Below are 288,358 nucleotides of genomic sequence, written 5' to 3' on the forward strand. Positions count from 1 at the left end.
GAAATGCCAGAGAAAAGTAGCGCCACAACATTTGACTTTGATACCACTTGTAGAGTGCATAATGCGTGCAGAGTGTGAGGATGAACAAGACCAGACAGGGAGTGTTGGTGAATCTCAGTGTGAAGATCGGAATCCCTCACTACTCCTTATTGTCCTATACAATCAAAAGAATAGATAAGGTTAGTATGGTAAGTGTGATGGGTGTCCAGCCAGTTGGCCAGAGCCCTCACACATAATGATGGACCTTTCTATACTGCATGGTAAATCTTGAGGGCACAAGCTTTGTGTAAGACACCACAAAATGAGCCATAGAAATTATAGAAATCATAAAATTCCAAAGAAATGCATTGATACTTATTGCTTTGGAAAGTACCTATTGATGTTGATTCTCTCTCCCCTTGTTTGAATTTTTTGATGTTCTTAATTGAGCTTGGGGCTCAATTCCCATTAATGATGTTGGATGGCCATTGTTGTTTATGACCATAGCCATAAAGATGATTAAAAATCTCTAGAGCCTTGATGAGTCTAGAGCTCGTAAGAAATGCCAATGGTAGAGTTGTTGGTTTAAAAAGAAGAAGCTATACGAACACCCATTGAGAATATTTTAAAGTCAAATGAATACAAAAGAGAAGCCTCAAAATAATCAACTTATTACATTTTTACAATTTGCAGACACTAGCGATGACGTCGATGGTGTTTGACAAGTTGCCATCGTAGTGATAAGGGTGAAGGTTGTGTTGTTGAGGGAGGAGGGCTACCGAGTGTGTTGAATGGTTATGGATGATGATACGGAGAAGCCAAAACCGGTGCTATTAAATTCGGCAAGTGGGTGTTGATCCATCAAAATCAAGCATAAAGTTGACACTGTATTCGGCATCATGAGAAGGTTGTGGAGACCGTTTCCAACTGAGTAAATGATTAGCACCTGGCATGGCTAGAGCCGAGGATGTTGTCAAAGAAGCAACGAAAACTATAATGATGATTCTGGTTTCCAACATGATATCAAAAGCAACCGATTGTCAAAATGAGGAGATACATATTGTATTTGCCAAGTATATGGAGTAGCAAGAGCGTATTGTATTTGCCAAGTGTATTGGAGTATCAAGAGCACTAACTCTCAAGAGAAGAAGATGAGGTTAGTGGAGAGTGTTTTACACTAGCTGAATTAGTAGCTATTGACCTTTCCTTATAGAGGCACTTGGAATGCTAAACTGACGCCTTCATTGATATGAAGAGAGTCAAGATGTCATGCTTGATATGAAATTACTAATTTTTATTAGTGATACAAGAGGTCGCTAATCACTTCTCTTTGATTTGAAACAAAACCTATAATGGATGAAATACTAACAAATTCTCCATGATAATAGGATAATGGGATTAAAGATAAAGTAAAGTATAAGTCTACAACTTTCAAAAACTAACCACAATAAAAAGAGCGAACAAGAAAGGACTATTTTTTCGGATTATGGCCTTTGTGGCCTAGACCTCTCCTATCTCTATGGGTACTACCTCTTGTACAATAAGTAGTCCAGTCATCTTGTGAGCATGTGAATGCACATGGCATGGTGAGTCTCACAAGAGTCAAAAGTTCTTCTCAGACATGCCCACTTGTAAAAATCAACCCCCTCGTTGTGGGGCCACTTTTGGCCTTTGGGTGATACACCTTGACCTTGGGAAAATGATGCTAGTGACCCTTGAGAGGTTAACCTAGCCATATACTACTGCTATTTAAGTGGCCACACATTGTACACACTTCCTAGTGTTAATTGTTCATTTCATTTCAAGTATTGTTATTGGTTTTCTACTTTGTGCATTATCCAATTGCTCTCTCCAATTTCCCATTATGAATGCTACATTAATCATCCCCAAAGTACTTCTAAAATTTACAATTTTTTTGCAACCAACACATTAGATTATGGCAATGTATGTGATCATCATTATTTATGGTGACGACATTATTTTAGTGCTCATGTGAAGAGGATGGACACTAGAATTAGCACATTGTCGATAGATAAGACACTTCTACTTGCACTATGGGGATCGAGAAGTTTAATGGGGAGGATTTTCACACCTAGCAGACAAAGTTGCAAGGTTACTTTATGCACAAACAGCTATGTGGTATTATCAAGCCACGTGTGGCTAATCCATCTACAATTAAAGGCACAATTACCTAGCCCAGATCGCACAATCTCAATCCAAAGATGAGTAAGTTCTTGACATAACTATCACTTCATGATAATTATTTTCACTTCAATGACAATTGCACCATGAGCATCCAAGCATGGATCACCTTAGAGGAGAATTTTTATGCCAAACAAAAAATGAGCAAGATAAGCCTTAAAAAGAACTTTTACAAAATCACAATGAATTAAGGAGAGAACATTTCAAGCCTCATGAATAGGTTAATGAGCATCATAACTCAATTAACTTACACGAGTCTCAGATCCTTGAGGAGCATAAGGTTGATGTGCTCTTGAGTGTTGTTCCTAAAAAATTTGACTACACAGTCACAGTGTTAGAACAAAAGGACCCAACCCATTTTGGAAGAAGTTATCGATGCTTTAATTGAAGAAGAAAAGAAGCAAACAAAGAGGACTTCAATCAATGGAGGAGCTTTCATTGCATCATCATTTTGCCAACATCTTCATCAAATAGGACAATTAACAAGAAGGGTTACGAGTGTGGCAAAACATGGCACTTTTCTAAAGATTGATGTAAGAACAAGTTCTGTAACAAATGTAGCATCAAAGGTCATCCACCAAAAAAATGCCATAGTAGCAGCAAAGACAAAGGTAGAGTCAATCTTGCAGAGGACAAAGACAAAAACAAAGATCAAGATGAGAGAGAGAGAGAGAGAGAGAGAGAGAGAACAGACAACCACTAGCACTGAGACAAAGTCTGGAACTCACTAGATGGACTAACTCTCACTAACTGAACTCAAAATATGCAAGACTGGGCTTATAAAGCCAATGTGATATGCATGATGACATCATTGACTATGTCAAGTGATAATGACCTCATAGATTAGGTCAAGCTTAGGAAGGTAGTTTAGGAGAGGTTCCTATGTACCTAGCATTGCCCCCACATTCTCATTATCTAAGTGTATGACAATTCTCTTGCTAAAAATTTATTTCTTTTGGGTCTCTCTCTCTCTCTCTCTCTCTCTCTCTCTCTCTCTCTCTCTTTGTGTGTGTGTGTGTTGTGATCTCATCAGCCTACTCTCCTCTCTTGATTCCTTGAAGGGCATCCCCCATTTTCATCAATGCCTGAGTGGAGAGTAGGCTCTGCAATCCTTGCGTGTGGAGGAGGAACGGCATGGTTCTTTGAGTAGAATCACCCGCAATGAAGGTATTAGTAGTAGAAAAGAAGGAAACCACTTGGGAAGTTCTTTTGTAGAGTTGATGTGTTCTTGAATGAAATTGAAGGAGTCAGGTGGACGCGACCCAATGTAATTGGTAGGTAGATCATTGTGTAGTAAGGCCATTTTTGAAGAGGATTTCATGATTCCTCAGACAAGGAGTGCTTACTACTTATGGAAAATGAGGCATAGTATATGAGGCTCAACTCCAAGATGAGGTGTGTTGGGACTCCAATCTCAATCATCCTATAGGAGCTTAAGATAAGTTGTGAGGGATTTGGTGTTTTGCATGAGTTGAAAGTAGACGGTGGCCAAATTTTGCAAAGAGACTCTACTAAATTCCTCACATTATTTTAGTGCCTGCCACTAAGGAATTGGTTTAAGTACCTTCAGAATGAGGTTTGGTAGGTAGTTTCACATTCCAGAGCCCACAAGAAGATTCTAGTCTCAAATGGTTGAGAATGGCAACAAATGAGGCATGCCATGTATGATTTTGTGAAAGGGAAGGTGCAGATGTACAATCATGGGTGGCTTTAGCTAATGATTCTTATTTGGACCTTGGCTCAAAGCTTGGGAGAAGATGCCTTGCATTTTGATGACAATGTTCTTGCACTTGTAGAACTCAATTGGCAATTGAAGTATTATGTAGACCTTGAGGTGCCAACAATGCATTCTTCATACTTTTATGGTACTTATGAGGAATGTATAAAACCTTGGATTTCATGAATGGAACAAGAGATGATGCATCTTCACATTGAAGATGACAGGGTAAAAGTAGAATTTGCTTCTCAGGGCCTTTCTAATGATGCTTATATTTTTATGCATATGCTTATTGAGGAGTGGTGCCATAGTTGGTTAGCATTGAAGTTTTCATTGTTGCTGTGTTATTGGAGGTTGGAAAATCTTATAGATTCAATAGAGGTGTATGTTGTTGCTCTTTTTAATTCATTACAGCAGGATTTCTAGAGTCTACAAAGGTTGTTTGGTTACAATGCCTTTGAGTTTGATGCCTATGGTTTACATGATACATAGACACATGTGGTTGATGAAGTGGAAGAATTTGTGCATCGTAGAGGCTATATAGGATAGTGATGAGGCTTTTGAAGAGAGTTATTGTAATAATTTTGAGTTCAATACTTATAGTGAAATTTGTTCTATGATGATGAGTCTTTTGATCACATTTCACTTAATGCTAATAAGGAATCTTCTTTTGATGAGTGTGTAGTATTTGACCTCTCTCTATATATGAGAGACATGAGAAAAATATGTCCAGATGAAGGTCATGATGTTGATGAAGGGAATCAAGCTTAGGAGTCCTTTGATGGGTAAGAGGTTTCAAAAGTATCTAAAAATTAATGAGTATAATGCATCATACTCTTCCAATGATCCCAATTTACAAGTTCTTTGCCTCTTGTTGACACTGGTGACTGCAAGAAAGTCGTCATGTTTCTAATCTAATACATATGAAGTAATGTTTGTTGTTGAGAACATATTGTCTCATTTTGAGGAAGGTATCAAACATAACACTACATGCATAGCTATTGATGGGAAGGTTGTAGCTTTGTTTGAGATTTCATGCAAAAATATGTCCATCCTTGATGATGAGGATGATTGAGGTTTTGAAGAACCTATGATAGAAGAAGACTTGGTTATGGAAGGCTATGTCTTGAGGGCTTGAAAGAGGTTGCAAAAACTAACATTTCAAAAATATGGTGAAAAATGCAACATTACAAGCAATAGCTTGCAATGCTAATTATGTTTTGGCCAATGATTGGAAACTATTTAAGGAAGTGGACCCCATTAAAAGAGTTATGGTTGATCTCAATCTGTCTCATTTAGTAGATTGGCATGTAGAGCAGGTGGCCCAGATAAGTATGTAGGCAACCATGGCCATTATTGCTAGTACTATGAATGTAATGATAGAGAATATGGCGAAGGCTTCTATGCATAATGAAGCACTTGGTTATCCTATTGATGCCCTCTATGAGAGATTCGAGTCCTTTGTAAGCACTTTGTAAGTGCTTCTATGCATGGTAAAGCACTTGGTTATCCTATCTACTTTGATAATCTTGAAGTTCTTTGTTGTTTATGCAAGGGAGTGTATGTCTTCTTTTCAACTGTGTGGGTGTTGTACACTATGGCCTTTTGATCCAGGTGGGTTCACAAATGTTCAAGATATCCATACCTACACATAGTATGTACATAGAGTGTGGCTCTCTTGGTGAATAGAAAATGTTTTTGTCACCAAGTTTTTATGGTGAGCTATGGAAAACATGTGTACAAACATTTGGTAGTAATGCTTGTCATGATGGTGCTTGGGGATTGGAACGGAGTGAGCTTTGGAGCGAGCTTTTTTTCTCTTTTTCCTTAAAGTTCATATTTAACAAAAAAAAGCTCGCCCAAGAGCTTTTGAAAGCATTTTTTTTCTTCTCTCTCTCTCTCTCTCTCTCTCTCTCTCTCTCTCTCTCTCTCTTCAAGATTTAGTACTTTCTTCCAAGCCTGTTTGTAAGCCAATGAGAATCTCAAAACAAACCAAAGAAAGGAAATATTCATGAGTACTACTTATGCAAGAGCATCTTGATGCTTGTCTAGAATCATTTAGTACTGCAATATACAACTCTATGGAGGTTGCAAGTAGCAGTTAGGGATGTCAAAAATCCCACAAGCCCAATGTCAACACTTGGTTGGGCATACCAATAGCCATCTCTAGCTTTTTCTTGAGTTTCTCTACTAAAATGTCCTATGATAAAAGCTTGGACCAAGCAGCTTGGAGAAATTCTTCTTTCTCCTGTCCCTTTCCAACATGTGGGATCTAAACTTGTTTGCAGGATGTGGAATGCTTGGAACACTATCAAACTCTCCTAGAAACCCTCTAGGGACTTTATGTCTATCCATTTATCTTTCCTTCTTGACTCTTTTTGGTTTGGGTTTTTTCAGGCAAAGCTAAAAGGGTATATGCAAAAAATCACATTGATGCTTCAAAGTTGGTGTCAAATCCTGGGGGAATCTTATTGCCAATGGAAGTTGAAGACATCATACTCTCTCCAAACAGAATTTTTTCTCTCAGTACCTGATGCCAATTGGTGTTTGGAAAGGGCTAGACTCATTTGTGGCAAAGTTCAATCAAGAGACCAACCAGAGTTGCTCAAGCAACTAGCTAGATCTCGTACCTGGCTAATCAAGCTTATAATAAGTTTAAGCCTAAGGGGGGAGTTGAAGATAGCTTGAAGAAGAAGCTTAACAAAAAGTGGAAAAATAAGGGTGAGGTCCAAACAGTGGCCTTATAGGTTTAAGTGCTTATGGGCATACCCCATTGCCAATAGCTATGGTTACTCATCCATCAAGCCATTTGTAGTGGTGAAAAAGTTGCAAGAGCTAGCATCAGCAATGGACTATGTGTCATATACAACTCTCAAGTAGAAGACTATTTACACATTTGGTTTAGTTGTGAAGCTAACAAGCCAATTATCAATTTTGTACAAGGTATCCTATTCCAAGTCTGAGCCAAATCTTTGGATTTTTAGGATCTTCTTCTTGGTAACTGCAAAGTCTTAGATGTGCCACTTTGAAATATCTAGACGAAATCATTATATGGTCCATTTGACTTCATAGAAATGTTTTTTTTTAAGAAAAGGATCTTCCTACCCTCTTTGGCTCCTTAAATATGACTTACAAAAGTCAGCCCATAAGATTTGTGATCTAATATCTAAAGCCCCTATGGAGTGTATTACCATCACTTCTATTCAAAAGTACACTAGATGGGAACAATGGAAGTTTGTTGTACCAAAACTCTACCAATCCACTAGGTTAATGAGGAGGTATCTAGTCACTTAGCTCTGCAGTTGTGGGGATTACCTGGCCCCTACCTGTGGGTTTTTTGTATCTTTCCTCTACCTTTTTTTAAATACAATTCTACTTTTTTTTTTAAAGTCCTATAAGAGAGGAGTATGCCAGTTACTTGATCTTAAAGTATTCAAGCCTCTGTCTTGTCTTTGAGTATACCATCAGCAATGGTTGTTGCAACGTGTGCATGCAAAGGTGGTGGTTGTATTTGTGTGGGATAGAGCTCACCAAGTAACTTTGGGTCAAGGTTGAGTGCCCTTACTAGCTTCATGCCAAATTTGCCCTTTGGTGTTATCTATTTTCATGCTAATCTGTTGATGGCAAGTATCACCAGCACCATCTACAACAAATACAAACCTTTTGGTTGGTTGGACCAAAACCAAAGCACAAAAATATCACCTTTTGATGATTCAAATCCAAGCATCCTACAACTATTCAACATGCTATCTGCATGTATGCCTTAATAAGATCACCCATTAGCACTCGTTTTGTCTCTATCCCCAGAAACCATCCGCATTCTTAACACTGAGGTTGATCCCTAACATATCCCACCCACGTGGTACAAACATCCATATCTGCTTAGGGGGCTCCATCCATCGTTGCCAATAAGGGTATGTACAATGAAGCAATTGTATTGGTGCTCAATGTCCATAAACTCTTGAAGCTCCCCTTAGTGGATTATGGTCCACACCCCTTGTTCAACATTCACATATGGTACCTTCACCACCATTAGAACTCCCATTCTGCGAATCCACAATGGCACCTTCAGCTTGGTCATATCCCAAATAGTCTCTGTCATGTATCCAAAGCCTATGGCAGGTTGAAAATGTCATAGGTCTTTGCAACAAGCATTCTTTTGCACCCTCTAGAAATGCATGCCAAGACTAGATTATAGATGAGGGTGCAAGTGAGAGGGGGCATTCAAGGGACACTACGTGACATAGTGCAATGCCGCATGTATTGACTCCCACCTTTCCATACATGTGAATAATGTTGCATTTAGATATAGCCGCACCTGCCAAATGCCATCATCAATGAAGCATATTTTTGGGTTGAAGTCATTTGTGCAACATGTTACCAGAAGGATGCTTTTCAAAGAGAGGCCTGCAAATGTGGTTGCATTGCCCCAAGCTTCCATGTGAGTTTTGTCATAGAGAATGGCCAGCCGACCATGAGGGAGGGATGTAGAGTGTGCTACAAAGAAGGCATAAAGGATTTCTCAAGCAAAGTCCGGTAGCCAGCGTGCTCTACATCTTCATTCACCAAAGGCATGGATTTTTATCCAAAAGAACAAGAGTGTATCTCAACTATGATGAGCTTATATTGGCCCATATCGTTTGTGGTGGTGAACAAGTCAAAACCACCCCATTGGAAGAATCGAGTCGATTGATGTAGAACATCGACAACAGTTGTGCTTTTGGCCTCATGGTGAAGGTGATAATAGCATTTTGTGATGCAATCGTTCCTAAGGCTTAAGAAGGACCGAACAAGGGGATGTATCTGCGCATTCATCATGCTGGGCAGAAGTGATTGATGGGTTCAAAGCTTCTAGGCTCAATGATCTCCACATTGCACTCTTTGCAGGCCCCCGAGTGAGGGCAGTGGTGCCTTGTCGGGGTCTCTCTCTTCCTCCCTCCCTCTCTCTTCGTGCAAGTTGGTGCTTGCATGGAGAGAGAGAGAGAGAGAGTGTGTTGACCGCTGGGTCAACAACACAACATAACTCAAGTTTCGTACCAAAGTCTTATCTTTTGCGAGTTATGAAATGCTGCGGATTATGGCTATAAACGTCATTTGTAATGAGTAGTTATTCTAGTTTCAGAAGCTCGGGTGCAATGGCACTTCCAGATTGTAAATACAAAGCCATTTGACCTTTTCAACCCCATTTTTGGTTGAACCTAGGGTAGCCTTAGTATATAAGGTACCTAGGTCATTTTGTAAAGAAGACTTTAATCATAATCAAGTTTTAGCGCTGCCGTCTACTGTGTGTGAGAGAGAAAGAGAGTGAGTGTGAGCTTCATCCTCCCGCTACGCCCGGCTCGCTCAACACATTGGAGATCCGACTGCACCATTGCGGTAGGCTCGAGGAGAGCTATGCGACAACGCCAAGCATTCCACGCGAGACGAAGCGCACACGCCGATGCATCTACGAGCTATTTGTGGCCGTAAGTGTATCAAACGATGTTTGTTTTCTGCGTGCTAGTAGTCTATAGAATCGTGGAGACATAAGCTACGCATAGGTACTCATAAATTTCAGTTTCGGGCACTTTCGAAATTCAGCTCTGTCATCCTACACGTTTTCCGCAGACGGGTTTTGAGTGAGGGTTTTGAGTGTAGAAGCTTAGGGATAGGTGTATCCTAGTGAGGGGATGGTGTTCCTTAAGTTTCGTACGAATCTGGCATGATTAGGTGAGTTACCTTTCGTATGTGTGTATGTGGCTAGGTGGTGTAGTTGAGAGCAGTGAGGATCTGGATTGTGGTTTAGTTGGCCTTCCAGAGTATTGTATGTGTAGGATGGTCTCAGCCTGACAAGCTTAAGAGATTTCCTCTGTGTGCCTATCGTGTCATCTGTGTCCTCGATTGACATTATGTTGATCTAGGTAGTGTTTGCATGCACTTCATGGGTGTGTGAGACATCCCGTCCAACATTGGCGCCGCTGCCGGGGACACAAGGACCTAAGTAGGTTTCCTACTAACACTCGTGTGATGGTTGCTTGATTTAGTTTGGGCTAAAAAAAGCGTTTTTCTCAAGTGGATCCGGAAGAGGATATTCCGCGATCAAGTGGATAGCCAGGAAGCGTGTGTCTTGCCGAGGGTCTGCGACTAGATAGGTTTAGTTAGGATATGTGGATTAGAGTAGTTGTTGGTGGTTGAGTGATTTGTGAGGTGATAAAAGCGTTTACTAGTCCGTGTGTGGCAGTGAAGCGTTTTTCTACTCATAGATGCAAAACCCCATATGATTTGTAGGAGTAGCTTTAGGTAAGTGATCCGATTCTGATCTAGAGCTATTCATCATTGAATTATTTGTTAAAGTGCTTGATTGCATTTGAAATCACGGAAAAGTGTGCTTTTGAGGGTAAAAATGCATTAAACAAGCTTTTGTGGATATTTTTGTATGACTGACTGATGTTGTGCATATAAAAGAGCAATTGCAAGGGTTCTGTGAAGAAAACCTGCAATTCTGTAAACATAGACATCCTACGCGTAGGATGTCTCAAGGGGGTTCTGGAGACCAAATTTGAAAATTCTGACTACACCAGTGTGTTCAGAGGGGGGAGTTTACCCTAAGTATACATTGAAACTAGAGTTTTGACCAACTCTTGACACCCAAAAGACCAAAGACAGAGTGTCAAAAATGCGAAAACAAGAAACTTAAGATTCTGAGCACAATTTTGCATAAAAAACTGGTAGAAATGCTTGAAAAGTAGTGCTCAAGACCTGGGGATGCCTGTGGATAAATTCTGCAAAAAATTTCATCAGTGGACATCTTACGCATAGGATGTCTCCAGGGTATTTTTGGCAGGGAATTTGGGAAAACTGAGGTTACCAGTGGGTTCAGAGGGTAGGTTTTACCATAGTAATATATTGACTTGGGTGTTTTTCCCTATTTTTGTTGACCAAAAGCCAAAAGGCAGAGTCAGAAAACACAAAATTTTAGCAAAGGCTTAATTGAGTGATTTTTGCATGTTTTTGCAATTGTGAAGCATACTTGCACTTGCTGAGAGCATAAGGAAGCATCAGGGACACTTCAATCTCAAAAAATCAGCAGTAGACATCCTACACGTAGTATGTCTACAGGGTGATCTGGGCGTTTTTTTTTTAAAATCTGAGGTTACCAGTGTGTTTAGAAGGTAGGTTTTACCCTATTTTCACCTGGAAAGTGGAAATTTGACCAAATTTTGACAGATCAAGACCAAAAGACGAGAATTGCCAGACATCCTACCCAAAATTGTGCCCAAGGCATAATTTTTGAGACCAAACCATAGGATGACTTCATGTGCATGTTATACATGATGTTTTGAGTGCATGTGAGAGTTTTCATCTCATTTGGGTCAGTGAAAGGGAAGATTGAGCGGACTTTAACACTTTTGACTGAAAAAGGCAAGAACAGCTAAAATTTGGGTCTTTTGAGATCCAAACTCAAATCTAAGCATACCACTGGGTTACTAACATCAAGGGGAAGCTTTGGGTCAAGTCTGGGGTCAAACAGGCCAAAAAGACATCCTACGCGTAGGATGTCATATGTGTGATTTTGCACTCCAAACTTAATTTTGAGCATACCACTGTGATCAGCACCTTAAGGAGAGTCTGTGGTTCAAATTTGGGGTAATTCTGAGCAGTTAGACATCCTACGCGTAGGATGTCTAAGGCATAATTCTGAAACCAAAATTTTTTTGTGACCATACCATGCTGTCATATAGCCTTAGGCAAGCCTCTTAGTCAATTTTGGTCCAAATTGGAGTTGATTTGACTTAGGAATTCATTAGAATAGACATCAGGCTTTTGAAACAGATTCTTGATCATTTGACCAACCTATAGGTGTCAGAATCAAAAAGTAAAAATAGCTGTGAGTTTAGCACATCAAGGGGAAGCTACAATGCAAGTTTGAGCTGAAACAGACCAAAAAGACATCCTACGCGTAGGATGTCTCCAGCTTGATTTAGGACTCCAAACCAACCTATGAGCAAACAACTGTGATCAGCACATCAAGGAGAAGCTGGGGTGAAAATTTCAAATCATTCTGAGCAAAAAGACATCCTACGCGTAGGATGTTCTCAAGGCCATTTTTAGGTCCAAATGAAATTCTGAGCATACCATTGTGTTGCTAGACTTAAGGGGATTCTCTGGACCAAATTTTGTTAAATACTGAGCATATAGACATACTACGCGTAGGATGTCTCCAGGCCATATTTAGGGTCCAACTGTACTTTTGACCATACAGAAGTGTTCACAGTGTCACAGAGATCCCAAGTCTTCTTCCATTCTAAATTGCATTTCATTGTTTTGGCCATAACTTTCACAAACGGTATCGGATTGGAAAAGTTTTCATATCAAAACGTAGCCTGAGAGCGGCCCTACAGATATCAGAGCAAAACATGAGCTAAATGTTTGCCGACGGCAAACATTTAGTTCAATTTTGAAAAAAACATCGTTTGAGGCCTCAAAATTCATCCGGAAGTCAGGGGTGTCTAGAAGCTACAATTTGCGAGAATTGTGACGAAACAGTTGCGGTTTTGGACATAGTTTCGACTTTTCCCTAACCAAAGAACTTGAACACAGTGGACTAAGTCTACTTGAACCAAGCAAAAGCTCTTAAGCCCAGAAATTATGTCTACCCTAGATTCAAATGCAGCTTACACAAGCTTGGAGATCCCGACGATACAGGAATATCCTCCCACAATGGATCTTCCAAACTTGCAATTAATAAAGACCCATCTTGTTGAGAGAGTTTGGATGATTGGTCATGAGAGTGAAGGACTATATAGATACATTGACGACAATGAGGTCAATCTTTATAGGTGCTCAGATCCATACCTAGAAGAGATAACGGATTACAAGCTCTTATATGTCTACACATACGAAGTCGACTGTCAATGGAGATCTATAGTTGTCGACAAGTATGGACGAGAATACAGAGTTGTAGAAAGCACAAATCCACAGACTATACTAGAAAGAGGTGGATATTTGGTCAATGAAGAACCACAAATGACTCCACCAAACACGAGAATTCCTATAGGAATTCTAAGAAGAGAGCCACCAGGATTCCCTTCAAGAGCGATAATGAGAGAAGGATTGGGAGAATCTCTGGTTAGACTTGTAGACAATCGACTAGTTAGACCATCCCAAGTTCAAAAATGGGTAAACAGAAAATACTCCGGAGATAAAGATCCGAGAGATCACGTAGCAGCTTTTAGAAGAGTGATTAGAGCAGAGGGAGTTTCAGATTTTGCGACACAGTTTGCGGGATTTGGAGTTAACTCTAGAAGATGATGCAGCTACATGGTTCGACTCGGTGGAAAAATGGGATTTTGAGACCCTAGATGAGTTGTTTGAGGAGTTTATTGAAGAATTCTCGCCAAAAGGCATTGCTCACAACACGGTCTCACAAATCCATAGATTCAAACAGAAAGAGGATGAATTAGTACGCAAAGCATCATTACGGCTCAAGAGATATGTTAAGCTCTGTCCGAGAGCGGAATTACCTACGCAAGCACGATTGATGCTGATCTTTATCCAGGGAATGAGACATGTGGGCCTTCAAAAGGATTTGCATATGATAAGGAGGATGACGCTAAACGAGTTGATCAAAGAAGCTCTTTATCTAGTGGACAACTGTGAGGCATACAAAGAAAAGGACTTAAAGAGTCAAGGAGATGACACATCCTCTCAACACAATTTTTCACAGATAAGTGAGCCCATTGCCAAGCCAACGGCACCTATTGATCAAGAAAAGCTTATAGACGACTTGGTGAAGAGGTTGATTCCTCTTGTAAGGTCTGATTCAGGAGAGCCGAAGTGGTGTGAAATTGAGAGAAAATGGACGAACCATACGGGGGAAGAGTGCTATTATAGCATGAAAAATGCTAGGGAGAGGTATGTACAACCTATTCCAGAAGCACCTACTCCACCTAGATACATTACGGGGAATGCGCCAAGAACAGTAGGAGTTTTAAGGCCACAGCTTGAACAACAACCTTCGCTGCCAGGTGCTAGAATGCCGGTAGACATGAGATACATGCCAATGATGAAAGCATCAAATAAACCAACGCCAGTACCAGCTACAATGTGGTATAGCAACCAAAGAGAGTACTACCCTTCGGAGAAACAAAATGTGAGAGAAACACATGGAGTGGTGAGGCCGGTACAACCTCCACCTCCTGGGTTTGAGTCGAAAGAAAGAAGGTATGAAATGGATGAAAGGACATTGCGATTCATTGCAAATAGCAGCTTATCTAGGTCAAAGCTTGCTTATAGCCAAGAGGAAATGCTAAAAGAATCTCCTCAACCACAAACAGATTGTCACAAAAGTCGTGACAACCACTTGGTCAAACAATGTCCTCATATGGAGATCACTAAAGTAAATGCCTATTGTCTTGAGTGTGGCATCACTCACTTGATCCCCGATTGCACAAAAAAACCAAACCAAATCAGGAAAAGCACGACAAATGTATTAGGGATTGTTCAGCTACCTAGTAGCTCAGAAAATGAAAATGTCGTACCAGCTCAAGTGGTTACGAGAGCACAAGCCCAAAAGAAAGCTGATGAGAATCCAGAGACAAAGAACATGGAAAGTGACACGAGTCCAAAGACAGATGATGGACCAAAGACCGACACACCTAGTCAAAAAACCAAGGGCAAACGAAATAGTTGGAAAGCTAGAAAGACTAGGATGAAAGCACGCAGGGAACAAGAGCAAAAATCCCTAGCTGAGAAGCTTACCGAAGCTGAGGAGAAGATAAAACAACACGAGGAAAAGGAGGCACCTTCTCTTACACAGATGGTTAAACCTCTAGAAGAACCATCCACGGATGAGAAACCGAGAAGTGCTAGTTCAGGAGGATCTGTGTTGGTAGAGAAGGTTAATGAGACATTAGATGCCCTCTTGAAAGCCTATGATGCGAGGCTCAAAAAAAACCAAACCCAAGAACAGAGGTGGATGACATATCCCTATACAGAACTAGAAAAGCAAAGGTTGGAAATGTGCAGGAAAATGATTCAAACAGCCCAATCTTTACTAGAACCACCAGTTGCAAAACCTCAGGATGTGATCCGCGTCATGCCTACACAAGTAATCCCACCAAACCAGGAACTAAAAGAGCCAGATTCTAGTCATAAGCACAGAACAAACCTCAAAGACCCAACATTAGAACCAAGGATAGTACTGAATACCACAGATAACTCTTCCAAGGGATTTCACCAAGCTATACCTGAGGATTGTAAAGAGATAGATGGTCTTGACGAATTGTGGAAACAAGTCAGAGAGGCCAATGAAGCCGATGACCCAAGAAGACGATTAGACAAGACTGGTGATGAACGAGGAGTGTTTCTACCACCAATAGAGGAATTTGAGACTGGATCTCAAATGAATCTATACGTGCAATCGTGTTGGGGCGACAAAGGATCTGTACAATCTATGGATAGTCAACCCCATTGGCTAAGAACACTACCGTCCTACTTGGGAGAGTACGAGACCAAGTCAGATGTGGTTGCAGTCCCATCAAAGAGACTGTCTCCCAACAAGGCCATCGATTCAAAGGGGCTAGTAGATATTCTATCTACCCCAGTTACCTGTACAATAATGTTAGCCGAGTTGCTCAGAATAAGACCAAACATGTGGGCTAATGTGGGTAAATGTCTAGAGAAATTTGGTGTAAAAACCCCAATGACTCAAAGCGAGGAAGGCATCAAAGAGCTTGAAATGCCTCAACTAAATACTAAGCTAGTGCCATTAAACAAGGTAGGCGAGTATTACGAGGGAGAAGATGGAAACACCACCCTTCCTATGGAATTCAATGATGTAAAAACCATGGCAATCCTTGACAGTGGAGCTGGTGTGGCCATTGCAACCACAAAGGTTTGGAAAAAATGGGGAAAACCTGCCTTGATATCCACACGAATGACCCTGCAACTTGCAGACGGGCACAAGGAAAATCCCATAGGACTGCTAGAAAAAGTACTTGTTACTTCTTGTGGCATTGAATATGAACACACTTTTGCTGTTGTTGACTTTGGCAAGAAGAACAACTATGACATCATTCTGGGAAGACCATTCATGCGACAATTGAAAATGGTCCAAGATTGGGGTTATGACCATATATACCTGAGACATATGGAAACCATAACAAAGGTAAACTTGAGGGACCATAGCTATAGGGATGTGACGAGAACACCGGTTGAGGAGTTTGATTCCGCCACAGTTGCAGGATCAAAACTTCTAGCTTGATTAGGTAAGCCTAAAGAACTGTGGATGTGTGGAGCTTCACAATGTGGTAGCTTGAAACGTGAGGAATGTATCCTAGAGCGAGCTATGGAGGATAAGGACTATATCCCAGAACCATTTCCTGAAGAAGAGTTAGAGCCTTTTGGATGGGAACACATCTTGGCTACTCTGGACGTGTGCGTCGTGGAGGATGCTCCCACAACAAAGTTTTGTGATGAAAATGGCTATGATGTCGTTCCTTATTTTGCAGTGAGTGTAATCCAGGAAAACGAAGAAATCCAGACATCAACAAGCTCTCGAAATAAGGAGCAAACAAAGAAATGTGGAGAATCAAAAGATGAAGAAGACGACGAGTTCTATGACTCTGTAGAACACTTCGAGCTTCAAGAAGATCAACGACCCGGGAATCAATGTCATCGCTACATGAATAAAGTGCATCAAAAGTGGATTCCAAAGTCCTCCAAGAAACTACCACCCACGAGCAAACAGACAGTAACTTTCCAATACCAGCCAAAAAATCAAGGGAAAGTACAAGAAGTCAACCTTGCTGAGGATAGTAGCGATAGTGATGAATCTTACGACATCCCCTATCATCAACTCAGGCCATCACTATCACCAACCGCTTCAGCAACAACCATGACAGGTCAAAAGAACAGGACAACATGTCAAAGCCAAAAAGCTCGACAAATCTGGATACTAAAAAGCCAGATCGGCAAAAAACAGATATGGATCAAGAAGACAAAGATCTCTAATGACAAATCACAAGATCCAACACCAAAACAAAAACAAGGAAAGCGTGCATGAACGGGTAAGAATATCACAAAGTCGCAAGCTTTCACAACTCAGGTTTGGACTCCAAAGAAGTTGATTCATGCACAAAAAAATCAAGAATTCATTTGGATTCCAAAACAACCACAGTATCAACTTTCAAAGCCTGAATCCTGTCACCAACCAAGCGTACAAGGGCTGAAGCAAAGACCATTGTTGACTCACACAACAAAAAGGTGGATCCCAAAGAAGTCTCTTCAAACACAAACGAAGCACGGGCAAGTATGGGTTCCCAAACGAGAGCCAGCAACAAAACAGCCAATAATCGCAAAGAAATGGGTCCCAAAGAAGAACAACAAAATTGTTGTCAGTGCATCGCCGCTTGAATTCTTACAATTCTTCCTACGATTACAGTACAGTTAGAAGAGAGCAAGTCGCTTCAATCAAGCAACGATACAGGAGCTTCAAAGACCATTACATTGCTTAGAATAGGAAGCCTCCTCGCCAACAAATGCCAATAAGCAAATTGCTTATACCCACATCTTGCACAACATAAATCTTTTCCATGCATTGACTGTGTATGCATAATAGGGCTACATTACAAGGCCTACATAGGCACAACTTTTAATTGCCCAAGCACAACACATACCCTTTGCGATACCCTGTCGTAAAGGATGACTTGAAATAGGACGGGGGGAGGCATTTTGAATGCAAACCTAACATTATGACTATTAGAGGGCAATGTTTTGTGAGATGCATTGAATTTTTGCATTTTATTGTGATAATTTTTTGACGAAATTTAGAGTATATGCCCTCATAATAGTGTTACAGAGGAGTATGGGGACAAAATCCATATATGAGCCCCTAGGGACATGTGTATAGTGTACATAGCATTTAGATTTCTATTTGAATGATTTTTCTTTTGTTAAGTTGTTTTAAGATTTTCTTTGAGTTATTATTAAGAAAAAAAAAAAGAAAAAAGAAAATCCATTGTCCACATGAAGAAAAGACTAACGAGAGGCCTGAGCACTACAAAGAGAAGAAGGTACAGGAAAACGATGAAACTTCACGACGTATGTCTCAGCAGCCACTACAACAGCCGAAGAACTTGTCACAAAGCAGTGTAAACTTCCAACCGACAAGTCATACAAGTCAGAGTCGAGTAGCTAAGCCACAAAATGAGTGAGGTGTTAGTCCCAAAGCTTCAAGTAATATTCTCAGTGGTCTAAGTGTCTTAGCTATTCTAGGTACTGCTCAAGCTGGAAGAGTTGAGCATATTTATGTTGTGTCACTCATGCTGGTATAGGTGAGCAAAAGAGTCGAAGTCTAAGTACTTACGTCTGGTGAGGTGAAGGAGAAGGTCCAAAAGACACTCACGTACTGAGCACTGTGAGATACGAGTGGAGAAACTTCTACATCAAAAACCCTTCTTGGAAAGGTGGAAGCTATTGAGACATCTTTTGATGTCACATGTGCTACATTTATTCCTCGAAACACCCATCATCTCCTTCTTTCACATTGCATGCTTTTGGTGACAAATTTCTCATATGCATATAGAGTGTCCCATAATTGGCACTTGCATCAGGCACTCTTTCCATGTTTCACCCAAGCACTCACCTTTCATGAACATGTACTTCACGTTCAACTGCTCAACTCCAATAAGAGCGTATACCAAAGGCATTTTTTTTCCCACCGGGTTTTTTCCCTTTGGTCATCCAGGTTTTAGACCCTAATCTAAAGACACCTATCACCATCCTCTTGTACATATTCCTTCTACATCAAAAATAAGGAAATGCTACTCAAATCAAATGACAAATGAATTGGAGCACCAATTTCAGATCATAGCATACTTCTCCTCAATGGCGAGTCGAAGAATGGCCTACAATGACAAAGCTGCAGACAACACTAACAACATGATTGCACAGGAACAAAGAAGTCCCCAATGAAGAAGAGCATACATAAAAGTAATCAGAGGATCTCAAAAGATGAATGATTATGATGATAGATGTCCGCTCTAATGGATCATAGTTCTTGTTGTGGTTCGACAAAGATACAAGCAGTGCAACAGATGAAGCCAAAACAATAGCAAAGTGTTGACCGCTGGGTCAACTACACAACATAACTCCTTACAAAGTTGTCATTGGCTCACAAGATAAGAAAGCCAATCACTCAATTCTACAGATTGTAGAAGTTGTTTCTGAGAATCACAAATACTCCGAATTGACAGATTTTCTGGAGCAAGTGATGGATGGAGCTTTCTCTATCCATGATGATAAGAGTCAAGTTAAACGACATTGGGTTCTTTTTTAATTTAGATCTGGCAGTAGACCTATAATGACAGAAACGGATGCTGCAGCTCGGAGCGTGGATGTGAAAGACATAAAGTTCGTCATCAATTATGATTTTCCTGAATCATGTGAAGACTATGTACATCGGATTGGACGAACAAGACAAGCTACTGCAAAGGCTATAGTCTATACTTTCTTTCCAACAACAAAACGACAACACAAACCACATCGCCATCGACAATCAGGTCATGTCGGGGACGACATGAACGCGGAAGGGGGGAATGTTGACCGCTGGGTCAACAACACAACATAACTCAAGTTTCGTACCAAAGTCTTATCTTTTGCGAGTTATGAAATGCTGCGGATTATGGCTATAAACGTCATTTGTAATGAGTAGTTATTCTTGTTTCAGAAGCCAGGGTGCAATGGCACTTCCAGATTGTGAATACAAAGCCATTTGACCTTTTCAACCCCATTTTTGGTTGAACCTAAGGTAGCTTTAGTATATAAGGTACCTAGGTCATTTTGTAAAGAAGACTTTAATCATAATCAAGTTTTAGTGCTGCCGTCTACTGTGTGTGAGAGAGAAAGAGAGTGAGTGTGAGCTTCATCCTCCCGCTACGCCCGGCTCGCTCAACACATTGGAGATCCGACTGCACCATTGTGGTAGGCTCGAGGAGAGCTACGCGACAACGCCAAGCATTCCACGCGAGACGAAGCGCACACGCCGACGCATCTACGAGCTATTTGTGGCCGTAAGTGTATCAAATGATGTTTGTTTTCTGCGTGCTAGTAGTCTATAGAATCGTGGCGACATAAGCTACGCATAGGTACTCATAAATTTTAGTTTCGGGCACTTTCGAAATTCAGCTCTGTCATCCTACGCGTTTTTCGCAGACGGGTTTTGAGTGTAGAAGCTTAGGGATAGGTGTATCCTAGTGAGGGGATGGTGTTCCTTAAGTTTCGTACGAATCTGACATGATTAGGTGAGTTACCTTTCGTATGTGTGTATGTGGCTAGGTGGTGTAGTTGAGAGCAGTGAGGATCTGGATTGTGGTTTAGTTGGCCTTCCAGAGTGTTGTATGTGTAGGATGGTCTCAGCCTGACAAGCTTAAGAGATTTCCTCCGTGTGCCTACCGTGTCATCTGTGTCCTCGATTGACATTATGTTGATCTAGGTAGTGTTTGCATGCACTTCATGGGTGTGTGAGACTTCCCGTCCAACAGAGAGAGAGAGAGAGAGAGAGAGAGAGAGAGAGAGAGAGAGAGAGAGAGAGAGAGAGAGAGAGGGAGGGAGGGAGGGAGGGAGAGAGAGAGAGAGAGAGAGAGAAGAGAGAGTGTGAGATAGAAAGAGGGATATAGAGTGAGAGAGAGAATGAGAGAGAGGGAGAAGGGCATATAAAAAGAGAGAGAGAAGGACTGAGAGAGAGAGAGAAGGGAAGAGATAGAGAGGGGCTAATATATATATATATATATATATATATTGTGGTGTACCGGAGAGAGAGAGAGAGAGATAGAGAGAGAGAGAGAGAGAGTACACCAAACTGAGCGTGTCCTCTCTCAAAGGAGAGCACCTCTTCTTATACTAAAGGGCGGGGTTACATTCCAATATGGCTAGCATCAAGAACTACCAAGTGTCCTCCCACATTGGTCGGACACACAACCTAAAGGATCCACACACCACACCTCCCCCCTTAGGGAGAAAAAGATGAACATCTTTTTACAAGATTGGACTAAGAAGGGACTCGACATGACAGAAGGGACTGCATCACTCCAATGCCTCATCCATGGGGAGTGAGCTTACAACGGCTTAGGGGCTAAGGGACTGAACTTGGGGGCTGGACTCGTCATCATGCCGAACATCATCAAGGCGTGGAACTCATACATCTCGCTTGTGCAAACATTGGGTCGCTATCCCAATGAAATGGACAAAACGAGGAAGGACTGACTGAGGATTGGGTGCGAAATTTTTGCGACATGCATCCCCTCCCGAAGGAGCTTGGTGTGATGGTAACGGTTATTCAATAAAAACTAGATTGTGAAAGGAACCAAAGATGAAAAGACTACCACTAAACACAATTTGAGCTTCACGATTGACACTCTGCTTCATGACCAGCAAGACTAGAAGATCAGGTACCTCTGCACCTTTCTTAATAACTTCATCAATAAGGGAGTTCCAATCAATAATTTCAGGTGTATCCAGTGTCCATTTGTGGCTAGGAGCTGTGAGTGGTGGATACTCAACCAAATACTCTAGTAGATGCCTCTGAATTTTACTGCGAACTGTTCGAGCACCAAACTCCTGCTTCTCAGAAGCAACCCAAACTGGGACTACATTATGGGCATCTACCTCAAAGACAGAAACAGAAGATGGGACTCCTCTACAAACAGCTTCTCTCCATGCTTTGCCAATTCGCAAGGAGAAAAATCCATGACAAGAATCGATGCACCACATCTTTCAACAAAGGCAGGAATATTGTCCTCCACTTTTCCCCGGAGAAGAAAGAAAGGGATGCCGAGGGAGGAGAGATTCTGTTGGACAACGCGGAGGCCATGCAGCATAAAGCCAAAATGGCGAGCCTGTGCATGAAGAAAGGACTCGACGAGGTTAAAGGAAACACATAGGGGATATCGCTGTTGGCGGGCCTGCTGGGCAGCATATAGGAGTGCCCAGTTATCGTGAGAGCGTTGATCACGAGACATCCAGTAGACAATAGGGGCACCTTGTGTTGCTTGTTGGGTGGCCTGCTTGAGAAGGCGAACCCTTCCTGCATTAACCTCTGTGCTGACATTCACCTCGCCATCTGCGCATACCTCCTCTGGAGCTTCCTCACTTGCCTCTGCAAGCTTGGCTTTCTTGGTTGCCCCCACTTTGGCCTCCTTCCCCGGCCGCTTCATCGCCATCCTTGAGGCCGTCTTGCCTGTGGGCGCCATCTTCACTCTCACAAAGGGCTACCTGCGGCAAGTCGTAAAATGCAGCAGCGTCACTTGTGTGCAGACGGCGCCAACGAGAAACAAATAGAAAGCCCCGGCCAAGGCCAGTGAGAAATAATTAGAAAGGGGGCAGCTATGGGGTTGGCGAGTTCCATGGGGCGCTGCAATCAGGTGGCAGCTAGCCTATGTCAAGGAGGAAGGTCGCCATGCCGGTAGACGCAAACCCAAGAACCTTAGAAAAACTAACCCACCCAATCAAGAAAGTGCCCGTCTCCTCCACCAATGTGGTGTACCGGAGAGAGAGAGAGAGAGAGAGAGAGAGAGAGAGAGAGAGAGAGAGAGAGAGAGAGAGAGAGAGAGAGAGAGAGAGAGAGAGAGAGAGAGAGAGATAGAGAGAGAGAGAGAGTACACCAAACTGAGCGTGTCCTCTCTCAAAGGAGAGCACCTCTTCTTATACTAAAGGGCGGGGTTACATTCCAATATGGCTAGCATCAAGAACTACCAAGTGTCCTCCCACATTGGTCGGACACACAACCTAAAGGATCCACACACCACAATATATATATATATATATATATATATATATATATATATATATATATATATATATATATATAAAGAGAGGATGGGATATATGAATAGGAGAGGAAGAGAGAGTGACAAAGAAGTAGAGTGAGATATTGAGAAGTAGAGAGAGGGGGGGGGGGGGGGGGGGGAGAGAGAGAGAGAGATGTATAAGGCAGACCAAATAGACATAGAGAGGGATAAATTGAGATGGAGAGAGAAGAGCTTTTGGAGCGAGCTTTTCTTGCTCAATATGATAATTGAAGCAATAGCAAAAAAAAAATCCATATGGGATGAGCTTTTTGGAACGAGTTTTTCTTGCTAAAAATGATAACTAAAGCAATAACAAATTTTTTTTGGCTCCAAACCTCTACTCATGGTGCTTGGTCTTTGAGAGTTTATGCGATTTTGATATGGTCGTGTGTATGCTTGCTCCATATTTTTATAGCTATGGATCAATGATTTCCATTCTTCTTTGAAATAGGATCAAATTTCATTTAATATAGAGCGACTCATTTCAAAAGCTTTTGGAACTTTAAGTTTACAATACAAAACAAATTTTTTTGGATAAAAAAGAAAATGCATGCATGATGAGTTAGAAGATGAACGTTTTTGGCAAGCTGAATCGTGGCAAGAAAATGGGCAATCAGCCCTTGGGTGTGGAGGGGCACACAACATGGTTTCAAAGTGGAATTGCCCAGATGAAGGCAATAATAGAGAAGAAGGTAGCGGCCTAATGAGTGCTCTAGAGGAGATAATGTGAAATCAAAGGAGTCAGGTGGACGGAACCCTATGTGATTGGTAGGTAGATCATCATTTAAGGCCATTTCAAATACTCTTAGCGGTGACCTTGTGATGTTGGATTGTCCAATAATATTTTCCATGGTAAATCCTAAAGATTATGGGGGTAGTAGAAACAACGAAATGTTTTCCATCATCTCTACACCAGATGGAAACATTCAGACTGAGGTTAAAGATGGTGTGACATTAAGTCATCATTTTCAATATGTGTTGGATTCAACCTTATCTACAAAGTTCTTGATGGTCACAAACATGGGTGTGGATATATCAACTAGATCAAATGTAATAATAGTGGACTTATCTCATAGATCCCTTGATGAAGATGACGAATTTGTTGCTAGAAACCTAGTCAAAAGAAATGAGCATTCATTTTCCGCTTGCCAGCAAACAACAGAAGATACTGGTTGGGAAGGAAAAAGGGAAAACAAAAAAAAAGCCTTCGGGTTCGGACCAGGTGGAAAAAACACAAAGTACACTGGAGTACATTGCATTAAATAGCCACAAGTACCCAGAGTAAAACCAAATGATTTCTAGGTGCTTGATTAAGAAAAAGGTGGACGAAGTTCCATAGGTATACAATAGGACTACGTTTATGAGCTTGACGTTGTACTTGATGGAGTCCCTAAGTTGTTAGGATGGATCAAAATTACGATGGCCATTGTTGGGTTAACCCTGTTTATTCTAGAATGAGGTATCCAGCTTTGATCAAGAGAAGTAAATGTGTCGGATATCTCGTCTGCAAAAACAGCTCTTGCTTGATCAATGTAATGAGCGGAAGGCCAAATGGGACTGCTCGGACAGGGAAGTTGCTAACTGCAATTACTTCAATTGGTATATTGAGCTCCGACAATGGAACACTACGATGCTTCCAGTGTGGTAAGAGTTCGGTTCTGCTTTGGGAGTGTTCCTGTGATTTCTATTACTTGCTGGCCGAATATAACTAGACCAAGCTATTTATCCACATTGGAAGCCATAATCATCCCACCGCAAAGGGAGTTTTACAGTCTGCAATTCAACATACAAGAGAACTTGTGTCTCATGTGGTGTCCGAATCAACAATGACTGGACCAATGAATGTACAAATTCAGTCTTGCCAAGCAGATGGTAATGGGAGTGGTGGTTCGAGAAAACGGAGAGCAACTTAATAGCAAAGAGCTCCTCTCCATATTGGAAGAGATACTACCATTGATCCATACTCAAAGGTGCTAATTTATTTTCTTGTATTCGAGTATGTTGTCACTTCCACGCGGTTCATGTGCATGTATGTAATATTCGTCTCAGGTTTAAGCACTGGATGAGAGAGGCAACTACTACACAGATTGGAGTCGGTGCCGAGTCCCAATTGATTTGGCTGAAGAATGACTGCGGCTATAGGTCTTTCCATTGCATGCTATTTCCAGGGCAATCCACAGACCGCAACAAGCGCTGCCATGTGTTCGAAATGTCGATCGATGGCCCTGGATCTAGTGTCGAGTAGAATGCAACAAGACGGCAGTGGAGAGTTGCAAAAAAATAGGGTTTACTTCAATCATGTGCGTAGGGTAGTGGGGTGGACAGCAATGGAAGCACATGTCTGTGATCCTATGTTAGGTAGGCTAAGAAAACTTCCTACTACTTTATTATTTCATAGCGTTGAATGATCATTTCTATGTACAAGATTCAAGAAATGCAAACAATTGCCATCTGCGAGATGAAAGAAGAAGACACTTAAGCGCAGATCATGTTTTGGGAAATAAAGAATTTCGTGCTATTGGAAAGTAGACGCCGTCCAACCAATTTTCAAAGGATGCATGGCAGATGAGGCTGGAGCAAATTGGAAAGCTGTTCGAACTTTATTCAATCAACGGAGGACGTGACAATGTTATGGAAGAGAGGGAACGCTCCTGTTTGTTTCATTGGGAGCAAAGCTTGCACATTCACACCATGCAATGCATGCATTAAAATTTCCAAGATGAGCACAAGCGTATGTGTGAATTATGGCATTGTGCAAGGAGCAAAGAAGTGGCAACAAGCTTGTATAGGACTATACAAGCTTGGTGGGTTTCTGAAAAAGTGTCCGATTGTAACTTGTCACAAATGGATTGTTGAACTAAGTTGGTGGCATGTGCGGTGCCCTTGCTGGAGAAAACACTTTGTTGGGGTGAGTATATTGAGCCAATTTTGAATAGAAGTCAAAAAATTTAGTGTGCAAGTGCAATCCCTTAATTCAAAAAGAAACTGCAAGAAGTGGATGATCTGTTGTTCATTCCAACTACAAACCTTGCAGCAACAAAGTAGCGAGCTAGCTGGCGTGTGAGGGAAACAAAGCACACGAGCTGGCTTGCCGACGCGGGAAACAAAGAAATGATGAGCTTGTATGATGCATGCATGTCTAATCTATCAAACGCTTTGTTGCAAAGTGTCAAGATGCTTTCTTTTGTTGAGGGTAGGTATCACGGTACTGGGCCTTCTGCTGAAAAAATTGCACGTCGGGCACAACAAGGTTGAGCACCTGGGTTGGCTACTATTGCTATAGAGATTGAGGATGGGCTCGGTTGTACACCACTCTATCAATAACCAGCAATGGAGGGAGATAATATTACAGTTACCAAAAAGTGAAAACGGGCTTCTGCAACAAAATAAGCTATGAGGAGGAGAATGCTTTGCATCAACCAAAGTATCTTACACAAAACATCCCACAAAATCATAGAGAATTCCAAGCAACTACTGGAGAGGCCAATCAAGTGGTCAAGGAACACGAGGGAGGACTAGTGATTGTGGAAAGTGACATTCATAAGACAATGTGGGCAATCCGTCGAATACCAAAGGGAAGCAGGGTTCAATGTCAAGGGTGGTTAGGATCCAGAGTCGGTAAATGTAAAAAAAATATAAAGAACAATGGGAGCGGGTGTGTTGCGCCATCCTTTTGGGGTATTTGGACATGGGAGAGAGGGGATGACAGTGGTCACAAAAACGATTCAAAGGCACAATTCATGTGGTTCTGCAATGATAGTGTAGATTACACATGGCAAATATGTAACAATATCCCTCAATGCCCAACAAGAATCCCAAGTATATGGTCTGTGGGAAAGGGAACAAACTTAAATGCTTCAGAGTTGCTAGCATTAGAGACAAGAGACTTCACAGTAGAGAAGATTGCAGTCAAGGAGAACAACAATGTGCATTATCAGCCAAGAGTATCTATTCAAGCCTCCAAGAAAATTGAGTCGATAGTAAACATGGAAGCCCATATTGTGAACACACTGTTGTGAAGGCTAGCATACATGAAAAATTCAATCTACTTCCCAAGTTCGAGGCGACAAGTATGAAGTACATATTGCAAATAGCCCAATGTGTACATGTGGAGACTTTGTAGAACAAGTGGCACAAAGCAAACCATATATGGCCTGCAAGCATATTTACTACATCTTCCTCCTCTATTTTGGCTTGGATTTAAACTACAATTTGTTTATCCATCAAAGTAAGCTAAGAAGTGAGGATCTGTTGCGTGTCTTCATCTGTTGGTGTGCGTGCAACATGAAACAGAGTTGTAATTAAATTGTATTGATCACATCCCCCGATGCCAAATGCAAATGCGTGCACGAATTGTAATTGCTAATTTTATATTGTATTTCGTTTTGTTGGAATTCAAGATTTGATATGGTGGATTGAGTCTTGTTGTCCTTGTACTAGTAATGTGCATAGCATATTTTATGGCTACTACATGTTATATGCTAGATTAATATTGTAAATTTCAGGGAAAATTTCATGCTCTGGTAAGGTAGCTTGTATCTAGTTGTGCTTCCACTAAGTTCAAAGCATATTGTTTTTTGATGGGCCTGCTTTCTTGAAGGTTCAAATGGATTGTTAGAAAACAAAAAAAATTCCTTCCTAAATGCTCTCTCCGTCGGAGGTGTAGAGAGCTTTTTTGTTGCAAATATTACTCCATAGCAAGGCTGGGGAAAATCTCCCTTGTAATCTCCCTCCGAAAGCTCTCTCGGCTTCCATCCCCTGTCCCATGAAACCAAGATATGTTTTGTTTACGGATGGTACAACCTATAACCTTTGCTTTCAGTACTATAACCAATGAAAATACATTTGACATCCTTATCATTCAATTTTTTGCGTTGTGTTTGTGGCACCAAAGCATAAGCCAAACATCCAAAAATAGCGCACATGATCAATAGATGGCTTTCTATCATGCCATGCTTCATAAAGAGCCATAGACTGCAACACTTGTTAAGTACATAAGTGGCAGACATGATAGCCTCAATCCAAAAGAAATGTGGCAAAGCTTGGCTTTTGACCATACATTGAGCTATTTCCATAAGTGACATGTTTTTCCTCTTAGCAACACCATTTTTTTGAGGTGTATACGACAGTGTACATTGGTGTTTTATCCCACGACTAGCAAGAAATGCATTAATTTCATGAGACATATACTCCCCCCCTCGATCGGAACAAAGGGTGCCCCATAGTACATGTCAAGACATTTTTTAGCACAATAAACAAAGATTACTTGAAGCGCATAAACACTTCGGACTTTGCTTTAAGCGGATACACCCATGCATGCATGGAGTAATCATTAATGAAAGTCACGAAGTATCTTACCCAAAATACGGCCTTCACAAACATGCTTCATAGGTGCTTCAAGAGGTGGCAAACTTAGCCTCTTTTGCCTTCAATTTCAGACATTGCTTGATTAAGTGATCATTAGCTTTACAATAATGGCAATGCATCTTCTTTTCTCGCTTTTCACCAGAATTTTTGGACGAAGCGTTGCCAACAGAAGCATTAGGAACATGTGATTTACCACTTTGCAGAAGAACCATGAGAAGTGGTTACATTGCTGTTACCACTTTTTCTTTAAGCAGCAATAAGAGCATGTTCAACTGCTCGCTATTTAGCCCTATTTTTTTCGGAAAGTGACTATTGCAAAAGCAATGTGCATAATGCATCAAACTGGACAACTTCAGGATTTCCTTGGGTCATAAGTCTTCAAGTACTAGAAAAGGTATGGTAAGAATCTGGCAAAGCATTAAGAAGAGTTTGCACAAGGGAACTATCAAAAATGACTTCGCCTGGAGAAATTAGTTGCTCATTGATATCCATGATACCAGCAAGGAAAGTGTCCATTTCATCTTCCTCATGCATAATCTTCGATTCCAACTCTTTACACAGCAATGCAATTTTAGCCTCATTGTTGACTTACATAAAGACCAGCTAGAATATCCCAAGCCTGTTTTGCAAATTTAGCTGAACAAATGTGAGGAGTAATAGTGCGTACACAGATTACACAATCAATGCATGAGCTTGCACATCTCTTACATCCCAACGAGCTTGCTTAGTCATAGGACAAACAGCTCTAGCAGCATCAATTCTGTCACCAAAACTTGTAACATCCTCAATATCGCCTGCATCCTTAGAACTAGGACGTACATCAATGCCGTGCACAACATTTCACACACCCTTTGACACAAGTACATGTTGCATCATGTAAACCCACATTGGGTAATTGTCCCCATCCTATTTATCCTCAACAGCAAACATCTTGAACACATTTGTGTTGTTGTCAATCATGGCAAATGCCTACACCTGATGTGAAAAATTCTCAAAAAGAGGAGAACTGAAGTGGGACTAACACGTGCACAAAAGGACGAAATTGCATGTGCAATACTGCTTGTTGAGCTAGCTTGAAATATTTTTGAAGCTCATTGAAATATGAAAAGTGAGCAACCATGTGCTGGCGATGTTGGCAACTAAGCCCGAGAGGACACAACCTTCTCTAAAACCAAGTGTTGGAAATAGGGTTTCAAGGAAATGCACACAGCTTGGACAAGATGGAGGAAGATCAAGACACACAACAAAGAGTGTATTACTTAGTGTGCAATGGAAAGATATGTTAGACTTAGAGTGATGGGCGTATATACAATGCACAGGGGAAAAAACCTCCTAGTGAATGAAAACAATCTCGATAGTCCTTAGTGTGTTCACACACATCACTACCACATGTATATGGTAACATGATGTGTCATCCCAACAAGCCTCCTTTGTGTGTCATAGTAGCACCCAAATATAAAGTATCCTCCCTTGGAGAATTTAATAGCAAGGTGTAGGAAAAAACCACCTTTGCCTAGAGAATTTAGTAGTAGGGTATATGCCAAATACACCTCCCCTAGAGAATGGTAAGCAACTAGGTGGTAGGTCGAATGCAAGTGGTGCTTCCTTCGATGTTGGAGGTCAAAAGACGAATGCTTATTGCAAATCTTTAAACATTTTTGTGTTGTTGGTGTCGACTACAAAGTATTGGAGTTGTTGATGCTTCTCCTCCCCTCAAAGTGTGTCGTCAAAGTGAATGCCGATGGTGGCATGGAATATGTGTCAAACTTTGTGCAATATGTGCTAGTGAGGATGGTCTTACCCTTTGTAGGGTAGTGTTTGATCCTTTTACAAATGTTTTCTTTCTAAAGCCAAATGTCATCATGATTCGTAGGAATGCAAATATAGGGTGTTGTTGCTAGTAGGGGTGTTGCTAATCTTGAGATTAAATAAGGCATACAAAGCTTTGTGTTTAGGCCTTGTGAAAATTTGACCATGTGAAGTGGCTCTTTGGGGGTTCACTGTGGGAATGAACTACCTATATTTTGACATGTATAGATTATGAGCTCGATTGGGAGATTGATTGACCCTTGCGGGTGAAACAAGTGCCACCCTCTCACGTAATGGCAACTAGTTGGAGCTCAAGTGGCAATGACGAGGGCTGCACAACCAAGCCATATTCGAGAGAGTATGACTTCTTGCTCTACTAGGCTACCTTGGCAGCCCTCTAAGTGCAAACAAGAACTTGCGTGCAGCTGATTGCCATACACAACTTGCTGCTAGTTTGAACAGAGCCTCTTTCTTGAGCTATTACAGATGGTAGATGAGGCGAGAGGTTTATTTTTGCAGGCGGTAAAGGAACAAATCCTCTATCTTATGGACCCGACCTTCCTATGAAGGTTGCTAGAGTGTGTGTTGAATTTTGTTAGATCCTCAAAAGTATGTGAGTGTGCACGCTTTAGGGCATTGACCTTCTTAGCCTCCAATTTATAGGAGATTCTCATAAAGAATTGCTCACAAAAGGTGGTGTGACTTAAAAAAAGGTTATCAAGCATTTAATGTTACAAAGCCACAATGAAGGTGAAAACTATGCAAGAAATCAACTCTACAATTGCAGTTCTACAAAAATTATAGAAATTGATGATGCACTTATTGTGAAAAATTGATTGATTGCACCTATGGAGCGTGATTAGAGAAAATAAGTAGTCGATAGATAGCTCTCAATGAATGCTTCCTCCACACACAAATGATGCAATGTATTGTGATCTCTAGAGGAACTAATTGAGGAACTAATTGAAGATGGCAATTATGCAAAACCACAATGAAGGTGAAAACTATGCAAGAAATCAACTCTAAAAGCGACTTCCTCCTCTTTAATCACCAAAGGGTAAAGGAGCATGCTCATGCCCAAGTGGTGATTAAGGAGTGGGATTTTTAGGAATGCTAATGCAATAGGGATTAATAGGCCTATGTGTGAACCGTCGTCTCTGATACCACATGAAATGAAATTCAGTTATGGGAGAAACAAGAGTGAGCCGTTCATGGTGTAATTAGTGTGCTAATGAAAAGAGATTAGAGAAACATATTGACACTAATGGAAGCAGAAAAAACATGGAGTTGATTTGATAACAAACTAGATGCAAATGATGAGTACAAAAGTGAGCTCAAATGATGGGTAATGCTTGGATACAAAGTGTGTAGCTTACGCTTCTTTATAGAGTAGGGAGATAACATTTGATGGCATAAGCAATGATGTCAAAGTGTAGGCTTCCAAACAAAAGGGGGTTTCCACTAGTTGGTGGTGCGGATGTGTCACATACCCCAACAATACGTTCTCTTTTATAATCTAGTTGTTCATGTCAAGTTGCTAAAATTTATACTCGAACGTGTCATGAAACATTATTTAAGAGTATGTGCTTGAGTTTCTCTTTTTATAATGGGGAAGCTGATACCATCTACTATCATTGAGAAGGACACATAATCAAAGAATGCAATGTATAAGATGCAATACTATCTACACCCAGATTTGCAAGAGACAAGTGGAGAGAGTTCACTCTCTGGCCGGTTCAGTCGCCTCAACCATGGTACCCAAATTACATTCCATGGAATCTCACATCTTGATTCACAATAATTGATGTTGCCACGTTGGCCACATACTTCATAACACCGTTGTATGCTATTCATACAAATTGTAGACAAAGTTAGATTGATTGAGACCATAACGATAAATTAGTCTATTGTAAAGTTTGCGAACCTTCAACGGGTGATACAAATTGTACCCCACTATTTTCCTACTTTCTAGTCATGCAAGCATACAAAACCACATATAATTTTCCCGACAATAATCTAGATGGTATTCAACTACATATCATGCATGGCATACTAGAATTGTTCAATTGAATTTTTCATTTTTGTGACAAGCTATCCTGCTTCTCTCATATAGACTCTCTCCCTCCCTCTCAATCAAACAATTGTTTAGAAATACTTTTGACATTACAAAACTTATTTTGTTTCAATAAGTTAAATTGTATTGTTTCCCTTCCCCTCTCTCACTTTTTCCATGTCGCAATTGTAATTCTCTCCCTCAACATTTCTATTAATTTTCAAAAGTATGTGATTCATTTCAAATTAACATTTGTCTTCTATTGAGTTTTTGCAAAAAGAACGGTCAATGTGCTCACCAATAATAAAAGCACTCTAAACAATATATAGTCAATCTGGTATGCAAATAAACCTTATCATATCTCACCCCCACCCTCGAATTCTAGGGTAGTAGGTTTTGAGTTCAAGCTCATCGGATAGATTGTTCCTACAAAGTTAAGAAAAGTCATTTCTTTTCATCTTCTTCTTCTATCTCCACTCCTACTCTAGATGACCTCTAGATACATCAATTAGCTCAAAGTATTAGCGAATGGCAAACCATGAAAGATAGCTCAAAGTAATAGCGAATGGCAACTATTCATGGACATGCAAAAGAAATCAAAGTGAGTATATGTCGTTTCCGTGTTCGACGAAAGCTTGCGGACCTCCAATGGCAACATATGCTGTCTTCAAGCTACCCGGCTTGCGTCGTCTCACTTCAACTGCTTCACTCAGATACCACTGCTCAGAGGGAGGCGTCGCTGGTGAGAACTAGTCTCTGTGTGTGTGTGTTTGTGTGTGTGTGAGAGAGAGAGAGAGAGAGAGAGAGGAGAGGAGGAGGAGGAACATACTTTAAGGTGAACAATCCTGAGAATCCGACGGGACCAAACTTCAGGCCTTGTAATCTCGTAGCTCACTTGGTAGAGTTTAACGCTCCGGACCAAGAGGTCGAGAGCTTCCTCTCACATTTGTTATTGCATAGAAAAAGCCATGGCACCAGTTGTTGTGGCAAAATTACTAGAACCTGGGGCAAGCAAATTGGGGTTGCAGAGCATGGCTGCTCTTGATAAATAACACACACTACCAAAAAGATGAGCACTATATTATTACTTTGGTCGACCATGTCTGTGTCGTTGAATTTGAAAGTGCAACGTCGTAAGTTTCGCATTTAGTAAACCCGTCTTCCTTTTTTTGTCGAGACCATGTCTCTCTATCTATGGGGCAAGTCTCTAGCTTTGTGGCCTTCGTATGCTTGTGACTGAGCCTCTTGGATCTGTCAAAGGTGCAACGGAAAGAAGGTGAATCGGATGAGAGACTTGTCTGCAACCACGATCAGGACGCCTCTCTGTAACGGGTAGCCAATAGATCTCGTATCTATCGTGATGGATCTCGTCGTCGTCAAGGCACAAGTGTGTACTGCCCACCGAACGGGCACTGGATCTTGGCGAAGGTGCACAACCACCACAAGGGTGTGTAGACAGCCTGAGAGAGGGAGCGCTAGTGGATGGAGGAGAGATTGTAGAGGGAAAACGCCAGAGAGAAGATCGATGGGCCTGCAACCAAAAATGCTAGAGAGAGTTGAACTGCAAACATCAAATGCTAGAGAGAGAAAACACTAGCACACTGAGAGAGCCCAAATGCTTGTAATCTGCATAACACAACATGCCAAGAGTACAAGGGGGGGGGGGGGGGGGGGGGGGGGGGGGGGGGGGGGGGGGGGGGGGGCTACCTATTTAGGGCAAATGGCAATTTAACCTACTTAGCTTGGAAAACCCCATGACCCCATACTGGCTGGTATATGGCTAATAAATGTATAAATTCACTAAAAGTGACCAGTGACACATATTTAGTAGCATGACTGCAGATGACTCAAGGCACTGACCCCGGGAAACCCTAGGAACGGGGTCTCTCCTCATGCCAGCCTATCGGGTGAGCAATACAGTGATGTGCACCGTCAAGAATAGGTATGCCTACCTCAAGTACGGCCTGGCACAGCCACAAAACAGCCCTCACTCCTTGATTTTCTCTTGGGAGATACCGGAGCTACTACTGGACAGGAAGATGAACTCTAACATCCCCTCTCAGCTCCTGGACGTGGAAGGAGTCCAAGGGAACTGGCATGAGAGGATAATGTCGCCTGTGGAAGAGGTTTGGTGAAGATGTTAGTAGGGTTATCCGAAGTCGGGATGTACTCTAGTCGGATAGAGCCATCCTTCGTCTTCTCACGAACAAAATGGTACTGTATCTCTATATGCTTGGTCCGGGTGTGAAACAGTGGGTTCCTCGCAATGGCATTATAACTCTAGTTGTCTGAGTACATAATGGTCGTCTACTGCAGAAAGCGCATCTCCAAAAGTAGCCTCCGGATCCACATTGATTCAGATGTAGCACTACAAACAGCACGGTACTCTGCCTTTGTGGAAGAGAAGGCAACTGTTGGTTGTTTCTTGCTGCTCCATGTTACTGCTCCTGAGCCAAAAGAAAAGGTAAAACCTGTGGTCAACCGTTGTCCGTCTTGATCATCTTCCCAATTGGAATCATTCCATCCTCTTAGAATGGTCACCGAACCTCCAACTGCATATTGAATGCCAAATGATTGGGCTGCCTTCAAATACCGCAGGGTTCTAAGGGCCTGCTGCATGTGTAACTTGGTGGGTTTCTGCATAAAGGAACTGAGAAGACCCATCGGAAAACTGACATCAAATCGGGTGTTGAGAACCAAAATGAGAGAACCAACCAGCTCCGATAATCTGAAGCATCTCCTAAAAGAGGAATATCAAACTGTGACAACTTCTGATTGGGATCCATGGGAGTAGAGATTTAGTTGCACTTGGTCATACCAAATGTTTCCAATAATTCGTGGATATACCGCTCCTGAGAGAGGAAGATGCCCCCCTTTGTCTGCCAAACCTCCAATCCAAGAAAATGATGAAGCAAGCCAAGATCTGTCATCTCAAACTCCTCTACCAAGGTTGTCATAATACTGCGGATGTGCTCAACATGGCTATGTGTAATCACAAGATCGGCGACGTAGAGGACAATAAGTGTCACTAACCCTCCCTCACGGTTAATGTACAAGTTTGGATCAGCAGAAGATTTGTGAAAGGAGTGTCATAGAAAAAAGGAGGGAAAATTACCAAAATACCCCTCTAATTTGAGGAAATTCCCAAAATACCCCTCAAATTTCAAAAATTCCCAAAATACCCTTGTATCTATTTTGCTTGGATTGTTCAAGATTTCCTATTCTTCATTCGTTTTTGACAATTGAGATGCGTTTTGGAGTGCTCAGCATGTAATTTGTCACCAATTACCATCCCAAAAAAGGCAATTATGTCTAAAAATAATGAAGCAATTCATCTCCAAAGCCTACGTAACCAACTCAAATTGTAGTTTTAGCATCTTGTACAATACACAATCACTCTTCTTGCGAAGGCCTACAAAAAAAATTATTTTTCGAGAAATTTACTCTCACAACCAGGGGTAGTTTGGGAATTTTTGAAAATTTGAAGGGCATTTTGGGAATTTATGACAAAATATCAGGGGTATTTTGGGAATTTTTGAAATTTGAGGGGTATTTTGGGAATTTTCTCAAATTAGAGAGGTATTTTGGTAATTTTCCCAAAAAAGAAATCAATCTTCCGGTACCACGCTCGAGGGGATTGCTCGAGGCCATAGAGAGCCTTGAGCAACCTACAAACCATGTCTGCAAAGTCTGGATCCTCAAACCCCGGAGGTTGCTCCACATAAACCTCCTCCTCTAGGTCACCATTGAGGAATGCCGAAACCACATCCATTAAAAAACTGGTCACCCGAAAAGGGCGGCAAGGGCAAAAACAATCTGAATGGTCGCCATTTGTGCGGTCGGTGCAAAGGTCTCCTCGTAGTTTGCATCGGGTCTTTGAAAAAAGCCTTTGGCAACAAGCCTTGCCTTGTGCTTATCCAAAGAACCATCAGCTTTGTACTTGGTCTTGTAGACCCACTTGACCTTGATCACTTTCTGCTTGGCAAACCGCGGAACCAACACCCATGTGTTGTTCTTTTTGATGGAATCAAGCTCTTTCTACATGGCCAACTTCCACTTTGGGTGTGAAAGTGCCTCCTTAATCGTAAGAGGAACACTGTCCTTATCACTATGGACATCAATGCATAGTTCACCTGTAGTAACGGGTCATCCTGTCACAAATTGCTGACGTATCAAGCCATTGAAGAAAGGAGCCAACCTTCAGATCCCAGCCAAGGGGCCAAAACCCTAAGAAGAAGAAGCAGCAGAAGAAGAAGAAGTTTTACAGACTTAATAAGTCTTGATGAGTGGCCTATTTTTTAAGAAGAGTTCCACCAACATACGGGATCCCATCCGATGGGGCCCAAGTGACATAAAGGCATTAAAAATAAAGCAAAACGCACTCATAAGACTTTGCACAACAAAATATGATGATGTGGCACTTGTATGGACGTTCCGCAATTCGCGACGGATTTTTAGGGAAATCCCGAAATTATAGGAAAGCGTTTTTTGGGGTTAGCTTTCCATATTTGATGCTTTTAGGCTTTGGGCGTGTAAATATGAGCCTTGGGGGCCCTCTCTGACACTCTTTAGCGCGCGGATTGCAAAGGAGGTGCTCCTCGACTATTGTACTTTGTGAATCGGTAATAATAAAGAAATACCGAAAGGGACGCCAGCGTTTGGGGCTAGTGCTCTCTTGGGGTGGAACTTCGCCACTCCCCGTCTCATGTTGTGCATCTGAGCTTGTCACAAGACGGGCACCACGTGCGAGTAGAAAAGAACAGACTGAACAACTTTAAGCACTTCAAATAACAACTGAACTGAAAGAGATGCACGACACGAGACGGGGAGTGGCGAAGTTCCACCCCAAGAGAGCACTGACCCCAAACGCTTTCGCCCCTTTTGGTATTTCTTTATTATTACTGTTTCACAAAGTATAATAGATGGGGAGCACCTCCTTGCAATCTGCGCGCTGAAGAGTGCCAGAGAGGGATCCCGTTGAATTGTAAAAGAGGATTGTGACTCTCCTTCTTTGTTTGCAGTTGATAGGGTTGTCCTGATGGCAATAAGTGAGGTGGAGATTGGACTCCCCCCATCCGAGTGTGTTCCCTATCTGTAAGAGGCATCTTTCTTATGCCAGATGTGGATATTCTAGCTTTGTCATGTAGCTCAGCTGATTGAGCTAGGTCTTGGTGAAGTTGTGCTAACTCATTAGCTGATACTTCCATTGATTGTACGTGTGTTTGTGTTGGTGCATTTTGTGGTGCATGTGCAGTGTTCTGCAAGGCACATATTTACACGCCCAAAGCCTAAAATCATCAAATATAAAAAGCTGACCCCAAAAAAACGATTTCCTACAATTTCGGGATTTCCCTAAAAATCCGCCGCGAATTGTGGAACGTCCATACAAGTGCCACGTCATCATATTTTCCTGTGCAAAGTCTTATAAGTGTGTTTTGCTTTACTTTTAATGCCTTTATGTCACTTGGGCCCCATCAGACGGGATCCCGTAAGTTGGTGGGAACTCTTCTTTAAAAATAGGTCACTCGTCAACACTTATTAAGTCTGTAAAACTTCTTCTTCTTCTTCAGCTGCTTCTTCTTAGGGTTTTGGCCCCTGGGCCGGGATCTGAAGGTTGGCTCCGTTCTTCAGTGGCTTGACACGTCAACAGTTTGTGACATCCCCCCTTCTTGAAAGAAAGTAATTGTCCGCGATTACAACAGATCTGCAAAACAACTCAAGTTAGCTCAAAAATTTCCGAGGGTCATTTCGAGGGACAATCAGTTTGCTCTTTTTTTTTTGTTAAGGAGTTGGCTTCTCCTCTCGGCTCTTTTGTTAAAGAGTTGGCTTCTCCTTTCGACTCTTTTGTTAAGGAGATGGCTTCTCCTTTCGTCTAGATTGGAACTCTTGATATTCCGGCGTAGTAAAATTAGCCATCACACCCAGACCGCATTGATCTTCCATGGGTGTCTTGATGCATTAAAATTACATACCCAGGCAATCTAATCCAATTAGGAATATTCAATGGTTGGCACATCATAATGCAACACAAACGCTCACTTATGCATGTTACAAGACATAGAAACATAAAGTCGCCGATGAACACTCCCCCGACAAATAACCATCCACGTCCGGGCCATGAGCTGTTCAACGACTCCCTCATCACTCCTCTCGCAAATAACCTAAAAAGGTCCGAGCCATGAGATATAGAGGCCTTTTACTACCAGACGCCCCCCCATACCATAGCCTGCGTCGTTTGGAGGTGCTGAGAGTAACCACTTCTCAGACTTCCTAATACTCCCCCCGCAAATAACCATCCAGGTCCGGGCCACGAGTAACAACAACAATACTCCCCCCGTAAATAACCACAAGGGTCCAGGCCATGAGTAAAAACAACACTTTTCAAACATTTCAATACTCCCCTCGCAAATAACCACAAGGGTCCGGGCCATGAGTATGAACAAGCATTCTCAAACATCATTTCTCAGTACTCCACCCGGAAGGAAAATCACCAATTATTGAAACCAGTATTAAAACCAGAGTTAACAATTCAAATCGGCACCAAGACAGGTTTAAAATAGATACCATCCATTTCAAACAAATTCCAAACAGGATCACCAAACAAGTTCTCAAACAAAACTCAAACTTAAAAAGCAATCGCAACATCAGTCGAGCTCGAAAAGTCGATTGACTTTCCATCCTGAAACTGCACTAAAAATTAGGGTTAGGTTCCTTCCATAAGGTCGTAGCCGACCACAGCATGGTCCATCAGCTATTGGACAGACATTCTTCCTCTGGCGGCGATGGTAGTCCCAAGAAATAGCAATCACACTGGACCTCCAAGCAGGAGGTCCAGTGTGATTGCTTCCATAAGGTCGTAGCCGACCACAACATGGTCCATTCAGCTATTGGACAGACAGTCTTCCTATGGCGGCGATGGTAGTTCCAAGACATAGCAATCACACTGGACCTCCAAACAAATTCCAAACAGGATCACCAAACAAGTTCTCAAACAAAACTCAAACTTAAAAAGCAATCTCGACATGAGTTGAGCTCGGAAAGTCGATCGACTTTCCATTTTGAAACCTTCACCAAAAATTAGGGTTAGGTTCCTTCCATAAGGTCGTAGCCGACCACAGCATGGTCCATCAACTATTGGACAGACAGTCTTCCTCTGGCGGTACCAAGACAGGTTTAAAATAGATACCATCCATTTCAAACAAATTCCAAACAGGATCACTAAACAAGTTCTCAAACAAAACTCAAACTTAAAAAGCAATCGCGACATCAGTCGAGCTCGAAAAGTCGATTGACTTTCCATCCTGAAACTGCACTAAAAATTAGGGTTAGGTTCCTTCCATAAGGTCGTAGCCGACCACAGCATGGTCCATCAGCTATTGGACAGACATTCTTCCTCTGGCGGCGATGGTAGTCCCAAGAAATAGCAATCACACTGGACCTCCAAGCAGGAGGTCCAGTGTGATTGCTTCCATAAGGTCGTAGCCGACCACAACATGGTCCATTCAGCTATTGGACAGACAGTCTTCCTCTGGCGGCGATGGTAGTTCCAAGACATAGCAATCACACTGGACCTCCAAACAAATTCCAAACAGGATCACCAAACAAGTTCTCAAACAAAACTCAAACTTAAAAAGCAATCTCGACATGAGTTGAGCTCGGAAAGTCGATCGACTTTCCATTTTGAAACCTTCACCAAAAATTAGGGTTAGGTTCCTTCCATAAGGTCGTAGCCGACCACAGCATGGTCCATCAACTATTGGACAGACAGTCTTCCTCTGGCGGTACCAAGACAGGTTTAAAATAGATACCATCCATTTCAAACAAATTCCAAACAGGATCACTAAACAAGTTCTCAAACAAAACTCAAACTTAAAAAGCAATCGCGACATCAGTCGAGCTCGAAAAGTCGATTGACTTTCCATCCTGAAACTGCACTAAAAATTAGGGTTAGGTTCCTTCCATAAGGTCGTAGCCGACCACAGCATGGTCCATCAGCTATTGGACAGACAGTCTTCCTCTGGCGGCGATGGTAGTCCCAAGACATAGCAATCACACTGGACCTCCAAGCAGGAGGTCCAGTGTGATTGCTTCCATAAGGTCGTAGCCGACCACAACATGGTCCATCAGCTATTGGACAGACAGTCTTCCTCTGGCGGCGATGGTAGTTCCAAGACATAGCAATCACACTGGACCTCCAAACAAATTCCAAACAGGATCACCAAACAAGTTCTCAAACAAAACTCAAACTTAAAAAGCAATCTCGACATGAGTTGAGCTCTTCTCTCTCTATCTCTCAGTCTCAGCACTTTCACTCACAGTGTCCATTCACTTTGTTTATGTCCATTGCACTCTCTCACTAAAGGAACGGAAGGCTCTCCCTTCCCTAAGAAAAAAGGAACCTTGAGCACAGTTCGGAGCACTCATCTTGAGTAAAGTTCAACATTCATTCTGTTGCACCTTACATGGCGATGGTAGTCCCAAGACATAGCAATCACATTGGACCTCCAAGGTTATCAACAAGAGATACCTGCTGAGAGATGTCTAAAGACTGCAAGTTGTAATCTGCTAGGGTTTCGCGGCAAGAACTTCAGGATACCCCACTCTTCCAGAAGTTGCACTTCAAAGGAAGTTGTCAAAAACCATATAACTTCGGGCAAAAATTTTCTTGAAAGCTTGCAAAGTCCTTGGGAGTGTGCGGCTTGGTAGCAATAGACTTCCACCACTGTATGGTACTGCATCTGAGAAAAAAAAACAACAGCTCGAAACAAATCTTGGATCCTTCTCTTGCAAGTGATCTTTATGGATTTTGCCCTATAAGACATGAGCGGTGAAGACGAGAGCGCGCCCGATGCGCGATGAAGTAAGGGTGGGACTAGCTAATAAGTCCGGGGTCGGGACACGAAGATACTTCAAATAAAATTCCAATAGACCTCGAAAGCGCCGGTTCGCTCTGTGTGCTCTTTGGTAGGACTAGTATGCTTTTAGAAAAGCACACGCATGATGCTCTGATACCACTGTCACAAGACGAGCACCACGTGCCAGTAGAAACGAACAGACTGAACAACTTTAAGCACTTCAAATAACAATTGAATTGAAAGAGATGCACGACACGAGACGGGGAGTGGCGAAGTTCCACCCCTGGCCCCAAACTCTGGCGCCTCTTTCGGTATTTCTTTATTATTACTGATTCGCAAAGTACAACAGCCGGGGAGCACCTCCTTTGCAATGTGCGCGCTGAAGAGTGCCAGAGCGGGTCCCAAGGCTCATATTTAAAGACCCAAAGCCTAAAAGCATCAATATGAAAGCTGACCCCAAAAAAACGCTTTTCTAAAATTTCGGGATTTCCCTAAAAATCCACTGCAAATTGCGGAACGTCCGTACAGGTGCCACGTCATCATATTTTGCTCTGCAAAGTCTTATGAGTGCGTTCTACTTTATTTTTAATGCCTTTATGTCACTTGGGCCCCATCGGGCGGGATCCCGTAAGTTGGTGGGAACTCTTCGTTAAAAATAGGCCACTCATCAAGACTTATTAAGTCTGTAAAACTTCTTCTTCTTCTTCAGCTGCTTCTGCTTAGGGTTTTGGCCCCTTGGCCGGGATCTAAAGGTTGGCTCCATTCTTGAGTGGCTTGACACATCAGCAGTTTGTGACACATCCACCTCAACAAGTCGAAGTCGTTGAGAGGGTTGTGTGGTACTGGCTTCATGCCAATCGGGTGCAAAATCTGAGGTTGTTGAATCTCGCAAAGTCTCCAATATCCACTTCGACAACTTGTTGGGTTGGCTTCTCGTGGGAGGAGCTACTGGCATATACGGCTCTACCTCAGCACTGTTATGAGATTCACTGTCAACTGCATCATCGGAAGTAGGTGCATGCTCCTCCAAAGCCTGAGGAATAGGAGTAGGAGAAGAGGGCTCATCATAGGGCAAATCAAAATTCGGGTCTCCAAGAATCGGCAAATCGGGCGTTGTCGTGGAAGGCTTGGAAGTGGAAGCCCCCTTTGAAGTTAAGGTCTCGTTGAAGACAACATCACGGCTGAAAACAATCTCCTTCTTCTCTGGATCATTAACACTAGTTTGGTAATCGGACACTTAAATGTCCTGAGACACTAAAGTGTCCTGTTTTTCTAGCAACTTGTCATAATTATTTGGTGAATCTAGAAAAACCATTCATAGGTCACATTCATATCTTAGGTCAGCTATGAGGTGAGTAACATAGCCAAATTTTACTTTTGCCAAAATTAATACCAAATTAAGATTATAATGATAAGTTTTAAGATGAAAAATCATAGAAATTTAGTGCAGTTTTAACAAAGTTTTCATAAATTGAATATAACTTCTCATCAAAATAAGATTTTGCATAGATTTCAAGGTGTATGGATAGGAAAAAACTTATTATAGCAAGAAATTGAGCTTCATAATCTAGTTATGAGACTAGATTTTTGTTATAATCAAAACACAAAAATCTTGAAAATGTTGACAAAGGGGAAAATTTTGGTCTTTCAAAGCCTCTTTCATTAACATGATGAGGTTATTGGGACAAAACCTAAGGTGTATAGTGTATCTATAGGTCAATACCCATCAACTAAGCATTTTTCAAGGGTTCAAACTCATAGGCATCTTGTAATTTAACCTCATTTAAGAAAAATTGTAGTGCATAATTTCTTGCAAAAAAAAAATTGCTATGAAAAACTAATGAAAGTGTGTATATAAATCTCCCAATTGTGTCCATACGAGGCATTTGTATACAAATAAGTGAGATGAACAAAAAAATCCAAAAGTGGACTTTATTTTAAGGCTTATATTTGGTAAATAAAAAAACATAATTACAACATGCACAATTTTTTGGATATGCCATAAATCACCAAATGTGGCTTGGATACCCATTAAAACTTATTAGCTTATGTAATGGAGTCATAGATCTAATATATATGCATCATAATAAATTGTAAATTTAGATGAATTAAATGTTTTTTTGTGATCGTTAGTTGAATTTGTAAACGTTGCATATTTGACCCACAGGACTTTCTATATTTAATTCTAGTCACAAAGGATTTTTTTCTCACATGGCAATTGCAAATATATCAAACACATATATAAGTAGTTACCATGGATTATCGCATGCACCCTGCTCATTTTTTTCTTAGGCTAGAGTACGAGTTTTAATGAAACATTGAATGCTGTTTTGCGTAGGTTCTTTTTATGAGTGTAGTTACTATTGAGGTTATGATCAAAAGTGAGGGATCATAATTTCTATGAGTACTTTGAATAACATTTTATAAGTTTGCAAAAGCATTGCTTGAGATGTTTTCTAGATTTCATGTACCATTTTATTTAAATTCGTGAAAAAAGGACACTAAAATGTCCTTTTTGGTACCAAACTAGTGTTAAGTCGATAACCCACTGAAAGAGAGTTGTAGTCGACAAAAAACATTCCCCGGGTCTTGGGGTCCAATCTCCCCTTTGTTCCGTGGGTACATTAACATAGGCATCGCTCCCAAAGATATGGAAATGGGAGACATCAGGCTTCTTACCAAAGTAGGCTTCAAATGGTGTCATCTTTGGAACTGAAGAGGTTGGAGATCCGTTTATGGTGTGGACAGCCGTCGCAACTGCCTCAGCCCATAAGGACTTACGTAAATCTTGATGCTCAAGCATGGGTGCCATCTCTACCACTGACCTATTCTTCTGCTCCACAACTCCATTCTTTGGAGGTGTATTGGTATTCGCAAGCTCTCGCTTGATACCATGGTCCGTACAAAACTGAATGAAAGCATTGGAAGTAAACTCGCCACCTTTGTTAGATCGAATGGTCTTCAAAACATGATTGCTTTCCTTCTCCACAAGAGTACGCCAATTCTTGAAGAGGCCAAATGCCTTGTGCTTATGCTGTAGAAAATATGCCCAAGTAAAGCGGCTAAGTCATCCACCAATAACATGAAGTAAAGAGCCTTGCCGAGGGAAGGGGTCTGCATAGGTCCACAAAGGTCGGTGTGAACCAACTCCAATACGACAGTGGCTCGGCGAGTAGAAAGCCGCGGGATGGATTCACGATGTTGTTTCCCACGAATGCAAGTAATGCATTTTCCATGCTTGCTACCAACATCTGGTAAGCTTTGAAGGATTTGCTCACGAAAAGCAAGTCGAAGGGCATCATTGTTCAAATGGCCTGCCATAAATCACCTGTGGGTAATCGTGTCGATGAAGAAAGAGCATGGAACCGGTAGAGGCCGTTCTCTACCGAGCCTCGTCTGACCTCGATGCCAGCTTGGTGCCAATCCCGTATAGATACCGAGTCCTCTGAGAAGATCACCTCCATGCCAAGCTTGCATACCTCGTGCACTAACATAAGATGAAAACCCAGATTTGGAGCATATAATACCTTGGAGGTATGCATACCCCCTTTGCCGTCAAGAATGAGCTCCATGGAACCCTCGCCGTGAATGGGAATTTGAGATTTGTCACCGATGAAGATGGTACCACAATGTCCTCGTATGTTGGACAATAGATCCTTCGTGAGGCACCACTATCAAGAATCCAATTACGATTGTCTCGACCCGCATGTGTCACCATGGCCTCCGATGTCCTCGGAAGAGTGCGTCGAAGGGAGAATCTCCAAATGAACAAAGGCGGGTGACTTTACTACTGTCGTTGAGGAAGTCGAAGCCTGTCCAACTCGCTTTGGACATTTCCTCCAATAATGTCCTTTCTCACCACAATTGTTGCAATGCTGCTCCGCCTTCAAGGCGTCCCGCTCGGCATCACTCTTCTTGTTTTTGGTGTTGGTGCTTTTCTTCTTACCCTTCTGCTTCTTGTTGTTGTTGGAAGAACCGGTCAAGGCTTTGGAGCCTGACTTCTTTCCCGTTTTGAACCGCTCCTCCTGGTCCAAAACCATCGGAACTAACTCGTCCCAGGTAATAGTATTCAGTCGACCACTGGTAATCAAGGAAGAGTAAAAGTTGGTGTAACGATGAGGCAATTGGGCTAAAAGCTGAATGGCCATGTCCTCTGAACTAAGAAGCTTTCCCATAAGAAGTATCTCCTCCTGAAGCTCCTACATCTTGTTGATGTGATCCTGCATGGAAGTGTGCTTCGCATCCAAGGTTCTCAACTGCACCTCGAGGGCTATCTGCTTCATTGGAGAAACTCGATCATAGAGTGAAGAAAGCCGATCCTAGTTCAACTTCGCATCTTTCATCAACCGTATATGGCTGATCACTGAGGGTATACTGTTGACGATAATAAGGACCGGATCCGAGCATTGACATGCTCCCATAACTTTCCTCCCTTTGCGTCATTTGGCGTTCGAAAGTTGCTCGAGACAAAACCTGTCACAAACCGGTGACGTGGCATGCTGGACACATACACCATCCCTGGCTTGCACCACCGGAAATGCGACAGCAGGCTGACGTGGCAGTACCATACGGATTTCCACATTCCACGCTGACTGTTGTACGGAAATCTTGATTTCTACGTTGCACTGCTGATGTGAACAGGTTGTACGGAAATGTGCTTTTTGCGCTGGCTAAAAACTTACGCTTGCTTAAAATTGAGAAGTTTTTGGAAACCTTGCTTTATTTTTACAAGCCTTTAAAGTGAATTCTTTTGGGGCTCTGCTTTTGGGCATTCCTTGTAACAAATAAATAAGTGGGTAGGGCTCTCACTTCTCAGAGCATCTGGACGCAGAGTCTGAGAGTGAGAACCCTCCCACTCTCTTGTACTTTGAACACAGATTAATACAAAAAGAAATACCGAAAGGGGCGCCAGTCTTTGGGGCCAATATCTCTAGGCACGGAACTCCGCCGGGCCGTGTCGACCAAATTGAACCATGAATTTAAAGTGGAGACTCACATGAAAAGCATTGTGAATTCTCCAAGTATTGGGCAGCTTTAGTCTAAAGGAGACATCATTTATCTTTTCTTTTATCTGGAAAGGTCCATAGTATTTCATGCTAAGCTTTGAAAAAAGCCGCTCCTTTCCCTTTTTCGTTCTCACAAAACGTAAGAGCACCCAATCGTTCTCCTTTAATTTCAAATTGCGACCATGTCGATCTGCTGCCTTCTTACGTTTTTCTTGAGATTTCTTCTAAAGCCTCCTAGACCAAATTGCGACCATGTCGATCTGCTGCCTTCTTATGTTTTTCTTGAGATTTCTTCTAAAGCCTCCTAGACCAAGTCCAAGTCCCTCGTGAACTAGTCGGCTTCAAAAATCTTATCTTTCGTGCTTAGGAAGGGTGGAACCTTCATAGCACCTTCTCAAAAGGCGCCTTCCCCATCGAAGAGTGGATCGTGTTATTGTAGGCAATTCCACCAAGGGCAAATACTTTTCCCATTGAGTCTTCTGATGCGAAATGTAAGACTTCAATATATCCAATACGACTGAGTTTGCAATCTCAGATTGCCCATCTGTCTGCGGGTGGGAAGATGACGAGAACTGCAACCGCGTGCCAATGTTCTCAGGCATGCCATGCAATCTGAATATCTGGGCAATGAACAGTCTTGCTAAATGATGCGGCTTGACTGTTTTCTTCACTGGAATGAAACGAGCTTGCTTGCTGATGATGGGGAGCCAGATGAGCAACCCGAAGTGGAGGAAAGCGAGGAGCTCGTTCCAAAACAGATATTGGCACATAAAGATAGAAAGATAAAAAGGTAAAGCGATAAGACGGTTCTTGGTTAAATTCAAGAACTATTCCGCGTTGGATGCGAAGTGGATGGAGGAGGAGGACCTCGCAGATACTCCTCAGATTGTGAACCTTTATTTTGAAGCCTTTGGTTTAGCATAGTCTATTCCGATAGAACCCCGATCTCAGCTTGGGCGGAATTTGGTGCAGCGGGTACGCACAAGAGGGGAGTTCTCCCGCTTATTTGTCAACAGATCGCCCCGATTTTTGATACTAAAGTCACTAATGTCCCTATTGGGTTTCAGGGATACTGTGAGCTATTGCGTCAGTACTAATAGTTAGTGTCTGCTAAGACAGTTTATGGCTTCTGTCTGTTTTGCAGGCGTAATGGAGGGGGATTACAATGCTTTCAAGAGGGGGGTATGTCACAAACCGGTGACGTGGCATGCTGGACACACACACCACCCCTAGCTGGCACCACCGGAAAATGCGGCAGCAGGCTGATGTGGCAGTACCATATGGATTTTTGCATTCCACACCGATTGTTGTACGGAAATCTCGATTTCTACTGTGCATTGCTGACGTGGACAGGCTGTACGGAAATGTGCTTTTTGCGTTGGCTAAAAACTTACGCTGGCTTAAAATTGAGAAGCTTTTGGAAACCTTGCTTTATTTTTACAAGCTTTTAAAGTGAATGCTTTTGGGGATCTGCTTTTGGGCATCCCTTGTAACAAATAAATAAGTGGGCAGGGCCCTCACTTCTCAGAGCATCTGGACGCAGAGTCTGAGAGTGAGAACCCTCCCACTCTCTTGTACTTTGAACACAAATTGATACAAAAAGAAATACCGAAAGGGGTGCCAGTCTTTGGGGCCAATATCTCTAGGCATGGAACTCCGCTGGCGGGCCGTGTTGAATTAAGTGTGAATTGTGAATTGTTTTGAAGTGAATCTCTGTTGTGTCGTGGTAGAATCTTGACTTAGAGTGTCCAAGTTTGTTACAAAACCTCCAAGCTCGTAAGAGTCAAAGACTTCCATCATTGTAGCTCTCCAAATGGCATAGTTGTCTCTGTTTAATTGTCGATCCGAGGGAAAGGTAGGGAGTGTAGGGATCTTGATTGGTTGATCATCTACGCTAGAATAGAACTGGGACCAATCTCCCCATTCGTCTTGGACAGTGTTGTCACCGCCGCCGATTCCATCCTCATGGTGTTTGTCATCACCATGGGCTGAGAATGTGTCAAAATCATCACTCTTCTCCATGGTGTTGGAGAACTTGGGCATGTGGTGCGGCTAGGTCGAAGTAGAAGATAAAAAATTTGCAAATTTGTCCACTACAACCGAAATCAGCCCCAAAAGAATGAAAAACGTAGAAAAAACAGCAAACTGCCTCTTTTTGTCACACAAATCACAGATCCAATTCAAGAGCACGCCGTGGCTCTGATGCCATGTCAAAGGTGTAGTGGAAAGAAGGTGAATCGGATGAGAGACTCGTATGCAACCACGATCAAGACGCCTCTTTGTGACGGGCAGCCAATAGATCTCGTATCTATTGCGATGGATCTCGTCGCTGTCAAGGCACAAGCGCGTACCGCCCAGCGAACAGACACTGGATCTTGTTGAAGGTGCACAACCACCGCAAGGGCGTGTAGATAGCCTCGGAGAGGGAGCGGTAGTGGATGGAGGAGACATTGCAGAGGGAAAACGCTAGAGAGAGAAGATCGATGGGCCTGCAACCAAAAACGCTAGAGAGAGATGAAATGCAAACAACAAACGCTAGAGAGAGAAAACGCTAGCACATTGAGAGAGCCCAAACGTTGGTAATCTGCATAACACAACATGCCAAGAGTACGAGGGGGGGGGCTGCCTATATAGGGCAAATGGCAATTTGCCCTACTCAGCCTGGAAAACTCCACGATCCCATAATGGCTGATAAATGGCTAATAAATATGTACTCACTAAAAGTGACCAATGACACATGGCAATTTTCCCTACTCAGCCTGGAAAACCCCACGACCCCATAATGGCTGATAAATGTCTAATAAATATGTAAGCTCACTAAAGGTGACTAATGACACAAATTTAGTAGCATGATTGTAGATGATTCAAGGCATTGACCCCGGAAAACCCTAGGAACAGGGGTCCCGTTTCATGCCAGCCTATCGGGTGAGCAATACAGTGATGGGCACCGCTGAGAACAGGTACGTCTACCTCAAGTACGGTTGGGCACAGCCACAAAACAGCCCTCACTCCTTGATTTGCTCCTGAGAGATATCGGAGCTACCATCAGACAGGGAGATGAACTCTAACATCATGTGTAATCGGAGGGCACCACGTGCCAATGGAAAAATTGATTGGACTAAACTTTAATAGAGAGACCTTACAGATCCAAATGAGTTCAATCAATATCAAACAAGTTCCCAGTCCAAAAAGTTTAAATAGATCCAAGAAGGCGAGACAAGTTGCAATAATGTTCTCAAACAAGTTGTCCTTATTTACAAACAAAAGACATGTTCAAGTGGATGAGCCCTGCCTCAAAAGACAAACAAGGTGTCCTTATTTACAAACAAACGACAAAAAGATTTAAAGATAAGTTCAAGTGGATGAGCCCTCTGTCAATCTGGCTCAAAGTGTAACTAGATTTCCGTCTTGTTGAAGTGTAATGAATCTTAGTAGATATGGAAATGGTAGCATCATTCTAATGATGCCATGGCCTACCCAGCAAGGCATCACAATTTCCCAACTTCATAATGCGAAAGTCAACGTTGTCATGATGGCCTTGGGTAGTAATAGAAAGAGACCTAATCAGTGGTGTAGTTTTGCTAGTTTCTCCGGTAGCAAGCTATCACAAACTAATGACTTGGTACAAGGGTACTACCTGACCTGACAAGAAGAGAGGAGTGAGCGATTGACCGGAACAGAAGATTCAAGTCTAAGTTTAGTCACACGTGAGATGGAGGGGGACTCATGGGCTATTGATGTGGTAGTCTGTAAGGTGTTGGAGTTTAGCTCTCTCTCTAGATTCGTCCAATATTCCAATTTCTCCTAGGGGTAGGTGTTAGGGAGTGGGCTGTTTTGTGGCTGTGCCGGCCCCGGCTAGTTTGAGGTAGTTTTCTCATGTCGGGACATTCCAACCATGTTTAGCCTTGGGTTTTGGCTTGGTTCCATGGTCATATAGGCTCTTGTTGGCTTGGGATATTTTATCCTAGCCTCTCCTATTTTTTTTCGCCTGAGCCGTATGGGCATCTAGTGCCCTTTGTCACTTTCCTCATATTTTTCCCCTGTTTACTAGGGTCGTGGGGGTTGGAGGATTGGGTCAAGCACCCCCTATATAGGGAGTGGGGGGTCACCTCTTTACATACAACAATAGAGCTCAGAGGGGGGGGCGCCCTCATCGGGTAGCCCAGCCTTGGCATGCAATCACAACAGGATACTCTCCTAGTGGTTTTTCCCAGTTCATTAGCGTTTTTCAGATTAGTTCCAACGTTTTGTTGGGCAGCAGTGTGTGGAGACCCTCTCTACGGTGTGGTGCCTCCTCAGACAGCCTTTCATAGGCCTTGTGATCATGCAGTGGTACGGTTTCTCATCCGAGATCGAGATCCAGATCCAGATCTAGCTCTAGCCAGGAGGAGGTGCACTAGATCTATGTTCTAAGATGATGTTGGAGGTGGTACCCATGTGGAGACCGTGCTAGTGGTCTCGTGTGCAAGAGCAGTTGCAGTGTCAGTAGCAGTCGCAATTGTGTGTACCTCAGGCAAGGTTGCATCCGTACGTACGTATGGAACCATTCAGTACGGTACAACCGTATGGTATGGTACATATAGTATGGCACTAAACGGCCAACCTGAAAAATTTGGGGGAAATCAGCACACTGATTTTGTTGAACAGTTTTGGCGAGCCCTTTTGTGTGGCTTAGGCTTATTGAAGTGTGTGCCAAGGCTTAAAACTTTGGGGCGATTTGAGAGAGCACATTTGTGCAAAGACCTTCATAGACAATCACACAATGGCACGTACTCTTTGCGACCCCCCGCCCTCTCTAAGCATTTGTTCTCCTCTTGCATTCCTCATGTGTGTCCATTGTAATGTTAATTTGTTTATGAGTCTAATTTTTGAAAGCTCTGTGAACTTAATTTCAATATATACGGTTCTTTTACAAATGGTACGTACCTATTACGTACCTGAAAGGTGGTTCAGTGCGAAAGTACGTTCCGTACATACCTTAACCATGCCGTACACTACGTACCTTTCCACCTTGACCTCGGGTCTATCCATGGGGCATGCCAGATCTATGTGGGACCACCCTTGGTCACTTGTATGAGAAGCTTGTTGTCAGCATGGAGAGCCTTTCCCAGATCTCTCTCTATCTCTCTCTTAGATGTTTTGTCTCTCTTGACCTCAGTGATCTTTCTTCTCCAAAGGTGCCTTGTTCATGTATGTGGCATTGCAGGTGTTCTAGATCGGAGTCGAGGTGTCCATTGGATTACAAGCCACGATTACAAGCCAGATTTTGTCTTCATTGCATCTTCCGCTGCCTCCTTTGGCATAAGGATGGGTGACGTGGTAGGTGGATGTGGGTTGCTTGTTGGCTCAATCATTTGAAAGCGTTGACTTTCTTGGGCTTTTGGCACAAGCTTTTGGTAAGAGTTGCTTTTGAGGCCACATGCCTTTAAATATGAGGCCTACGTGTAGCTTTTGCATATCAGCACGAGTTTGCTGGCGTAGAGAGGCTCTCTCTAGTGTTGTATACTTGAAGATCAATAAAGAAAGAAGTACCATAAGGGGCGCCTATCTTAGGGGCCTGTGCATCTGAGTGGGGAACACCGCCCCATTGTGTCTCATTTCTAGGTTCCAATTCTTTTTCAAGTTCAAGTGTTTGCTGTTTCAGTTAAGTTTGTAGTGCTGCTGTCTACTCAGCGCATTGTTAGGGACTCAGTGGTATCAGAGCACCGATCAATTCTTCTACTACACAGAGTCTGGTCTTATTTTATCAGCAACTGACCATGGATCCAACAACTCCTCATGACTCTAAGGAAGTACAAGTATGTGAAAGAGGAAGTTGTAGTTGAAGAAGATGAGGTAGTCGAAGACGAGGAGTCCAAATATATAGAGGTAGGTGTTGAGGGTAATCTTGCAGCAGAGGCTAGGTACAAACTGATTCTCCTGATGCTCGAGACAAAGCATTCCTCATGGACCACTCACTTATTCCCAGGATCCTCATTATGCCAAGCACATGAAGGCTCAATTGATGAGTATGGTTTTTTGGCAATGGAAGGGATTGGTAAACGCGAAGTCAAAGACCAAGATGAAGGCAAAGACATAGTTGTCTAGCAACATGAAGGGATCCAATTCTTCAAGATAGATCCCCAATAGGAGATTAAAAAACAAGTATAGTAACACTGATCAACTTTTCGGTTATGATGTTAAGGTGTGCTTTAGGTGCACACAGTGATCTATGTTGGGTCTCCAAAACTCTGCAGGAGCACTCGCCACATTGGGCGCATAGATGTTCAGGAAACCCACAAGGCCACCCTCAACCTGCATAGCAATCCGCTGAGCCCTACTTGGCACAATAATCCCTCTATCCACAATGGCCTGCTGCAATGAGTCCGCAATAGTCATACATACCCCACCCTGGATGCCTCCAGGTCCAAAAGCAGCTGACCAAAAGGTATCATATCGTCCACGCAAAATCTGACCACATCGCCGAATGCGGCTCTCACACAGATGGTGCTCCTGAAGCATAAGGAAATCAATCTCTCCTCCCACAAGGCAACGCTGAAGCTCCTGACGCAATCAGCCCCGCTGACGCTGAAACTGGGGCCCACCTAGTCCCTGCACGTTCCATGAGACGATCCTCACGGGGAGCGAGAGAGAACAGATGCTGCCGCAGCAGCTAGACGGGCTACCGCAGCAGCTAGACGGGCTATCTTCGAGGCTGGCTTGGATGGGGAGTAATCCGCATCCGGGCGTCCTCTAGATAGGCGTGACTGTGGTGAGTGCCTAGCCCAAGCCCAAGCAGAACGAGCCGTGCGTAAAGCAACCTCCTCTGTCCAGGAGTCCTCATGCATGTATACATAGCAAGGCAAACACTGCGTATCAGCAAAGAAGTACACCACAATGTGCCTACATCCTGCTGAGTCTGGGGGTGTCACCGCAAACTTGGCCAATGGCCACAAAGTCTGTAGCATATCTGTAACTCCAAGTTCTCCCATGTGGTGAGAGAACTCTAGGACCTGGGTATGCAACCATCCCAACACTGAGTCGAGGGTCCACTCTGTCTTGGCCCTGCCACAGAGGGGGGAAGGAGAAACCAACTGCTGAGTCCAAGGCCTTTGTCCCCCTAGCGGCAAGGAACAAGGCATGGACCCTGAAGCAAGCTGCCTCATGGTATGTTGCGGAATCGTCGAGAAAACGAGTGAAGCCGTAGTCGAAGAAGTCCCAGCGGCGTCGGATGTCAATGTTCGTCAGACCACGAGGGATAGCTGCTAGGGAAGATGTCTGAATCTGCAGAAGGGGCCGTAAGAAAGGCTGACCATCTCTCGCTAGGCGACTCGTGGCAAAGGTGCTGCCAAGAGATCTCCTAGCCGCCGGAGAAGACCCTGCCCCCTGGGCCGACAGGGGAACTAGAGTAGGAGGGGGGGGAGAAGGAGCTGGGGGGAGTGGTGAGAAGAGGGGCGGGATGGGGCAACAGAGGTAGGGGGGCGAGGTGGAGAGGCGACGGGAGCAGAAGGCAGGGGGGAGGATGAGGAAGAGGGGGGGAACTCTGGGGTGGGAGAGGCTGTCGAGGGTGAAGCGGAGGTGGGGGCTGGCGCAGGGATCTCCTCCTGCTCAAGAGGACCAAAACGGTTTCCCATGGAAACCCACTGCTGCTGAGTAGGCACCTGAGGGCCACTTTGAGTGCTAGGCTGACGCTGTGGCCCCTATCGTCGTCGACCACGGGCCTGTTGCCACCCCTCCTCTGTTGGAGCCCCAGCCTCGGAGGGTGGCTCTGCATGCGTGTGCCGAGCCCCTGGCTGTGGCTGCGGGTCAGCCCTGGCAAGCTGGGGCTGAGGCTGTGGTGCAGGTCGCGGCCTCCTCCGCGGACAGGCCTTCGCTAGATGGCCCATCTGTCGACAAATGAAGCACTGGTTCGGGAGGCCCGAGTACTCCACACTCTGTCTAAACCAACCCCCACTCACCCGAGGCAAAAGGATAACCTTCGGGAGCGTGTGGGTATCTCTGACCAAGACTCGAACTGAGGGAATGCTAGCCGCCTTGGCAGCTACTGATGCTGCCGTACGAGGTGTCTCCAGGACAGTCCCAATGGTGGAGCCGATCCTGGATAGAAGTGGTAAGTAGTCCCTCCGTAAACCCGGAAAGCAGACCGAGATGGGGATGTCTGCCTCCTCTACTAGAACATCCGAAGCCGGGTCAAAACCATGCCGCCACTGTCGAAAGTGGGCACGTGATGCTCGGATGGCCAGTGGACTCATAGCTATGATCTTGGACGCCATCTCGGAGGTCTCAAACTCGATCTGATAGTAACCCCGTCCGAGAATCTGGACATCCAAGATCTTGCCCACTCTGCGAGAAGGCGGGCCTGGAGAAGGTCTCGCAGCTCTCCTCTGCTAGGTTGGGTGCCGAGAATCTTGCAGCTGACCGAAGTCGCTTGCAATCTCTCTACCTCTGCGGCAAGGCTCGCTTGCTCTGTCGGCGAGAGAGCAAGTCGAATGGCGGGCTCAACGGGGTTGGGTGAGGAGGCTTCTGACGAGTCCCTCTGTGGCGAAGCTGGAGCCTCCATCTGTGTCTACTGCTGTGGCGTAAGAAGAGGGCGACGGGAGGATAGTGCAATAAGGCGTACAAAGCATTGCCCCAATGATTGACGCTGTGCTGGAGGGGCCGAATTCCAGGATCTGTCGGGGTGAAGAAGAAACACAGGCAGGCAACGGACGGGCGGGGGGGAGGAGGGGGCAACGGGTTGGGACGACTAAAGCTGTAACGCTGGCAGCAGCGGGAGGGGATGGCGGGGGCGGGCAATGGCGGGCAGGCAGCGCGGGCGGGCAATGGCGCGCAGCGGGTGGGGGGGCAACGGGCAGCGCTGGGGGGAGCGATGGCAACGGGCAGCGTGGGGGGGGGGGGGGGAGGGCGGGGGGGGGGGGGGGGGGGGGGGGGATGGCGCAGCGAGGGGAGCAGCAGCAGCGAGCGCTTTTTCGGGTTTTATCGTTAGTTCGGTAGGAGAGACCGGGAATGCTTTTGGGCATCCCTTGTAATCAATAAATAAGTGGGTTGGGCTCTCACAACTCAAAGCATTTGGACGCAGAGTCTGAGAGTGAGAACCCTCCCACTCCCTTGTACTTTGAGCACAAATCAATACAAAAAGAAATACCGAAAGGCGCGCCAGTCTTTGGGGCCAATACCTCTTGGCACGGAACTCCGCTGGGCCGTGTCAAATCAATTGTGAATTGTGAATTGTTTTGAAGTGAATCTTTGCTGTGTCGCGGTAGAATCTTGACTTGGAGTGTCCAAGTTATCAGAGCGCGGCCGATTTCTCTTCTATCGAGAAATCCGATCCTTTTCGCACAACACTTATGGATTTTCAAAGAGTACATATCTTTTGTGGGCACTTTCTTTGATGACATTATTGTCTTCTCCAAGGATGAGGCAGACCATAGAGAACATCTGCTACAGGTCTTTCAGGCATTGCGAGATCACAAGTTGGTGATTGATGCAAAGAAAAGTGAATTTTTCCTACCAGAGATACACTTTTTGGGACACATCGTCTCAGCAACAGGAGTGTAGATGGACTTGGCCAAGATTGAGACTATACGTGATTGGCCGGATTTGAAGAATGTCCATGAAGTTAGAAGCTTCTTGGGCTTATGTTCTTACTACCGGCGGTTCATTAGAAAGTTTGCAGAGGTTGCTTCCCCTTTGCATATCTTGACACAGAAAGGAAAGGAGTCCCTTTCTCCTGGGGACCCACAGAGGTGATTGCCTTTCAGACATTGAAAGAGAAATTGACTACATGACCAGTTTTGACTTTGCCGGATTTGCAGAAGTCATTTGAAGTATATTGTGATGCTTGTGATCGTAGTCTGGGTGCGGTCTTAATGTAAGAAGGCCGTGTCATTGCCTACGAGAGCCGATTGTTCGCAAGGCCGGAATTGACAACAAGATATATGAGAAAGAGCTTTTGGCGGCTATCCATGCTCTTACTCAGTGGCGACATTACCTACTCGGAGCCGATTTTACGGTCTTCACAGATCACCAAAGTTTACGCTTCTTCTTGTCACAGAAGTAGCTATCAAAAAAGCAGATATGGTGGGCGAACATCTTGTCACAGTTTCACTTCCAGATTGTCCATTTGCAGGGGCAAAAGAATTTGGTGGTAGATGCTTTGTCCCGAAAGCCGTTGGTTCTGGCTATTTCCGTGATACATCATAGAAGCTTCGAGGATATGGTCGATCAGTATGCCAGAGATCCAGATTTTGCAGACGTATTCGGTCGAATACAGAATGGGGAGGTAGTAGCGGATGTCACAAATTGTTGACGTGTCAAAGCCCTGAAGAAGTGAGCTAACTTGCAGATGTCGGCCGAGGGGCCTAAACCCTAAGAAGAACAAGTAACAGAAGAAGAAGTCCTACCAATTTATGGGGACCCCGTCCGATGGGGCCCCAAGTGAGATAAAGGAAATAAAGCAAGACCCACACACACACACCCAAGAAATTGCGTAGCTGTTGATGACATGGCAGATTTAAAAAAATTACGTTGGATGATGACGTGGCAGGCTGTACAGGTTTCCGTGTTTTGCGCTGGCTGATGACGTGGCAAGCTGTACTGATTTTTGTAAATTACGTTGGTAGCTTTTTGGCATTGCTTTTGGGACCAGAAGCTTTTGAGTTTGAAGGCTTTTCATGTAAACTGCTTTTCATAGGCCAAGGGCCTTTAAATATGTGCTAAGGGCTCATTCTCTGGCATGCTTCCTGGAGAAGGTGCAGAGTCTTGAGTACCGGCTTGTATTGTGGTTATGCAAAAAATACCGAAAGGGGCGCCAAAGTTTGGGGTCAATACTCTCTGATGTGGAATTCCACCACTCCAAGTTGCGTGTGGTCTCTCTCTTTCAGTTCAGTTGTTATTGAAGTGTTAAAAGTCTGGTCAGTCTGTTCTTTTCTATTGGCACGTGGTGCCCGTCTTGTGATAGTGGTGTCAGAGCATCAGGCGTATGCTTTTCTGAAAGCATACCGGTCCTTCAAAAGAGCAGATAGAGCTATTGGAATTTGATTTGAGGTATCTTCGGCCTCCGACCCTGGACTTATTAGCCACTCCTACCCTTACTTCATCGCGCATCGAGCGCGCTCCTATCTTCATCGCTCTGTCTTACAGGGCATAAGCCATAAAGAACCCAAGACTTGGAATTCATGGATTCAACAGAATATTTGCAGTTTCTACTCAATGAACTTCACGACATTCTTTCGCGGCATCCTTAGCAGAATCTTTCGATGCTGCAAAGTTTTCAACAATTTTTGAACTACATGGTAACCCCCTTTGATGCCCCACGTGGTACCTCCTCCTCCGGCATCAAAATGTACAAGAGCTTCCAACCGACAACCTTCTCAGCCGTCTGATCCGATCGGGGGAGTCTTCAAGAATATGGTGCAGCCATCTGACCCTGATCCAGTGCAACCGCCTTTGCCACCGCCATTATTGCCCCCACCTCCACCACCACCGCCACCAGGCTACAATGGTTGGAGCCCATATGGATACCCTTATTATCCATACCTGGGATATGCGCCTAACCAACCCAAAGATTTCAAAGATGGCGGCATGACAGTCAAATTTTTCAGTTTTTCCGGGGTGAAAGATCGCAAGAAAGCATTGCAGTTCCTATAGTTTTGGAGTCTTGAGGTTCTTGAGGTTCAGCTTTATCTTGCAATCTGTGTTAGAGAAGGATCTTCTCTTCACCCGAGCTCTTCTCTTTCCCACAGGCGCACCCCTTGGCGGCCTTGTGCTCACACCAAGGTTGCTTTTTCCGACCTCACGTCGATTGGCCGGCCGCTAAGTGCACGATCCGCTCTCAATGAGTGAAAAGAGAAACAAGGGGAGGCTGGACAAGCCCTTCTTTCTTGGGTTTCCTGTCACTCTTCAAAAACGCGATTAGGAATCGACATGCCCAAGTGGACTCGGGTTACGTGGGACCGCAACAAGCAAATTTTTTTTCTGTGGTTCTTTCCTTGAGTGATACAGAACACTGCCAAAGCTCTGCTACCACTGTAAGGTGCAGCCGAAGTGAATGTTGAACTTTGCTCAAGATGAGTGCTCCCACTGTGCTCAAGGATTCTTTTACTTACGGAAGAGAGAGCCTTCCGTTCCTTTAGTGAGAGAGTGCAAATGATCACAAACAAAGTGGCAAACACTGTGAATGAAGGTACTGAGACTGAGAGATAGAGAGAGAAGAATACGACACCAGAATGTTGTCAAACCCTCCTCCGAAGGCCCCACTCTCTATGGCGAGAGTGGTCTACTATTGATTGCACAAATCTCTACAATGCAATGGACTTGCCTATGATGTCGACGATGATGAGGACGACGACGAGACGGGCTGAAATCTGAAAACGCTAATGGCTGAAATCTGCAAATCTTTATCTGCTGAATTCCGACTCTATGTTGGTGACGATGTTGATGATGACGATGCAATGACGACGCGCTGAAAACGCAGATGCTGAAATCTGCGTTTTCCGGCTGAAACTGCAAACTGTGCTCGATCTGACTGTGCGGCGAGGATCTGCTGCGGGAAAATGAGATCTGCGAGGTTTGGGGGCTGCGGTACGGTGTCTACACGCTGAAAACTGAAAACGATGGTGCTTTTGATGGTTCCGTCGCGGTGAATTTGCAAAAAGCTGATTTGTCCTGCTGATCCAAAAACGCTAGGGCTGAATTTCGTCTTGATGCAAAAACACTAGGGGGTCTGTTGGTCCTGCTATCGCGAGGTTGCTGCAGTGCAAAAACGTTGGCTTGGGATGGCTGAAAACGCTAGGTCTGCAAGTTGCAAAACTCTAGGTTTGCTGCTGGGGGTGGATCTTGCTAAGAAGGCGCCTGTCGAACCTTGGTTCCTGTTGCCTCTTGTGGTAGATCTTGCTAGCGCTAGGTTTCTTATGTACTTGCTTATCAAAATTGCCCTACCTAGTTCCCAACAAAAGTCACTTAAAAATAATAAGTAAAAAAGGCTAAAATAGGGAAAATAGGTCTATGCACTGTAAAAATGCTCCTTATGGGTTCTGATGGAAATCTGATGATCTTGCTGTGTGCAACCAGAGGATATGCATCTACTTTAAGTGTCTAGACATGCACGGTCTGCGAACAGACTCACAAAAGTGCCAGAACACTTCCTAATCTAGGCTAACTGAATTGAATTGAACTGAACCCATGTCATGAAGTAGCTTGTCCATGTACACATAGGGTTAGATGTGCACGTGACAATGGAGTTCAATCGTGACACAACCGCATGCTCCAAGGACCTGGCAAGCTTTCAAGACAGTTTTTGCACGTAGTTACATGACTTCTATGTTTGGAGTCCGGATTTTGGCAGAGTTGGGCAACTTGAAAATGTTTGCCACCGAAACCATGGACGAATATAACCAAAGGTTTCTCGCGTGTACCTCCCGGTGTCCTTCTTTAGATCTGTTCCCTTGGAGGCCCAATGCGAGCGATATACCATTGGACTACCATCACCATTGCAAGAATATTGTCTATCCAAGCAAGTCTCCACTATGCAAGAACTTACGCACCATGCCGCAGTCGGCTACAAACTGATGAAGGGAAAGCTAGAGTTTACCACAGAAGAATCTCCGGCCACTAACCACAACTCTTGCCAACGAAGAATAAATTCTCGAGAGTCGTGAAAGTCAACCACAAAGGCCTCGTTTGACACCTCAACAACGAGACACCTTACTACAAGAAGGCCGATGTTTTGGATGCTTTCAAACAGGACATAATTATTTTCGTTGTTCCCAACCACTGACAGATCCGCAGAGCCGACTCCCGCGTCGACTGTCAATAGAAACCTAGGACCATCTCGAGCCAAACGAGCTAAACCGGCTATTGGATTAGTACCTGACATCTATGGCATACGCCTTGAAAGTACAAATGAATTGTGTCGAGCATATGGCAAAGTCAATGGCTTCAAAGCCCTTATTTTCTTTGACCCCGGAGCAGTGTGACATGAAACGTTTCGTGGTTTCGCCCGTTTCGGGGTTTCGAGGTTTTGAAACGTTTCGTTTCAGGGGACAAAAATTATGAAACAGGTTTCGTAGAAATACATTTAAATAAAGATATAAAAATATATATTTATTTATATATGCATGCATGCATGCATGTATGTAAGTATGTATCTATGTATGGATGGATGGATAGATTAAAGATTCATGTGTGTGTGTGTGTACATACGGACTAGTAAACTGGTTTTATTATGTACTCTTATTAGTGTTTATACACATACATATGCATATATATAAGCACATATACGTGTGTACATATATACATATATGTACGTATGTATATGTATGTACAATGTGCATAAAAGAGAGGCAATAGTGCAAAGAGAGTACAAAATAATCTTTTTAAACTACTGAAATTTAAAAAAAATCGCTAAATTGACTTTTTTTTTTTCGGGCAGTTTCCCATTTCGTGAGTTTCGCCGAAACATTTCGTCCGTTTCGGGGTTTCGAGGTTTCATACCTATGAAACGCGTTTTTATGTCACACTGCCCCGGAGCTACTGAGAACTTCATCCATCCATAATTCTTAAAGCAGATGCACTTTGATTATGATGCAGAGGGTGGAGAAATTGAAGCTGAGCTAGCCATGGGGCAAACTCAGAAAGTGGTACCGCTCATTGGTGCTCTTCCAGTGACTATTCAAGATTATCATGGAAAAGCTGATTTCCACATCATGAAGTTGGGCAATTGTGACATTCTATTAGGCATGCCTTGGCATGACAAGAATGATGCGACTCTCCAGGTTCAAAACCGAATCATCACCGTGATGCAGAAGGGCAAGCCAGTCATCCTCAAAGTTCGGTAGTTGTTTTATAGTTAGATACTTTTGAACTTTGTTCAAGAAAGTATTTGTTTGAAACTTTGTTTGAAATTTGTTTAAAATGGATGGTATTTGTTTTGAATATGTCTTGGTGCCGATTTGAAATGTTCGACTCTGGTTTTAATACTGGTTTCAATGATTGGTGATTTTACTCCCGGATGGAGGGTGAGAAATGATGTTTGAGAATGCTTGTTCATACTCATGGCCCGGACCCTTGCGGTTTTTTGCGGGGGGAGTATTGAATGATTAAAAAACGTTGTTACTCATGGCCCGGACCTGCATGGTTATTTACGGGGGGAGTATAAACAAGTCTGAGTAGTGGTTACTCTCAGCACCTCCAAACCACACAGGCTGCGATCTGGGGGGCGTTTGGTTGTAAAAGGCCTCGATATCTCATGGCCCGGACCTTTTTAGGTTATTTGCGGGAGGAGTGATGTAAGGTGCAGCGGAATGAATGTTTGAACTTTGCTCAAGATGAGTGCTCTGAATTGTGCTCAAGGTTCCTTTTACTTACGGAAGGGAGAGCCTTCCGTTCCTTTAGTGAGAGAGTGCAATGGACACAAACAAAGTGAATGGACACTATGAATGGAAGTGCATGAGACTGAGAGATAAGAGAGAGAAGAGAATACGACACCAGAGATGTTGTCAAACCCTCCTCCAAGGGCCCCACTCTCTATGGCGAGAGCTGTCTACTATTGATTGCACAAATCTCTACAATGCTTTGGACTTGCCGACTATGTCGACGACGACGAGACGGGCTGAAATCTGAAAATGCTAAGGGCTGAAATCTGCAAATCTTTATCTGCTGAATTCTGACTCTATGTCGACGACAATGTCGATGGCGACGGTATGACGACGATGCGCTGAAAACGTAGATGCTGAAATCTGTGTTTTCCGGGCTGGAACTGTAAACCTTGCGGGAAACTGACCGTGTGGCGAGGATCTGCTGCGGGAAGGTGAGATCTGCGAGGTTCGAGACTTCTTCTATGGGTAGTGAAATGCTGAAAACTGAAAACACTGATGTTCCTTGATGTTCCGTTGCGATGATCTGCAAAAACACTGAATTGTCCTGTTGATGCAAAAACGCTAGGGCTGAATTTTGCTTTGTTGCTGTCGGTTGTCTTGCAAATGCAAAACGCTAGGCCGATTTGATGTTCTATTGTCGGCGGAATTTGCAAATGCAAAAACACTGGCTGATCTGGTCCAAAACGCTAGGTTGTTGCTATGGACCAAAAACGCTAGGGATCTTGCGGGTTCTGAGAAGTTGCCTGTTGAGCGAGAGCTCCTGCTGCCTCTTCTGCCAGAAAGTGCTAGCGCTAGGTTTGCTTATATACAAACTTAGCACATTTGCCCTACCTACTTTCCAACAAAAGTCACTTAAAAATAATAAGTGAAAAATGTCAAATAGGGAAAATAGGTCTATGCAATGTAAAAATGCTACTGATGGGATCTGACTGGAATCTGATGGTCATGCTGTGTGCAACCAGAGGATATGCATCTAATCTAAGTGTCCGGACATGACGGTCTGCGAACAGACTCACAAAAGTGCCAGATCACTTCCTATTCTAGACTGACTTGACTGAACTGAACCCTGATCATGCTGTAGCTTGTCCACGGACACATAGGGTTGGATGTGTCACGTGACAAGTGATGAGCGAGTCGTTGAACAGCTCATGGCCCGGACATGGATGATTATTTGCGGGGGGAGTGTTCATCGGCAGCTTTATGTTTCTATATTTTGTAACATGCATATGTAAGCATTTGTGTTGCATTGTGATGTGCCAACTACTGAATATTCCTAGTTGGATGAGATTGCCTGGGTATGTAATTTTAGTGCATCAAGACACCCGTGGAAGATTAGTACGGTCTGGGTGTGATGGCTAATTTTACTACGCCGGAAATCAAGAGTTCCGATCTGGACGAAAGGAGAAGCTAACTCCTTGATCAAAAGAGCCGAAAGGAGAAGCTGACTCCTTGATCAAAAGAGCCGAAAGGAGAAGCTAACTCCTTGATCAAAAGAGCCGAAATGAGAAGCTAACTCCTTAACAAAAAGAGCAAACTGATTGTCCCTCGGAATGACCCTCGGAAATTTTTGAGCTAACTTGAGTTGTTTTGCAAATATGCTTTAATCGAGGATGGTCACTCTCTTTCAAGAAGGGGAGATGTCACAAACTGCTGACGTGTCAAAGCCCTGAAGAAGGGAGCCTACTTGCAGATGTGGGCCGAGGGGCTTAAACCCTAAGAAGAACAAGTAACAGAAGAAGAAGTCCTACCAACTTATGGGGACCCGTCCGATGGGGCCCCAAGTGACATAAAGGAAATAAAGCAGGACCCTCACACACACACACACACACAAGAAATTGCGTAGGTGCTGATGACGTGGCAGATTTTAAAAAATTACTTTGGCTGATGAAGTGGCAGGTTATACGGATTTTCGCGTTTTGGGACTAGAAGCTTTTGAGTTTGAAGGCTTTTCATGTAAACTGCTTTTCATAGGCCAAGGGCCTTTAAATATGTGCTAAGGGCTCATTCTCTGGCATGCTTCCTGAAGAAGGTGCAGAGTCTCGAGTAGCGGCTTGTATTGTGTTGATGCAATATAAAGAAATACCGAAAGGGGCGCCAAGGTTTGGGACCAATACTCTCTGGGGTGGAATTCCGCCACTCCGTGTCGCGTGCCGTCTCTCTTTTTCAGAATTGAAGTGTTAAAAGTGTGTTCAGTCTGTTCTTTTCTATTGGCACGTGGTGCTCGTCTTGTGACAGCGGGATATTCCATTCGGGATGGCTACTTGATGAAGAAAACGATGTTGTGCGTTACACAGCCGTTGTGGGAAAAGGTTTTAACCGAATGCCACTGTCCACCATTTAGGGGTCACCGCGGCATTGCTACCACCTTGAAAGGTGTGGAGAGATACTTCTATTAGCCGAGACTCGAGAAGGACGTGGACAATTTTGTACGTAGTTGCTTGGTATGCCAGAAGGTCAAGTTTGACAGGCATAAAGCACAGGGATTGTTACATCCTTTACCCATACCCACCCGCCCCTGGGAAAGTATTGTAATGGATTTCATTCTTGATCTCCCGAAAAACAGAGTGGACACGATGGTATCTTGACTGTTATTGACAGATTTAGCAAGCAAGCTCATTTCATTCCAGTGAAGAAGACAGTCAAGCTGGATCATTTAGCAAGACTGTTCATTGCCCAGATATTCAGATTACATGGCATGCGTGAGACAATTGTCTCTGACAGAGATCTCGGATTCACGAGTTTGTTTTGGAAGGCTATTTGGGAGAACATTGGCAGGCGGTTGCAGTGCTCGTCATCTTTCCACCCGCAGACAGATGGGCAATCAGAGATTGCAAATTCAGTCGTACTGGATTTATTGAAGTCTTACATCTCGGATCAAAAGACTCAATGGGAAAAGTATTTTCCATTGGTGAAATTTGCCTAGAATAACACTATTCACTCTTCGACGGGGAAGGCGCCATTTGAGATTATTGAAGGTGCTACGAAGGTTTCTCCCTTCCTAAGCACGAAAGATAAGATTTTTGAAGCCGACCAGTACACACGGGACTTGGACACTGCTTTTGCCAAGGTCCGGGAGGCTTTGGAGAAATCTCAGGAAAGACAAAAAAAGGCTGCAGATCGACATTGTCGTGATTTGAAATTAAAGGAGAACGATTGGGTGCTCTTACGTTTTGAGAAGGCATGCCTTAGAAAGAAAAAGGGAAGGAAGCGGCTTTTTCCAAAGCTTAGCATTAGATAGTATGAACCTTTCTAGATTTCCGAAAAGATAAATGATGTCTCCTTTAGATTGAAGCTGCCCAATACTTGGAGAATTCACAATGCTTTTCATGCGAGTCTCTGGAAGCCTTTCAAAGGCGATGTGCCCGATGATGGGAAGCCAGATGAGCAACCCGAAGTGGAGGAAAATGAGGAGATACTCGTTCCAGAACAGATATTGGCACACAAAGATAGAAAGATAAAAGGTAAAGTGATAAGACGGTTCTTGGTTAAATTCAAGAACTATCCCGCATTGGATGCGAAGTGGATGGAGGAGGAGGACGTGACCGAGTTGACAGCCGATTAGAAGGTTGAGTGGTACAAGCAAGGAAAGTATTACATCAATGGTGAACGTGTTCAAAGGATGAAGAAAATCTAGAAGATGAGCCGGAGACATCAGAGGCCTTCGAGGAGCGCCAAGCCAAGAAAGGGAGGACAAAGCATGGTTGGTTTTGGATTTCATAGGGACGCCACAAGATCAAGAGCATGATTGTATTGAGCTCTATAGAGCTTTGGACAAAGTACGAGATGAGGAGGCTTTGATTTTCTTTGACAACGGAGCCAAAGCTAACTTTATTTCACCGAGATGTCGGCTCGTTTCGGAGTGAAGCTTGAAGAGATGGGGCCATAGATGAATGCAATTTTAACGGCACAAGGGCATCAATTTCTGTTGACACCCTTGATTGGCAAGCTTCGCTTGTATTGTCATGACTATGTTGGCAAAAGGACTTCCATATCATGCCACTTGAGGGGTGTGATGTTCTCTTGGGGGTGCCTTGGCACGGTAAGAACAATGTGTTAGTGTATTCTCAGGCCAAGTTGAATAATATTAAGGGCGGGGATTTAGTTTTGGATGTAAACTCAAAGGAGAGTCTCTACCTCTTGTGGCAGCTTCTGCCAATTTTAAACTATTGAAATTAAGTCTTTTTGCTTACTTGATCAATGTCAGCAAGAAGAGTAAAACTGAGGGTTCATCTGATTTTTCAAGAGTTAAGATTCAGAGCGTTTGGACTCTCTCATGTCTCATGGGGATTGTTTCTCAGAAGGTCTACCAACCGAGGTATCTCTCGAGTGACTTGAAGATCACGCTATTGATTTGATTCTAGGGAGTTCACCTCCCAACAGACCCCCATACAGAGTTAGTAGAGCACCTCAAGAAGAAATTATGAGTTAAGTCAACTACTTATTCGAAAAGGGCTTGATTGAGCCGAGTTCTATACCTTTTTCTTTACTAGTGGTACTTGTAGAGAAGAAAGACGGATCAGGATGTGCAGAGAATATAGGTCCCCCCCCATAAAGAGATTATCTTTATTACTAAGGGAGAATCTTTACAAGCACAAGAACGGGGCAATAGCCCGTCCTCTATTCTTTCTTTTCTGCTTCTGACTGAGAGAGTGCGAAAGCTACTCTCTGAATACTGAGAGGATTTTCCTTCTACTATGAGGTTTTGGGAAGCTCTCGAAAACGAGAGTCTTTCACAAAACTCAACGGAAGCTCTTGAAAATGAGAGTCTACCTTCCGCTAACTGAGTCCCTATATGCATAATCATTCCTGCAACAAAAACAAGGGAGAAACACGCAAAATGCACGCACACATGCTTGCTGTAATTTTCTGCACATAACCTGAAAATGTTACCTGAGCACCTTCCAAAGCCGAAATAGAGACCTTTTCGGCGATGGAATTGCACGAAACTTTGTGTACGTGTAGTGTAGGTAGAGAAGAACTAGATTCTATATGTATTTTGCTGAAATTCACCCTAAAGGAGGTGATTAAGGGCTAAAAACAGAGAATTTACAGCCACCACACTCTACGAAGAGAGTGCCTGCTGCAACTTATCGCGATGGAACTTCACGAAAAGCTGGCTATGGCTATGAGAACCCTTGTTCTAAACAATGGGAGCACGAGGCCACTACATATGTCACAAGGGGCTGCTCTCAAGCTTCCATGGAGGGCTCCAATGCGTAGAGCATACTCACAATAGGGGGGGTAGGAGCACTGCGAACACTGAAAAATGGGGGAGGGAGGGCTCCTAAATAGCCATCAGGGAGAGGGGGCGCTAGGAAGAGAGAGAGGGTGAGAGTGAGAGTGAGAGAGAGTTAGTTTGCATTGGTAAGTGTGCCACTTGGCACACTTACTTAATAACTTAAAAACCCTTCAATTTTCACTTTTAAAAGTTCACAAACTATTAATGAAATGTGCAAATTGAACCACAATTGCACGCATAGATGCAATCCAATGAAACTGTTACCTGCTTCCCAACGCAATGCCGTATCAGCATTGCTCTGGCATTACCTGTTCACACTCGTCCGGTCATTTGGTCCGGCATAAACAATTTTAAAAATACTTTAACTAACTTATCCTAAGGCCGTAAACTAATTCAGGCCTTAGGATTATTATTTTAAGGACCCCATCTCATTCGTGTGCTTGCACTAGCACGCATAATTTTCTGAGCCTGAAATCTGGGGCTACTATCTACCCCTTTATTGAAGACCTAATTTCCCAATCACTAGGGCTTTAGGGTATTTTCTGCTAGGGTCTCCCTGAGGTACACTGGCCCAAACTTGGGCGCACCTGAGGCCCAGAACTGCTAAATCTATTCTGATGTGTACACAACTAATTAGATAATTCTTTTCTCGTAAATACATTAATTATTTACAAAGTCTGACATAGTTACATCCCTCTTGGTTCTAAACAGTTGACCTCAACTGTAAAGCGTCAACATAACTATGCAAGATGTCTGGGTAGTCCTTAAGATCGGACTCAGTTATCCACTTTGCATCTAAAGGGGTGTATTTCTTGAACTGGACTAAATATTTTTGATGTAGGCTCCCCGACTTTAGTTGTCTCTCCGAGTGGTGTATTATCCTTTAGGTTGAAGGATTTCCTCAGTCTCTTCGACTTCTGGAGGATCTTCTTGTACTGGCGCCACTGGAGGAGGTCCAACATATGGTCGGTGGAGACTGACATGAAAAGCATTATGGATGTGCCAGTGAGAAGGCAAATCCAATCTGAAAGTGACGTCATTGACTTTATCTATGATTTGGAAAGGGCCGTAAAATCTATGGAAAAGTTAGACAACTTTCTCTTTTCCGACCCACTTTTTCAATCTAGCTTTCTCAAACCGAAGCAGGACATATTGTACTTTTTCAAGATTGAGATTCCTTCTGTGCTTGTCTGCTTTTCTCTTCTGTTGCTCGAGTACGAAGAATCGCTTGCTTTACTTGTTGATGGGCAATATCAATATTGCGTACAAATTCATCTGCGGCGAAGATGTTTTCTTTGGTAACCGTAATAGAAAGTAAGAGTGGCTTCCCATAAATAATTTCGAAGGGAGCTTTACCAGTTGAGGAATGGATGGTATTATTATACGCAAACTCAACTATCGGTAAGTACTGTTCCCATTCAGATTGTCGTTCCGAAACATAGCACTTGAGGAGATCTAAAACAGTGGCATTAGCGATTTCGCTATGACTATCTGTTTGAGGATGATAAGTTGATGAAAAATCAAGCTTAGTTCCCAAGTTTTCGAACAATGCCTGCCAAAATAGACTAGTCATGCAAGGATCTCTATCGCTGACAATAGTCTTTGGCAATCCATGGTGTTTAAAAATCTGAGCTAGAAATGTTCGAGCCATGTGATCAGCTTTGATCGTCTTCTTTACTGGAAGGAAATGTGCTTGCTTACTGAATCTATCTACTATAGTCCAGATAGCATCATGTCCCTTCTTGGATCTAGGAAGATCCGTAATAAAATCCATGGCAATACTTTCCCATGGCGTGTCAAGCACAGGGAGCGCCTGAAGCTTGCCATAAACTTTGTCTGTCATATTTTACTTTTTGGCAGACTAAACACTCACGTACATGTTTTTCAATGTCCGCACGGAGTGTTGGCCAAAAGAAATACCTTTCGAGGGCACTAGTAGTAGCAACAATTCCTCGATGCCCGGCATAAGGAGAATTATGTGCTTCATCCATCACCTTTTGTCGTAAGGGCCGAGCTATGCATGTTGCTTGTTGACATTAGAGCGTATGATCCCTAATGGAAAAAGGTGGCCTTGAGTAACCAGCTTGAAGATCTGCCCAAATTGTAGCGAAGTCTGGATCTTGAGGATACATCTCACTGAGAGATTCTAGTTCCTCATGATAAATTGTCGTCAGTGCATTGATCTTTGGACGCCTAGATAGAGCATCTGCAACTGCATTCTTTGTTCCAGAAGTGTGTAAAATCTGAAAATGGAACATTGAAAGAAAGTTGGCCCATCTCATTTGCTTTTCTGATAACTTTCTTTGTGTGAGAAAGTAGCGAAGACTTTGATGATCTGTCTTGATAATAAAATCAGCTCTGAACAGATAGTGTTTCCAAATGGAAAGAGCATGCATTACTGCCATTAGCTCTTTCTCATATATGGAAGCATGCAACTCTGCATCTTTAAGGCGCTGACTTTCGTGGGCGATGGCGTCACCCTTTTGGTTCAAGACTGCTCCTACACAATCTCCAGATGCATCGCAGTATACCTCGAAAGGTTTGCGAAGATCAGGGACAGTGACAACAGGTCCGTGACTGAGTAGATACTCGCGCTTTTCAAAAGCTTGTTTTTGTCCAGACCCCCAATGGAATGGAATCCGCTTCTTTGTCAGGTCATGAAGGGGACCTGCTATAGCGGCAAAGGCTTGAATAAAACGCCGATAATAAGAACAGAGGCCAAGGAAACTTCGTACATCATGTATTGTGGTTGGCGTAGGCCATTCTACAACTGCTTGAATCTTATCAGGGTCCATTCTTACCTGGTTTTGAGATACTATATGGCCCAAATAGTGGATTTCTTTTAAAAAGAACTCACTCTTCTTAGCATTCACAAATAATTTGTGTTTGCGTAATTCTTCAAACACTAATGCGAGATGCTTGTAGTGTTCGTCTTCCGTCTTTGAGAAGATTAAGACGTCATCCAAGAAAACGCCTGTAAAGCTTCTATATGAGTGGAAGATTCTATCCATCATTCTGTTGAATGTAGCTGGTGCATTAGTGAGTCCAAAAGGCGTCACTAGAAATTCATACAACCCGAAGGTTGTTCTAAATGAAGTCTTATGCACATCCTGAGGAGCTATGCGGATTTGATGATAACTGCTCTTCAAGTCTATACGACTAAAGATACTTGCTCTTTGTAACTTGTCAAGAATGTTGTCAATCCAAGGAATTGGAAATCAATTCTTGATTGTGATCTTGTTTAGAGATCTATAGTCTATGCACATGCGGAATGTGTCATCCTTTTTCTGTACTAGTAAGACAGGTGAACAATATGGAGAAGTACTAGGCCTTATTAAGCCCTTCTCCAAAAGTTCGTTAACCTGCTTGAGAATTTCCTCTTGCTGCATTAGACTAACTCGATAAGGGGGCTGATTTGGAGGAGAACTTCCTGGGATCAAATCAATTGTATGATCCTCAGGTCGCGAAGGTGGGAGTTCATTTGGAAGTTCATCTGCAAAACAATCTTTATAACTTTCTAATAACTTAAGTCTTTTTTGCTCTAAAGAGGAAGAAAGTTGTGAAACAGACACATCTCTCTCTCTTGCAAATATCAAGTACGCTGAAACACACTTTTTCATTACTTTCTTGATGGCAATGTGATTGGCGATAGGGATACGCCAATCACCTGCATCTGCAAGTACAAGGTACTCCTTTCCTTTATGATCAAAGGATAAGGTTTTCTGAACATAGTCAGGAATGGGATGCATCTTGTAGTGCCAAGGCATTCCCAAGATAACATCGCATCCTTCAAGTGAAGCTAGTAAGAAAGACTCTTGATCTTTGTGGTTGTCGACCTTTAGATTCAGCTTCCCTATCATTGGAGTAGAGTTAGAGTTTTGCCCTTTGAAAGCAGATTGTGCTTGAATAGAAACTCCAAAACGATTGGGCTGTAAGTTCAGGTCATCAGCTAGCTTTGTAGAGATGAAGTTGTCTGTACTGCCAGGGTCAAACAGAATAAGAGCCCGTTGGTTGTTGATGCTACCCCATGCTTTGAGAAGAGCTCTTTCTTTTCCATCCTTGGTTGTATTTCCCTGTACATTTGGGACTGCATTGGAAGAGGGTGGTTGCGGAGGTTTGGTAGGACAATCACCCTTCATATGACCAACTTGTCCACACTTGAAGCATCTTCCTTCACTAATGTAGGTTCGCAACTCAGTAGGAGAGAGATATCTTCCTTTCTTGGGCTTATTTGGCTTTGCTTCTGCTTCGGAGGCGGTTCTTTTCTTCTTTTGAGAAGGTAGGCTGCTCATGGAGAGCCTTCTGCTTGGCATGGTAAGTGCTTTGCTCCATCTTCCTGGGAGTACCCTTGTCATGTATTCCATCAGCTATGCGGGCTGATTCCATAAGTATCTGCAAGTTACCCCGAGGGTAAAGCTTCATAGCCTTTTGTAAGGCTTCATGCAATTCTGCTTCAAACTTGTGCATCTTTTCCGAATCGTCAATCTTCTCGAATGGAGTGGAACGTCCCAAAACCTATCCACATAGCGTGGAACAGTTTCGTTCTCGGACTGTGAAAGTCGATCCCATTCTTTCTTTACCTCTTCCTCATAGTCTGGAGGAAGGAACTGTGCGTAGAACTCCTTCTTGAAAGCAGTCCAATCTTGGGGTTTGCGATCTTCCAGGATAAGGGTTAACCACCAACTGCTGGCGGTGCCTTTCAGGTACATACTGACATGGCAAAGCTTGGATCTTTCTTTAAAGTTCCCTTCAGCAAATGCAACTTCGAATTGGCGGATGAAAGCCAAAGCTTTGTCATTATCACTGAGCACCTTCCAAAGCCGAAATAGAGACCTTTTCCGCGATGGAATTGCACGAAACTTTGTGTACGTGTAGTGTAGGTAGAGAAGAACTAGATTCTATATGTATTTTGCTGAAATTCACCCTAAAGGAGGTGATTAAGGGCTAAAAACAGAGAATTTACAGCCACCACACTCTACGAAGAGAGTGCCTACTGCAACTTCTCGCGATGAAACTTCACCAAGAGCTGGCTATGGCTATCAGAACCCTTGTTCTAGACAATGGCAGCAGGAGGCCACCACATATGTCGCAAGGGGCTGCTCTCAAGCTTCCATGGAGGGCTCCAATGCGTAGAGCATACTCACAATAGGGGGGTAGGAGCACTGCCAACACTGAAAATGGGGGAGGGGGGGGCTCCTAAATAGCCATCAGGGAGAGGGGGCGCTAGGAAGAGAGAGAGGGTGAGAGTGAGTGAGAGAGTTAGTTTGCATTGTTAAGTGTGCCACTTGGCACACTTACTTAATAACTTAAAAACCCTTAAACTTTCACTTTTAAACTATTAATGAAATGTGCAAATTGAACCACAACTGCACGCATAGATGCAATCGAATGAAACTGTTACCTGCTTCCCAGCGCAATGCCGTACCAGCACTGCTCTGGCATTACTTGTTCACACTCGTCCGGTCATTTGGTCCGGCATAAACAATTTTAAAAATACTTTAACTAACTTATCCTAAGGCCGTAAAATAATTCAGGCCTTAGGGTTATTATTCTAAGGACTCTTATCTCATTCTTGTGCTTGCACTAGCGTGCATAATTTTCTGAGCCTGAAATCTGAGGCTACTATCTACCCCTTCATTGAAGACCCGATTTCCCAATCACTAGGGCTTCAGGGTATTTTCTGCTAGGGTCTCCCTGAGGTGCACTGGCCCAAACTTGGGCAAACCTGAGGCCCCAGCGGCGAGAACTGCTAAATCTATTCTGATGTGTACACAACTAATTAGATAATTCTTTTCTCGTAAATACATTAATTATTTACAAAGTCTGAGAGAGTTACACGTTGCAACTTGCCTCCACATTCTCAAGGTGGCACCATTGACTTTACAAGGTGGCACCATTGACTTTACAAGAGGTGTTCACATGATATTAGCCAATCAATTGGAGTGAGTGGGATACATTAGATGGGCAGCGGTGTAGCAGAGACATGTTTTTCTTAGACAGTGGTGCAAATGAACTAGGTTTTTCACTTTTTCAAATGACAAATACAGTTGTTGTCACAAATGTTGACGTGTCAAAGCCCTGAAGAATAAAGCCAACTTGTAGATGCCGGCCGAGGGGCCTAAACCCTAAGAAGAACAAGTAAGAAAAGAAGAAGTCCTACCAACTTATGGGGAACTTGTTCGATGGGGCCCCAAGTGACATAAAGGATTAATATAAAGCAGGACCCACACACACACACTGAAGGAATTGCGTGGAACTGATGACGTGGCAGGTTTTCCGAAAATTACGCTGACTGATGACGTGGCAGGCTGTTCGGAATTCCGCGTTTTGCGTTGGCTGCTGACGTGGCAGTTGTACGAATTTCCGTAAATTACGCTAGTAGCTTTTTGACATTGCTTTTGGACCAGAAGCTTAGAAGCTTTTGAATTTTGAAGGCTTTTCACTGTAACTGCTTTTTAGGCCAAGGGGCTTTCAATATGAGGCTAGGGCTCATTCTTTGGCATGCTTCCTGGAGAAGGTGCAGAGTCTGGAGTTTCGGCTTGTATTGTGTTGATGCAATATAAAGAAAGATCGAAAGGGGCGCCAAGGTTTGGGGCCAATACTCTCTTGGGTGGAATTCAGCCACTCCGTGTCGCGTGTCGTCTCTCTCTCTCTCTCTTAGTTCAGTTGTTATTGAAGTGCTAAAAGTCTGTTTAGTTTGTTCTTTCCTATTGGCACGTGGTGTCCGTCTTGTGACAGTGGTATCAGAGCATCAGGAGTGTGCTTTTTTGAAAGCATACCGATCCTACCAAAGAACAGATAGAGCAAGATGACACTTCCAAAGTTCATTGGAAATTTTGGCTTCGTGCTCCGACCTCGGACTTACTAGCCACTCCCACCCTTACTACATCGCATATCGGGCACGCTCTAGTCTCTTCACGAGGAGATGACCTTGGAGGTCTCGTGCGATTGCTATCTTGGGACTACCATCGCCGCCAAAGAAACATTGTTTGTCCAAGAGCTGATGGACCATGCTGTGCTCGGCCACGACCCTAAGGAATGAACGTAACCCTAATTTTTTGGTGCAGTCAGTCGACTTTTCTAGCTCCACTGATGTCGAGATCGCTTTTTAAGTTTGAAATTTGTTTGAGAACTTGTTTGGTGATCCTGTTTGGAATTTGTTTGAAATGGATGGTATCTGTTTTGAACCTGTCTTGGTGCCGATTTGAATTGTTTGACTTTGGTTTTAATACTGGTTTCAATGATTGGTGATTTTAATCTCGGGTGGACAAGTGAGAAATATTGCTTTGGTATTGTTTGAACCTCGAAACGACGTAGGAGGCCGATGCCTGGGGAGCCTTTCGTTGTATGCTAGAAAACTTCCGAACGACGTAGGCTGACGCCTGGGGAGCGTTTGGTTTTATGCTTGAACCTCCAAGCGATGCAGACTGCGGTCTGGGGAGCGTTTGGTTGTACAGTCTTCTGAGCTCATGGCCCGAGTTATTTGCAAGGGGAGTGACGAGGTAGTCGTTGAGTAGCTTTATACCGCAGACTGTCACAAACGGGAGCGCATAACAATATAACATACATTCGGATAAATAGGATTTATCACTTATTACTGAAGCCAGAGGATATAGAGAGAAATAAATAGAGAGAGAGATAGAGAGTGAGAAGATCGACACAGTACTGGAGACCAAAAGATGGGCTGGTCCCCCCTCGTAATAGTATCTTTATTACTGAGGAGAAGTCTATACAAGCACTTGAACCGAACGTATTACCACGTTCGTTCTAGAATAAGACTTGATGGTTCCCGGAAGCCTCAACTTCCGATTCCTAGGGCAAAACCCTATTCCAAGGAACTTCCGTTCCTTATTCCAATTCCTCGAGAATCAAGGTTCTCGCCTCTGGATCTCACCTTCCAGACTCAGGGCATGGCATCCTGTAACTCTTTTCCAACTCTCATTCCAGAGTCCTCTTCCCGCAGAACAACTCTGCTTTCCCGGACACGAAGTCCTTCCTTGGGAATCCCAACTTCCGGATCACAACTTGAGAGACTACCTCTCTCCGATCCGTGGATCTACTTCCCAAACTCGGGTACGAAACCCTTGGGCTGATCTGGCTCTAGTTCCTCAGAGCGCTTTTCTCCTCCAGAGGCTCATACCTTCCTCTGCTCCTACTCCCTCACTAAGAGGAAGTACACCTGCAAACAAATACTCAGAGTTCATAACATGAAAATCGTTACCTTCAAAGTCTTGACGCTCGAAACGCAACTCCGTTCTCGAAAAGCAATTCCCTGGAAGAGATCTCTCCATAGAAAATCCTCTCTTCCAATCCTACACACAAAAGAGGTGTGTTCTCGGGTTCCTTCTCGTAAATCAGCCCCGTCTACGACGTTTATGGGCTGAAAACAGAGAAAAACAGCAACTTGTCGCGATGGAAACACGCTTCGTAGGCACTTCTTCGCGAGGGAACTCGCGCACTTGGTCTTGGCGACATCTGGTACACTTGGGGCAGCCATGGGCATCACTGGCGACGTCTTCTTTACGGCTGAAATCTGCAGCAGCATCTCCTCCTTGCAAAGATTGGTCCTCCCCTCTGAGCTACGAGCTGTGAGATATGATGTTATTGGTGGACCCCAGTTTGCCCATGCTATGCAGCCACACTCCCTCTTCCACTTTATCATTCTCCTCTTTCACACACACTTCTCCACTCATCATCCCCACCTCTCTCACCACTCTTCTCTGCACCCTACTCACCTTCTTCTCAACCTTGAAGAAGAAGAGAAACCATAGTGAACTCATGTCTCCTACACACACTTCCATTCCAAAATTGACCACCTAGTCTCATTTGTATAAATTTTAATTTTTTTTCATTTTTTGTTTCTGTTCTGCCAGAAAAAGAGAGAGAGAAAACGCTGGCTGATCTGTTGCCTTATTTATCAGATGGCTGCCCACTTATCAAGTGGGCGGCCGGCGTATTTTAAAAATAGTCTGAACCTGCCCAAAAACTCAATAAAACCTTATAAGTTAAAAACAATGCTTTCACAGCACTTCCCAGGCGTCCCTGGATGCAATCACATGCACAGTTACAATGCAGACATAGACTTCCTCGCGGGAAAGCATGTGCTTTCCCGAAAAGCAATCGCGCTTTCTCAAAAAGCATCTGTTTTTCCTCAAAGTTTCCTCTGAACCCATCTTCATTCAAGTGCTTGCTTTTTCCTTGTGCACAATTCTAACACAGTTCGGAATTTCCTCCCGACTATGGATATTCCCTTTCCGATGCACCCGTCACCCACCTTGCGACGCATCAGGAATACCCATCACCTAGTCCTTTCCTACCGAACTTACGGTACAATCTCCTTCACGATGCTCTATGTCACCCATCCTATGACGCATCAGAGATGTCCGTTCCTGGATGGTCGGATACTTCTTTCCGATGCTCCTTGTCACCCATCCGATGTGACGCATCAGAAGTACCCGTTCCTGGTGGCCTTACAGATATTCCCGTTCTCAATGTTCCCGTCATTACTTTAAATGACGCACTAGGAATACTCTGTACTCGGATGTCTCCGGTGAGAAAAGCCCTCTCACTTAAAATTCCAATAATTTATTTAGAATTATTTTTCCTTGGTGTTAAAAGCGAGAAAACCCTCTCACTTATAAATCCAATAATTCATTTAGAATTATTTTTTTGTAAGATAAAGCCAATTTAGCAACACAGACCGTTTGTCTCGAGGAAGTGCTTAGCGGCGCTGTTTGTTGTGTCTTGTAACATGCATATGTAAGCATTTGTGTTGCATTGTGATGTGCCAACTATTGAATATTCCTAATTGGATGACATTGCTTGGGTATGTAATTTTAGTGCATCAAGACACGCATGGAAGATTAGTACGGTCTGGGTGTGATGGCTAATTTTACTACGCCAGAATATCAAGAGTTGTGATCTGGACGAAAGGAGAAGTTAACTCCTTGATCAAAAGAGCCGAAAGGAGAAGCTAACTCCTTAACAAAAATAGCAAACTGATAGTCCCTCGGAATGACCCTTGTAATTTTTTTTTGGACTAACTTGAGTTGTTTTGCAGATATGTTGTAATCGCGGACGGTTACTCTCTTTCAAGAAGAGGATATGTCACAAACTGCTGACATGTCAAAGCCCTGAAGAATAAAGCCAACTTGCAGATGCCGGCCGAGGGGGACTGAACCCTAAGAAGAACAAATAACAGAAGAAGAAGTCCTACCAACTTATGGGGACCCCGTTCGATGGGGCCCCAAGTGACATAAAGGATTAAATAAAAGTAGGACCCACACACACACACACTGAAGGAATTGCGTGGAACTGATGAGGTGGTAGGTTTTCTGAACATTACGCTGACTGATGACGTGGTAGGCTTTACGGAATTCCGCGTTTTGCGTTGGCTGCAGACGTGGCAGCTGTATGGATTTCGGTAAATTACACCGGCAGCTTTTTGGCATTGCTTTTGGACCAGAAGCTCTTGAGTTTTGAAGGGTTTTTACTGTAACTGCTTTTTAGGCCAAGGGCCTTTAAATATGAGGCTAGGGCTCATTCTTTGGCATGCTTCCTGGAGAAGGTGCGGAGTCTGGAGTTCCGGCTTGTACTGTGTTGGTGCAATATAAAGAAGTCCTACCAACTTATGGGGACCCCGTTCGATGGGGCCCCAAGTGACATAAAGGATTAAATAAAAGTAGGACCCACACACACACACTGAAGGAATTGCGTGGAACTGATGACGTGGTAGGTTTTCTGAACAGTACGTTGACTGATGACGTGGTAGGCTTTACGGAATTCCGCGTTTTGCGTTGGTTGCAGACGTGGCAGCTGTATGGATTTCCGTAAATTACGCTGGCAGCTTTTTGGCATTGCTTTTGGACCAGAAGCTCTTGAGTTTTGAAGGGTTTTTATTGTAACCGCTTTTTAGGCCAAGGGCCTTTAAATATGAGACTAGGGCTCATTCTTTGGCATGCTTCCTGGAGAAGGTGCAGAGTCTGGAGTTCTGGCTTGTACTGTGTTGTTGCAATATAAAGAAATACCGAAAGGGGCGCCAAAGTTTGGGGCCAATACTCTCTGGGGTGGAATTCCGCCACTCCGTGTCGCTTGTCGTCTCTCTCTCTCTCTCTCTCTCTCTCTCTCTCTCTCAATTCAGTTGTTATTGAAGTGCTAAAAGTTTGTTCAGTCTGTTCTTTCCTATTGGCACGTGGTGCCCGTCTTGTGACCGTTGTAGTATGCTCCACCTCAGTGGTTCTTACTACAATTATTGCATGAGCCACCTTGATGTATAGCTCGATTGAGACCCATGCCATCTATTATTTTCTATGCCCATCTTGTACGCCCCACAAGACAAGGTCCATTTAGTGTCTCAGGGGAATTTTGTGCTTAGTAAATCAGAAATGACATTCACACACACACACACACACACACACACACACACACACACACACACACACAGAGAGAGAGAGAGAGAGAGAGAGAGAGAGAGAGAGAGAGAGAGAGAGAGAGAGAGAGAGAGAGCTAAAAATTTATTGTTGCTTACAATGTATAGAGTCATCGATAAAATATCAGCTTGAAGCACTCAAAATTTCTCGTTACTCGTATGGGAAGGTTAGTTGGTCACTATCTCTGAGGTTAATTTATCAAACTCATTTTGTACTCGTTTTCATTTACTTGGAACTCCTAATGATCTTTGTCTTATATTGTACACTTCTGATTTAACATCGCTAAGTAGGGCTAATCTGAATTTAAGAAAATTCTCTCTCTCTCTCTCTCTCTCTCTCACACACACACACACACACACACACAAGACAAGTTTTCACGAACACCCTTTTGGGGCCAAAAGAATGTACTTAGACATTTTATGGGTTCGACATTTTTTAATGCCGCAATGGACATGGCAAGATGCACAAGAAGAGAATAAAATTGTCTGCATGGTGAGCATGCTTTTTATACAAAGGTAAGGATGGATGGGGGAGGGGAGTCTTGTTCGCTCATGCACACTAGCATCTAGCACCTTTAGGTACGCAAGACTCGAAGCAAGATGCCACACATGAATCGAGGCCAAGATGTCTTCAAATTTTTGCATGATAATCTTAAACCCTACTGACTTGATTTGAGAGAGAGAGAGAGAGAGAGAGAGAGAGAGAGAGAGAGAGCTGTGGCACGAACCCTAGCTGTGCGCGAACCCTAGCTGTGGCGTGCTGCGCGCGAATGTGCTACAACCTGCCTGCCCTCGCGCGCTGCACCTTGCTTGCATTCGCGCGAACTCTGCTGCCGTGCGAGTACTTTGCAGCCCTCGCGCGCTGCACTCTGCCCGCCCTCGCGCGCTCAGTCTGCGGCCCTGCGCATCCTCTGCAACCTAAAACCCTAATTTTCCAAAACCCTGATTTTTCGAAACCCTAATTCCCAAACCCTACCTGTCCCAAACCCTAACCGTGCACCTCTTTCTACCGCCTGCAAGCGAATGAGCGAAAGAGAGAGAGAGAAAGAGTTCAAGCTTCAATTCGGGTCGTGCTTTTCCCGTTTGTAAGTTTCACCCATTGTTCATGGCGGCTTTGCCGGTCTTGAGCGCTACACATGGCGCTCCATCACCACTTGCCTGTCGCGTGGACTGTACTGGCGACCTATTGACACGCATTGACTCCAAAGTACAACACTTGGCTCAGCACGCCTTGGTTGGCAGGATGATTGGACAGTCTCCACCTCGATCTTCTATCCGTGATTGGTGTCAGACTGCATTGGGCACTACTCAGGGACGGATCTCGGAGCTTACACTTCTTGGTAGAGGCATCTTCATGTTACGTCTTACAGATCCCGCCACTGCCTCAGCTCTCCTGGCTCGCTCTCCGATACTCTTTGATCGCAGGATGATATACTTGACGAGGTGGTATCCCGAGTTTACTACTGAGGAGTTTGACAGTCGGCATCTTATTCCCAGATTCCCTCTGACGCTCTCCTTCCCGGATATGCCTCTTCATTTTATTGATGAGCATCTTCTTCAGATGATTGCTGCTCATTTTGGCACAGTAGTTCCAGGATCTTGCATCTTCTCATCTGGTCCACCTCGCATTCAGGTCATGGTGTTTGGGGATACTTCGTTACCAGATACAGTTACTGTGGCTGTACGTGATAGAGACTACTCTTGCCGAATGGTAGTCACTTGCCGCCCAGGACAGTGCCTAGGTTGTCATGCGATAGGACACTTGGCACGCGATTGCCCCACTCAGCCACGGCATCGGCTCAACAACAGCCGGCTCGTGGCACCCAAGCTCAGCCACGTGGTCAGCGTCCACAGTCGGTTCCTACTACTGCTACTAGAGCACCTCAGCAGCCTACGGGTGCTCCCTCTGCTTCAGTTCCTACTGAGACTCCATGGCAGACGGTGGTCGTAACCATTCCTTCCGTCCTCGTCAGCAACCCACACCGCATGCAGCCCCCAGTGTTAACTCTCTTGCCCCCTCTCAAGTTTCCGCCACTCCCTTACCCCCTGCTTCTCCTCGCCATTCTTCTTCTTCCGCCCAGGATCACTTACCTCTGCTACCAGCTCCTCCTTCACTTGCCATTCCCCTGCCCGTTCCTACCCCTCTTCCCGAGGTCCCTATTCCCATGCAGATGGATCATTCACCGCTACTACCTCTTCCTTCTGCTCCTCTACCTCTCGCCCTTACTCCCCCCCCTCCACCTTCTGGTCCACCCCCTCCCTCAGCCGCTCATACTTTCGTCCCATGCAGTTTTCTCAGCTCTTGCCCTCTTTCCTGGGAAACTCATCGGGCTGAAATGTGCGGTGACTTTGAAGGACCATTGCGGGTGCAGCTCTACCTTATGCATCACAAGCCAGGTTGTGTTCCCTCTTTAATAGGCAGTCGCTCTCAGCCTACCCATTCCTTTTTCCTTCCATTCCATGCAGCTCAGGAATGGTCCGAGGATTAGGTTCTGCATTTTGTGCATGCACAAACTATGGCTCAGCTTCATTTATGGTTGTCTACTTCCGCTCCGGATGTATTGTCTCCACACTTCCCTTCATGTATTGGTGCTATGGAATGGAGTGATGTATATGCTTGCTATTCATTGCCTATGATCATTCATGTATCCTCAGATGTGGTGCTTTCTATGTCTATGCGCATTTGGGGTGTCAAAGCTGCAGCATCGGTCATGCAATGTGAACAAGCTGAGGTCCGTAGTTGGTGCAATGAGACACCATATTTTAGAGAGGGCTTGCGGGTTGCTTTCCTCCCGCCTGAAGCTTACCCCTTGGATGGCCCAGCTGCCTCCAAGAAGATGCGCAGTTAGACAGATGCTTTACCAATTCTTTCATGCAGACTGTGGATTTACATGTAGTTTCTTGGAATGCTAATGGTTTACAGACTTCTCGGGTAAGAGGTTCACGTAAGCTTTTGCTTCGCAGAGATTTACACGCTCATGTAGTAGGCACTGTGGATATTTTACTAGTATAGGAGCATAAGATTGCCACTCCCTTTGGTAATCTCATGCCCTCAGGAGCTCACACTTTTTGGTAGCCTGCTCTGGGCATTCATGGACAAAGTTGCGGTGTATGCATATCAGTGGGGCCACGTTACTTGGCATCAGTTCAGCAGCATGGCACCCTTGTCGCTGGCAGAGAAGTCTATGTTTCTATCCGGATTCAGGACTCTATCATTGGTTTTATGTCAGTCTATGCACCCACTACTCCTTGGGAGAGAGCTTCTTTTTGGTCCTCCTTGGTTGCTGCTCTACCTGCTGTAGACTCTTGGGTTGTTGGAGGCGACTTCAACAACGTCGAGAGCGATTCTGACCGGCGATCGATCACTCCTCCAGTTCTATCCTCCATTTCTCCCGATGAGCAGCCAACTTGGGATCGATTTCTTCTAGCTATTCAAGGTGTAGACGCCTGGCACATACCCTCTTTTGGTCACCACCCTGCTACACTTCATTACTCGTGGGGGTTTCAGAGACAGCAGGGAAGATTATTAGAGCGACTTGATCGTTTTTACATTGGCCCTTGGGCAGTAGGTCTGGGTGGATTTACTACTATTTGGCGAGGGACCAGCCTCTCAGATCATTTACCCATCTCATTGTTTATATCTTTCACTAGATCCTCTGCACAGAGACGAGGCTGCCGCATCCCTGACAGTGTTCTCACCACTGAAGTTTTGCAGCAGCAGATTCGTGACTTGTGGTCTACGGGTGCTTCTTATTGTGGTCCCCCTGGAGAGTTCCTTGCCCATTGCATTACTCAGTCTAGTATTTACTGCCATGATCAAACTGCTACTATTCATCGTCAATTGAGAGTACGCGAGTCTGACCTCCACATTCCTCTTGGTTCCACACAGCGCTTGCTTGAAGAATGGCCTCAGGATGCTTATCTCGCTACTAGACAGACAGAGCTCACAGAGGAAATTCGTCGCGTACAGGAGGCTAGGTCTGAGTTCACTCATCATGCTTCAGTATCTCACTGGATAGCTGAAGCAGATCGAATGAATAAGGACTTCTTCGCTGCGCATAAAGAGCGCCCTCCCGGCACCACCCTTCGGACTTTGTGCGATGCTCAGGGAACACTTTATATGCATCTTGATGTTATTCTTGATATGTCTGCAGATTATTTTGAGGCATTGTTCACTGCTGATGTATGCACTACTGAGGTTTCACATGCCCGTGAGCAGATATGGCATCACACCCGACGTCGTTGTACAGACACTATGGCAGAGATCTTGTTGGCTCCATTCACTCTTGCAGAGCTTTATGTTGCTATCGAGAGTCTAGACCCCTCTTCCTGTCCAGGCGAGGATGGCCTCACTCGAGCTTTCTTTTTGACCTATTGGGATGTATTGCGAAACCCTAACTGTGGTCTGCGCGCATCTGCCTACTGCCTGTGAGCGAGAGAGAGAGAGAGAGAGAGAGAGAGAGAGAGAGAGAGAGAGAGAGAGAGAGAGAGAGAGAGAGAGAGAGAGAGAGAGAGAGAGAGAGAGAGAGAGAGAGAGAGAGAGAGAGAGAGAGAGTCCAAGCTACACTTTGGGTCTTGCTTTTACCATTTGCCAGTCTCGCCCATTCTTCATGGCGGCTTTGCCGGTCTCGAGTGCTCCTCACGGCGCTCCATCACCACTTGCCTGTTGCGTGGATTGCACTGGCGACCTATTGACACGCATTGACTCCAAAGTACAACACTTGGCTCAGCATGCCTTAGTTGGCCGGATGATTGGACAGTCTCCACCCCGATCTTCTATACGTGATTGGTGTCAGACTGCATTGGACACTACTCAGGGACGGATCTTGGAGCTTACACTCCTTGGCAGAGGCATATTCATGGTACGTCTTTTAGATCCCTCCACCGCCTTAGCTCTCCTGGCTCGCTCTCCGATACTCTCTGATCGCAGGATGATATACTTGACGAGGTGGTATCCCGAGTTTTCCACTGAGGCGTTTGACAGTCGACACCTTATTCCCAGATTCCCTCTGACGCTCTCCTTCCCGGATATGCCTCTCCATTTTATCGATGAACATTTCCTCCAGATGATTGCTGCTCATTTTGGCACGGTAGTTCCAGGATCCTGCATCTTCTCATCTGGCCCACCTTGCATTCAGGTCTTGGTGTTTGGGGATACTTCATTACCAGATAGAGTTACTGTGGCTGTGCGCGATCGAGACTACTCTCTCTGTATGGTAGTCACTGGCCGCCCAGGATAGTGCTTACGCTGTCACGAGATGGGACACTTGGCGCGAGATTGCCCCACCCTGCCACGACATCGGCGGCAACAACAGCCGGCCCGCGGCAGTCATGCTCAGCCACGTGGTCAGCGTCAACAACCGGTTCCTCCTTCTCTCCCATCTACTACTCAAGCACCTCAGTAGCCTACAGGCGCTCCTCGAGCTCCGGCCCTCCATGTTCCTCCCTCCGCTTCAGCTCACACTGAGGGAGCATGGCAATCAGTGGGTCATAATCATTCCTTCCGTCCTCGTCAGCAACCAACAACGCAGCCAGCTCCGAGTGTTACCTCTCCTGCTCCCTCTCAAGTTTCCACCACCCCCTTACCCCCTGCATCTCCTCGCCATTCTTCTTCTTCGCGGTAGGATCACTTACCTCTGCTACCAGCTCCTCGTTCACCTGCAGTTCCCCCGTCCGCTCCTTCCCCTCTTCCCGAGGTCCCTGTTCCCATGCAGATGGATCATTCACCGCTACTACCTCTCTCTTCTTCTCCTCTTCCTCTCGCCCTTAATCTCCCCCCTCCCCCTTCTGGTCCTCCGCCTCCCTCAGCAGCTCATACTCATGTCTCACGCAGTTTTCTCAGCTCTTGTCCTCTTTCCTGGGGCACTCATCGGGCTGAGATGTGCGGTGACTTAGAAGGGCCATTGCGGGTCCAGCTCTATCTTATGCATCATAAGACAGGTTGTGTTCCCTCTTTAATAGGCAGTCGCTCTCAGCCTACCCATTCCTTTTTCCTTCCATTCCACGCTGCTCAGGAATGGTCCGAGGATCAGGTTCTACATTTTGTGCACGCACAGACTATGGCTCAGCTTCATTTATGGTTGTCTACTTCCGCTCCTTATGTTTTGTCTCCTCACTACCCTTCATGTATTGGTGCTATGGAGTGGAGTGATGTTTATGCTTGCTATTCATTGCGTATGGTCATTCATGTATCCTCAGATGTGGTGCTTCCTATGTCTATGCGCATTCGGGGTCTCAAAGCTGCAGCATCGGTAATGTAATGTAAACAAGCTGAGGTCCGCAGTTGGTGCAATGAGACACCATATCTTAGAGAGGGCTTGCGGGTAGCTTTCCTACCGCCTGAAGCTCACCCCTTGGATGGCCCAGTTGTCTCCAAGAAGATGTGCAGTTAGTCAGATGCTATTCAAACTCTTTCATGCAGTCTATGGATTTACATGTAGTTTCTTGGAATGCTAATGGTTTACAGACTTCTCGGGTAAAAGGTTTCCGTAAGCTTTTACTTCGTAGAGATTTACACTCTCTTGTAGTGGGCACTATGGATATATTGCTAGTACAGGAGCATAAGATTGCCACTCCCTTTGGCAATCTCATGCCCTCGGGCGCCCGCACTTTTTGGGAGCGTGCTCTGGGCCTTCATGGACAGAGTTGCGGTGTATGCATCTCAGTATGACCACGTTACTGGGCCTCAGTGCAGAGTAGTTTATGTTTCTATTCAGATTCGGGAATCTATCATTGGTTTTATGTCAGTCTATGCACCCACTACTCCTCGGGAGAGGGCTACATTTTGGTCCTCTTTGGCTGCTGTTCTACCTACTGTAGACTCTTGGGTTGTTGGAGGTGACCTTAACAACATTGAGAGCGACTCTGATTGGCGAGCCATCACACCTCCAGTTCTATCAGCCATCTCTCCCGATGAGCAGTCAGCTTGGGATCGATTTCTTCTAGCTATTCAAGGTGTTGATGCCTGGCACATACCCTCTTTTGGTCACCAACCTGCTACACTACATTACTCATGGGGTTTTAGAGACAGCAGGGGAGATTATTAGAGCGACTTGATCGTTTTTACATTGGCCCTTGGGCAGCAGCTCTAGGCGGATTCACTTCTATATGGAGAGGGACCAGCCTCTCAGATCATTTACCCATCTCATTGTTTATCTCCTTCACTAGATCCTCTGCACAGAGACGAGGCTGCCGCATCCCTTACAGTGTTCTCACCACTCCAGTATTGCAGCAGCAAATTCGTGACTTATGGTCCACGGATGCTTCTTATTGTGGACCCCTTGGAGAGTTTCTTGCTCATTGCATTACTCAGTCTAGTATTTACTGCCGTGATTAGACCGCTATTATTCATCGTCAGTTGAGAGTACGCGAGTCTGATCTTCACATCCCTTTTGGTTCCACTCAGCGCTTGCTTGAGGAGTGGCCTCAGGATGCTTATCTCGCTGCTAGACAGACAGAGCTCACAGAGGAGATTCGTCGCGTACAAGAGGCGAGGTCTGAGTTCACCCATCATGCTTTAGTATCTCATTGGATAGCTAAAGCTGATCGAATGAATAAAGACTTCTTCGCTGCCATAAAGAGCGCCCTCCTGGCACCACCCTTCGGACTTTGTGCGATGCTCAGGGGACACTACATATGCATCCTGATGTTATACTTGATATGTCTGCAGATTATTTTGAGACATTGTTCACTGCTGATGTATGCACTACTGAGGTTTTACTTGCCCGTGAGCAGATCTGGCATCACACGCGACACTGTTGTATAGACACTATGGCAGAGATCTTGTTGGCACCCTTCACACTTGCAGAGCTCCATGCTGCTATAGAGAGTCTTGATCCATCCTCCTGTGCAGGAGAGGATGGCCTCACCAGAGCTTTCTTTTTGACATATTGGGATGTATTGTATATACCACTGCTTTGCGGTTGTCAGGACATCTTTGCATCAGGATATATGCATCCGGATCTTTGTTCAGGTCTCATATCTCTTATTCCGAAGGGGGGTGACACCACTCAGCTCCGACAATGGAGACCTATTACCCTACTCCCTTCGGTCTATAAGATGTTAGCGTTAATGATCAGCCATTGCTTGCGGCCGTTCTTACCAGATATTATTTATACTTCTCAGACAGGCTTTGTCATGGATCGATGCATCCTGGATAATATCTTCACTTTTTATGAGGCAGTAGAGTGGGCCAGATCATCTTCTGAGCCTCTTGCTTTTTTCATCCTTGACTTCAAGAAAGCATACGATCGTGTTGAGTGGGACTTTCTCGAAGGAACTTTAGCCAGGATGGGTTTCCCTTCGAGATGGATCTCAGGCATTTCCGCTCTCTTCAGGACTGCCAGCAGTGCTATTACTATTGGTGGCCGTGTCAGTCGCAGTTTTGAGCTTTCTCGATCTGTCCGTCAGGGATGTCCTCTAGCAGCATATCTGTATTTGTTTGTAGGAGAGACTATGTCCGACTTTCTTCGTGCTCAGAGTCATGCATTTTGTGGCTTGACCATGCCAGTACCTACAGCTCCAGACCTTATCGATCAGGAGTTTGCTGATGATACTATACTCATGTTACGCTATTTGCTAGCTGCTCGTGATGCCATGCGGGAGGCCCTAGAGGTTTTTTGAATTGCCAGTGGTGCACGCATTAACTGGCATAAATCCTATGGGTTACTGGTTGGCAATGATGACATACCTACTTGGGGGGTAGCTGATGGTTTCACATGGCTGCGACCGGGTCAGACATGCAGATATCTGGGCTTTCAGGTTGGATTCAATGTTACCTCACAGCAGCAGTTTGCACCTGTACTATAGTCTATTTGGAGGAAGCTATGCCATTGGTCTTCACGTCATCAGTCGTTGGTTGGCCGTGCATTGGTCTCCAACTAGGTCATTCTGGCTACAGTATGGTATACGGCTTCTTGTTGGATGTTACATTCTGGTGTGATAGCTCCACTCCGCCGCCTAGTGTGGAACTTTTTATGGAGTGGCACAGATGGGACTACTGATACCCGTACTCGAGTTCGCTGGTCCACAATTATTCATCCTAGGTCTGAGGGAGGCCTTGGCATTATTGATCCATAGTTACAGATCCGCGCCCTTCTTACCAAGCTTATTGTTCGGGGTCTTTTTTCCGGACAAGAACCTTGGAAGATGCCTCTTCAGGCCGCTCTTTGCACAGTGACTCCACGACTCGGCACTAGAGATGGTCATACTTGGCAGACAGGGTATCGTTTTCTCTTTACTGATGCCCCCTTATCCACCACCTCCCTCTCACCCTTCATCCGATCGCTCCTTAAGATTTGGGTTTCCATGCGACGGGCTATCATACACTCACCTCCCTCATGTCGTGAGGAGATTGAGCGCCAGCCTCTCATTTGGAGTGCTGCAGTTCTTGATTCTTCGGTTGATCCACCCCGTCAGCTTGGAGAGAGGACTCACATTGATTGGGCTGCCTGGGACACTGGCCCTGCTGCCTCTATGCGGTTGTTTCATGAGACACGTATGCTGGATGCTGATTTTGTGGCAGAACATTATGACATTGGTCGCGGGGTGACAGACAGACTGCTTGAGATTGATTCCGCCGTTCCTTCAGAGTGGGATGCAGTCATGAGAGGCACGGTTCAGATGCCTCCCCATTGTGGTTGGGAAGGCCTCTTTGCTTAGAGCACTCTCTTATTAGTTCGTTTAGGCACCATGCTGTTCACCATTGATACTGACGAGTCTCAGGGGATTCATGCTAGATTGACATATGATGCCACCTCTCCGCACCTTGTCCTTCCCGGAGCTCGATGGGAGGCCATCAGAGTAGTTGGCTCCTGCGGGAAGCGTTGTTATGTTGACCCCCGTTTCGCTTCCGCTGATGTTGCACTTTGGAGGCTTTGGGTGTGGGAGGGTCGTGCCCTATCTCAGCTTTATTGGGACCCAGGAGAGTGGCATTGGCCTCACTCTGACCCCACCGGTGCACCTGTATCCTTCTTTGAGTACACTGTTAGGATTGGACGGTTAGCATTGATGAGACAACAGCCAGAGCAGCCCACTTGTATGCGTTTCTGGTTACATTCAGGCCTCTCCCATGCCTATCTGCAGTAGTTTTGGTCCGCCATCTGGGATTTTACATGCGGCTCGTCGTATTTCTTTTTTCATGTGGATGATTGCACATGCGGGACTTCCAGTTGGGAGTTGGCTAGCTACTATGGGTCATGATCCGTTATGTACTCGCTGTCCTTTGCGACTACTTGAGTCACCTGCACACTGTCTTTGGTCATGCGCAGCTTCCCATGTAGTGTGGCTTGCAGTTTGCTTGCCACTTAGTAGAGCGGGTGTTCAGCATGGATTTCTTACTTGGGGATCTGTCTCATGGTTGATGCCGATGCCCGGCCCCCATCTTTTCTACGAGGGCTCAGACACAGATCCAGCCTTTATGCTTACCTCGGCTGGTTATCGGCGAGGGACTTTGGCTATGCTACCACAGATTGCTTGGCAGGGGGATTCTCAGACACGTGATGAAGTTTTTTCAGTCATCACTAGTATTACACTATGGAATGTTTGGAGAGCTCGTTGTCTCCACATTCTAAGGGCGGCTCCACAGCTCCTTCAGGACACCCTCACTGCCATTTGGCTGGACATCATTCACACCCTGATTTGGCAGTGGGATTTTTCCTCAGGTACATCTCGAGCAGCTGAGGCTCGCCGATTTGCCTTCCTTCGGCGTTGGGCACGATCCCCACTCTTCTTCACACTTACAGGTGGCCAGATTACGTGGCATTATGCCCCTCCTCGGTGGTTTCTCCTTCACTCGTCACACCGACCACCATGAGATTGTTCTAGTCGAGTTGTCACTATAGTGGCTCTCCTCCTTACATTCAGCTTGTACACCCCACGTGATAGGCTATTTTGGCATCCGCTGGGGATTATATTGTACTTAGTAATATACAGCCTTGACTTTTTCCAAAAAAAGAGAGAGAGAGAGAGAGAGAGAGAGAGAGAGAGAGAGAGAGAGAGAGAGAGAGAGAGAGAGAGGCCTTGTGGAAGTTGGTTTGGTCAGAGAGCTGTGCATCTTGGTACCTTCCCTTGGCTTTGAGGTGGATGACGAGTGAGGCCCTCCTGCCTCTCTTATAGTATGGTTGTGTGGTACTTTGTATCCTTTTTTGGGGTAGGAAATTTTCGAGTGGGTGTGGATGATTTTGGAGGCATGGCCTAGTTGTTTCACAGTCCCTTAGCTTTTGTGAGTTGCTATAGGAGGTTTTTATAGCGAATGCTTTTTATCAATCAGAAAGATAACATTGGACTTCGTGGTTTTCGCTACATTGTGTTAAGTGGATAGAGCCTTGGGTAGATTTGTGTAGACGTGATCACAATTCAGATCGCTATATTTCACCACCTAATTAGAGTATCTTTATCCCTAGATGTATCCTGCGGTTTGTTTTGGGATATTTCCCATGACCTCATCGTGTATTTTTGAGAGTTTTTCCCATATTTCTTGTATATGAACCTATGGTCGATTTATGTAATGCAAAGGGTCTAAGCTCCACTTTTATTGCCCTGCGAGTACCTGTAGCCCGCCGCTTCAACCCCTGATTCCGTGAAACCCTAACCCTAACAGCCCCATCTGCCAACCCTGATTCCGTGAAACCCTAACCCTAATAGCCCCATCTGTCAACCCTAATTCCGTGCAACCCTAATCCCCTGAAACCCTAATTCCCCGAAACCCTAACAGCCCGCAAACCATACCTGTTTCAAACCTTCACTGTGTGCATCTTTCTACTGCCTGCAAGGGAAGGCGGGAAAAAGAGAGAGAGAGAGAGAGAGAGAGAGAGAGAGAGAGAGAGAGAGAGAGAGAGAGAGAGAGAGAGAGAGAGAAATAGTCCAAGCTTCACTTCGGGTCTTGCTTTTCCCGTTTGCCAGTCTACCCCATTCTTCATGGCGGCTTTGCCGGTCTTGAGTGCTACACACGGCGCTCCATCACCACTTGCCTGTCGCGTGGATTGTACTAGTGACCTGTTGACACGCATTGACTCCAAAATTCAACACTTGGCACAGCATGCCTTGGTTGGCCGGATGATTGGACAGTCTCCACCTCGCTCTTCTATATGTGATTGGTGTCAGATTGCATTGGGCACTACTCAGGGACGGGTCTCGGAGCTTTCATTCCTTGGCAGAGGCATATTCATGGTACGTCTTTCAGATCCCGCCACTGCCTCAGCTCTCCTGGCTTGCTCTCCGATACTCTCTGATCGCAGAATGATATACTTGGCGAGGTGGTATCCCGAGTTTACTACTGAGGAGTTTGACAGTCGGCATCTTATTCCCAGATTCCCTCTGACGCTCTTCTTCCCAGATATGCCTCTTCATTTTATTGATGAGCATCTCCTTCATATGATTGCTGCTCATTTTGGCACAAAAGTTCCAGGATTCTGCATCTTCTCATTTGGTCCACCTCGCATTCAGGCGGGAGGCGGGAGGAAAGCAACTCGCAAGCCCTCTCTAAAATATGGTGTCTCATTGCACCAACTGCGGACCTCAGCTTGTTTACATTGCATTACTGATGCTGCAGCTTTGACACTCCAAATGCGCAGACATAGGAAGCACCACATCTGAGGATACATGAATGATCATAGGCAATGAATAGCAAGCATATACATCACTCCATTCCATAGCACCAATACATGAAGGGAAGTGTGGAGACAATACATCCGGAGCAAAAGTAGACAACCATAAATGAAGCTGAGCCATAGTTTGTGCATGCACAAAATGCAGTACCTGATCCTCGGACCATTCCTGAGCTGCATGGAATGGAAGGAAAAAGGAATGGGTAGGCTGAGAGCGACTGCCTATTAAAGAGGGAACACAACCTGGCTTGTGATGCATAAGGTAGAGCTGCACCTGCAATGGTCCTTCTGAGTCACCGCACATTTCAGCCCGATGAGTTCCCCAGGAAAGAGGGCAAGAGCTGAGAAAACTGCGTGGGACGTAAGTATGAGTGGCTGAGGGAGGGGGTGGACCAGAAGAAGGAGGGGGGGGAGTAAGGCCGAGAGGGAGAGGAGGAAAAGGGAGAGGTAGTAGCGGTGAATGATCCATCTGCATGGGAATAGGGACCTCGGGAAGAGGGGTCGGAACGGGCAGGGGAATGGCAAGTGAAGGAGGAGGTGGTAGCAGAGGTAAGTGATCCTGGGCTGAAGAAGAAGAATGGCGAGGAGAAGCAAGGGGTAAGGGAGTGGCGGAAACTTGAGAGGGGGCAAGAGAGTTAACACTGGGGGCTGCATGCGGTGTGGGTTGCTGACGAGGACGGAAGGAATGGTTACGACCAACTGTCTGCCATGCAGTCTCAGTAGGAACTGAAGCAGAGGGAGCACCCGTAGGTTGTTGAGGTGCTCTAGTAGCAGTAGTAGGAACCGGCTGTGGACGTTGACCACGTGGCTGAGCCTGGGTGCCACGAGCCGGCTGTTGTTGTCGCTGATGGCGTGGCTAATTGGGGCAATCGCGTGCCAAGTGTCCCATCGTGTGACAACGTAGGCACTGGCCGGGGCGGCCAGTGACTACCATTCGGCAAGAGTAGTCTCTATCACGCACATTCGCAGGAAGCTATGTCATTGGTCTTCACGTCATCTGTCGTTGGCTGGCCGTGCATTGGTCGTCAACTAGGTCATTCTGGCTACAGTATGGTATACGGCCTCCTGTTGGATGCTACATTTTGGTGTGATAGCTCAGCTACGCAGACTCGTGCGGAACTTTTTATGGAGTGGCACTGATGGGACTACTGATACTCGTGCTCGAGTTCGCTGGTCCACGATTATTCGTCCTAGGTCAGCAGGCGGCCTTGGCATTATTGATCCAGAATTACAGAGCCGCGCCTTTCTTACCAAGCTTATTGTTCGGGGTCTCTTTCCCGGCTAAGAACCTTGGAAGATGCTTCTTTAGGCCGCTCTTTCCACAGCGATTCCACGCCTCGGCACTAGAGATGGCCATACTTGGCAAACAGGGTATCTTTTTTCCTTTACGGATGCCCCCTTGTGCACGAGCACTCTCTCACCCTTCATCCGCTCACTCCTTCAGATTTGGGTATCCATGCTGCGAGCTATCATACGCTCACCTCCCTTATGCTGTGAAGAGATTGAATGCCAACCTCTCATTTGGAATGATGCAGTTCTTGATTCTTCAGTTAATCCACCCCGTCAGCTTGGAGAGAGGACTCACATTGATTGGGCTGCTTGGGACACTGGCCCTGCTGCCTCTATGCGGTTGTTTCATGAGACACGTATGCTGGATGCAGATTTTGTGGCAGAACATTATGACATTGGTCGCGGGGTAACAAACAGACTGCTTGAGATTGACTGCGCCATTCCTTCAGACTGGGACGCAGTCATGCAAGGCACGGTTCAGATGCCTCCACATTGTGGCTGGGAAGGCCTCTTTGCTCAGAGCACTCTCTTATTAGTTCGTTTTGACACCATGCTGTTCACGGTTGAGACTGACTACTCTCTGGGGATGCATGCTAGATTGACATATGCTACCACCTCTCCGCACCTTCTCCACAGTGGCGCTTGATGGGAGGCCATACGAGTAGTTGGCTCTCGCAGGAATCTTTCAATTTAGTTCAGTCTTTCAAGTGAAGTAAAGTGTCCCTTGTGTTTGTGCGGAGTACTAGATCCGAACTAAATCCTTAAACACTTCCGCTGCACTTCACACTTGGACAGACAATCTTCTTGAAGTAGAGAAGCGAGTCCAATAGTGTAGCGCTCACAGTCATCCTCCAAGGTTAAAGTCTTAAAGGAGACATGAACATAAATATCCAAAATTTCTTATTATAATCTTCCACAGTCTCAATGCCTAGTATTTTCAAGTTGCCCCATTTTGCTAGAATTTGTACTTCAAATAAGGAGGTTAGGTAGCTTTGAGCAATAATATTCTTGAAAGTTTGCTTTGTGGTGGATAAAGAACTCCACTATTGCATAGGATTATCTTTAATGAAAGGGTTGCTTGAGATTTCTTGGTGAAACAGGCCCGTAGGGCGGTAGACTTTAGCTTTCACTCGATTCTTTACTATTTTAAACTTTACGACACAAAGGATTTTCACGAATAAACCTATGACTGGAAATTACACTTCAAAAAAAACAATGGCTTGGCAGCTAGAGTGCTTCCAAGCAGACAATGACACCCTGTTGGCCCCAAAGATCGCTGCGCCTTTCAGTATTTCTTTATTCTTGTTACACTTGAGAAAAACCCGTAAACTTCTACAAGCTGTCCCACTTTTATCGGGCTGAGATTCCCCTACTCTAACCCGATTTTGATAGCATAACCACAGTAGAAGTCTCCACGGACAAAATCCCAAGTAAACAATGACTTTCCACGCACTTTACAAAACCTGGTGAGAAATTGCAGCACGCTGGAATCTCTGTTTTTGGCTTCAATTTGCGCCAAAACACCAGTTCCGTGATTCCCTAGCTTCCCCGAAGCTCTTGGGACCTGTAGGCATCAAAATTTGCCAAAACGCTAAATCTGCAACAAATTACAGCATTGTAATTCTGCGTTTTGCGTTCCTATTCGCGTGCGGATCACTCTTGTGGGTAGCCCTCGAGCTCTCGCACCTGTAGGGTCACTTGCCCCTTGAGTTAGACGAGATTCCTTGTGGGAAATCTCTCTAAATTGTCTTGTACAAGCACCGAAGGCTTACCTGAGGCGTCCCTGGCATTACCTTGCAGTTTAGGTGCGAAACCCTAAAGCTGCAGAAAAACACAGCATGCTGTAATTTTCTGTTTCGCATCATTTTGGGCGGAGTCTCAGAGGCTCCCGCAAGCAAGAGGCTCCCGCACGCAATGGGACAATTCCCTTTCGAATTGGACGAGTTTTCACGCGAGAAAACTCTCCGTTTTGGCATTCCTTCGCGATGGAACTATGCGTACCTGTAGGGGATTAGCAATTAGCCAATCCGGTACCTAATCATAAGGCTCTTGCCTTGGGGCATTACCATATGTGCAAAGGGGTGAGAGAGATGCACGAGAGCAAATCATCTTACATAGAGCAGGGAGAAGGCAAGCTTTCCATTAAAGCTGTGAGCATCTACACCCACTATTCACACACACTGTGTAGCACCATTGTGTAGTCCAAAAATCAGCCCCCAACTCAAAGTTGGGCGCCCCCTCTTGGATAAGGCCTCTGGAAGGTGTGTTGGCCTGCATGCAGCTTCCCTATTGCCAAGTGTCCATTTGACTCCTTTTGGTTTGATTTCCTAGTACCCACCAACTTATAAAGTCTTAATGAGGGGCCTAAATGACTTTGAACTGAGCCTAGCCAACCTTTTATTGCTCGGATTTCAGTGGCGACTGGCCCGACCATCTCGTAGCAACTTGCCCTTCCTGACTGCAGGTGAGACTCTCGACCAACGGCCGTTTCACACTGGCCATGCAATGTCCGAGCATTTGTGATTTTAACAAGAGGGTTCAAATTAAATAAAAAACAAGGGAAAGGAACCAATGCAATACAATTGCTGACTGTACATGCCATAGATGATTTAGTGTGGTAAGCACCCTTTTATCATCGCATGTATCAGCAAGAAAAACTGTCAAACATGTGTACAAATGACTTAATGAGACCTTCATACTTTTGGCAAACAATGTACACTTCTATTGCATTGAAACCCTTGCTGCATGCCAATGTTACCATACAAGGGGTTTGGCATCATGCCTTGCATACCCCCAAAGACTATTTCCGGCATATATTGTTGGTTTCCAGGCTCATAACCAGCCATGCTTTGAAATACAGATCCACCCTCGAAATACCCAAGATGTATCGTGGGTGATGGAAAAGCCTGTTGCATAGCCTGAAAATTGGTTCCTTGTCCAGTTAAACCAACATTTGGACTCCGAAAGGTGGCTGGCTGAACTAGTAAAGTCTACAGAACTGGCGTCCTAACCACCTGTTCATGGACAAAAGGAATTTGCCTTGGAGTCCCAACTAACTCCACAACATGCGAGTGCTCCTTGCCCTGCTGGGACGCATAAGGGACCTGGGCTTGAGCCTCAACGGGCTCTCTTGCATGAGAAAGTTTCCTTGTCTGCTGTGACACTGGTTGCGCTTGCAGAAATTCCATAAAACTAGGATTCTGCACTGACCGAGAAAACACATGCACAACAGCAACCAACCGTGTCCTGAACGCATCGTCTTCAAGTTGCCCAATTATAAACCCTTGACCTGGTGGAGCATTCATATCAACAAAAGGTACAGACAGTTTTGGTGGCCGTGAACTCTTGCCAACCTCGAACACTAGAGGTACAACCTCTCTGTACTACGAAGAGGAACCCTCTTCCCTGGTGTCATTCGTCATGTTAGCCATAGTGTAATTCCAAGTTCCTGTGCTCTGTTTCTTCGCTCAAACCAACCAAGGCTCACTTCTTAGGGAAAAAGTGATTTTGTCCCAGCAACGGAACCATGAAACCGGCCCGTAGGGTGGTAGACTTTAGATTTCACCCAATTATTTACTCTTTTAAACTTTACGACACAAAGGAACTTCACGAGTAAATGTGTGACCGGAAATTACACTTCAAACAAAACAATGGCTTGGCAGCTAGAGTGCTTCCAAGCAGACAGTGACACCCTGTTGGCCCCAAAGACGAGCGTCCCTTTCGGTATTTCTTTATTCTTGTTACACTTGAGAAAAACTTGTAAGCTTTTACAAGCCGTCCCACTTTTTATGGGGCTAAAATTCCCCTACTCTAACCCAATTTCGGTAGCATAACCACAGTAGAAGTCTCCACAGACAAAATCCCAACTAAACATTGACTTTCCACGCACTCTAGAACACTTTTTAAAACCTGGCAGGAAATTACAACATGTTGAAATCTCTATTTTTGGCTTCCAATTTGCGCCAAAACACCAGCTCGGTGATTCCCTAGCTTCCCCGAAGCTCCTGGACTTGTAGGCATCAAAACTGGCCAAAACTCTAAACATGCAAAAACTTACAGCAAGCTTAATTCTTTGTTTTGCGCTCCGATTTGTGTGCCGATCACTCCTATGGGCAGCCCTCGAGCTCTCGCACGTGTAGGGTCACTTGCCCCTTAAATTAGACGAGACTCCTTGCGGAAAATCTCTCTAAATTGTCCCGTACATGCACCCAAGGCTTTCTCGAGTCTCCCCTACCATTACCTTGCAGTTTAGGTGCAAAATTCTAAATCTGCAGAAAAACACAGCTGGCTGTAATTTTCTGTTTTGCATCATTTTAGGCGGAGCAAACACGTCTACGCGTGTTTGAGAAGCTTCCACATGCAATGGGACAGTTCCATTTCAAATTGGACGAGTTTTCACGCAAAAAAACTCTCCGTTTTCGCATTCCTTCGTGATGGAACTATGCCTACCTGTAAGGGATTAGCAATTAGCTAATTTGGTACCTGATCAGAAGGGTCTTGCCTTGGCAAACGGGCATAAAACCCCCAGGACTGTATAAAACAATTGCGAACAAAGTCGTCCACATCCTTCTTGAGTCTCGGCCAAAAGAAATATCTCTCTACCCCATTCAAGGTGGTATCGATGCCGTGGTGACATGTAAACGGTGGATAGTGGCACTCTATCAAGACGTTTTCCCTCAGACCGTGTGAGACACAACATCGTTTTCTTCATCAAGTAGCTATCCCGTATGGAATATCCTGGAACTGTCTCCCCATTTTGTATTGGAGTAAAAAACATCGGTAAAGTCCGGTTCTGTGGCGTATTGGTGAACCATATCCTCGAAGCTTCTATGATGGATTGTGGAAATAGCCAAGAAAAGGGGCTTCCGAGACAATGCATCTGCCACTAAATTTTTATGTCCCTGAATATAAACAATCTGGTAGTGAAGCTGTGACAAGATGTTAGCCCACCGCATGTGCTTTTCCAAAAGCTGCTTCCATGACAAGAAGTAGCGGAGACTCTGATGATCTGTAAAAACTGTGAAATCGGCTCTGAGTAGATAATGTCGCCACTGTGTAAGAGCATGGATCACTAGAAATAGCTCTTTCTCATAACTTTGGGCTACCAATCCTGGCCTTGAAAACATTATGCTTTCATAAGCAATCACATGGCCATCTTGCATCAAGACCGCTCCCAGACTACGACCACAAGCGTCACAGTAAACTTCGAACGGCTTTTGCAAATCTTGCAAAGCCAACATTGGTCTAGTAGTCAATTTTTCCTAGTGTCTGAAAAGCAGTCACCTCTGTCGGTCCTCAAGAAAAAGGGACTTCTTTCGGAGTCAATAAGTGCAAAGGCGATGCTATCTCTGCAAACTTTCGAATGAACTACCGGTATTAAGAGCACAAGTCCAAAAAGCTGCGAACTTTATGAACATTCTTCAAGTCAGGCCAATTGCGGATAGTCTCAATTTTGGCCAGGTTCATCTGTACTCCTACTGCTGAGACGATGTATCCTAAGAAATGTATCTCCGGCAAGAAAAACTCGCTCTTTTTGGAATTAATAACCAATCTATGATCGCGTAATGCTTGAAAGACTTCTAGCAGATGGTGTCGGTGCTCCACTTCATTCTTGGAGAAAACTATAATGTCATCAAAGAAAGTGCCCACAAAAGATCGATGCTCTCAAAAAATCCTATTTATCATTCGGTTGAAAGTTGCTGGAGCATTTGTAAGTCCAAAGAGCATCACGTACAAACCAAAGCTTGTCCGAAAGGCTGTCTTGTAGACATCTCCCGGAGCCATTCTGATCCGATGATATTAGCTTTTCAAATCAATCCTGCTAAAACAAGAGAATCCCTGAAGTCTGTCGAGAATATCATCAACCCTTGGAATCGGGAATCTGTTCTTGATGGTGATTTTATTGAGAGCTCTATAGTCAATGCACATTCTCCAAGATCCATCTTTCTTTAGTACTAGTAAAACCGGAGAATAGTAAGGTGAAGTACTAGGCTGGATGAGACCCTTTTCAAGTAGGTCTTTCACTTGGTTCTTGATTTCTTCATTCTGGGCTCGGCTAACACGGTAAGATGGCCAGTTTGGTGATGTGGTTTTAGGGATCAGATCAATAGTGTGGTCCTCAGGAAGAGATGGAGGTAACTCGCTTGGAAGGCCTTCTGAGAAACAGTCAGCATGTATGTGCATAAATTCTTGTCGTTCTTTGTCTAATTCAAACATGTTCGTACGTTGTTTATCATTCAATTCTTTCAAAAACATCGAGTAACGAAAAAGATTGGATTTCATTAATTTTGAAATGTCCAAAGCCGATACAATAGGGACGGAGTCCCACTTCAATTTTACATCAAGTACAATTTTCTTGCCCTTCTCATTGGTCAAAGTCGGTTTCTTGGCCCGATAGTCGACCGCGGCGTTCTTGTGGTACCAAGGGATTCCTAGGAGGACGTCACACCCTTCCAAAGGCATGATGTAAAAGTCCTCGTGCCCTAAATACCCCTGGACAATGCAAACGAAGTTTGCCAGTGACAGTTGTAATGGCTACATTTCGTCTGGGCACCACTAGAAGTGCCTTGCCGGTGGCCCCATCCTGTCGGGCGTAATCTCGAATCGAGCCGCCAATTCAGGTTAAATGAAGTTGGCCTTGGCTCCTCCATCAAATGAAATGAGGGCTTCTTGATCTTTTACTTTGCCCCATGCGCGGCAAATTTCCGTACTTTCATCCATCTGACTTGTGTTAGTTCCCATGCAATCCGATACTAGTCCTGCTTTCATCTTGCCTTTTGTGCCACGTTCTTCCGTTGCTCTAGAACTCTCAGGCCTTTCTTCAGCTCCTCCTCGTTGTGCCTTTTTGGGGCACTTTGCGGAGATATGTCCTTGTTCCCCTCTACTAAAACACTTCCCCTCTTTGAGATAGTCGCCTCTCTGTTCCGCTATCAAACGGGGTCTTGCATCCTTCTTTTTCTGGGAGTTCTTCTTCTTTCTATTGTCATTTGTCGAGGTCTGTTTGGTCCTCTGAGTCAAAACTTCATCAATGGGGTAGGTCAGTTACCCGAATGTATCGAGAATCCCTGCTTAGCATGTGCCATTAGTTGTTGTATGGACTCGGACTTTTGTTCAAGGCAGTAATCTGGGATCTCTGTAGGGAGTCCACAACAAAACCGCTCAATCTGTTCTTTGAAAGTGACCTTCTTAAACAAAGAGGTCGATAGAAAAGAATCCCAAAACTTTTCACATTATGCGTCCAAATTGTCACCCTTGGTCATCCAAAAATGATTCCAAGCGGTTCTCACATCTCGTTCGTACTCCTGGGTCAACCAAGAAGAAATGAAGATCCGTTTGAACTTCAACCAGTTGGTCAGGGCTTCTTTCCTTAGAAGAAGACTGGACCACGGGTTGGCTCTGTAAGAATGTTTTTTCTTCGCATAAAACTTGTGATTGTCGAATTCCGAACTGTTAGAGGATGACTCCTCCGTAGAACTGTCATAAATTGGTCGGAATTTGATCTTCTTTGCCTTTTTCTTGTTCTTTCCAAAACTTTGTTTCTTGCTTCGCTTCTTGCTCTTTCTGTCCTCCTCGCTTGAGTCGGAAGAGGAAGAGCTAGAAGAACTATCGGAAGAAGAGGAAGAAGAACTGGGTAGTCCTTCAAAACGCACATGCTTCTTCTGTTTTCGTGCAGTTGCAAAAGAAGATTGATGGCCCAAGTAACCGGGGTAGTCAGTCCCCTTGTTGCGTTTCTTCAATTGCCCCTTGGCTTCTTGGATGGCTTCTTCGTGTCTAGAAGCTGATTGATTCGGGTCTCAACAACATCATGGAGTTCTTCTTCAGTGAACATCTTTGGAGTAGGAGATTTCTTGATTGCCGGTTTGATTGGTGTCTCCATGGCTTTCTGCCACTGAGTGCTGGGTCAAAAATTTTGCATACTGGGGATCCTTGGCAAACTGAAGTATGTGCTTTGCGCACTCGTCAACCTGCTATTGACGTTGGATCTCCATGAGTTCATATGGCGAGGGCCAAGGTGGTCCGTACTCATTCTCCGCTAATTCGCTTGAAATTTCCCGTACTGCCTCCCACTGTAGGGGTGGCAGATGGAGTCATGTGATTCTTTTCGGAATCCATAGGTGCCGCGAGAAGAAGGATCGGATTTCTCGGTAGAAGAGAAATCGGCTGTGCTCTGATACCACTATAACAAACTTGGACACCCCAAGTCTAGGTTCTGTCGCGACACAAGAGAGATTCACTTAAAACACTTCACAAAATATTGAGTCGACACAGCCCGGCGCCAAGAGAGATTGGCCCCAAAGACTGAGGCCCCTTTCGGTATTTCTTTCTGTATTAATCTTTGAGCGAAGTACAACTCCCGTGGGTCCTCAGCTCTCAGACTTTGCGTCCAGATGCCCTGAGAAGTGAGGCCCTTGGGCCCTTTTTGTTCTTACAAAGGGATGCTAAAAGCAGAGCCCCCAATAGCAGTGAAACTTAAAAACAACTGTCCCAAGAGCAACAGGCTTAAAATATGCCAATAAAAACAGCCAGTGCAAAAAGCGGAATTCCGTACAGCAGGCCACGTTAGCATGTTAGCGCAAAAAGCGAATCCGTACGTTATGCCACGTCAGCATGTCATCGCGATTTACGGGATCCGTACGGCCTGCCTCGTCAGCGTGCATACAATCTGTCTGCCACATCAACAGTTTGTCCGTGTGTGTCCGAACAGAACTGCCACGTCATCAATTTGTGACGGACATTAGGCATTAAAAAAAGGGCGTACGGATTGTTGACGTGGCTATCTGTACGGACGTCCGCGATATGCGGTGCTGATGTGGCAAATGTATGGAACTCCGTAAATTGTGTTGACTGCTTTAGGCAATAGCTTTTGGCACATGATGCTTTTGGGCCCAAGCTTTTCATGTAAACTGCTTCTCCAAGGCCAAGGGCCTTTAAATAAGACCCTAGGCTTTCCCTCTAGCTTATTCAGAGCTGACGAGCCGGTGAGCAGACGAGAGCCAGGGCAATTGTACTTTGCTCAATTGTTAATACAAAGAAAAATACCAAAAGGGGTGCCAGTCTCTAGGGCCAATCTCTCTTGGCTCGGAACTACGTTCGACCGTGTCGACTCAATTGAACTGTGATTGAATCTTGTGAAGTGTTTTTAAGGAAATTTTCTCTCGTGTCGCGACAGATTTCAGACTTGGGGTGTCCAAGTTTGTAAAAGAGGGGGCCCCTTGGAGGGCGGTTTGGGACCCCATCTGGTGTCGTCTCTTCTCTCTCTAGCACTCTCATGCACTTTGCACTCTCAATTGCATTTCACTCTGTTGTTTTGGCCATTGCACATTCTCTCACGAAGCGCGGAAGGCTCTCCCTTCCGTTAAGTAAAAGGAACCTTGAGATTGATCATTCATCTTGAGCCATACACCATCATTCACTTTCGCCGCACATTACAAAATTATCGGTGGACCTAGCTTACCTTTCTTGTTCTTTTCTTGTACCGTGTGATCTATTGGTAGCCCCGCTAGCCTACCTATCCATCAACACCTCAATCTAAATCTTCGGAATTCTCTGATGAACTATCAGTTGATTCCCTTGCTTCTTAGGAACTCTTTGATGAATTATCAACCGATTTCCTTCTTTGGAAGTCTCTGATGTATTATTAGCTGGTTCCCTTGGTTCTCTCTCTTTTTTGGAAGACTTTTACCCCGTTGAGGTGGACTCTGGCTTGTCCGTAGGGGAGCTGGCATGCATAAAAAAACTTTGCTTGGCATGTCCCATAAGTCTCTGAATGGAGTAAGACTTTTTTTGCAGACAATACCATCTTTTTCTGCAGACAAAGCAATCTCTTTTTAGAATTCACAGTAAAATCGCTCAATCTGGTCCTTCAAAGTGATTCTCTGATACGAGGACAATGGCAAAAAGGTATCCCAACACCTCTGGCAAGAGTCATCCAAATTGTCTTCTTTCTTCATTCTCAAATGATGCCAAGCTGGATGACATCTTCTTTATATTCTTCTGTTAACCATGCATAAGTGAAAATTTTCTTGAATTTTATCCACTTCTTAGGTTCTTCTCTGTGCAACAACAAAGTAGACCACCATTGTTTGTGTGTTTCCTTTCACAAGTAAGATGTTGCCCTTCGTAATATGGAGCGTTCCGAGAAACGACCTCCGGAGAAGGCGATGTCACACTGCCATATGAATTCAAGGGCTCAATGGGTGTCCTAATAGCCTGAAAACGAGTCAAACTTGACTGCTTGACCCCCATCCTTGGCCCCCTTTATCTTTTTTTTAAAAAAACTATCAGAAGAGGACGAGATCTACTCCTCTGAAGTGCTAGATTGCTTCCCGTGCTTGCTAGACTTTTTCAAGGATCTGCTTTTCTTCTTTTTTCTTCACTTCTTCTGCTTCTTCTCATCCTCACTGGAACTAGAGTAAGACAAACCGGCAGAACTCTTTGAAGGCAGAAAGTTTAGGTCATCATGAAACAAACACGCTTCTTGGATCTTTGAGCCACCTCGAAAGGTGATTTCCAGCCCAGATAACTTGGAAAATCTGTTGATTTGCTCTTCTTCTGAGAGTGAAGCATTCAACCCCAACATCATTTGCACTCAAAAGCATGCACCAGAACCTGTGTAACAAACTTGGGCACCCCAAGTCTAGATTCTGTTGCGACATGAGAGAGATTCACTTAAAATACTTCACAATTTTAAATTTACAGTTCAATTTAGTCGACATGGCCCGACGTAGTTCCGTGCCCAGAGAGACTGGCCCCAAAAACTGACACCCCTTTTTGTATTTCTTTTATATTAATCTTTGAGAAAAGTATAACTCCCGTAGGGTCCTTCGCTTTCAGACTCTGCGTCGAGATGCTCTCAAGAGTGAGGCCCTTTTATTCTTACAAGGGATGCCAAAAGTAGAGCCCCAAAATCAAGTCAAACTCAAAAGCAAAAGTTCCAAAAGCTTCTGACTTTAAAACTGCCCAAAAAGCAGTCAGTACAATTTACAAAAATCTGTACTGCTGCCACATCACCCTGTCAATGCAATTTACAGTGTTGCCGTACAGTCTGCCACGTCACCTGTCAACGCAATTTACGGTGCTGCTGTACAGTCTGCCACATCATCATCTGTCAGCGTAGTTTGCGGATAGTCCGTACTGTTTGTCCACGTCAGCACATTTGCGTGTATATTTGTCTGGGTGGCTTTGCCACATCACCAGTTTGTGACATACCCTCCTCTTGAAAGAATTGTAATCGCCCTCCATTACGCCTGCAAAAACAGACAGAGGCCATAAACTGTCTTAGTAGACATTGACTGTTAGTACCGACGCACTAGACACGACACATCTAGCACATGTACAAAGACGACAGTCACATCACTGTACATGACATCACAGGACATCACATGACAATCAATCACAGAAACATTCATTCCAAATCTCAGACCATGACTGCCAGCAACGTATTTAGTAACCACATCTAGATCCATTCTGGACCTCATTGATTTCGGGTTGACGAATCCTATATTGCGATCATGTCCATGGAGATTTTTCGACTCAAGCACTGTCGTGTGCAAGTAGTCATTCGCCTCAAGCACTCTCATGTGCGAGAATCCGTTGCCTCAAGCAGTGTTGTGCGCGAGAATTTGTCGCCTCAAGCACTGTCATGCGCGAGAAGCGTTTTTGGGGATCCCAATCTATCACTAAGTTCATACTGAACAGAGTGGTCCAGTCATTCATTCCATTGAATCAGTTGTGGTTCATGATTCGTTATCAGGTTCATTCAGGAGCTGTCACTGCTCCATCCCATTCTTAATTTTGCTCTTTTTCCAAAATTAACAGATTCTTTCATAAAACATTAGTTTTATTCAAAATGTAAAATCATCTTCCAAAAAGTGCTGTTTCATAAATTCATAATGCTAATTCAAAAATCTGTTTTGGAACGAGTATTGCCTTGTCCTGGTGTTCTTTCAATCTGCCAGTCATCCTAATTCTTGTGCCCTTTTGGGGCACCGTGTAGCGATATGTCCTTGTTCTCTACATTCAAAACACTTTCGTGCTTTGAAATATTCATCTCTTTGATCTTCTGTGAGAGAAGGTCGTCTATCTCTTCGTCGATTGTTTTTGCTATGACTTGTTGAACGTTCATCTGATGGGTAAGTCAATTTACCCAAATGTATAGCAAATCCCCACGTCGCGTGTCCCATCATTTGTTGTATAGACTCAGACTTCTTTTCGAGACAGTAGTCTCGAATTTCTTTGAGAAGCCCACAACAAAATCGTTCAATCTGCTTCTTAAAAATTGATCTTCTTAAAAGATGAAACAGGTAGAAAAATTTTCCAAAATCTTTCACAGTAAGAATGTCACGTGACACATCCAACCCTATGTGTCCATGGACAAGCTACAGTACGACAAGGGTCCAGTCAGTCCAGTCAGTCCAGATTTAGGAGTGTTCTGGCACTTTTGTGAGTTTGTTCGCAGACCGTGCATGTCCAAACACTTAGATTAGATGCATATCCTCTGGTTTCACACAGCATGACCATCAGACTCCAGTCAGATCCCATCAGTAGCATTTTTACAGTGCATAGGCCTATTTTCCCTATTTTTGACATTTTTCACTTATTATTTTTAACTAACTTTTGTTAGAAAGTAGGTAAGCCAAATTTATATAAATAGAAACCTAGTGCTAGCACTTTCTGGCAGAAGAGGCATCAATAACCAGTGAGTTCAACAGGCAGCTTCTCGGCAAGACCTCCCACATCAGCAGGGCTAGTGTTTTTGCATCTACAAGGACCTAGTGATTCCATCCACAGGCAGCCTGGTGGTTTGTGCACAGCAGATCAGCCCCGGCAGCAGCAAGACCAATCAAGAAGCCTAGCGTTTTGCATTTGCAGGACAACCGGCAGCAACAGGACCATTTTCAGCCCTAGCGTTTTTGCATGAGCATAGCGTTTTGCAGTTTCACCGCGACGGAACAAAAAAAAGCACCAGCGTTTTCATTTTTCAGCCTTTAGCACTCGCAGAAGAACCCCCGAACCTCGTAGATCTCACCTTCCCGCAGCAGATCCTTGCCGCACGGTCAGATTTCGCAAAGTTTACAGATTCAGCCCGAAAAACGCAGATTTCAGCATCTGCGTTTTCAGCACGTCGTCGTTGCTTCGTCGCCATCGACATCGTCCCCGACATAGAGTCAGAATTCAGCAGATAAAGATTTGCAGATTTCAGCCCGTCTCGTCGTCGTCCTCATCGTCGTTGACATCATCGGCAAGTCCAAGCATTGTAGAGATTTGTGCAATCATAAGTAGACCACTCTCGCCATAGAGAGTGGGGCCTTCGGAGGAGGGTTTTACAACGTCTCTGGTGTCATATTCTCTTCTCTATCTCTGAGTCTCATGCACCTTCACGCACAGTGTCCATTCACTTTGTTTGTGTCCATTGCACTCTCATTAAAGAACGGAAGGCTCTCCCTTCTGTGAGTAAACGGAACCTTGAGCACAGTTTGGAGCACTCATCTTGAGCAAAGTTCAACATTTATTCTGCTGCACCTTACATTGGTATCAGAGCTTTGGCAGTGTTCTGTATAACTCAAGGAAAGAACCACAAGAACCACATAAATTTTTTTGCTTGTTGAGGTCGCACGAACTCAAGTTCGCTTGGGCGTGTTGATTCCTAATCGTGTTTTTGAAGAGTGACAGGAAACCCAAGAAAGAAGGGTTTGTCTAGCCTCTTCTTGTGTCTCTTTTCACTCATCGAAAGCGGACTGTGCACTTAGCGGCCGGCCAATCGACGTGACGTGGGAAAAAGAAACCTTGGTGTGAGCGCAAGGCCGCCAAGGGGTGCGCCCGCAGAAAAGAGCAGAACTCGGGTGAAGAGAAGATCCTTCTCGAACACAGGTTGCAAGCGAAAGAAGAACCTCAAGAACCTCAAAAACTCAAGACCCTCAAGAACCCAAGAACCCAAGAACCCAAGACCCACAAGAACCCAAGTTCCTCGTGAACTTAAGAACCCAAGATCACAGTGTATGGTCATCACTTGAAGCGGAATGAATACTTCGCTTGGAGGTGATGAGTATGAGAGAGGCGACGAAGAATTTTCCCCACCAGGAGGTTTTTTCGACCCTCCCCCCTCCCCATCTACGCCACGAGTTGTACCTCATCCTTTGGAGGCAATGGTGAAGTCGATGTTGGAGATGATGGCACAACAACAAGAAACGAATCGCGTTGCGATGACACAACTAGAAAGAAAAGAAGAACAACAAGAAGCAACTCGCATTGCTTTGGAACGCGAGCGTGATGCATGAAAAGAAAGAAAAGCACAAAGAAAGGAGGAAGCCGAAGACGATGAACGGCCTTGGAGGCCGATCGTGAGGTTCAGAGAGACCTCCGCACTTAAGAATTGGTTCGATAGGTTCTTGCCTCAAAGTCCGAACTGGCCAAAGATGTTGGTAGTTCCTCAAGTGGGGCAAGCCGTGACTCAGACTCCAACAACCCAGTCACAGGGAAGATCCAGTTCAGTAAGTATGATGGTAAGATGGATGCTACGGTTATTCATTCTTGGTGCATCAATTTAATGCTTATTTTGCGACAACTAAGAAGACAGGAAATGGCAAGGTTTTGACGGCATCTATGTACCTTGCCGGTGATGCCATCAATTGGTACCACGCATGGCAAGAGGTATAGTTAGCCGTGCACCTAGAGGAAGCCGACGAATTCACGTCCCTTTCCTTCAATTGGGCTGATTTCCAAGACAAGCTCAAGGCGCGGTTTATGCCACCTCAGTATCTTGCACGATTGAAGGACGATTGGTGCGCTCTCAAGCAAAATGGTATGCCAGTTATGTCTTTCTCAAATCGTGTATTGCAGCTAGGTAACCAATTACGCAAGTCGGATCAATAGCGCAAAGAGGCATTCCTTTATGGATTAGACGAGTATATCAAGTATGATGTTGAGGTGCTCGATCCAATCGATCTCAACAAGGCGTTAGCGATTGCTCTCGCACGGGAGATCAAGCACAACAAGAGAAAGCCCAAGGGAAACAAGACTTCTACAAGTACCTCTCAGACTTCGTAGAACCTTCAGCACGGTAAGAATGGTAAGAACGGTAACTCTTCTTACCAATCTTTCAATAGTCTTCCAGAAAAGAACTCAAAATGAACCTAAGAGTAAGGCTAACACAATTGCTAAACCTAAGCTTACTCCAGATGAAAAGATAGCACAAGGAATTTTAGGAGGATACGTCTGTTGAGCTTATATGTGAAGCTGCTCAATATATGGCTTCTCTATATATGGCACCCATGTCCCCTCTATATATACATCATCTCATGTTTGTATTCTACACACTTTGGGGTTCTATTTCTGTGCTCTCTCCTTCTCTCTCAACATGGTATCAAAGCAGGACGTTTTTGTTTTCGATTTCTCTGCTAATTGAAAATGATTTTGTAGAAACTACTCGCACGTTCCATCGGAACCAATGTGGTCTACAACTTTGTAGAAAAAAGTTTTTTCAAATTCTGTACTAATTTTGAGTTATTGTTCGCGGACTGCGTATATACCTGAAAAGCAACTTTCGCTTTTTGTTTTTGATTTTTCTGCTAATTGAAACGATTTTGTAGAAACTATCCGCGCGAGGCACTGGAATCAATGTGATCTACAACTTTACAGAAGAAAGTTTTTTCAAATTTTGCATGGATTTTGAGTTATCGTTTGCGGGCTGCGTACATACCTGAAAAGCAACTTTCGTTTTATGTTTTTGATTTTTCTCTTTATTGAAAACGATTTTGCAGAAACTATCTGTGTAAGGCATCGGAATCGATGTGATCTACAACTTTGCAGATGAAAGTTTTTTTAAATTCTACACCAATTTTGACTTATCGTTCCCAGACTGCGTACATGCCTGAAAAGCAACTTTGCGTTTTGTTTTTGATTTTTCTCCCGATTGAAAACGATTTCGCAGAAGCTAGCCACTATAGGTATCGAAATTGATGTGGTCTACAACTTTGCTGAAATTTTTTTTTTCAAATTCTGTACCGATTTTGAGTTATCGTTGGCGGACTTTGCAGAAACAACCCGCGAAGGCACTAAAACTGATGTGGTCTATAACTTTGCAGAAGAAAGTTTTTTTTCAAATTCTGCACTGATTTTGAGTTATTGTTGGCAGACTGCGTACATGTCTAAAAAGCAACTTTCGTGTTTTGTTTTTTGATTTTTCTTCTAATTGAGAACAATTTTACAGAAACGATTAGCTTGAGCCATCGGAATCGATGTGGTCTACAACTTTGCAGAAGAAAGTTTCTCTAAATTTTGCACCGATTTTGAGTTATCGTCTCGGACTGCGAATATGTTTGAAAAGCAAAATTTTACTTTTTGCTTTTGATTTTCCTCATAATTGAAAACTTCTCAATTATATTTTTTCTTCATCAATTATATATTTGTTACTGACGTAACTTTGCTGCAGAAGCCAGTTACATATCGTTCCGATTCAGTCGAGCCGTTGATGATCGTCCAAATTCTATCGAGCTACTGTTGGTACATGATCTTTTGTTATATGATATACTCGTTCATTGATTCTCGTATAATTATTTTTCTAGAGATATAGTTTACGTCGTTTTATTGATAATTTCTCGTTGATACCATAGTGATTTTGGTGGTACCATGATGATGTTTTGTTAGTAATTTGGTCATGGTGATTTTCGTTGATACCATGATGATATTTCATTGATACCATGGTTATTCTCGGTGTTGCCATGATGTTGTTTCGTTGATACAATGATTTATTTTTGGTACTATGATGATGATATTTCGTTGATACCATGGTTACTCTCGGTGATGTCATGATGATATTTCATTGATTCCATGGTGATTTTCGTTGATACCATGATGATGTTTCGTTGATACCATGGTTATTCTTAGTGATACTATGATGTTGTTTCGTTGATACCATGGTTATTCTCGGTGATGTCATGATGTTGTTTCGTTGATACAATGATTTATTCTTGGTAATATCATGATGTTGTTTTGTTGATACCATGGTTATTCTTGGTGATACCATGATGTTTTTTCGTTGATACCATGGTTATTCTCGGTGATATCATGATGTTGTTTCGTTGATACCATGGTTATTCTCAGTGATACCATGATATTTCGTTGATACAATGATTATTTTATGATGCTTTTCGTTGATACCATGATGATTTATTCATTTTTATTGATACAATGATGATATTTTGTTAATACTTTGATGATACTCATTGATATCACTACGTTGATAAATGTCGTTTTATGTAGTATATACACATGTCATTTGCATCACGTATCATGCATCTTGTACTTTTTATGTTCATACTTTATGTCCACATATGTTGTCGTACGTATATATATCGTCAAAAGAGTGGCGTCGTGAACCATTTCTTATGGCATTGTGAATGTAATTATTTTACTAACGATGCTAATAATTTTCATGATTATGTTTTTTGAGTCTATGATCTATGTAGGATTGATCAAAGAATTGATTTCATGAAGACAAACTTGGTGACAATAAAAGATTTATGAAGACATGTTTGGTGATGCTATATTGATGACAACATGAAGATATGTTTGGTGATGCGATAGTGATGACAAGCTACACAGCAGATTCACGGAGACACTTCTGATTATGAGCTAATCGATAGCCTTTACACTTCTTTATTGAACCTTTGTATTCATTATTGTATTTGATAGGATAGGAGTAATGTAACTCCTCATAAAACATTCATTGTAAAAGGAGTGATGTAGCTCCTCATGAACATTTGTATATTCAATGATTTTTATAATATAACGGTGGGTATATAGAGCTGTGGGTTTTTCCCTTGATCCCCCAAGGGTTTTTTCATCCACAGTTAGGGACCCTTATTTGAGCGGGCGTGTTGAGCTTATATGTGAAGCTACTTAATATATGGCTTCTCTATATATGACACCCAGGTCCCCTCTATATATACATCATGTCATGTGTGTATTCTACACACTTTGGGGTTCTATTTCTGTGCTCTCCTCTTCTCTCTCAACAACATTACGTCGGAAGAGCAAAGCACTTATTCTAAGGAAGGTCGTTGTTTTCATTGTCATATTAAGTGTCGCATAAAAAGAACATGTCCTAAGCTTGTATCGAATGAATCTAAAGAATCCACAGAACCCACTTCTTCTCTCAATGCAATCAATGACAACACAAGTGTGCCCCAAGTTTCTCCTGACCCTCCCATTGATGAGTCTCTCATTAAATGTTATGGTCATATGACGGGGCAGCGTTTTGTCATATTGTTTGACCCAGGCAGTATGCAGGATGTGATCAGTCTCTCTCTTGTTGAGAGAGTCCGCCTAGAGGTTAGTCAGAAATCTCCTCTCGAGGTCTCTGGCTTCGCTCCCGGTATAGACTCTCTCATCACGAAAGAGTGCCTTGATGTGTTGTTTACAGTTCAACAAGCTGCTTTCCGTAGAAAATTTTTTGTCTCTCCTCTCTCAGGATGTGATATGATTTTGGGCATTTGATGGTTTCGTGAGTATAACCCTCTCATTGATTGGGCGGAAAATACGTTCACTTTCAATGCCAAAAGTGACTCTCCCATTGTCATTCGTGGAGAGCAATTTGTTCATTCTCCATCTCTCATTGCTAATGTGCAGGCGAAGATTGAACGGATTCAAGAGAAGGAGACTCTCTCAGTCTCTTCTTCTCCAAAGCATGATACACAGGATTTGCATGATGATTTAAATGATAATGATGAGCATGATGATTTGGATGACAATGACAAGCATGATGATTTACATGATCAAGATGTGATTTCTCACAAGCATGATGATTTGCATGAAGATGATGTGATTGTTCACAAGGATGATGCGTTAGTGGATACTTTTTCTAGTGAAGCTAACCTCATTGCAGATTCGATCAAACACGAAGAACCGATCTTGGCTCTTGAGCCTAGGTCCAAAGAACCCCCACAGGAAGTACTATGTGTTCGAATGATTTGTCAGCTTGCATTGTTCGAGTGTTTCATTCGTGATCGTTTCATGTATTTTAGTCAGCGTCTTTATGTGATCCCTTTTCCTAGGCATGACATATTGTACGTTGAGCACGTTTGACTCATGAATGAGCACAGATGTATGCGGATTGTTCATGAAAAGCTGAAAAGTATGTATGTAAGGAAGTCACATTCATCTCTTCCTTGGCATGACACATTCGTAGAACGAGCACAAAAAAGTATGAGCACCAAGCATGGGCATTTCCGTTGTGAATTGCCACAGTTGATTGATTTAGATAAGCAAGACAAGATTCAATCTCATTGTTTGCGTGTGTGGGGTGAACGATTTGGCACTCCGTCTATTGGTTCATCTGCATTGCATGCACAGTCTTTTAGGAAGACGAGATTTTTTCCAGTCACCTTACATGGAATAGGTATGTTCATGTTTTTCTGTTGGAAGTGATTTCAGGAATTTTCAGCCATGGAGATTCTTGAAGAAAGAAGACGCATGCCTCTAGACGAAGTTGAAGCATCGAAGGAGCCCTAGAAGACTTTGTGTTGCTTTTGGCGCGGCCCAGAGAAGCAAGCGTTGCAGACCTTTATGAAGTTCAAGTACCGCATGACCCACACATCAGAGTGGGCCGGCGAAGAGTCCCTTCCAAGATTCCGGATGCTATTGGCGATCTTTCTCAATGCCATACAGTTCGGTACCAGTACCTCACTTTGAAAAGGAGGGGATGTCACGTGACATATCCAACCCTATGTGTCCGTGCACAAGCTACAGCACGACAAGGGTTCAGTCAGTCTAGATTTAGGAGTGTTCTTGCACTTTTGTGAGTCTGTTCGCAGATCGTGCATGTCCAGACGGTTAGATTAGATGCATATCCTCTGGTTGCACACAGCATGACCTAGTCAGATCCCATCAGTAGCATTTTTATAATGCACAGGCCTGTTTTCCCTATTTTTGACATTTTTCACTTATTAGTTTTAAGTGATTTTTGTTGAAAAGTAGGTAGGGCAAATTTACTAAGTTTGTATAAATAGAAATCTAGCGCTAGCACTTTCTGGTAGAAGAGGCAGCAGGAACCAGTGAGTTCAACAGGCACCTTCTCGGCAAGACCTCCCACATCAGCAGGGCTAGCGTTTTTGTATCTGCGAGGACCTACCGATTCCATCCAAAGGCAGCCTGGCGTTTTGTGCACAGCAGATCAGCCCCGGTAGTAGCAAGACCAATCAAGAAGCCTAGCGTTTTACATTTGCAGAACAACCGGTAGCAGCAGAACCATTTTCAGCCCTAGCGTTTTTGCATCAGCATAGCGTTTTGCAGTTTCACCCGCGAGGGAACACCAAGAAGCACCAGTGTTTTCAGTTTCAGCCTTTACCACTCGCAGAAGAACCCCTGAACCTCGCTGATCTCACCTTCCCGCAGCAGATCCTCGCCGCACGGTCAGATTCCGCAAGGTTTACAGATTCAGCCCGGAAAACGCAGATTTCAGCATCTGCGTTTTCAGCGTGTCATAGTGGCATTGTCGCCATCGACATCGTCCCCGACATAGAGTCAGAATTCAGCAGATAAAGATTTGTAGATTTCAACCCTTAGAGTTTTCAGATTTCAGCCCGTCCCGTCGTCGTCCTCATCATCGGCAAGTCCAAGCATTGTAGAGATTTGTGCAATCATAAGTAGACTACTCTCGCCACAGAGAGTGGGGCCTTCGGAGGAGGGTTTTACAACATCTCTGGTGTCGTATTCTCTTCTCCATCTCTCAGTCTCATGCACCTTCACGCACAGTGTCCATTCACTTTGTTTGTGTCCATTGCACTCTCTAATTCAAGAACGGAAGGCTCTCCCTTCCGTAAGTAAAAGGAACCTTGAGCAAAGTTCGGAGCACTCATCTTGAGCAAAGTTCAACATTCATTCCGCTGCACCTTACAAAGAATCCAAAGATTCTGTCTTGACCATCCGAACATGGTTCTAGTCAGAAATCACGTCTCGTTCGTATTCTTGTGTGAGCCATGAAGAAATAAAGAGTTTCTTAAATTTCAACCACTTTGTCGGCGCTTGTTTCCTTAACAACAGAGTGGACCACCATGTCCATGCATTGCCTTTTAGAAAGGATGCCGCCCGTCTGATCTTAGAGTGCTCTATATAGCGGCCTCCAGAAAATGCTATGTCAAACTGTTGGACAAAGGCTAAAGCCTTGGGAGCATCTCGAAACCCTCAAAAGTGCTTAAACTTTACTGTCTGTCCTCCCTCTTTGAATTCTTTGCGCTTTTTACCCTTTTTATCGAGGAAATCATATTGATTGGCTTCTTAAAAATGCTTTCTTTTTGCATAAAACATGTGATCTTTCCGTCGTTTCTTGCCCTTCTTGTCCTCATCACTCGAGTTAGAAGAAGATGAGGTGTCCGAGTTGTCAGAAGATAAGGACGAACTGGGCAATCCTTCGAAGCGTACACGCTTCTTCTGCTTTCTTGCGATTTTAAAAGTGGATTTTTGACCCAAGTAACCGGGGAAATTAGTTTCCTTGTTACATTGCTTCAGTTGCTTTTCCGACGGCTTCTTCGTGTCCAGAAGCTGATTGATTTGGCCCTGGACCGCATCATGGAGTTCTTCTTCACTAAACATTTTCGGAGTAGGAGGCTTCTTGATCGCTGGTTTGATTGGTGGCTCGGTGGTTTTCTGCCACTGAGTATGCACTTCTACGATGGATTGCTGAGACAAATTTTGCAAATTTTAGATCCTTTGCAATTTTAATTATCTGCTTCGTTGCCTCATCAACCAGTTTTCAACGTTCCATATCTTCAATCTCGAACTGAGTAGGCCGAGGTGGGCCGTACTCTTCCTCTGTTTGCTCATGAGAACCCCCCGCATTCGCAGATGCAGAAGAAGTCGAATGTTTGTTGGACTCCATAAGTAATGTGGGATTCTTCATGGCTTTATGCTCTGTAAGACAGAGGGATGTAGACGGGAGCTGTTGCTAAATTGGCTTTATCTGACATAAAAATAATTCTAAATGAATTATTGGATTTATAAGTGAGAGGGTTTTCTCGCTTGGAGCACCAGGAAAAATAATTCTAAATGAATTATTGGAATTTTAAGTGAGGGTTTTTCTCACTGGAGACATCCGAGTACAGAGTATTCATAGTACGTCATTCAGAGTAATGACGGGAGCACTGTGAACAGGAATATTTGTAAGGCCACCAAGAATGGTACTTCTGATGCGTCACATCGGATGGGTGACAGGGAGCATCGAGAAGAAGTACCGATTATCCGGGAACGGACATCTCTGATGCTTCATAGGATGGGTGACATAGAGCATCGTGAAGGAGATTTTCGGTAGGAAAAGACTAGGTGATGGGTATTCCTGATGCGTCACAAGGTGGGTGACAGGTGCATCGAAAAGAGAACATCCATAGTCAGGAGGAAATTCCGAACTGTGTTAGAATTGTGCACAAGGAAAAGCAAGCACTTGAATGAAGATGGGTTCAAAGGAAACTTTGAGGAAAAACAGATGCTTTCTAAGGAAGCGGAATCGCTTTTCGGAAAAACAGATGCTTTCCCGCGCGGAAGTCTATGTCTGCATTGCAACTGTGCATGTGATTGCATCCACGGACGCCTGGGAAGTGCTGTGAAAGCATTGTTTTTAACTTATAAGGTTTTATTGAGTTTTTAGACAGATTCAGACCATTTTTAAAGGTGACTGGTCGCCCACTTAAGAAGTGGGCAGCATCTGATTAAATGAAGCAGTATAAACAAGCCATCGATTTTTCTCTCTCTTTTTCTGGCAGAACAACGCAAAAAAGAGAAAAAAAACTCGTCCGCGATCTCTATGCGAGTAGTCTGCGCTTAGCTATTCGTGCCGTGCCTAGGAGCTATAAAAGCATCACATGCCTTGACTCAGAGAAGGAGATCAGTGTTTTGCAAGAAGAAGATGCTGTTGCAGATTTCATCCGCAAAGAAGATGTTGCCGGTGATGCCCATGGCTGCCCCAAGATTACTAGATGTCGCGAAGACCCAGTGTGCGAGTTCCCTCGCGAAGAAATGCCTACGGAGTGTGTTTCCATCGCGACAAGTTGCTGTTTTTCTCTGTTTTCAGCCCATAAACGTCGTAGACGGGGCTGATTTATGAGAAGGAATCCGAGAACACACCTCTTCTGTGTGTAGGATTGGAAGAGAGGATTTTCTATGTAGAGATCTCTTCCGGGGAATTGCTTTTTGAGAACCGAGTTGCGTTTCGAGCGTCAAGACTTTGAAGGTAACGATTATGATCTCTAAGTATTTGTTTGCAGGTAGTAGGAGCAGAGGAAGGCATGAGCCTCTGCAGGAGAAAACGCTCTAAGGAAGTAGAGAGAGATCAGCCCAAGGGTTTCGTACCCGAGTTTGGGAAGTAGATCCACGGATCGGAGAGTGATACTCTCTCGAGTTGTGATTCGGAAGTGGGGATTTCCAAATAAGGACTCCGTGTCCGGGAAAGCAGAGTTGTTCTGCAAGAAGAGGACTCTGGAAACAGAGTTGGAAAAGAGTTGCAGGGATGCCATGCCCCGAGTCTGGAAGGTGATATCGAGAGGCGAGAACCTTGATTCTCGAGGATTTGGAATAAGGAACGGAAGTTCCTTGGAATAGGGTTTTGCCCTAGGAATAGGAAGCCGAGGCTTCCGGGAACCATCAAGTTTTATTCTGGAACGAACGTGGTAATAAATTTGGTTTAAGTGCTTGTATAGACTTCTCCTCAGTAATAAAGATACTATTACGGGGGGGGGGGACTAGCCCATCTTCTGGTCCCCAGTATTGTGTCGATCTCCTCTCTCTCTCTCTCTCTCTATTTCTCTCTATATCCTCTGGCTTCAGTATTGAGTGATAAATTCTATTTATCCAAATATATTCTATATTGCTATGCGCTCCTGTTTGTGGCAGGAGCGTGCTCGATGCGCGATATATGAAGGGTGGGAGTGCCTAATAAGTCCGGGGTCGGGACCTGAAGATACCAAAGATACCTCAAATAACAATTTCCAAGAGTGCCATGTCTGCAATTTGATAGGACCGGTATGGTTTGAGAAAAGCACATGCTTGATAATCTGATACCACTGTAACAAACTTGGGCACCCCAAGTCTAGATTCTGTCGCAACACGAGAGAGATTCACTTAAAATACTTCACAATTCTAAATTTACAATTCAATTTGGTCGACACGGCCCGACGTAGTTCCGTGCCCAAAGAGATTGGCCCCAAAGAAGACTGGCGCCCCTTTCGGTATTTCTTTTAAATTAACCTTTGAGCAAAGTATAACTCCCGCATGGTCCTCCGCTCTCAAACTCTGCGTCCAGATGCTCTCAAGAGTAAGGCCCTTAGGGCTCATGTATTCTTACAAGGGATGCCAAAAGCAGAGCCCCAAAATCAAGTCAAACTCAAAAGCAAAAGTTCCAAAAGCTTCAAACTTAAAAACAAATAAGTGCTAAAAAGCTTCTGACTCCAAAACTGCCCAAAAAGCAGTCAACACAAGTTACGAAAATCCGTACTGCTGCCACGTCACCTTGTCATCGCAATTTGTGGTGTTGCCGTACAGTCTGCCACATCACCATATCAGCGCATTTTACGATGCTGTCGTACATCATCATCTGTCAGCGTAGTTTGCGGATAGTCCGTACTGTTTGTCCACGTCACCACATCTGCGTGTGTGTATTTGTCTGGGTGGCTCTTCCATGTCATGAGTTTGTGACAACCTCCCAAAAGCAGCCAACGCAATTTGCAAAAATCTATACAATCTGCCGCATTAGCATGTTAGCTTAATTTACGGAGGTTTAGCCCAACCTTTACGCTTTTGATAATTACAGGTTAGGCTCCTCGGTCGCTGCTCCATAAGTTTGCAAGGTTAGGTTTTTTTGAAACCCTACCCCTTTTAGGCCACACGGACATATCTTCAACTTCTTCTGGGTAACCCCTTGTCCTCTCGGCCAATCCTTTAGGTTGGTCATGCCACGACACAAACTTGTGACAATTTGCTGTTTTTCAGCTGTTTTTCACTCATTTGGGGCTGATTTGAGCTGTAGTGGGCTGATTTGAGGTTTCCCTTCATCGACCTCTAAGTTCTCCCACACAATGGAGAGGAGTGATTTCAATGTTAACTCAATTCATGATGAAGTACAAGGAGACGAAGTTCATGATCGAGCAAGCATGATCGAGCAAGCCTTTGTCAACGAGGAGTGGGGAGATTGGTCCCTACCCCTCCTATTTTTCCTTCAGAAATGGCAACAACTATGCCATTTGGAAAGCGACCATGACGGCAGTCTTTGACTCTTACAAGCTTGGAGGTTTTGTCAATAGTAACTATCAAAAGCCAAAAGATCCTGCAAGAGCAAAGCTGTGGGAGCCTGTCAATGCTCGAATCCGATCATTTATCATCTTCAATAGTACACCATCAATCATCAATCACAACGGATTGATGAAGGACGCGAAGCAGATTTGGGACGAGCTTTCATCTCGACATGACGAGTTTCTTTGATGAAGCGGGTTGCTTTGGAGGTGTAGTCGAGGACCCTAGACTCCAAGTAATCATCCATGAGGGATCACATCAACAAGATGTAGGAACTCCAACAGGAGAGACTTCATATGGGAAAGCCGATCAGTTCGAAGGACATGGCCATCCAGCTATTGGCCCAGTTATCTCCTCGGTATTCAATTTCTTTTCTTTGCTTATTACGAGTGGCAGGCTGAATACTATTTCTTGGGACGAGATTGTTCCAATGGTCTTGGACCAAGAGGAGCGGCTCAATGCAGGGAAGAAGTTAGGCTCCGAAGCCTTGGCCGATTCTCCCAACAACAACACAACAACAAGTAAAAGGGTAAGAAGAAAAGCAACAACAATCCAAACAAGAGCGATGCTGAAAAGAATGCTTCGCAGGCAAATTGACATTGCAATCATTGTGGGGAAAAGGCCATTGCTGGTAGAAGTGTTGAAAGTGATTTGGTGCAGTGGCCATTATTCTCTCTTTGTTGCAATTTCCCTGCAATCTCTCTCTATCCCTCTAGCGCTAGCTGTCACAAGACGGGCACCACGGCCAATAGAAAAGAACAGACTGAACAAATTTTTAGCAGTTCAATAACAACTGAACTGAAAGAGAGAGATGACACGCGACACGGAGTGGCGGAATTCTACCCCAGAGAGTATTGGCCCCAAACCTTGGCGCCCCTTTCGGTATTTCTTTATATTGCATCAACACAGTACAAGCCGGTACTCGAGACTCTGCACCTTCTCCAGGAAGCATGCCAGAGAATGAGCCCATGGCGTCATATTTAAAGGCCCTAGGCCCCAAAAGCAGCTTTTATGAAAAGCCTTCAAACTCAAAAGCTTCTGGTCCAAAAGCAATGCCATAAAGTTGCCAGCGTAATTTACGAAAATCCGTACAGTCCTGCCACGTCAGCACTACCAGCATGAAAAGCGGAAATCCGTACAATTCTGCCACGTCAGCAGTTAGCAGAATTTCCCGAAATCTACCACGTCATCAGTTTTTGGCTCTTTGTGCGTCCTGCTTATTTTAATCCTTTATGTCGCTTGGGGCCCCATCGGACGGGGTCCCCATAAGTTGGTAGGACTTCTTCTTCTTAGGGTTTAGGCCCTTGACCGGCATCTGCAAGTTGGCTTTATTCTTCAAGGCTTTGACACGTCAGCAATTCGTGACACTAGCTCCTCCTCCAACCTGAATCCTACACTGCAGGCTCTAGTGCAAATTGAGTCCCCGTGCCCATTCGGTGTGCAGTACATGATAGGACGTCGTTTCGGAGGAGATCTATTGCGATAGGTCCGAGATCAATTGATTGCCCGGTCATGAGAAGAGGTTTGCTCGCGGTAGCGGACGAGATCATCACCGGATTCACCCTTTTTCGCTAAATTTTTGACAGAGGTGGGAGTTCCACTCCCAGATGGACTAGCCCCGAACCCCTAGTGCCCCTTTCAATATTTCTTTTATATTGATTCTTGGAGAGTACAACCACGAACTGCCAGGACTCCCCCAAGGCTCTTATTTGAAGGCCACTAGCCGAAAAGGATCATGTAGAAAAAGCTGGTGTTGCTATCAAAAGTCATTGCTAAACGATAGGCAGCCAAAAAACATCTTTAATTTTGCGGCCAACTGCCACGTGAGCAGCCCTAAAAACACTCCATAATTGCTAGCATTTTGTACAGAGTTGCCACGTCATCAATCGATGGTCTCCATCTTCAGGGTGTCTATGTTGTCATCACTATTGCAATAGTTGGGGACCTTGTGCCATCTCTCGTAAAATTTAGAGATTGGTTGATCCTTCATATATTTGGCATATTAGGATCCTTTGAATACTTCAATCATCAATAGCTTTGCACAAGTACTAACTTACAATTTCTGCTAGAGATGTGCACGTTATGGATCCTCGATCAAGGATTCTTTGAGCTTTTCATCTAACTCCTCTTCAACTGATCTGCCATTGTTAAAATCTCCGTTGCCATTGGGTCCTAGTCGTATTCATTGTTAGAATCCACTCTGTGTTACAGAAAGTCAAACCGGATCCTCCATAGAAGAAGAACCGATTGAAGCTTTGATACCAGTGCAACCGACAAGCCACCAGCGAGGCAGTAAATTCACAGCAGACACACAAAGAGACGTGAAAGAATTAATAACACTTAAAGTTGAAAACAATCTGTAGTATAGACACGAAGTGGTGGAGTTCCACTACCAGATGCGCTGGCCCCAAAGTTTGGTGCACCTTTTGGTACCTCTTTGTAAAAATGCTCCCTCAGGGAGAGATGGTGCCCTTGTAAGAGAGAGAAGAGAGAGGGAGAGTGTAAAGAGTGTTTACAACTGGATTTTCAGCAGATGTGTGTGTGCTTAGCAATGGTAGTTATGCCATTTGTCTACACATTCCTTCTTTATGTGAGCCTGGAGAGGGCTGATTTGAACATGTGGCCTCCCTCCCTATCGGTTATTCCTTTGTCGGTCGCACATTCTGAAAGGGGTTGTGTGTGGGTTGCCCTAGCTCCTGCCATGCTAAAAGTGTTGTGTAGGTCACCTAGCCTTCCTGCATGGAGTGCCTGTGTGGCCTCTCTCCAAGCTAGCACTGTGTGTGTGTCCACTTGCCATGCATGTGCCGCCCATGTGTCCACCTTACTTGCGTGTGTGGCCAAGGTTTCCACTTTCCTTGCATGTTTTGCCACATTGGGAGTCACCCAACTACTAGGTGTCTTTCTACCATGAATGTGGCACCAGTGTGTGCTTATGTGGCTATTCTTGGCCGGTAAGCACCCAAGCTTCCTGTTAGCTCCTCAAGCTCTCAACCTACCATGTCAAATGAGAATTGTGAAGTCTACAAACAATCTATTTTCCTGCACTAAAATTTCTAGTGATATGTACAACTCCTGCAAAATCCGGACAACATAACAAAGGTTTATGGGACAATTTGGTGGCATTTCCTCCCCTTAAAAGAATATTATTCGTCTCTGATTACACCTATAGAGACAAGATAAAGATTTAGTAGTCATTGCTTGCAAGCATCCATGTGTCTCAAGTTGTTGATGCATCAATATATAGTATGGCATACACACACCATAAAGCATACATTGCAGCAAATACTCGAGCAAGATTTCACATTTGAACCTTATTTGGATCCAACATTTCACATTAGAGACATCCATAGGTCAATCACTAGCCATCACCCCATGGTTTGACATTTTACATCAAACTCAATCAATTGTACTAATGAACTACTTTTATAGAGATTATATATTGCAGCCATACATCTCTCATAGAAGTCTCACGGGTAGAGTTTTGTTAGCTCAATACCTCGGGTGTACTAAAGCACACAACCATGGCCACTATGTTTAGACCTCGATCAATCTGTTATCAAGGGAGTGGAGTGCTCCCCTTTATGGCGTAGGCAATGCACCAGATCAATTGATGAAACAACCTGACTGAGCTTTTTCCTTGGAAGCTCCAAAACCAAAGTTCTCAAGGTGTAGATCCCAAACATGAGGGTTATTTATCAATTCACCCTCCACTCTGCCCAAATTTTTCGGCATCACGAAGTCACTCTTGACCCACCTCCAAGAAAGATCTACCCTGTCACCTTTTCCTTATTTTGTAGGTACCTAGCCAGGTGTTTAAGCACTAAGTATCTAAGGACCACTTACTACATTTGTTATGATCCTCCTTTTAACAATTGAGAATCCTTCAACAATATACATCTATTGCTTTTGTCAATGCGAGCTTTTTGTTAGAAGAACCTGATCCAAAGTAGTTCTCAATGTATCTTGGCACATATTTTTATCAACTTTGAAATTGTTTCTCGATGATGAGCCAATTGGGCTCTATGGTTGGGAAGTGAGCTAGATGGCTATCCCTTGATAATTGACCGATGAGCTAGCTAAAATCTTTCAGAGTTGTTAAACTACATAAACATTGCTCATCCAAACACGAAGAAATTACTAAAGGCTTGGCCAAACAATTGTTCTAATATGGGACAATTCAAAAATTCTATGAAACTTTTGTCTCGAGCCGCTAGATTTACTTCATTAGCACAGGAATATAGTATTAGACAAATCTTTATAAGTAAAATCGCAAAAGCCTAAGAAAGTACCTGAATCTGCAAAGCACACTCTAGATGTAATAGACTTGGACACTCCAAGCCGAAGATCTAGTGCAACACACGCAAGAAAACTGAAAGAACTGAACAAAATTGAGAGAGAGACTAGATAGCACAGGGAAGTTCCCAGAAGTCTTGGCCCCCTTCTTGGTATTTCTGTATTATTATGCTTCAAAAGATACAATGTCCGAGGGTCCTCTTCTCTCCGCAGTGCTCCCAAGGTAATCTCCTGAAGAGAGGCCCTAGAAATTTATTTTTAGGCCCTTGGCCAAAAAGCAGTACATGAAAAGCGTCTATCTAAAAGTATCTTGCCCCAAAAGCTGATGCACAGGGTTGCCAACATGTTTTACGGAAATCCGTACAGCTCCCACGTCATCAACGTAAAATCCGGGCGTCCATACAGCCTACCACATCATCAGTGCAAATTGCGGGCATCCGGTGCAGCTGCCACGTCAACATGTTTTTGCGCAAGGTTTGAGTGTGTGTGTGGATGGCCCTGCTTTATTTTACAGCCTTGTGTCACTAAGGTCTCATCGGATAGGGTCCCATAAGTTGCTGGGACTTGATCTTTAGAAATAGGCTGTCACAAACTGCTGACGTGTCAAGCCCTGAAGAATGGAGCCAACTTGCAGATCATGGCCGAGGGGCCTAAACCCTAAGTGAAGAGGCAGAAGCAACAGAAGATGAACCGCAATTCACGCTGGCTTGCTGATGTGGCAAATTGTACGGATTTCTGAAAATTGCGCTGACATGATGACGTGGCAGACTGTACGAATTTCCGCGTTTTGCGTTTATGGTTGACGTGGCAATTGTACGGAATTCCGCGATTTACGCTGCTGGTAGCTTTTTGGCATTGCTTTTGGACCAGAAGGAGTTTTAAGGCTTTTCATGTAAAACTGCTTTTGGGGCCTAGGGCCTTTAAATATGAAGCTAGAGCTCATTCTTTAGCATGCTTCTTGAAGAAGGTGCAGAGTCTGGAGTACTCTCTTGTACTGTGTTGATGCAATCTAAAGAAATACCGAAAGGGGCGCCAAGGTTTGGGGCCAATACTCTCTGGGGTGGAATTCCGCCAGTCCGTGTCGCATGTCGTCTCTCTCTCTCAATTCAGTTGTTATTGAAGTGCTAAAAGTTTGTTCAGTCTATTCTTTTCTATTGGCACGTGGTGCTCGTCTTGTGACAGTGGTATCAGAGCATTAGGCGTGTGCTTTTCTGAAAGCATACCGGTCCTACCAAAGAGCAGACAGAGCAAGATCGCACTTCCAAAGTTAATTGGAAATTTTAGCTTCGTGCTCCGACCCAGACTTACTAGCCACTCCCATCCTTACTTCATTGCGCATCGGGCGCGCTCCCGTCTTCACCGCTCATGTCTTACAGGGCATAAGTCATAAAGATCACTTGCAAGAGAAGGATCCAGATTTGTTTGGAGTTATTGTTTTTCTCATAAGCAATGCCATGCAGATGTTGATGTCTATAGCTACCAAGCCGCACACTCCAAGAACTTGGCAAGATTTCAAGAAAATTATTTTGCCCGAAGTTATATGGTTTCTCATATCTTCCTTCTGAGCGCAACTTCTGGCAGAGTGGGATGTCCTGAAATGCTTGCCATGGAAACCTTAGCAGATTATAACTTGAAATTTCTCGACATTTCCTAGTAAATGTCTCTTCACAAGCAGTTGACCTTGGAGGTCCAGTGCGATTGCTATCTTGGGACTACCATGGCCGCCAAAGAAAACACTGTCTGTCCAAGAGCTGATGGACCATGCTGTGCTCGGCTACGACCCTATGGAACGAACCTAACCCTAATTTTTTGGTGCAGGTTTCAGGATGGAAAGTCAGTCGACTTTTCGAGCTCGATTGATGTCGAGATTGCTTTTTAAGTTTGAAATCTGTTTGAAAACTTGTTTGGTGATCCTGTTTGGAATTTGTTTGAAATGGATGGTATCTCTTTTGAACTTGTCTTGGTGCCGATTTGAATTGTTTTGACTTTGGTTTTAATACTAGTTTCAATGATTGGTGATTTTACTCCCGGGTGGAGTAATGAGAAATAATGTTTAAGAATGCTTGTTCATACTCATGGCCCACACCCTTGTGGTTATTTGCAGGGGGAGTATTTAATGATTGAAAAGTGTTGTTTTTACTCATAGCCCGAACCCTTGTGGTTATTTACGGGGGGAGTATTGTTGTTGTGACTCGTGGCCCGGACCTGGATGGTTATGCGGGAGGAGTATTAAGAAGTCTGAGCAGTGGTTACTCTCAGCACCTCCAAACAATGCAGGCTGCGGTTTGGGGGGCGTTTGGTTGTAAAAGGCCTTATATCTCATGGCGCGGACCTTTTTAGGTTATTTGCGGGAGGAGTGATGAGGGAGTCGTTGAACAGCTCATGGCCCGGACCTGGATGGTTATTTGCGGGGGGAGTGTTCCTTGACGGCTTTATGTTTCTATGTCTTGTAAGATGCATATGTGAGCATTTGTGTTGCATTGTGATGTGCCAACCACTGAATATTCCTAATTGGGTGAGATTGCCTGGGTATGTAATTTTAGTGTATCAAGACACCCATGGAAGATCAGTGCGGTCTGGGTGTGATGGCTAATTTTACTACACCAAAATATCAAGAGTTCCAATCTGGATGAAAGGAGAAACCAACTCCTTGATCAAAAGAGCCGAAAGGAGAAGCTAACTCCTTAACAAAAAGAGCGAACCGATTGTCCCTCAGAATGTCCGTTGGAAATTTTTGAGCTAACTTGAGTTGTTTTGCAGATATGCTGTAATCGCCGACGATTACTTTCTTTCAAGAAGGGGGGATGTCACAAACTGCTGACGTGTCAAGCCCTGAAGAATGGAGCCAACTTGCAGATCATGGCCGAGGGGCCTAAACCCAAAGTGAAGAGGCAGAAGCAGCAGAAGATGAACCCGCAATTCACGCTGGCCTGCTGACGTGGCAGATTGTACGGACTGAAAATTGCACTGACATGATGACGCGGCAGATTGTATAGATTTCCGCATTTGTGTTGATTGCTGACGTGGCAGTTGTACGGAATTCTGTGATTTACGTTGGTAGCTTTTTGGCATTGCTTTTGGACCAAAAGCTTTTGAGTTTGAAGGCTTTTCATGTAAAACTGCTTTTGGGGCCTAGGGCCTTTAAATATGAGGTAGGGCTCATTCTTTAGCATGCTTCCTGGAGAAGGTGCAAAGTCTGGAGTACCGGCTTGTACTGTGTTGATGCAATATAAAGAAATACCGAAAGGGGCGCCAAGGTTTGGGGCTCATTCCACCGCCGCGTCTCTCTCTCTCTCTCTCTCTCTCTCTCTCTCTCTCTCTCTCTCTCTCTTTTTCAGCTCAGTTGTTATTGAAGTGCTAAAAGTCTGTTCAATCTCTTCTCTTCTATTGGCACGTGGTGCCCGTCTTGTGACATAGGCCACTTAGCAAGACTTGTAAGTTGGTAAAACTTCTTCTTCCTCTCTCACTAGGGTTTTGACCCTCTGTCCGGAGTCTGGCCTTTAGGTCATGCAGCGTCATCACTTTGTGGCACTATATTGTGCGGTTGTCTTATCAAGATCCTCAAGCATTGCCATATGGGTGAGGTATTGGTAAGAGGTGTGATGAAATTTTTCCTATCAGGTAAAAGACAAACAGAAAAAATATAATGGAGTAATGGTCAATAAGACTAAATTCAAGGGCCATTTCAGAATCTTTTGTGAATATTTGTAAAGTTGGTTTTTGAAGTTGAAATACTTTTACTATGTGCTTATCTTTGTGCTGGTAATTTCAGTGTACTGGTGTTCTGAAAAGACATAAAACCCTTTCCATCCACATCTCACCAGACGGGTAGGTGCTCGTATCATGTCTTTTTTTAAAAAGGGGAGACGATGTGTTTAGCAGTGTCTGGTATATTGATTACTTGCATGTTGATTCCCTTTATGGTGGAAGTCAGACTTATTGTGTCTCTGCTACAGGAACTATGGAGCGCATAACTGTTTGCGTGCAAGCTGTCTATATGCAGGTTATATGAAGGTATGTGAACCCTTGTCAAAGAATCTTCAGCAGCAAGGCTCTTTCTCACTTTCCCCCATTGTGTTGTGTGCATGTTCAAAAGTCGATCTCATCTCAAGCAAAGCTGAACAGTAGAGAAGTTCAAGGAGATTGGCATGAGACACAATCTGCTGAGGAGGTATCAGCAGATGTTCGAGGTCATGCACGTTTCAAAAGGCCCGTTTTCAACCCGAGCAAGCCTTCTGAAGCAGCAAAAACGGATGGCTATGAGACACAATCAGTTCAGAAAGTTTCAGCAGATGTTGGAGGTTTTATGCGTCTAAAAGAAGCCTTTTCCAGCATGAGTGAACCATGTGAAGAAGTAAGTGCGTGCATTCGCAAAATATTTATGCCGGTATTAATGGTCTTTAATAATTGTGAGCACTACCCTTTCCGTAGTATTTGTGTGTATATATATAGAGAGCATAATTATTATGGAAGTAAGTTTTCCAAAGGAATGAAATACGATACAGGTTAAAATGAAGTGAGCAGGAAAATCTATTTGGTGCCTGATGCATCTGTTTAAAGTTTCTTGGAATTCAATTGGATTTCTGGTCGTTTGAGAGCTCGATTGTGCTTTTTTAAGGAACAATTGCGAGCCTTTCAACCTCCCTCCCATTGGCTGCTGTCAATATTCTGTGCTCTCCATGCTTGACAAGTCTGAATTTAGCAGAAAAACTAGGCTTTAAATTAGCTAGTGGGTAGCATTTTATGCGAAAAGCTTCAGATGTTGACTCATCCCTGCAAGCATATCAGTCTTATACAGACACATCCTAAAGAGGTTGGAAACACTATATAAGTGCGTTCATAAGTGCTCTCTCTGCTTGGTATCCAGGTTTTGCCCTGGAGGACTCGGATAAAGGCATTGTTTCCGTGACATTTGCCTTCTATGGCTTGCTGGTTGCATAGTATTGTGGGCTGTTCGGGAGTAAGAACTTGGGTCCACTACATTAGGTGCCTCACATAGGTAATTACTCCCTCTTCAGCACTCATTGTTTGCCACTTATTTTAAATATGACCATCATTAGTTCTCCAAATCTGCGACTTTGCTGTCATAACAGTACCTTTTTGCAAGAGATTGTCCTTAACAACCCCTGTCAGCGTTGTGAAGGATCCTCCCACTGAGTTCCTAAATGGTGGTCGGCAAGAGCCTAGATACCAAAAAATTCATAGGATCTGAAAAGCTTGCCCATTGTGAGGGTGTGGGCCCTGGTGGGGGAAGCATTGGAGGTCATGTGTGGATCTTGAGGTGCTATTGAGACTCATCCCCTACTTGTAGTCCTTCCCTTACAGTGAGAGACTAGTTTGTAAGGCACAAAAATCATTTTTGGGTGTCTACAAGCGATGCAGGTAGTACTGCTGTTTTGGTTGAGCGTATATGTGGAGTAATGGAATGTTTGATAGAGAGCGTAATTAAGGCTTGAGTTTGCGCATCTCTACCATCCCAATGAGCTTGCTGAGCAGTAGGCATATTGCCCTACCAGCAAAACTGCTAGAACTTTTAGCAGCAGAAGTAGCGGAACATGTATAATCCTTAGTAGGCCTTGTTTTCACAGAAGGTGGATGTACATCAGGGCCTTGCAGAATATTTCTCTCTGCCGTATCAAGGTTGGATGCGTTGTCAACCATATCCACAATAGGCAACGCATGAAAAGGGACATATGGACATATCCAGTGGTGCATCAGAAAAAATGGACGGTATCTTCAGCCAAGGGCCTGCACTGTCCAGAGAGCCAAACCATGAAACTGCGCGACATAATGCATGGTACAAAAATTCCTTCCAAGGCTCTGCCCTAGGAAACAAACCTTGGACTATGACCTTGGAAAGCAATGTGCCTCTTTGGATCAATAATGCCCAGTCCACCTCCTCTTGGGGCATAATAATAGTGGGCCAGTGAACTCTAGGAGTATCTCTAGAGCCATCAGAACCTCCCCATAGAAAGTTGCGAACTAAGTACCGCAACCGAGACAAAGTCCAACCAGCGGTAGTAAACCAGGCTGTCACAAGAAGAACTTGATTCACAGTCAAAGCTCTGCCAGCCAAATGGACTGTTAGACCAACTCAACTGGTTGTTGGAGTGATACATCAATACCGACATGAAAACCAAGATATTTGCAAGTCTGACCCGGGCCAACCAAGTAAAATGATGCTGCACTCCCCATTAACACTCCTCGTTAACTCCTCCAGTGAGAGAGTTGTTGTTATGCTGCAAACACGAAAATTTACTTGAACCAAAGCTGCACGGAACGGGAACGGGGGCCTCCGGAACGTTTTCGAAACAGGCCCCCCCCCCCCCCCCCTCCCCGCGCCCCTCCCCGCGGAAAAAGCGGAACGGGAACGGGGGCTGGAACGGTAAGCTTAAAATATGCTTAAATTTGTTAGATTTAACCTATATGTTAGTAGAGAACCATACACACCCATCCTTTACAAAAGCATCTCGATTCTTCAGAGAAAGAACATTAACTGAAAGTTGAATAGAGTCCACACTCCACACAAAAGCTTGGAGCAAAAAGATGATACATTATAAAGATGGCTTACAAGCCGCTACAAAAAGACATGTAGAGACTAGAGTGCTAAATAACAACTGTAAGAGTCACTAGGTGACATGTCAAGACTCAATCACTCATGTGATAGTGCATTACATAAAGGGGGGCAAAACCAAGGGCTACAAAGGAAACAAATGTCAAAAACCAATGAGCAATGAGTCATGACTCATGCCTGATGTTCACCTCTGGGCAGGGACAGAAGAGCATCCCACCTCCCAATCCGTAGTGGTGTCTTGGATGTCATGAATATCATCCCAATCCTCTTGCATAGACCGATTCTCATGCGTAGGTCCTCCTGCCTCTCCAAGCACCTCTACCTCTGTCTCTTCCTCCATCTCCCATTGTAGAAAAGGATCTCTCACTTTGGATGCTGACTTGCAAAGCATTCTTAAGTTTGCATTGACAAAAACAAGGTCATTTGCTTTCTCCACTCCAAGTCGGTTTCTCTTTCTAGATGCAATGTGGCTATATACACTCCACAATTGCTCCAAGCAAGAGGAGCTAACCGCTTGGCTGAGAATGCGGACGGCAAGTCGCTGAAGATCGGGACCATCTAAACCATTTTCTTGCCACCACAAGATGGAGGAAATCTTGGTGCGATCAATTTGGGCATCGACTGTCCCAAATGATCCTCGCATATCCCTATAGAATGCAAGCTGATCTTTTCCTTGATTTTGCGCTGCATGTCACGATCAAGGTGAAGCTTCTTCAAGATAGTGTTCCAATGTGTGTTCACCTCCGAATCATGCTCCTGTCTTGCACCCTGGAACTCTGGATCCAACACAAAAAGCTGCACCATGAAGAGGTGAACTATAGGCATTCCACCTGCTATTGCAAAGGTCTTTGATTTCTTGGATCCTATTTGGGTCCTCCTCAAGATCTTCAAGCGCCTCGACCATGCAATCCATTGCTTCATAGACCTTGCCAATGCAAGGTTGCATACCATCCATCACTCTAAGCAAGTGGATCACTGGTTTCATGTCGCTTCCGTCTCCCCTGTTGCCGTGTTATTATCACCACCAACCGATGAAGGTGGTGTAGAAGAGGGAAAAACCAAGTCCTTGGGATCGATTGCGGGAAGCTTCAGCTTGGCCGCTTCTTTCTCTTCTTTGTTGGCTTTGATGGTGGCATCCTTGGCTTCAAATACCTTCAACAATTGCTCGTTGACCGCCTTGCATATTGCTGTCCCTCTAGCTTAAGGAGGTGAGCACAACTTTAGTTTCAATGTAAGGTGCAGCGGAAGTGAATGTTGAACTTTGCTCAAGATGGGTGCTCCGAATTGTGCTCAAGGTTCCTTTTACTTACAGAAGGGAGAGCCTTCCGTTCTTTAATGAGAGAGTGCAATGGACACAAACAAAGTGAATGGACACTGTGCGTGAAGGTGCTGAGACTAAGAGATAGAGAGAGAAGAATACGACTCTAGAATGTTGTCAAAACCCTCCTGCGAAGGCCCCACTCTCTATGGCGAGAGCGGTCTACTATTGATTGCACAAATCTCTACAATGCTTGGACTTGCCGACAATGTCGACGACGACAAGACGGGCTGAAATCTGAAAATGCTAAGGGCGGAAATCTGCAAATCTTTATCAGCTGAATTCTGACATATGTCGGTGACGATCTCGATGACGACGATGCGACGACTACGTGCTGAAAATGCAGATGCTGAAATCTGCGTTTTCTGGGCTGAAACTGTGAACTTCGCGGGATCTGACCGTGCGGCGAGGATCTACTGCGGGAATGTGAGATCTGCGAGGTTCGGGGGTTCTACTGCGGAGTCCGACTGCTGAAAACTGAAAACGCTGGTGCTACTACTGCTTCGGTCACGAAGATCTGCAAAAACGCTAGGTCTCTGGCTGATCCAAAAACGCTAGGCTGATTTGGGGTTCTGCGGTGGAAATCTGCTAACGCTAGGGCTGATTTGTTGTTGTGGGGGAATCTGCTAACGCTAGGGCTGATCTGATGTCTACTGTCGTCGTGAATCTGCAAGTGCAAAAACGTTGGCTGATTTGATGCAAAAACACTAGGCCTTTTGCAATGTTGAAAACGCTAGAGATGTCGCGGGGGTCGGTCTTAGTGAGAAGTTGCCTCTTGAGCAAGCTGCTCCTGTTGCCTCTTCTGCTAAAGTGCTAGCGCTAGGTTTCTTGATATACTTGCTTATGAAAATTGCCCTACGTAGTTTCCAACAAAAATCACTTAAAAATGATAAGCGAAAATGTCAAAAATAGGGAAAATAGGTCTATGCACTGAAAAAATGCTCCTGATGGGTTTTGATGGAAATTTGATGATCATGCTGTGTGCAACCGGAGGATATGCATCTACACTAAGTGTCTGGTCATGCACAGTCTGCGAACAGACTCACAAAAGTGCCAGATCACTTCCTATTCTAGATTGACTTGACTGAACTGAACCCTGGTCATGCTGTAGCTTGTCCACGGACACATAGGGTTGGATGTGTCAAGTGACATCCCCTCCTTTTCAAAGTGAGGTACTGGTACCGAACTGTATGGCGTCGAGGGAGATCGCCAATAGCATCCGGAATCCTGGAAAGGACTTTTCGCCGGCCCACTATGATCTGTGGGTCGTGCGGTACTTGAACTTCATAAAGGTCTGCAAAGTCTTCTTCTTTGGGCTGGGCCGAAAGCGACACAAAGTCTTCTGAGTCTCCTTCCTTGCTTCAACTTCGTCTATGGACTTAGGTCCACCTTCTTCAAGAATCTCCAAGGCTGAAAATTCCTGAAACCACTTCCAACACAAAAACATGAACATACCTATTCCATGTAAAGTGACTGGAAAAAATCTCGTCTTTTCTAAACACTGTGCATGCAATGTAGATGAACAAATAGACGGAGTGCCAAACCGTTCATCAAACACACGCAAACAATGAGATCGAATCTTGACTTTGTGATCTAAATCAATCAATTGTGGCAAAACACAATGGAAATGCCGATGCTTGATGCTCAATCCTTTTTGTGCTCTTTTTGAAACTGTGACATGCCAAGGAAGAGACATGGAATGTGACTTCCTTGAATGCATACTTTTCAGCTTTTCGTGAATAATCCACAGACATATCATGAGTGAATCGTGCTCAACATACAATATGACATGCCTAGGAAAAGGGATCACATAAAGACGCTGTCTAAAATACAAGAATTGATCACGAATGAAACACTCGAGCAATGCGTGCTGACTAATCATACGAACACATAGTACTTCTTGTGGGTGTTCTGTGGACCTAGGCTCGAGAGCCAAGATCGGTTCTTCCTGAGGGGGTTCTTTGGACCTAGGCTCGAGAGCCAAGATCGGTTCTTCGTGATTGATTGTCTCTGCAATGAGTTAGATTCACGAGAGAAAGTATCAACTAACACACCATCCTTGTGAACAATCACATCATCTTCATGCAAATCATCATGCTTGTGAGAAATCACATCTTGATCATCATGCAAATCATCATGCTTGCGAGAAATCACATCTCGATCATCATGCTTGTCATTGTCATCCAATTCTTCATGCAAAGCTTCATGCTTATCCTTATCATCCACAAATCTTGTGTGTTATGCTTTGGAGAAGAAGAGACTGAAAGAATCTCTTTTTCCTGAATCTCTTGCATCTGTGCCTGCACTTGAGAAAAGAGTCGTAACATCTCTTTCATGCGTCGGTCGTTCATTGCTTGTCTTGCTTTGTTCTCGCAATCAAATGCTGCTTGTCTTTCTAAGCGTGCTTGCTCGTGCTCACGCTCTATGGCTGCCATTCTTTCTTCGTATTCACGATCTATGGCTGCCCTTCTTTCTGCGGATTCACAATCTATGGCTGCCATTCTTTCTTCTTTTCTTGCTTTTGCATTCTAACTCCCTCTCCATCATCCTCTTGTCGAAAGCCTCCATAGGAGTTAGTACAATCCTTGGCGTAGATGGGGAAGGGGGAGGATCGGAAAAACCTCCTAGTGGGGAAAATTCTTCTTCGCCTCTCTCATGCTGATCACCTCCAAGCGAAGTATCCATTCCGCTTCGGGTGATGATCATACACTGTGATCTTGGTTCTTAACTTCTCGAGGAACTTGGGTTCTTGTGGGTCTTGGGTTCTTGGGTTCTTGGGTTCTTGGGGGTCTTGAGTTCTTGAGGGTCTTGAGGTTCATTTTTTCGCTTGCAATCTGTGTTAGAGAAGGATCTTCTCTTCACTTGAGTTCTGCACTTTTCCGCGGGCGCACCCCTTGCCGGCCTTGCGCTCACACCAAGGTTGCTTTTTCCCACCTCACGTCGATTGGCTGGCCGCTAAGTGCACGGTCCGCTCTCAATGAGTGAAAAGAGGCACAAGGGGAGGTTAGACAAGCCCTTCTTTCTTGGGATTCCTGTCACTCTTCAAAAACACGATTAGGAATCGACATGCCCAAGTGGACTTGGGTTACGTGCGACCGCAATAAGCAAAAAAAATTCTATGGTTCTTGTGGTTCTTTTCTTGAGTGATACAGAACACTACCAAAGCTCTGATACCAATGTAAGGTGCAGCGGAAGTGAATGTTGATCTTTGCTCAAGATGCGTGCTCCGAACTGTGCTCGAGGTTCCTTTTACTTACAGAAGGGAGAGCCTTCCGTTCTTTAATGAGAGAGCGCAATGGACACAAACAAAGTGAATGGACACTGTGCGTGAAGGTGCTGAGACTGAAAGATAGAGAGAGAAGAATACGACACTAGAATGCTGTCAAAACCCTCCTGCTAAGGCCCCACTCTCTATGGCGAGAGCAGTCTACTATTGATTGCACAAATCATTACAATGCTTAGACTTGCCGACGATGTCGACGACGATGAGGACGACAAGAAGATGGGCTGAAATCTGCAAATCTTTATCCGCTGAATTCGGACGCTATGTCGGTCACGATGTCGATGACGACGATGCGAGGACGACGCGCTGAAAGCGCAGATGCTGTAATCTGCGTTTTCCAGGCTGAAACTCCAATTTAGCGGGATCTGACCGTGCGGCGAGGATCTGCTGCGGGAAGGTGAGATCTGTGAGGTTGGGGGGTTCCATTGCAAAGTGTGACTGCTGAAAACTGGAAACGCTTGTGCTACTGCTGCTTCGATCGCGAAGATCTGCAAAAACGCTAGGTCTCTGGCTGATCCAAAAACGCTAGGCTGATTTGGGTTTCTGCGGTGGAAATCTGCTAACGCTAGGGCTGATCTGATGTCTACTGTCGCCGTGAATCTGCAAGTGCAAAAACGTTGGCTGATCTAATGCAAAAACGCTAGGCCTTCTGCAATGCTGAAAATGTTAGAGTTGTCGCGAGGGTCGGTCTTGTTGAGAAGTTGCCTGTTGAGCAAGGTGCTCCTGCTAGCTCTTCTGCCAGAAATTGCTAGTTCTAGGTTTCTTGATATACTTGCTTATGAAAATTGCCCTACCCAATTTCCAACAAAAGTCACTTAAAAATAATAAGTAAAAATGTTTAAAATAGGGAAAATAGGTCTATGTATTGTAAAAATGCTCCTGTTGGGTTCTGATGGAAATCTGATGATCATGCTGTGTGCAACCAGAGGATATGCATCTACACTAAGTGTGTGGTCATGTACAGTCTGCGAACAGACTCACATAAGTGTCAAATCACTTCTTATTCTAGATTGACTTGACTGAACTGAACCCTGGTCATGTTGTAGCTTGTCCACGAATACACAGGGTTGGATGTGTCACGTGACATCAGTTGTGCCGGATTGCCGTTCGAAGCCACATAGTTTGCACTTCCATGCACATGCACCACCGGCCTTTCCCAACACTCTCGAATGCACTTCGTCTCACCCTGAAGCTTCATCCTTACTCTTCTTTGCGCCCAAGGGCACACGTTTACTTGATGCGGAAGCTTGGGCCATGAGACTCGAGAGAGGGAGGGAGCTTGAGACGAGAGAGAGAGAGAGAGAGAGAGAGAGAGAGAGAGAGAGAGAGAGAGAGGACCAAGGTTGCAGCGTGGAGCTTGAAACTTGAGCCTTGAGCAAGAGAGGGAGAGACTAGAGTGAGGGAGGAATGCCGAGTGGAGCTTGAAGCCTTGAAGCTTGAGGGCTTGACTCTTGAGCCTTGAGACTTAAAGCCTTGAGGCCCAAGAGAGAGAGGGAGAGAGACGAGACTCAAGAGAGGGAGAATGAATGGAGAGAGCTCCGAGCTTCAAGCTAGAGCCTTAAAGGCTTGAGGCCCAAGGGATTCGGAGAGACTCGAGAGAGGCTTGAGGGAGAGGCTAGAGCATGTGAACGGCGTCGCGGCGAGCCTTGAGGCTTGAGGTTGAGAGCTTGAAGCCTTGAAGCCTTGAGGGAGGGATGAGCTTTCAAGGAGGATTTGAGCCATTATATAGGATAGCCCCCCCCCCCGCCGCAAAGATGTTTACAAACGCTTCCCCCTAAAGGGCTTGGTTTGAAAAAAAAACGGTCAGAAATTTGAATTTCAAATTTACCGTTCCGGCCAGCCTCTGTTCTGCATGCCGATGTCCGGTTCCAACCGATGTTCCGGTTACAGATCTGGGAGAAACACCATTCCGTTCCCTTACCCGTTCTGGGTGCCTGGCTCAGGTGGGAAGACGTTCCAAGAAGGGCAGGGGCCCGTACCGGCCGTTCCCTGTTACTCTGGCTTGAACTCCACCCAAGTCTGTGATGAGAAGTGAATTGAAATGTTATATTAACATCTTCAAAAGGCCAAAGTGATCTCTATGAGACCGAAAGTTACAACCATATCAGATGTGATACAATCATTTCAGATAAAGCATAAAAGTAAACACCCTAGATCCTAAAACAATCCTAGGAGGAAAGGTAATGAAGCTGGTAGGCAAGTAGGATACAAACTCATGCTACAAATTGTATCACCACTGAGGATGGTGCGGAGTGGCAGTACCATATACCTCCTCAACGCTTGATCGAGCAATCCAGCTTGGTCGTCCGAGACGCCCCAAGGCCTTGGAGATCTATGCATAGGCGGCGTTCATACATGAGGATACACAGTATCATCGCTCGAGACCGGGTGAGACCTCCCTGGCTTTTCATCATGGAAGGGATTGATGCTATGCTGTACTGGCCTAGGCGACAGTTCATGGGATGATTCATCAATTCCCCCCCCCCTTATAAGTGTGTCCTTGTAACAAACTTGGACACCCCAAGTCAAGATTCTACCGCGACACAGCAGAGATTCACTTCAAAATAATTCACAATTCACAATTAGGTCGACACGGCCCGACGTAATTCCGTGCCAAGAGGTATTGGCCCCAACGACTGGCGCCCCTTTCGGTATTTCTTTTTGTATTAATCTATGCTCAAAGTACAAGAGAGCAGGCAAGTGTTCACTCTCAAGAGTCTGCGTCCAGATGCTCTGAGAAGTGAGGCCTTGCCCACTTATTTATAGATACAAGGGATGCCCAAAAGCAAAGCCCCAAAAGCATTAAAATCAAAAGCTTTCAATTCAAAAGCAACTGTGCCAAAAGCTTCTCAAATTAAAAAGCATTAAAAAGCTTTCAATTCAAAAGCAACTGTGCCAAAAGCTTCTCAAATTAAAGCAGAGTGCCCAAAAGCTGTCCAAAAATCAGCCAGCGCTTTTTTTTGCAATTTTCGTACGGAAATGCCACGTCAGCCTGTCACGCCGCAAATCCCGTCGTGATTTTCGGGCTGCCACATTAGCCTGTCGGCGCAATTTCCGGAGGTTCTGCCATGTGTCACTGGCCAGCTACGTCATCAGTTTGTGACATACCCCCCTCTTGAAAGAAGTGGAATCGTCCTCGATTACACCTGCAAAACAGACAGGCCATAAACTGTCTTAGTAGACACTGACTGTTAGTACCGACGCACTAGGCACAACACGTCTAGCACATGTACTAATCAACAGTCACATCACCAGACATCACAGGACATCACAAGACATCACATGACAAATCACATTCAAATTCATTCCAAATCTCAGATCATGATTAATTGGCAACGTGTTAGCAATCGCATCTAGGTCCAGTCGGGACCTCATAGATGCCGGATTAACTAATCCACATTGCAATCATGTCTATAGAGATTTATGAGACCGAAATGCTGCAATCATTTCGTCTTTCAGTTCCTGCACTCAAACAACTCAAGTACAAATCAATCAGCATCATATTCGGGAATTCTAGTTCATAAATTCATTCAATAGAATACTCTCAGCTCAGGAGTATCCCTGAAACGCAAAGGGACATCAGTGACTCTATATCAAAAATCAGGGTAATCCGTTGACAAAGGAGCTGAGTGACTCCCCTCTTGTGCAAGCCCGCTGCTGTAGATTCACCCATGCTGAAATTGGGGTTCTATCAGAGTAGACTATGCTAAACCGAATGCTTCAAGGTAAAGTTCCACAATCTGAGGAGTGTTTGCTAGGTCCTCCTCCTCCATTCACTTCGCATCCAATGCAAGATAGTTCTTGAATTTAACCAATAACCACCTAATCACTTTACCTTTAATCTTTCTATCTTTATGTGCCAGTATCTGTTCTGGAACGAGTATCTCCTCGCTTTCGGGTTGCTCATCTGGCTCCCCATCATCAAGCACATCACCTTTAAAAGGCTTCAAGAGACTCACCTGAAAAGCATTGTGAATTCTCCAAGTATCGGGCAGCTGCAATCGAGGAGACATCATTTATCTTTTGTTTTATTTGGAAAGGGCCATAATACCTCATGCCCAGCTTTGGAAAAAGCCGCTCCTCTTTTTGTTTTCCTAGGCGTGCCTTTTCAAAACGTAAGAGCACCCAATCGTTCTCTTTTAATATCAAATTGCGACGATGTCGATCTGCTGCCTTCTCATGTCTTTCTTGAGATTTCTCTAAAGCCTTTGGGACCTTGACAAAAGCGGTGTCCACGTCCCGCGTGTACTAGTCGGCTTCAAAAATCTTATCTTGGGTGTGGGGAATGTTCTGATCTACCAGTTGATTCCCTTTTTCCCTTCTTTCCTTGTGTCCTGGGACCTGCAGGTAGTGTCTTTTGCTGCCCTGTCCATTGGCACGTCAGAGTCAATCATCGAAACCCTAAGACGCACTATCATCTGATTCCTCTTTCTGTGGAATTCTTTGATGAACTTGCATCTGGTTTCCTTAGTTCGTTGGAACCCTGTGATTTGCCAGAATCCTGTGATGAGCTATCATCTGGTTCCCTTGATTCATTCTCTTCATTGGAAGACTCTTGCCTTTTTGATACTATCCTACCCGTCCCATAAGTCAATGAGCCGGCATGCATTCCAAATCGTTGCTTATTCATGTCCCATGGAGTCAGACTTGAATCTCTTTAGCAAATTATAGCAAAACCGCTTAATTTGGTCTTTCAAAAGAATCTATGACAAGTATCCAAAATTTCTGGCAGTAGTCATCCAATGATCTTTCTCAGTCATTTTCAAGTGATGCCAAGGCATGATGACATCTTTTGCATATTCATCGTTCTTTTCAAGTAAGATGCCGCCTTTCGCTCCCTGGAATGTTCTGAGAACCACGCTCCAGAGAAGGCGATGTCAAACTGTTGTTCAACTCAAGGGCTCGATGGGTGTCCTGGCTTGACTCCCTTCCTTGAACTCCTTGGTTTTCTTGGTGATCTAGTCATTGTCAAAAGAGAACGACCTCTCCTCCTCTAAACGGCTAGATGGCCTTCTATGCCTTCTAGACTTTGTCTTCAAAAGAATCTTGTCTTAGGTGCTTAGAAGCTTCTTAGCAACCTTTAACATTTCAAATGGTGTCTTTCCCGTGTGTCTTTGTAGGAAAACTCCACCAAGGGCAAATACTTTTCCCATGTAGTCTTCTGATCCAAAGAAGAAGACTTCAACAAATCCAGTACAACTGAACTTGCAATCTCAGATTGCTCATTTGTCTGTGGGTGGAAAGCTGACGAGAACTGCAACCGTGTGCCAATGTTCTCCCAAATAGCCTTCCAAAACAAACTCATGAATCGGGGATCTTGCTAAATTTGTCAATAACATTCCAGATACCATCGTGCCCACTCTGTGTCTTCGGGAGATAAAAAATGAAATCCATAGCAATACTTTCCCAGGGGCGGGTGGGAATGGGTAAAGGCTTGTAACAATCCTTGTGCTTTATGCCTGTCAAACTTGACCTTCTGGCATACCAAGCAACTGCGTACAAAATCGTCCACGTCCTTCTTGAGTCACAACCAAAAGAAGTAACGCTCCACACCTTTCAAGGTGGTGTCAATGCCGCGGTGACCCATAAATGGTGAATAATGGCATTCAGTTAGAACCTTTTCCCTCAACGGTTGTGTAACGCACAAAATCGTTTTTTCATGATGTAGCCATCCCGTATGGAATATCCCGCTACTACCTCCCCATTCTGTATTCGTGTGAATACATCTGAAAACTCTAGATCTAAGGCGTACAAGACCATGTCCTCAAAGCTTCTATGATGAATCGTGGAAATAGCCAAGACTAACGGCTTCCGGGACAATGCATCTGCCACCAAGTTCTTCTGTCCTTGTACGTGGACAATCTGGAAGTGAAACTATGACAAGATATTAGCCCACTGCATCTGCTTTTCCGAAAACTGCTTCTGTGACAAGAAGTAGCGTGAACTCTGATGATCATTGAAGATCGTAAAATCGGCTCTGAGTAGGTAATGTCGCCACTGAGTAAGAGCATGGATAACCGCCAAAAGCTCTTTTTCATAAATCTGTGCTGTCAATTCCGGCCTTGAAAACAATCGGCTCTCATAGGCAATCACATGTCCTTCTTGCATTAAGACCGTTCCCAGACTACGATCACAAGCATCACAATATACTTTGAATGGCTTTTGCAAGTTTGGCAAAGTCAACATTGGTCCAATAGTCAATTTCTCTTTCAGTGTCTGAAGGGCAGTCACCTGTGTGGGTCCCCACAAAAGAAGGGACTCCTTTCTGTATTAGAATGTGCAAAGGGGAAGATACCTCTGCAAACTTACGAATGAACCACCGGTAGTAAGAACACAAGCCCAAGAAGCTTCTAACTTTATGAACATTCTTCAAGTCAGGCCAATCGCGGATAGTGTCATTTTTGGCCAGATCTAGTTGTACTCTTTCTGTTGCGACGATGTGTCCCAAGAAATGTATCTGAGGCAAGAAAAAAACTCGCTCTTTTTCACATGTATAAGCAATTTATGCTTCCTCAGTGTCTGGAAAACCCACAAATGATCGATATTCTCTAAAAATCCAAAAAGTCTTCTTGAAAGTTGTCTTATAGACGTCTCCAGGAGCAATACAGATATGATGATAATCACTTCTTCGTATCAATTTAGCAAGTAGAATTTTGAAGTCTGTCGAGTATATCATTGATCCTTGTAATGTGGAAATTTGTTTTGGTTCATTGTTTCTTTATCTTGGCCTCGGCTAATGCTGTAAGGTGGTCGGTTCGATGGTGTACTACCACGAATCAATCATGGGATCTTCACGACGTAAAGGAGGTAACTTGCTTTATACACCTTCAGAGAAATAGTCAGCCTCTATTGCAAAAAAATCCTTGTCGTTTCTTTTCGAGGTCAAACATATTCGACCTTCAATCATCATTCAGTTCTCTCAAGAAAAATCGAGTAAAGAAACTGAATTTCATCAAGTACAATCTCTCTTGCCCTGCATTTGTCAAATTCGCTCTCGTACCCTAATAGTCAACCTGATGTTGTTCTTAAGGTACCAAGGGATTCCTAGGAGAACTTCACAACCTCCCAAGGGCATTACGTAGAAGTCCTCATGCCCTAAACACCCCTGACATTGCAAATGTAGTTTTCCATTGATCGGTGTAATGGTAACTTCCCGTCCGGGTGCTGCTAGAACTGCCTCCGCTTGTGGCCTCAGCCTGTCGGGCATGATTCCAAATCGACCCGCCAATTCCAGAAGTTGGCCTTGGCTCCTCCATCAAAAAAAAAAAAAGGGCTTCCTGATCTTTCACTTTGCCCCAAGGGCGGCAAAGTTTTGTACTTTTCGTTCATCTGATTCGGTTCGGGCTCCACGCAAAGTGGTACCAGTTCTGCTTTCATCTGTTCATTTCTTCCGCACTCGGCTGCTGCTCTGTAACTCTCAAATTTATGTTCATTGGTTCATCTTCTTTTCAAGAGTTCTTATCCATCTCTTTCTACGAGTACAAGTTCTGCTTTTCTGGACTCGTCTGTCCTTTCGGCTTTCCTCCTGGCCATGTCGAGTAAATCTTATCAATCGGGTAATTCTTCAGGTGTCTCGCCAATCTCATGTCCCTGGAGTACTTAATCAATCTGTTCACTCATATGCAAATCTGTAGTTGACTTTTGTACTCCATTCTGGCGAACTTGTCTGAAAAACATTTTGCCCAAATCTTCATTCTTTTCTTCAGATCCCGTGCCAGATTTTCAACTTTCTTTGCCTTCCCACTGAGAGGTGTCATCTTTGTCAGATTCTTCACGAGAACCCATGTGTAATGTGGGATTCTTTATGGCTTTATGCCATGTAAAACAAAGCGATAAAGATGGGAGCACGTCCGATGCGCGATGTATGAAGGGTGGGAGTAGCTAATACGTCCGGGGTTGGGACACAAAGATTCTTTCCCAAAAGCTGTGTGCGCTACAAAAAGGATTGGATTCTCAATAGAAGAAGAATCTTTCTGTGCTCATACCACTGTAGCAAACTTGGACACCCCGAGTCAAGATTCTACTGCGACACAGCAGAGATTCACTTCAAAACAATTCACAATTCACAATTAGGTCGACACTGCCCGGCGTAGTTCCGTGCCAAGAGGTATTGGCCCCAAAGATTGGCGCCCCTTTCGATATTTCTTTTTGTATTAATCTGTGTTCAAAGTACAAGAGCTCACTCTCAAGACTCTGCGTCCAGATGCTTTGAGAAGTGAGGCCTTGCCCACTTATTTAAAGATACAAGGGATGCCCAACAGCAGAGCCCCAAAAGCGTTAAACTCAAAAGCTTTCAATTCAAAAGCAACTGTGCCAAAAGCTTCTCAAATTAAAGCACAGTGCCCAAAAGCTGTCCAAAACTTAGCCAGCGCTTTTTTCTGCAATTTCTGTACAGAAATGCCACGTCAGCCTGTCACACCGCAAATCCCGCCGCAATTTTCGAGCTGCCACGTCAGCCTGTCGGCGCGATTTCCGGAGGTTCTGCCATGTCACTGGCCAGCCACGTCTTCAGTTTGTGACAGTCCTCATTGCCATACCCCCATTCTATCCCTAAGCTCTCTCTGGGCTGGCGCTTTGTGTGTCGACTTTTGCTCGTCAAGAGTACCTCTCTAAAATGGCGGATCTCTAGAGATAGAGCCCCAAGCATCTCTAGTCCATGATCCGAGAAAGTGGTCCAAACCCCTCTCTAAATGAGAGTAAAATTGTCCTCGGATCTGTGATAAGCAATGCAATGGCATATGTAATGCTCCTCTGTCTAAGGCTCTTGTTTTGTCTGTTCCTTCATTGGAAGTGTCAAACTGCACTGATGCTTTATCTTCCCTGTAATCCTTTCACTTGCTCCATGCCGATAGCCGATTATAAGGAGGAGCTCGAAGGAAAATACAGCTGCTTCTAGCCATAAAAAAATCTTCAGCTATCATGATCTTCAGTCTTTAGATCTGTGAAAAATCAGCCGCGAGTATCCATCAAAATGCCCTAAAATAGATTAGTACAAGAAGTAATATAACCACTGAAACATCTAGTAGCCTTTTTGCGATCGTTCGGCCTTGAAAACTAAAGTTGGGTCTTTCAGTATTCCACCAACAATGGTTGCGATGCTCTAGTTAGGTATTACACACAGGGATACGTGAACCCAATCCTCAGATCCATGGTGAAATTCCATGGAAACAATTGAAAAGAATACAAAGTCCTGGGGTCTTTTGGAGCCTTAACAAGGGACTGTTGACTTTGACGATGCTGATAATGGTTCTGCCAAAAGCTGGCTAACAGCAAAAGAAGCTTTTTGGTTTGTTTACAAAATTGAATTGATCAGTCAGTTCAAACCCTTTTTATATTAACCTTTAGGAAGAATCCAATCATTGCCATGCCATGGTTGCAAGTATGTGAGTTTCTCTTAGCAACCCTGTCTAGGTGAGTTAGAGTTTTGGCCTAACTTTGATTGTCTCCTAGCATCACTCTCTACGAAGTAAGAATTTAGGCCTTTTTTTTCCAGAAAAAGATCCTTCTATTAGTTAATGAAACTGCCCATAGGGCTACAACCACTACTAGAGAGGGCTACAACAATCGTAAGGGGAGACTCTCCCAATGAAAAAAAAAAAAGAAAACCCCCAGCATATGTACAATGAGGCTAAATCAGGAGATGGGAGGAGGGAAAAGCCACACAGGTGGACGGTAGTGCCATCTGAGCACACCCTGCACCATGGTGAAGAAAGGCCCAGGGCGCCAGAGTCAAAGGAAAGCCTCTCTACGCTCCCGCATGCGGTCGGAGCTGCCCTGGAGTCTCTCAAACTGTCCCGTGAGAGTATGGATAGCCAAAGATCTCGAACTGTCTCCGCTGGTGGTATTGGGCAAGCCTCAGAGATGCTGAAGCAGCGGGCCCACCAGATGAACCAGAGTGTCAGGCCACAGACGAGCTCCCAACACTCTCTCTCTCACTGCACCACTCGTGTGGAGTAAGCTCTGTTGCAGGCTAGAGTGTAGGTCGACCCCCCTGCATCACTACCATCCTGCTGGTGGAAGATAGCTCAAACTGTAGTGCCGGGCCCATGAGAGTGGACCAAGCAGCTGCCCCCCAAGAGTACAGCCATGCTGTGGAAAGAGCTGGCATCAGCCAAAGGATACGAAGCCAAACCTGCTGTTCTAGAGGACAATCTCAAAGACAATGACGCTGACTCTCCACAGGATGGTCACAAGTTGCACATGCTGCCGAGAGACCACTATGTACAAGCCAACTCTCCATTGCTGTAGCTCTATGTGCAACCAGCCATCGAAACAAAGTGACTCGCTGCGGCTGTCTGGCGTCCACAACCTCGCCCAAAAAGCTGACAAGAACTCAGTTGTGAGACCCTCCTCTTGCCAATGAGGTGTTGCAGCAGCAGGAGCCTCTCTCCGTGCTGCCAGTATGTGACGTCCCGGTCGAACAGTGTACTGAAAGAAAGGGACACTTGGATGGTCGGCTGAGGCGAAAGGGTCCCTCCAAAACCACTCTCCAGGATCCCACTGCACTCGTGCTAGTGGACAGCTCTCCCAAGCCCACAGCCTCCAGTGGCTAGACTCAAGAGCTGCTGGGTCAGGATCTATGAAACAAGTCCTCCCACAGATGCCCACAACTTGGATCCTCTGAAAACAGCACTCTGCCACTTGTGGGGCCTCTACTGAAACTCGGTGTAAATGATCCTCACCCTGTAGCTCGAAAACAGGGAGGGTATAGTCTCTGAGCAAGCCCAAACTGCAATGAGGACCTCCAATCGCGTGAAGGCCCCCATCCATTTGGGCGTTGCTGACTCGAGAGGTGTGAGCCACTCAGCTGGTACTACCTCTGTGATGTCCGAGAATTTAGGCCTTTAGTTTGATCTCTTCTCCACTGTTTGGATTGAACAGTTTTTCTGGTTTGTTCATTTTTTTTCATTAATCACACGTGGCTTTGTTTTGTTTTACTCAACCACATCTGTTGAACAGTTAATTCGGCGCAATTTATTTCACCACTAAATTGAAGATTTTCCACATGTTTGGCTTGAAAATTCTTTCTTCTTGCATGCCTATTGGTGTAGGCGAGATAAGGGGAACAAGAGGTCTGGCCAGCCACTCAGCCTGTTTATTGGTTGCAAGTTTTGCAGGTGTTGGATTACTTTGAATCAAGAAAGATAAGCAGGAAAACTGTAGCTCGCAATCAGGTCAAAGAGACATTCAGTAAGACTCATGGAGTGAGTGAAGCACTCGTCTAAAACAATTTCCTCAAATTTTCGTATTTTGAATTTCAGCTCCAATCTTTACAAATCAGTTACGATCAGAAGTCGTTTCATGTTTGTTGTGACAGGCTGTGATTGTTTTTCCTTACCTACTGAATGGAGAAGTAGTCAACTTCAAGTATCGGACACTCGGAAAAATGTTTTGGCAGGTTCCTAGATTTCTTCTTTTTGTAAAGTTAAAAGCTATAAGCAAGTGAGAGTGAAGTGCAATGTTTGCCTAATGTTGCAGGAAAAGCAGTCTTTAAAAGTTTTTTATGGGCTTGATGATATTACTAATGCAAAGGAAATTATTATTGTGAGGCTCTCAAACTTGTTGACTTTCTATAGCAAGGAATTTTTCATAGGGCAGGAAGCCAATTTTTTGTGGTTTCTATAGGTTGAGGGCGAAATGGATAAGCTGGCAATGGAAGAGGCAGGGTTTCTGAATTGCATCAGTGTTCCAGATGGTGCACCAGCCAAAATTTCTGCAGCAAAGAGGTCCATCAGCGAAGCTGAGGTACAACTTGTGATAGTTTATGCAGTTTATGTGGGCCCCTAGGTCTGTATAAACTTTGCTGAAAACCAAGGTTTCTAGCTTAAGTTTATGCAAATGCTGGCAGGACAAAAAATACTCATACATTTGGAATTGCAAGGAATACTTTGAGAAGGTCACTTCAGGGTTTGATCATTTGTGCTTGATATTCACATGCATCTAGAGCTGCGTTGACATGAAGTTGTAATTGGCAGGTGTCTCGTATAATCATTGCTACTGATGGAGATGATCCTGGTCAAGCTCTTGCAGAGGAGCTTGCACGCCGTCTAGGTAGAGAACGGTTAGTATGAGACTCAAAAACTTGTTGAAAGGTTCATCCATTAGGTAATAAGTTTGACTTTATGGGGGCATGTATGGCAGATGCTGGCGTGTTCAATGGCCAATGAGAGAGAATGGGAAGAAGGCTTATAAGGATGCAAATGAGGTGAGTTCTAACTTTTGTCACATCGAATGCAGAACTAAGTTGCAAGTTGTAAAACAAACATGGAAGGAATTTGTGACTGCAAGTCAGCTTAACAATGCATCATTGAACCTTTCAATCTGAAGCTTAGACCAGGCTCATATGTCAAGCCAAGCATTTTGTGTAAAGCACGCAAATTCTTGGCTGACAAGAAATGTAAATGGAAACAGAAACAGGAGAACCAGAGCCAACCATAACTTGTTCCTATACTATGCTTGCTTGTTTTTTGCTGCTTTTTCCTAGTTTGGGGCAGGCTTGGAATTGGGCTTGGTGGCTTTTGGGCGTCGGCTCTTGAAACCAGCAAGTGACCTGACAAGGGGGTAAAACCCCACACCAACAAAAAAACAGAAAATTGTGCAGGAAAATATCACTTTAGTCAAGACACAGTGGGGTGGAGTCATTCTCTGAAGACCTATTTTGTACTTCTCTTTCTCTTGCAATGGATTTATTTTTGGCCATTGCTCGGGTGAGCTTGGTCCCTACAATGTCTACATCGTTTAAGGGGAGGATTTTCTTCTCCTGTGTGGAGCTTATATTCTTCTCTAGAGTGGAGGCTATTTTCTCCTGGATTGGAGCTTCTTCTTCTATGTGGAGCCATTCTGTGGATTTTCTTATGTCATTATAGTCTAAACTTCAAGGGGAGGGTTGTTGGCATGGGCTTTGTCCTATGACCCAGCATCTTATTGAACCATCTGTCGGCTATCTCATTTGTATCTTGATATGTACCCTCTCTTGTCTACATGGAGCCTGTGTGGAAGCTAGTCATCTGCTAGTGATGCAGAGTCATGTGTAGCCTAGATGGATTGCCTACTTGTACAAAGAGCTAAATGCATCCCTCATCTTTGTAGGGTTCGAGAATCGACCCATCTTTGTAGGGGAGGTTTACTCATGCTAAGTCATCGTATCTGCTAGCCCTAGATGCCACTCATCTCTTGTATAAGGAGCAAGCTTGTATGCCTACATGGCATTGCATACTTGTACAAGAAGCCAAATACATCTCACTTTTGTAGGGTTCTACCCACCTTTGTAGGGGAGGTTTACTCTTATGCTATGTCATCACATATGCTAGCCCTAGATGCCACTTCTCTCCTGTATAAGGAGCAAGCTTTTATACACTTTCAAGTCTAAGGAAAAGCTAGTTTATTTGTGTCTACATTATTGTCTACTTGTGTGCAATTATTCATATGCTAGTTTATTTGTGTCTACATTTGTCTACTTGTGAGCAATTATTCATATGCTAGTTAAACTAATCCTCCATAGTCTTTAACAGGATGGGTGTTAAATGAAGCTATTATGTGTCAACGGGAAAACTAATCTCTGTAGTAGGCCATCTTGGCTGGCAAAGGTTGTGCCGGTGCCACCTATGTCCTTTCTATGTGTCTGTGTTTGAGCTCGTCTCACAAACCCTTGTACTTTCACTATGAGAGAGTTAGATATGTGATTCCACTGTCCATTGTTAAAGGTTTAGAGCTGAAGTTGGTTGCCTACCTATCTTCAGTTTACCTATCTTGAAAGCTTGAAACTTTTGGCAACCTTGGGCTACATATCGTCAAAGGACCTCACTGCTTGGTAGCAGCCCTGCTTTACAAGTTTTTGGTGATGGTCCGTCCTATTCATTGGGCTTCTATCAAGAACGTCTTAGTTAGTCCTCATTACACAACCTCTTCCAATAAAGCTCTCAATTGTTTGAGACGTTTAAGAAAAAAACATCTTATGGTAGATCGTCCTTTAAGTCCCGTTCATACCTCTCAAGTTATTTATGTAATTTATAGTATTCATGATAGTTCTATGGTGTATGCTGGCCACACCTTTTGAACAACTTTTGTTCGTTTTGAGGAACATGTAAGAGAAGTGAGAAAAGCTCAAAGTAAAAGCACCTTACGTGAAAGTGCTAAACCCTTGTATGCGGCAATAGCAAAACATGGCTTTGAGTCTTTCCGTTGTTTTCCTATTGAGCACATAGAGGGTAATTTGAGAGACCTAAAGAGTTTTATAAATCAACGTGGCCTCGAGAGTTGTTTTGGATGAGAACTTTGCATACCTTTTTCCATAAAGGTTAAACAACTTGGAAGGAAAGTCTTCTTTACGTAAAAATAATACAATTTACGACAAGAAACCTATGCTTTGGCGAAGGCATTCCAAACCCGAGTTAGTTCTTCCTTCAAGTCAGTCTAAAAGAGCTTGGATTCCTAAAGGTTCTATCCCTCGGATCAATCCAGTTGTCTTGCACAACACTATTTCTTATGGAGTGCAAGGTCTCTCTAGGGCTTCTGTCACTAGCGTGTGACTACTATCTATCCTTTTTGTTGATTTCTTTCTTATTATCTATTTACTTTCACTTTTTGGAAACACCCCTCGGGAAATCTAACTGCCCTGCATTGCATAGCTAGTGTGGAACTGTCCACAGGGAGTCCAGGCCTAAGGGCAAGAGAGCACTAAGGTTGGACAAGGACTATGGTTAGCCAAGTGGGGTCATTGACTAGCCAAAGTGGAATCCTTTGCTACAGAGACTACATTTCAGTTCTGGATGTGGCCGCAGTGTACAAAGAGGGCCGGATGACCTAGAAAGATACAATGGCAGCATCTCCTAAAATTTAGGGAACTGCTATTTTGGGACCTGAAAATGTGTTGACGTCATTACCTCCGAAATGACAAGGGGAACATTTTCTTACTCTGCCGTGAAGTCAACTGGGCAACCGGTTGGGATATTTTTAGACGGCAACCCCGAAACGGGAAAATGCTTATAAATGTGCCAAGTGGCACCTTCTGGTGCACTTGCCTCATGCAACAAGAAGTGGCGCTGAATTTTAAGCTGGGAGAGGCTCATTTTCAGTTTTGTCACAGGTTAAGAGCTATGGAGTGCTTGCTTTCCCTCTTATGCACAGTGCGGTGCCAGGAGTGATGCCCTGCACGCTACGCACTGCCCTCTCTCCCCCCTGTGGCAGAATGTTATGCCCCTCTAGTGGGCTCTTCATTTGACCAATGTACAGTTGTGTGGGTTCATGCGCGATTGCCGAGGCAAGAGCCTCTTGCACAGGTACTGGATTAGCTAGCGGCTAATCCCCCCGCAGGTACAGGTGAATTCGGAGAGGTTTCACGCCAGAAATCTCGTCCGATTCAAAGGGCAAGTAGCCCTACAGGTGCGGGAGCTCGAGGACTTGCTACGGATGCGACCGGCACGCGAAACGGAGCCCGAAACAGTAAATTACAGCCTGCTGTGTATTTTTGCAGGTTTAGGGTTTTGGCCTTAAACGGACCCTAATACCCCCAGGAGGTTCGGGGACGCAAGGGGACCGTTGTACAGGTGATCTGGCGCATTTTCAGGGCTGAAAACAGAGAATTCAGCGTGCTGCAGATTCTCGCCAGGTTTTGCAAAGTGCCCGTATGCGTCGGGAAAGTCAGTCAATGCGTGGGAATACTGACTGTGAAGGGTCCTAGTACAGTTATGCTGCCGAAATCAGGCCGGAACAGTGGAAATTCAGCCGAGTTTGTGCGGGGCAGCTTGTAAGGAACCACAACGTTTATTCCCTCTTTTGAACAATAAAGAAATACCGAAAGGGGCGCCTAAGTTAGGGGCCAATCTGGTGTCCGTCTACTCATACAGGTGCAATCTAGCAGCCTGTATCCCTCTCCCCTTTGTTGTGTCTTGAAAGTACAGGTAAAATAGACGACTAATAATGGGTGAAAGCTAAATCAAGGTTTGAAGTAAAGTCTATCGCCCTTTGTGGATTGAACATGCCGGTTTCAGCTTCAATCTCTAGTGTCACAAACTGGTGGCGTGGCTGCCCAGTACACACACAACATACCTGCCCCCGGCTGACAGCAGATTGGTCGCGGAAATTCCACGCTAGGGCTGAAGTGGCACTGCCGTACGGAATCCCGCATTTTTCAGTGTATTTTACGGAATGCTGACATGGAAAAAAGCTGTACGGAATTCTCAGTTTTGGGTGGAAAAGCAGTAAAAATCCTACGTATTATTTTGGGGCGCTTTTGGAAATTGCATTAATTACTAAGCAAGGCTTGAGAGTCAAAGTTGATTTATTTTGAGAATGCTTTTAATGGACAGCTTTTGGGGCTCTGCTTTTGGTATCCCTTGTAACTCTTTGTAAGTGTTGTTGGGCTCTTACTTCTCAGAGCATCTGGACGTAGAGTCTGAGAGTGAGACCCAACCACTCAGTGTACTTTGTGCAACAGATTAATACAAAAAGAAATACTGAAAAGGGCGCCAGTCTTTGGGGCCAATATCTCGAGGCACGGAACTCCGTTGGGCCATTTCGAATCAAGTGTGAACTGTGGACTGTTTTGAAGTGAATTCTTGTGGTGTCACGGTAGAATTTCGACTTGGAGTGTCCAATTCTGTTACAGTGGTAGAAAGTTAAATTCAAGAACTATCCTGCATTGGATGCAAAGTGGATGGAGGAGGAGGACCTAGCAGATACTCCTCAGATTGTGAATCTTTACCTTGAAGCATTTGGATTAGCATAGTCTATTCTAAATGGAACCCCGAATTCAGCTTGGGCGGAATCTGGTGCAGCGGGTATGCAGAAGAGGGGGGTTGCTCCGCTCCTTTGTCAACAGATTGCCTCGATTTTTTATACTAAAGTCACTGTTGTCTCTTTTGAGTTTCAGGGATAGTGTGAGCTGACAGTATTCTGTTGTATGACTTTATGAACTGGAATTCCCGAACATGATACTGACTTGTGATGAGTGCACAGCAGTGTGTGCAAGTGACAGAGCACGAGGAGAACTGCAGCACTTGAGGCTTGGAGAGATGGCGATGGCCTGCAGAAAAGGGGGCGTGAGAAAACGATGAAGGGGAGAGAGAGAGAGAGAGAGAGAGAGAGAGAGAGAGAGAGAGAGAGAGAGAGAGAGAGAGCGCTACACGTTCGTAGAGGGGAATAAGTGAGAGTATTTTTGGGCCCTCTCATTCCTTTTATTAAAAGTATAGGACCATTTTTAAGTTAGTGGCCAAGTTCAATGTGAACTTGGCCAAAGGTTAGTAACCTTTAAAAATATACATTAAAGGGGTCATTTGGGCCTTTACCCCAACAACCTCCCACTTAAAGGCATAAATGACGCCTTTAAGCTACGTGACTCCCACCATCTGTATGCATAGTTGATGTTGTGCTTTGGGTAAGCACTTAGTGAGAGCATCTGCTGGATTTTGTGATGTATGGATCTTAACCAATGCAAAAAGGCCATCCTCAAGCACTTCTCGAATGAAGTGATACCGCACATCAATATGCTTTGTGCGTGCATGAAACATGGCATTCTTTGCCAAACATATGGAACTCTGGCTATCACAACCAAGCATAGGTGCCTTGTTTAGCAAACCAAACTCACTGCATAGACGTGCTAACCAAATGGCTTCTTTCGAAGCCTCAGTGGCTGAAATATATTCAGCCTCTGTAGTAGACAATGCAACGATCTTTTCCAATCTAGAACATCATGAAACAGCACCTCCTGCAAGAGTAAACACATAACCACTTGTGGATTTCCGTGTATCCACATCACCGGCCATGTCATAATCACAAAATCCCTTCAACTCCAATGGTCCTTTACCATAGCAGAGGCATTTGTTTTTAGTCCCTTTCAAGTACCTCATAATGGACTTCACTGCATCCCAATGCAACCTGCCTGGATTAGCCATAAACCGGCTCCCAACTCCTAGTGCATGGGATATGTCAGGCCTAGTAGCAACCATAGCATACATAAGTGAACCACAAGCTGAAGCGTAAGGCACACTTTGCATGTCATTGGCTTCTTTCTTTGACTTGGGACAATCATCCTTGGAGATTTTGACATATAGCTGTAATGGCGCGCCAAGAGCTTTGCTTCAGCCATGTTAAATCTGTCCAGCACCTTTTCAATGTACTTTTCTTGCGACAAATACAATTTGTGCTGGTCCCTTTGCCTTCTAACACGCACTCCAAGTATATGTTCAACTGCCCCAAGGTCTTTCATTGAAAATGCAGATTTCAGTTGCCCTTTAAGAACATCAACGGTGCTTCTTTTCTTTGCAGCTATCAACATATCATCCACATAGAGCACAAGAATGATAGGGCTGCCATCCTCATCACGTTTGGTATACAAACAATGGTCTGCATGGCTTCTTTTGTAACCATGTTTGAGCATGAAGCATCAAACTTCTTGTACCATTGTCTATATGATTGTTTCAGCCCATACAAGCTTCTATTTAGCATACATACCAAATGTTCCTTGCCAGGAATAACAAAACCCTCAGGTTGCTTCATGTAAAGCTCTTCGTCCACATCACCATGCAAGAGAGTGGTATGCACATCCATTTAGTCCATTTCCAAATCAAGGGCAGCCACTATGACAAACAATACACGCAAAGTTGTTATCTTTACTACAGGAGAGAACACTTCCTGAAAGTCTATGCCCTTGGTTTGAACATATCCCTTTGCAACCAGCTTTGCCTTATACTTGGGTTTTGCATCAACAGTCTTGATTTTATACACCCATTTGTTAGGAATAGCTTTCCTTCCTTTGGGCAATTCCACCAAATCCCAAGTATGATTAGCATGCAAAGCTTTAATCTCTTCCTGCAGAGCAAGCTCCCACTTGTCGCTGTGCTCACATGTCTTTGCCTTTTTATACGTAAGAGGCTCTCCCTCATTTGTCAACATAATGTAATGCAAAGAGGGATCATATTCACTCACTGGCCGTCTTGGACAAGTAGACCGCCTCACCCAATGATCCACATTATCCAGTAATGGGTCTGCATCAGGTGGCATGATAAAATCATCAACAATGGGCTGCTCTACATCATTTTTAGCACCATTTTCAGCATTGTTTCGTGGCTGCAAATGCCCTTCAGGAGCCTCAATTTTCTGCCCAACATCTTCTGGCTCAAACACCACTATATCATCGACATTTTCAGCCATATGTGGTGCATCCTGAGGGTCAATAATAGGCCTAACAGGTGGTTGGTCATGTTGAAATTTGACCCTTTTATGGTCATGCTTTGAGGCACAATTGTTTTGAAGCAGCCTTGCCTCGTTAAAAACAACATCCCGACTGTGCACAACCCTTTTGAGCTGAGATAACCAAATCCTGTAACCCATTTTGTCTTCTTCACCATATCCCATGAAGAGGCCTTTAATGGACTTGGCATCTAGTTTGCTCCTCAACTTAGGTCTAATATGCACAAAAGCTTCGCAAAATGCGTCAGTGGTCATATGAAGCAGGCTTGCCAGACCAAACCTCTTCAGGGATATCACCTTTCAAAGACATGTGAGGGGATCAATTGCATATATGCACTGCAGTTTTCAAAGCTTCTCCCCAAAATCCATGAGAGGGATTAGCTGTGGACAGAATGCATCTCACCCTCTGACAAAGTGTCCTATTGAATCTTTCAGCCACACCGTTAGAAGAGGGGCTGTATGGCACAGTAAGCTCCCTCTTAATGCCCAAATTTTCACAAAATATGTTAAATTGAGTACTTGTGAACTCCCCCCCATCGTCTGTACGCAAGCATTTCAGCTTTCTACCTGTTTGGGTGGTCACAAATGCATGAAATTTCTTAAACGCAGCAAAGGTTTCATCCTTAGTTTTAAGCAAATAAACCCAAATTTTCCTAGAATGATCATGAACAAAGGAGACAAAATAGCAGGCACCTCCCATAGACTTAGTAGGCATGCTACATACATCAGAATGTACAAGATCAAGCACACTAGAATTACAAGAGACACCGGAGTAATAAGAACGCTTTACTTGCTTGCCATTTTGACATTCATTACAAAAGTCAAGCTTTGTGCCTTTAGCATCAAGCTTGTTCAAAGTACAAAGCTTAGAAAGGCCCTTTTGGCTCATATGGCCAAGCCTCTTGTGCCATAACTCCATTTGAGAGTTAATTTCAGCCAACGCAATAAACTTGCCCAACGTGGCCTTTCCATGCATGCAGTAAAGTGTCCCTTTCTTTGTGCCCTTTACAATCAGCTTTGAGCCTTTAGTCATTTTCCATGATCCTCTCTCAAACAAGATGCAGTAACCATGCATATCCATCTTACCAACAGAAAGCAGATTCTTCTTGATTCCTGGCACATATCTAACGTCATGCAAGACAAGCTCATTTGTGCCATCTATGGAGAGATGCACAGTGCCAATATCCTCAATGAAACATGCATGATTGTTTCCAAGGTATACATGGCCATGCTTGCCTGCATCAAAAGTAGAGAAACACTCCTTGATAGGAGTCACATGAAATGAAGCACCGGAATCAATTATCCAAGTCTTGGATAATGCAATTGACAGTCAACGAAGCATCAATAAGGTCACTCTTGGTGATCTGCATGTCTTGTGAATGAACATTAAGAGAGGCATCAAGGTCATAAGCATCATCATCTGACAAAGTGGCACACAAGATGTCCTCTACATCTGACAACTCCTCAATCACAACACTAGAAGCCACATTGGCCTTCTCTTTGTCCTTTGAGCTGTCTTGTGCATCTGTCTTGACTTCCTTCTTCTCTTTCTTTTTGTCTCCGCCATTCTTTTTCCGTTCTAACTCGGCTTTGTAGTACCTGCAATCAGGTTTCTTGTGATCTTTCCTGCCACACTGATAGCAAGTCACATCACCCTTGCCTCTGCTGGCATTTCCCATTTCCTTACTTTTACGCTTACTCCTTTGTGCATAGACATTCTTCTTCTCTGTCGTGCCTCTAACCATGTTGGCAGAGTTGCCTCCCTCTCCACCTGCTTTCCTCCTGATTTCCTCATTCAAGATAGAACCCGTAACGCCGTCAAAGGTCAAATTGGGGTTATTCGACAATGAAACCACCAATGTTTTCCATGAATCAGGTAAGGTCATAAGCAAGAAGATAGCTTTCAGCTTATCATCAAAAGGAGGCAAACCTGAATCCTGTAACTGCGACAAAGTACCTGTAATCAACAACAAGTGCTTTGCAGCGCTCTTGGACTCATCTAGCTGCATGTCAACAAGTTTTCGCATCAAATGCACTTGGTTGACAGGCGTTGTATTCTCATACATCGCCTTCAACTTCTCCCACACATCAAAAGCATTTGTGAGACCTTTCAAATCAATGATTGTCTCATTGGTGATGGCCATTTTAATGTATGTAACTACCTTTTTGTTCAGGCTAACCCATGCTTCATCCGACATATTCTGTGGCTTTACCTATTCAAGTGCCCCTTCACAATCCTTAAGAAATAGGATTCTTTGGATCCTGTCTTTCCAAAGGTCGAAACCTGCTCCATCGAACCTCCTAATCTCGAAGAGATTCTTTACATCCGAAGAAGGTGAGGCCATAGTTGCACGAATAAGAGGGGTTATACGCTGAATTTTTGGGCAAAATGCACCAAAACCGGAGTATAACCTCACAGAAGCGTGCACTATAGCTCCAAATGGTCATCGGAGCAATTTCGGGCAAAATGGGTCGATTTAGGCACAAAAGACAATTTTTGAAATTTATGCGCAGGAAATTTCAGTGACTGAATTTGTGCTCAAAAACAACAATTTTAGTTGTTTTTAGCCTCACAGAACATACATAAGGGTAATTCACAGCCTTTAGAAGGATGTATGAGCAAAAGCCCCAATTTGTAGCATCAAATTGCAGAAAATTGAGCCACAAATGGTGATACATTGCCAAAACTTGTCAAATGTCATAAATGCCATCAATTTGCACTTTCCTCAATGTAGATGCATCGAAAATACACTTGCAAAAACCTGCGTAAATCTGAAATTTGCTGAAAACACCTGTTTTGGGACTTGTTTTTCGGCAATTTCTTTGTTTTTGAGTAGCAGGGACCTAGTAAATAAGTGACTATTTTTGGGCTCTCTCATTCCGTTTATTAAAAGTATAGGACCATTTTTAAGTTAGTGGCCAAGTTCAATGTGAACTTGGCCAAAGGTTAGTAACCTTAAAAAATATACATTAAAGGGGTCATTTGGGCCTTTACCTCAACAACTTGTTCTTGACTTGTTTAAGTGCAGGAACTGATAGACAAAATGACTGCAGCATTTTGATCTGAAAGATCTTGATAGACGTGATTGCAATAAGGATTAGTCAATCGGGTATCTATGAGGTCCTGAGTGGATCTAGATGCGATTGCTAAATACGTTGCCGATTAATCATGGTTTGAGATTCGAATGAATTTTGAATGTGATTTGTCATGTGATGTGAAGTGATGTCGTGTGATGTGACTGTGGATTGGTACATGTGCTAGATGTGTGTTCCTAGTACATCGGTACTAACACTCAGTGTCTGCTAAGACAGTTTATAGCCTCTTTCTGTTTTGCAGGCGTAATCTAGGGCGATTACAATGCTTTGAAGAGGAGGGTATGTCACAAACTGGTGACGTTGCTGCCCAGTACACACACAACACACCCGCCTCCAGCTGGCAGCAGATTGGTCCCGGAAATTCCGCGCTAGGGCTGACGTGGCATTCCCGTACAGAATCCGGCGTTTTTCGACGCATTTTACGGAATGCTGACGTGGCAAAAAGCTGTACGGAATTCTCAGTTTTGCGTGGGAAAAGCAATAAAAATCCTACGCATTATTTTGGGGCAGCTTTTGGAACTTGCTTTAATTATTAAGCAAGGCTTGAGAGTCAAAGTTGATTTATTTTGAGAATGCTTTTAGTGGACAGCTTTTGGGGCTCTGCTTTTGGCATCCCTTGTAACTCGTTATGTTGTTGGCTCCCACTTCTTAGAGCATCTGGACGTAGAGTCTAAGAGTGAGACCCAACCACTTAGTGTACTTTGTGCAATAGATTAATACAAAAAGAAATACCAAAAGGAGCGCCTGTCTTTGGGGCCAATATCTCTAGGCACGGAACTCCGTTGAGCCGTGTCGAATCAAGTGTGAACTGTGAATTGTTTTGAAGTGAATTCTTGTGGTGTTGTGGGAGAATCTCGACTTGGAGTGTCCAAGTCTGTTACATCTAGAATTGAGAATATGGCCCGTCCAACCATAGAGTTTTTGCATATAGGGATTACAAATGGAGATTGATTTACCTATCTAGAGTCATGGAGTTGGGTTCTTTTTCTTGTAAATTATTTGAGAGGTACAATATAAGGATCCTATTTAAGCTCTTGTATACCCTTGAGAACTACTCTCATGAAGATTTGGAGTTAAGAAAGTCTCATAATACTCAACTTCGAGTACTGTTAGGTAAATTTTTGAAATCCAAGTGTCATAGTCTGAAAAATCCATTGGTTGGAAAGAAAGATTTGTTGATAACTATCTTTATCTCCCATGCTTGGACAAGATTGGACTAAGTTCTACTTTGAGACTCAAGAAGCTTTGGATGCTCTCCCTCCTTGTGTGAGAAAGGCATGGAACCATCCTGTTGTGGCTTTCAAATATGTGAAAACTTTAGGACAAAAGTTTTCAACTATAGTGACATCGGACGTAATCTTAAAAATCAAGAAAAACTAGCAATCTGAGATATTGATTGCCCTTATAGTAAAGTTGCCTTTTCTTCTTACGTAAATAGAGCTTTGGGTCATGTAGTTACTGCCGATTGCTCCATTCTTCCTTCTGATTCCTTGAAAGGCCTTTTCTCTAGAGGTACTAAATATAGGCTCCCTTCTTCAAATGACTCTTGCTTCTTCAAAGCCATAGAGAAAGGACTTTGTAGTTTTGTAGTAAAGCTCGAGGAGTCTTTAGGAGTTCAAGGTGTTTTCACGCATTAAAAGTCTGTAGTCCTTAAGAAAGCTTCTTTGAAATTAGCATCTTGCTCTGTGAACTTTTCTTCATGAAGGAATAGCTTATCTTCTTCTGATCGTTATGCTCTTAGGAAATTTCATCGTGATTTTATAATCTCTTACGTAGATAAGTGCTCTAATAACTCTCAGAGACTGTCCCAGCCCTGTTCTTCGAGCTTCAGGGTGGGGGACGACTACAGAGAGTTGCAGTAGAGGCCCCGCAGGTAGCAGTGTTGTTTCCAGAGGATCCGAGTTGTGGGCATCTGTGGGAGGACTTGCGTCATAGACCCTGACCCAGCAGCTCTTGAGACAGGACACTGGAGGCTCTAGGCTTGGGAGTGCTGTCCACTGGCACGAGTACAGTGGGATCCTGGTGAGTGGCTTTGGAGGGACCGATTCTCTTCTGCAGACCGCCCAGGAGTCCCTTTCTTTCAGTACACTGTTCGGCTTGGACGTCATATACTTGCAGCACAGAGTGAGGCCCGCCCCGCTGCAGCACGTCATTGGCAGGAGGAGGGTCTCACAGTTGAGTTCTTGGCAGCTTTTTGGCAGAGGCTGTGGGACTCCAGACAGCCGAGGCGCGTCACCTTGTTCCAGTGGTTGGTTGCACACAGCGCCACAGCAGTAGGGAGCTGGCTTGTACATAGTGGTCTCTCGGCCGCATGTACAGCCTGTGACCAGTTGGTGGAGAGTCAGCGTCACTGTCTTTGGGACTGTCCCTCGGCCCAGCAGGTGTGGCTACGAGTTCTTCGGCTGATGCCTGCCCTCTCCACGGCTCGACAGTACACTTGGGGGGCAGCGGCTTGGTCCACCCTCACGGGCCCGGCACTTCAGTTTGAGCTATCTTCCACCAGCAAGATGATAGTGATACAGGGGGGTCGACCTACACTCCAGCCTGCTACAGACCTTACTCCACAGGAGTGGAGCAGTGAGAGAGCGGAGTGTTGGGAGCTCATCAGCGGCCTAGCTCTCTGGTTCATCTGGCGGGCCCGTTGTTTCCGCATCTTTGAGGCTCGCCTTGTACCACCAGCAGAGACTGTTCGTGACTTTTGGCTAGAGCTGATCCATACTCTCAGAGGACAGCTTGAGGGACTACAGAGCAGCTCCGACCGCATGCGGGAGCGCCGCGAGGCTTTCCTTCGACTCTGGCGCCCTGGGCCGTTCTACTCCATGGTCCAGGGGGTGCTCAGATGGCACTACTGTCCACCTGTGTGGCTTTTCCCTCCTCCCATCTCTTGATTTAGCCCCATTGTACATATGCTGTTTTTTCATTGGGAGAGTCTCCCCACCATGCTTGTTGTAGCCCTCTCTTGCAGAGGTGGATGTAGCCCTATGGGCAGTTTTCATTAACTAATAGAAGGATCTTTTTCTATAAAATAAAAAATTAAAAAAAAAACATTGACATCATATCTTGGTTAGATTTTCTTTTGGATAATTTGTATATAACTGTCGGTGACTCTCTTTTCAAGCAAACAATTGGTATCCCTATGGGCACCAATTGCGTGGTTTTTCTTGCTAATCTCTATCTTTTTACTAATGAGTTTGATTTTATGTAGCGTCTTGTGCAAGTTCTTGCTAACACTTGCACGATATTTTTGCACAAGTTATGCAATGTAAAACGGTTTGTATATGATTTTTTTGTTCCTGACGTTCCTTCTTTTCAAGATTTAATGTACTTGAATTCAAGTTCTATCAGTGGAGGAATTTATCCTAAGAAGTTTTGTAAAGTAAACTGTACCACAATGAGTGATTGTTGTGCCTTTTTAGACCTTAAGGTTTTTTAGACTCCCTTGGGATTGGAAGTAGATATCTACGATAAATGCCTTGAACCGGAATATGCCAATCTTAATATCATCCGTATGCCTCACATTTCTTCAAACATTTCTCTTTTAGGTAAGTACAGTGTCATTTGCTCTCAACTATTTAGATTTTCCGCATGCCTCACATTTCTTCAAACATTTCTCTTTTAGCTAAGTATGGTGTCATTTGCTCTCTCGTCTTTGTTCTAGTAAATCTGCTTTTGTTGTTCAGTTGTGCCATCTTATTTCTTTGCTTGTTGAGAAAGGATACTCATTCAAAAGATTCATGAAAAACGTTCGTTCATTTTTGCATTGTAGAAAGTTTATTCTCAATTTTTCTTCCTCTGGAATGCTCAAAATAATTAGTAGTAAATTCAATAAAAGTGGGGAGCTTAAAAGCCCACTTACTATTTGACTTAGTAACACACTATTTGGATGTTTTGATCTCTAGCTCTTCTAGTATTTTTGCTCTAGCTTGACAAATGCTAGCCTTTACCATGGCTAAGTATGCCCATCACCTCCGGAGGGTGATAGAAATTCAGCTCGTTGGTTTTATAGATAAGTTCAAAGCATGAATGACCTCTATACAAACCTGCACCTACTCTTGGGCACTGACGACATGAGTAGGGATGTCATAGCTGTTGTCCAAGCTATGCATGATAAAGGTGATAATCTTATTCTTCCTATTTGGACAAGCACCGAAGTTGAGGTCACATATTGTCAAGTTTGGATCTTTGTACTTCTTTGGTTATTTTTAGCCTCTTCTTTGTAGGTTTGTAGTAGTATTCATTTCTAGTATCTAGGTTACATTAGGTCTTAAGTATTTGTTCCTTTAGAAGTTGTTGTGTGGAGTCTGATTTCTAGGATTAAGTCTTTGAGATGTTTTATCCTTTTTAGTTTAAAGTTGAGTACTTGTTTCAAGTTTTAGCCAAGTAAGCTGCTTCATCTTATTTTGTGTATGCCTTTTCTAAATTATTCTAAAAAAAAGTAGTTTTACCTTGTTTTGTTTAATAGAAAATACAGCGTTTTTTTTTTCTTTTTTTCCTTGTGTCTCTTGCTTTTGTAGTTTTATGAGTGTTTTATCCCCTCTTATAATTCGTGAGTTCAAACTATTCTGAACTTATGAAGGTATTTACATTTTCTGTTGCAACGTCTCTAGAAGAGCGGAAAATCTTCACAATAAGGTGTGCGCCTCAGCCGTGTTGTTTCGAGCAGTGAAAAGTCCTCATTCTTTGTCACACGAACTCTGACGCTAGGCAAGGGCATTTACAGAGAGCGGATCTCACATGTTTATAGGACACAATTGTTGTTTTCATAAGCGAGGAATTTCTAAGCTTTTCTGTCCATTATTCAGCCTGGTCTGTTTTATGCTTGTCTCTCACTGTAAGTGCTTTTACTTTTTGAGAATAGGTTCTGGTTGAACTTGGAGTGGGAGCTTTGCAAGCAGTGGTGCACAATGCAGAGCTTTATCCAATACGTGGATTGTTCACCTTTGCCGATTTTTTCAAGGATCTTGATCACTATTATAGAGTGCAAGGGGGAGATGAGGTTGGCATTTCGACAGGATGGCGTTGTCTGGATAATTTTTACAAAGTAAGACAAGCATACACAAAATGAAGATCAGATCATAAAACCTGCAGAATAGCTAGTCTTTTAGGGGATTTTTCTTTTTGGATTCATATTAACCTATGATGCTAATGGCAGGTTGTTCCAGGTGAATTGACACTGGTCACTGGTGTACCTGGTTCTGGGAAAAGTGAATGGATTGATGCCCTTGCAGTTAATCTTGCAGAGTCGAAGGGCTGGACCTTCGGGCTTTGCTCTATGGAGAATAAGGTTATCTTACAGGATTTGGTGAACAGTCTCCTATTGAAAGCATGCTGTGCTTTGGACCACTAACGTTTGATGTTGTGAGTGCAGGTACGAGAACATGCAAGGAAGCTTATTGAAAAGCATTGGAAAAAACCGTTTTTTGATGCATCGTAGGTATCACTTGCCCTATTTAGCCTTCCATGTGTGGGTCTTCACTTGAAATAAACACTCTGTCATCATGGACTCATTCTATGAACTAACATTGTATGAAGCCGTCCCTCTTTAGATGGCCACACACATGAGGGCTACTTGTTGTGTGGTGCCTGCATTCAGGTCATCAAGCGATGCCCCAGCTAGCTTAGAAATAGTTGCTGGCATGAGTGGTGGGTACCAGGGGTCCAGGGTTAGTTTTAGAGGCTTGCAACCCTTCGTTTCAAATTCTTATTCATAATTGGCTGGTGGTGTATTTTATGTTGGAAGGTTACGATCAGGCAGAACGGATGTATTGTTTTGGAGCCTCTGATTACTCTTTTCTTTGCACTGTTGTACATAAAGGAGAACTTTTGTTCTCAACTTAGCTTTTTTCTCGAGAACTAAATGGATGTATTTTTGACAGCTTGCATGGATACCTACCTTTAAGTTGTTTTTATGCTGTATAGTTATGCAGGAGGTAGACAGCGAATGAGCCCACAAGAACTAGAGCTTGGAAAGCAGTGGATAAATGACTACTTTTACCTGATCAGGTGATATATTTGTAATCCTATGGAAATGTTATGGATAGTTTGAACGGCGGACATTGAGATTGTTCTTTATTCCAGATGTGAGGATGATGAGCTTCCATCTGTGGATTGGGTGCTCAAGCTGGCTAGAGCTGCAGTTATGAGACATGGCATACGAGGTTTAGTGATAGATCCATACAACGAGTTAGATCACCAGCGTAGCAGTCACCAGTATGTACTCTTTTTCCATGATTGAGGCTAGAAAGAAAATTGTTTCTCAAACGGCAGATGTGATTGTGTGTGTATTGCGGATCAGAACAGAGACGGAGTATGTCAGTAAAATGCTGACCAAGATAAAGCGTTTTGCACAGCATCATGGCTGTCATGTTTGGTTTGTTGCCCATCCAAGACAGGTCAGAGCATTTCCCCAATGAATAAACTTCCCCTGGCCTCATCTTTTGATGAGAGTTTTAGGGTTTTGTTAATTTTGCTAGGATCTGATGTAAGGTTAGGTTTAGGGTCTAGTATTTTAGTCCTACTTTAGAATTTAGGTTTAAGGTTAATTTAGGGTACCAAATGAAACTAGTCTCAAACTAACCATAAAACTAGTCTTAAACTAAAAGCATCCATTTTCAGTTACAATCATGGTCGGGAGAGGCACCGAGTCTTTATGACGTCAGTGGTAGTGCACACTTTATCAACAAATGTGACAATGGAATCATCATTCATCGCAATCGAGATTCGTCAAAGGGCTCGCTTGATCAAGTGGAGGTGGGATCATTGTGCTACCATTTCTGATCTTTCAGAGGTGCTTATCATAGTCTGCTTTGCTATATTGATATATTGTCAACCTTTTGCAGGTTCTGGTGAGAAAAGCTCGTAATAAAGTTTCTGGTGCTCTTGGGGGCGCTTATCTCATTTATGACAGGTCTCTGAAGGTCCAAGTGGTTGTTGATAGGTGAGTGGGAGGAAAGCTAATGCATTGCTTTTTGGTTGCAGGGTCACTGGCCTATACTCAGATAGTGAAAAACAACCATCATCATGACATCTGGAGCCATTTCTGTCGTCCAATTTTTTATCAGGAGAGGTGAGAGACCCCCTGATTTTTTCTTGGAGAAGTCATTCTTATCAAAATTCACAATCGCTGTGAGGGTTGTTACATGAGGGGCTGCGTTTGGTGAGCTGCCTCTCACCATGTACAGTCAGTAATTAGTTATTGGGCTGCTTCAAAGCTTGGCCTGTGTTTGGAGACATGGGTGCTCTTGATTATCGTTATCTGGTGAAGAAGAGGCCATCCTTTAGGACATATTACAGAAGCAGAATATTATTACAAAGTTGATGCAGAAGGCACATATGCAAAAGCAATTTCTGCGACTTTGATGTGCAAAGTATATACACACACCCAAGCACATCCAAAGGAGTGTCTTTGGTTAGGAAGCAGGCATATCTGATCGGGCAAGAACCTTAAATAGGCAATCCCCCCTTGTAGATTGCAGATAAACCTTTGGTCGGGAACAGCACAGGAAACTCACAGAGTAATTCTCCTCAAGGAAATCTCCATCTTTGGTGACCCACCTAAAGGAGAAAGAAAACTTAAAAGAGGCATGGCAGTGGACACAACCTTTGTGTAAAGCATGGTGTCCTTTCTGAAGCGACTCCTGGAAAACGATAGATCAACATTTGGGCTACAACATTGTCTGTTTCTCTAGTTGTGTAGCTCATATAATTATGCCACAGATCAATCAGAATAGTTCTTTTTTGTTTATTTATGGATATGTATGAAGATGAGATGGGTTGGTTTTTTGTGCTTGTTAGCTCATCAATCAGTGTGAGTAAGGCATTTCTTCATGCTTCACAAGCCCGACATCGTCTCTGTGAGTCGACTCCCTTTGTATTTACATTGTTATGTTAGTGTGCAGATAACTATGTTGCATCATCCAAAGAGACCTCAAAGATCTATGTTAGAAGGTGATGATGATGAGAGTCCTGTTAGATCAACGCCTTTGTGGTAACATAAAAGGACTGGTTACACACGGCACATATGCACAAGAGGATACAAGACATCATTTCTCAAGAGAGGGCAAGTAGGGATTCTACACCATGCAAGAGTCTAATGCTATGCTATGCCATAGTGATTATGAGCACTCGTCGTTGTTAGTCTTGGCTTGTTAATAAGATATTAGCTGTCCTTGAGCCTCCCATTATTTTTGTCCCTCTCATTGTTTCAACATTTCATATGTCGTATCGCTCTACGTCACAAGCCTCCATTGCCCTACATGTGCGATAGTTTTTGCACTAATTTCTCATTCTTAGTTTGCTCAATGTACCTTCTCCATACAATTGTGTCACTTATCAAATCAAGTCAACCTTTTGTCTCGGTGATTATTTTGACCTTTTGTGGAAAACACTCATTAAATGGTTGTAAAGTTTTTGTCTCATTGATTATTTTGGCCTTTGCTGACCTCAAATTGTTGTAGCCTTTAATCTCATTGAATATTTTGGCCCTCTCTCTCTCTCTCTCTCTCTCTCTCTCTCTCTCTCTCTCGGGATAGTTTCCTACGACGTTAAAATTCTCTTCTTATCATGTCAACTTCTCTAGTTATTAGAGAATAGTCTATTGCATGAAAACATGCACATCATAGTTGTTTGTTGATTTATGGTGTTAGTAGGTATATTGGATGTGGTCTTTAAAGGAGTAGTTGATGAAGCACAAGGAGACTTCCATGTCCAAAGTACACCATAAAGTATTGTTTCAAGAGGATTATTTAAATGCCACGCAACTATAAAATCAATTAAAGATACATTTTTAGAGATTGATGGATCCTCATGCTAAGTAAAATTAAGTTGCTCGTGGACTTTTGATTGGCAAGGCGTCGAGCTCAAAGATAGCTCTACAAAAAGATGTAATGTTCCACAACTTGAAAATATGTACAAAATTTCCACGCCTAACATGCCAGTAAACCAAACATGTGCAACCTTCAGAGGGCTTTCTTATGAAATCATAAGAGCATCGGCCAAAGAATGGCCTTACCTACGAAGCTCACGATGTAATTGGCAAGCATTTCACACAATTGGAATGCATGTTTTTATTAGATGTCCTTGAAACGTTATCGGCGTTTGGTACAAGACCAAGTTGCTTCTCACGAGAGCTTTCACGAGTACCCAAGGATATGATAGTACACCTATAACGTGTTCCTTATGCCTCATTCTGGTGACATATCTTAAATGCCTCAAAAGATGTTACCTTGAACGAAAATATTATGAACTCTAGTGCTAATAGTGTGTTTCAATAACAATTAGCAAAAATTTCAATAATCCTTTGTTAATCTCAAGGAATGGTTGTTTACAATTTATAAAAGGAGCTACCAACAAGAAGTTATGCTAGTTTAGAGATTTCAATGGTTTGCAGATATATGTGATGATGGTGTTGATGCATGTGCGGCCCAAGTATTGGTCAAATTCATGGTTGCATAGCATGATCTTTGAGCCCGAAAGATCTCCCATCAAATGAAGAAGATATGAGCAGTTGAAGTTTTCTCGGAGGAGGTTGGCTTTGCAGTAGTTTGGTTTTCTCCGGGATGCATGCTTCAAGATTTTTGTTCAGCTCACCAAGATTCCATATGGTAGTGCTCGCTGCAAGTTGTGAATTGTGCTTTATGGCCCATCGATTGGATCATTATTGTTGGAGATATCCTCAGTTGAAGTCGGCAATAGATAGGAGCAAGTGAAAGATTTTGATTTTTTTCCATGCTTGGTATGGATGCTCGGGAATCCCAAAAATGGAGGGTAAAACTTTGAAACCAAGGTGGATATGCAAGTTTCAGGATGATCTTTATGGCTTGCGGTCATCGGATCCTTGAGCTACAAGGTACAATCAACTTAAGGGAGCCACACAAAAAAATGGTAAGTTTTTTGGAGGTCTTGGAAGTGGTTTTTTGGGGAGTTTCTCTCGAAGTGCCACGTAGTAGATGTATATCCCAGTTATGATGTTTTGGTAGAGTTTTCTAGGCTATATATATACATGAGTGGACTCTCATTGTTTACAACACAAAGAGGGGAGAGAGCTAGCTCCCCTCCTCTTGTGGCTATGGTTGTCGTCCCCTCCCTTGCGGGTCCACGCGGGCGGTGCTACTATTGGGGGCCCTTTGCTGACATTGGTGGCCTTTCACGGTGGTACTGGTCTATTTTCCTTAATGTGTATTTGCATATGGGCTTCCCTCTCGAGCTCCCAAGGGGCCCATCTTTTAGATTTGATAAGGGTGCCTACATGCAAAGTGGATGTCGTGCATGCAAAGTGGGCAAAAAGGCCGAGTTGGGTGGAATTAAAAAATAAAAACAAAAACAAAAAATTGGGGGTTTGGGGATCTTTTTGGAAGAACACTATCAAGAGCAGGAATGGAGAGGGAAGAAGAAGGAGGGCTTTGGGAGTTACTATTTTTGGGGAGAAGAGAGTGTAAGGTTTCCACCTTTCTAGAGCTCTAGCGAATTGAACCCAAAGCTTTAGGCAAAAGCATTGGGCGTCCAAACAGGTAAACCATTATCTCAACAGCAGTTAAAATTGGTATTTTTAGAATCTTAAGCACGACAAACCTATAGCTAGGCACTCTCAGAACTAAATTCGATAAAATCTGACACAGCTATTCCCTTTAGAAGTTTTACTGCCACTTTAAATTGCAAAAATAATCGAATGGTTTTTAGTAATCATTTAAGCTTAAGACTTTCATTATATTTTCCCAGATATTTACCAAAAAAAAACTGAAAATTAGCAAATTTGATTTTTAAAGCACGCAGGTGCTAGGGAGGGCCATCACACACTGACCTGCCAGAGACTGATTTAGCAGTAGGGAACAGCATCTTGAACTTGAGGGCTGCTTGAGCTACAAGTTAGTGCCATTTTTAGTCTGTGAGAGCGTGTGAGTGCCAGAAAAAGCTATGAATAGGACCCTATGCTTCAAAAATTGTATCAGACTCGGAGTCCTAGCTAGAAATCTCTCTTGCAAGAGAGATACTTCACATAAATCACTAAGAGAGCAAAATCTAAGTAATTAAGGGACATAATTATGATAATCTCACTTAATTAACAATTTATATTAATTTATATCTAATTTTTTAAATTAATTATTAATTAAAGAAAATTAGACTATCCTCTACTATTAAACACTCTCTTATACATTAGTAAATTGTTGATTACTTAATCTTATTTAAAATTAATTGTCTACTTAATTATTAATCCTAATTAGGATTGAAATTGATTAATTTTGACCTTAATTAATGAGAATTATATTAAACAAACTTAGTTAACTCTAAGATAATTATCAAAGCTTGATTATATTATTAGAAAGCTAGGAAAATTATATCATAATTTCTTATAAATCTTTATAATTAATTAGATAGAAATTGGCTATTTTCAAATGTAAAACTAATGGAAAACTTAGTAAACTAACTAATAAATCACAAGATATTTATCAAAGTTAGAAAACATTGTTAAAAACATGGGCTAATTATCTTATAAATAAAAATTTATTTTAGCGATTTGATTAAGCTAAAATTGACTGATATTAGTTGTAAATTAAAGGAGGAAATTAGTTAAATAGCTTAATTATAAGTTAATTATCAAAGTTAGAAAAAATTATTAGATAGCCAGGATTAGATAGCAAGGAACATTAACTCATTAACAAAAAATTAGTTTAACTACTTGATTAAGCTAAGATTGATTTATTTTATCTGTAAATTAAAGTTGAAAATTAGTTAATTAGCTTAGATAATTATAAGATTATTATCAAAGTTAGAAAACATCCTTAGATAACTGGAAAATTTATGTCATTAATAGAATAATAGTTTAGTTATTTAATTAATATAAAATTAATCAAGTTTAGCTATAAATCAAAAGAAAAAACTAGTTAATTAGCTTAGATAATTATAAGTTAATTATCTGAGATAGAAAACATCATTATCAAGCCAAGATAATTATTTCATTATCAAAAAAATTAGTTTAGCTATTTAATTAAGCTTGAATTATCTCATTTTAGCTGTAAATTAAAGGAGAAAATAGTTAATTAGCTTAGATACTTATAAGGCAATTATTAGAGTTAGTAAACATCATTAATAAACCAAAATAAGTAGCTCATGACCAAATAATTAGTTTGGCTATTTACTTAAGCTAAAATTATTTGATTTTAGTTGTAAATTAAAAAAAATAGCTTAGATAATTACATCAAAGTTAAAAAACATCACTAGTTAGCCAAGATAATTATACCAAAATCAATTAATTAGTTTCAGTAATTATATTAGACCAAAAACCCTATTTTAAGCCCAAATTTAATTAGGATAAATAGAAAATTTGGTTAAAATATTCTAGGAAAATTACGAAAAGTATAAACCACTGATAGGAAGCTGAGGAAAATCAATCTTTACGAGATAATGAATCTAATAAATATGAAGGGAAAAAAAAATTGGGGTTAATAAAGATGGAAAAAATAGAAAAAAAGGTGCAAAAAGTTTATAAAAAATAATTAGGGAGGCCTCGAATACCCAAAAAGAATCTAGGATAAAAATTTCTTGGCTATGTGAGTAAGTAAAAAAATCTTATCCTAAGAATCTACCGTTTTCTAGTACAATTTGAAGAAAATACTAATAGGAAAGTTATCATAGTTAATTAGGAAATTCCCTAGGCAATACTAAGGTATAAAGAATTCCGAGAAAAGACATTAAAAACTCATAATTATTCTATAAGCAACTTAACTACTCCAGGATCTAAGCAAGTATGCTAAGAAATGGAAATAAATTATAGAATGGTAAGAATCAAGATTTTGATGATTTACCTAATAAATAGACGTCCTTTTTATAAGGATAGAAGTCATGGCTCCAAAGAGGACCCGAGAAAACCCTCAATTTGATAAGAAAGGCAATATTCCTAAGAGGGCTAGAGTGTTGCAGGACCACGAGGCCGGGCCTAGAAGTAGACCTATAGATGAAAGCATTCAGGCCCCAGCACTGCAACAAATGTTCGACCAGTCTCAGGTAGGTCTTCATTATCATTTAATTTTTGAATAATTCAAGTTCTTCTTCAAGTAATAACATTGCATACGTAATAGAGCGAGTAAGGATTTAAGAAAGGTGAAATTGGTTGAAAACGGAAGGCATCTTCTAAGATTAGGAAAGAAATATTTTGGATTTGCCTGGATTGAACTAAGAAATCATTGTTAAGACAGTTTATTTCAAGACACCTCCGACTCCTTGGTATATTTTGATGAATAAGGATGGGTTTGACGCCACCGATAAGTCGATTACCCCCATGAACGATGGGTTTCTACTCCGTGTTATGTCTTGATGTTTCTACTTAAGTTAAGAGACCGTTTCTTATCCTAAGGGAGCCGTCCGATTTTATGGACAACTACTTTGGTGTTTGGGCACCCCAAACTTTGGGTGATGGTTTCCACGCTGGATTATGAATAAGGAATGGGTGTCGTTTTTCACCCTTAGATGGTCTTGAGACAAGAAGAGTATTGATCATGGTTATTATGGTAAATATTTTTGTTTGATTGTACCCTGTCTTAAGTTTAAAGATGTTTGTTTACTAAAAGACTATTTTTAATACCGATTTTCAAGACTTATTTTAATGAACTACTGTACGGGAAAGCTAAAAAGGAAACCATTATTTTACATGTCAAAAGAATGTGGTAGTAATTAGGAAACAAAGAACCATGTGTGAGTGCAGGGTGGTAAGTTGGGATTGACTAAGTTTGCCAATCAAGGACGGGTGGACCTGATTAGTCAGGTAACTATCCATCCCCCTGTGCTAAAAACGTTTAGAAAACTTCTTCACTTAGAAGAGGAGTCCACCAACGGTTGTGAACACCTGTCAGGGGGAAAAAAGTGTTGGTTGAGGATACCTTAGCCCAGTTTGTGGAGGTTATAGGGCCGAAAGAGTTTTGGATTTTTAAGATGTCCCATTTTCGTTGTGAGATAGGACTAGGTCTTCTTCTAGGGCTATAGACCCAAGTCATTGTCAATGGTAAAGGTCTATTCCCTAGATTTTCCTTGCCTAGAGACTTTGATTTTTATCAGGCCTAGAGACCTGTCAAGGACCCCATCTTGACTTTGGTGTCGACGGGTTGGGGACCTTTCAGAGAGGAAGGGGAGGTTTCCCACAGGCTTGAAGCCACCTTCCCCTTCATTGACAAAGACAAGAATTTCTCACGTACTCGAAAGAATCTTTGTTGCACATATAAAGGGGTTTTTCTAGAGCAAAAAGGTTTTATTCCGAAGGGGTGAATGGATTTATCATTGGACACTCATCATCAACACTAAATAGACTATCATAATCATTGGTCGTCTCTAACTCTAGCTCGTTTTTCCTTAGGTCTATGCAAGGAAATAGGTGTGTGTACCCCATAGTGTTGGCTGTGTGTGTACACAAGGAAGAGAGTTTGTGGGAATTTGAAAGAAAAGAAAGGGATTTTTGATGATTTGATGGTGTTGGGGTATATGATTGAGAAGATTGTGCACCGAATGGGAGAAATTGTACAAACTGATGCATTTGCTAGTGGATTGGGGTGTTGTGTGACACGTGCGTTGTAGAGAAGCATAGGTGTGTGTGTTCCTGGTGTGTCCATTCTTCCCCCTTTTAATCTCCCCCCCCCCCCCCCCCCCCCCCCCCCCCCCCGCACAAGGAAGCATCATACGATTTCTACTTGGTCGAAGCAAAAGCAATTTTTGAAGCTTGCAAAGATGGAAACACAAATTTATGGGCCTATTTTTATAGATGAAGAGAACTTGGAGGAATGGATAGCGGATTTCAAGCTCTACATGTTGTCTCTATGCATGCTAATTGACGACAGAAAAATGCAAACTATGCCTCTGATAATGCAAGGTAAAGCTAAAGTGTGATTAGATGCTCTAAAAAGAGAACTAAGATAGACATGGGAGGATTTACGAGCATGGTTTTTGCAAGATTTTTGAAAAGAGGTCTCTCTGGTTAACATTGATGTGAAGCTAAAGGCCCTTAACACTAGTTTGGTACCAAAACAGGACACTTAAATGTCCTTTTTTTACAAATTTAAATTAAATGCTACTTGCATTAGATGGTTTATTTAAGAAAACCCTCTTGATATGCTAAAATCATGCTAGCTAGAGGGTCTTTTAAAAATATAACCTTGCATTTTAGAATCTACCATGATCAAGAACTATACTCATCAAGTTGACCCTCGTAAGACTGCGGTTGATGCTTTGAAGAAATCAATTTTATAAGCTCAAGAAAAAATGAAGCGACCTTTTAGGTGACTTCTTCATAATTTTTCTATGGATAATTGAAAGTTTCGTTTGCAAAAAAATTGACTTTGGAGTATGTAAAATAATGGAAAGTTCCATGTATTTGATATGGCCATTTCAAGCATATCATTGTATACAAAGAAAAATATGTTTTTGATGTATTTGTGAGTTTTAGAAAGTGAAACATTTCTTGCCCTTTCCACAAGGACTCAAGGTGGCAAGTAGAAGGGATTTGGTATGCAACAATTATTGGATCATTTTAAATATTCAAAACTGCATAAGAGAAAACTTTGATATTTTCATTCTTGATACATAAAGCATTCAAAACCTCAAATAATATTAAACTTTCTATGTAGATCAACAAAATGTATCAAAGTACATGGTACATACACAATTGGGGTGCCTAAAACCTTGGTTTCAATGTTATTACGGAGAACTCAATATTTTAAAGAGTCTTTGCACGATAAAAAATTCAAGATAGAGTTCAAGCAATGAGATTTAATTGAGTTAGGGATCCCAAAAAATACGTAGTTTCTTGGTTTAAACATATAAAGTCATTTGTAGTTGTCAAACTGCACTAGAATAGTACCAATTTCATGAGCGGACCTTTGGAAGACCAAAATGATGCTCTTATTCAGCACGTGCTCAAGTATGACATTATGTTTATAACTTGCTTGTGACTTGGAAACTTGTCTTTGAAGTGCATTCCATTGTTTTGTAACACTGAGTGCTAACACTTGGCTTTTATAAACATAAAAAAGGCCTTCTCTATAAAAAGATATAAGAATTTATTTATTTTTTTGGCAAAACAACTTGAAATTTTACTAAAATTTATGACTTAGAACTTACCAGAACTGTCTCCATATGGATTGTATTTTGACATGGAGAAAAATCTAGTGTTTTCTTTCCCTTATAACCAACCTATAGTAGAAGCAAGGTGTAAAATACTTCTTTCTATGTTGACAAATAAAGTGCCAAAACTTGGTAGGAAAACAGGACACTTAAGTGCCCAATTACAGAACTAGTGTTAAACAAGAAGTAAGTGTTCAATACCTTTTTTGATAGATTTGAAAAGTATGTATAATTGGACAAGTTTATGGCATGCTTGCATCCCAAAGTTTGAGAGAAGGTAGATTTCAAGAGCTCAGAGAATTACAACAATGTTGTGGAGATTTCTCGACCAAAGAACCGCAAGGTAAAGAAGAAAATTGACTAGGGTGGATCAGGCTATGGGGAAGTGGCCTCTACATAGCCGCAGATTGTGCACGACAAAGCCTAAATGGAGAATCAAGATAATAGAGGTATGGTAGTCATTCCACGACAATGGATGCATATTGTACAAGATTTATCCAAGTAATACGTAGAGAGGGGAAATTTAGAGACAGCATGTAGAGCTTGAAATCCTCTGTACATTCATCATGTAAAAGGGTAGCCAAGAGGGTAAGAGGCAAAGCTAGGCCTTTGCCAAGTTGGTGTTACAACAACAAGGAAGAGGGGCAATTTGCTCTTGGTTCTCTATATCCACTAGAGGAAAGAGGAGTCATGAGGATGTGTATTCCCTAGATTTTTCTTGCCTAGAGACTTTGATTTTTAACAAGCCAATAGACCTATCAAGGACCCCATCTCGACTTTGGTGTCGGCGTGTTGGGGACCTTTCAGAGAGGAAGGGGAGGTTTCCCACAGGCTTGAAGCCAGCTTTCCTATCACTGACAAAGATAGGAATTTCTCACGTACTCAAGAGAATCTTAGTTGTGCAGATAAAGAGGCTTTCTGGGATCCAAAAGGTTTAATTCCTAGGGGGTGAATGGCTTTATCATTGGACACTCATCATCAACGCTAAATAGCCTATCACAATCATGTGTCATCTCTATCTCTAGCTCGTTTTTCCTTAGGTCTATGCAAGGCAACAGGTGTGTGCCCCCAGAGTTGGCTGTGTGTGTGCATAAGGAAGAGAGTTTGTGGAAATTGGAAAGAAAAGAAAGGGATTTTTTATGGTGTTGGGGTATGTGATTGAGAGAGATTGTGCATCGAATGGAAGAAAGTGTACAAACTGATGCATTTGGTAGTGGATTGGGGTGTTGTGTGACACCTGGGCTATAGAGAAGCATTGGTGTGTGTTCCTGGTGTGTCCATTTTTATCTTCCCTCCCCCCCCCCGGCACAAGGAAGCATCATATGATTTCTGCTTGGTCGAAGCAAAAGCAATTTTTGAAGCTTGCAAAGATGGAAATGCAAATTTATGGGCCTATTTTCATAGATGAAGAGAACTTGGAGGAACGGATAGCGAATTTCAAGCTCTACATGTTATCTCTATGCATGCCAAATGACAAAAGAAAAATGCAAACTATGCCTCTGATAACGCAAGGTAAAGCTAAAGCGTGATTAGATGCTCTGTAAGGAGCACTAACATAGGCATGGGAGGATTTGCAAGCATGGTGTCTACAAGATTTCTGCAAAGAGGTCTCTCTAGTCAACATTGATGTGAAGCTAAAGGCCCTTAAACAAGAAGTAAGTAAAGATTTCAATACCTTTTTTGACAAATTCGAAAAGTATGTCTAATTGGACAAGTTTATGGAGTGCTTGCATCCCAAAGTTTGAGAGAAGGTGGATTTCAAGAGGTCAAAGAATTACAACAATCCTTTGGAGATTGCTCGAGCAAAGAGCTGCAAGATAAAGAAGAAAATCGACCAGGGTGTATTAGGCTATGAGGCAGTGGCCTCTACACAGCCACAAATTGTAATGGGATGTTGAAGCCCTATTACTAAGGCTTGTTGATGAATTGGAGTTCTCCACAACCAGCACCTATAAAAACATAATCATACAATAGAGAATTCAGAACAATAGGAAAAAAATGCTAAAAACTAGGCAGCAAAACAGACACCCTCACCATTGATATGGAATCCTTATCATTCACCACTGTTGTTGCATTGTGGAAACCCTGAGTTAACAACACTTTTAAGAGAATGAAAGTGTTTAAAGATTTGTTTATCAAACTACTGTATATATGGAAAATTACTTGGGCAGAATGTAATTGTGTGTTTCCCCTTTCAGTGTTTTACTTGCAATGTATTATCCTCCCAATTTAGAGATGCGTTGTAAGTTTGAATCCAAGGCATGCCAATGATTATCTTCTTTGCTAGCTTATTATCTTTTGAGATGTTGAGCTCAACATGTACTACTCTTGGATGACTTATCACTGATACTCATCACATCACTAGCATGCCTTGGTGGATACACACATCTTCGCTAGTGATACTACAATTGAACTACACCAACTTGGTCTACCTGCCAGAGCGATGGAACACTTATCCATCCAGCTCACTCATTAGTGGTTCATACTAGACCATTGTATTAATTTTCCCTTGTGTTGTACTCTCCGTTTTATGAGTTAGTGAAGAAGAAGAAGACCAAGGTTTTTGCCTCCATGTGGTGTGGGTGCGTGTGTACGTGCGTGTGCATGCGTGCACTTGTAAGAGCTTAAGATCTCTCTTTCTCTATCTCTTAACATGGTATCAGAGCCTAGTTTTGTCTAAGAAGATTAGAGGAGCAGAAGAAGCACTCTTGAGATTCTCAAAAGTCATTGTGAAATGATCTCCAATTGAGGTGTTTCTTTTTGGATATTGTGTCTCTAGGGTTTGTGTAGAGTTTGGCTTAATCTATGCCGCCATTTCGGCCCCCATTTTGGAGTTAGAGTGCATTTGTATGTAGAAACCCTAAAGTTCGTCCGAGAGTTTGCAAATCTACATTTTGGTGGTGCATAAAGTTTTGTTTTGGTTGGAGTGCTCACATATACTGTTTAGTATTGTGAAACAGGTGTATGTATGCATGTTGTGGTTACACATGGTAATTGACTATTTTTAGTAGGCTACTGCTCAGATACTTGGTGAAGTGTTGAGAACATGTCATCCAACTGTGATGGACTTAACCAAATTGTTAGCAAGAAGATGGACAAGAACAATTTCCATGCTTGGAAGTTCAGAATGACCAATTTACTTTTGGGTAAGGGGGGTTATTGGGAGTACATTGATGGAGAGTAAGAGACATCACCAACATTACCAGTAACTACTTCACATATAAAAGTATTTAAAGATTGGAACCAGGGAGTTGGATGTGACCAACACAAAAGCAAGGAAGCTAAGTTGAAGACTGAGCTGAATAGGGTATAGAAGAGAAACCTATCTATCAATGGCTATTTGCTAAAGATAAAGAGCATATGTGAGTCCCTTGCATCAATTGGTGTTATAGTTGATGATGATGATAAAGTGGAAGTATGTCCGTGAGGTTTGGATTTAGAATACAAATAGTTTAAGATTAGTATCCATCTTCAAGAGAACATTCCCACATTTATAGATTTGGTGTCCTTACTGATTATGCAAGAGAAGGAACTCGAGAAAGACTCCTTTGCATAGGGTGGAAATAAATTTGAACATGTCCCATTAGGAAATTTTGGAGGTCTTTGGAGGGCCTATTAGAAGAGAGAGAAAAAAGAGCTCCTCCAACAAGGCCCTCTAAATGACCTCCCAAATCTCTTAATGTCTTCAGCAACAAAGGAAGAGGAAGAGGACGTGGTACAAGCTCGGTACAAGTCATGGAGGTGGTTGAGGAAGAGGCAGCCACCAAGCACATCATCAAAATAATTCTTAGAGACAAAACACAGATGGTCGAGGAAGTTTTTGAGATAGGGGGAGTCCAAGAGGTCATGGTAATGTGCAGCGTAATAATACAAGTCAACACGGGAATGTTGTATGTTGGGGCTGTGGGAGACATGGTCCCTTTGAACATGTCTTTCCAAATAGGAGACAACAAATTAATTATGCAACCACTAGCATGAGTGTAGATGATCTTGAGAGGCTAGTTGTGGTTCAACACGTGTTATATACTATGTCTACAAATGTGGCAAAATCTAATGATAATGCATGGTATGTGGATTCAGGTGCATCAAATCACTTGAAGAGTCATGGTGAGTGGCTTAAGGAAATGCAAACTTTACAAAGTCATGGCTACCACAGATTGGGGATAATATTGCACATCCCATTATGCATACAAAAGATGTACCATTATCTATTACATATGGTAAAGTAAAGTACCTGGTTGATATAGTCAATGTACCTAATATCACAAAGAAATTAGTTCGTGTTGGGAAAATGGTTGATAAGGGTTTGGAGGTTAGGTTTTGTAATGTTAAGGAGGGTCAATTAGTGTGCCATGCATGGAAATGGCATTCTTGGAGAGGTTAGTATAGATCTTGATAGAGAGAGACAATTGCACAATAGAGTAGATGAAAAATAACTTGAATATTTCACACAAAAGAGAGTACAAAGAGTTGTATTTATACAAGCTTGCCACATGGACCTTGCCTTTTACACATGCTTCTCTTGCTGACACACACCTCTTGCCTTCATCAATGGCACACACATGTTCCATGTGACTTCTAGACTAGGGGGTTTTCTTATGAGTGTGAGGTGTGACAAAATCCATAACCCCAACAATCCTCTCCTTATGGTTTTTGTAGTGTACTACTTTGGTTTGTTGGCCATTATTGATTTATCTGTTTGGTAGTTTATCTATTGAATGGTTGTACATGTTGAGGTATGTTCTCAGGATATGGTTGGGGATCAATGGGTTGTACTTTCCAAATGTAGTTTGTTTGTACAAGTGAAGTGACATATGAGATAGTATTAAGCTTGAACTTTAAAGTATCCTCCTTTCAGTGAGATCAATGTCTGTCACTGCATGGAATTGGTGTAGACATTGATGGACGTCAATGCTAATGGATAGATTTTCTTGGCCCAAGCTAGCTATCATCCCTTTATTTTCCGCTTTGAGATCAATTTGGTTTGTCGATATTGGAACATTTGCCATCTTCATGAACGTAGAATATTTTGCATTAGCTCTAGTTGTTGTATTGACAAGTGCTCTTTTTGTGGATCCATCTACTAGCTGTATACAGATGCATATATCCAAACCTCCAAGTGTTAACCCTCACGGACACCCTATCACCTACGACGGATGCCGTATTATTTATTTGGTAGAGTTATGGACTGGGCTTGTCGGTCCAATAGGTGTGTAGGTGATCACCGATGAGAGGCGCACCACTTATCTTATTTTTATGGTAGTTGTGCAACGATCGGCCATTGTGAGAGCCCATGTGTGAACGGACCAAACTCTTATAAAAGGTCCATTTGACCTAAAAATCCTCATTCTCTGAGGTGTAAGCTAAGAAGTGCTCTTGCTCCATCTCTGTCTCCTTCTCCTTCTATGTGTGTGTGTGTATGCTAGAGAGAGAGAGAGAGAGAGAGAGAGAGAGAGGATTGCGACGACATCGGCGGCGGCAAGGCGGTAGAGCGCGGCATTGGCGGAAGTTCCTTCGTCTTCAGAGCACAGGATCCTTCACGACGGCAGCATTGAGAGGTGAGTGACACACCATTGTTCTTTGAGCTTGTTAGGATTCTCTAGCTGTGTATTGGTAGCCTATCAGGCTCATGCACAGTGCACAAGCAAGTTCCCAGCCTTCGACATGTATAGCAAAGCGTACATTTTTGGCGCCATTGTCGGGGATAGCCTTGTATTAAGCTTGAGGAGCACTCAATGCTACCTCTGGAAGCTTTTCTTCCATTTGTTTTCTGTTTTTTGCTGAGTTATGTGAGAACTTTTTAGTGATTGGAAAGGATAGATTAGCAGGTTTTTGGCAGGTTCTATTAGTAATTGTAAGCTCTGTTAGTGCTGCATTTACTGGTTTTTGTTATTTTTGCAAGATATGTATTGTGCAGGTGTAGTAGAGCTATGAGTGAGTGTAGACAGTGAGAAGTAGAGTAGACAGTGAGCAGCAGAGTTGACTGTGTGTGAGTGTGAAATTTTGTGTTAGATAGTTAATTAGTTGTTAATTAGTTGCAAGAAGGTTAGACATAGCTCGTAGGAGCTGTTGTGTGCACGTGGGAGCTCAACGTCCATGCGACCACGTTATCCTCAGAATTTTTTTTTTTGAAAAACAAAAAAACGCTCGGGATTTTTGGGACTAAAAAGAAATTCAAAAATTAAAATTAAAAAAATATTATTCTAAAAGGAAGGGATCGGGATCTTTCCCCAAGCCCAAGCCCAAGCCCAAGCCCAGGCTTTAGTCCTCAGTCTTATGATATACTACTCACACTACCTTATATATAAATACTAGGATCTCAAGTGAAGGGAGGGCATGTGGGACAAGTTCCTCAAGTCCTCCACCATCCCCTTCACACTCACCCTTTGGACGTACTAATTCTATCCCTCTTCCCACCTAAGAAAAGACTAGTTTTAGGATTCCAAGGGCTATACGTAATCGAATTGGGGGTTGTAAAGCACGGCCCATCCCTCCAGCCAAGGCGCACGTTTTGAGATATCATACGCCATATTCCATGGCTCGGTTAAGAGAAAGGGACCAAAAATACAAAAAAATTGGGTTGTAAACACCTAAAAAACTAGGTGAGTGGCCTTTACGGACACTCACCAACACTTCTAGAGTGTTGAGGTCACATGCACCTATGCTCTGGTCGTGTGCTAGAGGATGAACACATCGAAAGTGTCTCCGTTTACGCGGGCATTATTCCTCTACCTTAGGCTCTAGGCCCTAAGGTAGTACCACTCAGGACCCACATATTGCATCTAGTGACTCTTCCTCTGACTACGACGTCATGGAGGGTTATCAATGCCTAATCTCGATAGCTCAAGCCAAGACATGCATGCCATGGGCCCACGGTTTGGGCCGAGCGTGCTTAGCGGCTTGAAGGAAACCAATAGTAGAGCCATTCGCTCCAAACATAGGGCTAATGATGTAAATGAGGGGGGTGGGGAAGTAAATTTGCCATTCATGACCGACGTAGATTCCATGCTCCTGGAGAGTGTGCACATGAATACTCCATTCACTACACCCCCTGACTCTTCAGAGTCGTTCCCCTCTGAGGTTATATTACCTGATGGTAGAAGCCTTGTCGAAGTGCAAGAGGTTGAGCGGTGTCGAGAAATTTGCGGTCTTGCCAGGAAAGCACCGGGCTTATGGCTGTGAGAGTTTGTGAGAGAACTCAACAAAAACTATATGAAGGAGTTAAACCATAAATGCCATGAAGACTAGGGTTTGGAAAGAAGTGCAATCAAAGAAGACTCACTCTTTCTCTCTTGCACTCACACACACAAAGAAAGAACACAAAAGAGAATGTCAAAACAATACGAAGATGAAAACATCAAGGCTATGGTCATATCGTATCATGGGTAATATGAAAGGGTTAATAGATGAGTTAATGGCATTCAATCTTGGCTGACCAAATAGGCTACGAATTGTTCTTTGGAATTGTAGTTTTGTGCTTACCATAATATATATATTTTGTCTAGTGATTGGGATTAATTGTGTGTACAAATCCTCTTGGTTCATAGCAAGATAACTACGCTTACGTCAAAAGAAAAGTTATAGTCTATGAGAGGTAGTATGATGGGATCCGGTGATAGAAGTATTTCATTAAGCCTTTCTGGGCCAAAGAGAAACACTATACGTTGTTGAAAGTGTATTTTTTGGCTAATCCATACGTTAATTCTAATAGATCGTATAGAGTGAAAGCGATATAAATGATCATCATGTGGGTTATTCATCTAGGATAGTATGTGAGAAATGTAGATATGAGAGAAGTGAAGAGATGAGAAGTTTCCCTCCCAAGCCCTATTCTTGCCCGTAGGCAATAAGGATACTGCGGGGAGAGATGTACCTGTAGAAAAGAGAACCTAGAATTTGCAGAGAGGATGAATTACTAAGAATGAGAGAGATAGGTTTGGTTAAGGAGATGAGATTAGATACATACATACATATATATATATATATATATATATATATATATATATATATATATATATATATATATATATATATACATATATATATGTCGGATTAGAGATGAAAAAGAAAACAACAAGAAATCAAGAAAATATCAATGTAGAACACATCTTACTTGACAAACCCTTCGGCACCATTATTGATGGAGAGAGAATAAGAGGGGAGCACTCCACTTTGATTGATACGCCAAGTACAACACCTTCTTTGATTAGAGTTGATCTTCCAAGGATAGCGTACAAGAATGGCTAGTCTTCCTCTAGGAGAAAGTGTAGGTTTGGGCTTATGTTAATGGGGCTAAGTACAATTAGGCATTACTACTCACTCCCTCAAGAATTCCTCTCATGAATGGCTTGAATGCTTGAGTTCCTTTTCAAGGAAGAAGAGGTCCCCTTTTATAGGTGAAGGGAACCCCCAAGGGTTTACACAAGAAGAGAGGAGCCAGTGTGAATAGGAATTGGAAAAGTTGGAAATGAGTTGTCCGTGCATGATGTGGTTTTGATCATGTCTCCTCAACCGTGGCTCCAAATAAAAAAGTAAAAATATGGGCAAAAACTTCAGCTCATTAGCTACGATTTTCATTTTAAAATCATTTTCCAATTCGAATTGGAACCTTGTGTAAAAAATTCATCAAGATAGGGTCCATTTCTGGCAGCAAAAGTCTTCCCGTGGTCCCCTTAGCCTAGACTTTCATTTAATTCCAAAGGACATCTCATGCCATATGAAAGCATGACATTGCTCCTTGACAAAGTTTTGTAATCATGCTTGCAATAATGCATTAAAATAAGTGTATCTTTGAAATCATGCCACCTAGTGTCCCACTAGGATTTGATTCCCTCCTAGTAGCTATTTAAAAAGAAATATAAGAAAAGTATAAAAAATACATAGAATATATATATATTGGAGTTTACTCTAGATATAGGATCTAGCTAGGGTGTGAGATGATAATGAGATAGTAGAAATAAATAATCAATGCTTTTTGCCCCAAGTTAAAGAGGCGGAGCTATTGAGCTTTTCCCATAGTATTTTCTGATGGTAAAGTAAGGATAGGTTACCCTTGAGAAAAATAATAGGATGAGATAGAAGGCTTATTATTATACTTAAATATGCATATGTACATTCTAGGAAAGATAATCATGTATCTAAAAAGTTACAAGATAGATCTTGTAGCATGTGTTCCCACTATGTACGTGTCACAGCACGACATCCACCCCCTCTAAACCTGCACATCCTCCGGTATGTGCCACATTATTTCTTTGTAAGATCATCCCTCTTGTACATCTTCCTTGCTTTCTTCTTCACTGGATGATTCCAAATCTTCATCTTCACTTTGATCTTTACCTGTTGTTTGCTCTTCTTCCTCATCAACATCTTCTAGATCATTGTCTCCTCTTCTCTTAAACATTTTGATCCTTTTTCCTGCAATGGGAATCTTTACTTTTGTACCATCTAGTTCAGACAAGCTGTAAGTAGCATTTTCATGCACATGCTCTACAACATACGGTCCAAACCATCTTTTTGAAAACTTACGCATGACTGTGTGCTGGTTATCAAGGCTACTATCATACACCAAAACCCAGTCACCTTTGTCAATTGTTTTGCTCCTGAGTCGATGTTGTTTATCAAAGTATTCCTTGTTTTTCAACCTTGCATTTTTGAGCCGTTCTTTTGCACCTTCAATGTCTCCAGGTCTTCTCTCTAGCTGCCTTATACGCAGTGCAAGGAGATCTTCCCTGTTAAGCCCCTTTTGCCAAGGTAGTACATTCCATGTGGGAATTGTATCTTCAATCGGCATCACTGGATTTTGACCATACATTAGCTCTGCAGGCATGTAGCCAGTTACTGAGCTATGTGTTGTATGATCAGCCCATAAAGCATATGGTAACAGTTTTGGCCACTCACCAAATCTTCCTTCGCAAGCCTTGGCCAAAGCTTTGATGATAGGAGGATGCCCTCTTTCACTCTTTACATTGCCTTCAGGGTTGTAAGCTGTAGTAAGAGAAATCTTGATTCCTAATCTAGAAAATAACTCCCTTACTTCTTCGGCATCCAGTTCACCTCTATCTGCAGTGATTTTTCCCACACAACCATAACGGCAAATCACCTCATCAAGAAGGAATTTTCACACAGCTTCTGTGGTTTTAGCTCTTAATGCTCTTCCTTCAACATGGTTAGTTAGGTCCTCTCGTGCAAGAACCAAGTATCTCATCTGCCAGAGTCCTAGAGGCATTGTGACTAGATCCACAACCCATTTATAGTGCATGGCTAGTGGATATGTAGGGTGCAATCCATCACGATGTCGAACATTTGAATGCACTTGACAAGTTACACATGTCTCTACAAACTGAGATACATCTTTATACATACCCTTCCACCAGTATTTTTCTTTCAACTTGGAGAAGGTTGCCCACACACCCCTGTGTCCAGCCCATAGACTCTCATGAAACTCTTGCATGAGCTTTACTTGAGTCTCTTTTTTGCATATAACCCGTTGTGGTGTAGCACCCTTTTGTTTAGGATGCTTCCACAAGTAACCATCCCTCAAAAAGTACCCATATGCTTTCCTGTGTATCCTCTTGAATTCTTGTTCAGACCAATCATCCTGTTTTGTTAGAGTACTCAAGTAGCTTCCAATAAGAAGCCAATCACCTTCATAAAGCTCTTTCAAGAATGATTCAAGTAGATTAGTCATGTAGACATTGTTACCTTTGACATGAGAGATAGAATAGAACTTTGTGCCTACATCATCTCCCTCGTCAATCATTTGTGACTCATCTTCATACCTTGCCCTTGATAGCATATCTGCCACTGTATTGTCTTTACCTACAATGTGCTTAAACTCAAGATTTAAGGACTTAATGTAGGCAATCCACCGCAACATAGCAATGTCTGGAGTTGAGCAGCTTGTAATCATCCCAAGAAGTGGTAGATAATCTGTTTCTACAACCACACATGCACCAATTAGGTACTCTTTCCCACTTTTCAAGGTTGTAACCATACCCCATAACTCTCTCTTTATCTGTGGATAGCTTCTTTGGCGAGCACTTAGCACCTTTGCTCCAAATCTTACCACATACCTGTGTCCTTCTTTGTCATCTTTCCCTATTGCCCATCCAATCCCTGTAGGACTAGTGTCTACTGTCACAATTACTGCCCTTTGACACTCATAGTCTACCTTTCTCAAAGTTGTTGCTGACTGGAGCAACTCCTTTAGCTTTTTCACGGATTTTACATGTGCTTCTGTCCATTTAAACTTCTGATTCTTTCTAAGCAGCTGATAAAGAGGATCAGCTACATGTGCATAATGTGGAATCCAAATAACATAGAAGACACATGCTCCCAGAAACCTTCTAACCTCAGTGATGCTAGTGCACGTTTCTTTCATTCTTTGGATGGCATCTACCTTTGTTGGACAAGGTTTCCTACCATATGGCCCGCACATGTGCCCCACAATAAGCACTTCATTGACACCAAACATAGACTTTTTCCCTGACAATGTAAGATTCACTTCTTCCAACCTAGACAAAATTTTATCACTATCATTTATGTGATTTACCACAAACCTGCGACATCCCTTGAGATCCAAAGCTTCATCTTTGTCACTTTCTTCACATCCTTTGATACGCAAATCATCAATGAAAGGCATTGTGATTTGAGGAATAAAGTCACGTAAGACCTTATTCATCCCATTCATCATATGTGCAACCGAGTTGGTTGCTCCCTGTGGCAAGGCACACATCCTTACCAAACCCAAAGGTGTCCTCATGGTTGTCAAGTCTCTGCTTTCGATTGCAAGCTAAAATTTATCATACCCTGAGTAGAGATCCCCCATTGAGTAGATTGCCCTCCCTGCAAATGCCTCTGCAAACTCATCTACAATTGGACCTGTACCTACATTTCTAATTGTCACCTTGTTCACTGGTTGCATATCTTGGATGAAGCGTAGAGAACCATTCTTCTTCGGAACTGTGAACCACCTGTTTGAGTATGGAGCACAAGAAGGCTCCAAGATTCCCATTTTGATTTTCTCATTCAGTAGCTCTACTAACTTTGGCAAATGAGCCTTTGGAACCGGAATAGGCCGCAGATTCCAAGGCACATGAGGTATTGTGAAAATTACCATAGGAGCTACAATAGAAGGATCAGCACATCCTATCTCATGTGGCTCAAATGCAAAATCCTTACCATGCTTTGAAAGCATTTCTTTGAAGCACTTTGTCTCCTCCTGTGTTAGAAACTCCTTGCGACCAATCTGCAAGTCTTGGAAAGACTCCTTTGTGAAGGTATGCCCAATCTTTTTAGGATTCCTCAAACTTGGTTGTAAAGAAGCCTGCTCAATCTTTTCCCTGTTGTTGGGTGGTAAGGGTGAAGCTACTGGTTTCACCTTCTTTGCTACACTCTTGTATTTAGTTTCAACATGGACTTCTGGGCCAACTGTTTGGGTGGTAAGGGTGTTGGGTGGTAAGGGTGAAGCTACTGGTTTCACCTTCTTTGCTACATTCTTGTATTTAGTTTCAACATGGACTTCTAGGCCAACTGTTTGGCTTTCCTTAAAGGCTTCTATTACTTGATACATTTCCATAGAGCAAACTTCCACAACTTCATTTTCAAGATGCAAATTAGACCCCATTATAGCATCAAGCTCACTCATAGTATCTACAAAAGAAACTTGTTCACACAAACCCAAAACATTTTCAGTAGGCTCTAACAACCCACTCTTTTTCATGCCTATTTGTACATTATGCACATATTGCCTCTCACATCTCTTCAAATCTTCAAGTTTTGTAAAACATACTGATCCATTCTTTGTTACCAAGGAGCTCGTTGAAAACGCTTCACCTATTTTTGGATCAGGCGAGACCCTTTTTCTTTTTGTACCACTGCAATCCCGCTTTACAATGGTACTTGGCCAAAACCCATCATTTCTCTATGATCATGAAACTCTTTGCTCACCTTTGGTAGAGGATGTTCTCTGAGGTTGTCACGATTTCTTTCATGGTTCACACAAACTGTGAGAAATTGGACAACTCGTTTACCATCTTTGCTACGTATCCTAGCATATGCTGAACCATCATCCATTACCTTTGTTTCCATTCGAACTCCCACAATGTAGAGCTGTCCAAGGATGAGATGATATGAAGATGTATCCTGTACAAAGAAGTTTTGGTTAATCTTTACATCACCTATTGTTACCTTCACACCTGGACATGCTGCATACAATTCACTGGATGAATTGTTTGCCACTTTTACCATCCAGCCATGATCTGTGTCCATCGGCCATTTGCACTTGTTGTAGAGACTCTTTGACATTATGTTTATTTCTGAACCATGGTCAATCAAGGCAACAAATGGCTCTTCAAGATCACCTACCTTGACCAAAGTTTTTGTAGTAGCCCTTGCCCAATGACTTCCTGAATAGTAACTCCTAGGAATATCTTCAACTTCTTCATCATCATTTGAGAAATACACTTGCTTCACTCTCCCACTAGATTGGTAGCATCCTACCACAGCTCCATCATTCTCCTTATTTTGCAATTGCATCTCTTGTGTCTTTGAGGTTTCCCCTTCAACCTGTGGACGAGAAACTTCAGCAAGGGTTTGCCTCTTCCTCTTGATGATGTCAATGATCTCCTCATGGAATTCACGCTTTGCAATGCCAAGAACTTCTCCCAGAGTAAACTCAATCTTGTTATTCAAGATCCTTTCCTCCAAGACTTTCTTTAAATCTGTAGCAACCTCAATATCAGATTGTAGTTTATAAGTTGGGCCTTTTGTCTTACCTTTCGTTGGCTCTTTCTTCTTTCCTGTTGTAGACTCCTCCATGAGTACTTCAGGTGGAGATACTCCTTGTGTTGAGGGTGTTTGAGAAGGCATTGAGTCGCTTCTTCCCCCACTTCTAGAAGCTCTTTTTGATGGTCCTTCATCAACATTCTCACGTATGCGCTTCTCTTCTACAATTGCCTCATTTTGTTGGCATTTTGTAATGTAGGCATGCACTGACAATGAGTCCACTGGATCATTCCATCTTGTTTCTAGACGTATGCAATCACCTGCTTCATGTAGAATCTCTTTTGTAAGCTTTCCCTTTTTAGCTAATTGCATGACATTTGGCCAAATTTGACCATGATGGTCACTCACCTCTTCATCACAAAAATGTTCAATTTTTACTCCATAAGTAGCTGCCTCAACTGAAGAGGTGGCATGCTTAGTTGCCATATCTTCAACTAAGGTTTGCATTCCCCCCCTTTCCCAAAGTTAGTTCTCAAGGGTAGACCTGTCTCTCTTAAGTGGATTTTACCATCCTTAAAAAAGACAACATCTTTTGACAAAGCATCACTAAAATCATCACAATCCCTTCTTACATGGTCTGTACTATCACACCAAATACATCTATTAACAAACCCTTCTTTGGGCTGTTGTCTTTGCCTAGAAAGTGGCCCTGATGGTTGGCCTTTTTCTTCAAGCTTTGCAAATTCCACCTTCAAGTCACGCATTCCCTTCACAAGCTCATCTAGCATGGACTCATCAAACTTAGGAGCGATAAAAGTGGGCTTTACCATTTTGTCAGAAGTTGAGGTGGAAGGACTTGTAGTGTTTACTACCATCTTGTCCCTTCTTCTTTGTCGTTTGGCAAGCAGTGAGGCAGCACCTTCAACCTCATTCCAGTCAGTCTTTAGTCCTTGCTCAGCATCTTTATCTTCAAGAAGAAGCTCCAAATTTTCTTGAAACTCTTTACCTGCAGCTTGTAAGAAAAGATCTGTCTTCTCTGCATCTAGTGTGGCCCTTTCTGTCCTGGTGAGTTGTGCATAGCGCCGCTCAAATTCCCTAAGTAGCTCTGTTATTGATAGTCCTTGCTTTGGCTTGACTACCCATTCTAAGAATGTCCTTTTAGTCACTCTCTCAGAGTCCTCCATGAAATATTCATCCTTTAAAGCTACTTTGAGTTCTTCCCAATTTCTCCCATGCCCATCTTTAATTACCCTAACATGCTCTCTAATTTCTGGAGCAACAACTAGCTCAAAGATTTGAATTATCTCACCTTCTGACACGCGATGCAGCTACATCTCCTTCACATACTCGCGTAAGTACTTGGTTACATCTTTGCCATTGAACTGATCCATTCTATTGACGACTGCTTGTATGGCCTTCGTTGCTGAAATCTCCCTTCTTTCAATGGCATGTTGTTGTTGCATGAACATTGCAAATGCTTCAAACATTTGCATTGTTGCTGGGTGAAAATGCATACCCTGTTGCTCAACATGATCACCCATGGTTATCCACAAAATCTCACCCTGGCAGTTTCGCGTCGGGTTCACCAAAAATATGTCGAGAAATTTGCGGTCTTGCCAGGAAAGCACCGGGCTTATGGCTGTGAGAGTTTGTGAGAGAACTCAACAAAAACTATATGAAGGAGTTAAACCATAGATGCCATGAAGACTAGGGTTTGGAAAGAAGGGCAATCAAAGAAGACTCACTCTTTCTCTCTTGCACTCACACACACAAAGAAAGAACACAAAAGAGAATGTCAAAACAATACGAAGATGAAAACATCAAGGCTATGGTCATATCGTATCATGGGTAATATGAAAGGGTTAATAGATGAGTTAATGGCATTCAATCTTGGTTGACCAAATAGGCTACGAATTGTTCTTTGGAATTGTAGTTTTGTGCTTACCATAATATATATATTTTGTCTAGTGATTGGGATTAATTGTGTGTACAAATCCTCTTGGTTCATAGCAAGATAACTACGCTTACGTCAAAAGAAAAGTTATAGTGTATGAGAGGTAGTATGATGGGATACGGTGATAGAAGTATTTCATTAAGCCTTTCTGGGCCAAAGAGAAATACTATACGTTGTTGAAAGTGTATTTTTTGGCTAATCCATACGTTAATTCTAATAGATCGTACAGAGTGAAAGCGATAGAAATGATCATCATGTGGGTTATTCATCTAGGATAGTATGTGAGAAATGTAGATATGAGAGAAGTGAAGAGATGAGAAGTTTCCCTCCCAAGCCCTATTCTTGCCCGTAGGCAATAAGGATACTGCGGGGAGAGATGTACCTGTAGAAAAGAGAACCTAGAATTTGCAGAGAGGATGAACTACTAAGAATGAGAGAGATAGGTTTGGTTAAGGAGATGAGATTAGATATATATATATATATATATATATATATGTCGGATTAGAGATGAAAAAGAAAACAACAAGAAATCAAGAAAACATCAATGTAGAATACATCTTACTTGACAAACCCTTCGGCACCATTATTGATGGAGAGAGAAGAAGAGGGGAGCACTCCACTTTGATTGATACGCCAAGTACAACACCTTCTTTGATTAGAGTTGATCTTCCAAGGATAGCGTACAAGAATGGCTAGTCTTCCTCTAGGAGAAAGTGTAGGCTTGGGCTTATGTTAATGGGGCTAAGTACAATTAGGCATTACTACTCACTCCCTCAACAATTCCTTTCATGAATGGCTTGAATGCTTGAGTTCCTTTTCAAGGAAGAAGAGGTCCCCTTTTATATGTGAAGGGAATCCCCAAGGGTTTACACAAGAAGAGAGGAGCCAGTGTGAATAGGAATTGGAAAAGTTGGAAATGAGCTGTCCCTGCATGATGTGGGCAGACTGGGGTCGAGTATTTTGATCATATCTCCTCAACCGTGGCTCCAAATAAAAAAGTAAAAATATGGGCAAAAACTCCAGCTCATTAGCTATGATTTTCATTTTAAAATCATTTTCCAATTCGGATTGAAACCTTGTGTAAAAAATTCATCAAGATAGGGTCCATTTCTGGCAGCAAAAGTCTTCCCGTGGTCCCCTTAGCCTAGACTTTCATTTAATTCCAAAGGACACCTCATGCCATATGAAAGCATGACATTGCTCCTTGACAAATTTTTATAATCATGCTTGCAATAATGCATTAAAATAAGTGTATCTTTGAAATCATGCCACCTAGTGTCCCACTTGGATTTGATTCCCTCCTAGTAGCTATTTAAAAAGAAATATAAGAAAAGTATAAAAAATACATAGAATATATATATATTGGAGTTTACTCTAGATATAGGATCTAGCTAAGGTGTGATATGATAATGAGATAGTAGAAATAAAGAACCAATGCTTTTTGCCCCAAGTTAAAGAGACGGAGCTATTGAGCTTTTCCCATAGTATTTTCTGATGGTAAAGTAAGGATAGGTTACCCTTGAGAAAAATAATAGGATGAGATAGGAGGCTTATTATTATACTTAAATATGCATATGTACATTATAGGAAAGATAATTATGTATCTAAAAAGTTACAAGATAGATCTTGTAGCATGTGTTCCCACTATGTACGTGTCATAGCACGACAGCGGTATATCATTGTGGCTAGGGAAAACGAAATCAAGAGCTTACGCAAGGTAGAGCAACAAAGAGAGTTAAAATCGAAAGCCCCTATGTCAATATCCTTGCTAGGAGAGCAATTAAGTGCTCCCGAATTAAGGACCACTAAGGGTCAACCCATAGAGAGCCACATTGCATCTAGTTCAAAGGACACCCCTAGCACCTCAATCCTAGATGGAGCTTTCCTAAATGAGAACCTGGAGTACAAACTACAAATGAAAACTCTAACCGACCTATACACAGGTTACACCTATCACATGGGTTGGTTAGATGTCTTACAATCCACAACGGGTGCTACTAGTGTAGAGGATCAACAACAAAGACTTTTTGAGGTCATCCATAGGGTTATTGAGCTAAAAGATAGAACAAGGGGATCCACATGCCTTCAATGGGTCTCATGAGATTCTTGGATATAGGGAAGGCTAAACAATCAACCTTATCACGAATGGAGACTCTCTCGGTAAGTCCGGTGGATCCTCCATATGTTGTTTCGCCAGGGGTCTCAATGCAATCTGAGCCCACAAGTGACAACTTTACTTTTCCAAGTCTAGCTCATCTTTCCCTTGATGACACCACAGCTACCATGCCTACCCCAATGATGGGCATGCGAAGAAACATGCCATGGACTTCATTTGTTAGTAAAGCACCGCTACATGGTAGCTCGATGCCTGCAACAACAGTAGCTACAAGTGTGTACCAATCGTATACACCTATGGGTCCTCGTACTCATGTAGTTCCTACCCCTCCCATTGTTTCAACAGCCTATGCTCCACAACCACAACATCCAAGCTCTTATTTCAATGGGAACATACCGGCTAGCATTAGCATGTTACATCCGACATCTGTTATGCCTAGGGCCACACATATGAACTTTGGGCCACCACATGGCACAACACCGTACCAAACTTGGAACCCAAGGGCTTCCTATGTGCCAAGCCCAATGCCAATACCTACTCCATATGTAGTCTTTGGAGTGCCTTCACCCACGGTGCCTGCTCACTTAGGTGACTTGGCAACATTTTCTCAAGCTATAAATCGATCTATTGCTGTGAATATGCGTAACATGCTTGATAGAGAGCCTAGAAGTAAGGCAATAGAAATAGCCAAGCTCACACAAAAATTTAGTGGAGACGGGGATGTGAGAAATCATATTGAAGTGTTTGAACAAATATGCGATTCTCTAGGAGAACACAATGACCTACATAAGAGTAATGCTTTAAGCCTAACCTTAAGTGGGAAGGCTGGGGATTGGTATAGAACCCTAAGGGTGGAAGAAAAAACGATTTACCCTACTCTTAGGAGACTGTTCTTGAAAGAATACATACGAGAGGGAGTGCTTTGGGGTGTAACATCTCAGCTCCAAAAAGCCCAATGAGAGGAAGGAGAGTCCGTGAGAGACTTTATTAGTCGCTTGAAGCATTTAAATTCTCGTTGTAATCCAAATGAGCGCTTCAGTAATAACCAATTTCTTGATAGATTCATTAGGGGATTATGACATGAGGATATCTACAATGGCCTAGTCATTAGAGGTATCACCACTTGGGAAGCAGTCACCACCAATTCGATCCAATTGGAGGATAATTTAATTATTCAATGAGAAAGAGTGTCTATTGAGCCTAAATCTACTAGCTCACAAGCATTGGGCATCATCCAATGACCCTAAAGACTATTGCTAAGGAGCCAAAGATATCTGAGACTCGACTTTAGCATATCTCACCAAGGCCATTCAAGAAGGGAGCAACAATGGTGCTCAGTATGCTATGGTCCGCATAGTACCAGTGAATGCCCTATGTTTAGAGTAAAATTCAATGGGAATTGCAATGCCTGGGTGTGGTATGGTCATAAAGCTAAGGATTGCATAGTATTTAAGCGCGCGATGGCCAATAGACCAACCTTAGCATGGACAGACACACCTTGAGTCCTACATTGATGCAGGCCCCACCTCTTGAACAAACATCACAACACATTGTCCCTAGGGCCCAAAATGTTGTTCAAACAACACCCTTACCACCTCTAGTGCTAGGACCGCAACCACCACATCCAAGAATCACTTCTATGAATCAAGAGGGTTGTGAGTCATCTATTGCTTGTTTGGAAGACTGTGAGGAAGATATAGACCGTAATATTTCCTATGGGATTGATGCGCTTGAAGAAAGTCCACAATACTACATGGAGGACTATTGTGGACAAGTCAAACCTGTCTATCAAATAGCTGCTCTTGCTGCAAGAGGCCAAAATATCAATTACACTGCCAAGAGACCACCTCTTCAATGCTATGAGTGTGGAGGTCCACATCGTGTAGCCGAGTGTCCTATTAGGCTACAAAAGAATGCTACACTAATGCAAACCAATCAAGCGAGCATGTCTACAATGCCAATACTCATGTGTAATCAATGTGGCATAACTCATTTGATTTCCCAATGTTCGAATAATCCAAATGCATCAAAGATCACGCCATTAAACTTGATTGAGGTTACCAAGGAGCCATCACAAAGGACACCTGTGGTACTAGTAAATGTACTCACACGATCGATGCTCCAAAAACAAAATTATATTCTTGAAGAAAGAGACACGGCATCAATTGCCCAATCTCAAAAAAAGAAGAAAACACGAAGGAAAAGATCGCAAAAAGCGGCAAGGTCAGACCCTAGTTCAAAGACCAACATAGGGACTGGTGATGACCCCGTATATATGAACGACATCGAAGAGGATTCTGATTCAGATGGAACCATGGAGACCAAAACGACCACTAGGAAAGAAACCAACAAGCAAGATCGTCATGAGCCACGATGGCCAGGACCCAAGAAGAAGATAGGAACTTACCCAAACCCTACAGAGGAGATCTAGTTAGTCAAGAAATTAAGGAGTTTGGTAGAAGAGACCCAAAGGGATCTAGAGCCAGCACCTAGGCAAATCCAAATTACAGACACAATGTTCCCTACGCAACAACAACCTCAAAAATTCCATAGACCCCTAGCCATACCTAGTGTCAGCCAAGAAGAAAGTGACTTCAAGTCATGGGAAAGTGGGCGTACTCACTTCTTGTTGGAAAGAATGTTTAGAGAGGGACTACTTGACCCTATCAAAGAAATGGAGATCCCATCTCCAACGATAGTTAAGGCGATAGAGTTAGTAGACCAAGGAGAAGAGTCCAAACCTGTTTTCATTGCCCAAGATCTGACGGAGACTGAGGAGTATGTACTTGAAGAACTTCTCAAGGAATTCAAGGATATATTTGCTTGGAAATATCATGATATGAAAGGTGTTCCACCTTTCATGGTGCAACACGCAATCCCCATGAATAGCTTGTCTAAACCAATCCAACAACGACCCTACCCAATGAATCCTAAGTATGAAAAGATTGTTCAAGAAGAAATTGAAAAGCTTGTCAAATGTGGATTCATATATCCTACTGAGCACTCAGAATGGGTGTCTCCAATAGTGATTGTGCCAAAACAGAATGGGAAACTCAGAGTGTGCGTGGATCTCAAGAAGGTCAATGCGGCCACTAGGAGGGACCATTACCCCTTGCCATATTTAGAACATCCCCTGCTACCTTTCAAAGAATAATAAACATTGCTTTTAATGAATATTTGAGGAAGTTTTGTGAAGCTTTCTTAGATGACCTTTGTGTTTATTCCTCTTGGAAGGAACATCTATCATGCTTACGAAAGGTGTTTGAGAAGTGCAGATTGTATTGCATCTCCTTAAACCCTTTCAAATTTTGGGTTAAACATGTCCAAAAATGGGATTTCCACATATGAGAGCAAAATTAAAGCCATTGCTAATTTGCCACCGCCTACAAACTATAAAGGAGTTCAAAGATTCATGGGCCATGTTTGTTATTACCGGTAGTTTATTTTAAACTTTGCGGCCGAGATAGCTCGTCCTTTGTATAAGCTTCTTATTGAGTTCCACTGGACCGCGGAGTGTGACCATGCTTATGAGTCATTGAAAAAGACCTTGACTAGCGCTCCTATTTTATGAGTGTCTAATTGGAATATAACTTTCCATGTGCATATTGATGCATCAAACTTTGCTATTGGGTGTGTTCTAGCTCAACCAAGAGAACATAAATTGGACTACCCCATTAGCTTTGCGAGTCGTTAATTGAATGATGCTGAGAGAAACTACACCACTACAGATCGGGAAGGTTTAGCTATGATTCATGCAGTGAAGAAATTTCACTACTACCTTCTTGCCCGTAAGTTTGTTTCTATGTGGATCATCAAGACTTGTTGTATCTAGTAAATAAACCTTGTTCCATGGGAAGAATTACAGGATGGTTGTTAATTCTTCTTGAATTTGATTTCACCGTTGCGGTGAGACCTGGTAAAAGACATGTCAAGGCGGATCATTTGTCTTGCATACCCAATGGTGAAGCCCTTGCTGGAGTCGATAATGAATTGCCCAATATTTCCTTATTTCTAGTCGAGACCATGCCTGAATGGAGTGAGAAGATTGTGCACTTTCTAGTTAATGGTTTTCCACCCAAAGAGCTTCGTAAGGATATAGCTTGAAAACTATTAAAATAATGTGAACCTTATTCTCTCATTGCAAAAAATTTCTACAGGTTAGGGAAGGATGATATTCTTAGACGTTGTGCCCGTGAGGATGAGTATTTATACATACTGCAAGAAACCCACATGGTATAGCCGGAGGATATTTCTCAGGGGAACTAACTGCTAGAAAGGTATTGCAATCACGCTATTGGTGGCCAATATTATTCAAGGATGCATCACTTTTTGCAAAAGGATATGATGAATGCCAACATTACAAGATCACACAATGAAAGGGTAAGATGCCCTTACATCCTATTAAAGTGACTCAACCATTTGAAAAATGGGGTTTAGACTTTGTAGGCCCAATTATTCCGGCAGCTCGTAACACTCAAATCTCAATATATTATTGTTGCCACTGACTATGTGACAAAGGCGGAAGCTAGGGTGACATGTAAGGTTGATGCAAGGTCAACTACCAAGTTTCTCTTTGAGAACATTATAACAAGATTTGGTTGTCCCTTTGAGATTGTGAGTGGCAATGCTACTCATTTTATAAATGGAGTGATAAAGGAACTCATGACAAAATTCATGATATCCCACCATAAGTCTATGTCTTATTATCCACAAGCAAATGGCCAAGCTGAGAGCACTAACAAGACCTTAATTTCTATCTTAACCAAAACAATCGAAGCTCATCGCACAGATTGGGATTTGAAGCTGACATCAGCTCAATGGGCTTACCGTACTTCTTACAAAGTGGCTATTAATTGTACACCATTCAAAATGATATATGGCCAAGAAGTAGTTATACCATGGGAGTTTGTGATTCCTAGTCTGCACGTAGCTTCACAAGAAGGTTGGGATGGTAACCCTTTAGTTGAGCACTTATATATCCTTGAGAGGTTAGATGAAGAAAGCAAATTGGCTGTGCAAAACGCACTTGTGGAGAAAGATATGAGCTCTAAAAAAGATATCAATGTTGGTGATAAAGTCCTTATGTATCAAGTGCGTTACAAAAAGAAAAAGCTGAATATGCGGGAAAATGACCATATAGAGTATGTGAAATCACCCCACAAGGTACCATTCATGTGGATACTCTTGATGGAGTTGAAACCATTGGATTCCTCAATGGGAGTAAATTTAAAAGATATTATGATTCTTTAAGGCAAGAGGAACTACGTGCCAACCATAAAAAAAATACAGCCAAGGCACAAGCCGAGCTGAAGAAGATACAAGCTCAAGCTGAGACTAAGAAGCGACAACAACGTATAAGATGCCAACGAGAGGCCAACCTAGGAGTTACACATGCATTCCACGTTGAAACAGAGGATAATGGGTTGGACTATGACACACCTCTAAGATACTCTATTGAGCTAAATAGCACCTATGGGAAAGTGCTATATAACACCTTGTTAGACACGGGTGGTAAATATAATCTGTTGTCATACGGAGTGTGGTGTCAGTTGGGAAAGCTATCCCTATCTAAGAGTACTATCTAAGTCAAGGGTGTCAACAAGAAAAAATTGCAATTTTTGGTATCTGGCACACTTCTCTCAATTATGACAACGGGGTTGTAGCTCAAGGATTTTTGGTTATGCCTGCTGGAACTATGGAGTGTAATATAAACCTAGGATGCACGTGGATGATAGCCACCAAATGCACTATTGATTGGGGGACTGGGGGTGTCACAACGCAGAAACCAACTCTTAGCCCTGCCACTCAAGCCATAGTCCCTGAGATATTGCCTCTTAAGGAAATAAAACCCAAAACATTGCATGTCCAGGAGGTTGAACCATATGTCCCCATAGCCCAACTCTCTAGAGCTTTAACTTATGTAGTTGAAATAAAGCTTGAGACACACAAAACCCATCCTAATATAACAAAGAAAACATACAAGTGGGCCCCTAATGCTTCTTTAGCAACCATTGCTAGTGCTAAAAAACAGGAGCCTAGTAAGAGACGTCCCACTCGCCCCAAGAAGTGTAAAGAAATGTTGTGTTGGATTCCTAAAAAACTATTGGAATCCCAAGGCTACTATGAAGGAAATGATCAAATCTGGGTGCCAAAACGTAAATTGTGCTCTTACCTGTCACCTGACCCATGTGAGCCCAATCTTGTAGCTCCAAAACGAATTGAAGATTGCGGAAAGAAAAAAAATCACGCATTGCTACACACCCGCTCCAGAGCTAGTTTGGGTACCAAAGAAAGAACGATTTGTTCCACCTAGCTCAGGAACAGGGAAGTCAAATGAAGCTTCTTGCTCTTCATGTAGTTCTTATACGGAAATAGAAGCTTCGACACAACCTCCATCTACCATTGTATATATTCATACAAACAAGAAAGAGTTTGCACCTCCCGTTGTAAGTTCACCACCTACAACAACGTTGCAAATAAAATCATGGGAAAGTACCTTACCACCCTTGCAACTAGATGATACACATAGGACAGTTGGAAACTATTGGTTAGAGCCTTCACCCATAACAACTTGGAACAATTGGTTTCAAAAAGTGATGACATCATTCCACAAGGTATGATCTACCTAAGGAAGGAGGTAGTGTTTGCTGACAATCATCATTCACTCACTCCCCTCTTAACCTTCCTCCGTAATCTCTCAATCTCCAATCTTAGGAAATGTATATATAAAGCCTTATACTCACAAGACAAATATAAAAAATTAAAAGAGCAAGAGCCACCAAACAAAAATCTAGAAACCTACGAGTTCTATACATAACACAAAATCATAAAAACACATTATACACAAGGACACGACCCTTATAATATTTGAACTCTAACCATCATCTATCTATGTGTACAGATATGGCTAGTATGATAGAGTCATCCACTCCTACCTTGGGTGAGAGGTACCCTCTTTACTTTACACAAGTGTTTCACATAGTCTACCCAGTGCTTGCATGTGAATGCGATTTGGTAGATACGCTAGCGTGTGAGAGGAATTTCAAGGAGTTAGAATGGTTGATACGTCTCTTGACCATGACTGATCCATACTTAGTAGAGGATGTCTCTCTGATTGCACAAACTTACCCTCTTGACCAAGACGAATATAGACGTGTAGTGATGTTCTTAGTGAACATTTGTGCCTCTAATGATGAGAAAGAGTTACATGATTACACGGATGGCACATATGGTCTCACGGATGATGACTTCGTTTATCTTGATGATGACGAGGATAGGGGTTTAGCCTTAGGGTTCCCCCCAATATCTACAATATCCTATTCCCTTGACTCTCTTGGGGGAGTGCAAATAATTAGGTTAGGGTTCCTTATGTTGTTTGATTGTGTTCAATAAGGGTTGGTACCTCTTCCCACTGATGTGCCTCCTAGAGGTATTCTTTGTGTTTTCTACTGTGTACAAGATGTTAGGACCTTGAACTTCATGGAGTCTTTCTCTCGTTCACTCTTTGAATCAAGCACGATCATCAACACGAACAGGTGTTTCTTGTCCATTAGCATTGCCCCTTGTCTTTCTTGTATCCATGTTTGTCTGCCTTAATTATTATTGGCAGCATAATATTCCACACATTTTCTTAGATTAAACGTTAGATTCTATATAATTTTTTGTCATAATCCCTTGTCCAGGTTTTAGAATCAAGCAGTTTGACTAAGCTAGTTTGACCAAGTTAGGAGTTAGAGATCTTCTCTTAATACCATGGGGAATGCGTTCCTAATAATCAATGGTTACTTTCGGTTCTTAATCCGATTTAGGCAGCATTGTGTGCAATGTACTAGGGCTTTCTAGTGGGCTTAGTCCCTATTGACCTTTAGCTTAAGTATTATAAAGGGAGTTTACTAGTGTGATGAGCCTAGGAAGGATAATAGTGATATATGATACCCCAGAGTTACAAAATTAAAATGTTGAAAACAAAAAAAATAAAATCAAAAGTTCCACAATGTAAAATCTTAAGCTGATTGAGAAATCCCAACTTGATTTGGTACTTCACTCGCATGTACCGCCTATGGTACTAGAGCCCTAGAGGTTCCTAGTGTGGGCACTTTTCCTTGAAAAGCAAAAAACCCAAGGCATACAAAATAAGCACTCGCATCAAAATTGAATCAATGTGAAAAGACTTTGGGGGGTCAAAGAAAAGGAAATAACTCAGGCTATGATTTCATGAGCAATTCCTTTTATTGTAGCTTAATTACAAGGTCTTCTAGGTATAGCCTCTAGTCAGCCCTCGAACATGAAATACTTGGCTCTCGCGATTAAACAACTTAATTGACCAGAGAAAATTGAGAAGCTTGCCCATGGTATTAATAGTTGACCTCTAGTGCCTTTCGACCATTACATTAGCGACCCCAGACTTGTTTATTTTTTTACCTTTACAACTGTTTATGCGTTTGATTATATTATAGTTGAATGTTTATGCTGACAAATTGTTTAATATTCTGTTACCAATCAATTTGTCTGCCTACAACTGCATATGCTTTTTAATTGTATATGAGAATGTAATTATTGTGCCAATTTTGTTTGATTTTGCAGTGACTAAAGAATTCTAACGACATTCATCTCAAATGCTCTTCCACCTCGATGAATGAGCTTCATCTCAATAGCTAATGAGAATGGAATCTATATCAGGTAGGGGGGCATGTTAACCCTCACGGACAACCTATCACCTACGACAGACGCCGTATTATTTATTTGGTAGATTCATGGACTGGGCTTGAGGGCCCAATAGGTGTGTAGGTGATCGTCGATGAGAGGCGTGCCACTTATCTTATTTTTACAACAGTTGTACAACGATCGGCCACTGTGGGCGCCCATGTGTGAACGGGCCAAACTCTTATAAAAGGTCCATTTGACGTAAAAATCCTCATTCTCTAAGGTGTAAGCTAAGAAGTGCTCTTGCTCCATCTTTGTCTCCTTCTCCTTCTATGTGTGTCTGTATGGTAGAGAGAGAGAGAGAGAGAGAGAGAGAGAGAGAGAGAGTGATCGAGCATTGCGGTGACATCGGCAACGGCGAGGCGGTAGAGCGCGGCATCGGCGGTATCTTTTGTGCAGCACAGGATCCTTCACGACGGCAGCATTGAGAGGTGAGTGACACACCATTGTTCTTTGAGCTTGCTAGGATTCTCTAGTTGTGTGTTTGCAACCTTTCAAGGCTCGCGCATAGTGCACAGGCAAGTTCCCAGCCTTCGACACGTACAGCAAAGCATACACCAAAGCCAAATTATTTTTTTTTGGATTGCGTTGATGGAAGAAGGTGTTGTTGCACGCTGTCAAAATTAGACTTGTGTTGCCATTCTTTGCCCTTTAAAATCCACAACTTCGCTTCCTCGTGGGCTTGTACTTGATTAGCATAGGCTTATTTCTTTATTTCTACCACTTTATGGATTTTTAGCAACATTTTTGAGGTTTTCTTCAACTTGCAGCCATAAATCCAAGTGGACATCTCCACTTCCTCTAATGTTGGAAGTTTGTATGGCGCTACGTGATGATATGTTGCTAATCATGAATGGGCCATTTCCTCACTTTTTTAACTTTTCTCAGTATTTTTTCAAGGTGTTCGACTAATATGTAGTCACCCTTTTTAAACTCCTTGATCATGGAACTCCTTCATGCGACATTTTTGTGCATAGATGCTTGCGAAAATTTGTACGTGTATTTCATCTAACTTCTCAAGCTCATTCACATTTTCTGATAGCTCATGGCCTATCCATTGAGTACACTCGGGGTTCCAGGTAAGTTGGATACTTATACCCAAGGTGGGCCAATTTGGACCTCATTTGTCATTTGTGTGTGTGTGTGTGTGTGTGTGTGTGTGTGTGTGTGTGTGTGTGTGTGTGTGTGTGTGTGTGTGTGTGTGTGTGTGTGTGTGTGTGTGTGTGTGTCAGAGAGAGAGAGAGAGAGAGAGAGAGAGCTTAGAGAAATCTAGAGTACACACCGCATTTTTTCTGCTATGTGCCATCGAGGGGAGAGAGAGAGAGAGAGAGAGAGAGAGAGAGAGAGAGAGAGAGAGAGAGAGAGAGAGAGAGAGAGAGAGAGAGAGAGAGAGCTCTTAGAGAAATCTAGAGCACACACCACATTTTTGCCTTCTATGTGCCACCAAGGCCACAACTCTTTACGAGATTTGATAGGTACTATCTATATACCTTACTCGAAATCTCCATATGGTCGACACAACATGAAAAGCACCAAAATGATCACATCAACCAAAATCAAATCAAAAATTCTCCAAGATGTTCGTTTCTAGTAGAAGGATAAAAAGTGATCCAAACTGGGCAAAAGAGTCAGCATGATGTGCACTTCAAGGTCATGTGGTGTCAAGTTCCAATTTGGTGGAGAAACATGGATCACGATCCATGTTCCCTTGCACCCAAAATTTAAAAGATTTCTTTAGGAGATGCTCCTTACCTGCACAAGTGCTCTGTAACAAAACAATAGAAAAAGGAGTCAAATCATGGATCGCAATCCATGCCTCCACTTGCTCAGAAATTTGGTTAAATCTTGCAAGCAGTTAGACCATAGCTTGGGGAGACCTCCTAAAATTTGGTTAAATTTCGACAACATATGACCTAAAATCCCCAAAATTTCCATAATTTAGTGTCCAAATGGTCATTTTGACGTAGAGTAGGCAAAATTTTGGCAAAAATCAAAAAGTTGATGCGCAATAGTTGCAGAAACCTTCCAGGGAGATACCTTTGAAAATTCATAACATTTGGCTCTAGAACATGATCGTGATTTATGTCCCTTGATGCCATTTCAGCCTAAATTTGATCCACCGATGACTCAATATACCTGTAGGCCAAGGTCATCAAAGGTTTCAAATAAATCTACAAGTTTGGATGAAATTCAAGAGAGTGCACCTTCAAAGACTCCAAGTATAAAAAATTAGGGGTTTTTGGAGAAAAACAATATGTATGGAACTTTGGAAGTTCTTATACGACCTAGGAAGCCAAAATGTATCTAAAAGTGTTAGGCCGGATCATTAAACTTGGAACCATTGGTAGAAGGGTCCATAAAAAACAGATCGTGGTGAAAAATGAACAAAGAGGTGTATATACATGTGATCTTCATCAAGGCATCAAGTCATGGAAAACTAACACCTACTAACCGTGGGAATTCAACAAAGAGAGGTTCAAAAATTAGTATTGGTCTCAAAGCTGGGGAAATATGGCCATAAGCTAGAAATTTGGTGTAACTTAATGAATTTTGATCCGAAATTTAAAAGATTTCATCAATGTGCTAGGATTATCTATTAGGACACATTACCCAAATCTTAGCTAATTTTGGGACCAAACATGGATCGTGATCCATATACTCCTCCCAAACTTTAGAACCATAACCTAGACTTCTTGATCTACATGTTATTTATAGACCAACCCCAAAGTTTCATGCCATTTGAATACTAAAGTCCTTGTGAAAATCACAAATTTGTTCAGGTTTGTGGAAAAAAAAAAACAAAAATTGACTTGATGTGAAAACCAAAGATCCAAAGACAAAAAGTTCGTTACCATAGCATCTACTAATCATGTTGAACTAATGGTATCAAGAAAACTCAATTTGGGTTCCAAACATGGATCATGATCCATGTACCTCTAGATCAAAATTGACCTTAACAAGTTTTCCCTAGTGCTTGTAGTTATCTTAGACACAGTAGTAAAGTTTGGTCAGATTTGAAGCACAATTGCTTAAGTTATGCTCAATTTTTAGTTTATGGTCAATTTTGCGCCAAAGCGATGTCGAGAATAGGGTTTTAGGGAAACACACACAGTTTGGAGAAGATGAAGGAAGCTCAAGGCACACAACAGAGAGTTGTATTTCTTAGTAGGAGCACAATGAAAGATAAGCTATCCCTAGAGTGATGGGCGTAAAGGACGGAAAAAACCTCCTAGTGAGGGAAAAAATGCCTCCATGGTCCTAAGTGTGTTCACACACATCACTACCACATATGTATGGTTACAACGGATTTATCAACAAGTTGCAACCAAATTCTTGGCACTAAAAGTGATGTATTTTGTTAGCATGATGCCTTGCAAATGTGTACCAAAGAAGTGAGGAGATGCTCTGTATGATATTGTAAACATCTCATCATCCAACGAGAAGGTACATGTCAAGGATGAAGATGTGGAGTAGATACTCACAAATATATTCTCTGGGAACAAAATTCAAGGCAACCATGTTTCCTAAGGAGCTGTGGACTCTACACCAAAAGCGTGAAGTGATTGATGGTGCAAAATGTCTGCAGATGGATAGTTTTTTCCACTTGCCACCAGGGGCACAAAATTTCAAAGCACACACGAGTTGATTTCCACCATCCAATACAATGGTGAAGCCACTCTCACGGACAAAGAAAATTCTACAATGCAAGTAAAGATAACCAGTGAGATAATCTGCCAAGCACTTTGCTTACCTATCGGCCACCAGAACCTGCTACTGAAAATAAAGGAAATCGAAAATGACAAAGCCTTTATCAAGCAACATGGAAAAAACTTACCTACAAGGATCAAATCTATGTAGGAATGGAGCTTCCCTTGTGGTTGATTTCTCAGCATCTCAAAGTGCAAAAGCCACAAGATACACCAAGCCACTCCTACATCTGGTAGTGGTCATGGTTATTGAATTATCAAAGCACGGTTTCATCAAATGTGACATTGGTAGGTACATATTAGAGAATCTGGTGTAGAGGCTAACCTCAAGAGCAATGAGAAGAATAAGAGCTACATGAATGCAGTACCAATGTTGACATGAATTGCATAACAGGCCCTTAGTATGATCAAAGATCTTCTTAAAGAAAAATCCCAAGTGGATTTGCTACACAAGCACAATGTTCAAGTAGTAAGAAGTGCTTCTACCACTCCCACAAAAATAAAGATGCACATCTCAAGCTCAAAAGCACCCACCAAAGATAGTGAAGCCATGTAGTCAGACATAGAGCTCCATGGGTAAACTAGAAGGAATTAAGATATCCCTTAAAAGTATCGGATAGCTAAAGAAGAGGAAGAGATTGAGATCCCCCCTGTCAAGAGGAATCCACAACAAGAGGAGCACATCCCAAGAACATAAGTTCAAAGATCCATAGAGAAGGCTCAGAGGCTCATCGTGGAAAGGCTTCCAAAGAGGGTAGAAGAGAAAAAGAAATCTATAGAGACACAAAACATTTCATCCTCCTTAGATTCAAATGACTTAGGATTAGATGCTACACTACAAAACCTCAAGAGACAGCCTCAAGTTGGCTAACGCACAAAGACAAAGTATCCAGAAAGAGCTAAAGCTTAAAGTTGAACAAAGATATGTAGAATCCAAGTGACAAAGGACTACAAAGCTTGATTCAATCTTGTATTCTCCTCACAGTCCCTCCTCGTAGTCCAACTACACATCATGAGGAGATTGTTCAAAAAATTGTGATTACTACAACCATAGTAGAGGTAATGGATGAGACCACATCTCCTAGACCACCTTCTCCACCATCCACAACTATAAATGAAGAAGAAAGGGTTTCAACACAATCTCTCTCTCAAGCTATTGTAAGTATCATGGATATTGCACAAGAGACTATGCCACAATAGAAAAATTTGGAATCCCAAAATGAAGAAGTGTTACCTGATCAACGTGACATGGAGCCACTGAATATTGAAGAGCAACACATCACACAAGAAGAAACTACCGACCTACCATGATCTCCTCCATAGTCAAAGGAACATGTTGAGACATCACAGAGAAAAGAGGATATAGGGAAAAGAGACATCCCTCCTTCATAGCCCATAGATTAAAAAGGTGGCCATGCAAATAGTTGAGAAATTTGTTCTCTGAGAGACCCTTGAAATGTTAGAGCTTTAATTCAATTGTCACAAGATGTGACCATGGCTCGAACTAAAGAATCACAAGAGGCCAAGGTCACCACATCTCAAGAAAATCAGGTGGAAGGATTGCAAAGAGAGAGAGAAACAAAAGTTATAGATAAAGCTCATGGATTAGAGAGAGAGAGAGAGAAATAAAAGCTACACATAAAGCTTGAGAAAGCAAAGAGAGATGTTGAAGATATTTACAAAGATCTTGAAAGGGGAATAGATGCAAATAGTCATTTTCAAGTGTAACACAACAAAATGGAAGAGACTAGAAAAGGAGTGGAAGACGTATTCGAAACTCTGTGACTCATATGATGCTATCAAGCATACCCTTTCCGCTCTCCTTGCCATTAAAAATGTGGCACCAACAAAACAACATCGACTTCTCTTCCTCCTACTGCAAATTCAAAAGTAGTCAAAGCACTCAGAGCAAAGATGGAACAAGGAAAGTTGCAAAGGAAACTAGTGATGACTGAGATGCTCACTATCAATGCCAAAAAGGAACAACACATTAAAGAGTTGCAAGAAATTGCCAAAGCAAAAGCAGATTTGACTACACAAGGAGAGGTGCATGCTCAGAATTAAAATCAAAAGCTATGGATTTGTGTGGCACCTCTCAAAAAGTACCTGAACATGTATCTATAGTCCAATCCACATGCATAGAGTTTGAAAGCGATGAGTAGCTACCACTAACATACATACCTGGGCCTTCAACTATGGGGGGTATTTTTAACATTTAATGGTCTAGTAACTTGTGTATAGCGGAAAATAACATAGACATAGTGAGCATTTCATTAAGAATAGATTCCTAATGAGCATAGCAAGAGTGCTTGGATGGAGAGAGCAACAACAACATAACATCTAGTTAGATAGGCATGAACAATACTTCAAAAAGAGAGAGAAATTAAGCTATTGATAACAGTTGAGGCCCGAAGTTACATGGAGCCGGTCCCCCTACCAAAAGGCTTCCCCCCATCAAGGGAGACATTTTACAATACAATACTTTGTGTTCCTTCAATAACTTGCTGGTGCAATGAAGATGCAAGATTCAAGCACCAAGCTTACACTTGAAAAAGGCACAACGTCAATTCCCTCACGGTCTCAAACCCAAGACCTCACACACCTTTGAAGATGGTGAAAGCTAGCGGGGTATGAGAGTAGATCAAGAGGAAGAAGGAGTATTCTTACAAGAAAGAAGTATTTCTCCTCACATAATCACTTCTAATAGCGTAGCATAGCTTAGTAATTAGCATGGTAGAGGAGATGAGCATGCATTGAAGCTTGGCTCTTGGTTGGATTCGCAAAACAAAACCAAGAGTTGTTGGTGTAGGCCTCCCTTCTCAAAAGCTTGGAGAAGATGATGAGCTTTCCATTAAAGCTTGGAGAAGGAAAGAGAGTTCTTTGCTCCACACATGAGTTGTGTGAGTGAGTGTGTGTGTGTGTGTGTGTGTGTGTGTGTGTGTGTGTGTGTGTGTGTGTGTGTGTGATAATGCCTTACAAAAATCAGCCCTCTCTCTCTCTCTTGGTCTACCCCTCTTGCTAATTGCTCATGTTGGCATCCCATTGGCCCTTGTAAAGCTTAGCCAATCATAAATTAGAAGCATAATTGCTAGTCTTGTGACATGTGTCCCCCTTTCCCCTTTTGTGAGAGCTTTAGGTATTTAAATAATTCAATTAAACTCTCATTGGACCTCTTAGTCTTCTGGCCAACAGGAATTAGGCAAGCCATTGGGCTGTTGAATGCTCATTGGACCCCTTGGTAGAATGCTATCCAATAGTCTTCTAGAGAGCTTAATTTCTATTGGTTCTTTTATCAAGTGTTTTTAAATGAATTAAACTAAATATACTCTAGCCTAATTCTCATTGGTCCACCTCTATGGCCATCCAATAGGATTTGAATGCACCTTGGGGGCAACTAAGCTAGGAACCTGACATGTGTCCACTATGCCCTTTGTGTAAAGGGAGCTTGGAAGAGTGTGTGTGTGTGTTTCTCTCTCATCCCCTATGAAAATGGCTCGCCCCCTCCTTGATAGGGATGTGGGAAGACTTTTGAGTCTTCCCACAAGCATGCAAATTTCCCTAAGGCTTGACCATTGAGCATTTCATTTAATTTTGGAACCTAAGCTTTTTGGAAGTTTTAATGGGCTGAACCTTAGGGTCTTTGAAGCCCATTGATGCACATTGCTCTTTTGCAGATGGTCTCTCTTTGGATCCCTACCTATAAAGTTTTAAGAGGTAGTTACAAATTTAGAATGTGAATCATCTATGGATAAAGAGATGGATGCTCTTGTCAAGATTGAAAGGGGGTAGGCAAATAGAATAGTGACACATGTACAAAATATGGCATTCTTGTCTTCTCTAACTCAAGCTTTTTTTAAGATGGTTTAAACTAGAAATGTCTAAATGGTCCTCTATTTTGCTAGAAATTGCTAAATCAAGCAGCATTTTGGTCTATCTATCAAAGGTACAACAAAAAAGGGTAAATTGGATGATGATCTCATCTGCATGCATGAGAAAACCTCACCTGCAGTTTTGAATTGGATGACGATCTCATCTGCAACCACGAGAAAACCTCCTCTCAAGACCGAGCAGCCAATGGATCTTTGATCTATCATGGATCTCTTTGAAAACATCCTCTAACCATACAAGATAACCCGCAAACAAAAGGTGGACAGAAAAAGAAAGATCTCAATGATTCACTAGTGGTACTAGGTAGATGTCACTTGCATGCACCAAAATTTCATTTTGGACTCCTATATATGGGACCGTCCTTTGTAAAATCTATTGTTTTCCCTTAGAAAACCCCAGTTATACACGCATGTGATACCATATGGTAATTCTCAATTAATAGCCCAAGGGAAAAATGGAGCACTAGAGAGAGAATGTGAGATTGTTGGTAAAACATACTATGGAGAGAGAAAAAATTGGTGACAAAAAATGCTAGAGAGGTGATGCACCCACTAAAACACTAGAGAGAGGGTGTGACTGAAGCAACTAGAGAAACAATAGCCAAAGAAATAGATGATCTAGCAAGAGTGTATTCAATAGACTTGGTTGTAGTACCACTACCAAAAACTATCCCACAAATGGCCATGGGTCTACATAACAAACCCAAAAAGTCCAACCAGATGAAGGATAATCAAAGATCTGAAGCAACAAAAACCACCAAATGCAAACCATGGGCCACCACAACCACTACAACCATAATTCAATGACTATATGATAGGCTACAGTCATTGCTAAAGCAATGACTGGTGGGAGACATACTTATTGACACTACATGACACCTACCTTTATCGTATCTGATACCTATGCTAAGATATGAGACCGAAGTGAAATATGTGAACACCATCGCGGATGGTTGTATAGCTACCATTCAAACCACTTGGAATGAAGCTAATAATTTTATTGCCTATATGATGGAAGCTCATGGCAATTGGGATAATATTGAAACTTTCTAGCTACAAAACAATTGGAACAACAGACCCAATATTTAGACAAGTGGAAATATGAAGTAATGAATCTCAAATCTGATGCACAAACAAGAATATAACAAACACTACAAGAAAACCATCAAAGAAATGGAGCATGAAACTAAAAAATTAAAAAACTCATCAATTCCAATATGAATGTTGAGAAATGGAGTTTAGTGAAAGAATCGAAGAAAAACATTACTCAATAGGAATCCACTCTAGGTCAAAAGAAGGTCGCAATTGATAGTTTGAAGGCAAAAAATAATGTGGTAAATCAATCAATCATAGACAAGTATATTTACCAGTCTTTGGTATATATCACAAACTTTGAAGGCAACATAATGGTGAATTTGGAGGAGCTACAAAATCTTATCAAAAATATGAAAGGTGAATTGGAGGAAAAATTCACCTGATATACCAATGCTCTAACTAATCATGCAATTCTGGAGGACCTCCAGAGCAGCCAAAATATTGACAAGGAAGATGAAGAGGATGAAGAGAAGAGAGGACAACACTATGGAGGTTGATGTAGTCTCTACTACAAGGATGAATGATGATGATGATGATAACATAAATGCTCCAGATCAAATCCAAGGAACTAATTAGGTTGAGTAGATAACCAATCATTCCCAACAACCACCTGATTAGACTCCAAAAAATCATACAGATCAAACACCATTCAACCAGCATGATGAAACTCTAGATACTTAGTAAATTGGAGGAGCATAGAATCAATGAGCTCTAGTGCAAAAGGATAAACACAAAGCTATTTTGATAGAAACAAATTCAAAAACAAACTTAGGTTTCTCCAATCAGTGTGAGTATGAATAAGAAGATTTAGAGGGAAAAGAAACTCCAAAATTGGACTATGGGCAACAAGAATGTCAATTGCCTCCTCACTCCAATGTGGTTCAAGTGCTAGACCGAACTCTTGATATTATAATTCCACCGGCTCATCTTGCCAAAAGCCTGCAAATAAGGAAGATGACCAAAATGAATAGTCAGAGCCTAAAATTTGGATGGAGGTATTGTTAAGGAATTGGCCTGTTTATAGGTGCATAAAGGATATCAGAATTGAAGTCAAACGAACACTCCTATTATCATATACATGTGGTAGTGATGTGTGTGAACACACTAGGATCGCCGGGAAATTTTTCCCCTCTTTAGGAGGTTTTTTCCCCCGTGCATTTTATATACGCCCATCACTCTAGGGCTATCTATCTTTCCATTGCACACTAACACACTTTCTATTGTGTGCCTTGAGCTTCCTTCGTCTTCTCCAAGCTATGTGCATTTCCTTGCAACCCTAATTCCAACACTTGGTATCAGAGCAGGTTGCATCCTCCCGGGTTCAGTCGCCAGTAGCTCTAGCACACGCCTGCTCACTTTCTCCGATTTTTGTGAGCTTTGGCAAGCATTCGCACGTCGATGAAAATTTTGGGTAGGCTCGTAGAGTTGTCTGCTCACATTTTTTATTCGGGCTCCATTCGGCCTCCCCGCCAGGTTTGCAAAGTCAATTTCGTCATTTTGTGTAGAATTTTTGTCAGTGCCAAATACTACATAACATGTCCCATATAGTCTATTGCGGGTTATGCTGTATAGCACATGCTGGTCTCACTTAGTTTCTCCTCATTTCGGGCAGTTTTCACATCAGGTGCAGCATTTACCATGGCTGACAACAACACAAATGTGTTCAAGATGTTTGTTGCTGAGGACAGATTGGATGGGGACAATTACCCTATGTGGGCTTACATGATGCAACATGTTCTTGTGTCAAAGGGCATCCGGAATATTGTGCAGGGCATTGATGTACGTCCTGGTTCTGAGGATGTAGGCGATGTTGAGGATGTGGCAGGTCTTGCTACAAGGATTGCTGCTATTAGAGTTGTTTTGCCTACGGCAGAACAATCTCATTGGGATGTAAAGGATGCGCAGGCTCATGCATTTATTGTGTTGTTTGTGAAGTGCACCATTGTTCCTCACATTTGTTTAGCAAAATCTACAAAACAGGCTTGGGATATTTTGGATGGTCTTTATGCAAGTCGCAATGAGGCTAAAATTGCTTTGTTGCGTAAAGAGCTAGAGTCAAATATTATGCATGAGGAAGATCATATGGACACTTTCCTTGCTGGTGTCAAGGATATCAATGAGGAACTTATTTCTGTACGTGAAGTCATTTTAGACATTTCCCTTGTGCAGACTGTTCTTGATGCCTTACTAGATTCTTACCATACTTTTGCTAGTACTTGAAGACTTATGACCCAAGGAAATCCTGTAGTTGTCAAGTTTGATGCATTATGCACATTGCTGTTGCAACAGTCACTTTCCAAAAAAAACAAGACTAGGTAGTGTGCAATTGAACATGCTTTTATTGCTTCTCAAAGAAAGGGCTGCAACCACTTCTTATGGTTATGTTGCGAGTGGCAAAAATTTTGTTCCTAATGCTTCTGTTGGCAGCAATCCGTCTGGAAATTCTGGTGATAAGGGAAAAAAGAAGATGTGTTTCCATTATTGTAAAGCTAATGATCACTTGATCAAGCAGTGTTCTAAGTTGAAGGCCAAAGAGGCTAAGAAGAAAGAGGGTGGTTCCACTGCAAATGGTGGTTCCACTACAAATGCAGCCATTGTTGAGTCTTCTATGAAAGGAGACTATGATGTTGATGTTGATGCAGAATGGGCTTTTAGTGCAGAGTGCACTTACAATCCTGTTGTTCATGATGCATGCATGTCAGTTGCTGCAGATTCACATGTGTGGTATTTAGATAGTGGTGCTACAAAGCACATTACCTCACATCGTGAATTGTTCACCTCTCTCGAGTCTGTCCCTCATGGGAGTTCAGTCACTTGTACCAACAATGCCTCTTATCCGGTTTAGGGAGTTGAAAAGATTGTGCTTACTACTGCAAATGGCAGTTCTTTCACACTTGTTGATGCACTTTATGTACCTGGGATCAAGAAGAACCTTTTGTCTGTATCTGCACTTGCTAGACTTGGACTTGTAGTCAAATTTGTGGATGACAGATGTACATATCATGATCTAAGTTCTGGTGATGAAATTGTTGCATGTGGGCTTTTGTGTTGTCGGCTGTATAAGCTCACTTTGTATGACAAGTGTGGACAAAATTTTGCAAATGCAATTGCAGATTCAAGGGCTATTTCAGATGCAAAACTTTGGCATGCACATTTTGGTCATCTGAATTTGCCAGTTTGCTGCGTTTACAAAAATCTGATATGGTTTCTTCTTTGCCGCCTCTTGAAGCACCAGTCAAACATGTTTGTGAAGGCTGTATTTTGGGTAAGATGCAGCGTTCTAAGTTTACAAAGGATGGTTGCAGCTTGTGCATAGTGATGTTTGTGGGCCCATGCAAACTCCGTCCTTGGTCAATTACCTTTACTTCGTGACTTTCATTGATGATTACTCCAGGCATGCATGGGTATTTCTGCTTAAAGCCAAGTCCAAAGTTTTTATGTGCTTCAAACAATTTCTGGCTATGGCTGAAAATGTATCGAAATGTACTATGGGCACCCTCCGTTCCGATCGAGGGGGGGAGTATATGTCTCATGAATTTAATGAATTCTGGCTAGTTGTGGGATAAAAGACCAATGTACAGTGCCGTATACACCTCAGCAAAATGGTGTTGCTGAGAGGAAAAACGGGTCACTTACGAAAATGGCACGGTGTATGGTCAAAAGTCAAGCTTTGCCACATTCTTTTTGGCTTGAGGCCATCATGTATGCCACTTATGTACTAAACAGGTGTCCTACGAAAGCTTTGCAGTCTATTACTCCATATGAAGCATGGCATGATAGAAAACCTTATATTGAGCACATGTGTGTTTTTGGTTGTTTGGCATATGCTTTGGTGCCAAAAACACAACGCAGAAAATTGGATGATAAGGTTGTCAAATGTATTTTTGTTGGTTATAGTGTTGAAAGCAAAGGTTATAGGTTGTATCATCCGCAAACAAAGCGTATTCTGGTTTCACGGGATGTAGTGTTTGTGGAAGATTCTGTTCAACCCTTGTTGTCATGTACTAGAGACAGTAATGTAAGCTCACAGGACATTTATGACACTTTGTTGCCTCTTTTCAGTGGTGGAAGTTCGAATGAAAATTCCAATGAGGCAAATGTACAACCTATGGGGGTTTTTGAAAATATTACAGATCAGCATATTACTGATGCATATGTACATGATGTACTTGATGAGGAAAGGGCTAAAAATGAGAAGGCTAGAGGTATGCCAAAATGGCTGATGCATACATTGCGTGGCAGTAAATTGGATGCACCTTTGTCTAGTCATACTCATTTAGGCTCTCGCCATGCATCTTATGCATTAGATTGTTATTCTTTGGATGTGTCTAGCTTACAAGATGTTGAGGAACCTCTGTCTTTTGATGAAGCACAGAATTCAAAAAATTGGCTCCTGGCAAAAAGGAATAGATTATGAAGAGACTTTATGTGATTTGCCTCCTGGAAAAAAGGCCATTGGTATGAAGTGGGTTTACAAGTTGAAACGCAAACCGGATGGTGAGATCAATCGCCATAAGGCTCGACTTGTTGCAAAGGGTTATGCACAGCAAAAAGGCATAGATTATGAAGAGACTTTTGCTCCCACTTGTCGTATGGCTACTCTGCATTTTCTATGTGCATTGGCAACTCATTTTGGTTGGGATGTACATCAATCAGACATTGTTACTACTTTCTTGAATGGTGACATATTTGAGGAAGTTTATGTAATGCAGCCTCGCGGTTTTGTGAATAAAGGAAAAGAGGACAAAGTGTGCAGATGTAAGAAGGCTTTGTATGGGTTGAAGCAATATCCTCGTGAGTGGTATGAGAAAGCTGACACTCATTTGGTCAAACAAGGCTTTTGTGACAGTATAACGGAAAGTACATTGTATGTGAAGTGTGAGGGTGATGTACTTCTCATTGTGGTTCTTTATGTCGATGTGCTGATCACTGGACCAAATGAGAGACATATTGCTGAATTTAAGGCTGATTTGAATGCTACTTTCAAGATGAAATATTTGGGATTGTTGCATCATTACTTGGGTATACAGTTTAAGCAGTGTGATGGTGGTATTTCCTTGTGTTAGAAAAGTTACATAGAGACATTTCGATGTAAGTTTGGACTTGAGGATTCCAAACCTATTGCCACTCCCATGGAAACAGGTTTGAAATTGAGTCTTCATGATGCTGGTGATCCTGCAAATGTCACTCTTTATCAAACTATTGTTGGATGCCTCATTTATGTATGCAACACAAGGCCGGATATTCAATTTGCAGTCTCATAGGTAAGCAGATTTATGCATAGCCCAGGGTCTAAGCATTGGCAGGCTGTCAAGAGGATTTTTCGCTACCTTAGTGGCACTTTACATCTTGGCCTATTTTATCCCAAGGGGGGATCATTGCCACCAGACTTACATGCTTTTTCGGACTCAAATTGGGCTGGTTGTTTTGACACGTGAGTGTCCACAAGTGGGTTTTTTTTCATGCTTGGCAGTTCATGTATATCATGGTTGAGCAAGAAGCAACCTACTCTCGCCACTTTGAGTTGTGAGGCTGAGTACAGGGTATTCTTCATAGCTACGGTTGAGTGTGTATGGCTTAGACACCTTATGGCTGATTTGGGTGTTGGACAAGACCCTACCAACACTATCTACACTGACAGTCAGAGCACATTGGCAATTGCAAGGAACCTAGTTTTCCATGCTCGCACAAAGCACATTGAGGTGCATTACCACTATGTCAGGGACAGGCTCTCAGCAGGAGAGATCAACTTGGATTATGTGCCAACACAGGACAACCTTGCATATCTTTTCACAAAGGCATTGTCTTGTGAGAAGCTCAAAGCTTTCCGCAAAGCTTTGGGCTTACTCCCCTTTGTGGATTGATCACGTCCTCAAGGCATGACACTTCCCTTTCTAATGTGCTAGCTCTTATTCACCGCATCACTCCAGGGGGGATTTGTTACCATATACATGTGATAGTGATGTGTGTGAACACACTAGGAACGCCAGGGCATTTTTTTCCCTCTTTAGGATGTCTTTTCCCCCGTTCATTGTATATATTCCCATCACTCTAGGGCTATCGATCTTTCCATTGCACACTAAATAACTCACTCTCTATTGTGTGCATTGAGCTTCATTCGTCTTCTCCAAGCTGTGTGCGTTTCCTTGCAACCCTAATTCCAACAACTCTATGAGTTGTAGAGTTCTAAAAGGTCCTTGGCCATAGGGTAGTTTCCTTGCTAGAAAATAATGCATCCGACAACAAAGGTAGGCTAACCAAAATTTCAATCAAGGAGCATGAACAGGTTTTAGACTGGTTGTTCCATTTTGTTAAAATTCAGAGAAAAATGATGACTTCTAAAAATGAGATTGTCATGAACTACATCAAAGTCATGCCAGATGCCCTTGTATTGATGCATGCCTTGCCTATGAAGGATGATGAGCTCCCAAGATTCCACCCAGCACTCTACCTAGTATATTGTTAAGAGATAGACAAGGAGAGAGCTCTAGATCATGCAAGCACACACACAAAGATAAAGATGGAGGCAAACAAATGTACTCCTTCCTCTTCACTAACTCAAGATAAGAGGTCTACTTTCATAAGGAAACAAAATTCAACATAAAATGGAACTAGTACAATGGTCTAGTGTAAAATGCTATGGAATGAGTTAAGTAGATAAATGTATCATCACTCCAATAGGTAGACTAGCTCAGTGTAGTAAAGTTGTAGTATCATCACTCCAATAGGTAGACTAGCTCAGTGTAGTAAAGATGTAGTATCATTGGCAAAGATATGTGTATCCACCAAGGTGCTCTAGTGATGATGAATTTCAATTGTAGTCATCGAAGAGTCATATATGTTGATCTTGATATCTCAACACTCTTCCTTAAGCTCAACACCATCTCTCGTATGTAAAGCATCACTCAAAATCGTTGTAACTTCTCCATTGGACTTTGTAAAGATATATGAAACTTTCTTATCCGTCACCACATACTCAAGGTCGATGTCGCCTGCTAAGGCCCTTTCTCTAATGAAGTGGTAGTGCACTTCAATGTGCACCATCTTGGCATGGAACACTAGGTTTTGTGCCAACTATATGCTACTAAGGTTGTCACAATAGATGAAAACCCACCTCTGTACCTGTACTCCAAAGTCGTGAATTCGCAATCCCAACCATGCTACCTCATATGCGGCCATTGTAGCACCTTGTACTTTGCATCTATACGAGAAAATGTAGGTTGCTTCTTGTTGCTCCATGTGATAGCAACACTCCCAAGTGAAAACATGAAGCCGCTTGTAAACCTGCGATCATATGTACTGCCAACCCAATCCTCATCTATGTAGCTGCAACTCCACATCAACCCTATAAAAGAGTGCATAATCTAAATTAGCACTCATATAGCACGATGTGTACCTCACCACATCCAAGTGTGGTTTCCTAGGAGACTGCATAAACTGACTCACCAATCCAACTGTGTAGCTCAAGTCTGGATGTGAGATAGTCATGTAGATCAAGCTGCCCACAATCTTCCTATACATGATAGCATTCTCAAGCACTTGAGCTACATCTTTTCCCAACTTCAAAGTTTGATCTAAAGGCAATCAGCCATACCATATTTTTTCAACATGTCCAAAGCATATTGCATTTGTGATAGCCATACACTCTCTTCTGTGTAAATAATTTCAATGTTCAAGAAATACTGCAAGTCTCCCAAATATTTCATCTCAAATTTTGGCATAAGCAGAGCCTGTACACCCTCTAATTTAGCCACATTATCACCTCGAACAATGAAATCATCCACATAAATACATATCACCATAGTTCCTACCTCATTCTTTTGCACATACAATGAATGATCTACATCAGACATTTCAAACCCCAATGAAATAAGGAATGCCACAATCCTCTCATACCAAGCTCCAAGTGCTTGCTTTAGCCCATACAATGCTTTCTTTAACCTGCATACAAGGTCACATACCTCCTAATTGCATAACCTTGTGGTTGCTCCATATACATAGTTTCTTCCAAGTCTCCACTCAAAGATGCATTCTTTACATCCAATCGCTTCAACACCCATTTTAATGTGGAAAAACCGCTGCAATAAACACACGAATAGTAGCCATCTTGGCTATGGGGCTGAACATCTATTCATATTCAATCCCATAAGTTTGTGCATCACCTTTGGCTACAAATCTACTCACACTACCATCAACATTATGCTTTATTTTGTAAACCCACTTACATCCAATTGCCTTTTCACCTTTTGGTAATGGCACCAATTCCCATGTTCCATTTGCATCAAGTGCAACCATCTCTTTATCCATAGCTTGCCGCCATTTTCCATCTTTGATAGCATTATCAAAACATGTGGATTCTACCTCTTTTGTAATTTTTGCCATATATGCACAAGGATGAGCCACATAGCTGTCATCATACGTCAATCTTTGCATAGGATTTCTTACTCTTTCTATCATGCATGGTCTAGGATCACTGCCCGGTTCTTTGTTCCCTGCTTACATCCTTCTTGCACCTGGAGTTTTCACAGAGGGCATGCCAAACTCCTCGTTCAAACTCTTCTTAGATCCACTACTATCACCATCATCATGACTAGCAATCAAATTTTGGCAACTTAGGTCCATCGTCAACTTTTTCCTTCCCTTTCCTTGATACATTTGAAGAGTTACTTGTTACAATATATGTGGTAGTGATGTGTGTGGACACACTTAGGGCCGTTGGGCCAACTTTTCCCTCACTAGGAGGGCTCTTTTGAATATATGCCCATCACTTTAGGGTTAAATTATCTTTATATTTGTGCACTAAGCAATATACTCTCTGTTGTGTGCCTTGAGATTCTTCATCCTCTCCAACCTGTGTGTGCATCCCTACAACCCTAATTCCAATGATTGGTATTATAGCAGATCATGTCCTCCCTAGTGTTGTTGCCAACATCTCTTTGCTCATTTCAGCCTCCATTTCCACTACAAGCAGTATTGTGCAAGTGATTTTGTCCTTTTGTGAATTTTTGCTAGTGTAATTTTCTACACAATAAGTTTCTTACAATCCTCTTTGGGTTGTGCTATATAGCATGTGTTAGTCCTACTACATCTCTTTTATGCCAGTTTTTACATCAGGTGTAGTCACTTGCTATGGCTGACAACAACACAAATGTTTTCAAAATGTTTGTTGTTGAGGATAAATTCGATGGGGGTAATTATCCATGTGGGCTTACATGATGATCAGGGATTTCATTAGCGTAATCACGATCAGGTGATTACATCAATAACTCTAGTATTTACACAAAAAAATCACGTGATCACGTTAATTGTTAACGTGACTTTGATTTTGACCTGCAAAAACCTATAGAGCCGGTTAGCCCTCCAGGGTTTCTATTTTTTCCCTACGAGGCCTGTTGGGCTTTTTCATTTTCCCGGCGGGCCCGTCGGATATATGCAATAGACCGGCGGGCCGGCCGGGAAAATGAAAAACCCCGGCGGGAGTTATTATATATAGTAAATAGTGTGCTAACCCCGGTCTTTTAGCTAGGCAAATCCTTGGGGAGTGTATCCGAGTGCCGGGTATAGTCATCTCCTTGTGAATTGACCTAAGGTTACAGAGTCACATGTCCTTTTTTTGGACGGAACGTGATTCTTAATTAGGTAACCACTTCTAAAAAATTTTAATTCGTTTATCGACATAAAGGTACGAAACCAAAACAACTGAAAACTTGGAGAATCATGCTCATTGCGAAGAAGCCATTGGTCCAAATGAGGGTTGTAATTGGTTTTAGAAGATGAGCATATGTAAATGACGAGTCAATTGTCAAGGGTTGTCGGATGTCCTCTACTAGTGTACCGGGCATATAAAAATCCTTGAAGTCTTGCATTTGAGTTGATTTACACTTGTCATTCCACAATATAAGAGCTATAATCCTTGATTGGGTTAAAATAGCTTTTATATATTGAATTGGTTGGATGGGTGGGATACAATCCTTCACTGGGTACAAGTAGTCCTCAATTGGGTGATTATATTGAAGATTTATTTGCGTTAGTTCATGCATTGGTTTATACAGAGAGTGCATTATGTATTACGATAGATTATTAGTACATGAAATGACCAATCATATATTTTATCGCTTTCGTTTGTTTTTTTGTAGCAAATGAAATTAGATGTGTCTTATTGTTTGCAAATCAAAGTGGACATATAAATAATCATTATAATAATAATTGCATAGAGAGATTCATAGCATTGCTATAGTTATTATGCCATGCATAGACTACATTGCAATGTGTATGGTTGCTCACAATATAGGCGATCGATATGTGGATTGACTAGCGTGCATTGAAAATCTCATATTGTGCATCATGGTTACTTTCATATTGAATGGTTTTTAAATTATAATATATATTGAAAATAAGAAAAATATTTCAAAATCTGAACATCTTGTTCTTTTGTCTTCAGTTTTAATTTAAAAGTAATGGAGCAAAATGTGGGCACAAGTGGTACGAAGAAGCCAAAGTATAAAAAAGCTACTGGCAAAGAGTGGGATTATGCTCACAACATATGCAGTCGATAAATGGAGTGGCAATGTAAATTTTGTCACACAACAAAATTAGGTGGTGCACCACGTATTAGGGATCATTTTCTGGGTAGTGCTAAAAACAATTGTAAGAAATGTGAACATCCTTAGGCACCTACAAGAGACAACAGATATATAGCTCTGTGCCTTCGAGTCAAGAGTTCCCAAAGCCAGATATTAACTCCACAGATCCTGTAGTGACGTCAACTAACCTTGGAGAACAACCTGCACAAGGAGAGGAAATTCCAGGCAGTGTTCCTTTTAAATGTCACAATGAAGGTGGACTTTGTCAAATGCGTCAAAAATCATAACATCAAAGCTTTCAAGTGCAGTCTCTAGAAGAAGCCCAAACTACACTCACCAAAGCAATATTCTTTACTAGAAGTGCTTTAGTCATGGTAGACAGTAATCATTGGAAGGCTACTTGGAAGAAAATTGGTGAGTTTGGTCCAGGATTTTCAGCTCCTTCTTATCACACGATAAGAAATGTTTCTTGGATAAATGTTACATCGAAGTCAAAGAGCGTGTTGGCAAAATAATACTTGGGAATATTTCGCTTTCAGGATGTACGATTGTGAGTGATGGCTGGTCAAATATTCAGAGAAGATTGTTGATCAATGTAATGTTGGTTTGTCCAAGGGAAGAAACATTTATAAAGACGATTGATAGTTCTGGTGCATATAAAAGTGGCAAATACATTTTTGAGGTCTTGATTAATGTAATTAAAAAAATTGGTGTTGAACATGTCGTTCAAGTAGTCATAGACAACGCAAAGAATTGTAAAAACGCCAGTAAATTAATAAATAAGGCTTTCCACACAATTTTTCCAATGGTTGTAATACGTACAGCTTGAACTTGGTATTGAAAGATTGGTACACTAGCGAAGAAACCACATGGTTCGCCAAAATAATTGATACAGCACATCAGGTTGTGAAATATATCTTGAAACGACAAAGAGTGCTCAATTTGTATAGGATGGCAATGTCAGTGATGCTAAAACTTCCTGCTGAAACTCGGTTCTCCACACACTTTTATACATTGCAATCACTTCTCCGTAATAAATGCGTTGTGATTGACACATTCAATTGCGCGGCCTTTGATGAATGGCAGCTTGAGCAGAAAGAAAAAGTGAAAGATAAAATTACATGTCTATGTGGCAATGTAAACAAGGTTTCTTTGTGGAGGAGTGTAATGGATGCATACCATGTAATGATGCTCGTTATGTTCGCGATCCGCAATCTTGATCAAAGGGCGCCAAACTTGGGCAAAGTGTGGATGACATGGTGGTCATTCCAACAGAGTCTTGAAAATCCTGAAGAGCTGAAAGAGTCTATAGTAGAGAAGGAGTGGCGATTACCATTCTCTGGCAAAAAACAAAAAAAATTGGCTAATTATTTTCATGCAAGGTGGAAGAGCGCTCATAGTCCAGTCCATAGCGTGGCTTACATGCTCGATCGAGAGTATTGGAATTTAGATCTGATGTCCAATACAAAGGTGGTAGGCGATATCTATCACGTGGTCAACACGTTCTACTCCAACGTTCAGGACCAAATTGATTGCATCAAAGAAATAAGTGCATTTAGATTTAAAGAAGGTCTCTTTGCGAATGATTTTGTACAAGTAATGGCAAAAGAGCAACCTGTATGGAAGTGGTGGATGATGAATGGTGGAGAGCATTACTCTACCTTACGTCCCCTTGCAATGAAAGTACTCGCACAATGTACAAAAAACTCAAGTTCAGAGAGAAACTGGAATATGTACAAGTATGTTCACAGCACTATTTGCAACAGACTATTAACAGACAGAGCAAAAAATTTAGTGTATATATATTGCAACGAAAAGATACTAAATCACATCGAAAGTGTTGGCTACAAGGAGGAAATGCCAACATGGTTGTATAATTGTCAAAACGAAGATAAAGAAGAGTTCACTGTTGGTGTATCTCAATGCACTGTAGACGAAATAGAAGAGAATTTGATAATAGATGTGGAGGTTGAATTACAAGGAGAACCACAACACTCAGACTTGGAACCAGATAACAACTCAATTGATTCAACATAGCTTGAGAGTAGAACGAGTAAATGTCAAAAACCATTGTAAAAGACCTTGTATTCAAATGTGTTTTGAGTAATTACAATGCTTCATATTCGCGATAGTACATAGTTTGTCGATCTCAATTGTGTTTCCCTAAAGCAGCATCTTGCTCATCAAACAAATTTCTAATTGTGCTAGGGGTATCTAGGCGTGCTTGCTTGAATTTATATTCGTTTGCCATGACAAACATAATATATATTCCTTGTGGAATATCTTGTGAACAGATTGCACATTGACTACTATTTTGCATCAAACGAATAAGACAAACTAAATGATAAAAATGACCACATGTCAATATATAATATCCACTCCATCCATCAAAATTCTTGTAGCAAACTGGACATTGGGAAGATGAGGTTGCATCTGAAATAGACGAGGGGACCAACTTCAAATGCAAGACAAGGTGGTTGATGTGTGTCCCTTGTACAGGCGTTGGATTCACTCATTGTGTCAGATTTTGAACGTCCTGACTTAAGCGGTGAATGCTTTTCTCCATCCGAACATGTGAGGGTTGTGGTGTCCGGATGGCTATAGAAAGCCGTGTTATTTTTGCATATTTCTCTGCCAACTGTGTCGTGTAAATATCCCTCTCTCTTTTTAATTGTAGGTCGACGCCTTCCACTATCAATGCCAGCTCATCTCGGGAGAAAGTGACACAACTCTCCTTTAAATCATGAGTGGAAACAGTTGTCTCCTTTGACGAGAAGTCTACTGGTCGCTGTTGCACAAAGTGAACATATAACATTTTTGCAAAATATAGTGCACAATCTGCATTGTGCAGGGGATGGCCATAAACCTCCAAATAAATCCTCTCATAGCGTTATCTTTGATCGCGTCATGGTTGCACTTCGAAACCTTCCACCTTCTTTTCTTGATCTCTGCGTCCTCACATGGCCATATTGTCTTGATCATGTCCTTTTTGTCACTTATTTATTGATCTCTTTCCATTGCATATGGTTTGGATTTTCCCACTTTGAGAGTCGACGAGCAGTACGCGTCGCTTGTTGTGCTGACATGCCGTGTGCCAGAGACTTCATGCGTTGAAATGCATTAACAGTCGCTTGTTGTTGATCATCAGGCAGTGATTGGGTGCCAATATCTTGTTCTTCATTGGCCATTTTCTCTTAGAGCTACAGCCAACAGATAGACAAATATTCAATATCATTGGCAAATATATATTCTCACTCATTGGGACACTGCGCGGAATCCACTAAATCAAACCACAGCAAATGCAATTAATTGAACCACAAGGCAAATTTGAATACTAACAGTTAACTCCAGCCGTGTTCAAACGATAAGCGACACATTATGTCGCCCACGGTACCCCCATTGTAGTATGGGAATATCGTGATCCAAGGAGCTTCTGTAGTAAACCCAATGCACCTTACAATGGAGGGGTGAAGCGTTTGAATTCCTTGCTCTATCTGAAAGATGTCAAATTTTACCTCACTCCCTCTCTTATAACATTTTCCCACATATGTAATGTGGTCTGGAAAAAATGAGATGCCTTTGATGGTGTACAATATGCACACACCAAAGGAGCCTGACCTTCTACCAAGGCTTTGAGAGGGATGCCGACAAGATGAGCGCACTTTGCATTCAAAGCAGTGTGCATGATTGTGTCGGTGCATCTGGCATCGGATCGACCTCCCAAAGCTGCTTGCGCATCTTGGGCCATCTTCAATCTCCTGGGTAGGACGGCTTGGTCCTGTGCTTTCACACACTTCATCTTTACCTTCTGTTCTTCCCACAATTTATCCCAGAGCTCTAATTTTGACATGTCGTAGGCACGTGGGATATCTTCCTTTAAGTCTCTGCAACACACTTTCATATTGCCCAACATTGTCCTGACCTTGTGGTGGGGGTCGAATTCTCGTATCCTTGCTGGAAGCAACACCTCGTATTGGCCTTCAAGTCGCAACCTGCGCTCTGTGTTCTCCCATATAGGGCTAGTGATGTCTTTGATGTAGACATCGCTTTCACTAATCTGTTGTATGCAATCAGCTGCACATGATGAGATTTCCAAAATATATTCATTACGAATGGTACGCATAATATATTTCTTTTCATCTGGCGTCATATTTGCACTGAACAATGAAAAAAAAACATATCAAATACAAATTCATGGTTGTGAATGACACTAACACTCTCACACTATCTCAGGTAAACTCTTAACCACCACTTGAAGACTTTAACAAATGTGCAAGGAAATATTGATAAAAATTGAAAATAATCTTCACTTAAAATTGCAATCTGTTACACGTATAAAAAGAAGTTCAAACAAGTGGTTTATAAGAAATTAATTCATATCAAACATTACATGTTAATAGTGTGGCACATTTCAGCATATATTGAATTTTTAACTTATATTTTTCTCCGTGCGCACATACTAATTCAAACAAAGCACACACCGACTTAAAACTTCAAAAACATTTAAAACGTTGGAAGTATACAAATTGGACTAGCAAATTGTGTTCATACACTTTATTACATACAATTTATGTAAATGTAGCAATCAAAAAGCGATGATAATTGATGCTCTTTAAACAGATACAAAAGAATATTTAACATGCAAATTGTGTGCATTTAGATTTTTTACAGAGAATTTATGTAAATGAGCATTAAAAATAGCGATAATGCTTGAGAGTCCTTTAAAAAGATTAAAAAAGAATATTAAACATGCAATTTGTGTGCAAATACTTTTTTACATGTAATTTATATAAATGGAACATTTAAAATAGTGATGATTGATGAATAAAGTATTCTTTTGAATATGATTAGCTAGTATATAATTTCAAATGGATAGTTAAAAACAACAAAATCAAACAATTCATACATTTTGTATATGAAATACTCTTCACAGCCACGTTATCAACCAAGTATTTCATATACTTAATACTTAAAAAATTAACTGCACATGCACATACAAATTATATGACATTCGTAGGGCCGGGATAACGACCTGAACGCCACATTTATGCAAAAACAGATGCTTCTAACAAACGACACTCTATTAGCCGCATTACCGATCGAGTGCCGCCTAAATCTAAGGAAAAACAATGGCCTGCATACGAACATCATATAGCCGCGTTACTGACCGATGCCCATATGTTTTTTGGGAAAGGGGAAGGGAAGTTGACTTACCATAAGGATACTAGATTCGCCGTGTTATCGACGTAATACTTAGACAGTAAGCCAATACTTACCACAAGGACACCATCTTTCCCAAGTCACCGAGGTGATGCCCCCGTGATAAGCACTATTCCGTAGAACAGCTTACATACACACTCCCATTGTGTGGTAAGGTACCTTATTATTGCTGTACACGATGACAAAAGGCACACTACCACACAACGCATACACACACACAACACATACCCGGATCGTGTGGTCAGGTACTCTGCTGCTGCCGCGCATTGCGACGCAGAGCATGCTCCCACATGACCCCCTCTCTCCTCTCTCCTCTCTCCTCTCGACGTACCTATAAAGGTGGTCGCAAGCGCTCTCTCTCTCTCTCTCTCTCTCTCTCTCTCTCTCTCTCTCTCTCTCTCTCTCTCTCTCTCTCTCTCTCTCTCTCTCTCTCTCTCTCTCTCTCTCTCTCTCTCAAAAGATGAAAGCAAGATGAAAATACACCCAGCGGGCCCGCATATATATAACTCTACGAGCCCGCCGGGTTTTTTAGTATTCTCGGCAGGCCCGGAGGGAAAATGATAAATCCCGACGGGCCCACCGGGGATACTGAAAAGCCCAACGGGAATTTAGTGGATTTGCAGGTCACCATTAACCGGGTTCTGTGTGATTATGTTTAGTGTAATCATGTAAATGTGTCAATAAGACCTTGTGATCACACAAAATTTGACGTAATCACGTAAATATTAAATCCGTGATCATGATGCACGTTCTACTTTCAAAGGGCATCTAGACTGTTGCACAAGGCATTAATGTACATCCGTCTTCTGTGGATACATGCTCTATTTACAATGTTGTAAATTCTAGCATACCTGTTGCTGTTAGAGTTGTTTTTCCTACAACTAATAAATCTTGTTGGAAGATAGAAGATTCATAGGCTCATGCATTGAATGCATTATGTGTGAATATCACTATTACTCCTCACATGGATCTTCAAAATCAACAAAACTGGCTTGGGATACTCTAGCTGGTCTTTATGCAAGTCGCAATGAGGTAGAATTTGCATTGTTGCGTAAAGAGCTAGAGGAAGATGACATGGACACTTTTTTTGCTAGTAACAATGAGATATTCATTTCTACAAGTGAAATTATTTCTAATGAAGTCACTTGTACGGACCGTTCTCAATGTCTTGCCAGAATTTTGCTAGTACTTGGAGACTTATGACCCAAGAAAACCCTCAAGCTATCAAATTTGATGCATTGTGCACATTGCTATTATAGGAGTCACTTTCAAGAAAGAACGTGACTAAACAGTGTGCATTTTTTTACTGTTGCTCAAAGAGGAAGTGGTAACAATAATGCAACCACTTCTTGAATTTCTTCTATGAGTAGCAACTCACCTATGTCTAGTGCTTCTAGTGGCAGCAACTCATATGGGAATTCTCATAAAAAATGCAAGGACCATTAGGAAAAAAATATGAACCCTCTAGGCGGCCCTTTGGGATTAAGGTTAACTAGAGGCCAACCAATGAGAAGAGGGTGGTGGACACACTCTATGTCCTCAAAAATGTAGGGGGACAAAGTAGCCTTACACTTCTTAATGGGCTCTTACCTAGTGAGAAGGTGGGGTTGGGGGGGGGGGGGGGGGCATATGGAACCTCCAACTTCCCTCCTTTTTATCCGGTTTTGAAAAAATCCCAAAATTTTGAAATTTTTCAAAACTCAAATCTTATCTTCTTAAAAACCCCCTAAATCTATTATGGTCAAAAAAACATTTTTTGACCTCAAAAAGTCAAAACATGCACCCAAAGACCCTAAAATTCAAAATTTTAAAAAAAAACTTTTTTTACTATCGTCCTTAGGCAAAAAGTGATTTTCTCTCTCTAGAAACCCTTTTCCAATACCTCCTTGGTTGCGACCATCACACTCATCCTCTATTCCAACACTCTGTCTCTACACCATCTCCATTGTTGCAGCAAGGAAGCTCCTCTCTCCTCCCCTACCACCTTCCATTGCCACACCAAGCAAGGGTTATCCACCTTCTCCTCCCATTGCCACACCAAGCAAGGGTTAACCACCTTGTCCTATCACTTTATCCTACCTACATTTAGCAACAAGCAAGGTCCTGCTCCTCCTCCTAATTTTCTTTGTTCAATCGTGGCCACCTCTACTTCCCAAAGGCGGCCAAAGGATGAGGTCACTGCTATTGGCCCTCATCGTGTGCGGAATCGTGCAAACTTGGACCATCATTGGAAAGGAAAGATCCTTGGCTTCAAGAACCGCAAAGACAAGGGGGCCGTAGCCATTGTGCAACATGTTTTCTCAATGTCAAGCATGCAATCGCAACAATCACCTCGATTTCCAACACATTGTAAGTACATGTTTTGATAATACAAAACTAGGTGCGAAATCACAGTGTAATGTTATTATGGATTCATACTTAAGATTTGCCATGCATTTATAGTCATATTTCCATCCATGTTGGTGGAGGAGCAGCCACTACATAGTCTCTCTGGCACATTCAATGCTATACACGCAGATATTGGAGCAACAATGTTGGCACATCTTTGCCTAACCAAACTGGTTGAAAGAAGAATTTTCTTCTATTCTCACTCCTATATTGTGCCTACTTCTACACAAGAGTTTGGAACGCTTGAACCCATCAAAGTAACTTCCTTATTAAGTACGGAGTGGCCGTGCCAGATTGTGGTCGATAGCATCTTTCAAGAAAAAGATGATAATAGATGTTTAAAACTCTTTGAAATACTCTAAAGCTTCAAGGTCTGTGGGCTTGAGTTGGTGTTTGCCTATTCATTGTTTTGTGCACATTTTTAAAGAGTTTGGATTTTTGGAGACTACCACAATGCTTGTATGTAAAGATGTGCGTTATGCAGGATTAGGAAGGCTTTTAGAAGAGGACTGGGGTTTTGTGGAGGGCATGCACAATGGGGACCGGTACAGTTGTAAGGTTGGAGCTGCAGGTATTGGAATGCGCTATTTGAAATCCCTCACCTCCTTGTACATACGATTCCACTATGATCGTTGGATGTGCAAGCTTGGAGTGTGGACTCCCTTATAGAGTGTAGACGGCACTATTGCAAGCTTTGACATTACAGTGAGGATGTCCAACGATGCTTTGAAGGCAGTTTAAGTGAACAAGCATTGGACTCTGAGTAATGTGCGAGAACATTTGGTTTTTATGGGTTTTGAGGCCCTTCAACAAGCGCAATTTCATTTACAAGGTCACAAGATGAGAATCCTTCCAGCACATTTTCAATACATCATAGTTTGTTGATCATTGGATGCTTATTGTAATGAATGTCTGCGAATTGGGAAGAGAATAGAAGATAAATTGAAGGTCGAGGAGGACTAGGGCATGGATGGATCTATGCTATTGCTCTTATAACTTTGTAACTCTTGCAATTTCGAAAACAATCGCCGATGTAATCAACATGATTTGCTTCAGCATATCATGTCTTTGAATATAATTTTTCACATTGAGATGAGAGATCATGTTTTGGTGAAAGTGCCTTTTTTTAAAAAAAACTTTTAAAAAGGGACCATTATAAAAGGGGGGCCGCATAACTCATTCACACTTTTCACTTTTGCAACTCTTGAGCTCCTCCACTCTCTATCTACACCCCAGGCTAGACATGGACGCCTCCATAGCCTCTGCATCTGCATCCACGTCCACCCCTTTGTCACACTTCATCCTCTTCCTCGAGGACACCAAATACAAAGGGAAGTTGGACCTCCACACCTTCTTTACTCGTCCCTCTGACCTTGACGCCACAATTTCCCTTCACATGGATGCATTTGCCAAGATTTCTACCTTCATGAAAGAAAACATCATAAAATATTATGTATCTATCTCCCCACATGCAGGGATCTAGGTGCCTTGCGATCTTTTGTGCTACATACACAAAGGTGATCACCCATTCTCCAAGCGTTGCGGCGATTCCAAGAAATTGCCACCCACACTGGCCATTTCTTAGACGAGCAAGCCCCAGTGGTGTCAATGCTCAATAAGCGCAAGTTGGGTGTGGAGTACCTTTCTTGGCTAGCAACATTCTTCTTCTTGGTGATCGAGGAACCTGATTTGGAGGCGCTCCGCCTACCACACCTTTGTTGAGATGTCGAGCTCTACACCTTGAGCTGGCATCCACTACGGGTCTTGGCCGCTTACGGCATTTACTCACTGGCGCGTTAGGTGACCGACACGGAGGATCTGTGCCAGTGATTCTACAGCTGGACTACACTTATAGTGCCAGCCTAGTACGCTTCTAGCGAGTTCACACTTAGTGGCCGCATGTACATATGTACTACTTTTCAGCTTTAGCACTTAGTCATTTTGTACTCTCTTTTCTATGAAGAAGAAGAAGAAGCTTTCCATCTCTGTGTGCTTTGTGCTTGTCTTGTGTAGCTCTCTTGCATCCTCATTCTTTACATGGTATCAGAGCCTGGTGCAGGCAAGAGAGGCTAAGAGAGCAAGAGCATCACAATCCCTTCGTTCGCAATCCACGACAAGTCTCCAAAGTGCAGTATACAGAGATTTAATGTACAAGTACAGTGATTGTATGTACGCTTGATTGTGGACACTCGTTGAGTGTAGAAAGCGTTACACGTACCACGATAGCAGGTTCAACAGATTTGCAGGTTTTTGCAGATTGCAGCTATTTTGTCTTAGTGCTTCAAGATGTCTGACGGTTTCAGTCAGATTGTTACTGAGAAGCTTGAGAAAAATAACTACCCTGCATGGAAGTTCAGAATAACAAATTTCCTAAAAGGAAAAGGTTATTGGGACTATGTAGAAGGAGACAATGAAAAGGAACCAGAGATTCCCGAGGCAAATGCTACAGCAGAACAAAGGACAGCTTTGAGGGACTGGCAACAAGGCCAAAGCAAAGTGATGTATTGGCTTTCTATGAGCATCACAGATGGCATGATGGGCTATCTACAGGATGCTGAAACCCCCGCGGAGAAACTTAGGCAGAGTGTTCAAGGTGAACACCAAGGCCAAGAAGCTTCAACTAAAGTCGGAGCTAAATCAGGTTAAGAGGAACAACCTCTCAATCAATGATTATGCCTTGAAGATCAAGAGTATCATTGAGGCTCTTGGATCTATTAAAGTCTCAGTGGAAGACGATGACATTGTCCGTGCATGCTTGGATGGTCTAGGAGATGAGTATGTACATTTTAGGTCTTCCATGAATACAAGAGACGACATCCCCGTGTTCCAAGATTTGATTTCTATGCTTATTCTTGAGGAGAAGAACCTTGACACATCTTCTTCTCATGGCAGAAATAATTCTGAACAGGCCTTCTATTCTAACTCCAACAGAGGTAGAGGTAGAGGTCGTGGTCGAGGCCTAAGGGGTTACAGGGGCCAATTTCTGGAGGGTCAATCAAATCAAAACAATACAGGTGGCAGGGGAAACCAGTATCAAGGCAGGGGGAGTCAAAGAGGTCGTGGTGCAGGATCAAGCAGACAGCAACATACTCCAGATAGCAGAGAATGTTGGACTTGTGGTGAAAGAGGTCACATGTCACGTGACTGTCCAAAGGGAAAAGCAAGTGGAAAGAGAGAACAGGGCAACTATGCATCTACTAGCAGAGATGTAGATGACAGCAAAAACGAGCGCATGTTTGTTATGCATCAAGTAATGAATACAATGATTGCAGAGAATTCCACCCAAGATGATGTTTGGTATGTGGATTCAGGTGCCTCTAATCACATGACGTCTCGTGGAGAGTGGTTTAGAGATATGCGCAAACCAGTTGTGTCAGGCTATGTGCAGACAGGAGATGACACAGCTCACCCCATTGCTCATGTAGGGGACATACCTCTAAATACGAAGAGTGGGAAATCAAAGTACTTAGCAGATGTACTTCATGTCCCAAACATTACAAAGAATCTTGTTTCTGTTGGACAAATGGTTGAGCAGGGTTTGCAGGTTCGCTTCAATCCGAATGGCTGTTATGTAGAAGATTTCCAGAATGGCTGTAAGCTGATCACAGAGGGCAAATGTGTGGGCAGAATGTTTACGCTGAATGTAGACATGCCTGAGGTAAAAGCTGCATTATTTGCACAGGGCACAGGTGTTGTGGCTGATGTTGACATTTGGCACAAACGCATTGGCCATGTCAATGAGCAGAGATTGCGCAGCATGCAATCAAAACAGATTGTAAAAGGTTTGCCCAAATTCAAGGTGGATGGGATGCATAAAGTGTGTGCAGCATGCCAGTTTGGAAAACGGTCAAAGGGCTCATTTCCACATGAGCGCAATGTATGTAAAAAGCCACTTGAGGTGGTGCACATAGATGTTTGGGGTCCAACCGATACTGCAAGTATACATGGTTGCAGGTATTATGTCTCTTTCATTGATGACCATACAAGGAAAGTATGGGTCTACTTCATGCGTAACAAAAGTGAAGTGTTTGGTCACTTTCAAGACTTCAAAGTCATGATTGAGAAGGAGACAGATATGCAAATCAAGACATTGAGGTCAGATGGAGGGGGAGAGTACTTCTCCAATGATTTTTCAGATTTTCTGCGAATGCATGGTATACGCAGGCAGTTTACATGCAGCTATACTCCACAACAGAATGGGGTCGCAGAAAGGAAAAACAGGCACATTGCAGAGGTTGCACGTGCATTGATGAATGAGAAGAACATGCCTCATCATTTCTAGGCTGAAGCCGTAAATACAGCTGTGTACATTATGAACAGGACACCTACAGCTGCGGTGCATAATGTAACACCTGAGAAAAAGTTTACAGGTACAAAGCCTGATTTGGCACACTTGAAAGTGTTTGGCTGCATAGCTTACGTGCATGTACCAGATGAGTTGCGTAGGAAATTGGATCCTAAAGCAGAAAAATGTATTCTTGTGGGATATTCCCTTGAACAAAAGGGGTACAGGTGCTACAATCCTACTACACGAGAATTACGAGTGAGCAGAGATGTAGTCTTTGATGAGATGAGTAGCTGGTACAGTAATGCACATGGCACTATTGGGGCTGATGTAAACGATGATGTGGTTGTACAAAATGTGAGGCCACAGTCACAGGTTTTGAGTGGACCACAAGAGTCCTCTTCTCGTGGCTCTGTTGAGAAACCATGGAATGGTAGACTACGTACGCAGGTTACTCCACCAACAGGTACAGGGAATGTATCACGAAAAGGAAAGGAAAAGGTTGATGAACCTCCCTTTATGGCTGATGCATCATCAAGTTTTTCACATGTAGACATGGATTCAGATGGTTCTGAACAAAGTCTTGATGAGGAATTTGGAATTCCGGCTGTCAGGACACCTGGTGTAAGGAAAGTACAAGAAGATGCTAGAGGGCAAAGGAGTGACCCAGGACCGCGCAGATCTAATAGAGTCAGAAATCTAGTTCAGAAATTGACTTATGATGGGTATCTAGCGCATCACCAAGCCTACATGGCTAAGGTGATACAGGATGTGGAGCCCACATGTTTTGAGGATGCAGTTGGAAATGTGCATTGGGATGATGCAATGAATGAAGAGATGGTTGCATTGGAAGCAAACGACACATGGGAGTTGGTGCCATTGCCAAGTGGCAAGAAAGCTATTGGCTATAAATGGGTGTATAAAACCAAGCATAAGGCTGATGGTAACATTGAGCGTCACAAGGCAAGGCTGGTCGCAAAGGGTTATGCACAGACGTATGGCATAGACTATGAGGAGACCTTTGCTCCAGTGGCAAAGATGACGACTGTGAGAGCTGTCATAGCAGTGGCTGCATCTAGAGGATGGATTATGCATCAAATGGATGTAAAGAATGCCTTCTTGAATGGTGAGTTTCAAGAGGAAGTGTATATGGATCAGCCACCTGGTTATGTCGATCCAGGTTACCCAGATTATGTATGCAGACTTCTCAAAGCTTTGTATGGTTTGAAGCAGGGCTCTAGAGCATGGTATGACAGGATTGCCAAGTATCTTGTCAGTATTGGTTTTAGGAGAGCTCATGCTGATCATTCACTCTATGTACGTGAGAGTGATGTGGGGATTGTGGTCATTACCATATATGTAGATGACCTTATTATTGTTGGTGACAATGCTATGGAGATTGACCATGTGAAGGGTCTTCTCAAACAGGAGTTTGAAATGCAAGATTTGGGCGAGTTGCGCTACTTTCTTGGCATTGAGATGATCAGGACTCCATAGGATGTATGGCTGTCACAGAGACAGTATGCTTTGGACATGTTGTCAAAGTATGGTATGGCTGATTGTAAGCCAATTTCTATTCCCTTGGATGTGAATGCAAAGCTGAGTGCAGAGAAGGGTGATGTTGTTGAGGATGTCAATATGTACAGGAAGATGGTGGGTAGTCTAATCTACTTGACTATCACAAGGCCAGACTTGAGCTACACAGTAGGCTTGGAGAGTCAGTTCATGCAGCTTCCGAGGAAGCCACATTTGGATGGAGTACGACGCACACTTAGGTATGTGCAAGGTACTCTTGACTACGCATTGTTCTATGCAGTAGATGCACCATTAGCATTGTATGGGTATACAGATGCAGATTGGGCAGGTAGCATTGTTGATAGGAGATCTACGAGTGGATTCATGTTCTCTTTTGGGAGTGCTGCTGTTACTTGGAGCAGCAAAAAGCAGCCTACGGTTGCTTTATCGAGCACAGAGGCCGAGTACAGAGGTGCAGCAGTTGCGGCGTGCGAGGTAGCTCGGCTACGCACATTACTTGAGGACTTAGGAGTGCAGGTGGACCAGCAGATTGTCATTCATTGTGACAACCTCAGCAGCATGCAGTTGGCTAGGAACCCAGTGTTCCATGCTAGGACCAAACACATAGAGGTCCATTACCACTACGTTCGAGAGCGAGTGTTGGCGGGCGACATCGACTTGGTCTACGTCAGCACAGAGGAGCAGATAGCGGATATCTTTACCAAGGCCCTCGGAGCTAAGAAGCTTCGACGTTTCCGGACTATGCTTGGACTCTGCGACATGCAGAGCTCGAGGGGGAGTGTTGAGATGTCGAGCTCTACACCTTGATATGGCATCCACTACGGGTCTTGGTCGCTTACGGCATTTACTCACTGGCGCGTTAGGTGACCGACACGGAGGATCTCTGCCAGTGATTCTACAGCTGGACTACACTTATAGTGCCAGCCTAGTACGCTTCTAGCGAGTTCACACTTAGTGACCTCATGTACATATGTGCTACTTTTCAGCTTTAGCACTTAGTCATTTTGTACTCTCTTTTCTGTGAAGAAGAAGAAGAAGCTTTCCATCTCTGTGTGCTTTGTGCTTGTCTTGTGTAGCTCTCTTGCATCCTCATTCTTTACAACCTTTAGGTTGGGTCCTTCATCAAGGACACCAAGGAGTAGGCGGTTGACCCCATGAATCTTGCAGTAGAAGGACAAACACTTCAACTCGAGTACCCCAGGGGGCTCGAGGAATTGGTAGAGAACTCCATCCTCGTGGCTGGCCCTAGTGACATTATAGTTCCACTACCATTGACCGATGAGGCTATCCCAGAGGTGGAAATAAGCCACTTTTCCTTAGAGGTAGTGGATGGGGAGGAGTATGTGTTTATGCATGATTTGGAGAAATCATTTGGCCTGCGCATGGATGAATGCTTGAGCACCAAATGTCCCTTGGACAATACGCCAGATGCCCTTGAAAGCAAGCTCTTGCCACTTGGGGACTCTGCTGTAGAAACTATTGTAATTGTGTGTGCACAGGTCCTAGCAGCAGAGAAGTTGCACGTGGTTGAGGAAGGATTCCAAGCCACGCAAGCCAAGGTTGAGGCTGCTAGGATGCCTATGCCACTACGCAACCCCCATCTGATGATCCAAAGCTCGTAGCTGCGGTGCATGGGAGCATTGACTTGGATGGAAAGGGCAACAGAGAGGGGGAAAACAAGGAGCAGGAGGTAAACTCTATCCTAATTTTCATGTTATTATTTTATCCTTCATTGTCTTTTTTCTCAACCTTGATTGGTTTATGACAGGACGTCGTGGAGGTTGATGATTTTGCAGCAAGGACCGGTGGCAAGTGGACAGGCTTTGGACCTCAGTCTTCCCTTGCGCATTACCTAAGACAACTCCCCCTTGGCGATGTGGCCATTTTCCATAATGAATTTACTCCCCAAGCCCATTTTATGACTTGGTTGTTGAAATCTTTGAGCAAGGTTTTGTGTTTGAGCACCATTGCTCAAACTGTGCATCTTGTGTTCCTAGTAAATAGCTCCCTTGTATGCACAGTATTTGGCACTGGCTTTCATGGTAAAGTGCTTGCCCAGATCCCTGGGATACATGCTTCCATTGGATCAACTGACCCAGAGTCCATAGCACAGTCCCTCTTGACTAGGGAGTTGCCTTACGTGCAAGAGAGACGCCAGGAAATGGTCAAGAAAATTATGAACTCCTCAGATACATGATATAGAATCAACTTTTTGGAAGTAATAAAAATTATTTTGAATTGTCTCTCTATCTTGTACATTCTTCTAAATGTGATCTATCAATCTTGAAAATTGTTGTAATTGGTGATATGTTTCAATAAGCTGTGTCTTTTTTGCTTAAAGTAACAACACAACGGAAGTTGGATGCACATGATACTTCTTTCAACTTACCTTAAATCTGGGGAAAGTATAAAACACATCTGAGTGAAAAGAAGTGGTTTCTCTAAATTAATGCTGCAAAAACAATTGCTTTCACTTAATCTATATTTTTTAAGTATCCTGGGGGGCAGAGAAGCCACCAAGTGCAAAAAAAAGGGTGGCCACAAGGGCGCGCAAATGGCCCATCCATCAGTTTTGGATGGCCAATTTGCGCACCCTTGTGGCCACCCTTTTTTTTGCATATTGAACCTATGTTTGCACTCAAGGACACTAGAAAAGGTGAGGTCAACTCAAAATTTAAGTTTTCAAGCATACTATCACCTCCTTCAGCTCTACCTAATACTTCCCTACGCCAAAAGGGCCCAATTACATTGGACATTGGAAAATACTAATTTAATGTTGCATAGACACTTGGTTTCACAACATGTTAACTTTTTTGGTATCCTATGGGATAATCAAAGCTTGAAAGTGCAAAACAAATGGTGACCACAAGGCCGCGTGAATAGGTCATCCAAAACTGATGGATGGGCCATTTGCGCGCCCTTGTGGCCACCCTTTTTTTTTTGCATTTGGAACCTATGTTTGCACTCAAGGACACTAGAAAAGGTGAGATCAACTCAAAATTTAAGTTTTCAAGCACACTATCACCTCGTTCAGCTCTACCTAATACTTCCATGCTGCACCAAAAGGCCCAATTACATTGGACATTTGAAAAATCTAATTTAATGTTGCATGGACACTTGGTTTCACAATATGTTAACTTTTTTGGTATCCTATGGGGTAAACAAAGCTTGAAAGAGCAAAAAAAATGGTGGCCACAAGGGCACGCAAATAGGTCATCCAAAACTGATGGATGGGCCATTTGCGTGCCCTTGTGGCCACCATTTTTTTTGCATTGCATAGGCTTGTCTGCCACATAGGATACCCAAAAAGATAATGTTTGATTTATATTTAACTCTTCATATCAGAAACAATAAACTCAAAACACATGGATAATAGACACAGTAGACACAATTGTTAATCATATTCATTGCAAAGTCATCTCATCACAAAGATAAGGGTGTGCAATACAAAAAGAGGGGTAACTTTGGCTAATGCTCGAAGTCCCGTTGCAATCGACATGCAACCTGCATATCTTTTGGCTGTAATGTCACTCGCTTTGTATGAATGCCGCATAGGTTGGTATCTTCCAACACCGAAATGATATGGGCTTCTGCAGCTTCTTGAATAGCCTCTAGCTCTATTGCTTGCATTCTATACTAATTTCCATAGCTTTGAAGCACCTCCTTCACTGTGCGAGCAAAGGGGGCACATCAAATTAAAAGCTATGTAGTCTTCTGGTAGTGCCGGATTTTTGCAAATGCCCTTGCCATTTTTCGACACTGCTGCGGTTGTCTTGAGGGCACTTGCACATTTGTTGGCTGGCGGCATTTAGGCTTCTTGAAGAACTTTGACTTGCGTCTGTTTACATGATTAGGGGCTGGATCTGCAGCCTCTTCTGATTCATCCTCTTACCTTGGCTCCCGATCTTGTCATGTGGAGAAGAGCTCCCTGGCCTCGAGTGAATGTCTTCCCCCAACGGGTACCCGGTGTGTGCGCGGTATATCAACTCGCTGCCATGGTGGCTCTGTCTCTCATTCAGTGTCTGTATGGACCACCCGAGTCCTAGATGGTCTTGCTTGTGGTTTCTAGCGTGGTTGCTCCTCCCTATCAGACTCTTGTGTTTTTTGGGCCTCTTCTTCTCTCCAGCGCTGGGCGCGTTGCTTCATTCTTTGTCTAGGTGTTTCTTCTTGAGGACGGAAAGATTCTACAGCCCTAGATGGCTCTTGTGCCCCACTACCATGCCCACTGCTAGAAGAGTTCCTAGAACGGCCAGGTGTTCGTGGCCGTTTTCTTGTGGCTTTAAGCCATGCCGGCTTCTCACATCCTTGGAGAGTGTTTTTGTTGGTAGGCGGATGCTCTTTTGCGGTTTGTTTGGTGCGTGCCATTTGCTATGTTAACAATCCACATGTGCTTAACAAATGAGTGGTTTATGAGAGCATGCAATATTTATAAGGGCCCATTTAAAAAGGGCCCTGTTCACACTAATTTTGGAAAAAACTATTATTTTTTAATCGAACATGTCGTTAAGAGTTGGACCCTGCGTTCATGTGTAGTGACTCACGTAGAATCCACTTTGACCCTCGTCGCACTCTGCATTGGCACCATGCAGCATGCTTGGTGGGGCCTTGCGACATTTGCCACTTGTTGCTATGCTCTTGACGACTCCATTTCCGCACTTCAATAGAAATCTTGGATTGTCGCACACGCTCCATTGTGAGCTAACGAGCAAATGTTGTGTGAAAAAACTAGTTGAACATCTCCTCCAAATAATTGGATTGCACCATTCTACCACCATGTCGAGTATTTTTGAAGTACACCCCCCTTGCTTGATAATGGAACTTCTCCATGCCTTGAGTGCTAAAAATTTCAAGCGATCCATATTTGTGCATAAAAAATGCTCCATGCACAAACAAGATATGTTGTTCACATGAGTAAACGATCCACATTATTTAATGAAAGCAATCCCTTGTAATAAGTTCACCACGTAACATGGCTTACCATGTAATGTGTGATGTTATTTTCACCCCAAGAAAGGGTGAAGACCTTGGTAAAATCCGCCAAGGCTTCTTGAAATGATTGGCATTGTTCTTTTGTTGTGTTGTTAAGGCCCATAAGCTTGACCATTTTATCAAAATGTACCCAAACTTTCTTGTGCTTGTTTGCAAGCTCGCCATTTGAATCATTGTCAGTAGTAGCTTTGCATAACTCCTTCCAAAGCTCCCAAAGGTTACCTGCCTACTGGTTGGAGTTGTTTTGAGCAGCATATCAACATGGATTTCCTTGGGAAACTTTCTTCAAAAAGTGTCTGGCTTTTTGTCCACTCATTGACACTTGTTGAGTAATTTCACGGGCCTCCCTTGTGTTCTTTGCAGCAATGATAGACACATTTCCACCGTGACAGCCAATGGAATTCAAGAGTACCTCCACTCTTTCGATCACTTCCTGTGACTTTTCCAATGGTTTCATTGTGAAAGCATAGTCAATGTGGAGCTTCAATAGCCTATCAAAAATGCGCATGAATGCACGCAATGTACAAAAATGTACATTCAATAGAGGAAATGGAAAGATTGGATTCCAATCATGGTCCTTTTGATCACGGTCTGCGGCATTGAGCATGGGACATCTCAGAATAGACGCTTCCCATTCTCTACCTTCATTTTTGATATCACAACAATCCAACCCTTGTTCTCCATGCCCTTGCCATGGAAGCATCAAATTGACCTTTGCAGTGCTCTTGTGTGATTTTTGTCCGTTAGGTTTGTACACTTGAGTGCAAAATGGACAAGGCATGAGAGAAGAAGCCCTTTGTTTGCAGCCAAGCAAACACTTTGTGGTCTTCAAGTCCCCACCTAAGTGCCACTCCACATCATAGCTACCAAAACCCTCAACCTCCAGCTTCTGACTTGCAATTTGTGAGTGTATTACTTTTGTGATCCATGGACTTCTCTCAAAAATCCATGAAAGTACTCCATTGGTCTCTTTGGGCACCTCAATAGCACCCAACCACCAAATGTCTTTCTCTGATTGCACGCTAGAAGACGGGGCGGGAGACGGCTCGCGATTGAATCCCTTCGCTTGGTTTGCAAAAGGGTCTCATTCATTAGAGTGACACTTATCCTCTCTAACCTTTGACCTTTCACTATTTGACACTCATCGAGTTTCAGCACAAAAGTGACCTTTGTGCCAAGCACTACAAAATAAATAGTGCCAAGACCATATACTTCAAAGTCTATGATAAGAACAAAACCAGAAAAAAAATTATAGTGTGTCATCTTCTTCAGGTAACTCATAAAATCTAAGCATGGCTTGTTGAAGTCTTCTAAGGTCCACAAAAATATTGTTCCACATTGTGTAAGGGAAGCCCTTCTCTGAGGGTCTTATGGACTGTTTCTTACCTTTTCCCCTTGCCTTTGTTGTGCACGAAGCATAAAGGGAAGTTGGCATTGTGTCCTCAATGTGTAGGTATGTCCCAATGCGGGAGAACACATCTTTGTTTGTGGCCTTCTTTGCGAGGTTGACCTTGTGCGGAACGGGAAATAGGTTTTCCACAATGCCATGCTCTTTGAGGGCATCCTTTAGGAGTTGGAAAATAGCCTGATAGGATTTGGTGTTGATTCCAGCCTCATCACAAGCTTGTTGCACGTCATCATCACTAACCACATTTCTCAATTTACGCATAAGGTCCTTGGTGACTGCATCCTTAATGTGATTACCTCCAGGTGATTGTAAGATAGAAATCACATCTTGGGTATTGAGACAACTAGTGAGAAGGTTGACTCGATCATCTTGGCTTGTTCCACCGCATGCCTCCTGGATGAAGTTTCTAGCAACCAATAAAAATAAATGTTAGAAAATAGTGTGAAATAAGAATACATCATGCAAGTAAAGACCAAATCACCTTGTGGCTGTCACTTGTCGTTTGTGTGCTCCACTCGAATGTGCAAGAGTTTCAATAAATGAATACGTGCATTTGCGTTCCCTTGCACCAAGGGGTGTTTCTTTCAAGCATGTGATGGTGTTGGCAAGCTTCATAATGTGGGATTCTTTTTCTTGCATTTGTTGTTGAAGAGCTTCAACCACCCTCTCCGAAGAGGCAACACTCACTTGTAATGTCGCCGTCTTGAGGTGAAGAGCTTGACATTCATGCATCCACATATGCAAAGAAGCACCTGCACCCATACACAACCGCTTGCAATAGCCTAACAAGCCTGCTTCTCCCCTCCCAAGAAATTGAAAAAATGTAAAAAGGCTATTAAAGGATGGATGGAAGCGGCTTATAGGATCATAAGGGTACAAATGGCCATCCACCCAAATGTCAACATTGGTCTCACCAGCGGCGCGACGTTCCTGTGATAACCTTTGATCACCCTCACATGCGAATCTTCGGTGCAAACGCTGTGGGTAAGCAAATATGTATGCTTTGGGTATGTGGAGTATGTGGTGGTGGAAGCAAACAATTTGTGATGTCCATGAGCACCATGGTAGCTGTTGCGTGAGGAAGCAAAGGATGAAAAGATAGAGGGGGAGGGGAGGGAGAGTAGGGAAGATGGGAGGAGAGAAGGAGGGAGGGGGGGGGGAGGGAGAGATTAGGGAGGAGGAGGAAGGTAGGGGCAGGGAGGGAGAGGAGAGGAAGAGAGGAAGGAGAAGGAGGAGAGAACAAAGTATTTTTTACTTTTTGGGGAAAAAGATTTTTGAAAAAATGGACTTTTTAGGCTTGTGGGTTAAAAAATGATTTTTGGATATCTATATATGTTGGGAGGGAGTTTTAAGTAAAAAATAAATAAAAATGAGTTTTTTTTTTAATCAAATTTTGACTCTTAGTGACCCACGTTTTTGCTCATGTGGTCACACCCCTATACTTCCTTCACTTTAAAAAAGCTAGAGAGAGAAAGTAATCCCTTAGGTCCACATCCTACATTTGTCTTTAAAAAAGTTAGAAAAGCCTACTCAAAACTACCTTCTTCAAGGCCCTTGTCCCCTTAACCCCACACAACATTAGCCTTAATCCCGAAAAATTAGGATTCCTTACAAGGTCCATATGTCTCCTAATGAGAAGATGCATTGACATTATTGCAAGGCTAAAGATCACTTGATCAAGCAATGTTCTAACTTGAAGGCCAAAGAAGCCAAGAAGAAAGCGGATGGATATTCTACCAATGTAGCTATTAGAGAATCTTATATAAGTTGAGTATTAGGAAATTTTGGAGGGCCTTATTGAAGAGAGAGAAAAGAAGGTGCAACCAATGAGCAGCAACCTTACGTAACGTAGAAATGCATGGAAAATATAACAAAAATGAAAGAGATTTGTTGAGATTTATTCCATTTTTGTAAGATAACTTCCTCGTCTCACAAAGTAGGGCCCACTGTCAGTAGCCGTCAAGTTGCTGAGACCTGATTACTGATTGATAGCTAACTCTCTCCCTTTCTTAAAAGATATTCACTCCCTTTATGAAAGGCTTTCAAAACTCAATATCCCTCCATTATAGCTATGGCTTCGTCTTCTTCCCGCCCGAGAAGTTCTAGAGGTTGCTCTACATTGTCCCCAACTAACCTCACCATTAGTGTGCCAAGAAGACCATGTAGTAGCATAAGCACTATCTCAATCTCAAACTCTCTCACTACAGATAATAGGTGGCAAGAGTAGAGGATAAGCAAAGGTTCTTGGGTTCTTATGCAGCCAAGAAGGAGAAAAAGCTCGAAGGAAACAAATATGTTTCATTCTGCATGGAAAGCAAGAGTTCTAGATTTCAAAGTCGAGGTTGGTAAGAAGACTATGAAAGAGGTCTTTGTTCAACATGTTTTCACCCGCTCTGATGCGATTGCTAACGGCGGTGATGTCTCCATGGTGCATAGTCCACAGTGCAACTGTGAGTTAATTATTTAGCACTCCTCTATAAATGTTATCTTACATTTCAAATGTGAATCTGTTTTTTCTTCTCTTATTACAGATATTTAATTAGGTTATATAGATGTTTGTATTTATTTCTATTCTTTTACATTCATAGATGTTTATCCTTCCTCATACGAGGAATGGGAGCCACTGGAGTGCATTATAGGTCTCATCTCTGTGACCCCATGCTCATATTGGGGTCTTGCAATATGCGGGAAGAACTAGCAAAAGCCTTGCAGATGAGGCATTTTCTTCTATGACCATCTCTACCAACTGAATCAAAGGAATCAGAGTGGAGTGTTGGTGAAGGTTTCACTACCAACCAACTGGAACCCCGTGGATTGGCCCGTTCTTGACACAACAATGAGTGAGGCATTGAGGAGCAGGCTCTATAGGGATGTCCAGAGGTCTCTCCGAAACTCTATACCCACTAAATTGGTGAAACTTGCAACTTTTTGTCATGTTGGTCTCTTTGTTGAGTTATTTCATACCTGAAATGTACACATTCTAAAACTATGCTGCTCTGCAAATCATTTGATTCCCTCTTGTGTGATAAGCTTATTAATCGAGGGTGGTAAGTGAAAGAAACAGATGACATATGTTGCGAGATTGCTCTTGACACTTTCATTGTCAAGTATATGCTTGCGAAATCACTAATAATCTCCTTTTGGTACAAATGTTCTCACCTTGTTGAAGGTTGCTATGTGCCTATGGATCAAGAGGCAGCAAGTTTGGCAAACAATGCTATCATAGACGTGGAAGTGGTGGACAAACACCTAAATCTTATGACAGTAATTACAATAAGGCAACAATGCAATCTTTTGCAACTTTGAGATGACATAGTGGAGGAGACTGCCGACGTTGACTCCGTAAAATTTTATTTCTTGCTGGGCAGACGAAGAGTAATGCAAGGAAGGGAGAAGCATTTTCTATGTGGAGATCTTTCTGGCCGTATTCAAATCGTGCCCATGTAATCTAGCCTGAATGGCTTCAATGAAATGTAACTTTTTTGACTAGTTTAATCTTAATATCAAGTGTTTGCTCACAGCTCTCTCTCTCTCTCTCTCTCTCTCTCTCTCTCTCTCTCTCTCTCTCTCTCTCTCTCTCTCTCTCTCTCTCTCTCTCTCTCTCTCTCTCTCTCACACACACACACAAGCAGGTATAACAAATTATTATGAAGTGTATTTTCAAGTACAAATTGTGGGCTGTGCAAGCGGCTTAAATACAGTTGCAACAAATATGGGAGCCTGCTATTAATTGTGTATTAAGAGCTCTCTCGCTCTCTCTCTCTCTCTCTCTCTCTCTAAGTATTTGAAACACATAGACAGATAAACATTATCAATATAATGTATAAACAATGAATTACTAAGTACATTTGTAAGTACAAATTCCGATGTTCTCAATGGGCTTAAGTACATTCCTTGCAGGTATGGGACCAAAATGTCCTCTAGGTAAAAAATCGTGAAGATGCCCTTCAAATGAAGGTGGGAAATTAGTAGTGCCAAGTGGATTAAGTAAACCCTTATGTGGTGTGTCATCAATCAACAAAGTATAGAGAGAATCATAAGGCACATTGATCTGTTCAAAGGGCTTGTAGAAAAGTGGTACATGAGCTTTAGTTGGGTGGAAATGTCCCGCAACGGTAATACAATTTCTTTGACTATACACAAAATAAAAATCCGATCTCTGAATCTCAGCCAAACTGCAAACTATGGAAACAAGGGGATTCAAGTTTTGGTGCTGCATTGAAGACCAGATAGCAACCCTAAACCGTGGAATCAAAAAATTCAAAAATTCCTTTGTGCCTGGTCGAATTACTACTCTGAGATTTCCCAAGCGAAAACTACGTAAATTGGAGATCTCTGTAGGTACACTGTACGACTATTGTAGCAGCAACAATCCATTGAGATCCAAAATAAATTAGTCTTTGCAACCGTTGTGTGTATACATAAAAGTAGTTAGAAACAAAAAAGAGTATATTATTTAAGTACAATGGATATTATCGGAACAACCATATCTACTTGAAACAAGAGTCCATACTGGTCATGTCAAATGTTGACATTCTGTTGTTGAGTGTCGATGTTCCCTTCTATATTGTCAAAGGTATCCACCTCTTGTGGTTGTGCAGTACAGGACTCTTGTGTTTCCATGGTAGAATGGTTAATTTGTTATGTTGTATGTTCCTGCTTTGATTTGCAACGTTGGCCTCCTCCTCTACATGGCTTAGACACTCTGTATCTTCTCTTGGCTCTGAAGAGCTCTTCACATCGGCAATTATTGGAGCTTGGACTCCCTCATATTGATCATGTGCCTCATCCTGTGCCACAATAATAGGCACTCCCTTATCATCCTCTACTTGGCCTAGACCCTCTATTGCATTCCTTGACTCTGAAGATCATTTTACATCAGCATTTTCAAGATCTTGGTCTACTTCACATTGATCAACTCCAGCATCCATTTCAACCGTTCCAACTGCAAAGCAAACCGGTGTATGTTCCTCTAATATTGGGTCAGTTTTAGGGATTTAGTTTCCAGTGGTGGAAACTGGCATGGCTTCCTCATCACCAGTCATTGTTAAAGTTATTATTTGGTCGTCGACAAAATTGTCTTCTGCATCTAAAACTCTTGGAGTTGAAATAGATAATAGATGTTGAATAAGTGATGCACGGTACTTTTGTAAATATTCCTAGGTATAATTTTACAGAGCATTCTGCAAAAATAGGTTAACTTGTGGTCAATACTTCAATTAATAATAGCACCAAGTTTGTCCAAACCATCACACAAAAATACCTTAGACATAAATGGATTCAAAGCAAAAAAACTATGTAGTATGTACTTTGCGTGGAGAAGACATATCCAACCACAAGAATTTAGATCTGTTTGATTAGGCACTTCAACAACTTTAAAGGTTTCCTTATAGAGTTGATGATTTCCACAAAGCCTTCCATAGACGTGAAGTAATATTTTTACACATCTATGAACAGTGAAAGTTATTTGCTATTAACAATATTGAGCTCATCATCCCTAGCCCAAATAAACACTCACACTCTTATCTCTGAATGTGTTCCTCGTATGGAGTTGATAGTCCATACCACTTGTTTGTCCAGTTCAATGCATACAAGGCTCCAATGATTATTTGATTCGTATGGAAACACCAGAGTTGTGACCTGAAGCATTGGACAATGGAAAAACCATCTCTCCAATGTGCATGGGGTGTTTTTTATTCGGAGTGGCATAGACAATTGTGGATCTAAAATGTGTATTTCAGTATGGGTTTGTTGAGGGAGTTGGCTCGTTATTAAGCTACAATCAATAACAAGGATTTAATTAGTGACCAAATACAAAAGTAAACGATCTTAAAGGGAGAGAAGGGCGCTTACTTTAGGCATAAATAAACAATAGAGTCTGTAATTTGTGCATTGGGATCTTTCAAAATCCCAATATCAACAGAATCCAGAGCTAATTGCCGAGTACCATCAGCAAGGGGAATAGTTGTTGACAGTCCTTCTTTCATGGAATATAAAATATTGTTGTTTTTTTATTTAAGTATGTGGTAACTAGCCCATAATTTCTCTTATGTGCCTCTTCATCAACAACAACAGTCTGTATCTTCTTTAATTTCTCTGCTTCCAGGTAACGTCTTTCTTCTTGCTCAGCTCTGGCTCTGGTGTTCACATCATGAGTAACCTTATGAATCTTAACCCCATGCTCCCATCAGCCTGGTGGTATTAGCAATATATCCTTCATTTTAGGGTCAATAAACTCATTAGGGATGAGGAGCTTATCATATCTCCAACGTACTCTCTTGAGCGTCTCACTGTCCTTGTCCATTATTATGACCCGGTGAGCATGAGCAGCAACAATGGTGATATCATTAAAGTACTCTAGTAAAAAATCTTCTGCTACTTCTTGAAGACAGAGCACGGCAACGGCCTTCCATCTCGTTGTACCAGCACATGCTTCCCCGCAAATTTGCATTACTGCTCTTTGGAAAGGAAGTTTAGATACACAAAGCTCAATACATTTCTGAGATTTTCTGATCTCTCTCAATGAACCTATGTTTCACTGAATATTCTTCATTCTAGGTCCCTTCAGTATCTTCATTGGTTTACCTGGTCTTTTCTTCTTACTAGTGGGCCTTCCACGTGCTTTCTTTGCAAGCCCTGGTCCTTTCCTTGCCTTCCTTGATGTTGCCTTTGTTCTTGCCATTCCACTGTAAGAGGAAAATGCAAGGGATCTCTCTCTCTCTCTCTCTCTCTCTCTCTCTCTCTCTCTCTCTCTCTCTCTCTCTCTCTCTCTCTCTCTCTCTCTCTCTCTCTCTTTGTGTGGATCACGACGTGCGGGCTCAAAATTAAGAAGGGAACATAGCCTATTGCATGCTGTGCTCCAATTCTTGTATTCCCTCTCTCTCTCTCTCTCTCTCTCTCTCTCTCTCTCTCTCTCTCTCTCTCTCTCTCTCTCTCTCTCTCTCTCTTTGTGTGGATCACAGTGCGCGGGGTCAAATTTGAGAAGTGAACATAGCCTATCATGTGTCGTGTTCCAATTCGTGTATTCTCTCTCTCTCTCTCTCTCTCTCTCTCTCTCTCTCTCTCTCTCTCTCTCTCTCTCTCTCTCTCTCTCTCTCTCTCTACATCAACAAACACTTTGGGAAGTATCAAATACAAAGTAAATTGCCAAATAAAAGCTTTTACAACATATTGATGTACAAGCTTTTGATATTGTGGATCACGGCGCATGTCAGGGCTTTTATTTTGACTAAAGCGCGCCGCGATCCTCAAAGAAATTCTATATTTCAAATGTCTTATCTCCTGCAACTATTTCTCTCTGTCTATATGTCTATATTCCATACCATTATAATCTGAACTAGCTTAGCTTACATGATCATTATGTCTAAATTGTGGTAGAGTTTTAAACAACAAGCTAGTTAGTTCATAATACCTCTCTTGATGGATAAAAGCGGTTTGAAATGAGTATACGAGATGGATTCCCCTAAGTGCTACTTTCAATGGGTTGAAAATGGTTGAAGGAGTTTGTTTGACCTTAGTAGTGAGGCGGTCCGGGGCGGGCAACAAGAGAGGCAACCTCTAAACACCCCTCAAGGCTCCCGTGCTGCTCAATTGGGGCTGGGGCAACCACAAGCACAACACAACAACAAACCCACAGCCAAACCCAAACAAGATAGGGGCACCACCTAGTTATGGTATGCAAACTAGGACGCAAGAGAGATTTTGGTACAACCAAGAAGATGCACCACACAACACACACAAGCAACCTCACACCAAGACACACATGAAATGGACCAGAGAGAGCTAGAGCAAAGGGAAGAGAGAGAGAGGAAAGGATCTTGCGTAATACCTTATTTGTGACTTGCAAATGGAGATGGTTCGTTATGATGCTATCGTAGAACTTGTACAAAACTCACTCAATGCTTAGTGATTGCTAAACATTGCCAAAACACACACACATTGTCTTAGGGTGTGGGTGACCTCTCACCACAATACCCTCTTACAATGGACAAAAAATTGGCAATGAAAAACACACTAAAACACTTTCTAAAATCAAGATCAACCGATAAAAACTCAAAATACACAAGTCACCTTGAATTCACCAAACCGTATTGCACAAATGGAAGGACGAAGATTTGAACGTCGAATCACGCCTTTGATGCACCAAACCTCAATTTATTGATGATGAAGGAGCATATACAATAGTGTTTCTGAGATTTGTGGAACTCGCGCTCTCTCACTTGCAATGTGTAGCTCGAAGGCTTCTCTCACACCAAGAGTGAAGCTCACAAGTGGTTGCTACACCTAAGTCTCTCCTCACGCATAGAGTGTTGGGGTGCTATGTGAGATGTTGGAGGTTGTTTTACAAGAAGGAGAGGGGCCTATTTATAGGTTGGAGACCCCTCATTAAGATTATTGAAAATCCTAATTTACAAGCTAACAAATCAGGATTATGATTTTTTTTAATATCAAAACATTGCGGGCCTTCTTTGTCTGCTTGAGTCATGGGTGTGGGCTCAAAAGAGAGCACTATTGATGGTAGATAAGGTGAAAGTAAGTTTTAAGGAAGGGGAGGGAGAGAGAGAGAGAGAGAGAGAGAGAGAGAGAGAGAGAGAGAGAGTTACTATACATGTCTTGAGGTGAGGTGTCTTTTATGGTTAGGTCAATGCTATTTTGTGTTAGTATGTTAGTCGTTAGTAATCACTAGAAAGTTAATGTTACATTTACAATGGGTAGAGTGAGTTGATTTGATGAAGGAAGAGGGGTGGATTAAAAGAGAATCATTGAGATGGTGAAGCTCTGAAGAAGCTTGAACTCACCCTTGTGTAGATTGTGGAAAAAATGATCGATGGTCTTCTTCTTCTTCTTCGCTTCTTTATGCCGCCGCCACGGTTGACCACCACGATGAAAAGAGGATTTGTTGATGAAAAATCCTCAATTTGCAGAAGTTATCATGGTTAAGATGCTGAATTTTAGATATTTTAGGAGAGGTAAATGAAATTGTAACATAGAAGCAATAGAGAGAGACATGGAGAGGGTGTATGTATGTAGAGGTTCATAAAAGAACTATAGGGATGAGAGAGAAGGGTAATGGTGAAGAGGGTGGGAGAAGCCATGGAAATTGCAGGTTTGAGTGAGGGAAGGAGAGGGAGGGATGTGTAAGAGTGAGTAGGTGTGTGGAAGGGTGAGAGAAGACTAAGGGCTACTTGTGAGAAAAGTGGGCAGACTGGGGTCCACTCAAAAAATCATAGCTCACCGCTGGTAGCTCCAAAAATCATGAAAAAATTTGAGGTGATTATTCAGAGCGTGGGCTACATTTTCTCTTTTGACTACCGCTCCAAATTCGGAGTGGAGGTAGGTGCCAAAATTCTCACCAAAAAGCCTGTTTTTTATGCCTGCAAAAGTCTTTTAGTGGCCCCCTCCTTTGTTGAATTTGTACAATGCATCCAAGAGTGAGCCCCTCCTTTGTCATATTATAATACAAAGCATTCAAGTTGCCCTTGACCCATGCATGGAGGAGGATTATTGGTGAAATAAGAAATATATACATGGTGGGACTAGTGTATGGACTATTCATGGACTTTAGCTCAATGAGCACATGGTGTTAGAATAATGAGTAAAAATAATAATAAAAATATAGAGGAGTTATGGATATGGAAAGATATTGGAATCATATGATATGGTCCCTCCTTGAATTATTTTGGGTGAAAGAGGAAAAGGTATGCAAGTAAATAATATAATAAAAGTAACCAATGAGTAGAAATCAATTTTTTGTTTTCACGAGGGTGAGGGTGAAAATGTGGGAGTGATTTGTATAAATGAAAAATATGAGGTTAGAGTATGTACATATTGGCAAAAAAATATAATTATGGTGTAAGAGAAGGAAAGAAGGTGTACATAGGTTTAATAAAACACACACCTAAGTAGAATATTTAAATAAAATACCAAAATAATTATAAAAAATCCCTATATTTAGGCCATATATACAATGAAATATTTACACACAAAGAGGCCATAATATACTTTTATTTTTTTATTTTTTTTATTTTTTTTTTGGCTCACCTAGCCCACTGACTAGCTAGCTGAGGGTTTTTAAGAAGATATGGGAAAAGCCCCCTAACTCACACACGCCTATGTACAGTGAAATGGTAGGGATAGCCATAGCGTTTGGGTGAATTTGGTAGGGTGGAGTAATCTAGTATTGCAATTATGGAGATCCCAAAAACGGCTATCAGTAGCTCTTCACTATGTGTCTTCGGCAATATCACCTATGCGCCTTGGTTGCTGAGGTTGTTTCGGACGATGCAAATCTCTCTCTCTCTCTCTCTCTCTCTCTCTCTCTCTCTCTCTCTCTCTCATCATGAATCCAAGTGTGCATTTGTCACCATAAATAGTATCCATATTTTTTGGTTGTAGAAAAATCTTTATTGTGGTCGTACCAGCCATTTATTGCAAGTAACACGTGTAGAATATTAGTTGGCGTGCTTCGTGAATAATGCTAACGGTTATAAATCTTTATTGTGGTCGTACCAACCATTTATTGCAAGTAACACGTGTAGAATATTAGTCAACGTGCTTCGTGAATAACGCTAACGGTAATGTCTATTATTGTATGAAAAGGAGAGAGAAGAGAGAGAGAGAGAGAGAGAGATAGAGAGAGAGAGAGAGAGTAACTTAGTAAAGGGGAGAGCTACTACCTTAGCCCGCCGTTCTTGGACCAACGAGGAGAGAAATCATTTGCTGAAGCAAATACAGACATCGAGAGAGAGATAGAGGCTAGAGAGAGAGAGAGAGAGAGAGAGTTAAGAAGGCCACTGCCTCCTTCAAGGTGCAAGAATCAGAATTGTGAAGACCAACAGCAACGTTCCCAGCCCTGAATCTCTATTCCAAGAGCAATGTCTAGTCCTAGCAAAGGTAAATGCAATCTCTTCACACCTATTTGGTCAATAGTTTAGTTGCATCTAGGAATTGTGCTACAAAATGTGAAAGGCAATTAAACATTGAACCTAACAAAATTGGATCACGGTGCTCCAGTAGTTTTGTGGGGTTTCGTTTATGTACTCCGCTGGTAGCTATTACTGTGTAAAAAGCAGGTACTATATTATAAATATGTATATGATTCTTAATTACTGCTTGCTTTTGGTGCTTTCCTTTGATTGTTGTTTCTAGATCAGGCATGAAAAGTGCAAGAGACCTTACCTTGCCCGAATAATTGGCTTTTGCTCTTCACAACTATAGAGAAATTTTTCATTTGATCAATCATTATGCAGGGCAAAAGTTTAGGGAACCTTCACACAAACCATCAAAAGATGCACAAATGCTAATCACGGCGCGCCAATAGTTTTGTGGAGTTTTGTTTATGTACTCCGCACGCCGTGATCCGCTTGATTGTCTTTTGCTCTTCACAACTATAGAGCAATTTTGCATTTGATCAATCATTATGCAGAGTAAAAGTTTAGTGACCCTTCACACAAACCATCAAAAGATGCACATATGCTAATCATCTTGTGTTATTGTCTATATGATCAGTAGGAAATAATTGTGAGATACCTAGTTGTTGTTTGTTGAAAACTTATATGATCAGGTGGTGATCTTCTTTTTATTTATGCTTGAAGAAACTTATTACTGGAGTGTTACTAATCATCAAGAAAGTTTCACGAGCGAAGAAAAATTTGAGCAAACCCAATCAAAGAAAATAATGAAAAGTAGCAAGATATTATCATCTTGTTGATTGTGGATTAGTTCAAAATATTTAGCCTTTTTTTCCCATACCCACAATCGTGAGTGGTGATGATATATCTGCTATATTATTAAAAAATTTGGCCTTTACAGGACTCTCTCTCTCTCTCTCTCTCTCTCTCACACACACACACACACACACATGCATACACACACCCACACACATACATTGTGTGAATAATATATATATTTATAGTGTTTTCTGTTTGCTAAGAAAACTTAAAAATCTTGGCTAGATTTTGAGCATGTCTAGAAGAAAACCTATAAAATTTAAAAGTTAGTAAAAATACCAACCAATACAACAAATCTTGAACTAAAAATTGATTGAGTTGCCCCCCCCCTTCTGCCCGCCCAAAACACACACACACACCTTACTAGGGATAGTGTGTTAATATCCTTGTGATGTTTTTTAACTCGGGACTACTTAACCTAAGGAGCCTTGGGTAAATTATTGGAGTAAAATTAGTAGGGATATTTTTAGAGGTGCCTTTAATAAACACCTAACCATTAGTAGCTAATTAAAGTGCTATGAAGGAAGGCGAGCGGGCTCGCTCTGTCATTTTTTTCCCTCTTTTGTGACCTACTGTAAGTCTGCAATATTGCACATCACCTTTTCAAATTCGGGGATCATGTGATCTTTAAAAATTCAGCAAAACCGACTGTTTTTTCCACTGCACAAGGTCCTTGTGAGGTCTTTCTTTGGATGATTCTTTTGAATACTTCCAAGAGTGAGCTCCCCATGGTGTATGCATGCATTCCACATACCCTTGACCTTATTTGGTAGGTCTACAATTGAAGATATTGTTGAGATCATGATATAAGTGAATAGTACAACTAAGAAAATCAAATATTGAGGGGTCTATAAATATATACATGTCAAATATAAATAATATAGGTGGAAAAAATATAAAGGGGTCAAAATAAATCTCTCTCATTATAAGTCTACCATAAAAAGATGAATATTTTTTTTGTTCTAATTTATGAGAGTAAAAGAGAATAGATGTAGGAAGGAAAAATCACAATAGTGAAAAAATATACACATAAATAAAACTAGTTTTTTTGGATTTTTGTTGGGATGGAGTTACACCAAAAATAAGAGAAGCTTGCATGAAATTATTTTTATATGGAATAAAGAGTATGCAAAATGGTAAGAAAAAATATGTTAATGGTGAGTCAATGTACATAGAATAAAAAACACACCATAGGTAGAAATATTTAAATAAATACCAAATAATTATGTTGTGCTCATGGCAAGCAACCAACAAGATCACTAAACAATTAGTAAATTTGCAACAAAGTCTTACATAAGAGTCATTGAACTTAAGTATAAATTATTGCAGTCTGCTCACACTAAATTTGCAGCGATGCCCTAAAAGAGTAAAATCAACAGTAAAACCTTTAATTTTAAGGATTATGACAATTGAAAAATGCAAGCATAATTCTGGTATGAGTGAGTGAGTTACATGATTATTTTCATGATGAAAACTTTTTCCGAGTGTGAAGAAGTTAAATAAATGTACATCCAACTTAATCATCTTACTATTGGTGTTGAATTATGGTGGAATGTTATCAAACAACACGGTGAATGTCTATGCACATTGTTTGCGTTTTAAAAGATGTATATGTCACAATTTTCACTCTCATAATATATATCAAATGCACACGAGCAATGGGATTTCATGTGACATGGCAAAATGAAGGTGCACAAACCTATGTAGATCAATAATGGAAATGTTTACTTTAGTTATAGGCTGCCAAGCATATTAGTAGAAATTTGTCCAAAAAGCATTGGCAAACTTTAAATCTTTCTAAATCATGATGTGGAACATGGATTTGAGAAAAAATTTGAAGCTTGATGTGTTGTATGATTTTTAAGAAATATGCTTATTTAAAAAAATAATAAATAATAGTTCAAATCATATCATGCTTGTGATCACAACAAGTGGAGCACTAGTAAAAAAAACCTTTGAAATGTTTTCCTAAGGTCTTTCAAGAATGAAAAGTGGAGAGGAAGTGGATGGAAAATACCCAAACAAGATGTGGCATACTGCACTAAGCACTCCAATAAGCATAGGAAAGCTCATGTTTTTAAGGAATAAGATTATGTTTCATTGTGTATGGAGTAGTATCAAATCAAGAATGTGTACATCCTTGGGGTTTGGGCTCTGTCAAAATTCATGTGTCATTATGATGTCTCTTATAGGCTAGATTTACCATCTCACTAGCACATTTATGATGCCTTTATGCATTATTCTTTTGAAGTTTTTTTGGGGAACCCTACCCTCTTATCCAATCTATGAATATCCATCTTGACTTGTAGATCAAGAAGAAAAACATGTACCCTTTGGCACAATCATGATGCATTTCGAATTAGTCTTTTGAAACCTTTATGGGGAACCCCACCCTCTTATCCAATCTATGAATATCCACCTTGACTTGTAGATCAAGAAGAAAAACGTGTACCCACACAAATTGTTGACCATGAAACTACCATTGCATGCACAAGCACGGTCTATAATAGATATTTTTTGACATTTAAGGGTCACCCTTGAAAAAATTCCCATTGGATGCTTAAGAGTTCTTTTACAATTTCTTGGACCTTCTCTCTGCCTTCCATCATTCACGGACCGGTTGATGTTTCTACTAAGCAAATTTGTTGTTGTCTTATCCCATTAGTGGTTAAATGATTAGGAGATTGATGTTTTTGTAGATTAGAATTTTGAAAGTTAAGTAGGAGGTTGTTGAGCAATAAGTAGGCAATAGTGCCTTAGCAATCATATGTATTTTATTTTGGGGAAATAAAGCCAATAAAGGCTCATTTTGTATAGAAACAATTTTCAATGATGTGAAAATTAACTCGCAAACTTTATGTAAAAAGAAGGTCCTCTAATTTTTGGCATTACATTTATTTTTAGACAAATATCAAATATCCAAAATGCAAAGTGTAGTATGTACATCAAGGTGAGATTTTTAGTCCAAATTTTGTAAGATTCTTTTGTCTTCTTCTTTAATCTAATATGTGCGTGGCAAATCTAGTACCCATTTCTACATTTGCATCTATTACAACTCTTACAACTTTATGTTTACATCAATGTGTGTGTGTGTGTAGTTGTTAGATCTTAGATAATAAGACATAATTGAACTTTTACATTCAAAAGACAGTTGGCAATGGAACAAAGAATAGATAAGTACAAAAACACTCAATATTAGAATCATTTAAGTACAATGTTTGTAGGAAAGAGATCCCCTTTCAGTATGCAGATAGTAAAATAACTTCCCAAATCATAAGTGAGTGTTCCATCCAGTGTAGAACGGCTTGCCAAAGTCAAAAAAACCTTCTAAGATAAGATAGAGTCCTTACCTGCATGTTAGGAAATAGGACGTAGCTAAATAGATATTTGAGTAGATTACTTAATGGAGAGAGATAGATTTCACACACAAGAGATTATAGAGTAGAGAGAGAGAGAGAGAGAGAGAGTACACACGATATACGTGGTTCACCCAATGTGGGCTATGTCCACGAAAAAGCAGCCACTCAATGGCTTTAGTACTTCAAAATAAGAAGTAGTTTACAAAGGGATTATACCCTTAATAGAGCTCCCGTGTTGCTTCACTCTCTCCACCTCACACCCACCTTGTTGCATCAACTTCACACTATGAAATGTATGTAAAAATGGCCTCCTTTTATAGGCCAAAAGGGTTGCCCTCTCTCATGAGAGGCAACCATGTGTAGCCGCCCTTGTGTAGATGAGTCCAAATCGACCCTCCAATCCGCCCATGTGTGGCCGCCCTTGAGAAGACAAGTCCCCTTTTGAATTTGGCCATCCGCCATTGACTACCGGCCACCGGCCAACCGATCAACCGACTGGTCGTTTTTCGACCACTTTCCGACCGTCATCCGGCCATAATATTTCAGCGAAAAGGAATATTCCGGCCGTGAAAATTTTGTTTTCCGGCGAGTGATTTTATTTTTTGGCGAGTTATTTTTCTTCACGCACGATGGCTTCTCCTCATAATGGGGGCCTTACAAATGTGTGTTTTTACCACAGAAAATTACAAGGGGTAAATCAGGCTCCATATTTAACAATCTCCCACTTGGAGACTGATCTCCAAACCAAACCTGTGACTGCTTTCCATCATGGCTTCTTATCCTTGAATGCCGATTGAAGATGATCAAAATCTCAACTTCTCCTTGTTGACCACCTTTGGAAACATGTCTGCATGATTTTCACTTGTATACACCTTCCCTAGCTTTAGGTGTCCCTCTTCCAAAAGAGTGAATGATATCTCACCTCAATGTGCTTTGTCCTTGAATGAAAGGTTGAGTTCTTCGCAAGATGGATAGCGCTTTGGCTATCACTGTACAAGACACAATTGTCTTGATTGAATCCAAGCACTTCTAAGAATCTGTGAAGCCACAAAATTTCTTCGCTTGCCTCCGTCATTGCTACATACTCTGCTTCTGTGGTAGAAAATGAGACTACTTTCTGCAGCTTTGAAGCCCAGCTTACTGTTGTGCCTCCAACCGTGAAGACATAGCCCATGGTGCTCCTTTGAGTATCTTTGTCACCTGCCATATCTGCATCAGCATACTCTTGAAGAAAAATATCAGTTCCTCCAAAATACAAAGCATTTGTTGTTGTCCCTTTTAGATACCTAAGTATCCACTTCACAGCTTGCCAATGCTCTTTACTTGGGTTGTCCATGAACCTACTCACAACTCCCACTGCATGTGCCATGTCTGGCCTTGTCCAGACCATAGCATATATTAGAGAACCTACCTCTGCAGCATATGGAACTTTAGACATATAGGCTATCTCCTCTTGTGTCTTTGGACACATATCCTTCGTTAGTTTAAAGTGACCAGCCAAAGGTGTAGAAGCTGGTTTTGCATTTTGCATTGCAAACCTTTCTAGTACCTTCTTGATGTAATCCTCTTGAGATAGCTTTATTGTCTTCTTCGTCCTGTCCCTTCATATTTTCATACCAAGTATCCTCTTTGCAGCACCTAAATCTTTCATTAAAAAAGATTTAGACAACTCCTCTTTTAGGTCTTTGATGTCATGCATGTTAGCACTTGCAATCAGCATGTCATCAGCATACAACATTAGGATGATGAATTTCCCATCTCCCAAATTCTTTTGTGTAGACGTAGTGATCCGAGTTGCATCTTGTGAATCCATGATCCAACATCCATCGATCAAACTTCAAGTACCATTGTCTTGATGCTTGCTTTAAACCATACAAGCTCTTCTTTAATCTGCAAACCATTTTCTCCTTACCTTTTACTTCATACCCCTTTGGTTGAAGCATGTAGATTTCCTCCTCTAAGTCACCGTGAGGGAATGCCGTATTTACATCCATTTGCTCAAGATTTAGATCATGAGCAGCCACAAGGCTTAAGACAAGTCTGATTGAGTTCATTTTTACAACAAGAGAAAATATTTCATTGAAGTCAATACCTTTCTTTTGAGAAAGCCCTTTTACCACAAGCCTAGACTTGTATTTACATCCATTTGCTCAATATTTAGATCATGAGCAGCCACAAGGCTTAAGACAAGCCTGATTGAGTTCATTTTTACAATAGGAGAAAATATTTCATTGAAGTCAATACCTTTCTTTTGAGAAATCCCTTTTACCACAAGCCTAGACTTGTACCTTTTCTTCCCACCTTCTTCTTCCTTCAGCTTGTACACCCATTTTTTTGGAAGTTCCCGCTTACCTTTAGGCAACTCAATCAACTCCCATGTTTGGTTGCGATGTAGTGAGTCCATCTCCACTTGCATGCTCTTCATCCATTCTTCTTTGGATTCATGTTGCATAGATTTTTCGTATGATTCCGGCTCTCCAGAATCTGAGATCAAGAGATGGTTGAAGGAAGGAACAAACCTTTCTGGAGGTCTACTTGCTCTTGTAGATCTTTGGGGAATAGGTTGAGGCTCCTCATTTGGTTGACGTTGTTGCACATTGTCACCGTTTGCAATCCTTGATCAAGTCTTCACCGTCCTCAAGCTCCATGTACTCATCACCTGTTTCTTTTGTTTGTTTTCTTTCCAAGTAATCTTTGTACATATTTTGTTCGTTAAAAATTACATCCCTACTCCTTAAGATTTTACCATCTTCGGGATTCCATAGGCGATATCCAAAGTCACCTTCTCCATAGCCAATGAAGAAACCACATGATGCTGGATTCACAAGAGGCTTTAGGGTCAAGAAATCTGCAAGCACATTTTACATAAGGTCAAAAGACATTCCAGATGGATTCAGTGTAAAAATCCGGATTACTCTTGGCAAATTCCATGTTTCCTTTGGTACGGATGTAGAGGCCAGTATTGGAGGGGCACTTGGAGTGGTCAATGAGATTGAGATTGAAGGGTGCTTTGATAAGCTCCCCTTTGTCCAGAAATTGCCCTCCTTTTAGAATCTTGAGTCTGCAATCTTCCACAGTAGAGGCAGGGAGGTTGGCAAGGTACACCCAAGTTTCACTCAAAATGGGTGCTAAGAAAGCTTTGTTGGGCAGGACCCAAAGCTGATGGTCAACCCCAAGGGATTCAATTTCAATTTGTCTAACATGTAAGACAAAAAAACCTTTGGATATTTTAGGCACCATCTCCAGGAGGTTAGAGTCATTGAGAGAGCAAAGATTACTCTGAAATTCCTTAACTGCTTCAAGGGCTACACTATCCCGACAAAAGATTCCACCAGTTTGTGGAATAGTTGGAGTAGCCGGTGCATAGACAAAAGAGGGATTGAGACCACATAACTTCCTTAGAAAGTTAGACATATCAGCACCAGATGAGGAAAATAGGGCCAGCTCTTGCTGGTATTGTGAGGATAGTAGGGAAACTGGGCTATGTAATGGGTAATTAAATTCACCCCTTCCATGGAGTCTTTATCCAGAGTCGCCAAAATTTTGACCCAATCATTATAAGACAGCATATGTAAGACAGATAATTTCTTGTCATAGGTAAGAGCCGAATCATATATTAGTTGAGAAGCCTCCAAGCTGTTGATACATCTGAGTACAAGAGATGTGGCCACTGAGAGGGGCTCCGAGGACAATATTAATCCTTGTGAGAGAGCAAGAGTCTGCAATTTTTCAAAAAAGTGTGGTGAGGTTCACTTATACTTACCATAGTAAGTAATACAATCTTTGGCCTTCTTAGAGAGGAAGGGTCTAGTTCTAACTGCCAAGGCATTCTTTGGTTTACGGTCCTTAAGGTATAGCTTAATCTGTTCGAGAATCTTTGCATGATTCTCAGGGTTGTGATTAGTGCTCATGTGGGCTGTCTTTCTATAGGGTAAGCAGTCCTAAAAAAGGAATAGTATAAACATAAATAAAAGTAGAAACAGTAACTATAATTTTGGGCCTTCAAACCTTCAACCGACAAAGTCAAAGACTATAGTAGTCGTGAGCAGGGGACCAGAAATAAAGTCTATGAAGGACCACCTAACACCAGTCAATCAGTCAAGGGATTATGGATTGTGGGTCCAACTTAGAACTCAATTTCGAAGAAAATTTCCAAAGCCAGCATCCCGGTTTCTCTAGAAAGAAAAACCTTATGTATGGGATGTGTGTGTAGCTGTTAGATCTTAGATAATAAGACCTAATTGAACTTTTACATTCAAAAGACAGCTGGCAATGGAACAAAGAATAGATAAGTACAAAAACAACTCAGTATTAGAATCATTTAAGTACAATGTTTGTAGGAAAGATATCCCCTTTCAGTATGCAGATAGTAAAAGAACTTCCCAATCATAAGTGAGTGTTCCATCCAGTGTAGGACGGCTTGCCAAAGTCAAAGAAACCTTCCAAGATAAGATAGAGTCCTTACCTGCATCCATCCAAACAGGACAACAATTCAGTTAGCCTTGGATGTGTTTTATAGGTATCGATGGACTATACCAGTTGTTATCCATGTCCATCTTACAAAATTTTTAAAACCTTTACAAGCTAAATCCCAAAAATTTTGATTTCTCTTATTTTTAAAGAATCCCAAAGATTTTAGTAAAAGAGTATCATTTTGATTAGAAGGCCATCACCCCTTCTAATCCAAGTGTCATAATCCCCCCTTTATTTATTTTCAACGATTTTATCAGTTCTGAAAGCTCCACCAAATGAAGTTTTTTATACAATTTTTATAAAATAACAAGCTCGTTCAACTTGTTTCTAGGTTAGATACCTATCACAGTGAAATGGATTCCAAATCATACATCTTTTACCATATACATCTCTTAAGCAATCCAAGTAACAAGGAATGCTGCTAAAAAAAGCCAAACCATACTCCGAACCTTGAAGTTTTAACGAAAAGGTTAAACTATGTTTAATGTGCTAGTTCCATAATAATATCCAAAGCTATCACATGAGCAACATCCTCCTGAGTACATGAAAAATAATTGTAATGTATATCCCTTCCTTTCTGAAGAAAAGACCATGAACAACCATAGTGTGTAACCTGGATACCCAAAAGAAGCAGAACCTTCCAACACCCATAGGGTGAATTTCTTATCTTTTTGTATTTACAAAACAAGATGCTAATGCAAAAAACAATATCTCAGCCCGAGTTAGTCACAAAAAGTCATAACCGAAATGCAATCTCGACAGCTTACCTTACCAAGGTGAAGCCAAAGTAATACATAACCCTATTTCTGTTTTTTTTTTTTAAAGCTAGACACAAAAATGCAGATAGCAGAACCCCATAATGTTAAGTCCTCAGTGAGAATTATATGATTATGCAACCAAAAAATACCAACGAAAAATATGATATGCAACCAAAAAACCTTTCAATTCAAACAGTAACCGCTATATTGCCATAGCCACTGAGTCATGTTATAATATGCCATTGTGGCCATATAGTATGAGTCAGGTTCCGAAATCACGACAGTAAGCAATTCGGCAGAACAAACAATAACCTGGTGTGGGTAGGGCCCCACACACCCCTTTTTTCAAGATTTTTTTTATGAAAAACCCGGCACAAAGTAATAATCAATCAAGGTCCAAAACCGCCTACCATCCTGCAACAACAGAGATTAGTAAGCAAGATAAGCAATAAATGTCCCAATTTGTACTAGTTACTAGGGCAAAAAAAACACTCCTAATCATCCACATGCTCTGACAACCAGCCATAGGGTGGATTACTTAGCATAAACAATTATTTTGGTGCACCATTTGGTAATCACACGACGCAAAATAACCCCCATGTCTGGGTTTATAAAGTTTGCAGGAGGAGACCACCATATTTTCCAACAAAACATCTTCCCTCCTAAGTGTTAAACCCATGCGGAAAGAATCCTAAGTATGAAATAAGTAAAGCAAGAAATAACAGTGACCGACCTGAGTAACTTGAGTGGAGAGCTCCATGCTTTGTATCAAATACGCAGTAACTAAGCAGGCAAGCAGAGTACAACCAAAACTAAGTGAGGGATAGAGATGCGCCCTCACCTTTAAATACAGCAGGTAGGGAGGTCTCCATAACTCCAAATCGTGCAGATATCCAAGTGTTAGGGGTGTCTCCAGTAGAGCAAATGAAGCCGCCTGCGCGGTGCAATGAGGAGGTAACCTAGAGTATTCACGGCAGGGTTTCACCCAAGTAAAGATACTCAAGTGTTGAGACGGGCTATACTCGGTAGTAGTATCCATAGGAGGTGGTTTTTACAAAAATACCTAGGAGGTAAGTAAGCTCGAGAACTCCCTCAAGTGAGGTGGAGTGTGTGTAGTCCTTCTAGCCAATGCCTTATCAGGCTTTTTTAATGAAGGTTTTTAAATCTCATAGTGGAGGCTCAAAAAATATTTTGAAGCTCTCTTTATATAAGAGAAAATAGGTCAAGAACTAATTAAGTAACCCAGAGTGTGTGTGTGTGTGTGTGTGTGTGTGTGTGTGTAATTATCATTGCCATACAAAACCATCCCCAACAAGTCCTGATCCAATGGCTAGGTTTATGTGTGGTCCCCCTTTTTTTAAGGTAAAAAGAGACCAAGAGTACTAAAGTAACACTGTGTGTGTGTGTGTGTGTGTGTGTGTGTGTGTGTGTGTGTGTGTGTGTGTGTGTGTGTGTGTGTGTGTGTGTGTGTGTGTGCGCGCACGCGCGTGCATGTTTGCATGTGTGTGTGTGTATGTGTGTGGCAAAAGAAATCTTCTATTCTTGGTTATATAAGTGTTTGAAAGAGAGATAGGGTGAAAAATGAGAGGAATTGTGCATTGTCATTGATATTTCTAAAGATTCTACATGGGCCATAAAATCTAGGGACCAATTTGACTTTAAGATATTTTCTATCATTTTTAGTCTTCATTTTTCTATTCTAAGCCACAGAAAGTCATTTTAATTAAAGGATGTGGGTCTTCTTTTCTTGTTTGCATGTGCTATGTACCTTTGTTGTCCTCTTTTAATAAAGTATGTGGATTCTTATAAAATCTCAGCGTGGTCTCTTGCCAAAGTGTCAGTCAGTGGGATATCATTGCTAATGGTAAAGATAGAGACTCACAATTTCTTGTTGAAAAAAATCAGAAGGAGCTCAATTTGTGGTAGAATGAGGTGTATTATGGTAGGAAAATTGAAGCATCAGGAGGTGTTGGTCCTAATTTTCTACAGCGTTCTTAGTCACGTAAGAACTAAAGAAGTCCATCACAATGCTATTGGTGCCTTCTATTCGACCATTTCTTTTCAAGGTGAAAGTTGGAAATGCAGTTCATCTTAGATCCTAAACCTCTAGCAAATGTAACCCAAAAGTGATTGCAAAAGCTGCCACCTTGTTTAGAAAGAATGACTTTGGGGAAGCCATGGTAGCTTAAGAAAGAGCTTACCAATGTTATATTCCAACAAAGTCTTTTTGCAAGGGATAAAGTGGTAAACGATGGTCTAGTAAATCATATCATTTTTTGAAAAAGTGGCGAGGAGATTTGTGATGAAGTTCATGATATTTGCTCCCAATGACCAGTAGGCATAGGGAGAGGAAGGTATAAGGAGAGGGAGTAGGGAGTAGGGGGAGATAGGTATAGGGAGAGGTATAAAAATACTATAATATTTACGATGCTCATGTTGAACTCTGAAACAAATTTTTCTAAATCATGCTTCATGTCAGTCCAAAAGAAATTATCTTTATATACCAAAAGAGTGGATTCAATTCCTTGATGACCCATGTGGGGTGGTGTGCACATTTCATTCATTACAAGTTCCCTAAATGGTAATTCTACATAGCATTTGTTGAAAGTAAGGAAAACCATTTGTCAATGTGTAATGCTCCAAGGGAAAACCACTATTTTGATGCATTTCAAACCATGCATGTGAAAAATGAGAATCTTCAATATAGGTGTCACACATGGAAATAAATGATTGCACTTTAGATATATGATTCAAGTTTCACTACCACATTTTCTTCTCTTGATTGGTATTTCCATTAGGTGAAAGTTTTATATAAATCCAACCCATTTAATATGAAAATCTGAAATCTTAGATTGGGTCAATACATGCTTGATGCCTTGTTGGCCAATTTTCATTAAGAGTTTAGTTCCCATGGGCTTATGTTCTCACATGTCTAGGGCATGTACTATGGACAACAATTCCTTGTTGTACGTGCTATATTTGATTTGTGAGGGCTTTAATTTTCTACTTTCAATATCAATAAGGTGGTCATTCTACATTAGAATGGCTCCTATGCTTGAATCACAGGCATTGGTGACAACCACGAATAATTCTTGTGAAAAATCAACTAACTGAAGGACATGCGCAAGGGCACTTGCTTGCAAAGCAAGGTGGTCATGGGTGAGGCAATGCAAAAGATTTTTTTCTCAAATTTGCAATAGAAGCCTACTAATTCTAGGAAGGACTTGATGTCATGAACGACCTTAGGAATAGGCCAATTTTAATGGTTTCAACCTTTTTGGGATTGACAAATACATCGATATCCAAAACTGTATGGCCTTTGTAACAATTTCAGTTTAATGAAAACTGCTCTTGTTAGTATTTGCAAACAATTGATTTTCACGAAGAAACTCAAAGCAACTTGCAATGATCTTTACGCTCTTGTTCACTTTGGCCAAAAACCAAAAATACCAAAAAAAGAACAATCACAAAATCTTGGCAATCCAAAAAAAATTGTTCATCCTTCTTGCAAATATGGTGGGGGCAATAGTGAGGTTAAAAGGTGGCCAAAGTATGTATGACTCCACGGATTTGAAGATGTCATTTTAGTCCATACGGATTTGGTGATAGCTTGATTTTACGTCAATTTTACTAAAAAATTTGTTACCTATTTACCTATTAAAATGGTTATCTGCATGGGGTATACGATACCTATTCTTGACGGTGACTTGTTTAAGACCCTATAGTCGATGCACATGTGGAAGGTTTTAATTTTCTTTTGGATTAAACATACACGGGTACCAAAAGGAGATGAAATGGGATGGATGAGATCTTTTTCTAAGAGTTCAGTTATTTGTTTTTGTATTTCTTGTTGATTCAAATGTCTATGTCTATGTGGGGATTGGGATCCTTTAAAAAAATTTCGATTTTGTTTAGTGAAGTGGAAGGTAAGGAGGGTAAGTGTCAAAAAAACAATAAGCATATTATGAGATGAAAGATTCATGTTTTTGTGAAATACTAGATTCCTTGTGCTCAATTTCTATGACAAACATCATTTATGCTTTTTCATCCTTTTGAAGTGCACATTTTGCTTGTGTGTGTGATATAAGAGGAAACAGTGCAACAAATACATCATTAGACATGAATTTCTTTTTATCTTTAAAAGTGAAATTCATTATGTGTGTGTTGTAATCAACATGTGGGTTATGTTGATGTCTAAATGGCATACCCAAATGATGATTGTGGACTGTAATGGTGCAATCAAGAAATTACACTTTTAAGTGCAAGTACCAATGGAAATTTCTAAAGGCTTAATTTCACGTGTTCCATTGTATTTAGGACCTTGAAAAGTGTATTTTACTTTTATGTAGATGATGTGGTTTTTGAATTGAGCTTCTTAACAAGTTTTTCAAAAATAAAATCCTACAAACTACCGTCTTTGTATAAAATAGACACACTAGAATTTTGAATTGTGCATCTTTGTCGAATTGGCTTATCTTGATCGTGCTATGATCATTTGTCTATCCAATTTGCGATGAAGTCATCCATTGGATTTGATTCATTTTCAATGTTGTGCACACAAGCCATGGGTTATTTGGTTCTTGATTGGGATGGTTTACTTGAACACGGCTAGATTAGTGGCACTTATGGTTCCATACTGAGTTTTGATCTGTTGGTGGGTTGGAGTTGGTGTATGTGTTTAGGTTGTGGGATGTGTGGGTGAATTTGTGCGGGTGAATTTGTGCGGGTTGGAGTTGGTGTATGTGTTTAGGTTGTGGGATGTGTGGGTGAATTTGTGCTGAGGTGAATTGTTTTTGTGGTTTCTGTGTGAAAAGAGGGGGTGGATGTGTTTGTGTGACGGGTAGGAATTGTTGTGTGGTTGCCTCAATGAGGGTGTTTGTTGTGCTAAGGTTGTACGGTATGTACCTCTTGAATTGGTCAGCTAGAAATTGATTTTGATTTTTGAAGGAGGTTTTGTGAGCTCACGACATTGCACAATGTGCCGGAGATTGAGCAAGGCCTTGGGAGTTTTAGAGTGTCCAAGGCACACATACTAGCTTTAGCCAATCATGAAACATTAGCAACAAGGGGTTGACAGCTAGTAGGGTGGTGCATCATAGCATATGGCCAACAATAGCCCAAATAGAAGCATGTAGAACGACGAGGATTCAAGTAGCATGCATGCACGTGGGAGAAGTTATGGCTTCTAGATTTGAGAAGGACATTTATAACATTCAAAAGTTTTCAAACTTCAGTATATGAAAGGAGACAATTTAGGATTTTTTGATTCACAAATTTCAGGTAGAGCCATTTTTTCAGCATATATAAATTACATTGAGGCCCAATGGAAGATACTTGATGCTAAAGCTAGATCTACTACTATTTGCTTACATCTTGCAGAGTCAATGTATTTTAGGATTTTTGGTAGAGCTACTTCTTGTGCTATGGGACAAGTTATGCAACACATATGAGAGAAAGACTGCAATTATTAAAGTTTACTTGACAAAGAAGGTGTTTGAGCTTTATATGAAGGAAGGTAGCACCATTTCTACGCGTGAATGATATCAATGTTATTTTAAGCTAGTTGATGTCACAAGAATTCAATTTCAATGAAGGGGTTCAATTTATTCTCTCTACCTTCCTCATGGGATAGTTTCCACACAACCATAAGTAATTATGCGCTCAAAGGCAAGTTGCCCTACAATGATGTAGCTGGTAGTTTGCTCATCGATTTGTAGGAAATCTCTTGAGCCTACCAATGCTTATGTTGCACATTCTCGCAAATAGAGAGGTTGCACTTATGAATGTGCCAAGTCTAAGGATCATTGGAACTCTTGTAGTAAGTCTTATGGTTCCATGCGTAATGTTGAGTGATACTATTGCCATATGAAGAAGGATTTTTGTGCTGCAAAAAGAGACAAGAAATCTCTAGAGACTAAGAAGTCTGACAATGATGCAAAAGGCATGATTAAGCTTGAGGAAATCAATGTTATAGAGACTAAGAAGTCTGACAATGATGCAAAAGGCATGATTAAGCTTGAGGAAATCAATGTTATAGAGTCCACTCCAAGACTCATGATGTGTTTGAGACCACTTATATCTCAGATATCTTGGTCTTCATCTTAGATTTCACTCCAGATACCCTTGTCACACAAGATGCCAATTATGCATAGAATTGGATGATAGATTTTGGTGCAAGTTTCCATGTTGTGTCACATAGATCACATAGAGAGTGATTTTCCTCATTACAAAGAGTTATTTGGATATAGTCAAATTCGGTGATTTTGATGCACATGAGATCATTGAAATTGGAGACATAAAGCTAGTACTTCCAAGTGGCATGTATTTATGCTAAAGAATGTCAAATATTCTCCTAAGTTAGACGGCTAAATGACTTGGGATACACGACTATGTTTGGGAACAAGTCATGTATGGTCAAAAAGGGAATCTTGTAGTTCTTAAAGTAAAAAAATATGGTACTCTGTAATGCATGCATATGCATTTTGTAAAAGACAACTTGTATTTCTATAGCCAAGCTATTGTTGGAAGGGAGAATAATATACACACCCAGAACACACAGCAATGGCTGTCTATAATCAAGGTTTCACACAACACCCTAATCCACTGCAAACATACTCTAATTTGCACAATTTCTTCGACTCAATACACAATCTCTCTCAATCATACACCCCAACCATCATACCTTTTTTTCTCTCAAATTCCCACAAAATCTCTCCCTTGTGCGCACACAACCAACATAGAGGTACACACACCCGTACACCCATTGCCTTGCAGAAACATCAGGAAAAATGAGCTGGAGATAGGGACGACACAAACAATGGGGCAATTAATGATTATGATAGGTTATTTAGCATTGATGATAAGTGTACAGTGATCAACTGATTTATTTCCTCAGAGTCAAATCTTTTGGCTCCAAAAAACCCTCTTTATATGGCTTGCAAAGCTTCTCTCAAGTACGAGAGAGAAATTCCCATCTTTGTCAATGATGGGGAAGGTGGATTTGAGCTTGTGGGAAACCTCCCCTTCCTCTCTTCTCCTTAATCTCTTCTCTCCCCCAAAAAAACTCCCAAATCCCTCTTCTTCTTCTTTCCTCTCTATTTCTACTCCTACTCGTGCTCTTCTAAAAAGATCCCAAACACCCGTTTTTTTTTTTTTTTGTTTCTTTTTTCAGAGCGCCACCCAACTTACGTTTTTTATCCATTTTCCATGTACCCATCCACGTTGCATGTAGACGCCCTTATCATATCCAAAAGAGGGGCCCCTTGGGCACCCACAAGGGAAGCCCCCATGTGAACACACACCAATAGAAACAACCTGGCACCACCACGAGAGGCTAGTGGTGCCGATGGCCCACGAAAGAGCTCCCTGCGATGAGGGAGGGGAAGACCACCATAGCCATAGGAGGAGGGAATCTCCCTCTCTCTCCGCTTTGTGTTGCCAATGAAGAGAGTCCACTCGGTATATATAACCAATAAAACTCTAACAAAAAATTATATGTGGGATAATACATTTGCCACATGGCATTGGGAGAGAAACTCCCCCAAAAAGGCTACCAAGGCCTCCAAAAAATTCTACCAATTTTTTGTTTTTTTGGGCTCCCTTCAATTGATTGTAATGGATGTTGATCACTAACATGTACTTAAAAAATCATCAAAATCTTTCAAAGTTTCCTTTCTTGCATACATGGCTGGAGCCATATATAAGCATGATACATACATCTCTAAACGGTTACTTGCAATTTGATCTACCATCTGATTTTGTTCTCTTCTAACATGCTCAAACTCAATTGCTTTAAAAAACCTCAAAAGATTTTTAACTGAATAAAAAATCCCTCTTTACTTGTCATTACCCGAAAAGCTACTTTATAACCAAGAGTGTATCACCTTTCACAATGAGCATGTAAATCTCAAACTCTATGCACTGCTTCAATTCCAAGTGAAGTGCCAAGTACTCCGCTTTAATATTAGTATGAAAATTCTCTATATCATAAGACTTGAAAAATACCACTTTACCTTGAGGATCTTGTATAGAAACTCCTCCCCCAACTTTCTGCACCACTCTTCTGTATGCAGCATCAAACCAGATCGCAAATGTCTCTTTATCTCTGGCTCTTCATCTACTTCTTCTTCTTGTACCCTTAGGGTACATAGGTAGATCTACATCCCTCTTCACCAAAATGTCCGCCAAGAAAGACCTATTAGTATGGTAAATTTAAAACTCAAACTCAAATTCTTGCAACTTCAATACCCACTTCATGATATGCTACTCAGACTCCAAATTTTGAACCACTTCAAGCAATAAATTGTTGGAAGTGAGCACATAAAACTTATGGACAATAAAGGAAACTTTAAACTTTCTACATGTAAACACCAAAGTCATAACCCACTGCTCAGTTTCTGTGTACATTACCTCCCTTGGACTTATAATCTAGTTATCGCAATTAATAGACTTATAACATTGCCTACCTTCTGCAACAAAATGGCACAAAATTACAATAGTACCCATTTTCATAGAAACATAAAAGTGTTTAGAGGAAAAATTGTATGCAATTGACATAGAATCTCCTTAACCCTATCAAAAGCTTTCTGTGCATCTTTAGTCCATTGAAAACCATGAACTTGTTGCACCATCTTTTGAAGTGGTATACATACTGAGAAAGCATCCAAAAAAACTCAACACATACTTCAATTTATGCATAAATGAAGCCAAACCTTGAGCATTCATTGGAGGTTTTATCAACATAAGAGCTTCACCTTCTCTAGATCAATCTTTGTCCAATTTTGTGAGACCTCGTTTCCTGGTAATTGAGCTTAAGGTTGTGCCAACTTACATTTTTTTGTATTCAATTGATCATCTTTTTCATTTAATTTCTGAAAACAAAGCTTCAACTTTGACAAATGCTCCACCTTGGAACTATAACAGCCAATGTCATCTGGAAAGTAGCATAGCACTAAAAACCAAAGGGCATTCTATAGTAGGCAAAGCACCCCCATGGAGTGATCAATGTCATCTTCATTTGGTCCTTTAGATATATGTTATTTTGAAAGTACCTCAAGAAGCTATCTATAATAGAATACCTCTCATGACCTGCAACCTAGTTCAAAATCTCATTTTGAAATAGCAAAGGGTAGTGATTTCTTTTTGTAGCAGCATTGAGTGGCTTGTAGTCGACACACACCTTCCATTGACCAATCTGTTTAGGAGTGATAACAACAAGGGAAACCCACTATGACTCATGCATTGGATAAATGAAACCTACTTCAAGTAACTTGTTTACCTCTTTCCATAAAGCTTCCTATTGAACCTATCCCAACCTCCTTAGATTTTATGCCATCTGGTTGCACCCTTCCTTAAGTAGAATCTTGTGATCCACTCCCTTGGCTCCTTGAAAATCTATGTACTCTATTGCAAATAGATTTGGGTAAGATGCACATAGTTTCACATAGCCTTCCTACTCCATCTCAATCAAATCTTCTCCAAGCATACCTCGCACCGCTACAACATCTATACCATGAACTTGAGATTGCATACCTTTTTGTGTGTTGCTTGTGCCTATAGAGACTTCAAATATATCCACATAAATCTTAAAATATCACCATAATCTTCTCCCTTTGTATGCATGTATAGCCTTCATCGTGGGTGGTCTCTGTCTCATACTCATAGCTTGACTTTGAATCTCTGTTGTCTTGGTTTCCATTGGATGAAAATGGATCTCTTTGGTCTTTAAATGTAACAGTATCGTTGCCCGTTCTCTTTATGAGACAATATAAACATACCACTCTCCCAATCCTACATTGTCTCCATAGCAAAATAGCAACAATGGACTCCCTAGAATAATAGGATATTCACCTCTTAAGCTATGCCCGAGAAGTGCCATGCCCTGAGAACATGATCAATTTGCAAAGGGGAGCAAGCCCAAAGCTTTGTGAAAAGGTTTGAAACTCTCACAAGATAATGCCTTTGTGAAAAGATCTACAAGGTTGTCTAGTGTTGGCACATAAGCCAAGTTAATCTCTCCTACTGAGAGCCTCTCCTTGACATAGTGGTAATGCACCTCAATCTGATTTGTGGGAGCATGAAAATTGGGTTCCTTGCAACTGTCAGTGTAGATAGTGTTGGCAAGTGTTGACAGTGTCCTATCCAGCACCCAAATAAACCATAAGGCATCTGAGCCATGCACACTCAATAGTAGCTATGAATACTTCCATGTTCTCAACCTCACAACTAGAAGTGACCAAAGTAGGTTGCTTCCTGCTCAACTATGAGATACATGAACTATCGAGCATGAAACAAAAACCACTTGTGGACACTTGCATGTCAAAACAACCAGCCCAACTTGAGTTCAAAAAAGCATGTAAGTCGGCTGCAATGATCCCCCCTTGGGATAAAACAAGCCAAGATGTAAAGCGCCACTCAAGTAGCAAAAAATCCTCTTGACAGCTTGCCAATGCTTAGACCCTGTGCTATGCATGAATCTACTGACCTGTGAGATTGAAAACTGATTATCTAGTCTCGTATTGCATACATAAATAAGGAAGCCAATAGAAGTCTGGTAAAGAGTGACATTGGCAGGACCACCAGCATCATGAAGACTCAATTTTAGGCAATAGGTTTGCAATCCTCAAGTCGAAACTTACATAGCAATATCTCTATGTAACTTGTCTGACACAAGGCAATACCACCATCACACTGCTTAAATTGTATGCCCGGGTAATGATGCAACAACCCCAAATCTTTCATCTTGAAAGTAGCATTCAAATCAGCCTTAAATTCAGAAATATGTTTCTCATGTGGTCCAGTGATCACAAAAAATCATCCACATAGGGAATGACAATGAGAAGTACATCACCCTCACGCTTTACATACAATGTGCTTTCTATTGGACTGTTACAAAAGTCTCGTTTGTCCAAATGAGTGTCAACCTTCTCATTCCAAGCACAAGGAGATTACTTCAATCCATACAAAGATTTCTTACATTTGCACACTTTATCCTCTTGTCCTTTCTTGACAAAACCGTGAGGCTGTGTTACAAAAACTTCCTCAAACTTGTCACCATTCAAGAAAGCTGTAACAATGTCTAAGTGATGTACATCCCAGCCAAAATGAGCTGCCAATGCACATAGAAAATGTGTAGTAGTCGTACAACAAGTGGGAGAAAAAGTCTCTTCATAATCTATGCCTTTTTGTTGTGCATAACCCTTTGCAACAAGTTGAGCCTTACAGCAATCATCGCATTGTCTATAAGTGCATTGTATTTTAATTGCATGATAGCCATCCAATTTTTTGAATTCAGTGCTTCATCAAAAGACACAGGTTCCTCAACATCACATAAGTTAGACACAGCCAAAGCATAACAATATGATGCATAAGATGCATGGTGAGAACTTGAATGAGTACGACTAGACAAAGGTGCATCCAATTTACTGTCATGCAAAGCATGCACCAGCCATTTTGGCATACCTCTAGCCAGCTCATTCTCAACCTGTTCCTCATCAAGTACATCATGTAGATATGCATCACTAATAGGTTGATCTGTAACATTTTCAGAAACCCCCATAGGCTGTACATTTGCCTCATTGGAATTTACAATTCAAACTTCCACCACTGAAAAGAGGCAACAAGGTGTCATAAATGTCCTGTGAGCTTAATTTCCTTGGGTCATAAGTCTCCAAGTACTAGCAAAAATTTGGTAAGAATCTTGCAAAGCATCAAGAATAGTCTGCACAAGGGAACTGTCTGAAATGAATTTACCTGCAGAAATAAGTTGCTCATTGATATCCTTGACACTATCAACGAAAGTGTCCATATCATCTTCCTCATGCATAATATTTGACTTCAGCTCTTTATGCATCAATGCAATTTTAGCCTCATTGCGACTTGCATAAAGACTAGCCAAAATATCCCAAGCCTGTTTTGCAGATTTCACTGAACGAATGTGAGGAGCAATAGTGTGCTTCACAGACAACACAATCAATGCATTAGCCTACGCATTTTTACATACCAACGAGCTTGCTCAAATGTAGGCAAAACAACGCTAGCAGCAATAATCCTACCACGAAAGAACCTGCAACATCCTCAATATTGCCTGCATCCTCAGAACCAAGAGGTACATCAATGCCCTGCACAATATCCCAAACACCCTTCAGCACAAGAACATGTTGCATCATATAAGCCCACATAGGGTAATTGTCCCCATCCAATCTATCCTCAATAGCAAACATCTTGAACACATCTATGTTGTTGTCAGCCATGGCAAATGTTGCACCGGATGTGAAAACTGCCCAAAAAGAGGAGAAACAAAGCAAGAACAACACGTGCTATATAGCACAAACCGCAGAAGGTTGTAAGGGACTTGTTATGCAAAAAACGACACTGACGGAAGCTCTACAAAAAATGACAAAATTGCCTGCGCATCACTGCCCGTAGTGGAAACGAAGGCCGAAATGCACCAAAGCTCACAAAAATTGGAGAGATTGATCAGGCATGTGTTGGAGCTGCTGGTGACTAAGCCCGAGAGGATGCAACCTGCTCTAATACCAATTGTTGGAATTAGGGTTGTAGGGAAACACACAGAGCTTGGAGAAGATGAAGAAAGCTCAAGGCACACAACAAAGAGTATATTACATAGTGTGCAATGGAAAGATAAGTTAGCCCTAGAGTGATGGGCATATATACAATGCACAGGGGGAAAAACCTCTTAGTGAGGGAAAAAATGCCTCAATGGTCCTAAGTGTGTTCACACAAATCATTACCACATGTATATGGTAACACTTCTTCTCTTTCTGGTCCTTGTTTTCTCTCTGTCTTTTTCTACCTTCTCTTTCCCCTACAACTATGAACATCAACGCCCTACTAATCAATCCCAATAATATTAACATGAGGCACATCTTCATTACTTGGAGGAGATAGCAGTGCTTTGTTCTTAATCAATTGCTCTCTTCAACCATTGGGTGGCACCTGTCCTCTTCCTCTACCAAACAAAGGATACATACCTCCTCTTTCCTCTAGTGGATATAGAGAACCATGAGCAAATTGCCCCTTTTCCTTGGCGTTGTAACACCAACTTGGCAAAGGTCTAGCTTTGCCTCTCACCCTCTTTTGGATACCCTTTTAAGTTCTTTATGAACATTTTGAGTCAAGTTTAGCATTTTTTGGTGATTTCCAATAATTTTCTTTACTTTTCTTAATAAATTTCCAAAATAAATAAATAAATATGCAAGAAAACACTAAAATAAAATTTCAACTTCAAACGCCAAATTCTTAAACCCAAGAGAATGGATAGAAAAATTTTGGATCATTTTGGACGACATCATCGAAAGACTTAATGAGCCAACAATTCAATCTCGGGCTATCGGCAACAAATGGGTTCCAAGTATCAGAGTTCAAAAAATCTTGACCTAGGGGTATACTACATGAGCTTACAAGAATAAAGAATAAAATAGCAACTAGGGGGAATCGGAAGTCCAAGGTATGTATATCCTGTAGGGCCATTCCATTCCTACTTCATTTTCCATTGTCCTTTTTCTCTGTGTGTGTGTGTGTGTGTGTGGGGGGGGGGGGGGGGGGGGGGGGGGTGTGTTCTATCATAGATAATAAGACATTATTGAACTTTTTACATTCAAAAAACAGTTGGCTTTAGAACAAAGGAAATGATAAAGTACAAAACAATTCAGTCTTAGAATTATTTTTGTACAATGATTGTAAGAATGAAGCACCATTCCAGTATACAATTTAACAAAAGAACTTCCCAAGCAGTAGGTAAATGTGTAATCCAGTGTTAGACAGCTCGCTATAGCCAAAAAAAACTTTCCAAGATATGATAGAGTCCTTACCTGCATCCATCCAAACAAGACAACAAATATGTTAACCTTGGATGTGTTTTACAGGTATCAATGGACTATACCAGTTCTTATCCATATCCACCTTACAAACTTCTTTTTAACTTACAAGCTTAGTCCATAGTATTTATGTAAAAATGTTTTTCTTTTTGTAAAATCCCAAAGTTTTTTAGTAAAGAGTATCAATTTGATTAGAAGGCCATCATCCCTTCTAATCCAAGTGTCAGAATCCCCCCCTTTTTTTCTTTATATATTTTCAACAGTTTTATCAGTTTATGAAAGCTCCACCAAATGAAGTTTATAAAAAGTTCCATTTAAAGTTCTTATAAAGTAACACGCTAGTTTTCGTTTGTTTTTTTAGGTTAGATATCCATCATGGTAGATGTACTCCAAATCATCCCAAAAATTGTAAATCACTTACCATAAACTTCTCTTAAGCAATTTAAGTGACAAAGGGCCCTGATATATGCTAGACCGTAATCCAAACCATGAAGTTTTTAAGGGAAAAGATATAACATGCTTAAAGTGCTAGTACTACATCAATATCCAAAGCTATAAAGAGGAGCAACATTCGCCCAAGTGCATGCAGAAGCTGTAATGCATAACCTAACATAATAAAGTAAAGACCAAGTATTGCAACAGCGTGCAACCGGCATAACACCCCTAAGAACCCGTTTTTTTTTTTTAACAGTGCGCAGTAGGAAAGGAAACCATCACTGGCCATGTAAGTACCCATATCCAATCAATATCAGTGCACAGTAGGGTCAAAAAACCCACCCATGTAAGTACCAATGGCCATCCAATGTACAAGGCCCATCAAGGTTTCTCATTGATAGTGCTACAAATCTTATGAAAAAACAACAGTATCAAGCAAATCACGAGGCGTTATGATGTTCAATAAGCCATCAAAGTATGATCAGTTACTACCCACAGAGCATTTCTATGCTAAGTAAAAGTGGCAGAAAAATCCCTTGAAAGAGCTAATGTTGTTGTAGAGCAACCTCCCCAAAAACAATTTATACAAAGATTATATACCGCAACAGTTGGTAGCACTATGTCCGAAACAACTTTGAACAGTAATCACAAAGTTTAACAGCAACCCCAAAAACCCAGTAGAATGGTAAACAAGCCATATCATCATCATATATACTCATCAACCATCAAGGACCATAACCAGAATCCGTTTATGCAGAGCAGAAACCACATCAAGAACCACAATATCAAAACTAGCTACAGCGTCATTAACACTTTTTTTAAAAAAAATAGGTCTGCAAAGAAATATACAAGGGCGGAGTGTCCAACTTGAGAATCCTGTGTTGCAAGCTCCATACTTCAGTGTAAAACAACCACACAGTTTCTACTTAATGTCAGCAGAACAACGACCAAAGCTAAGTGAGGGGCAGAGTTGCACCCTCATCTCTTTAAATAGAGGAAGGAGGACGGCCGCCAGTCCGGTGTAATGAGCAGAGCGCCATGAATGGAGAGACCCCCCTAGCTACAGTGAAGCCACCTATAAGCAGAATGAGAGAGGTACACAAGGCGCCTTCATGCAAGTAATACCAAAGGCAGTAAACCACCCCCCTTTTGTAAAAACCACCTTGTACCTCAGAAGGGTTAATTCCCAAGGTGGACTCCTAATAAAGTGAAGCTTTAAGTGTCCAATATGCTAATGCTCCTTAAGTAATACTGTGTGTGTGTGTGTGTGTGTGTGTGTGTGTGTGTGTGTGTGTGTGTGTGTGTGTGTGTGTGTGTGTGTGTGTGTGTGTGTGTGTCCGCCCTATCCCAGGCACCAAACACAATGGGTTGATAGTAGGCCCATTGTGAATGGGTCTACTACCTTATTAAAGAAATGAGATTTTCACGTTTAAAGTGTAACCCAAGCTAGTCATGTTGAGTAAGAGATTGTATAATTTTTTTGACTATTTGGCTTCTGAAACCATTATGGAAATATTTACTTATTAATAGTTTTATATCCTCCCAGGCTAGTCATGTTGAGTAAGAGATTGTATAATTTTTTTGACTATTTGGCTTCTGAAACCATTATGGCAATATTTCCTTTTAATAGTTTTATATCCTCCCAGGCAAGGAGATAGTTGGAGGAAGAGCAGATGATTAAATAGAGTAGGCTGATACAAGTGCTATGTGCTACTTTATTAGGCCTATTGCTATTCCTCTTAACCAACTCACAAGGTGGTAGTTTAAGAAGATCCCTTTTCCAGAAAAATCTTAGGTCGTATCCACCATTACAAGGATTATGAAGGGAGATAGAAAGGTTAAGGAACTGAATTGAGGCACATTGGGTGTTAAGAACTCGTGTAAGGAAGTAGGCTCAATCTTTAGGCAGTGAGGATATATATGGCAGATTTGGAAAACAAAGACAAAAACGAGCAAAGGGGAAAACCAATGCCCAAAATTCTTCCCAAGGCACTTGCAACAACAACAAGAATCGGTCCAAGAAGAAGGGAGTTTACAAAGGTAAAAACAAACTCTCTCTTAACACTAGAATGGTAACCTAACAGGACATAAAAGTGTCCTTTCAGGGTTTTGGGAAAAATTTCCAAAACCATAGTAGATCCACTCATTTTGAAAAATCCTTTCATGAGCTTATAGTTCAATAACTACTACATATGGAAAAAATGAGAAACTTGTAATTTTTCTCATCCCTTGGTCACTACAAGCCTCCAAAGTTGATGGACCAGTGCATTTTGCCCAAAACAGCAATTTCTTACGGTTGATTGCATATACATAAGAGTGGGGATTTTTGTAGGACATGAGATAAAATGCGCCGTTAACTTCAATGGGTTGGTGACCAAAACATATGGTTGCTTTTACCTCACTAATGTTTTTTTGGGCAAAAAAAATAGGTACAAAAAAGTTGCATTTTTGCCATTCTGCGGACCTATCATCAAAGTTTCTATAGTCACGCTCAATACAGATACTATATACATGTTTTCTTAGTTCCCTTTGGGCCTTTGGATTCAAAAGGAGACATGGATCATGTCAAAAGGATAATGGATCTCTTACAATTGGAACCTTGGGGGCAATGATAAAGTGTTAAATACAGCAAACATGAAAAAACTGGGTTTAGCATTATGACCTCTAGAAACCCATAGAAACTACTCAATATCTAGCCAACTTTATAGTCTATGATTAGATATGGTTACTACCTACAAAATACACACAATTGGCCTAAGAAACTAGAAATATTGAGAAAGTTATACTTGCTACTCTAAAATGTATTTTATTCTTCAGCAATCAAAAAACTCCACCATCATCATATACTATGCTATATAGCATATTAGGTCCCCCAAAACTCAAGGAAGATTAGCTTTATGTTATACATTACACTTATACAATCAAAATTGGATTTGGATATCAAGAAAGCCACCAAAAAAATAATAAAAGTGCTAATTTTGGCCAAAAAACAGGATTATGCAATTCTTGTAAATTGGTCATAACTTTCAATTTTAACACTTAGCTCTCCCTACAAGCATCAAAACATGTTGAGAACTATGAAGGCCTAACCTCTAGCCATCTAAACCTCACAAACATGAATTTTAGAGTGGTATAGTTGCCAAAAATTGAAAAAAAGCCAAACACAGGACCCGTTTTTTCACACAGTTTAGGTTCAAAAATGTTGTGCAAGAGTAAGGTTAATGGTGAGATCGATACTCAAAAAAAAATGCTAAGTTGTTTTCAGCTCATAAGGCAACTTTGTGGATATATAGCACCTAAAAATTCATTTTCATACTCTTCAAATAATTCAAGCAAAATGGTCACTTAACAGGACACAAAAGTGTCCAAGGACATAAAAGTGTCATGTTACCATTCTAGTGTTAAAGAGCTTGAAGCTTTTCACAAGGACCATAAATGTTTTAAGTGTGGGGAGCAAGGACATGGCCATTGTTCTTGCCCCAAGAGAAATGCTCGCAATGAGACTCCTAGAGCTTCCACCATCAAAGCTTCAAAAGAGGATGCTCATTGGATCACCTCTCTTCTATGATTGGGGAAAGGTAAGGGAGCATGATTCCTTCATCTTGTTTTGACCTTGGCTCTACTCAAAACTTCATATCAACGGAGTTGGCCACCAAGTTGGGCATTCAAGATTTTGAGGGGAGATATTGTAACTGCTGACATAGCTTTCAAGGGATAGCAAGCCTCCGTTACTCCCTTGATTGGGAAGTTGAGGCTTCATGTCCAAAGCTATGTCGACAAAGAAGACTTTTTCATCTCACCTCTCCAACATGAGGATGATATCCTAGGGGCACCATGGTTCAACGGCATGACTGCCAACATAAAATTCCCTGGATAGAGAATCTACTTCACCTACAAGGGAAAGAGCATGTATATAGATGCTAGTGAATCTAGTCGTACTATACCACTTGTAAATCCTCCTGCTTTTGATAAATCAATGAAGAACTCAGTTTTTGCGTACATGATTTTTGTCAAAGAGTCACTAAAAGGTCCTAATGTTTCATCAAATGTAAATGGTAGGAATCAAGAAGAGTTAGACTTGTCTAATTTTCTAAAAGGATTCCAAGATGTGTGCATCGATGATATCCCTATGGACTTACCTCCAAAACGAGGGGATGATGGCCATTAAATTGAGCTCCTACCAAGAAGCTCACCGCCTAACAATCCTCCTTATTGAGTTTCCCAAGCTCAACCAGAGGAGATCATGAGGCAAGTACAAGAATTGGTTGACAAAGGGATGGTGAGGCCTAGATCCTCTCCCTTTGGTTCTCCAGTTCTTTTAGTGCAAAAGAAAGATGGTACATACCGCATGTGTGTGGACTATCGAGCACTAAACCATATCACTATCAAAAACAAATTTCTTGTGCCTCAGGTAGAAGGTCTGTTTGATAAGCTACAAGGCTCTACCTACTTCAATAGGATTGACCTTGAAGACGTCTATCATGAAATAAGAATAGTGGATGAAGATATCCTAAAGACCGCGTTTCGTACAATGTTTGTCCTTTATGAATATCTAGTCATGCCTTTTGGCTTGACTAATGCACCAGCCACGTTCAATCGTCTAATGGAGAAAATATTTAGACCCTACCACAAATTCATTTTTGATGATATCATCATCTACTCCAAGTCCTTGGAAAAACACAAGCAACATCTCCTAGTGATTTTTCAAGCATTGAGGGAGAACAAGCTTTTTCTCAACCAAAAGAAAAGTGAATTTTTTCTTCAAGCGATTCAATACTTAGGTCATATTATCTCTCGACATGGTATCCATACGGATCCATCAAAGTTAGAGGTAATAAAAGCATGGCATAATCCAAGGAATCTATATGAGCTAAAAAGCTTTATTGGCATGTGTGCATACTATAGACACTTCATAGCAAAATTTTCTCAAATAGCAAGATCATTATATGACTTAACAAAGAAGAACATTAAGTATTCATGGACTGCTAAGGAGCAAAATGCTTTTGGAAATGTAAAGAAACGTTGCATTGCATAAGAATGGTTAGCGGAGGAGTTTGCACGTTAATGTTTCTAGAAGACATTTTCTAGTATCGTAGAAAGCAAAGAATGAACGCGTTTACGTGGAAAGCAATTAGTAGCAGGTAGGGTTTAGGGTTATAAAAAACTATTGGAAGTGGAAGGCTGCTATGAAGGAAATGATCAAATCTGGGTGCCAAAATGTAAATTGTACTCTTACCTGTCACCTGACCCATGTGAGCCCAATCGTGTAGCTCCAAAACAAATTGAAGATCGCGAAAAGGAAAAAATCACAGAATGCTACACACCCGCTGTAGAGCTAGTTTGGGTACCGAAGAAAGAACGATTTGTTCCACCTAGCTCAGGAACAGGGAAGTCAAATGAAGCTTCTTGCTCTTCATGTAATTCCTGTACAAAAATAGAAGCTTCGACACAACCTCCACCTACCATTGTACATATCCATACAAACAAGAAAGAGTTTGCACCTCCCGTTGTAAGTTCACCACCTACAACAATGTTGCATATAAAATCATGTGAGAGTACCTTACCACCTTGCAACTAGATGAAACGCAGGGCAGTTAAAAACTATTGGTTAAATCCTTCACCCATAACAACTTGGAACAATTGGTTTCAAAATGTGACGACATCATTCCAAATTATATGATCTACCCAAGGAAGGGGGGAGTGTTTGCTGACAGTCATCATTCACTCACTCCCCTCTCAGCCTTTCTCCCTGACCTCTCAATCTCACAATATTAGGGAACGTATATATAAAGCCTTATACTCACAAAAAAAATTTTGAGAAAGTAAAAGAGCAAGAGCCACCAAACAAAAATCTAGAAACCTACAAGTTCTAGTACATGACCCAAAATCATAAAAACACATTATGCACAAGGACACGACCTTTTGACATAAACCTTATAATATTTTCGCTCTAACCATCATCTATCTCTGTGTACAGATATGTCTAATACGATAGATCCATCCACTCCTACCTTGGATGAGTGGTACCCTCTTTGCCTTGCACAGGTGTTTCACATAGTCTACTCCGTGCTTGCATGTGAATGGGATTTGGTAGATACGCTAGCATGTGAGATGAATTTTGAGGAATTAGAATGGCTGATATGTCTCTTGACCACGACTAATCCATACTTAGTAGAAGACATCTCCCCGATTGCACAAGACTAACCTCTTGACCAAGATGACTATAGGCATCTAGTGATGTTTTTAGTAAACATTGGTGCCTCTAATGATGAGGAAGAGTTACATGATTACACGGATGGCACATATCGTCTCACGGATGATGACTTTGTTTTTCTCGATGATGACAAGGATAGGGGTTTAGCCTTAGGGTTCCCTCCTAATCTCTACAATATCCTATTCCCTTGACTCTCTATGGGAGTGCAAACAATTAAGTTAGGGTGCCTTATGTTGTTTGTCATAATAATCAATATCTAATTCTCCTAAATGATTTTCTCATATTAAACTGATCATTTAATGTGGGGAAGGCCAGGGGAGAAAAAGCTAGAATATTGGTTAAGCTAGCAAACCGGCCACAGTAGGGATCCAAAGCAGGGAAAATAGGGATCCAAAGGGGGGGCCATCTGCAAAAGAGCCATGTGCAACAATGGGCTAAAAAGACCCTAAGGTTCAGCCCATTAAGACTTCCAAAATGCTAAGGTTCCAAAATTCAAAGGTTGTGTCCAAAGGTCAACCCTAGGGAAAATTGGATGCTTTGTGTGTGCCCTAAAAGTCTTTGCACATCCCTACATGGGAGGGGGAGAGCCCTAAAGGTAGGGGATGAGAGAGAAAGCCACACACACACACACACACACACACACACACACACACACACACACACACAGGCTCCCTTTACACAAAGGGAATGAGGGACACATGTCAGCTCCCTAGACCAGATGCCCACAAGGTGTGCCCAATTTCTATTGGATAACCCTTGAAGTGGACCAATGAGAATTAAGCTAGAGTAAATCTAGTTTAATTAATTTTAAAACATTTAATAAAAGAAACCAATGAGAATTAAGTCTCCTAGAAGACTATTGGGCAGTCTCCCAAGGGGTCCAATGAGCATTCAGGAGCCCCATGGCTTGCCTGATTCCTATTGGCCATGAGGAAAAGGGGTCCAATGAGAGTTTAGTTTAATTATTTAATTACCTAAAGCTCTCACAAAAGGGGACACATGTCAGAAGGCTATCACTTATGCTGCTTAATTGTAATTGGCTTGACTTGGGGAGGGCCAATGAGGCTTCAGCAAGAGCAATTAGCAAGAGGGCTCACCCAAGAGAGAGAGGGGGATGATTTTTGCAAGGCATTATCACACACACACTCACACACAATCTCACATGTGAAGAAAGAGAAGACTATCTCTTTCAAGCTTTAATGGAGAGCTCATCACCTACTCCAAGCTTGTGAGATAGAAGCCTACATCGACACACTCTTGGCTTGTGGATGCAAATCCAACCAAGAGCCAAGCTTCAATGCATGCTCATCTCCTCTACCAAGCTAATTACTAAGCTAAGCTATGCTACATATGAGTGATTATGTGAGGAGATGTACATCTTTCTCGTAAGATACTCCTTCTTCCTCTCAATCTACTCTCATACCCTGCTAGCTCTCACCATCTTCGAAGGTGTGTGAGGTCTTGGGTCTGAGAACGGGGATAATTCAAGTTGTGTTTGTTAAGTGTTTTGCTTAGTGCATGAAGTTTCCATCTTCATTGCACTAGCTAGTCTTGAAGGAACACAAAGAATTGTATTGTACAATGTCTTTCTTGATGGGAGAAACCATAATACAAAGCCTTTTGGAGGGGGGACCGGCTCCATGAAAATCCGGTCCTCAACTGTTGTCAATAGCTTAATTTCTCTCTCTTTTGAAAGTATTGTCGATGCTATCTAACTAGGTGTTATACTTTTTGTTGCTCTCTCCACCCAAGCACTCTTGTAATTCTCATTAGGAATCTATTCTAATGAAATGCCCACTATGTTCATGCTAATTTCCGCTACACATAAGTTATTAGGCCATTAAATGTTACATTGTTTGATTGTGTTCAATAAGGGTTGGTGCCTCTTACCATTGATGTGCCTCCTAGAGGCATTCTTTGTGTTTTCTAGTGTGTACAAGAATGTGTTGTTGTTGTTAGAATTTGGACCTTCATGGAGTCTTTCCCTAGTTCACTCTTCGAATCAAGCACGATCATCAACATGGACAGATGTTTCTTATCCATTAGCATTGCCCCTTGTCTTTTTTTGCATCCATGTTTGTCTGCTTTAACTGTGATTGGTAGCATAAGATTCCACACATTTGCTTAGATTAAACATTTGATTCTATATAATTTTCTGTCATAATCCCTTGTCTAGGTTTCAGAATCAAGCAGTCTGATTAAGCTAGTTTGACCAAGTTAGGAGTTAGAGATCTTCTCTTAATACCATAGGGAATGCCTTCCTAATAATCAATGGTTACTTAGGTTCTTAATTTGATTTAGGCAGCATTGTGTGCAATGTACTAGGGCTTTCTAGTGGGCTTAGTCCCTATTGACCTTTAGCTTAAGTATTATAAAGGGAGTTTATTAGTGTGATGAGCCTAGGGAGGGTAACAGTGTTATATGATCCCCCAAAGTTACATAATTAAAATACTGAAAACGAACAAACAAAAAAAATCCAAAGTGCCACAATGTAAAATCTTAAGCTGGAAGATAAATCCCAGGTTGATTTGTTACTTCACTCACATGTATCACCTATGGTACTAGAGCCCAGAGGTTCCTAGTGTGGGCACTTTTCCTTGCCAAGTAAGCACACATTTCAAAATTAATCAATGTGAAAAGACTTTGGGGGGTCAAAGAAAAGGAAATAAGTCAGGCGATGATTTCATGTGCAAGTCCTTTTATCGTAGCTTAACTACAAGGTCTTCTAGGTATAGCCTCTAGTTGGCCCTTGAATATCAATACTTGGCTCTTGCGATTAAACAACTTAATTGACCAGAGAAAATTGAGAAGCTTGTCCATGATATTAATAGATGACCTCTAGTGCCTCTCGATCGTTAAATTAGCAACCCCAAACTTGTTTACTTTTTGACCTTTACAATTGTTTATGCGTTTGATTATATTACAATTTAATGTTTATTGCTGATAAATTGTTTAAAATTCTGTTACCCATCAATTTGTATGCCTACAACTACATATGCTTCTTAATTGTATATGAGAATGCAACTATTGTGCCAATTTTGTTTGATTTTGTAGTGATGAAGAAGACTAAGGACTCGTATGCTCTTCCACCTCAACGAACAGGCTTCATCTCAATAGCTTTCGAGGACCAAATCTACATCAGGAAGGGGGGCAGGTTAACTGATAAGTCATACAGTGAAGTCAATACTGGGAAAATAAGAAGCTTGGGGACTGCCCAACGCTCCCTATCGCTTGGTGTTGGCTTTGGTGTTAAAGCCATTACAAGCGACAGTAAAGACCTTGGGATAGTGGAGTTACTACTGAGCGAATAGGAAGCTTGGGAACTGCCCAACACTCCCTATCGCTTGGTGTTGACCGTGGTGCAACCGATGATGGGGACCCTTTTGGTGATGAGATTACAAGTAGTGCAGTGGAGTCAATATTGAGCGAATAGGAAGATTGGGGACTGCCCAACGCTCCCTACTGCTTGGTGTTGACCTTGGTGATAAAGTCATTACATGCGACAATGGAGTCAGCACCAAACGAATAGGAGGCTTGGTGACTGCCCAACGCTCCCTATCGCTTGGTGCTGACCTTGGCAAATGGACATCGGCCCAGTAAACATCCATGGATATCACATTGTTTTGAGTCAGAGATCGGGCTTGCAGGTCCTATAGGTGCTTGGGTGAGCGTCAATGAGAGGCACACCACATATCTTATTTGATACTATTTTTACTTTGACCAGCCACTATGGACGTCCATGTGTGAATGGGTTAAACTCTTATAAAAGGTCTATTTTGACCTAGAATCCTTATTCTAGAGGGTGTAAGCTAAGAAGTGCTCTTGCTCCATCTATGTCTCCTTCTCCTTCGTGTGCTCACAGAGGGGTGTGTGTGTGCGTGCACGTGTGCGTGTGTGCGTGTGTGCGTGTGTGTGTGTGTGTGTGTGTGTGTGTGTGTGTGTGTGTGTGTGTGCACGCACGTGTGCTTGAGAGAGAGAGAGAGAGAGAGAGAGAGAGAGAGAGAGAGAGGGTGTGTGTGATTGAGCATTGCGGCGGCATCAATGGAGGCGGTGGAGGCGGTTGAGCGCTGCATCAGCGCAGCTCCTTCTTCTTTGCAGCACAGGATCCTTCACAACGGAAGCATTGAGGGGTGAGTGACACACCATTGTTTCTTTGAGCTTGCTAGTACTCTATAGTTGTGTGTTTGTAGCCTTTCAAGGCTTGCACACGGTGCACAGGCAAGTTCCCAGCATTTGACACGTACGGCAAAGCGTACAGGGTTGCAGGAAAACATACACACGTGCCAGCTCTCGTTCACCACATCACTCTAGGGGGGATTTTTTACCATATACATGTGGTAGTGATGTGTGTGAACACACTTAGGACCACTGAGGCATTTTTTCCCTCACTAGGAGGTTTTTTCCCCTGTGCATCGTATATACGCCCATCATTCTAAAGCTATCTATCTTTCCATTGCACACTAAGTAAAATACTCTCTATTGTGTGCCTTGAGCTTCCTTCGTCTTCCACAATCTATGTTTGTTTTCTTGCAACCCTAATTCCAACAACAACTTAGTGAGAGCTCATGTGGTGTTGAGAGCACAACTTAGTGAGAGCTCATGTGATGTATGGCTACAAAAACTTTCATCTTCTTCATGCTTAGGTGACTTGATTAACGTTAATCAATTCTCTTAATTCTCTTTCATTGTGCCTGTCTTACTCTCTATTGAGGGTTGAGATTCCCTCATGGATTATAGTTGTGACTTTATGGTGGAGGCTGGTGTGGCTCATGGTTTTTTTTTTTGGATATGCTTATGCTGCCTCGATTAGCTAGATCTCAACTAATTACTCTCTAATCTTGCATGGTTTCTCTCTTTTCTTTGTGTGTGTATGTAAGATTTGATTGAAGCATGGCTAGCTTGGTAGGCATACATCTCCATCAACTTTATGTCAAACATAGTGTCTTCAATAGTCAATAGTCTCTGTTGCATCAATGAGTGTAAGTATTTCCTTGCCTTTTTGTACTAGTTGTATGCTACCACAAGTATGTAAAATGTAAATAAATGCTACTATGTTTGAGAATAGGCCCTCTTCTTGCATTTGTTCAAAGAAACTAAAGGCTTTCTTACCAACGGCATGATGGGTGTTCCCATAATAATTGCATTCTATGGGTGTTCCCATAATAATTGCATTCTACGTTATCACATTTCATGATGGAATCTCATGAAAGGTCCCTTGTTCCTCTTCAAAGACCTCACATTAAAATACATGATGAAATATTCAAAAGAGAGTTGCTCAAAATGATGTTCCTCTAATATACGCCCTGCTCAAGTGATGAGTATCACCAAAATGCAGTAAAAGAGAAAGAAAAGAGTATATATGACGCTAAAAGATGCTCACTAATGAAAAGATGAGATAAGACTGTTTTTTTTTTTTTGGGAACAGTGGACTTTTGGACTCTATGTAAGAAACCTGACCTCTATAGACATAGTGGTAACATGTCCATGTGACACATAGTGACACATGTATGTGACATTTTTGTTTTTTTGTTTTTTGGTCTCATTGTTTGACCTTTTTCTATGCTACATCAATGTTCTTGTGGACATTCAAGGAAAAAAATTTAATGTCTCTAGAATGGGATAAGTGATCATCAAATGTCAGTGATCATTGAATTGTGGCATACAATCTTCTTTACATAGGTGAGCAATGAAAACATCTTCTTTCTTGGACAACATTAAACTGTTTATGTTTGTTGAATGATGTCTTGATATCATGTTCATTGAATGTGTTCTCAATGTCATGTTCAATTATTTGTTTTATTTATAAAAATATAAAAAAAAAGTCGGTTGCATATAGGTACATACAATTTGAGATATTTGTGAGAATAGAATTCCACATAGGTATGAGTAATTGATGAACATTAGTAGCACTTGTACACATCGACATTAGAATGCAATAAGAGAAAAAGATGTTACCTAAATCTATTGAAATAAATGATCTTGGATCTGGCAATGACCAATATCTTAAAACATACTACATTCTCTATTTCCTTGCCTCTCACAAGCATGGATCTTTGCATTGTATCTTATGCTTTGTAATCTTTGTATGTGATGGTTGCATTATAAAGTGTATAGCTCTATTGTTAGTGTCACACATAACAAGGAGGATTGGAGCAAAAAAGAGTCAATCACAAAGAAAAACTAATTATTGCATGTCTACTGTTACCAGATTCACTATTCATGAGAAGTGCATGGTTTCTCCTTCTCTAGTTTTATGAGAAGTTACTTAGAACGAGGCTTGTGAGCTCAATGTTTGCGTAACAGCAATATATTTTTACAATCTCATAGACCATCACTCACACAATGTATCAAAGTCATCATTCAATAGCAAAGGTACGTTGATTTATTCCCTTACTCCCTTTTCCCATTTTCCATGTATCATTTATTAACTTCTTATGGGGAGAGAAGTAGTAGATGCACTTTGTGGATGTTTCTTTCCCAAAGTGCATCTATTGCTCTTTAGCACGTCAGCTTTTTCTAGCACTTTATATGTAATAACATATAAATCCTCTTGTGATCAACACAAGTCAATATGCTATAGTGTTGGAGACAACAACGAAAGGAACTCAACAAGCGTAATGTCCAACTACACGATGGTACATTTATTAGTCATGTCAGCTGGTTTTGGGCATTTCACTCATTTTGGATCAAGCAAGCAACATATAATCAGATCTGCAATAAATGAAGCATTCTTTCTTAAAGAGTTGAAGTATCACATGAGCATGCTATTGAGACCAGCCATCATGCTGTAAGCATGTATGTGGAGGTTGGTTGGTGATAAAGAACCACTTGCCTCATCTCCAAGAAATATTTTTCATCTTGGGAAGTGATCAAATTCAGTGTCGCGTTATTGGCAGATTGTAGTCAGAGCAAGGAGAATAGAATCAGAAGAAGGTGTTGCTACAGTTTCCTCTATATGCAGTGTTTTGATGTATATGGAACTCTAAGTTTAACAGTTCATAAAGTTTGGTGGGAAAAGGAATTTCAAGGTGTGTAAGATAGATTAATCTCCTTTACCTATTCTATTTTGAGGTTTTGCATCAACCATAGCATTTGGCCATATGTTGGTGTGATATGATAAAAGAGTGCATTGCACACCTGTTTATGATGGAGAGCAATGTAGAGCTTCTTATATTTTCTCCGCTCCCCATATCACAACGGAAAATTTTTAGGTGAATGTGATCAACCTAAGCTTAGGTTTTTTGAGACTATAGATGTTTCACAGTTGTAGCTTCTACAAGAGCATTAGCTTACATGGCAATATTGCTCACCAAGTCAATACTTGTAAAAATTCTTTGTGTTGACTTCTATGTAATGGACTTTTAGAGACAAAAGGGAAGTTTTTAGTAGCAAGAAGATACACCATTGGAGCTTGCCTTGAGACATAGATATCAAGATTTTTAAACTTGTAAAGCTGGATAGATCTATTCATTAGGAAAATCTTGATCTCATTTTTAGTCTTTTAAGGGTGCCACATAATCAAAATTGCACAAAAGAGAGTAACCCCATAAACCTTTTGAAATATTTCTTAGAATTCATGATATGACCTACCATTAGAAAGCTCTTAAAACATAGATTCTAAAGAGTCAATGTCCAAAAAAATTGGATGAGTTCTATGAAAGTTATGCCATTTTTTTTCCAATTAGATAGTTTTTGTTACCATTACGATAATCTAACATGCATGCTATTTATCAATAGATAGCATTTGAAGAGTAGATTTTAAATATCCAACCTTCGACAAATTTGGATGTTATTTGCAAAAATTTTGACGGTCTCCACTTTTTGAAATCTTGCCACATTATCAATTACTTACAAGGAGAGATATTAGGCTACAATAGTCACTAATCAAACACATAAACTATTTTAACTATTCTAGCAAGGGTAAGGGCTTAAGGTATTCACCAAGGATATGCCCAAAAAGTGTGATTTCTAACCTAGATGCAAATGCAAAGAAACTGGATCGATCCTATAAGCAAGAAGAGACTCCCAATATCTAGGATCAAAGAGAGTGATTAAGAGATGTTGATCATCATCGAGGTTCTAAAAGCACTTGAAGGATTGAGAAGGGTTAACTAGTAATCCATTCATGCAACCTTGATTTGATGGATAAATAAGTCATAATAAACAAGAATCGTGTCTAACATCTCGATGCGGATAGTGATGTGGATTTGATTGTTATTGTTCAGTGATGGTTTGAGCAGTCGAATTTCATATCTACATAGAGCCACCCCCTACTCAGTTGGGTTACACCTGTCTCTGTTTTGTACGCAAAGTAGAGAGAGAGAGAGAGAGTAACATATATGTGCGTATGTAGTATGGTCTTTTGTAGATCTAAAAGAGGCTTTTTTTTGTCACATAGGATAACTTCACATAAAATGCTTATTTTGCCACCTAAATGGTTGACTAGACTCTTTCCACATCACACACAAACATAATCATTTTCACATGGCTTTCACTAACATGGCTTGACACATCACAATCTTAAGCAGAGTAGTTTCACACAAGATGCAACAAATCCCACATCTCAATAGCAATAACCCTTCAAAAGTGTATAAAATTTAATGAGCAATTCATACAAGAAGCTTAATGTAACATTCATGGTGTGTAGGTGTATGTAAAAGAGAGAGAGAAATGAAAATGAAATGAAATGATATATTAATGTCTTCAAAAGCCCAAAGTGACCTATGAGACAAAAGAGTTTACCAATGGTGAGTTTGATACAATGTCTGCCTAAAAGACTGAAAATTTGAAACTAACTAAACTGAGCTAAAGTGAAATGGAACAAAATGAAATGGGATGAATTAAAGTCTGAGGATGCTGGAATCAAGATCCTATCCTATGATATCCAGCATCAGTCTTTGGAAAAGCACATCAATGTCCTCCTCAGTGAGTACTTTGATCGGGCGTCTCCCATGTCGTGCAAGAATAGTCTAGACCCTCTAATGCAGCTTCCACCGATGTCTCGATGACCCTTGCAATTGTGGGCAGCTGAATCTCCCAAGCTCAGTGTCCCTGTCATTCAGTGTACCTTTGGTACAGGTGGACTCTAAAGACTGTTGTGATGTCTACTCATCTAAATGTTGTGCATGTAGTCTAATAAAATCAGTGATCTCCTCTGTGAGTATCTCCTATTGTCTGGTCTCCTCAAGCCGCTATCACCCAACGTGTGCAATGTATCCAAATGTTGTTGCATTCCCTCTAGTGAATCCAAGATCAACACAATATCATCTGCATATAGTAGAAATGAGATCCAATTACCTACTAATTCTGCTCATATGTCGCATATTGCAATGTAAATGGCCTCCTAGTCTCCGCTCTCACCTTGACCCACGTATACCTGGCATGCTCATCTCTATAAACATATGTGTAATAAAAATGGCCTATGAACTTTGAGAGTAGCAGAACTAGGAAATTAAAGAAAGCACTTTTGTGAGAATACTTTGTGAGCAAAGAGGGTGAACTTAATTGATGGTAGCAACATAAACATAGTACTTAGTTAACTTGGCATGAACAATACTTTTGCAAGAGAGAGAGTTTAGAGAACATGACAACAGTTGAGGACCGGATTTATGTGGAGCTGGTCCCCCCTCCAATAGGCATTTGTATTATAGATTCTCCCATCAAGAGAAACTTGGTACAATACCACCTTTGTGTTCCTTGTGACCTAGGTGATGCAATGAAGATGGAAAGATTCATGCATCACAAGGATAACATAAAAATAATCAACTATCCCTAGCCTCAGGCCCAAGGCCTCAAACACCTTCGAAGGTGGAGAGAGCTAGCGGGGAATGAGGGTAGGGAAGAGGAAGAAGAAACGTTCCATAGGAGAAAGAAATAGCTCCTCATTAATCATCACTCTTCTTGCTAGCATACATAATAGCATAGTAATGAAGATGGAGAAGATGGCAAGCTTAAGCATTGAAGCATGGCTCTTGGTTGGATTTTCATTCCATAGCCAAGAGTGTTGGTGTAGGCTCTCAACTTCTCTACTAGCTTGGAGAAGGAGATGGAGCTCTTGCACTTTGAACTTCACACAATGAGAGTGTGTGTGAGTGTGTGTGGGAGATTATACCCCCCAAGATAGCCCCCTTCTTGCTTTGGTTGGCCCCCCTTGTAGCTCATGCTGCTTAAAGCTCATTGGACCTTCCCAGGCCTAGCCAATCACATACAAGAAGCATATCAAGCAACAAGGGTAGGCTTGGGACAAGTGTCCCCCTTTCCCCTTTGAGAGAGAGGACTTGATAAATGCAAAAACAATTAATTAAAGCTACTAAATTACCATTGGATCCCTTGGGAGGCTAACCAATAGGCTTTAGGCACACCATGAGGGCAACATAAGGAGGATCTTGACACGTGTCCTATATGCTTTCTTTGTACCAAGCTTGCCTTGTGTTAGGGTGTGTGTGTACTCTCTCTAGCCCCCTCTTGTAGGGGTCTCCCCCTCCTTGTAGGGATAGTTGTTGACTTTGTGGAACACCTTACCCTCAAGCACCTTAGTCAGCAAGCATGACAAAGCACCTCAATCTTGGGTAATGTTCCCACAAGCATCTCAAGATCCCTGGCCGGCAAGCATGACAAGCACCTTAAGCACCTTATTCAGCAAGCACGACAAGCACCTCAAGCACCTTAGTCATCAAGCACGACAAGCACCTCAAGCTTGGGCCGGGTTTCCACCTCAAGCTCAACCCTAGCTTACCTAAGGTCAAAGGACTTTTTAACACTAACCTTTGGAGGTCTTCAATGAAGCTAGCCCTAAGGTCTTTTAAGCTCCATTGGGTAGGTAGCCTTGCTCTTTGACATACCATCTCTCATTTGGACTCCTTTACCATTGGCCCCATGGTGAGATAGATCTATAAGCACATGTATATATTCTAACCCTTATTCTCGTTTATTCTCCCACATTAAATGACCAATTTAATATGAGAAAATCATTTGGGTTGGTTAGATATTAGATTTTATGACATTACCTCTCTCTTGAAATCATAGTCATCCTCGACTATGAGGTCGAAGAGATAAAGCCTTATCATTAGTCAATCTTGCTTAGCGGGTAGAGGATTCC

The 288,358-nt window shown here is 42.1% G+C and overlaps 1 protein-coding gene and 2 pseudogenes across 4 annotated transcripts; 1 reads left to right on the plus strand and 2 right to left on the minus strand.

Annotated features, from left to right (window-relative positions):
- Positions 1 to 7,331: 7,331 nt before the first annotated feature.
- On the minus strand, positions 7,332 to 8,000 carry LOC147423693 (uncharacterized; annotated as a pseudogene).
- A 13,211-nt stretch (positions 8,001 to 21,211) lies between these two features.
- On the minus strand, positions 21,212 to 22,128 carry LOC147423694 (deoxyribodipyrimidine photo-lyase pseudogene; annotated as a pseudogene).
- Positions 22,129 to 32,501: 10,373 nt separating this feature from the next.
- On the plus strand, positions 32,502 to 163,113 carry LOC147423695 (primase-helicase Twinkle, chloroplastic/mitochondrial-like). Of its 4 annotated transcripts, none has more exons than XM_086501602.1 (22): positions 32,502 to 32,696; positions 77,947 to 78,005; positions 125,071 to 125,126; positions 125,255 to 125,312; positions 125,395 to 125,652; positions 143,591 to 143,677; positions 143,791 to 143,871; positions 143,952 to 144,017; positions 144,099 to 144,218; positions 144,322 to 144,369; positions 144,449 to 144,534; positions 144,615 to 144,678; positions 159,616 to 159,798; positions 159,910 to 160,041; positions 160,126 to 160,187; positions 160,677 to 160,760; positions 160,836 to 160,967; positions 161,053 to 161,149; positions 161,373 to 161,507; positions 161,597 to 161,664; positions 161,736 to 161,823; positions 162,656 to 163,113. In XM_086501602.1, exons 1-21 carry the CDS (start codon positions 32,564 to 32,566, stop codon positions 161,779 to 161,781), a joined length of 2,055 nt encoding a protein of 684 aa, XP_086357728.1. In that variant the 5' UTR covers positions 32,502 to 32,563; the 3' UTR covers positions 161,782 to 161,823; positions 162,656 to 163,113. The 4 variants fall into 4 exon arrangements, 3 of the variants coding, with proteins under 3 accessions (XP_086357728.1, XP_086357729.1, XP_086357727.1); XM_086501603.1 differs by lacking the exon at positions 162,656 to 163,113 and adding an exon at positions 108,163 to 108,233 and having other exon boundaries at positions 161,736 to 162,539; XM_086501601.1 differs by lacking the exon at positions 162,656 to 163,113 and having other exon boundaries at positions 161,736 to 162,539.
- The last annotated feature ends 125,245 nt before the right edge of the window (positions 163,114 to 288,358 follow it).

Source organism: Adiantum capillus-veneris, chromosome 26 (genome assembly GCF_014529385.1).
Source record: "Adiantum capillus-veneris isolate H3 chromosome 26, ASM1452938v2, whole genome shotgun sequence".
Taxonomy (NCBI): domain Eukaryota; kingdom Viridiplantae; phylum Streptophyta; class Polypodiopsida; order Polypodiales; family Pteridaceae; genus Adiantum; species Adiantum capillus-veneris.

What these genes read in the sequence shown, in the direction of transcription:
- LOC147423695 (XM_086501602.1), top strand. Translation starts at nt 32,564, where the DNA reads ATGTCGTTTCCGTGTTCGACGAAAGCTTGCGGACCTCCAATGGCAACA. An exon ending in ATCCACATCTCACCAGACGG is followed by an intron (nt 125,127 to 125,254) that starts GTAGGTGCTCGT and finishes TCTCTGCTACAG; the next exon opens with GAACTATGGAGCGCATAACT. An exon ending in TTTGCTCTATGGAGAATAAG is followed by an intron (nt 160,042 to 160,125) that starts GTTATCTTACAG and finishes TTGTGAGTGCAG; the next exon opens with GTACGAGAACATGCAAGGAA.